The 259365-nt window shown below is 41.4% G+C and overlaps 2 protein-coding genes and 1 long non-coding RNA gene across 4 annotated transcripts; 1 reads left to right on the top strand and 2 right to left on the bottom strand.

Moving 5' to 3' along the window:
• Positions 1–7213: 7213 nt before the first annotated feature.
• Positions 7214–13890, bottom strand: psen2 (presenilin 2). Its single transcript, XM_067259127.1, has 11 exons — positions 13733–13890; positions 13177–13331; positions 12603–12817; positions 12092–12233; positions 11779–11846; positions 10875–11095; positions 10633–10731; positions 10360–10428; positions 9982–10101; positions 8425–8540; positions 7214–8276 (listed from the first exon to the last, which is right to left on the bottom strand). Exons 2-11 carry the CDS (start codon positions 13306–13308, stop codon positions 8121–8123), a joined length of 1338 nt encoding a protein of 445 aa, XP_067115228.1. The 5' UTR covers positions 13309–13331; positions 13733–13890; the 3' UTR covers positions 7214–8120.
• A 43848-nt stretch (positions 13891–57738) lies between these two features.
• On the top strand, positions 57739–59563 carry LOC136965493 (uncharacterized). Its single transcript, XR_010879297.1, has 3 exons — positions 57739–57841; positions 58246–58363; positions 58880–59563. It is a non-coding gene; the product is annotated as an uncharacterized lncRNA (long non-coding RNA).
• Positions 59564–65101: 5538 nt separating this feature from the next.
• On the bottom strand, positions 65102–258319 carry npepps (aminopeptidase puromycin sensitive). Of its 2 annotated transcripts, none has more exons than XM_067259120.1 (23): positions 258006–258319; positions 256636–256726; positions 256405–256482; positions 218234–218355; positions 217756–217863; positions 212401–212601; positions 207472–207568; positions 207345–207378; positions 200774–200888; positions 195442–195606; positions 180261–180365; positions 160407–160467; positions 160193–160302; positions 149296–149359; positions 149036–149175; positions 123592–123726; positions 101711–101930; positions 86330–86472; positions 86076–86132; positions 82610–82717; positions 67306–67461; positions 67152–67199; positions 65102–67010 (listed from the first exon to the last, which is right to left on the bottom strand). In XM_067259120.1, exons 1-23 carry the CDS (start codon positions 258126–258128, stop codon positions 66864–66866), a joined length of 2628 nt encoding a protein of 875 aa, XP_067115221.1. In that variant the 5' UTR covers positions 258129–258319; the 3' UTR covers positions 65102–66863. The 2 variants fall into 2 exon arrangements, with proteins under 2 accessions (XP_067115221.1, XP_067115222.1); XM_067259121.1 differs by having other exon boundaries at positions 256642–256726.
• Positions 258320–259365: the final 1046 nt, after the last annotated feature.

Here is a 259365-nt window from a genome sequence, read left to right as displayed (position 1 = left end):
GGGAACAGCAAGTAGCACTCCTGTGTAGCTGCAAGGGTCTGACACTGCAAGCATATAAAACAAACACTGGTAAGATGGTTTCTGGTACTTTACCATAGTGCATAATAGCAATTACAAGACTAATCAGCTGTGCTAATTCCACACCCTTAAAAGCAGCACACATGGGAAAGGTGATGGCAGAATACTAATTAAAAACATCAATACATGGCAAAGTGTTAGCCAGCCTAGTGTCATCGATTGTCAGCGTAAAATGAATGGCCGCTATGGCCTGCTGGTACGCAAACCAGTACACGTATCAGGTTTAACACATACCTTTTCAAGATGGCTACGAACACTGTGTCTTACGCCTGGGACACACAGGCTGCGAAGCACCTGGACGGGCCGCGCAGCGCCACGATCGGCTACGATCAGCTACGACTTATGGGGGGTGATTGGTGCCATGCAATGTCAAAAAAAAAGCTAGCAACCGTCGTTACTGTATGGAACGCCGATTGTGCCAAAACGTCTGAATTCTCGTTCGTGTACAGACGTTAACGTCTGTACACGTTTTGACGTCTGCACACAGCCGTTTTTAACGTCTGTACACGTTTAAAATTGGGTGCTACCACTTCATTTGTTTCTGAGGGGAAACCAGATAACGATCATTGCAAGAGAGAAAACCTGTCCACACTCAACCGATCTTGATTGAATAAAGGTTAAGAAATAGGCAAATATAAATTGGCAGTGACATTATCATCAACTGTAGGCTATTTTGTAAGCTACTGAAAAAATAATTACGTTTGTATACTATATCATATTCACATTTCGAAAAAGGTATACATTTAAGTTTGTTAAAATGCCCACTAGATGGCAGTGTGAGTGCACAAATAGTAAGGGCAGAGCCTCTGGTCAATGTGATGGGTATACCGAAGGATAAATTGTTGCGCAACAGCAAGCAAAATAACATTACAATAAACCAGGTTGGGAATACACAGGGTTGAAGACAGCTGGACAGTACACAGAGTAGCCGTATTAAAAAAAATAAAACACGTAATACCCATGGCAATATACAAGTAATATCCAACACAGGGAATGTACTAAATACTTTTAATGTAATTGAGCGTAAATGAAAATGTACAGGGTCTGGTTTTTTTCCCCCAGGATAGGGATGGGAACCTATCAGTAGTAGTGGTTCCCAACCCTGGTCCTCAGGGCATCCCTGTCCTGCATGTTTGAGATGTTTCCCTGCTCCGACACACACAGGCTTCTGTAGAGATGGATAACGACCCATTCATTTGAATCAGGTGTGTTGGAGCAGGGAAACATCTCAAACATGCAGGCAGGTCTATAGAGGATAGAGACCTGTGGTATGCTGGATACACACAAAAATATTTTTTTAATCTTTTAAGATTTTTAAAATGTGAGAGACCACAAATATGAGGACAAGAAAATCCTAAATGCTAAATGCTAAATCCTAATTGTCCTCGGGGTTCCCCTTACACATCATGATTTCGGAGCGGCTCTGACGTTCTTCCGAGCAAATTCGGCCACTCTTAACACACCTCACATCAAGGGAAAATCTGATAACATAATCTGTAGATAATAAACTAGGATTGTCGGGACATTACCTAGGATTGTCGGAAGGGGGAAATCGGCCCAAAATCAGCCCGATTATCTTGTGGTGTGTACCCAGCATTAGTCAGAGCATGTTTGAACGGAGTTGTAAATTATTGGAGCAAGGAACAGAGTGCCATTAATTAAACCTGAGCAAGGAGCGCACATTATTAATGGCCCAGTTTCCCAGACATGGATTAAACCTGTAGTCCAAGTCCAAAAGTAAGAGAAAAATGCCTAGGCTTAATCCATGTCTGGGAAACTGGGCCATATTGGCTGTAAGAACAAATACAGTATGTACAAATGTGATCATATTTAATCTCCATGCCGCTATGTTGCATTGCCTGAGCAGCTCATCTCCTTGCATGCTCTGCGCTTGGAGTCATTATAGGCTATGGTTGCATTCATCCCTGTTCCCCAGTCGAGGTGCATCATTTTCGTAAAATGAATGACACTATAGTTTGCCATGAAATGCTTGTCTTGTTGACTAGAAAAACAAATTGTAGGCTTATGTGTAGGCTACAGAGTCACATATATTTATGCAAGTTCAACACGTTGTTTATGAAATGTCTAAAGTTGGCCAATTTAGATTATGTAGGCCTACCTTAATATTCTAACCCAAGGGGGTTAGTCTATTATGCAGTGTACATAATGCACTGTATATTTAAACATCAGTTCTCTGCTTTTTTTTTTTTTACTGTCGGAGGCCGAACACACCACAAAACAAGGCTACAGTAAAATATATTGACTTGACTAGGAATTAATTAGCCGACGCACTATAGAGGCTTAATTATTATTATTATGATTATAACATGTATATATTACATATTTCCGGTACAGCCAGAGCTCGCCTTTCTCTACCCAGAAGATGGACTGGCCAGGTTCCCAAAGGCAAACACATGCGCGCTGGTGCTATACTTACCTGTGGGCCAGACTTATGACAACTTTAAAAGGAGTAGCTTGGAATAGGTTAGAATAGGTTCTGCGGATCTGTTTGGGGAGGGCTAAATGTAGTCATAAATTAATTTTATTTGACATGAACACGTGTTTTGTTCTGTTTAAATGTATGGATTTCAAAGGCGTGATACTCATCTTAGAATTTGTTATGTATGTGAACTTCTGATCCGTTGGGAGGGCTGAATATTGTTTGTCCTACATGTATCCTATTTTCAGTTACATAATGCAATAACATTAAACACACAAAATTGTATTTGGTCTGCTCATCTTTATTACATTGACGTGATTGAGACTGCTTACTCAAGGCCTATTGACAATGTGATTACAACAGTTAAATGATGTGTGTGCACTGTATTTAAGACAGGACATTGAAGACCTGATCAGTTCCCAAACTGTCTCTATCTCCACCCAAAGGATTTGTGTGTTGCCTGAGGTGTTCCAACTGTTCGTCACTTGGTTAAAATTGGTTTAGGGGAACCACAACTCTTTGTAGCCAGTCAAAGGCAAGTGCAGCCGCCCCCTGGTCAGCCACCCCCTGGAACTGGCTGCTCCAAATATACCTTGGATACCAGTGTGATGTTGCAACCGTTGTGTCAGACAGCCTTGCACAAAAATGATATGGTGACATGTATCTGGCAGTCCTCAGATCACATTTTATACGAGGCAGGTAAACGAAGTGAAGAGCCCAAAGATGCCTTTCGTTGTTGGCAATAATGATTCCTTCATTTTCTATATAGATATGTAAACAAGGAGTGGTAGACATCCGTTTCAAGTCTTATTGTCAGGTACACAGAACACGTCAGACTGGGCACTGACATTTTTAAGACAAGACAAAGCAACCTGGCATAACATAATAAGTACTTAGATTACATCCATGATAAGCTAAAAGAAAAATTATAATAAATTATAAACCTCCTAAATATACAAAATAGTATACAATATATTAGACCTCTAATACAGATAATGACCTATACTAACCTAAGACAAGTGGGGTACAGTTAGTGTAATATTGCTGATAGTGCAACCAGTAGCTGAAAGTGACAGTGTGTAAAGTGACTAGTGAGAAATGCATCAATGTAAGGTGGCTAGTGAGAAATGTCCATGTAAATGTTCATTCAGAAGCCTGCTGGCCCTTGGATAGAAACTGTTGTTCAGAAGGCAGCGGGGTAGAGACTGAAAGATGGGTGGTAGCAGTCTTTTAGAATCCTGCCAGCTTTCCTGAGGCATCGTGTGTGGTAGGTGTCCTGTAGGGCTGGGAACTTCCTGTCGATGATAAACTCAACAGACCTGACCACACTACGTAGGACCTTGCGTTTTTTTTGTCACGCCTCTCCAGACATCGCCCCACAGTCTTTCAATGCGTTGATTATGAGTGCTCCCTCGGGTTGATACTCGGAAGACATCCATGAAGAGACAAATGGCGTTGTTTTCCCCTCCATAGTCACATCTGACTCTGGGTGGGACACCAAACTGAGCGACTGCTTCCGAAAACAGGTCCATTACAATGTCACTCCTGTTGTTGTTAGAAGCCTTCAGGAAAACCACCAGTCGGCTGAACCCATCGATTCCTCCATGGATTACAATACTCCACCCAAGAGATGAAGGAAGGGAAAATAAAAGATTTCACTTGCACATCTTATTTTATAAATAACAAAAAATATATGAATGGCTTCAATGCAGCTAAAATGATTTGTATACATTTCTGTGCAACATGTTGGGCGTTTAACAGAAAGAAAAGTCCTAACCTCTATTGCATTCATGTGAAGCTGAAAATCTTATTTTAAATTCAAAACTCATAAAATCAGCTTGTCATTTGCTAGGGACACAGTTAGGGCAAATTAACGAATCACAAGCCACTTACTTTATGAGCTTGTGGTTGCCATCAAGATGCCACAGCGAATTTGACCCTGCCACTCGATATGTTCTCCTCCAAAGCCTGTGGGACATACAGCACCTAGAATAGCAGCACCTTCAGATCAAGTGCATCATCTGGTATGTGTAGCGACCTCTAAAAGAGAAATTGTATGTACTGTCTATGGAAGACAATGTATACATATTAGAACTTAGATACATTTTTTACATTCATCCCTAATAGTAACTCTGAACAAAACAATGTGTTTAAGGAACAGTGACAAGGCAGCTATGTGGTACATGCGCATGACAGTTTTTTCCTCCAAAGATATGGGATATGAAAGAGTTCTAGCTATCACAGTATATCAATCAGAACGAAAGACACAGAAGCAGAACACAGAGAGAGGAGACCCAAACAATGCACAGAGCCAACAATCTAACATGGTTTATACCATCATCAGCACAGGCATAACCTCCCGATCACTACAAGTCATTCAGGTAATGTCCTATTGACTCATACAGCAGTGAACAGTATCCTTTCTGAAGTATAGCAATGGCTAGTGTTTGCTGACCATGGGAGGGTTTAATAGCATTCAACTCAAGTTAAAAGCAGTAGGCCTACATCTTACACAGCATAAAGAAAAATATGTATTTCAGGTCATCTGCAAGTCCCAGTGTGCCATTACAATCAACCCTGGGCCCAGCAGCAGCTTGGGTAGGCCAGGTTGCACAATGAAATCCAGCTGCATGGTTGCTGCCAGAAGGTGACCTGAGAAGGAGTTGGGCCTTTGGGACATCATGATCTGTTAAGTATAAAGACAACAGTGTGTGAATGTGAAGGACAGCCGATGAACCTTTATTTCTGTCACCTTGGCTGTGTATTTAATTTTTCTAGGTCTATACAAGGAAGATGACCGCTCAACAAATTGGCATCACAATATATTGGCACGAGAACCTATCACTTCATAACTGCTACCTCCAATCACTGTACATATTTTCCTGTCACTGAACATACTGTCCTGTAACTGTAGGCTACATACGTTTGCACTGGCACCAATTACCGTTATATGTTGTTTTATATGGCATCATGGTCCTGGGGGAATAGGTTTAGTGTTTATTTTGTATTTATTTAGGAGGTTTATTATATGTTAGCTTGTCATAGGTGTACACTTGTTCTGAGTACTTATATGTCATGTTATGCCAGGTTGCTTTGCGTTGTCTTGTCCTAAGAATTTCAGTGCACAGTCTGACCCTGTGTTGGTCTGTGCATCTGACATTAAAAGACTTGAACTTGAAATTCTGTTTCGTTTTTATTATGTACAACCATATGCAATTGAAAATGACAATAAAATACACTTGACTTTAAGATTAGCCTAACAACAGTTGTATATTGCCACCAACTAAGTTTGCGCATTTGCGCACAATACTGAGGCAACGCAATCGCAGTGCAAGGGAAGTTCACAAAGCTCCAAGCCAGACAGACAGACAGACAGCCTGATATTACTGCATTTATTTGTCTCTGCACCAATTGTTATATCAGAGTATTGCAATTGTGACCACCAACTTCATACTAATAGCTAACTAGCTAACCAACATTGTATTTGATAGTAGCCTAGCTCGCACGAGCATCCTAAGACCTACTTTACTTACGTATTAGATGTTACAATTGTTGTTGTAATTTCCCATCGGAGATTCAAGCAAGCAGACTTTAATTTTGGAAAACCAGACGCTGATTGAGCCAAACCAGGCGTTAATTTCGTGTGGTTTGATAGACACGTCTCAACAAAGCGTGTCACGTGACACGGTTCAATTTGAGGAGAAAAAGACGCCGACTTTGTATGGAAGTCGGCCGAATGGACGCCGTCTTTGTATGGAAGTCGGCGTAATGGACGCCGTCTTTGCATGCAAAGTCGGCGTCAATTACGCTGGTTGACACACGGGGGCGTCTTAATACTTGCCCACTAGGCCTTCCATAGGCGTCCATGATTGTCAGACGCTTGGCGTAGCGGCGTCCATCATTGCAGACGCTTGGCGTAGCGGCCTCCATGATTGCAGACGCTTGGCGTAGCGGTCATGATAAAAAGGCTGAGACGACACGCACATTGAGGGCAAAGCTAGTACGCAGTGTATGTTGTCCGAGTGTGTGAGGGCACTAATCACGCCCCATACATAAGCTTCATGTCACACGCTCAAATGCAATGCTTACAAAGCTAGCGTCATCCGCTATCAAAGTTCCCTCACTTACTACGTCGCCACGTCGCAGCCATCACCCCCATTGGGAACCAATGGGCAAAGCTAGTATACAGTGTATGCTGTTCGGGCGTGCGAGGGCACTTGTCACCCCCCATAATAACACCTGTTGATTTCACGCAGCACCCGTGACTCTGCTACACAGCCCCAGAACCAGTGGTGTTGACAATGAGCTACCGGCTTTAGGACCCCGGGTGTCTATAAGCCTGTGGGTAATACGTCAGCCTAATCAATCGCATCCCATTCCCCAATTAGTGACGTAGTGCTGTGTGACAGAAAGAGACAGAGAGACTAACTGTGCAACTGGAGAGGGGCAGGGAGTAGGCACCAAACTATTACTACTTGCCCACTTGCTACATAAAGATTTGGAAGAGTTGGATAATTGGATTTTAATTATATTCAAGCGAGTTGATATAGGGTGATGGTTATTTACGTCACTACCTTTGTGGAATGGGAGTGTAAAACCTTCCAGTCTATATGACCAAGATGGCAAATGTATGTCAAGATATCTACAATTGGGGCAGCAGAAAGTTGCAGCGAAAATGGATCCAACATTACAACCCCAATTTTAGTTTATTTATTTTAAACCCAACAAATCATGACTAAGCGTGTAAAAGCAGAATTACTAAAAGATGACACCAGGCATTTGAACCTGAACATTATTCCAGTACAGATGCACAAGGGCTGGCCTTGCATGACAAATATATAGCAAGTTTTACTCCTTCAGAATTTATTGCACATGACAATAAAAACAGTACATGAGATTAGCAACAAACAAAAAACAATACAGGACCAAAGTAAATTTTTTACCAATTAGCTTAGATATCAAATGCTACACCTTTCATTACATTCTATAAAATATATATTCTTCGATATAAAGTCTAGACATACTCTCAAAGACTGAAAGAGCTCCGTTCAGGCAACCATCATACTGGAGTTTATAGCTACAGCTGGCCACAGAATTTGTTTTCAATGAATGCTGTATTTGTGTTGTCCAAGACCCACCTTTGGCACTCCACTTTGTTAAGGTTAATGTTCGCGTTTCAGTCAGTTTCATGTAGTGAAAAAGACTGAATTAACTGCAAGCAAAACGTGATTTAAATGCATGGTTGATTTAGGTGTCGTAAAAACAGTTGTTAGAGAGAGGATATAATTGAATTTTTAAATGTACATCTCAATAAAGCTGATCTTGAACCACATATAGAATTTGAAGGCCCCGCAAAACAATCCCTGATACTCTTCATACTTTCTATGATTCTCACAAGTCGTCATGGTTTGTTAACACAATGTATGCAAAGCAATAAATTAAATATGATTCTCTCCCCTCCCCACCCCACCCCAAATCTCTATCCAATCCATGTAATTGCTAAATAAACACTACTGGTAGAAAATGAGTAGAGCCATAGAAAATGTGGAGAAAAAATAATAATCCATTGACCGTCAAATTTAAAAATAGATTGTACTAGGGGTCAAATGTAGTACTGGTTCGCTGCAAGGTTGTCCATGAACGGCCGGACCAGATAATCGGTGGAAAAGTAGAAGACGAGGCCGAAGGTGATGGAGATAGGCAGTGCCGGTAGGGCCTTCTTGAAGATGGCCAGCAGGAGGAGAGTGAGGCACAATCCCTGGAGACAAAGAAGACGTAGGTACATTGGAGGGCACATAATAAAAACCCTTGAATCGATCTACAAGCAAACTAAGTCTGAAATGACAGGTGGAACTCCACACCGTGTACTGCCCACACACATGCAGTAACTGTGCTGAAGAACTTACTATGAGTATGGCTACGAAACAGGCCAGGGTGGTGTTCCAGTCTCCTCCAGTGGCGGCAGCCTTTCCCACCAGAACACTGTAGAAGATGAAGTCTCCCAGTCCGAGCTTTACTCCACCTGCAGAGACCCAGTAACACAGCATGGTAACACTACACGACAAAAGGGTTTACCTTACCGAGGAAATTATTTGTTTGATTAAATTATTGTAGAAAAAATAGGCAGCCCTAATCATGAATCTTTTTATGGACCCTTCCTGAAAAATTGCTTCCCCTGAATTGATTTAAAGGCTCAGGAATGGTGTAAGAGCACAGGCTGACAGACCACATGCTGTGACTTGCAGTCTCCTATTCAAGAATTAATTGTCATGCTTGATCGAAGACTGAATAGCATGGGTTGGTGTCAGCCAGGCGCGTTGCTAGACATAAAGCTCTTCTGGGGCACAGGCCCCTAAAGGCCGCAATATGCTTCTGCGTCTCCGTTTACGGATGGGCGGGCGCACGGATACGCACGGATACGGAGGGATAGACTGCGTTTATGGTTCTCCGTAGGCTGTGGGTGCTGAAAACAATTCACTGCCAGAAGAGTAGGTGGCGCAACGGTTTTTTGTAAATCGTCGTGGAGTGTTTATTTACCTGGGTTATCGAGAAGTCGGAGCAAATTTACAAATTAGCCGTTTCATCGATAAAATACGCACATTTTCAGCAACTACACTGCCCATTTCTCGTCACATTTGAATTCAGATGCTGATTTACATGTACTGTTTAGCTGAAATATGAATTGTGAAAACTTACAGCAATGGCGGTCAAAGGATTCTGTTCGTCCTGTTTATCCCGGCAACCCCGCCCCCGCCCCTGACGCAAGCGATTCTTAATACTGACCAATCACAGCCAAGGGGGTCTCCGTAGCTCTCCGTTGCTCACGACGGATAGTTAGAAAATTCAGGAGGTGCACGTCGAGCTCTCCAGGGCTCTCCGAGGGCTGACGGAGAGCTCGTAGAGAGCGTTCCTCGGAGAAGAGGGCGTTCCCATGTGTCCGTTTTTTGAAAAAACGCAGAAGCATATATAAGCCTTTATACAAACATTTCAGGGACGTAAGTTTGATATCCGCTTTGGTAGGGACATCAATAGTTAAAACTGTTTGTTTTCAACTGCGTTGATTTTAAAAGCGTTGATTTGGATACTGCGTTACTTTTTTCAGGATTATCAATCTAAATGAATGCACTGACCAATAAAGTAAAGTGTTAAAACTTTTTAAATTTCTTTTCTTACTGGGGCACGGCCGATTGATACTGGGGAATGTGCCTCATTTAAAAGGGTCTAGCAACGCCCCTGGTGTCAGCCTGTGCTCTTAGACCAATCCGGGGCCTTTAATTTTTGCAGAATGCTTAGCTGCCCAAAATGAACTATTAATTCATTATTAAATAAAATAATCTATTCATTAGCAGACACTTTCACCCACAGCTATGTGCAGGGGGCATGTAAACGTCTGCAATTAAATGCTCTACCAATGAGCTATAATCATTCCATCAAGTTACGATTAAAGATGCCTAATCACTCACGGTCTTCCTCTAGGTCATCATCTGTTGAGTAGGATCTGGCCATCCCTGAGGACACTTGGATATCTGGCTCGGCTCCATCACTATGCGAGTCAACGCCGTCACTCTGGTGTGCCTCTTCATCTGTCAAACAAAATGAACGCTAACATAACTTGAGTGTGCAAGGGAGCATAACTATCTAAAAACTTTTTTAAAGATATATTTTTGGGCATTTCTGGTTTCTTGAGATAGTGACAACGTAGAAGGACAGGAAGTAGGGGAGGACATGCAGGAAGTGGCCCGGGTTGGAATTGAACCCAGGACCCTGCGGTAAGGCCTTAGCCTACGTGGTACATGCTTTACCCACTGACCCATAATGTTACTGATAAATTTAGCTCTGACCTGTATCTTGATTTGCAGACTCTCTATGTGTTGAAGGGTTCGCCATTCCGACCATCCATATCATGGCAGCTGAAAAAGGAAAACATTAAAACTGTTTCTGTATCAGCACTCTTGTAAATAGTAACTCAGTTCTTCACAAAAGTGGAAACTTTTAATTTGCACAAGCTTTTTGGGCTTTCAAAGAAATCAGTCACAATGAAGAATTAAGCCATGCCCTAAGGCATACTTGCTTGCTTACAATCGCATTTTGTACTGTGGCAGTTTAGTACTCACATGAGTATATAAGGGCAGGGAAGATAGGCTCATTTCGCTCTTGCGCAGTCTCCACAAGCATCCTCAAAGGGCCCTTGGGGGATAGCACTGCAACCAAGTCTGCAAACAAGAAAAACATTTTCGCTCCCGTCACATTCCAATATGTCCGTTGTTTTAACAACATAGATAAACCGACAGTTTTCAGCACATTTGGTCACGTTTTGGTTGTAATTACAAATATATATTTGACCCTCTTGGCCTACCGTAGATAGAAATGGCTCCCAGGATGACCCAAGCGGACCATTCCGGAAGGTACTTGATGAAGACGAGCGCCATGAGGGCGCTGATGACTATGAGGTAGGCCTGCTGGAGCTGCAGAGGCCCCTTCCAGTGGATGCAGATCATTCCCACCGCCCCAAAGTTCCAGATGATAATGGCCACTGTGGGGTAATCCATGGCTATGTTGTACGTCTTGAACACCTCCCTGAGGACATCGGATCAAAGTGAAATAACTGAGTTGGAGGTTTGTATGAGACGAAATGATAGTTTGGCACCATCGTCATGAGACAAACTGTAAAATTGATTGTCTTTTCACAGCAGATATGGTTTTCTTCAAAATATCTAGCCATTAACATACCACAAGAGAAAGACTAGGTTAGAAATGGGAATCTAGGAAGACTTTCATTTGACTTCAATTGCTCTTCGGTCTAGTCGTTTTCATCATGAACCTTTAGCTCCCAATGTGTGTAACTGGGTGCAGAGTACATACTGTTGAGACTAATGCCAGGGCTTGGAAAATACTGTTTTTTATTGGTCATGAGACCCACTCAAACTTCCATTTTGTGAAGTCAGTTTCAAATGATATATCCAATGTTCCAAAGTGTATCAAAGTGGTAACCGACACTGTCGGCATTGTTGAGCAAAGCAGGCCATGTAGGTCAAGTTTGTCTGAGCCTATCGGGTAAGAGCCGATCTGACACACGCACGCAAGTGCACACAGCCACTACACTACTCTTCCCTCTCATTCACTTTCTTTTCACTTCTACTATCCCATCTTTCCCTACTACCTCGAGAGTATGAGTTCTCACAATTTCTCTCCATCTCAGCACTCATATAACTGCACTTTTGACTAAACTAAAAGAGCCAAGGCCAATACAGGATACTTACCCCAGATACATGAAACTGAACCAAAAGAGCAACATTAGAGAAGACAGGATGAGCCATCCATGTATGAACTAGGACACAACAGGAGAGGAAACACACCATCAGAAACTGTCTAAACAAAAACAATGTGATGTACTCCTATCCTTTACACAGCTCTTGACACAGCTCTCCAATCCTAATCCAAGCAGACACAATTTGAATGATTGTAGTCTGCTTTTGACAAATGTATTTTTTCAGACATACATTTTTAGGTGAATAAACCGTTTTGTACGTGATTTTGTGTTGAACACATTATACCTTTGTTATCGTGTCTCACCTTGTAACAACGATACTTGTAGAGGACCACCAGAAAGATGGTCATTACCACAATGACACTGATCATGATGATAGTGTTGAGCACCGAGTTTAGGAGCCGCTGGCCTACAGAAGTAGTGTCCTCTGTGAAGGGTGTGTAGATTCTGTGGGTTACAATTAAATAAATTAAAATCAAATCAAATACATAGAAAACATTGTAAGAGTCGGTCAGTCAAGTCAATCTTGGGTTTTGTATCTCTTTCCATATACTTTATAGAGCAAAGTATGTTATAGTGTGGTAGTAGACAAGCAACCCCTTTCATGTTGCCCTCCTTGTCCTACATAAAACAAGCTTTCATTGCGCCATGCATATAAATAATGTTTCGCATGTTCCAGCTGATTCTTTTGGGAGGTACAGTAAACTACTTTAACATAAAGGCTAAACTGTAGGAGCAACCTGTATAATCTTTGCAGAAAGACACTTTCCCATAGATTAGGACAAGACAGAGAGTCAAATTAACAACACCACCTACAGCTGCTGGCCGTTCTTCTCCGTGTAGAAGCTGACCGACTTGATGGTGGCCACCACCACCACCATGCAGAGAGTGACGGGGACGAAGAGCATGATGACATGCTTGGCGCCATACTTGAGGGTGAGCTCTTCCTCATCCATGTCGGGCTCCCTCTCCACCGTGCTGCGGTCGGCCCCAGGACGCTCCCTGCTGGGGACCGGGGCTACACCATGATGCTGAGAAAGAATACGTTCATGATAGCTGGTTAGTGTTACGGTGTACAGTAGAGATCATGTTCACAATGCAATTTAAGGTACTAAGACAAATACTGTGAATTGACTGATATGGCTTCACAGTATGTCAAATGTAAAGAGGTGCGTGTCTTGGTGAGATGAGATTACCAAATGGCGTTAAGTGAGGACTGATGGAAAGCCGTCATTACGGTTACGACTTCAAGAAACATACAGCCATAGTGAAAATCTAAACGACCTCTATGTTAGCTGTATATTTGTCTTAAAACAAGTTTTAAATGTTTTAACAGAGTCAACAATGCACAACTGAGGCCACAGTTAGATGCAGTGCAGTTGACACCTACTCTTTTGGGTTCCATGTCCGATGGCAAGGGTTGGTCAGGCTCCTCCAGGTAGGATGGCACGGGGGGAATCTCGGAAGCAACCAATGCTGTCCTCTCATTATAGGACTCCTCTTCACTGTCCGAGGTATTCATGAATGGGAATGTCCGTCACAACTCTGCAAGAATTTGCACCAACATGATATCGTCACTGATAGAAAACTGTGACGCAAAATAAACGTCTAACAAATCCCCACAATCGAGCTAGTCTGTAGCATAGGTATCACACAGATTCAGGCGATTTCAATTCCGATGTACGTAGTCCGGAAGAGGGTTATGTAAATCAGGTAATCCTCAATGGAAGTACAATCTATAGAACGCAATTAGATTATTTGAATCTGATAGTATATTTAATTTGATTTGGCCGGAAGACGACTGAGAAGCGCACAATCGTAATTCAGTTCGATAGTGAGTGTGGCTAACACGAACCGCAAGCTAACTTAAATTCTGTCTACAAATGCTAGCAACTACCTAGCCTGATCAATGTATTTGAACGCATAAACAAACGTAATGGAGTCACCTTCGTAATCCTTAATTTGACATCAACTAAACCAAAGTAAATGCGTAAACGCCTGGATGTAGGGTCTGGAAGTGATCTCCGACAAAAAGCGGAATCGCGAGGAAGACTTTCGCATCAGCTGTTTGTGTCTTTCACGTGACGGTAAATGTTCCGGTAGTGACGTTTCCCATCACGTGACAGACACAAACCACTGACAAAACATGTGTTCGACCAGAGCCTGTTTAAAGGTGACATGACATGAAAACTTCACTTTAGGAGGTTATTTAACATTAATGAGTTCCCCTAGCCTGCCTTTGGTCCCCCAGTGGCTAGAATTTTCGATCGGTGTAAACCAAGCCCTGGTTGTTGTTCTCCGCCTTTCAGAAAATAAAAGCTCAATTGATCTGTTTGAAAATCTCCTCTTTGTTACGTCACAAGAAGGAAGGTTACCTACCCTCTCTCTGCTTTGCCCGCCCAGAGAATCTGGCCCGCCAATAAGAAACTGAGCTACGACCGTGCAAGTGTTTTTATCCTAGAGAGACAATGGCTTGCAAACGAATGAAGCATTACATTTGCTCAGTTTGGATGTACAAAGGAAAACAAAAATCTTTTTACAGTTCCTTCATCCGAGCCTGTGAAGACCCAGTATCTTCATTTTATTTTCTCTGAAAATGCGCCTACACAACTTCTGTTGTAGGCGCATTTGTTTTGTATGTCTGCGCCAAACACTTCAGCCACGACTGTTTCCTCAACTTGAGTTAATACAAAACTGGCCTTGCTGAAATTAAATTCTGGATCAGTACTAACTCTCCTTCGTCCAGCTACTAACCTCGGACAAGTAAGTTAACTAACGCTATATCATTTTGTAGCTTTACTGTATATGGTTACCTAGCTTGCTACCCTTAGAATGTGGCTGTAACATTAGCTCTGCAGCTAACAGCTGAGTTACTGTCGCTAATGGAAAGGTATATAGCATCAAGTATGTGTGTGAATACACATGCTGTAACGTGAGTGTTGTACACTTCTTTGTTATTTGGATAACCGTTCTGCTGTTGGTGTCGCGCGCGATATCCGCCTTTCCCCTCATTGAAATGACTGACTGTGTACCTCTGCAAACCAGGGTTATCAGATGAGAATGGGCAAATTCGAGGCATCTTACAGCAACGGGGCTACAGCCATTGCGATACATCCATTGTAAACATTAGCGCATGGTGCCGCCCCTCCGCTCCTCATTAGCATTTAAAGCTACAGACACCAAAACAGCGCGTTCTGAGGAAAGATCCTTGTGGGACTGCTAGTAGTGGCTGTAATTCTGCACCAAGGCTGAATTTGGGGAGAGACTGCTGATACAGTATTAGGGGACCACTAAGGCCTATATAAAAGCATCCAAAAACAGCATGTCATGTCTCCTTTAAGGAAAGAGTATATGGCTGCAGCCTACAGCCTCCCGCCTCATGCCCTCCCGTCTCAAGGCCGATTTATACTACTCCGTTTTCACGGACACGGACACAGGGAACGCCCTCTCCGACATGGAACTCCCTCTCCGAACCCTCTCCGAGCCCCTCAGAGTAGTGATGTGTCGTTCGTGAACGATTCGTTCATTTTGAACGAATCCTTACAAGGACTCGGGAGTAACGAGTCCTCTCAAAGAGTGATTCGTTCATTTTCTAGTGGCCGCGCATCGGGACTGTTGCATAGGCTCGTCCAAGTAAACAGAAATGATTCGTTCATTTCCCGACTCGGTCTTCGGGTACGAGTCTCTGGATTATTTTTCACGTGACCTGCATAGGCTCTGTACTGGTAGCGAGAGGAAACTCTAGAGGGAACGATTCGTTCATTTCCCAACTCGGTCTTTTCTACGAGTCTTTGGATCATTTTTCACGTGACCTGCATAGGCTCTGTAGCGGTAGCTAGAGGAAACGCTAGAGGGAACGATTCGTTCATTTCCCGACTCGGTCTTTCTACGAGTCTTTGGATCGTTTTTCACGTGACCTGCATAGGCTCTGTAGTGGCAGCTAGAGGAAACAAACGATTCGTTCATTTCCCGACTCTGTCTTTCTACGAGTCTTTGGATCATTTTTCACGTGACCTGCATAGGCTCTGTACTGGCAGCTAGAGGAAACGAACGATTCGTTCATTTCCCGACTCGGTCTTTCTACGAGTCTTTGGATCATTTTTCACGTGACCTGCATAGGCTCTGTACTGGTAGCTGGAGGAAACGAACGATTCGTTCATTTCCCGACTCGGTCTTTCTACGAGTCTTTGGATCATTTTTCACGTGACCTGCATAGGCTCTGTAGTGGCAGCTAGAGGAAACGAACGATTCGTTCATTTCCCGACTCGGTCTTTCTACGAGTCTTTGGATCATTTTTCACATGACCTGCATAGGCTCTGTACTGGAGGAAACAAACGATTCGTTCATTTCCCGACTCGGTCTTTCTAGGGGTCTTTGGATCATTTTTCACGTGACCTGCATAGGCTCTGTACTGGAGGAAACAAACGATTCGTTCATTTCCCGACTCGGTCTTTCTACGAGTCTTTGGATCCTTTTTTCACGTGACCCGCATTGTATTTTTTAGTAGAGGAAACAATTTCCTCATTCCCTTTCGCGTGGCCGCTGTTTTAGTAAGACGTGAATGATATTCGCTCAAGTCATCATACTGACTGGTTTTGTTTTTTTCACTTTACATTTACACTTACAGTTTAGTGCAGGTTAATTGTTTTCCCGTGATAATTAAATGCTAGTGTGATAATAAATGACCAAATCATACAAACTGTCATGATAAATTATTTTAATGTAATGCAGGAATTTCTTTTAAAATAGTATCTGCTGGTGCACTGGGGCTATCCGTCCACGTGTTTGCAGCCGCAGGGTGTCCGGGCTCTCCCTTAGAGATAGGGTGAGAAGCTCGGTCATCCGGGAGGGGCTCAGAGTAGAACCGCTGCTCCTCCGTGTCGAGAGGGAGCCAGTTGAGGTGGCTCGGGCATCTAATCAGGATGCCTCCTGGACGCCTCCCTGGTGAGGTGTTCTGGGCACGTCCCACTGGGAAGAGGCCCCGGGGAAGACCCAGGACACGCTGGAGGGACTATGTCTCTCGGCTGGCCTGGGAACGCCTCGGGGTCCCCCAGGAAGAGCTGGTGGAAGTGGCCGGGGAGAGGGAAGTGTGGGCCTCCCTGCTTAGGTTGCTGACCCCGCGACCCGACCCCCGGACAAGCGGCAGATGACGACGACGGACAGTGCAATAATGCAGATATGAAAAATGGGTAGCACCTGCAAACCTGCACCACATTAAGTAGTGTTAACATGAATACAAAATATATGTTTGTGGGATAGAACAATTATGTTATTATTATTATTATTATTATTATATATAACATTTCGGAATGAGTTCACAGGCAAATTGTATAAATGTTTTCTGATACAAGCAATAGGAAAATAGGATCTTTGTAGATTTAATGTATCTGTATGTGCACAAAAAAATAAATAAAAAATAAAGTGATCTTTGAAACTCTTGTTTTGCGTCAATAGGATATAACAACACGGGCCGAATAGGGAAGAGAGATATAATGTAATAAATGTGGGCTGTCTTAATGTCACTGGCAGATCCAAGTCGTGGAATCTACCACCCTAGCAAAAAAGACTTGCAAAATTAATATAATTATTATTGGCATTATGTAAACTAAAATGTTATAATAATCCATGGTGGCATCTGGTCACACCATCCCTCCTCCCACCATCCGCCATCCTATAACTATCAGCACGAACTAACAGTATGTTGGCATCATCCACTGTAATACTATTAGAACTGTGCACTTCAAGATGTGGTTATTTACTACACCATCTAGGCTTTGCTATGGACAAAAGCATCAGCTATAAATGAAAAATAAGAATTATAAATATGTGCAGTAAGGAGCAATAATCCCTCCTCTCTCACTATTCCACTGATACTGATGTTGCTTAGCATGGTAGGCATTGGCTTTTCTGTGGAAGAGAGACCAACATTTGAAGTCGCACCATTTTCAGCCCACAGAACATTTACTACTGCCATCATTTCCTTACATTGAAACTGATTGGCCTTGTTTGTGACCCCACTAACAGTGCGTTCACACTGCAGCGACGCGAGCGACACGACAACATGCTTTCCATTCATTTTCAATGGAGCCAGGCGAATCGCTTGCGTTGTGCATTGTGAGCGAGCGACGCGATTGAGTTGAGACTTTCTCAACTTTATGCAAATGAGGTGCGCTTTTCGCTAGCGATGGCCAATCGGAGTGTTCTTGTTTTTCGTAACGTAGCAACCATGGTAAACATTTTTAGCTTTCAGTTTTTAAGATGGAGGAGAAACTAATCGCCTGTGTGGCTGCATATCGAGTGCTGTACCATGCGTCTCTGTATTTGTACAAAGACATTAATAAAAAGAATGAGGCCTGGCACATGGTTGCCGACGTTGTCGGTGCTCCTGGTGTTTTTTTTGTACTTTCAAATTCAGTCTCTCGTCACATTACGTAACTTTGTTCTACATTAAACATATAGGAATCTTAAAAATTTAAATATGAGGTCTAAACTATACTAACGGTACGTAAACTAGCATTTACTGTCTAAATATGGGGGTGGCTCCAATGGTCATACTGGTGGGGCTCTGTCCCTGTACTTCCTTTATTCCTGTCTCTGTAGGATTGGTTATTTTCTCTGTCTTAATCTCTTATTGCTCTGGTTTTTAAATTTATGGGGCTTTATGTTGACCTCCACCTCCTCAAAGCACGCTAAATCAAAGGATCCTCCTTTCGGCCAAACTGAATTGCAGTTCTTCATGAATTGTTGAATTAACTTTTTGTCGTCTGGGTGGCGTTTTTATTTTTTATTTGTATTACCTCCACTGGAGCTGTCACCTGGCTGTCCAAAGCCTTCCCACTGTTTTTCCTGTGAATGATCCCCGTATAAATGTGTTGTGTTCTGCTGACCAAGGACCTGGAAAAATCTGGTTTGTCGTCGGTTTCCCTGATTTTCTTAATTTCTACCAAATAGCTTATTAGTCGCCCTAGTTAGTTTTCTAAAGCTCGGTTGGGGTCCTACACCAGCTTCTCTGATATATCGTTCCTTGGAGGTTAGGTTTTATAATCCTCGCTTAACCTTCTGGGAACAACGGTAATACTGAGGGATGGATGTGTGGCTGGTTTTTCCCGTACTGCTATGGTCTGCCCTACTGGCACTTTTGAATGGATAGTGGCTACTGCAGTCCGCTCCAAACTCTGGGCTAGACTGTGTTGTAGGAAATCAAGATGTCCGTAGAAGGTAGTAGAAAAAGGAGTCGAAGACAAAATATCTTTCAATAGCTCAAGGCAGCTTGATGGTTTATTTCGGCAAGGCAATAGCGCATTCACAAGACAAAAAAGACAAAGACCAATGCCCCAAAACTCATGTTTTATAGACTAAATGAGAATAATCCCCCGCCCTGGATGATATGACGGCACTATCTCGGAAAGTTCTTAGACTTCCTAGAATTCTTAACTTCCTCCCCCCATCTTTACCTTTTAGGCGCTGTTTTGGCTAGTAAAGATGGTTATGAACTTCTCCACAGCTGAATCCCCCATCTTTCAAGTACTCCCCCTCCAATGTCCCATCCTGTCCTTGGATCCCATCATAACAGACTCTGCTTCTCTTCTCTATCACTCCTAATTCGGGCCTGGTTCAGCAACAACTGATCACTATTGGCAATGAAAGTGGTCTCATGAGATAGAGCTCTCAGTAACTTCGCGCCTACTCTTTATCCCCAGTCTCATCCTCTCACCCTTTCTTGACAGGCCCTCTGGAGCCTGATGACCTCACCATAGGCTGTTATGCAATAACGGCCTATGTTTCTGCCATTTCCTTTCTCATACTTAGTTTTGCCAAATCTCTTCTCCCTCATATTTTCCTCTACTTCTGGTTAAATCCAGTTTCAAGTGGAGTTTATCAACTGCGCAGGGTTTCTTAACTACGCAGTTAGAAGTCAGCCATTCTAGGCCCCAGAACCTAGCCTGGGGTAACCTTCTCTAGTTTGCCATGCCACCCCATAATCAATCTCCCACGACATACCCTCCTCTGGGGGTTACCCAACCCCCACACAAACACAAGGAATGATTATGGGCAGAGATAAACATAATACAACTAAAAAAATTGATTATAAGAAAAATATAATGAACTAGAGAGGGTACAATTTCTGGGGAAATTGTAGGGTGTGCTTGCTTGCGTCGGTTGCACAGGGGTCCGTTTTTGAATGACATTTTTACAACTGATATTTCTGTATATTTTATATAAAAATGCATACTTATTATTTATAAAGATTACATAGATTTAAAAGCATTTTTTTTGCTGCTCATTTACAACTGAAAATACGAGTGAAGTGTAGAATGAAATAGATGTCTTCTCATTTCCCCTGCAAGAGGCAGCCTCATCGTTGAATCAAAACGAATAAATTTGGCAGACCGGTGTACAAATTGACCTAATCTCTATGACTTAAACGTCATTTTAAGTTTTTCCTGTCTCATGATATTTTCAGGCATTTAGCCTACTCATTGCATTCATTCATTAATAAAGAACCCCCTTTGAAGATTATTCTACGACGTTACCCGGCAATAGAAGATGGAATCGCGATTCAAACAGTCCCATCTGCTAACTGAAAATATGCCCCCAAAAACGTAAATAAGCTTGACATTTATTTAGTGGAAAATCGTTCATTCATAAAAAGCTCACTGGTAGCGATCATTGTCAGTAACAACGCAAAATGCGATATAGCCCTGTGTGGAGAAGCTGCCCCGGTAAATTGTACTACTACGGTACAGTACTAGACTACTGCTGTGTTCGTCTTGGTAGCAATTGCGTTGGTTGAATTGGATTTAACGTTCCGTTGTACGGTTTAAGATTAAATTAATTATTTTCATGAACAGATTGACAACGTTTAGGCTGTGGCAATGAAGTTCAGGTTAGTAGTTAGATAGACTTTTGATTTAAGTAAGGGGAGTGCCGAACATGTTCTGTCGCCGTTTGACTTCCTAAACAGCTGTGTAGTGTAGATGTTTTTGTAGTGTCTCGCGTAAGCTACAGCGTTGCAGTGAGCTACACTGGTTTGAAACCACAGGTAATGGTAATTTCACCAACAAATCGTTTACTAATGTCAGAATAAATCCTACAACGAAAATGTATATGTGAGGAATGTTTATTTTAACGATTGAAAACAGATAACGCTACATCATAGACCACTGTAGTATGTGTTGCCCGGGCAACACAGGCTAATGTCATGATGCTAATACTTCAGTGAAATAGTAGACTACGGTTTCCGAAAGTAGATGTACTTCCTTAATAATATCAGCTTATACTGTACATTACACATCATAATTGTGTGTCATATCACAAAGTAAAATGAGTAAATAGTTATCACCCTGGCCTCTTTTCTTGTGGCGTTTCTGCAGCTGCCTTGCAGTAAAGCTATAGTTAGCCTAGCTATCCCCCAAGTTAACAGATGCGAAACGAATGTTCTGCCAAAGGTAGTCACGCGTGTTTTCGTGACGTTAGTGACGCAGTGACGTTAGTAACGTCAGTGACTGTGGCTAGCAAATTAGCCACCGTTAGCTTCACTTTTCGCCACAAAAACTTAACTTAAGCCTAAACCATGCAACGGAACGTAAATTCCAATAGAAGCAACTCAATCGCTACCAAGACGAAACGTTTGACACCTACGTTGTCTATGTAGGCCAAATATTGACTGAGTTTTAGGGGGGCAAAAAAACAAAAAAAACAATATAATAATAATATATACGTGAGAGAACAAAGGTTGTGCCCTTGCCGAAGGCAAAGCACACCCAATAATATATATGTGAGAGAACAAAGGTTGTGCCCTTGCCGAAGGCAAAGCACACCCAAATATAGAAAATAACAACCGTAATCTAAAGTGTAAATAAAGTACAAAAGAAAATTGTGATAGAAAAATAGTACTGAAATGTAGCCAGCACTAGACACTTAGTATACGGTATCGTGTCCTTTAACAAATAAAATGTTGCGTGTGTGAATAACCCTAACTTGGTTGGTCCAAATATGTGTAGTGTAACAGAACATCATCATTTTGGAACAATGCTCAGTTGCTATCTAAGAGACCTTGTGAGGGATATGTGGTTTCAAGCAAATAAAAGCAGACTATCATTCAGATCATTTCTCCAGATGTAGACCAACTAACTAACAGGTGGTTCAGTCGTGTGTTACTTAACAGAACCTTGGTCAAAACCAAAAATGTATTTTGCACAAGATTTCTGGACGAAAACCCTGTGGATTCAAACCACCTTCGTAGGGTAAAACCGTGAAATCCTGTCCTAGGCAATGAGAGGGCCAATCCCTCTCACATGTGCCAAATACAATACAACTGTGCATAATATCACAAAAGCAATCAACTGTATTGTAGTGTGGTGCATATAGAAATCAAATAAATATTAAAACAATCAAAACGGGTCGTCATGCATAACCTGAGTCTCGCAGTTCGGTGGACCGTGGATGAGGCCTCTTTGTCTTTCAAACTTCACCCCCCTCAGGGGCCCGATATCCGTCTTCAGCCTGTAATTCGCTTTGCACTGTCATTTTTCCATTAAATGTGGGATACGGATAGAGTCAGTGTTGAGGGTGTAGTGCAGGGCGTGAACCACAGCCATGCTGGAGGCGAGTTTGGAGGCCACAACGGAACGGAAGATAGGAATGCAGCAGCACATCACTACTAATAAAACAGCACTAACACTACCCCAATAATCATCCCTACTTTTGCGAGCTGGAGACACCACGAGCCCCACTCTAATCCCAACCAGCCAAACCAATCTGTCACATAGCCAGAAATGATCAGCTACTACTTGTGTTTAGAAATGATAGGGACACATGGGAGGAAATGGTCGCTGAGGACCGGGGGGGCCCTTGGTCTTATTAGCTACTCCATCCCTTAGCTTGGTGCAGTTGGCGTCTACCTGCCACACGTATTCGCAGTTCTGTAGTGGAACCTTCCCCACATATACCTCCCCCGTCTTTTCATAACACTCTAGGGCGCCATCAATCATCAGCTTGATGCCATGGGGGGTCCCTACATATTCTTGCAGAGAAGGTAACCTGATCTTTTCCGCCATACATTGTTCTCGCGAACTCTGGGGGATCCCTTCGGCTCGATACTCGACTAACCCTACAAACTCTTTGGACCTTAAGGACCCCAGACACTCTGCTGCACATAGGGGTCGGTATGGTATTCCTGAATTCCCTGGGGTCTCATGCCATACCTTCAGATACCGATGACACTCTCTCCATCCGTATTTTATGGACACCACCAGCAGTCGATCAGGCCCTGCCTTGGTGCACACGTAACATCCACTCATGTCATTCATCCGCCCTGTGTAAAAGGCCCACTGATACCACTGGTTCGTTAAAGCTTGGGAATACAGGTGTCAGTGGTCCGGCGCCACCACTGGGGAGGGGACTGTTGGGTCTACTCCTATAGGATGTATCTCTATCCCATACTTTTGCCCATGCTGTTCTGTCCACTGTGCCCCGAACCTTACTTGTATCTCCCATAACTTGACCCTCATCTTCTCTGTCATCCTTTCTATGGTGAGCATACACTGTGACTCCCCCCACCCCTCACCAATAGCTGTTAACCCACAAATCCTATCCCTACCGGCTGTGACAGTTACCGCACAACGCAGTGAGGTCTGCTGGGTCCGCCACTGGGACACGTCAGAACATGCGTAGCCCCCTTTCGGGAGCCTGCCTTCTTACCCCAACTCCAGCAGGTATGGGTTCAGCGGGTCTGTGGGGTAATGGTAGCTCACAGTAGTCATCTCTCCCTACCTCTCCCTGAGCCTGAGGCAAGTCATGGGGCCAATAATACAACGCCTCCTTCCTGCTCAACCATGGCTTCAACTCTCGGTTTATCATACACTCTTCTTCATAACATCCTATTTCTCCCTTTACCACTATAGCCCTTCCGGCCTCCATCAGTGGCACACACATAGGAGATTATACAGAGGCCGACCATCGCCAGGTATCAGAAAAGTCCTGAGGTTGAGGAATGTAATTCCTTCCAGCGACCGAGTGTACGTTGCCAGAAGCTCACACACTCGATTCTGGGGCCGGCTATCTATCAGTAGGAGGACAACAGATGTGATACAGTTTTCCAGATGGTAATGCTCTACCGGGCGTTCACTGGCCCGTACTCCTGCTACTGGCCCTTCCCCAAACAACTGATCCACCTCATAACGGTTGGCCGGTCTCTCCATTCCGTCCCTAGTTTTGTACACTGTCGCCTCAATCACTTCCCAATCCTTTCTTTCCTCCTCTTGGTCCACCCAATTTCCTCCTTTCACTACTTGCGAACACCTTCTCTCCTCACAGGCCACAGTGATATCCATACTGAAACTGACGTAAGCCTTCAGATGACATCTCCATTGGTAGGTTTTAAAGTTACATTCAATTACTTTTACTGGTTGGCATTAGAAATTACTTTAGTTATACAGTTCTACGTGTTGTTTCCTACCCCCCTCCCCTGATACCTGGGTGAACATAGCAGTGGCATAGTGATGGCGATTTAATACATACCAATTGTAGGGTTGGGTGTAGTCGGGTACGGTCACTGCAGGTGCCTGGTGTACGAATGCCTCCTTGCCCTTGCCAGTCCAGGTCTGCTTGGCCGACAGCAGGATAATGCCGGCTTCCATGATCATGTCCCATAGTGGGGCTACCATCCTCTGGTGCCAGTTCTAAGTCTTCTTGCCAGGTGCTCCTTTTTTCAGTATTGCACTTTCTTTAGGGAGGTTTCGTGTTTATTTATAAACTCAGATTACAGATCTTCGGGGCCCTGTCCTATCATGACTGAGCCCACAATAAGCATGTCGATATACATAAGAATGGTGATGGAAAAAGTACTTTGGTCATCACGGTACATTAGAAAACTAGGTGCGTGGGTTGGACACTACGTTCTCAAGTGCATCTGAGTGAGCTTTCTCACTTCACTTCTGTCCTTTTCTGCATCATGCTCTCTGAACTTTTCTATTGCATGGACCACAGGATCAGAGAATTCAGCAAAGTCATTGATGTCAGACCCACTACCTCATCCAGTCGGCCTTTCACCTGGGCTGGGAGCTTGTTGATCACACTCCGCCTGAACATGGCTCTCTGGAGTGCATCCTTCTCAGGGCTGTCTCCCAGCTCAGTCCTCCATATCTTCAGGGTTTTAGCAATGTGAGCTAAGGGAGTTTCAGAGTCTCCCTGGAGCTCTCTTGTGAGGAGCTCAAGTTTCACCTGAGTGGGGAACTTGTTCCTAAGGTGCTGCCACAGTCCTGGACGGTAGGCGTTAAACAGATACCCATCCTGTGACTGTGTGAGGGTCAGCTGGTGGAGTGGGCTCCCCTCGAGCATCTCCCTCATCTCCCCCACTCCTAAGCTCTTGCTCAGGATGGCCTTGATCTCACTAACGGCCAGCAGGTGGCCCACAGTCTCTTCCTCGAACGCATGGATCCACCTCCCTGCTCCCTCCCGGAGGTCAGGAATCCGGTCCATCAATCCAATCATGTCCATGGCTGCCCAGGGAATGTAGCGCACGGTCGTGCCTCTGACCAGGATTGGCACTTGATACTGGGCTGGTGGTCTGACATTTCTCCATGGCCTCTGACGCTTGGTTTCCTCTTCATCAGTACTGGAGTCTTCTGTATGGTCACTTCCTAACTCATTCCCTGTCTTTCCCTTGAGCCCCCCCTTCTGCATGACAGTCTTTTTTAGTGCGGGGGCGTTCAGCTTCTTTCAGCTCAGCTCTGACATGAGCATAAGCTCCGTTACTAACCCTCACTGGTCTGTCATCATTATCAGAGTCACTGGGCGTGGCATCTTCTAGGTCAGAGACAGCAATTTCTCTGACCTTACCACTGAACTTGACAACTTTTCTCTAGCCCCCGTACGACCATCTGCGGCCCGCACGGTGGCAGCTTCTTTGGGGGTATGGGAGTAGGTAATGTCTTAGGGTCCTGGAGACTCTCTCGACAGGCCTTGGCGGCGGCTCTGTAGTTCGTTCCTTCGTTGAGGTAAAGAGCAAGAATACCTAGCTCCTCCTCCTCCTTCCTCCGTCGTCTCACCGCTCCTCCTTTCCCAGGGCGGTTCTCAATGAGGACCTTCAGGTCCTCGCAGAGACTCACGTCGAAAGTGCCACTGTCAGGCCAGGAAAGGGCCATGTCACGGGTCCTCTTTCTCCATTTCTGGCTCTGGACGGACATTCGCTCCTTCAGCAGTGGATTTTTGGCCTTGAGCACCTGGTCAGCAGTAGCTTTGACATTGGCTGTGGCTGGCACTGTGGGCAGACCCTTCTTGGCTCGGGCGTGGAATGGCATGGTTCGGGTGGGCACCTGCAGACCTCCCCTGGGCATGGTGATCTAGGTTTAGACAGAGATAACATGATTATCTAGAACTCTCACCTAGTATCTCCTTACATGGTGATTGTTCAGTCTCCCTACTTTATCACGTGATGTGGTGGGGGTATGTTCATATGCTAAAAGGTTTATCATCATACCTGTTTCTCAGGGGATCTATCTAGTCACCTCATGTAGGTAACTTCTTTATCTATCTTGGTGTCCTATCTGATCACCTCAGTTGAGTGATCTCATCTTTATCTACAAGCATGGACTGATTGCTCAATTTATCAGTATGCGTGCAGTGTATATCAGTCCCCCTCAGTTGGTACAGTCCGATCAAGAATAACAGGGAAACAAAACCATTTGAACATATTTCAATCTTTATTACTTTCTTTCTTAAGCTAAACCATCTTTAGTGACAATATTGATTTCATTAAAACCACCTGTACTCTCCGTTTCTCCCACTCTCCACCTACAACTCGGAAAGAACGAGAGAGAGAGAAAGAGAAACAGAGAGAGAAGCCAGGATGCACTCTACTTCCTGCGGAACGCCCAGTCATGCCTCATTTCCTTAATTCGTGATCGGTGGGCCATCCCTGACAAACAGAAATTGCATTATTATTAAATGCTCAAACATTTATTTTATCTAACAGTTTTATCCTCTGCTAGCTCACATGTAAGTGCAATCAACTCCCAATTGAGCTGAGCACAGTTGGCTACAGGGGCCCGCCTTCAACTGGGTGGCTTCCATACCTTCCTGCATCTGTACCAGTGCATACCCAGCTCTTAGCCTGTCCACCTCTCTATTACAAGAACCATACATAAACAAGGTTACTTCCAGACAGGTGAGCGGCTCCGCACTTATCTCAGCACAGATCTTAACTTTACATACTCCGCCACCTGCATCTCACCATCATGAGGCTCTTCCTCATGCGGAAGAGGTGTGCTATCCGCCAAGTTCACAGTGGTACATGCAGCTATTGTTACATCGGGGTACTGCAACAGTACCGAATATGCCCTGATTCTCTGTTCGGTGAGTCACCAATTATTTCAGAGGAGCCTATGCCGGATGCAACAATCAGGCTGGGTGTTCATCTTAAACACTCGTGAATTGCCTCTATTTTCTTTCTTTTTTTTCCCTGGGGACCTTTCAACAAACAGAAAGGATATTATTCTTTACTTTTAGGCAAACATGCAGTTTATTTATCTTCAAACCCATATTCATTCATACCGATATATCTAATGACGTTCATTCACTGAGGCACCTTCATTAGGTCTTAAAGCAAAGACAATGTTACTTTTATTTATTAGTCCCGCCTGACAATTTCCTTAAAATTACCCCTTATCTAATCTATATCAATACTTTACAGCCTTAATGCTATACCTGTTGCTAAGGTTTTCTCCAATCATTCCTCATGCACAGTCAGTAGTATACATGGGCTTCTTTTCAACTTGATTTTTTCAGTTCTTACTTCCTCATGCAAATTAAACAATCACAACATTTTACAGTTCACTTGGTTATTACTACAATAACTAAAACCTCACACAATTTTCACATACATCAATAGCATCGTGCATCCATGCAGTAGCAGACAACTTCCTATTGTTCAAACAGTCTATTAGTCATTCATCATGCGATTACTCATTCATTCATATAGCCGATGTTAGCTATGACACTTAATGTCAATCTTGGCAGTGCCACTCAATTTCTCCCAACCATTGACAGTACAACTGTCTTCAGTATCTGCCACAACACCCAAGAACTTCTTGGCATCTTGTTCTGTTAAACTAAAAAGGGAAGGGAACCCTCCCCCCTCTCCTAAGGCACACACACTAGCTCTGAGTGTGTGCCGCCAGGAAACTTCTCAACAGGCCTTGGCCTCCAGATTCCCTTGGGATCGCAACTTAAAGCTACCTCTTTCTCAAACCAAAAACCTGCCCATCGGACGTGATGAAATAGGGCAGAATTTAGCCCATAGCTCAAAGCTGTCGCTACTGTCAACAATCAACACATCACTGGTTCTCAGACTCCAGGAAAGGACCACGTGACTGGTTGATTTGAGCTACTGTTGAGTTAGACTGCCTGACTGAAGATATCAGTACTTAGGCAGTGCTCATTATTGAGCTTACTCTGTGGGTTGTCTCACAGTCTCATGGACCCAAAACAAAACCACACCTTCAAATAGAAAATACTTCCAGTGCTACCAAATGGAAGTTCCCGAGATTCTTTTTTATGAAAAGACTCTCTTCTCTCATCCCTCTGAGGTTATAACTTCCGAAAGAAGGCCCGACTCCTCCCCCAGGAATGTCCAACTGACAATTCATGCGATAGCCAGTCCCCTCCTCAGAGTTCCTTGCGACCTGCAGGGATGAGCGCATAAGAGAAATATGCTTGAACAAAACATCAGCTTGTGTGTGGGATCTGACCAGAACCTCTCTGGCACGTCCCCAACCACACAATTCCTAGTCACTCATCCTAAAATGCTCTTTTAGCACATGCAATATACCCCTTCTTTTATAACCCCTAATTTTATTACTTACTAGCTGGGTGTAAGGATATACCAGACGGGGTTGGATCCAAGCGCAGAGCGCAGATTTATTAGAATGGTCGGACAGGCAAAGACCGGTACACGGTAGACAGGGCAATACAGGAGATCCAAAAACAGAGTTAGAAAACTAAGGTCAGTAACAGTAGAAGTATATTCGACAAGGCTCGGACTGAACTGCAAAACAAGATCAAGACTTCGCACCGGACAATCCACAAACAGACACTTAAATACTAAAACTAAACAAGACACAGGTGTAGCCGATTGTCCTAATACTCCGGGGATGCAGAGAGTGGCAATTACGTGGTAATTTACACCTCTACCTTATCCTCCCTGTTAAAACAGTAGGACTTTTCCTCATGCACTGTTCAGTATTGTGCATGGGTCTCCATTCACATCTCATTCCTCCTCATGCCAGTTAGGCACTCAGGTCTCTTTTTAGTATTACCTAGGCATTGGTTTAAACAAACTCTTAACCACTTCATACTTAAGAACACACCCCCATCCAATTTGTCACTTGTCCCGTTAGTATCATGCATTCATGCATTAGTTCATGCACACTTCATGGCACACTGGGGAGGTATCCATCTCCGTTACTCCCCCCTCATGGGTCCTCCCTCCCCAGGGACAAGATTACAACAAGACACACGTACTGGCAAATCGAGGGTGCTTTCCGGCCTTTCCTTGCTACTGGAAAAAATACTATTTTTTCAGCTTCTCCCAGCCTCTATATCTGTACATAATTTTCTATCTTTCCTGACCTATGGTCGCGAACCATGGTCATTCTGATGACCTATTTATCATGAGGTTTTAGTCGGTTACTCCTGAAGTCTCGGCTTCTACTCTCCTAACTTTTTAGCAGCTCTCTTCTCTCGAATTCCCATGGATCGGAATGTTCCAAAACAAAATGACAGCCAGCCTTTTGTAATGTATGCTCCCTCAGAGCCAGAATGTGAGTTGAACTTAAGAGTGTAAAACAAAAGAAAAAACTCAGCATGTTCTTCTCCTGTTTGGCCCATGCTTCTAAACCAGCAGCAGAAGATCTCTGTTATCAGAGCTCTTCAGGGAGAATTGCCCATGTGGTTTAGAGTTGGCTCTCCGGTGCTACGCACCGAGTCAACGCCTTCTCATACTGGGCCACCTCAGGTGGGTTTGGTCGGGGAATCTAGACCAGTCCGATAGTAGCTGCACCATAGGGGTACATGATGACCCGATGGGTTTAGCTCCGGTATTGTCCCGTTGCCTCCCCTCGAACCACCCTACCACCATCAGCACCCGTCCAGACCCTCGACCCATAAGTGGTAGCCCAGCCCTCGTGGTGCAAAACTCTTTCATTAAAGGTACCAGTCCGCCAGCATCCTAGGTCCATACAGAGACTGACCAAGCCGGAAAGTGTCTGCCATCGGTTGGGTTACCGAATGTTCAAACCCCCCTTTGACAAAGTCACGTCTCATCTGAACCAGAATGTGTTTTGGACCAGACCCTAATGAAACCTCGCTCAGCTCCGTAAAAAGGAAAAAAGGAAAAAAGTGAGAGAAAGGGATGTGTGTGTGTGTGTGTGTGAAAAAATAGAATGCCTCAGCTGTCGTTGTTTCGGAACATTATTTCCACTGGTTTTTCTTAAAGAGCACATTATCTTCAAGTTAAAGGCTGCTAAGCTCCGCTTAGCCTTAATACCAGGAAGTGGAGACGGAAACAACTCAAGGGGGCGCCTACGTCTAGGCGCAAATGGGGCGGGACACACAAAACAATAGTACATCACCCTCACTGTACCTTCTTTCCTAACTTCCTGTCTGTCCAAACTTTCCTGCAAGAGACACACGCTCTCTCCAGCTCCCTTAAGAGACTGAGAGACGGCGCCTCCTCTCAGGACAGAGAACTTTTACGACACCTACGGCAACGGCTTCTCTCTAAGACACATTTCTCTCCGCCCTTTGCATACATCAATACAACTTTTTACACATAACTCACGCGTTTCTAGCCAAATTTACAGCTCGGTTTTCCGCATCCAGAAAACCTTTGGACATCCGCGCCTGCAAAAGCTCGTCTTTCACCCATCTGTCACCATTGTTCTTTAAATAACAACCATTTTTATGGAGAAGCTCTTTTTACTTCGTTCATCATCAAATTCAGACATAACTATGATTTTTAGCTAATCTCACCCGTTCTAGAAACGTAATTTTTACTTAGGCTTCTCCTCCGTAGTTCGTCTACTTGGGCCAAAACCAGACAGATCAAATCCCTCTCGCCTCTGACGCCTGACTATACATAGATCATATCTCAGCGCACCAGCTCCTAGCTCGCTCAGCATCTCGGCAGATCATTCTGCCCAGACTGGTCGCTACTCTTCCTACCCCCCAGAGCTTCATCTGGGGTCAAAGCCTCTCTAAGCTGGTCTTTGAAAAAACTTAGAGGTCCATATTTCATTTGGTTATAGACAAACATAATCAGACACATTGCGCATGCATTCCACTCATACAAGCCTCCACATTCTCCACTAATTTTCTTCATTAATCGTGTCACCGTTTTTACTTCAATAACAGCAATAGATAAGATAACTTACCAGTTTCTTGTTGAAGTAGTTGCAATCACGTCGGGGTCACCACTTGTAGGAAATCAAGACGTCCGTAGAAGGTAGTAGAAAAAGGAGTCGAAGACAAAATATCTTGCAACAGCTCAAGGCAGCTTGATTGTTTATTTCGGTAAGGCAATAGCGCATTCACAAGACAAAAAAGACAAAGACCAATGCCCCAAAACTCATGTTTTATAGGCTAAATGAGAATAATCCCCCGCCCTGGATGATATGACGGCACTATCTCAGAAAGTTCTTAGACTTCCTAGAATTCTTAACTTCCTCCCCCCATCTTTACCTTTTAGGCGCTGTTTTGGCTAGTAAAGATGTTGATGAACTTCTCCACAGCTGAATCTCCCATCTTTCAAGTACTCTCCCTCCAATGACCCATCCTGTCCTTGGATCCCATCATAACAGACTCTGCTTCTCTTCTCTATCACTCCTAATTCGGGCCTGGTTCAGCAACAACTGATCACTATTGGCAATGAAAGTGGTCTCATGAGATAGAGCTCTCAGTAACTTCGCGCCCACTCTTTATCCCCAGTCTCATCCTCTCACGCTTTCTTGACAGGCCCTCTTGAGCCTGATGACCTCACCATAGGCTGTTATGCAATAACGGCCTATGTTTCTAAGGATACCATTTCCTTTCTCATACTTAGTTTTGCCAAATCTCTTCTCCCCTCATATTTGGGTGTGCTTTGCCTTCGGCAAGGGCACAACCTTTGTTCTCTCACATATATATTATTGGGTGTGCTTCGCCTTCGGCAAGGGCACAACCTTTGTTCTCTCACATATATATTATTTATTGGTGGCCAAGCCGCGAAGCCACTTAAGTGTTTCTACCTTTTCTTATTAGTGTGTTTGCTGCAAGCAAAAACACTATTGTTATTCTGCATACTTATTATTATTTTAATTTTTTTTTCTCCCACTTTTTTCCGTCGCCTACTCCTTTCACACCGTTTAAGCTAGAAACACCGTTCAAACTTAATTTGATAAAGTCTGAACTGCTCTAGTGTGCTATTACTTTTCTCATTGATAACTTTTAAAGTTTTTAAGGTATTAAAGTTTACAGTGCTAAAAAAAATGAATGGGTTTTGATGGGAGTCAGGTGGCTGAGCGGTTAGGGAATCGGGCTAGTAATCTGAAGGTTGCCAGTTCGATTCCAGGCCATGTCAAATGACGTTGTGTCCTTGGGCAAGGCACTTCACCCTACTTGCCTCAGGGGGAATGTCCCTGTACTTACTGTAAGTCGCTCTGGATAAGAGCGTCTGCTAAATGACTAAATGTAATGGTTCAGAATGTTCAAGTCAATTCAATTGTGACGTCATGCACTGACAGAACTGTTTCTCACCGCGTCAATTTTTGACACTTTAACACTTTCCTGCCTGAATATGCAGACTTTTTCAAATAATATACCTGAACTGTTTATACAATTTTAAAGACAAGATTTAGGGCTTTCTAATGATGTAAATATTTATATGATCATGTTAGGCAAATCATCCTTTATCAAGACGATTTCACGGAGCCATTCTGACAAAAGTCTTCTCCGTCTGCATTCCTTTTTTTTAGAAAACCTACTTTTTAACCACTTTCACTACAAGATAGAGGATAAGTTAGAGCGTATGAAATGTGCGTACTTTTGTCGTGAATTCAGAACAGCAGACAGATTTAACCCTTGTGTTATCTTCGGGTCATTCTGACCTAGGGTTGCCACCTCCAATGTGGTCAAATAAGGGACACCTTGGCAGTGGCCAATGTCGGGGGGAAATATTTAAGCGGAGGTTGTCCCCCAGGAGATTTTGGGTGTTAAATGCTTAATTTCCTGCATTCTGGTGATTGTTTTCTTAACCAAATTGGGGTGGGTCACAATGACTGATGGATTCTGACCCATCAGTCATTGTGACCCACCTTCGTATTGCGACAAATTTACCTCATACAAAAACAAAGTGAAGCATTTTCTTTTAACTGTCGGGCTGTCTCAGACCCCCCACATTGGAATGGTTAAAATAAAATTATTTTTATTTGTTTTTGTATTGGGTAAAATTGGGTAAACACAACGATGGTTCGTTATGAACCTTTGGGTCATGTGACCCGAAGGCAGCACGAGGGTTAAGATAGACTATTTTGTTTAAAAGTTATGACCACTGAAGTGATGAGTGGGATAACGCAATTCCAAGCTAGCGCAATGGCTCTCCATAACTAAAAACGGTTCTACTTTTTTCCACAATCGACCTAATTGGCCAAACAAGGTATGTACATTGAATTTAAAGTGTACATAATCTAGCTAGATTATTTTTCTTTAAGAAAGTTTCACAGAAATCTGCACAAATCGAGGCTCAACACTGTCATATTCGACTCAGCCAGTCACGAACAGCCAACCCGGGGTCACGAAAGGTTTACTGCAGCTGGCTTTACTACGAACAAAAGCTTCGTAACTGAAAAGTTTGTACTTTTAGTTGACGATATTGAACACAGACATTAAGAAACTTGTCTTTACTCTAAATATCTTCTCCGTTTTCTATTTGAAGCAGTAAATCGAACAGTAGGAATTCTCTCACGACACCTGCTTGCTCTGCTTTAACAAATGTTTTCTCAGTCCACCATACATTAGACAAGCTAATTTTCGAGCACTTTCAATACAAGATACATACAGGCCATGTAAGAGTTGATATATATACATAATTGTGTGGGCAATGTAGAACAGCAGACAGATTTGAAATATGATCTTTTGTTTTAAAGTTATGGCCATTCTAGTGACGAGTGCTTACAACGCTAGCTACGACTGTCATCATACAGTACTTGTAGCCATAGACATAATAAAGAATAGACGCCCCATTGGCTGCTGGGCGCGAGAAATGCGGCCGCCATCTTGGAAAGGGCAAATTCCTAGTTGCTTAGCAGCAGAATAAACAAGATGCCACACCACTGTGCCGCATATTCATGCTCTAATCGGCGAATTATATTAAATAGGGCTCAGGGGATTACTATTCACAAGTAATACTTAACATTACAGTACTATTTGTTGCATTTTGTGAATATAATCTTACCAGAGTTGAGAAATTAGGAGCAAGAATATTTGATATTATTGTACTGAAATTGTAGCTAGCAAGCTAGCCTAGCCCTATGTTTACTGCACCGGCCGGTGTACACCGGGCTATGAACTGAGACTTGAAAAGTCATATTCCATAACACTGATTTAGATGACACAACTGACACAAGAATGCTATTGTAGAAATAAAACAAATATTACTGGTATAACATTGGCCAGCGAATTTTACACAAGTGGCACCGACTGTAGGTATCAGGGCAGTCGCTACTTGTACACTCCAAAATCTTCCGTTTTCATTTTGAAGGTTTCCCAAGGACACAGATTTGAGGAATTGGGAAGTAGCTTTGCGGAGACAAGGATTCACTGCAAGTGGTTCTTCAGTGCTATGCAGTCAGCATTTTCAACAGGGCGATTTAGATAGGACCGGGCAGGTTGTCAGACTCCGAGATGGCGTTATTCCATCAGTATTCAGCTTCCCGGGTCACTTCCAAAGAGTAGGTGTATCATCATAAGGCTATTAGCATTCATACATGTTAATATTCTATTATCAATCACAGGGCAGGGTAAGATACGTATCCCTTTATATTGTATTCATTCTTCATTATTCGCTTTTTAGTTGGAAAAGGGAAGGGCTACGACAAACCCACTATGAATATTAAAATACGGCTAAACAGGTGGCCTGTATCATAGCTACATGTATGACCTTTGCAGCAAAAAAAAACGTGTGAAAATCAGTTCGGTATTCAGTGCGGTATGATTAATTAAATGCGCTAACAGTTCATTGCCCCAACCAAACTGATTACACTGAGTGGAGCGAGTGCCCTTTCCAAGATGGCGGCCCCACGGCTCGTCAGCGCCAGTAGGCAGTAGCGTTCGATGCGGCGTCTATTCTTTATTATGTCTATGCTTGTAGCTGCCATAGAACGGCGAAACTGGCTACGTCTATCGTTCGTTACCTACAAACAAATGCTTCGTAACAGTACTTACTTTTTATCGGCGATATTGACAACAGAGGTTAAGGAACTTGTCTTTAATCAAAAGATCGTCTCCGTTTTCAATTTGAAGCAGTATCTAGCTTACTGTAGGAAATCTCCCATTGCATCCTCTCTAGCTTCTTCGGCTAAAGATGGACGACAATGACGATGCATGCATTATTCACGCCTACGGTGTTAATACAGTCTGTAACAATACCACTTTGACACACTTGCAAGAAATGATCCGCTGGCTAGATGTAGCATGATCTTATTTACCACCCACAATAGTTCTGCTTTTTTGCAGCAAAATTCTGAGTTAGAGTAGCTAGCTTTTCCAGTTGCACAACAAAGTCACATAATGTGACGAGATTGAATTTAAAAAACTCACCAGGGACAACTACAACATCGGCAACCCTGCACTATGGATTATTATTTTGATGTCATCTTTAAATTTAGTGTCTGAACAGGACTGGTTGTGCAGGCACACATGATTAGTTTCTCCTTCATCTTGAACCTAAAACCTAGATTCTAGGTTAGAAATGTTGACAATGACCAACAGTTGCTACGTTACAAGAAACAAGGAACCAATCCGATTGGCCAACGCTCTTCACTGTTCAAACTTTTTTCTCTTTCAATTATTAATACTTTCCAGAATGGGTTTTATTTGCCAAGAAACATCACACAGACAAGGAATTGACTGTGGCAGGAAGGTGCACACATTAAACATATAAGAATCTTAAATAAGAAGTGTACAAGTCTAACTAATACTAAGGTTTAAAAATGTAAAAGGTTTAGAATTAAATAAAATGGCTCTAACATAAGGCTTTAACATTTATGAAATTAAATAAGATACCCTTTTCATCACTCTTTTTTCTCCTTTTTCAACCGTGAGAAAATATTGCAATGCATAACAATGACAGATATACTTTTAACACTGTCTCACCATTTTGGTTTCAAAGCAACACTTTTTTTCACCTTCATACTGCTGACATACTTTTGTCTGCTATGATATTGATAACTGTTATGCAATATACTCTTCATCACTATATTTGCTCATTTTTCTAAATTCAAACTTTTTTCTGTTTCTCAATCTTTCATTCTTTAATACTTTTAACTAGTGGTGGGCCGTTATCGGCGTTAACGCGCTGCGTTAACCTGAGACTCTTATCGGGCGATAAAAAAAATATCGCCGTTAATCTATTCTCAAAGTTGGGTTGGGAGCTGGGTCTGTACTACTCAAGCTATAATGACTTTCACCTTGATATTTTAGCGCAGATGTATACCTTGCCGAATTGCACTGTAGAGGGCGAGAACGAGTCTTTGAACCTGTGTGTATGCCTTGTGTATGAAATTATCACATCAAACGTAACATGCTAACATGGATGCAGCTATGAAGCCGCCTGGTTTGCTTCAGGGAAAATGTATTTTTAAGAAGCTTCCCAATGGAAACCTCGACAAGACTAAGGTTGTTTGCACCTTGTGCTATGCGGAATTAGTTTACTGTAGGAGTTCTTCCAGTCTCAAATACCACCTAAACGCAAAGCTTCCCTTAGCTAATGCGGAAGATGCCGGGCCAATCACTGATGTAGCGCAGGGGAAGAGTCGTCGTCAAACTACTGTTTGAGTGCAACCGAGGCAAGCCCGTCAGCACAGCCCTATCAGCCAAACTAACTAATCTAATAAACAGTTAATAAACACAAGTACATCTTATTGAACATAATTTATTTTCATCACCAATTATATAGAACAGCTTTCTCAAGCAGTTTGTGATGCATTTTGGAAACAGGAGATGAGCCCCTGGTCTAATGCTACACCTGGCTTGAGAAACCCGTTCTCAAAGACTTACTTTTAGTCATTATTTGGGTAGCACACATATTCTGAATGCCTTCGGTGGAATTCAAATGAGCCATTTTAATCTAGATTAACGCCAAGATTACAGTGAGATTAATCTAGATTAAAAAAATTAATCTATGCCCACCACTACTTTTAACGATTACAAATGTATGAAAGTCAATAAGATACTCTTTTCATCACTGTTTTTTCTCCATTTTCAATAGTAAGAAAATATCGCAATGCATAACAATGACAGATATACTTTTAACACTTTTTCTCACCATTTTGTTTTTAAAGCACATACCTCTTTTAAAATGTTTGTAAAACCTTCTTCACTATTCAAGCCATCAAAACAATCGTTTCAACTGCTTTCAGCAAACACACATTTTCTTCAGGAAATGTACCTTTCTAGTTATTATTGGGTGTGCTTTGCCTTCGGCAAGGGCACAACCTTTGTTCTCTCACATATATATTATTATTATTATTTTTGCCCCCCTAAAACTCAGTAAATATTTGGCCTACATAGACAACGTAGGTGTCAAAAGTTTCGTCTTGGTAGCGATTGAGTTGCTTCTATTGGAATTTACGTTCTGTTGCATGGTTTAGGCTTAAGTTAAGTTTTTGCGGCGAAAAGTGAAGCTAACGGTGGCTAATTTGCTAGCCACAGTCACTGACGTTACTAACGTCACTGCGTCACTAACGTCACGAAAACACGCGTGACTACCTTTGGCAGAACATTCGTTTCGCATCTGTTAACTTGGGGGATAGCTAGGCTAACTATAGCTTTACTGCAAGGCAGCTGCAGAAACGCCACAAGAAAAGAGGCCAGGGTGATAACTATTTACTCATTTTACTTTGTGATATGACACACAATTGTGATGTGTAATGTACAATATAAGCTGATATTATTAAGGAAGTATATCTACTTTCGGAAACAGTAGTCTTCTATTTCACTGAAGTATTAGCATCATGACATTAGCCTGTGTTGCCCGGGCAACACATACTACAGTGGTCTATGATGTATCTGTTTTCAATCGTTAAAATAAACATTCCTCACATATACATTTTCGTTGTATGATTTATTCTGACATTAGTAAACGATTTGTTGGTGAAATTACCATTACCTGTGGTTTCAAACCAGTGTAGCTCACTGCAACGCTGTAGCCTACCCGAGACACTAGTGTGAGTAGCTAACAAAAACTCCTCAGCTGTTCAAGTCAAACGGCGACAGAACATGTTCGGCACTCCCCTTACTCAAAAGTCTTTCAATAGTTGAAACAATCTGACTAATAACCTGAACTTCATTGCCACAGCCTAAACTTTGTCAATCTGTTCATGAAAATAATTAATTTCAGCCTAAACCGTACAACGGAACGTTAAATCGAATTCAACCAACGCATTCGCTACCAAGACGAACACAGCAGTAGTCTAGTACTGTACTGTAGTAGTAGAATTTACCGGGGAAGCTTCTCCACACAGGGCTATATCGCATTTTGCGTTGGTACTGACAATGATCGCTACCAGTGAGCTTTTTATGAATGAGCGATTTTCCACTAAATAAATGTCAAGCTTATTTACGTTTTTGGGGGCATATTTTCAGTTAGCAGATGGTACTGTTTGAATCGCGATTCTATCTTCTGCCGGTAAAGTCGTAGAATAATCTTCAAAGGGGGTTCTTTATTAATGAATGAATGCAATATGAGTAGGCTAAATGCCTGAAAATATCACGAGAAGGGACAACTTAAAAGGACGTTTAAGTCATAGAGATTAGGTCCATTTTTACACCGGTCTGCCAAATGTATTCGTTTTGATTCAGCCTGTCAGCTGCCTCTTGCAGGGGAAATGAGAAGACATCATATTTCATTCTACACTTCACTCGTATTTTGAGTTGTAAATGAGCAGCAAAAAAAAGATGCTTTTAAATCTATGTAATCTTTATAAATAATAAGTAGGCCCGATGCATTTTTATATAAAATATACAGACCCCTGTGCAACCGACGCAAGCAAGCACACCCTACAATTTCCCCAGAAATTGTATCCTCTCTAGTTACACTTCTTCTGCCATTGGAGTCTAAGGCAGCCCCTAGAACCATATGGTAAAAAGTTGTGAATTTTGGCACACTCATTAAGCACAGTCCCCTCTTTATATTCACCAAGTTTCATGTCTCTCATTGGAGCACTCTAGCGCCACCAACTGGTCAAAGTTGGACTTGTGTTTACACACGTAACTTTTGAACTGTATGACCGATTTTCAAAAATGAGGTACCCTTGGATTCCCTGGATCGAGACAAGTTCAACACACCCTATGACGTCAATTTCCGGTAATATATATTTTCCGCCATTTCCGGTTTTAGCAAAAACCTTTGAAAGCCTACTCCTCCTACAATCTTTCTTCAATCTTCCCCAGTATTGGAACACATCATCGTCAGAGCAACCCTCACAGAAGATATCCAAAGATTTTTGATTTTCAAAACCGTTTGTCCAGTACAGCCAATCAAAATCGGCAACAAAGCAACCAAACAGGAAGTTGGGTCATATCTCAGCAAATCTTTGAGAAATCAACACCAAACTTGGTATGTTAACTCGGAACCGTCGTACGAGGATGTCCAATTAATTTGGTGTCATGTGATCACTGGGCGTGGCCGCAGGAAGCAAAAATGTGTTTTGGCCAATAACTGTTGCTTTGTTTGCTTTTATTAAGTGATTCCTTTGTCTCATGATATGATGGGACATCCCGTGTGTGATACATCATAACTTGTGATAATAGCCGAATTGATGCGGCCGCCATTTTGAATACATTGAAAAACGTTTTTTCTTTACTCCTCCTACACATGTTGTCCAATCTTCACCAAATTTGGCAGAGAGTATCTTCAGACCAAGCCTCACGAAGGCCTTCACACGATTTTTTGATTTTCAGAACCGTTTGCCCGGTACAGGCAATCAAAATGTGCCGTCAAGCCAGCAAACAGGAAGTTGGGTCGTATCTCAGCAAATCTTTGATGGATTCGCACCAAACTTGCTGCGTGTACTCGTTACCCTCTTCTGAGGATGTCTAAAATGTTTTATGGGTCATTTGACTGCTTGGCCACCTCATTGCTGCATGCAGCTATATTTATTGTTTATTTTCGCCCCCCTAAGGATCAGTCAATATTTGGACTACATACACAACGGCGGTGTCAAAAGGTTCGTCTTGGTAGCGATTGCGTTGGTTGTATTTCTATTTACGTTCCGTTGCATGGTTTAAGTAGAAATTGCGTTTTTGTGGTGAAAAGTGAAGCTAACGGTGGCTAATTTACTAGCCACAGTCACTGACGTGACTAACGTCACTACGTCACTAACGTCACGAAAACACGCGGGACTACCTGTAGCAGAACATTCGTTTCACGTCTGTTAACTTGGGGGATAGCTAGGCTAGCTTTACTGCAAGGCAGCTGCAGAAACGCCACAAGCAAGAGGCCAGGGTGATAACTATTTACTCATTTTACTTTGTGATGTGAAACACAATTATGAAATGTAATGTACAATATTAGCTGATATTATTAAGGAACATCTACTTTTGGAAACGGTAGTCTACTATTTCACTGAAGCATTAGCATCATGACATTATCCTCTGTTCCCGGGCAACACATACTACAGTGGTCTATGATGCATCTGTTTTCAATCTTTAAAATAAACATTCCTCACAAATACATTTTCGTTGTAGGATGTATTATGACATTACATTACAAGTAAACGATTTGTGGGTGAAATTATCATTACCTGTGGTTTCAAACCAGTGTTGCTCACTGCAACGCTGTAGCCTACGCGAGACACTACAAAAACATCTACACAGCTGTAGGAAGTCAAACGGCGACAGAACATGTTCGGCACTCTCCTTACTTAAATCAAAAGTCTATTTAACTGCTAACCTTAACTTCATTGCCACAGCCTAAACTTTGTCAATCTGTTCGTGAAAATAATTAATTTCAGCCTAAACCGTACAACGGAAAGTTAAATCCAATTCAACCAACGCAATCGCTACCAAGACGAACACAGCAGTAGTCTACTGTACTGTAGTAGTACAATTTACCGGGGCAGCTTCTCCACACAATTTTGCGTTGTTACTGACAATGATCGCTACCAGTGAGCTTTTTATGAATGAGCGATTTTCCACTAAATAAATGTCAAGCTTATTTACGTTTTGGGGGGCATATTTTCAGTTAGCAGATGGTACTGTTTGAATTGCGAATCCATCTTCTACTGCCGGGTAACATCGTAGAATAATCTTCAAAGGGGGTTCTTTATTAATGAATTAATGCAATGAGTAGGCTAAATGCCTGAAAATATCATGAGAAGGGAAAAACTTAAAATGACGTTTAAGTCATAGAGATTAGGTCAATTTTTACATCGGTCTGCCAAATTTATTCGTTTAGATTCAACGATGAGGCTGCCTCTTGCAGGGGAAATGAGAAGACATCTATTTCATTCTACACTTCACTCGTATTTTCAGTTGTAAATGAGCAGCAAAAAATGCTTTTAAATCTATGTAATCTTTATAAATAATAAGTATGCATTTTTATATAAAATATACAGAAATATCAGTTGTAAAAATGTCATTCAAAAACGGACCCCTGTGCAACTGACGCAAGCAAGCACACCCTACAATTTCCCCAGAAATTTCCCCAGAAACAATTTCCCCAGAAATTGTACCCTCTCTAGTTTCCTCTACTTCTGGTTAAATCCAGTTTCAAGTGGAGTTTATCAACTGTGCAGGGTTTCTTAACTACGCAGTTAGAAGTCAGCCATTCTAGGCCCCAGAACCTAGCCTGGGGTAACCTTCTCTAGTTTGCCTTGCCACCCCATAATCAATCTCCCACGACAACTGTAGAGTCAAACCAATGATATAATGCTTGTTGCCAAGACACGCCAAGGAAAAAACTTCTCTCCTGGAGCTGAATTAGTTATTTGGTGATCTGCCCAGTTTTGCGTTTTTCAGCTGAGCGTTTTGTCAGTACTCAATTTTATAAATATGCGTGCGCATTTGTTTTAATCAAGGTAGAATAGGTGTGGGTGGAATTGAATCAATATTATCTAGTATGTCAATTCGTTAGAGTGACACACCGACTTCAACTGGATCTTCTCGGGTCCTTGATGTGTTTAAGAATAATCTTTTTGCTTTAGTTTATAAACAATACTTTGCACAAATCCTTGTCCTGTTCCTCTGATTTCGGATTGCCGTTAATGTAACACACAGGCCTCTGATCCCTCTCCTCCCAGCTCGTTATAACATGCCCTTGTTCCCTTCTCTATTGTAGCCCAATAAATCAGACACAACTAAGTGAAAACAACGAGAGGTAGAGAGCCACAGAGAGGGAATGTGCGTGTGTGTGGTGAGTGTGTGTATGTGCGTGTTTGTGTGTAATGAGTGTGTGTATTGTTTGAGTGTGTGGGGAAGGGGTGGTGTGAGGCAAGTGTGTGTGTATTGTGTGAGGGAGGGAGAGGTAGAAAATATGTGTGGTGTGTGTCCGGTGTGAGGAGGTAAGGTGTGGGTGAGACAGAGAGAGAAAGAGAGAGTAGGTGAGAGTAGAACGTGTGTGTGTGTGTACGTATGTGAGAGGAACGTGTGTGAGAAGAACGTGTGTGGGGTGTGGGTGTGAGAGAGATAGAGAGAGAGAGAGTAGAACGCGTGTGTGTGTGTGAGAAGAACGTGTGTGTGTGAGCGTGTGTGGGGTGTGGGTGAGAGAGAGAGAGAGAGGAGTGAGTTGAGGGTTGAGAGAAAGTTGAGATGAGGGTTCAGAGAAAGTTGAGAGGGTGGGGGCGAGAAGAGAGTGAAGCTCCTCCAGTTTGAGACAGCAAGCTAGGCATAGCTTTGCGTTGGATGGTGTGGGAGAGTTTTAGAGAGAGAGAGAGTTCTGGGGTTTGAGAACACAGTCAGTAACAACGTTACAGGCAACCAAACTGCCAATGCTTCTGGTTGTATCTGACTACAGGCTCTTCTAGTAACTCGTTCTTGCTGCTAGCCATACACTAATATCAATAGTTCAGATGTTATGTTCAGTCACAAACCCATGAACCTCATGAAACATTGAAAATGTTTCACGCAAAATTAGTTATTTTCCAAAACTCTTGCTCTCCAATAACCCCACTCTGTCTGCTGGTCGTAGTGCTTCTTAGAGTTCCTACGGACTCGGTTATGCGTATTTCACAGAGATTTACAGGCGTTTCGTTCTAAAATATAATTTCTCGGGTTAAGGGAAAACTATTTCCATTTACGGGGCGGCTTGTGATTAAAACTATTATTTTGCAGGTCGGGTTTTTTTTTTCTTTTTTCCGTTATAGGTTGGAGAAATATGTAAATCTATTTTCCTTAAAAATTCTCATGTTTAGCAACCTGAAAATATTTTGCCTAGCCTATGTCCGAAAATAAGATGCTCAGCTTATGGTTTTTACACTTTTCTTCCGCTCTATCAGTGAAAAAGTTAAATTACACAAGCTTTTTGGTTTGCAGTTATTCAACGGTTTGAATAATGCCACACTAATACTAAATCCTTAAGGCACAATCGGGGGAATGTTAGCCAATTGTTTAAACCAATTAGATGAGTCTGTTCCTTTCAATATTTAAACAGTAACGAGGAACAAACAGTGTCCGTCTGTCTCCAGCGAGAGTTCCAGACGGTCTGGGTTGGATCACCTCGACTAAATTAAAATTTGTGTAAACTGGATCTGAGTTCGTTTCTTTATTTACAGTGATATACAGTCTTTATATGACTTTAGTCTAATATCTACACATTCGGTTACATAAGCGAATTTACATGCATGAATTCTGGCTACTGGTGTTCTCTAATCTATGCGCGTTTATTGGGTGTGCTCACGCCTTCGGCGAGCACAACCATTGTTCTCTCACATACATATTTATTATTTATTTTTGTTGTTTATTTTCACCCCCCTAAGGATCAGTCAATATTTGGACTACATAGACAACGCCTGTGTCAAAATGTTCGCCTTGGTCTCGATTGCGTTGCTTGTATTTTTATTTACGTTCCGTTGCACGGTTTAGGAGGTTACAACGTTTTTGTGGCAAAAAGTGCCTTTAGTCAACGAAGGGTACTCAGTGCTAGCTACGTCACCACGTCAGCACACGTTAGCAACGACGCATAGATTGATGTGCAGTTGCACAGCGAGTATCGTGCTGTGGTGTACTAGAAGCACATGTACATTCAAGCAAATCAAGACTTGCATGTACAGTAAGTAATGTCACATTAAATAATGTATTTAAACTCAAGCTTGTGTGGTGCGTCGCTGTCTTCAATGCCACAGCCTAAACTTTATGTCAAAAGAAACATTCTCATTTCTGGCGCTTTCAAACAATCCCCTCAGTGACGTTTGGCTAGCAACAGCATCTAGCTTGCTCGTAGCAAACTTCTTTTGAATTAGCCATTTCCCCCTAAATTAATGTCAAACTTGTTTATGTTTTTGGGGGCATATTTTCAGTTAGCAGACAGTACTGTTTGAATCGCGATTCCATCTGAAATACTGCCGGTGACAACGTTGTTACAGTAGCTTGTTTCAAAGGGGGTTCTCGAGTAGGCTAAATGCTTGAAAATATCACTAGATGGGAAAAACTTAAGGGGACGGACCCACCTGCAACCGACGCAAGCGAGCACACCCTACAATTTCCCCAGAAATTGTACCCTCTCTAGTTCTCTATTCTATCGCTGTGCGTGTTTATTCTCTATCACTCGAGAATATGCCGGCTAACAGTGCGTTCACACTGCAGCGATGCGATGCAAGCGGCAACATGTTTTCCATTCATTTTCTATGGAGCCAGGCGAATCGCTTGCGTGGTGCATTGTGGGTAGCGACGCGACCGAGTTGAGATTTTCTCAACTTTATGCAAATGAGGAGCGATTTTCGCTAGCGATGGCCAATCAGAGTGTTTACTTGTTTCTCGTAACGTAGCAACCATGGTGAACATTTCTAGCTTTCTAGGTTTCAAGGTGGAGGAGAATCTAATCGTTTGTGTGGCTGCTTAACCAGTCCTGTACGATACAAAGCTGTATTCGTACAGAGATGTTAATTTAAAAAAATGATGCATGGCGCAAGGTTGCCGAAGTTGTTGGTGCTTGTACTTTCAAATTAAGTCTAGTCACATTACGTAACTTTGTTCTGTGGTAACTAGTTAGCTAGCCCGGCTGGAACTCCCTATCGTATCGACAGATTAGCAGAGACTTTGAGTAATATAATAAAAAGTTTTTTACACATGTCAACGTGTATGTCTATTAAACAGTTTTGTATTTTGTATACAAGTTCTATTTTGATCGATGTTGCGAGTACGTAAACCCAAGTCTGCACACTTGGCCATGACAACTACAACATTTACATTTAGTCATTTAGCAGACGCTCTTATCCAGAGCGTGACTTTAGAGTAGTGATGTGTCGTTCGTGAACGATTCGTTCATCTTGAACGAATCCTTACAAGGACTCGGGAGTAACGAGTCCTCTCAAAGAGTGATTTGTTCATTTTCTCATGGCCGCGCATCAGGACTGCTGCATAGGCTCGTGCAAGTAAACAGAAATAATTCGTTCATTTCCCGACTCGGTCTTCGGGTACGAATCTTTGGATCATTTTCACGTGACCTGCATAGGCTCTGTAGTGGTAACTAGAGGAAACGCTAGAGGGAACGATTCGTTCATTTCCCGACTCGGTCTTTCTACAAGTCTTTGGATCATTTTTCACGTGACCTGCATAGGCTCTGTAGTGGTAGCTAGAGGAAACGAACGATTCGTTCATTTCCCGACTCGGTCTTTCTACGAGTCTTTGTATAATTTTTCACGTGACCTGCATAGGCTCTGTAGTGGTAGCTAGAGGAAACGAACGATTCGTTCATTTCCCGACTCGGGTCTTTCTACAAGTCTTTGGATCCTTTTTTCATGTGACCCGCATTGTATTTTTTAGTAGAGGAAACAGTTTCCTCATTCCCTTTCGCGTGGCCGCTGTTTTAGTAAGACGTGAATGATATTCGCTCAAGTCATCGTACTGACTGGTTTTGTTATTTTCACTTTACATTTACACTTGCAGTTTAGTGCAGTGTAATTGTTTGCCGTGATAATTAAATGCTAGTGTGATAATAAATGACCAAATCATACAAACTGTCATGATACATTATTTTAATGCAGGAATTTCTTTTAAAATAGTATCTGCCGGTGCACATGTCATACACTAACCTACATGAGAATATGATACGTGTTTGCAGTGGACTGATAGCCCCCCCCCCGTTGAAATGAACGAATGACTCGGAAAAAGATTCGTTCATTTTACTGAACGAGATTCAAAGAACCGAATCAGTAAAATGATCCGAACTTCCCATCACTACTTTAGAGAACTACATTCTACATTAATCTGTTTGAAACGCCCCCGAGCGTGGTGAACTGTGGGAAGGCAAGCGATGGCAAGCGATCTGCGTTGTACGCACTGTAAGAGCTTCACTCGCTCTAAGGACTTCTTGTCCTTCCTCCCTGCCCTTCAGGGGAATCAGCTGAACCTTTTCACAACTTTTATTTCACACATTAGAATCAAAATGAGAATATACTAAAAATTACCAAACTATTTTTTCTACACACGGACGACCATGGGTGTCCCGTCTGAGCCACCTGCTCTTCACGAAATATGCACTTCAGCAGTTGCTAGGCAGACTCTCCAGATCAAGCGCACAGCAAAGGTTAATTAGCCTACTCCGTATGTTTTTAACCTAAATTCTGCGTTTTGCTGCTATGGCGAGTGTCCTGAGGGCAGAAACGTTTGTGATTGGTTTAATCAGACAACCTGCCCTAAGACCAGAGGAGACAGTTGACTCCCTGCCCTGAGAACAGAAAAATATGACTTCTGCCCTGAGACCAGGAGAGATTCACCTGCCCTCAGACAAAATTGCGGGAAACGATGGTCTCTGCCCTGGGACCAGATGAGACTAAACAGCCAGGAAGAAAAGCCAAATATATAAATTAGATTGCCTTAAATAGCCATTGTTTTTTGGAATACGAGTACTGTTAAGCTTAATGCAATGTACATTAACAAGCTCTCTAGCTCACCTTATTAGCTTGACTAGCTAGCTTAGCTAAGATTTCTAGCTAACCTGTTAGCTTGACTAGCTAGCTTAGCTAACTACCTAGCTTAGCTAGTGCTTATGGTTAATGGGCACATATAATGTTGATAGCACTAGCAGGTTAAAAAAAATTGTTAAAAAATATGTAATGTAAAAATTACATTTACATTACTTTGAATACTTTGAAATGATAACCAGTTCCGATCTTGGCTGCACGCAACTGGCAGCACGTTGTTGAGAATGAAAAATATTGAAAATGGTGGCCCCGCCTCTGCAATTCTCTCCTCTCTTGCGATTGGTTGTCATATTAAACCAATCACAAACGTTTCTGCCCTCAGGACAACATTGAGTAAAGAAAATTCCGAGACACATGCGAGAAGCCAGCAAACTATAGCTGAACGTGACATATTAATCATTCAGTCTTTCCGCACCATGGCTTTTAACAGGCAGGACACACAGAGTACATATAAACATACAGATATGTTTACATCAAACTTTGGTTTCAGTGCTCTAGTTTATTAATTTAATTAAAAGAAATAGGTTCTTTTGAAGGAGAGACTTACCGGAACCTGGCCCGTGGATGAACATGCGCTCGGAAAACGCATAGAATTGGCAGATGGAAAGGTTCTGCCGTACCTTATAAGTTTTGTGGCCAAAGCGGAATCCGACTGCTTGTCCCCCACTGATCCTAGGCTGGTCTCATCAATCTCCTGGTCGCTGAGCTCGCCAAATTGTCGTTAAAAATATTCAACGTTTTCATCCAATTCTCAAAGTTTTAAAACAGCACTGAAACTCACCTGAAAGTGTGATGCAAAGTGTTTATTAGAATTCAGAATGACAGAGATTCCAACAAACGTGAGTAGTCCCCGGGGTCTGACTGGAATTTTTCTCCGGACATTTCACTTATATATTTACTCTCTATTATTTTGTGATATTTTGCCATTGGTACGTTATAGTTGGTCACAGATGCATAATGCATTTCTCACACCATTGGTCTCTTACTCTAGGGGCTTCAGAATACAGTTGCATAGAAATCAGGCCTGCTCTGTCCTTGAAGACCAGCTGCACTAGATTCCTGGGTGTAGGGTCATAAATCTGTCCCATGATATCTGGGCCTTGTAGTCCTTGATATCTGGGCCTTGTAGTTTTCTATGGAAGAAGCCTATACACACAGTCTTCTCTTGCCCTGGATATTTAGAGCCTCTAAATATCCAGATTTGCACTTTGGGCTTAATATCGTCTACATATTAGTGGCAACAACTGTGCATCTGGTTTTCAGTAATATAGCGTTTAAAAGTAAAAAAGTTGATTAAGAGGTTCATTTTCAATCCTATAATCCATAATCATTTCTCCATCGTCATAATTACAGCAGTGTGATGTTTTTTCTACAACAATACAAAGTTTGTCTGGTTCACAAATTGTCATGTAAGACCATTTAACCCTTGTGTTATCTTCGGGTTATTCTGACCCATTAGTCATTGTGACCCCCCGTCGTATTGCGACAAATTTACCGCATACAAAAACAAAGTTTATTTTAACCGTTGGGGTGTCTCAGACCCCCCACATTGCAAAGGTTAAAAGAAAATTATTTGTATTTGTTTTTGTATTGGGTAAAATTGGGTAAACACAACCATGGTTCGTTATGAAACTTTGGGTCATGTGACCCGAAGGCAGCACAAGGGTTAAACATATTGGTAAGAAGTCCCCTCCCCTCAATATCAGTTGTCAATGTGATCGATCCCAGAGACAGAGTGCGCGTGCACGTGGGAACTTACAGAGTTTCGGACCCTAGGCTTGACCATATGATTCACTCAACACAGATAAGGTTAACACATTTATTGCACCTTTAGTATGATAATGGTCAACCTAGGTCAGTTTGTTTACGTAAGCCATGTCATCTATAGGTCATGTGGGGAGAGGGTTCTCTGCTGGCAAGGAATGCTAGCACCAGTATTTTCAGAATATAATGTTACATCCTAAATTTCTCCGACAGCTCCCCCCTGAATATACTGAAACATACAGGTGATAACATGAAACCATGATTAATAAAAAGTAAAACATAAGTAAACGGAATAAAGTAATCCAGTGGTCATTCGACGTCTATGCACCTCATAGCATACATATTCCAGATGTCTTTAGCAACACGACTATGCCTGAAGTCAAGCCTTAATCAAAGAAATTACTACAGTAAAGTAACAGAATGTAAGAATGTAAAATAAGAGTATGAAAATATAAACACACATCATCATATGCAAGGGTATAAAAACAATCACAATCACACTTCTTCAAGCCTGTCGGCAATATCATCGTTTAATACTTCGTCAGATTTTCATTAAACGAATCATGGTAAATTCACTCAACATCTTTGAATTTCATACATAAGCATCATCGTAGGTGTCATGAGCATGATCATTAATCTTGTCATAGTCATCATCAGCACGGTCCTGCAATTGCTGATACATGGTCATCATTAAAACAATCAACCATTCAGTAAACTGTCAGCCAGGTTATTCTAAGACAGTACAGTGATAGTTGAACCCAAGCCCTGATGTCAAAGCTCCTCTCCAAGTCAGATGATAAGCATTTCTCTTCCAGGTCAGGGAGTCATAAACCGAGGTTGAGAAGAAAACACTTCTCAGTAGAACCACTAGATGTCGGAGGCATCAAGCTTAAAACGTACACATGAGAGATAATGTGTCAGGCCAATTTCAAACTACTGTTAATTATGAAAACCAGAGCTTGGTATGTGGTACAGAGTGGACCAAAACGCAGCACAGATACACTGAAGCAAGAGTAATTGTTTGATTTGCAAACAATAACCTAGGCTACTTATTAAACTACAAAAACTGCCATTGTTGTTTCCACTGGAATCGCCTGATGGCCGTGTCGGAGGCAGCCACGGCCATCAGGCGATTCCAGTGGAAACAACAATGGCAGTACACTACTATTGAATTATGGTGTAGTACACTACTAGTGTACTAGTACTACTAGTGTACTAGTAGTGTACACAAGTACACTACTATTGAATTATGGTGAATATTTGAGCACTTTTCGACCGTTAGATCGTGAGTTTGAAATGACGGAAATCCAAAGTCGAAAAGTAGCTACGTTTTTTCCTCTGTGTTTCGGTCAACTTTAGAATTTTCTATCTCGTTGAATTCTTCACCAAAAGGGTTGAGGAGGGCAGCCTTTGTCGAATCAGAATTTGAGTCCTGTCAGTCTTGTCATTTGTCCGATTTGTTGTGTGATTTGTTTACGACTTGCAGACATCCCAATCTGCAAAAACTCATTTCAGGGAGGTGGCTTCACCTGCCACTAACACCCTCCCCCCATGTCATCCATCAGAAGTCACCACATTTTGATTCAAGTTTGAACTAACGCAACTGTACTTTAGCTGCAAAACTGTAGTTTGTATCAAGTGTAGATGGAAAAAGCTTCTGAAACAGCAACTGACATTGACCCTTCTTTCTTCACTTTTACAGGTCTGGAGGGTCATACAGGGCCTGCAAAGTTGAATGGAACAGAAGATGCTGAGTGCAACAACAGAGGATGCTGAGTGCAACACAGAGCCCTTGCTGGACAACCCCTCTCTAGCTGGACAGCTTCTCTTAAGCCCTGACCCCAGGACAGCTTCACCCAGCTGGCCTGCCCTACCTGCCTGCATGCTCTCCTGCCTGCCCACCCCACAGAGACACTAGCTCTGCAGACTGCTTTTTTAATGACATTGATGAAAAAGGACAAACGCACATTTTTTAAGTTTGATGAAATTAGAAATGTTTACTCCTTTCTATGTCCCAGCATGCCAAGCTGTCAGCCGTAAGTGTATTTTGTGATAAACTCTGAATTCATTGAGTCCTTAGACAGCCTTTGAACCATGTGTCTGCAGTCAAGTCTGTTACAGTCACCACCTGAGATGCCTGTCTTGGCTTGATGAGGCCAAGAAAATATCATCTTTTACAGACTCGACCGTGGGCAGCGGACTCGAGCTTCCCAAAAATAAACTGCAGTTCTGAACAACATTTTTGCACTGTAAGTTCTATTGTGCTACCCTATGCTGTCATGTCATGACTGTTTCAAGCTGGCTGTACTCATTCTGATGGTGATTCTCCATGTCTTTGTCTGATTTCAAAGGTTTTTCAAAGGTTTTCTGTGAAAAACCAGCCCAAGTGATAGACTTTTGACCTGTCTGACATGACATCTATCATCTGAATAAAGACAAGTAAAGATGAATACTGCTTTTTGGATGATTTGTGCTAAACATCAGTATATCCCACACATTTACCTTTGTTTACATGGGATTCATGAGCATTTGGGTTTCCGGTAGACTTTCACTTGGCCAGACAGGAGTCACTAATCCTCTTTTCACAGGGGCCTGGTGTTTACATCTTCATTGTTTCTTCATCCTGCTTCTCCTCTTCCCCATCCTCATCAAAAAGGAGATGTTTCCTGTACAAGTAACTGCTTTGAATGTTCTGAATATAATAAACAATGTTTACTCTATACCCTGCTATATCAGAATCAGAATGGGATTTATTCGCCATGAAAGTTTGCACAGACAAGGAATTTGCTTTGGCAGGAAGGTGCATACAATAAACATATACCTAAAATTTAAATATGTGGACTATCTATACTAAGGGTACATAAACTAGCAGTACTAAGTGGGATTAGAATAGAATTAAATATACAATAAAATATAAGTTGCCGTAAATTACAATATAAAAATACAAATATTACAAAAAATACAAATGTACAAGATACCATTATTGTAATGCAGTGCAAAAAGCAGTGTGTTTTAAGCAAGAAGTCATGTGAGTCAGTGTGGTCCCTTGGCCTTGTTGAAGAGGCCAACAGCGGAAGGGAAGAAACTGTTTTTGTGGCGTGAGGTATTGGTCCTGATGGACCGCAGCCTTCTGCCAGAGGGGATTGACTGAAACAGGGAGTGTCCAGGGTGGGAGGAGTCGGCCACAATCTTCCTCGCTCGCCTCAGAGTCCTTGAGGTGTGCAGGTCCTCGAGGGTAGGCAGATTGCAGCCAATCACCTTCTCAGCAGTGCGGATGATACGCTGCAGTCTGCTCTTGTCCTTGGCAGTGGCAGCCGGTGATGGAGGAGGTGAGGATGGACTCAATGATGGCTGAGTAGAAGTGCACCATCTTTGTCTTTGGCAGGTTGAACTTCTTCAGCTGCCGAAGGAAGTACATCCTCTGTTGTGCTTTCTTGATGAGGGAGCTGATGTTCAGTTCCCACTTGAGGTCCTGGGAGAGGATAGTGCCCAGGAAGCGGAAGGACTCCACAGTGTTGACTGGGGAGTCACACAGGGTGATGGGGGTGTGGGGCTGTGTTCCTCCTGAAGTCCACAACCATCTCCACTGTCTTAAGAGCATTGAGCTCTAAGTAGTTCTGGCTGCACCAGGTCGGCCGCTTCACACCTATAATCAGACTCGTCTCCACCAGAGATGAGCCCAATGAGGGTGGTGTCGTCCGCAGACTTCAGGAGTTTGACGGACGGATGACTGGAGGTGCAACTGTTGGTGTACAGGGAGAAGAGCAGAGGAGAAAGGACGCAGCCCTGAGGTGATCCGGTGCTGATGGACCGGGAGTCAGAGACTTGTGTTCCCAGCTTAACGCACTGCTTCGTGTCAGACAGGAAGTCTGTGATCCACCTGCAGGTGGAATCAGGCACGTTCAGCTGGGAGAGCTTGTCCTGAAGCAGGGCGGGGATGATGGTATTGAAGGCAGAGCTGAAGTCCACAAACAGGATCCTGGCATAGGATGCTGGGGAGTCCAGGTGCTGTAGGGTGAAGTGGAGGCCCATGTTAACTGCATCGTCCACAGACCTGTTGGCTCTGTAGGCAAACTGCAGGGGGTCCAGTAGAGGGTCAGTGATGGATTTAAGGTGTGCCAGCACCAGGCGCTCGAAAGACTTCATTACCACAGAGGTCAGGGCGACGGGTCTGTAGTCATTATGTCCTGTTGGCCTTGGCTTTTTGGGCACAGGGATGATGGTGGAGGACTTGAGACAGGCTGGCACATGGCATGTCTCAAGGGAGGTGTTAAAGATGTAGGTAAACACCGGAGACAGCTGGTCAGCGCAGTGCTTGAGGGTGGCTGGAAAGACAGAGTCCGGCCCAGCTGCTTTGCGGGGATTCTGCCTCTTGAAAAGTCTGTTAACTTCACCTTCCTGAATGGAGAGAGTCGTCACTGTAGAGGGGGGGAGGTGGGAGGCCTCCTGGGTGGGAAGGGGTAGTTCAGGACTGTCCAATTGTCTTTCAAATCTGCAGTAGAACTCATTCAGGTCGTTGGCCAGGCGGGAGTCGTTAGTGGAGTCTTTGTCCCCACTCCTAAACGCGGCCTCTTTCTCTGACCTCAACCTTCTGAGTTTAGCTGTAAACCAGGGTTTGTCGTTGTTGTAGCTTACCCTGGTGCGTGTTGGTATACAGCAGTCCTCACAGAAGCTGATGTATGATGTCACAGCCTCTGTGAGCTCATCCAGACTATTGGTAGCAGTCGTGAACATGTCCCAGTCAGTGCAGTCCAAGCACGCCCGCAGATCCTCCATAGCTTCACTGGTCCACTGTTTTGATGTCCTCACAGCAGGCTTACAGCGCTTTAGCTTCTTCCTGTATGCAGGAATCAGGTGGACCATGGCGTGGTCAGTGACCCAGTGCTGCTCGGGGGACCGCATGGTATGCTTTGCTGATTGTAGAGTAGCAGTGATCCAAGGTGTTTCCTTCTCTGGTAGGGCATTTGATGAATTGTCTATATTATATATTATATATATTAGCTCATGAGAACATGGAATTTGGTCATGTCCAGGAGAGAAATATGTCTATCTATGAATGATGAATGATGTTGCTTGTATCATTGATTGACTGACACTATATTGAAGGTCAGAGGTCACAATGTTACCAAGGTGCATGGTGCAAGGCAACTTTGAATGAGGAAAATAGGAGGAACATCAAGGCCATTTCTAGAAGCCCTATCTAAAGACTAAACAAAAGCTATAAAGCACCATGAATGCAACGTTTTCTTTCTGTGCTTGCAAAGCTTTGTTGATTGTCACTGTGGTGGGAAATTGATTATTGGGCAGGGTGGCAACCGGTGAGGGAGACGGGTCAGATTTTGGGGCCTAAGATGGCGGACTGAGGCCTACGCAGTTAAGAATTACACTCAGTAACAGGATCAAACCAGAACAGGGAAGATGTCTAGTGAGGAGTTGGTTTGGAAATCTTAGGATGGGGAAAGAGTGTGTGTTTGGAGGACGTGTGGCCTGTTATGAGAATAACTTACATAACAATGGGTTGCTGGACGAATCAATAGGATGGTCCTGTCTGAGAAAGGAGGGGGTCCAGATAGCTTACAGCTGTGAACGGTCAGAAAGTAACCCCAAAGGCAAGTCTCAAAAGTGACAGGTCCTGCTGACCTAAGCCAGAATCAGGAGAGATGAAGGATGTAGGAACGGGTTAAGCATGACGTGGATGGAGACTGAGAGTTGGGGTGAACTGGAGTTGAGATGAAACAATGACATTGAGGGGGGGGGGCTTTCTGGGGGTTTTGGAGGAGAGAAAAGTTTACACTTTAAGAGCCAGGGGATACGCACACAGTTTTGGGGTGGATAGGAACGGGTTAAATAACCTTCTAGAAGGTTGCGTCATTGTATCAGACAGGGTGGGGGATTGTGCCTCATATCTGTCTATATAATAAGATGTCCAAGGAAATGTGAGTGCCTTTTGAACCTTCCGTGTATGCTGCATCTGCCATGCTGAATAAACCATCAAGCCACCTCGACTTTAAAAGATATTTTGTCTCCGACTCTGATTTTTGAGAATCCTTCTGATGACCAATGATAGCTCTGAACATCTGACCGTTTGAGGGCCGCCTTCTCCGTCATATCAGGACCGCCTCCTGACTGGTTGGATATAACCAGGGATGTAGTGGTAGTGTAGTTATCAGCCTTTTTAAGAGGGTGTTGTGGCAGGCGAGGAAGGAGTGGGTGCAGCGGGGGGTGGATTGGGGGGTGGAGGGGTGTGTCAAGAGGGTGGAGGACAGTCTAAGGGTGAGGGTAGATGTTAGGAGGTGGGGGATGCACGCAGCGAGAGAGAAAATAAGCTGTGTCTACTAAATATAAGCAGAGAATGTCTAATATGGGGGAACTGCCACCAGAGCCTGTTTAAGGAGAGCCTTGCCACTCCCTATTAAGCCACATTGTACCGAATTTGGTTGCAGTTCCACAAGAGTTCCAATGGGGGTGATCGCGAGCGAGTGCATGTTGAATGGGAGTCTATGGAGCTAAACGGCTAAATGTGTCTCTTTCGCCTGATTGTCGTTGAGAAATCTCAGATTTGATTGTAGTTTTTGCATGTTCAACATGGATTATAGGTCGAAAGTTGAATGAACGAGTACTTAGGTCCTTTTGATTTTTTACAGGGTGAATCGTTGTTGCCCATAACACGCTAGCATTCTGCTAATGAATGCTAATTGGTTAGTGAAGGACTGACTACGACCAGAGATCCTGCTTGATGGCATCCGAAGCAGAACTAGAATGTCAGAGCATTAGCAACATTAGCAACAACATTAGCAAACCAAAACTCTTTCTAGCATGTGTATTGACAGGGAGAGCCTCCCCTGTCAGCTGTGTTGTCGATGCCTCGAGAGAAAAATGGAAGTGACCAGATCTTGCCGTGAAGCAGTATCTCTGGCCGTACAATGTGTATGACGTCAATGACATTATAAAAGGCTTTTTAGAACCGAAAGGCGACTTTAAAAAAATCTAACACCCAACAGTGTGTTTTTTTTTGTCTCCCCTTTCGAATTCTGAATTCAAATTACTAGACAAAAAATTATATCCTGATAGACCTCCAGTCATTCTGCACTCGCTCGTTAGCGCCCTCTAAAAAGCCTTTTATAATGTTGTTGCTAATGTTGTTAATGCTCGGACATTCTGGTTCTGTTTCAGATGCCATCAAGCGAAAGATGGCAAAGATCGAAAATCAGGTGAAAGAGACCAATTTAGTCGTTTAGCTCCATAGACTCCCATTCATTTGCACTCGACCGCGATCACTCCCAGTGGAACTCTGGTGGAACTGCAACACAATTCGGTACAATGGGGCTTAAGAGGGAGTGGCCAGGCTCTCCTTAAACGAGATGGGTATGGTTGCAGCCTGCAGCCTCCCGTCTCATGCCCTCCCATCTCATGCCCTCCCATCTCATGCCCAGGCTGTCCAACGGTAACTTCAAAGGGTCAAATATACAAAATAGCTAATTATTTTACGGATGGAGTTAAAGGTAAGTTTGTGAGCACGTTAATAAATTTAAAAACTTGAAATTGAAAAATGTTATCTATATAGTTTGCTGATTTCTGGATGTTATTGTTCTGTCCCTGATCTTAACGTATATTTGATTAAACCTGCGATGACCTTCATTTAAAACTGCATCAGCGTTTTATGTTGACATTTGTTAGCGAATATTAGCTAACGTTACCTAGAGAAATTTATGGTTGCAGACTTTGATGGTTTCTTTTTGTGATTTTCCTTAAGGTACACATCAGTGTCTTTAAAAAAAAGAACACACCGCAGGTGACAAAATGCACGGTGTGCTGTACCGACCATCATTGTCCCCCAACAGTTGTGGTTGTGCCTAACCTTAACCTCGACCTCTGTGCTCTTACTTGACTCTGCTTGCTGACCTTAACCTCTCTCCTCTGTTACGACTCCTGGCCTTAAACTAATCCTAACCTCAACCGTCGTTGTGACGCCTAAACTCAACCGGGCCTCCCAGGCTGCAGCCGTAGAATGGATTTTTAGTTTGTAGTCTAGCTATAAAAAAAAAACATGTACAACAAAGTAGGAAGGAGAAATAGCGGACCAGACAAGCTTTTATTTTGAAAAGTAGAAGCATGAGACGGGAGGGCATGAAGGCCGAATTATACTACTCCGACTCCGTTACGGACAGACGGACGGAGTCGGACGGATTGGTTGAATTTATAGTACTCCGAGGGCTGTGGGTGCTGAAAACAATTCACCGCCAGAAGAGTAGGTGGCGCAACGGTTTTTTGTAAGTCGTCGTCGAGTGTTTATTTAACTAGGTTATCGAGAAGTCGGAGCAAATTTACAAATTAGCCGTTTCATCAATAAAATAAGCACATTTTCAGCAACTACACTGCCCATTTCTCGTCCCATTTTAATTCAGATGCTGATTTACATGTACTGTTTAGCTGAAATATGAATTGTGAAAACTTACAGCAATGGCGGTCAAAGAATTTGGTTCGTCTTGTTGGTCACGGCAACCCCGCCCCCCCCCCTGACGCAAGCGGTTCTTAACCCTTTCAGGAGTACGTTCTAAATTTCTCGACTGTCCCCCCAGAGTGAGTTCTTTTTGCGCGTGAGTCTCAACGTTCCAGAAATTGATTATGACGCATTAAAATCGAATTTCTATACAATTTCACCATTTCTCGATTCGCATTTGAAAGTGACCTAGTTTGCACCCCGTATTAGTGACGACTACATTGGTTATTTTGTTTATCCGACCTTCTCGTGACGTATTTCTTCCGCTTCAGGGGATTGGCGAGACCTTCAAAGTTTTGGCTATGATTCTGATGCCAGAAGTACTTGTATAATTCTAATTATACCACCCATATATTTTGCACGATACTGAGATGAAAGCAACTGTTGTATTTCACAAGGTGATGTGTTTGCCAAACTAGCTAGCTCGTAGTGTAGTAAAGTGTCAATCAACAAGTTAGCTGTTGCTAATTTCCTAGGCTATGTTACGTTGTTTGTGTGGTCGGATTATAACGAATACAACATAATTCAGATACACCCAGTCAGTCTAACTTGATTGCTATACATCGTTGTGTTCTCTCTTCCATCTCGTAAACCTACGGAGTTGGCAACCAGACCGTGTTCTCAAAATAAGTTACTGGAAACCAGCAAAACAAAAATTAAAGATGCATTACAATCATAGCACATTAGTTTGACTGGATGCACCTGCATTATTTTGTACTCATTATAATCCGACCACACAAACAACGTAACATAGCCTAGTAAATTAGCAACAACTGCTGATTGTCAACCATGTGAGCCATAGGCGAGACTGGAGAATGACTCCCAGACCCCTTGACGAAAGGCGATCAAGCAAGCTCATGCAGCTTGGATACCTTCAAACCTTTTTGGTTGGCTTCTACTTTTCTGGGAAAACCTTTCTGGTGAGTAGATTATTTATAACCACAAATTACATACACATACCTGTGGCATGATATTGAGATGAAAGCATGACTTGTTGTTTTCCACGATCTGATGTTTTTGCTAGCTAGCTCGTAACTTGCTATGTTTAGTCTAATTAGAGCAAACACAATAATGCAGACATCCATTCTAAATTGATGGCTAGGTTTTGTGATCTATTGCTACCATCTACTGCCATTCATTTCCGTGTTGTTGGAACATTTATTATTCCTCATTTATTGTCAGGCCACAGTTCAAGTATTGCAAAAATGAGGCAAGTGTAATTTGTTTGGAAAATCTAGGCTAGAGCTACTTGATGGAAGACATAGAATAAACCAGACTTTATGCTTATTCAAAATAACAACTTATTGAAATGACAAGACAGTAATGTATGACTGTAATGTTTCATAGGGTTATGAACACACCTCTTGTCATACCACTTGACTGCCTGCTGTTGACCGTTTTCTATATATTGAACATCTCCCTTTCTAATTTTACAGGTGAATGTGAATGTTGGCCCACACAGGCCCCGTTCCAAGAGACAGAAAATGTTGAAAGAGGGTTGCACTGCTGTACAAATTGTCCATGTATAGTACTACATTGCCATCTCTCAGGTGTGCAGAACAAGTAAGGTACAAGGCAAAAAGCAACCCATCCCTGCTGAACATCAACTAAACCGTTGAGCACCTAATTCCTTGGTGTACCAGCAGTGGCTAAAAGCCCATCTCCCATCCCACATCTTCACCACATTGCATAGAGGGACTATAGAGAGCATCCCGAGGAGCTGCATCACGGCCTGGTTTGGGAACTGCACCACTTTGAACCGCAACTCTGCAGAGGATAGTGAGGACAGCCGAGAAGATAGTCGGGGTCTCTCTTCCCTCCCTCACAAACATACCTAACGGTGCATCCGCAAAGCCACACGCATTGTGGACAAACCCATGCACCCCACACGCACCTGTACATCATCAATATTTTTGCATATGGATGCTACCTCAATAACTAATGTTCACATATGGTATTAGTATATTATGTTTACATTCACATATTGTATATTATCTGTATATTTAGGAGGTTCCCTATATTTTAGCTTATCATAGATGTAATCTATGTTCTGTGTACTTATATGTTATGCCAGGTTGTCTTGCGTTGTCTTGTCTTCAGTGCCCAATTTCAGTGCCCAGTCTGACCTTGTGATGTTCTGTGCACCTGACAATAAAACACTTGAACTTGAAGTATCCCATCCTCTTTGTGTCTTGGGGAATTTGTCACAAATTTAATCTTGTCTTGTTGGACCAATTTTATTTATCTAATTCTACTTAGTTGTTGTAGTTGTTTAGGTTATGTCAATGTCCTGGAAGAATGTTGTTTTGTTTCATTGTGTAATGTAAGTGTATGAATAAATGCCAGTTGACATGTCAAGACAACAGACCCAGATATGCCAAGCCCATCATGATCCTGGATGTCCATAGTGGATCCTGTGTAAAGGTCCTAAATATAGCCAGTAAATCACACAACTCAAACATGCTTGAGTTGTGATATGTTTTATGGCTCAATGTTTGTGCTAATGATATTCATTGATATGTAACGTGAGTGACGTGATTGTACCCTTTCCTGGACATGTACCTGAAACGAATTCAAGGATGCTGTGGTAAAAATTAAGAAACGTGTTTGTGTGGGTTTTTTATAGGTTGTTGCGAATTAGGGGTATAACTTTACTGTCATTACTGTTCCGAATTTGAAATATTCATATAAGTGAATCCACAGTGATCGGATATGGTATAGGATCGTTTGTAGCTGTCGACAAGCTAACTTGGCTATTACCGATAATATAGGCTGCCATGTTTTTTGTTTTGATCAGTACTCAATGCATTGTGGGTGTCAAAGGGTCAACGAGATAACCTACTCTTCTCACGAGAAAATAATGAGGTGTACAGGGTAAAGTGGTACATCATCGAAGTTCATCTTTGTTGCCGGAACACAAAAGAATCTAAGATGGCCGCAAGTAAATACGAGACGAAAGACAGATGAATGTCAGATGTTTTAGATGCATATTTGTGAATGTATATCTATTATTTCGATCTCTGGTTGGTTATACAATAGGTAAAATGTGTTGAAAGTGATAGCCAAGTCAAGGAAAACGTATAATATTATGGTTTACTAGGTGACGTGAGTAAAGCGTGAGTTATTTTTGGTTAGCTGTTAGCTAACATTAGCTAACTAAATTGTCTGAACGTTTACATATGGATAATAAAGGTATACTTTTGCAGAATATACAGTACATTGAGACTTATGTTTGTAATATACACGTAGGCTACTGCTGAAGGCTCTATTGTGACGTAATAAGCCAAACTGGACATTCTAAGGACGCGTTCGAAATCACACCTGTGTGATCGTACTCCCCAGGGCCCACCCAGAAGAAATCACACAGGTGTGATCGTACTCCTCAAAGGGTTAATACGGACCAATCACAGCCAAGGGGTATCCGTAAAATGACGGACGGACAGACCAAGCCCCCACCCCTCGCCCCTTGGCTTGGAGCAACGGCCCCGGTGGATGAAGGTGGTATTGCATTTCTTGTTAGACTTCCGGCTCTTCCGGTCGTTTTTATTCTATTAACTCCAGTCAACATTTACAAAACTATCTCCCCCAATAATTATTGTTCGATTCTCGAACCAGGCTCATACTACTAGCTTTTTCATAGAATAATTTTTCCAGATTTTTGCTAAGTTTGAAACCAATCCAAAATGGGTAAACTAGCACCCCATTTATTTGCTTACGTCAATAAAAGTTGCCTGCAAATGTGCTCGCGGATACTAACAGGGCACGAGCACAAAAGTTCACATTGGCCGATAGCCGATTTACCTGGAGCTGAATGAGCCATATTGAATGAGCACAGGGAGAAACGGCTTGAGTTGCCTGCCCTGTTGTAGCAAGTTTAGCAAATGGTTGTCACACATACATGAAATGTTGTTAATATAGTTTATTCTCGTTATTTTAAAACAGATTTGATTTTTCTGTCAAGAACGTTTTTATGTTCATGACATGATGGCAAATAGGATTATATTATGTTAAGCGTGAGCATAGATTGTTGACATGTCTATCTGGAGCAAAGACGAAGATTAATACTTTAACTGATAACCACAATAAGAAATTAGATAAATATGATTAGTCTTGCCTTCAGAAGCTTTTGTTAAACACACCCATTATTCTTTTTTTTAATTGTGTCATAAAGCCAGACTGCTTTTGTGGGACAATGAAGGTCCTCAGTGACTATGTTTCACCCCCACTTATATCTGATGGAAATGTCTTGTATATAGGCCTAGTTCTGTTAATATGCCCCTTTTAAAGGCAAACGTTAAATAAAGTATATTTTAGACACACTTCTCAAGCTTTTATTTATTACATTATTTCCAAGTCTTATTAGATCACGTTATATCCATTAATAGGCGTTTGGTTTTGTAGGTTGAACATATAAAACACAGGCCACATTTCTACACTGATATGTAAATTGAAGGCAGTGTGAATTTCGTGGCATTTCGTTTGAATATACAGTTGACAGTAAGCTATGGTAAGTCTGCATTATGGAAGATTTCTGTTACCAAAATAACTATTAAGCTTTCTTTGCCTGGCGAGAACAACGACGGAGCTAGGTGTTCATGTTAACAGTTTATTTAATCCGATACAATGGGTTGGAAATCATACTCAAATCACAAGAATAAAAGCAACATATGTGATGAGTTCCATCTAGAATAGCCTTATATTTAGCCCTAATGACTATTTCTAAAAACCAAGTGAAAGGAATACTATACAGTGACAACATACATTTCCGTAAAGTTTGCATCATGTCTCTGATTCTTATCGGATTTGTACCCCATTCTGCCACTGCAATGCCTTAACTCACGCTCGCAACCATATAAATCTATGCTCGCGACTGGTTGTCGCAAAGTATGATGTGTACAGCTAGTTGCAAGCGTGCACGAGGTCTTGGAGCTAGGGAAAAAAAGAGCTACTTTTTAAAGCTAGACCGGAATAGTCGGAAGTGGAAAGATGACGCGGTCCAGTTTCGCACTCTCGCTTACCTCACTGCGCCACTGAGCACTTTTCATAGAAATGAATGGGGACGCCACCTTGGAAGACAAAAGTTGCTTCCTCTAGTAATATTAACTCTATGGGACAGACAGATAGGAAAATCAGGAGGTGCACGTAGAGCTCTCTGAGGTAGTGATGGGTAGTTCGGATCATTTTACTGATTCGGTTCTTTGAATCTCGTTAAGTAAAATGAACAAATCTTTTTTCGAGTCATTCGTTCATTTCAACGGGGGGCGTCCACTGCAAACACGTATCATATTCTCATGTAGGTTAGTGCATGACATGTGCACCAGCAGATATTTTTTTTAAAGAAATTCCTGCATTACATTAAAATAATGTATCATGACAGTTTGTATGATTTGGTCATTTATTATCACACTAGCATTTAATTATCACGGCAAACAATTACACTGCACTAAACTGTAAGTGTAAATGTAAAGTGAAAATAACAAGACCAGTCAGTATGATGACTTGAGCGAATATCATTCACGTCTTACTAAAACAGCGGCCACGCGAAAGGGAATGAGGAAATTGTCCTCTACTAAAAAATACAATGCGGGTCACGTGAAAAAATGATCCAAAGACTCGTAGAAAGACCGAGTCGGGAAATGAACGAATCGTTAGTTTCCTCTAGCTACCACTACAGAGCCTATGCAGGTCACGTGAAAAATGATCCAAAGACTCGTAGAAAAGGCCGAGTTGGGAAATGAACGAATCGTTCCCTCTAGACTTTCCTCTCGCTACCAGTACAGAGCCTATGCAGTTCACGTGAAAAATTATCCAAAGACTCGTACCCGAAGACCGAGTCGGGAAATGAACGAATCATTTCTGTTTACTTGGACGAGCTTATGCAACAGTCCCGATGCCACGAGAAAATGCCACGAGAAAATGAACGAATCACTCTTTCAGAGGACTCGTTACTCCCGAGTCCTTGTAAGGATTCGTTCAAAATGAACGAATCGTTCACGGACGACACATCACTAGTGTCAACCAAGACAGCCCTACAACATCCAGAGCCTTAAGGAACTCCAGGCGGACCTCATCCACCCTAGGGGCCCTGCCACCACGGAGCTTCAGCCCCAGAGATAGAAGGGCCCCCCCCAATGTCCCCAGACTCTGCCTCCACGTCGGAACGAGTATTGGTGGGATTAAGGAGGTCTTCAAAGTATTCCTTCCACCAATCCAGGACGTCCCCCATTGAGGTCAGCAGCGCACTATCCCCACCATATACAGCATTGACAGTGCACTGCTTCCCCCTCCAGAGTCGCCGGATGGTGGCCCAGAACATTTTCGAAACCGTTCGGAAATCATTCTCCATGGCCTCGCCGAACTCCTCCCATGCCCGGGACCCTCAGCATTACGTTTGGGCCTGCCAGGCCTGACCGGCATCCTCCCCCACCATCGTAGCCAACTCACCACTAGGTGGTGATCAGTTGACAGCTCCGCCCCTCTCCTCACCCGAGTGTCGAAAACATTCGGCCACAGGTCCGACGACACAACTACAAAGTCGATCATCGAACTGAGACCTCGGGTGTCCTGGTGCCAAGTGCACATATGGACACCCTTATGCTTGAACATGGTGTTCGTTATGGACAAGCCGTGTCTAGCACAGAAGTCCAACAACAAAAAACTGCTCGGGTTCAGCTCGGGGGGGGCCGTTCCTCCCAATCACGCCCCTCCAGGTCTCACTGTCATTGCCCAAATGAGCATTGAAGTCCCCCAGGAGGACGAGGGCATCTCCGGGAGGAGCGCTTTCCAGCACCCCCCCCCCCCCCAGAGACTCCAAAAAGGGTGGGTACTCTGCGCTGCCGTTTGGTGCGTAAGCACAAACAACAGTGAGGACCCGTCCCCCCCACCCGAAGGCGGAGGGAGGCTACCCTCTCGTCCACCGGGGTGCACCCCAACTTACAGGCGCTGAACCGAGGGGAAACAAGTATTCCCACACCAGCTCGACGCCTCTCACCAAGGGCAACTCCAGAGTGGAAGAGAGTCCAGTTTTATTTTAACTATGTAGTTGAGGTTATGTTAAACTGTCAGTTAAAAAAATCTAATATATTCCTGGCACCAACAACTGAAATACTGTTAGGACTGTGCACTTATGATCCCAGATTATTTGCTGTACTTGAACACTATTTGCATGTCACTTTCGCTAAAAATATCAACTAAATTATTTAAATGTAAAGTAAATTGTTTAACATTAACTAGTTAGATATTAGTTATGGTTGGCAATATTTGTTTATACAAAGCATCTCATTACCTGTTCCAGTTATAAAACAGTTGACACCAAGCAAATTTGTCACTCCATTGTTACACAATTTATATATAATTATATACACAATTTAGAACTTAACAAGAAAATGTATACTGACATTGGAGCAAGGAACCTTTGGACAGAATCTACTTTTTTTCTTTTTAAGTATTTATCTTGTGAAATCAATATTTTCTTGAGAGTTGGATCTGTCTAATTATTCAGCAATTCCATTATTTGGATAAACACACCTCGCCTTTGTTCCAAATGAGACCATTGTATGTTCATAGAGTAAATGATAAATGAGTGCCCAACATCTACACACTATTAGGTTTTCATTAAAATACTACACAACACAATAATTAGGAAATCTTTCCCGTAGTTAATTGATATTGTTACTTTATTGTACTGCATCTTATCTTTGGCAACACTGTCACAGCTGTCCTGCCAGCAATGCTCTCCTATTTTGCAAATCAGTCAATTACACATTGTTTGAAGAATTGATATTAACAATATGAAAAGAGTAACACTTCCCCAAACCCCCTTTTTTTTAAGCGCACAAAAAGCCCACACCGCAAGTTTCTAACCTGAAATATAATGTAAAGACTTCTTCCCATCATCTACATAATATTTTATTCTCAATATGTATACTTTAATTGTTATGTACAGTGTCCATATTAAAGTTTTCTAGAACCATTTGTAATCCATTAATTACCATTTTCCTACCAATAATGTGTGTAAGATCATATAAAAGATATTACACTGGATTAAGAATTGTTCAATAACAAACATGTTTCCAGGCATGCACACTCACACCTCACTCAAAATCAACTGTACTAATTTCACATTGTTTGTTCTATCATCATTTTTTCATTTTAATTAACACAAACTATATCTTTAAACAAAAAGCACAAAAGATGTTCCAGGGAAAGAGTCTGACAATTAATTGGACAATCTTTTCCGGTTAGTTTTCAATGCCACATCAGTTGTAAATTCTATATATAGATATACTCGTTCAACAAGTCTACGTGAAGATCTGTCATATTAGAAACAATACATACATTGCAGTGGGCTCACTAAAACCACTTAAGTGTAATAATTATTGCAAACCACTTTACCAATTTAAGGCTTCAGAAATCAATAGCAGAGTGAGAAATAGCCTGTCACTTCAAACAAAGTCCAAACTAGGCAAAAGATGGACTGTTTAGCCAAAATCCTAAATGGGTATCAAGCAATATAATCTCACACTATTGGCCAACAAGCAGTGTTTGTACTCTTGTACTCTTTTCTTGTACAGAATGCTAGGGGGGAGGGGGGGGGGGGGGGGGCTTTGTGGTAATATAAATTAAATGCTAGGACAGGGTGATTAATGAAGAGGAGTGGGATGCTGGTTAGTTTAACCATTAATATCATTAGAGTCCCAAGCAAAAATGCTTGTATTAAACAGCATACAATACAGTACCATGCTACCAATGTTTTTCCTAACCGTTTAGTCGAGATGAATAATCAGTGCCATTGCCAAAAGTTTATAACTTCCAGAAAAAGTATTATAGTAATACCACATACTATTATCAACCCCATTCTGCCCTGGTACCATTGAATCTTATACAATCAAAAATGTTTGAAAGGAGGAAAAAAAAAATAGTTTGAACATCGACAAAAAAACCATAACGTATATAATAATAATAAATGAACACAACAAAAAAGCAACACAGGATATACCATACTATATGCTTTAGAAAGAGTGATAGCAAAGATATGATAAAAACTGAAATTTACTAACTACAACTAAGCTGTGTGTGCACAAGTGTCTGTAATTGTATAGGAGTGTAGTAAAGGGAGTATGTATACCCCTCTTACATATACAGTAGGTCTTCCAGTAACTATTCTTGCACATGTATTGTTTCCTAAGGGCAGAATGGGGGTAAATACATTCCTTGATAGACTGACACAAATCAGCTTTGTTGTTTAGCCTTAAGTTTCCAATGCCTAGTGAAGTTATTTGCTTGATGTTTTTTCTTCTGAAAAATATAACCTGCTTTTAATTAGCTGGCATTCCCTCTCTGGGTTACCGGGTCTGGCGCTATGGGAGAACTTGGTGCTGAGTAGGGGAAGAGAAGGAGGGAAATGGTGGGAACAGGAGTTCAGACTGGGGCCCCTTTCCGCTGCAGTAGATACTGGTGGATGTCGTCAGCATCACGCTTTAACCAGGCAGCATTGAGGAGAATGTTCTCGCAGCACTGCTGTACTGTGCGCTCTGCTGCTGGAGCATGGTGACTCTCAAAGAAACTCTGGAATATAGAAATCAGCATCAGTATACTACAGTGTCTTTAATGTAGATTTTGTATGACAAAATTGTCAGAAGCATAAAAAGCCCTTAATGAGTAAATATAAAACAAAATCAAACGGTATAGTTGCTGCAAGAAGCTCACCTTCACTTCAGCAGCTATCTTGTCAATGGCAAATCCATCCACAGAGAGCTGTAGGTCAATAAAACACAAATGAGTTCTAACGGCACTATATTAAGCAGTAAATCATCTCACAATGAACAGTTGTAACAATTCAATGACAAATGTAGTAGTTTACCTTGATAAGCCGTGATATGAGAAAGCCACCCTGGTAACGGTTGTGAAGCTCCTGCCAGTTATCCTTGACAAACTTCCAAGCAGCTTTCCGTCCGTGTTTACTACTCCCAGCGACACCCCCAATTACAGAAACTGTGTCCTGGGGACGCACTTCCTCCTAAGTGACGGATGGAAAAATAGAATTTTCAACACTGCCAACATGCATGTCAAATTACAGTTTGGAACTCTAATAGCTCTGCTGCCATCCTCCCAAGTTAAATCTTCAAAGCTAAAGTTGGTTGAACTTTTCTCTACTGGGTTGATTTCCAGAGTGTACCATGAAGATGTCAAAAGTGGCAAAATGGAATATGAACATTTGTGAACATTTTGGCCTGGTCTGAAGCAGGTGTCATTGATTACAACATATCCTGGTCATGTTTGTAAGCGTAAGGGTAAGCCATCCCAAACTGCTTTGTTTTCCAATTAAATTATGACAAACACGTCTCCAGAATTATTGTGGACGGTGTGGCAAACTTGTGGCTGTGAGCAAAGAACCCAGTGTCTCCCAACCCACTGGTGAGCCACAATTTCCAGTCCAATACTACAACAATGCTACAAAACTACAAAGATACACAAGTTCCCTTCCACATGACCTTGTCTCAAGATTTGCTGTCTGAGTGAGCTTGTGTAATGGTAACGGTCATGATTACAATTGTAATTGATCACATTCCACTGCCACACAGACAAATATGTCTCTCCTTCGCACCCTTTTATACAACTAGTGCAGTGCCTGCCTGTTATGCAGCCAATGGTTAAGAAGTTGGTTAGTTCATTTGGTGGCACACAGAGATTCCTGGAATTGTAGTATGCTAGTGCAGAAGGCGTGTGTTGCAGAAGCAACACGCGCCTGCCGCCTTAACTACGTAGTCCTAGTAGTTAAACATTTTTTTAAATTAAAATTAATTAATTAATTAAAAAATATAAACAAATCACAAACACAGAATCGATTTGCCAAGATCATAAAAATATAAAGTAATGAAATACATGCAAATACAAGTTTGACAAGCAAGTAAATGCAATATTGAATGCCAGTTTTTCCTCAGCGTCGTACTAATGCCATCAAGCCATTTCTCTCTTTTAAAGCTCTTGAGAAAATTACATACATTTTTATATCATCCCACTTGTACTATTGCAACTCCCTGTATACTGGGATTAGTCAGTTGTACCTGTCCCACCTGCAACTAGTCCAGAGTGCTACAGCCAGGCTCCTGACAAGTACCTGGGAAAAGGAGCCATATTAGCCCTATCCCTGGCCCCTCTCCACTGGCTGCCTGTACAGTTAAGAATTACCACTGTCAAACAAGGAGGTGGAAACATTATAATTTGGGGGTGTTTTTCTGCTTCACCTCATCAAAGGGACGATGGACGGGGCCACGTACCGTCAAAACTTGGGTGAGAACCTACTTCCCTCAGTCAGGGCATTGAAAATGGGTTGTGGATGGGTATAACACATATAACAGCCAAAACACATAGCCAAGGCAAAAAAGGAGTGGCCCAAGAAGAATTTCAATGTTGTTTGGTGACGTTTTCTGGTCAACTCCCCCTCATTGCGGGCTTATCAAAATGTTTTGATATTTACAAAAACATATTGTGGAGACTCCTATCCAGTTGGTAACATAAGCATTATGTGTAACCCTTCACACTACAGGATCACTTGGACAGATAATCTGTCCCCACAATTGTCGGGAGGGTAAATCAGACCCAAAATCGGCCTAGGTACTGTCCTTACAATATGTTTCCTTAATTATAAAACTGTCAACATGAAACCTATATTTGATCATGTATTTTGAGCCAGGAAAACCCCTGCTAAAATTCCTGTCCAATTAAAATCCTTATGTAACAAAGAAAACAGATTTAGGAATCTTGGATCAATCCAAACAACAAAAGCCTCATCTTCATTATATTCCAAGTTTAAGTGCCCTGCACAGTAAGCTAGGGTTGCAAAGGGGTGGAAAGTTTCCAGTAAATTACAGGAAGGTTTCCATGGTAATTTTGAAATGGTAACTTTAGGAATTTATTATGCAGCACCATCTGGTGATAATTTTTGAGAATACATTTTGTCTTTATGTTTTTGTTCTTAATGTTAAATTAAACAATGGATATAAATAAAAAGTGGATATATTATGTTCTAGACATTTTTTTCTTTCCTCCACAGCATTTCAGAATTGGCGAGTTTGTGAGAACGACAAACAATTGTAAACTACTTTGCCTGTCCAACGTTGACTTCCTTTTGAGTACAAGTTGGTGGAACTGCTAAACTGGCTGAATATTTTTTGTTTTATCCTACTTTGTTGTGCTGTAGCTATACTGACACAGTTGATAGGCTACAGTCATGTAGCTTTAGTTTTGTAGCTATAGTCGATGAAAATACATTCAGCCAACGTAATTTCTCAGTTTTTTACAGATTGTGAAAGTGCAGATTGTAAGCTTTCATGTTATTAAAAGCAATAGTTGAAGAAGATACGTGTATCTGAATGTTGATAAACCTCGATAGCTCTAGCCCAGATATTCGGCTTAAAAGATTTCTGACCTTTGCACACCTTAACGCCTGGGACACACTGGCTGCTAAGCGCCTGGACGCGCCGCGCAGCGCCACGATCGGCTACAACTGAGCAAAAGCTGTTCACACCAGACGCGCATTTCTCCGTGCCTGTCACCAAGCCTTTCAGCTACTCTGAGCTTTCCTTTACGCTGACATGGTACGTAAACATGGCAATGGCTATATCCCAGCATTGATCCTTATCTACGTTGCCCTTGTAAAATTGTTGCTGACATACAACTACTCCCTGTGCTTTTCAACTTTGAGAATTCATTTGATGCTGATTTTAGAAACCGACTTGAGGGTTCTCTCTCGGTAGGCTAGGTCTGCGTGTGTGTTGTGTGCAACGCGTGACAACTCGTTTCTCTCAAACAAACAAAACAACTACGGGCATGCTAGCTCAACGGATCAATCCGTTTATTTTCATTCATTTTCATCAGGGTAACCACATGTAAAGGACGTTCGTTACCAACATTGTGTAATTATAAAGTCTACAACTTTACAAATGTTCACCGTAGTCTAGAATTAATGGAGTAAAATCTTAATAACATGTTTTTTTATTCAAATATATCAACTAATATGGTGTATTTCATCATCCTGCAGCCGATATCGCAAGCGTCTCGCGAAAAAATTCGACCAGCTGCCGAAACGATCGCTGCAGATCGCAGGCGATCGCAGGCAATAGCAGGCAATCGCAGGCAATAGCCAGTGAGGCAATTTTTTATTTTATACATTTTTGATTCCTATATGTTTATTGTTTGCACCTTCCTGCCAAAGCAAATTCAGAATAAAACCCATTCTGATTCTGTTACTCATCAAAAACGCAGTCTGTGAATAGTTTTAAGAAACTATTGAAAACCCACTTCAGTAATCACTGTTCTGTAATGCGTTTTTTGCCTTCTGTGTAGTTTTACTGTTGTATTGTGTTTTAGGTAGTGCTGTCAAACAAATAAAATATTTAATTGCGATTAATCGCATTAATGGAATAGTTAACTCGTGATTAATCACAATTGCACAATTTTAACTATTCTAAATGTCCCTTGATTTCTTTTTGTCCAATAAGTTTTTCTCATTTTAATGCTCTCATCAACATGGAAAAGTGGATCGGATTGCTTGGTGCAAATATTTTTTTTAAATTGAAAACAACATTGCAATCGCCTGGCTTTGACGAGGGGGCGGAGAATTCGCATCAGCTGTGTGCTTGGCCATCAAGTGGTATTTCAGACTGGACGTGCTGCGATGATGGCTCAGTTCACAACGACAAAACACACAGATCACTTTGGTCTTGTCAATGGAACCATTTGGCAACTTTTTAAAAGTAAACTTTCCATTCAGAATCCTATTGGCATCCATTTCGGCGTCTCGCGCTCGCCCTCCACTTAAAACGTAAAGTTAGCCTACTACTCTTTAGCCAGCTCGCAAGCCCAAACAAGTGTGCGGCGTGCCTGTTGTTTTGTTTCCGGTCTAGCTAGATCCGGTGTGGTGTTGTAGTTTTTCTAACGTCAGTAGTTGTTGCAACAGCATGTGAAAAAAACGATAGTTTGCTAGGCCAAAAAGAACGTTAATCGCGCGTAAAAAAAATTGACGCCGTTAAAATGGGTTTGCGTTAACGCCGTTAATAACGCGTTAAACTGACAGCACTAATTTTAGGATTTTATGATTCAATGACGTATATTGTATTTTAGGTTTTTCTGTTTTAATTCTATCTTTATTTTCAATGTTCTTATTGCACAGCACCTTGTAACCCTGGTTTTGAAAAGGGCTTTAATAAAATATACCAGATTACTTACTAGTCTTTCAGGAGGCAGGGCTCTTGACTGCATTTTGTGAAGATGTTTTGAGGTAGTGCGATATTTTGTACAACTACTCCTGCAAATTTGAATTTGATTTTTGAATGTTGAAAACCAAAGATGGAGCGAATCTGCCCGATTTGTGATGGGGGAGGTTCCATGAGTGATTATTCAACTGCGTGGTTAACGGAATCTACACTTGTGTGTCTCATTCAGGTGTCTCGCAAAAGGGGTGATTGACGGCTAATATCAACCAATCTGAAATCTGCATTAAAGTTAAGAATCTAAAGAAATAGTTTAACTGGTTATGTAACGTTGAATAGAACGGTGGACCGGTCACTGTATCAGCTCACAGCAGGCACATCCTACTGTGCAATTAGCGAGCATTCTGTAGAGAAATTAAAACATGTCGCGGCCACAACAGTTATTTGCACTTGCACAAATGCTCCTGTAAGGAGTTGGAAAGATGGGAGGTCGGCAAACTTGTCCCTTTTGGCAAACAGCTTTGTGCGTTGTTTATTCTAGTAGGCCTACAAGGACAATACTTTAACAGAAAACGTAGCATGCTACCCAGAACGTAGCCCAGACCTCACTGCGCCCTTAAAGATGCAGTGTTCACTTGAACCTATCCAGTGAATTATGTACAAGTAGTCTGCTACACTCTCAAATACATTTTGGGGTTGCACAGATAAAATTTCAGGTGCATATCCACCGAAAATGGCCGCATGATGCAAGTACTTTTTATTTGTTGAGTATACATTACCGTTCAAAAGTTTGGGGTCACTGAAAACTGTCCTTATTTTTCAAAGAAAAGCAATGTTTTTTTCAATGAAGATAACGTTAAATTAATCAAAAATACACTATACATTGTTAATGTGGTAAATGACTATTCTAGGTGGAAACGTCTGGTTTTTAATGAAATATCTACATAGGTGTATAGAGGCCCATTTCCAGCAACTATTAATGTATGTGTTCGAATGGTACATTGTGTTTGCTAATTGCCTTAGAAGACTAATGGATGATTAGAAGGATTATAATTAGAATACCAAAGGTCTGCAATGTTGTAATTGCTGCAAATGGAGCATTATTTGATGAAAGCAAAGTGTGAAGAACAAAATTTATATTTAAAATAAAAATAATTATTTCTAATAATGATAATTAACCTTGTAAATGTCTTGACTATATTTTCTATTCATTTTGAAAGTTATTTAATAAATAAAAGTGTGAGTTTTCATGGAAAACACGAAATTGTCTGGGTGACCCCAAACTTTTGAACGGTAGTGTATATTTAAAAAAAAATTGAAGAAATTTACCTCTTCATGTGGTCATTTTATATAAAACATTTATTCGTTGAATGTAAAGAAAATCTGCCGCATTGTGATATGTATCGTGATTGGGATGTGAAAAGATCTATATCAGGATATGAGATTTTGGTAATATCGCGCAGCCTTACTGTGAACTGTAGCAGGGTTTGCTTTTTTGGAATAAATACACTTGATCTATAATCAGTTATTTAGTTAGATATTGAATTAGGACATCAAGGAAACCTAGGTTTAATATGTAATAAATCTTCTGAAGGAATCAATTTGTTCTAAGCGTAGAGCGGATCAAATAACGAGAGGGATTAAAATATACAAATTCAAATGATACACAATGATTTATTGAAATCAATGGAATCTAATGAAACGTACTGGATATAAGCTATTTGTAATTGGTTTGATGGGCTAACATTAAATACAACATACAATGGGTCATATGGAAATAGTGGGAAGGAGGGAGGAGAAAGAATCAAGGCCTTTGTCTAATAACGGGAATGTTTAGTGGTAGACTAACGGGAGTTAGTTTTACGTGTAGTCACACTATCAATTACTTAATGCCAATGTTATAATTAAGAAATATAGCTAGTCGCATTTACATTCGCCGGTGTGTTGAAGTTGTGGGTTGAAAGCGGAGTCCGTTTAAGTCGTGGCTGTAGTAAACAAATCTTTGTCATCCGATAAAAAGGTTATTTCGTGAAAGTATTCCTTTTAATCCACGGCGAGACTGAGTTTGGTTAGAATTGCGTTTGGCTACTTCTGCATTATCGTCCAGAAAGTGTTGAAATCACTAATGTGAAGCTTGGCAGGATACTTTTTTAATGCCTATCCATTTTCCAGACTTAGGGTATCAATGGACTCAGCAAGTGATTATTGGGTGTGCTTTGCCTTTGGCAAGGGCACAACCTTTGTTCTCTATCATATATATTTATTATTGGGTGTGCTCATGCCTTCGGCGAGCACAACCATTGTTCTCTCACATATTTATTTTTATTGTTTATTTTCGCCCCCCTAAGGATCAGTCAATATTTGGACTACATAGACAACGCCTGTGTCAAAATGTTTGTCTTGCTCTCGATTGCATTGCTTGTATTTTTATTTACGTTCCGTTTCACGGTTTAGGAGGTTACAACGTTTTTGTGGCAAACAGTGCCTTTAGTCAACGAAGGGTACTCAGTGCTAGCTACGTCAGCACACGTTGGCAACGACGCATAGATTTTTGTGCAGTTGCACAGCGAGTATCGTGCTGTGGTGTACTAGCAGCACATGTACATTTAAGCAAATCAAGACCTGCATGTACAGTAAGTAATGTCACATTAAATAATGTATTTAAACTCAAGCTTGTGTGGTGTGTCGCTGTCTTCAATGCCACAGCCTAAACTTTATGTCAAAAGAAACATTCTAATTTCTGGCGCTTTCAAACAATCCCCTCAGTAACGTTTGGCTAGCAACAGCAGCTAGCTTGCTCGTAGCAAACTTCTTTTGAATTAGCCATTTCCCCCTAAATTAATGTCAAACTTGTTTACGTTTTTGGGGGTATATTTTCAGTTAGCAGACGGTACTGTTTGAATTGCGATTCCATCTGAACTATGCCGGTGACAACGTTGTTACAGTAGCTTGTTTCAAAGGGGGTTCTTGAGTAGGCTAAATGCTTGAAAATATCACTAGATGGGAAAAACTTAAGGGGACGAACCCACCTGCAACCAACGCAAGCGAGCACACCCTACAATTTCCCCAGAAATTGTACCCTCTCTAGTTATTGTTTCTTTTCCCACCCCTAAATCTTCGTCAACATTATGTCTACATAGACAACCTAGGTGTCAAAAGATTCGTCTTGGTAGCGATTGAGTTGCTTGTATTTTTATTTACGTTCCGTTGCACGGTTTAGGCTCAAGTTACGTTTTTGTGGTGAAAAGTGAATCTAACGGTGGCTAATTTGCTAGCCACAGTCACTGACGTTACTAACGTCACTAATGTCACGAAAACACGCGTGACTACCTGTAGCAGAACATTCGTTTCGCATCTGTTAACTTGGTGGATAGCTAGGCTAACTACAGCTTTACTGCAAGGCAGCTGCAGAAACGCCACAAGCAAAGAGGCCAGGGTGATAACTATTTACTCATTTTACTTTGTGATGTGAAACACAATTGTGAAATGTAATGTACAATATTAGCTGATATTAAGGAAGTAGGCCCACATCTACTTTCGGAAACGGTAGTCTACTATTTCACTGAAGCATTAGCATGACTTTAGCCTCTGTTGCCCGGGCAACACATACTACAGTGGTCTTTGATGCATCTGTTTTCAATCGTTAAAATAAACATTCCTCACAAATACATTTTCGTTGTAGGATTTATTATGACATTACATTACAAGTAAACGATTTGTTGGTGAAATTATAATTTCCTGTACCGAGGTGAAATCAGTTTCATATTCGAGATTCAACAGAGATTCATATTCGTACCTCCGTTCAGGCTCCGCGTCATATTTAGGGACCGGGGTAAAAGAGTTGACAGTCCGAATGTTTCTTCAATATCTTTGTCAAAATCCAACATACAAACTTCAAACTTGTTGCACATTCTTCTACTACTGACTGACCAATTTGTACAACCTTTGGATTGGTGATAATGTTGATTATTGATGAACCCATAGCCAATAAATCAATAAAAACACCAATATTTCAGTATTTCCTCAATATCTTTGTCAAAAATTAACATAGAAACTTCAGACCAGTTTCACATTAGTCTACTCCTAGCAGACCAAGTTGTCCAAGCTTTGGTTTGGTGACCAAGTTGATTATTGATTAATCCATAGCCAATAAGTCAATAAAAACACCAATATTTCTGTATTTCCTCAATATCTTTGTACAAAATGACTTTTTGTCATGGTCGTCTTGGTAGCGATTGTGTTGGTTGAATTGGATTTAACGTTCCGTTGTACGGTTTAGGCTGAAATTAATTATTTTCATGAACAGATTGACAAAGTTTAGGCTGTGGCAATGAAGTTCAGTTTAGTTGTCAGATAGACTTTTGATTTAAGTAAGGGGAGTGCCAAACATGTTCTGTCGCCGTTTGACTTCTTAAACAGCTGTGGAGATGTTTTTGTAGTGTCTCGCATAGGCTACAGCGTTGCAGTGAGCAACACTGGTTTGAAACCACAGGTAATGATAATTTCACCAACAAATCGTTTACTTGTAATGTAATGTCATACTAAATCCTACAACGAAAATGTATTTGTTAGGAACGATTGAAAACAGATGCATCATAGACCATTGTAGTATGTGTTGCCCGGGCAACAGAGGCTAATGTCATGATGCTAATACTTCAGTGAAATAGTAGACTACTGTTTCCGAAAGTAGATGTACTTCCTTAATAATATCAAGCTTATATTGTACATTACACATCACAATTGTGTGTCATATCACAAAGTAAAATTAGTAAATAGTTATCACCCTGACCTCTGCTTGTGGCGTTTATGCAGCTGCCTTGCAGTAAAGCAGTTAGCCTAGCTATCTCCCAGAAGTTAACTGCTAAACTAATGTTCTGCTAGAGGTAGTCACGCAGTCACTAACGTCACAAGTTTTCGTGACGTTAGTGACGTAAGTAGCGTCATTGACTGTGGCTAGCAAGTTAGCCACCGTTAGCTTCACTTTTCGCCACAAAAACGTAATTTCTACTTAAAATGTGCAACGGAACGTAAATAAAAATTCAATCACTACCAAGACGAAACTTTTGACATCGACGTTGTCTATGTAGTCCAAATATTGACGAAGGCTTAGGTGGGAAAATAAATAAATAATAATAAATATATATGTGAGAGAACAAAGGTCGTGCCCTTGCCGAAAGCACACCCAATAAATATAGCTGCAGGCAGCAAAGGCGGGGTCCTCCTCAACATTGCAAACCATTGCAAATTTGACATGACACAGACATGTATTTTATACATGTACACAACATTTCAAGACTATTGGATCAATGGCTGATTTTAAGTCATTTTTTGAAATTCTTCACAAATTGTCACTGTAGAGAAATATCCATGATGCCGACATCATGGGTTCTAGAGACTTTTTTGTTCCCCATTGGCAATAAGGCACCAACTTTCAGACATCTTGGCCTGATGGGGTCAAAATGCCACCCTTTTGAAAGTGACAAGTTTGAAGCAACTTTGTTCTGTCAGGCCACCTGTGCTCTGGTCAGGCCCATCATGCAGAGATCCATTCTTTAAAAGCTTTGATTACAACAATAACTTTATGAAAGTGAGGATACACTTTACTAAAGGAAGTGTGTGTAGGTTATGTACTACTACTTCTTGCTCTGCCCACACACTTTCCCCATCCATGCTGTTTCCCTCTTTCCCAGCGCAGGTCACCCCAAGGCATAAATACGGCGGCCACATGAGGATTAGAAGTAGCCCAAAAAACATACCACACACAGTGACACTGTTTTAAAAATTCCCCGAAACTGGTTAGAAAACCATGGCTATAGGAACTCTCCCTGAATTGACCTCTCTCTAAAGTCTCAGTCAAACACAACTGACAAGAGTCATGCAGGGAACTGGACCAAGGTAGAGCTAATGTCCAGCTGTTTGCAAATGTACCTTGTGATGGTACAGCAGCTTGACAATACTTTATCATTGTCAGACTCTCTGATCCCATTAAACTACACAACATGCACAATCAGGGTGACCAACAGTATTATAAACATGAAAGGTTGTCTCTGGGGTAATGCATGTGATCTCACTACAAGCTTTTGATTAAACGTGACGACCCTGTTAGCAAGGTATTTCTATTCATGTTTTGTTAGTGATTGAATGGTAATGTCAGCTAGCTAAAACCAATGTAAGTTAGCTTGGCTAAAATGGTTTTCATAGCAACAGATATCAACAAATCAGATCAATCGAACTTTATTCAGAAAGGGGGAGTGGTGGGAACATATACAGTAAAGGTCAAATGGTACGCATTGTTTGCCTTGAAGCTGCGTGCGCATCCTCATTGTTTGTAATCACAAGAACCCATCTATATGTAAAGATAACATCCAAGCTAGCAATTTCGCCAAATTTGACTGCAGCTTTTTTACACCATATGTACTCTGTTATGGTTGTTGAGTCAAACAACTTGCTAAATGATTAAATGTCTGTTAAATGTCAAATCCAACTATAAATATATAAAAGAGAGAATTAAACCTAGAGGTTTAAAAGGCTACGTTTTCCTAAACTGACATGCACCAAATCAGAGCACTGAGTTTTAACATCCATTTACACATTTAGTCTCTATTTTTTACTCTACTCTTAACGCATGACTATGTTTAACTTAATGTCAGCACCTCTCTCTGTCATCAATTGTCTCTGAAGTGGGGGGTGGGGGCTTCTTTTCCAACAAATTACACCCCTGAACTTTTAAAAGATATCAATGGCCTACTACAATTGTAAATGTCCTTTGGCCTCTTCTCCAATTGGTCCTTGATACAATTTAATCTAAATTATATTTTTTTTTCTTCCATTCTGCACAGTTTTTGGGGAGTTTCCACATCAGCACCCATTTCCCAGTTCCTCTATTCTGCACTACCAGGGGCGGACTGGGGGAAAAAAGTGGCCCGGGAGTTACTGTCAGACCGGCCCCATCAGTAAACGGCGTGCGGCCCACTCAGTACACGGCACGTGGCCCACTCAATACACAGCGTGTTGCCCACTCAATGCATTGCACGTATCGACCAGTCAGTGGCCTACTTGGAAAAATACCCATACACTTAACATTATTTGGGATGATTACAAAAAAATTACATCATATACATCTTTTTTTAAATAACATTTGGATCCACCATATTGCCTGGATGGACACATGGAATTCAATTATACTGGCTCTTGGCCAAGTCAACGCCACAACTTACCATCGTATCACTGTCACCAGTCGGTGGTTTCCCAAATAAATCTGAGATTTTTTAATATTTTGATGCACCTTCCTCCAGACATATTTTCTTTTTCTCCCTGAGCTTTTCAGCTCCACCTTTACGTTTTGGTGCCGATGACATGCTCTCACTCTCAAAAACAACTTTGTCTGCTAGCGAGTTACGCAAATGTTGAGTAGGCAAGGCCAGGCAACTTTATATATTATACATTATACGTGTTTAAGCTGTTTCATATGGAAAATAGTTGGAGGTGACGGTGATGTCAGAGGGAGGGTTGGTGATGGAAGTGGGACGGTATTTTGGACCATCCCAACCCCGTCGGCTCACCGGGGATTCCCCCTGTATCCCCAATAGCCAGTCCGCCCCTGTGCACTACTACACTTTTGAAACTTTCATGTAGGCCAGGGGTCACTAATTGGCGGACCGCGGTCCGGGTCCGGACCCAGGCGGTTCCCTATCTGGACCCGCCCGGACCTATAACTGATATATTATTATGGAATTAATTCATTTTGACGGAACGTTTCCATTTTAACCGGCACATCTTTTTGTTCCAACTAAATGTGGTTTCTATCTTACTTGTCCAATACAAAGGTCCAATCAGGAGCTTTAATAACTGTAATCACCATGACAACTCACTCACTGAAAGTTGGTTGCAACCTCTGTGGGTCAGGCAACAACACAGGCTAATCGATTTGCTAACAGTACCGGTTTCTTCCTTAGCGAAAAACATGGCGTGCTCTAAATCCGGCAAAAAGTTGATTCCAAAAATACCTAATTTCAGACAAGTATGCATTTGTGCTGACGGTGGGGCGCACAAAACCGATGTGTTTAATGAGACGGTTGCCCTTGTCAATAGTGGTATCTAATGTGAAACGTCACTATCATGGCCGTGGGAACTAGGAGTGCTGTAGCACCCCCTGACAGCACGAGAATTTCCAATGATATGACTTGAAAATTCACCACCGCGGCACAGCCCAGCCCCGCAGTAGCGGACTGGCCATTGGGAGCACCGGGAGAAGAATAACAATGGAAAACCAGGCTAAGAAACGAAAGGGTGGGGCTGAAAAATTGAGACAAAAAGACATCACCTTCACTAGACAAGGTTTTTTCACTCTCAGCAGTGTTGTATATCTGTCACTGCTATAGTATGGGCCTACATCAGGGGTACTCAATTAGAAACCCAAAAGGTCCACTAACCAAATTTCTATTCAGTCCAGGGTCCGGAACAACTATGGTTTATTTTTCTGGCCCTTACCTCAGATTTCTGGGGGTAATTTTGTTCAAAGTGTCCATGCTTTGCGTCATAGTGACCATAGCCGCGGGAACATAGGATATTTTATCAGGGGGATGCTGCTGGGGGGGGGGGGGGGGGGGGGGGGTTCTTAATGTTGCGGTAGGGATGGACTGGGAGTAAAAATAGGTCATGCACATTCTGTTTGATGTGATGCTGGTTCGTGAGAACGCTAGGATACTTAATGCGAGCGCGCGTAGCACGCAAGATACATTTCTTTGCCTTTATTTGAGCACAAAATAGTTTTTTGAGCTTTATGTAAAATGAACATAGCCGTTTTTCAATTGGTAAAACCTTGTCTAGTGAAGGTGATGTCTTTTTGTCTCAATTTTTCAGCCCCACCCTTACGTTTCTTAGCCTGGTTTTCCATTGTTATTCTTCTCCCGGTGCTCCCGATGGCCAGTCCGCTACTGCGGGGCTAGGCTGTGCCGGGTGGTGAATTTTCAAGTCATATCATTGGAAATTCTCGTGCTGTCAGGGGGTGCTACAGCACTCCTAGTTCCCACGGCCATGATAGTGACGTTTCACATTAGATACCACTATTGACAAGGGCAACCGTCTCATTAAACACATCGGTTTTGTGCGCCCCACCGTCAGCACAAATGCATACTTGTCTGAAATTAGGTATTTTTGGAATCAACTTTTCGCCGGGTTTAGAGCACGCCATGTTTTTCGCTAAGGAAGAAACAGGTACTGTTAGCAAATCGATTAGCCTGTGTTGTTGCGAATGACACACACAACCTGACCCACAGAGATTGCAACCAACTTTCAGTGAGTGAGTTGTCATGGTGATTACAGTTATTAAAGCTCCTGATTGGACCTTTGTATTGGACAAGTAAGATAGAAACCACATTTAGTTGGAACAAAAAGATGTGCCGGTTAAAATGGAAACGTTCTGTCAAAATGAATTAATTCCATAATAATATATCAGTTATAGGTCCGGGCGGGTCCGGATAGGGAACCGCCTGGGTCCGGACCCGGACCTCGGTCCGCCAATTAGTGACCCCTGGTCTAGAACCTCCCATAGTTGCATTGCAAATCAAGACAAGAGCCTTTTCATTAGGCCCAGTGGCAGACTCATGCTGTTTGAGGTTGTCAAATATCACCACTCATGGACTTCTGCCTAAATTGACATGCACCAACTCAGAGCAATGAGTTTCAACAACCATTATCACAGTTATTCTATTTTTTGACTCTACTCTTAATGCAAGACTATGTTTAAGTTATTGTCTGAAATTCTCTGTCAGCAACTGTCTATGGAGGAAACGTCCCTCACCAAATTGCTTTTGTCATGCTTTCTTAAAAGTCTAGTCCTTAGTTTAATTGTGCCAAAGAAGACAATAAAATGACCAAGCTGTGTTTGGTTGATTCAACTTTATAGTTCTGAAGAAGAAGACCTTCTGTTTCTTTTAACAGTAGAATTAGCTGTGGCCAAACTAGCCACAGAATGGCTACTAGTCTAGAATGGCTACTAGACCAAGGAGTGAAGGTGAGGGCTTGGTCAGCCCACAATGTCCTGACATGTTGTGTGTGCGTCTCCCCAAGCTCGCGCGTGTGTCAAGGGCTCTGGCCCCTTGTGTGTGTGAGAATTTGGAGCACGCGTGCTGAGGAGCAGAGGGAGAGAGAATTTGGGGAAAAAGTTCTAGCAATTAGCCAAGCATGCATATTTGAAATATTCACAATAAATTACTTTTCATCTTACGTTCAACTTTTTTTCAGATTTGTGTACAAAACATTCTCAAGAGCCTTCATATGAACTTGTGATTGAATCAGACTATCACTTTTTGACCATCGAATGTGTAAAGCATTATTTTAGTGTTAGCGATAAATTCAATTTGCTTTATATCAATCATTTTTGGAGGTATGAAGTTGCCTTTGCACATGATAAAATGTTTTAGTGTCTTCCACCGATATACTAACTTTGGTGTTGATATCTCAAAGATTTGCTGAGATTCGACCAAACTTCCTGTTTGGTTGCTTTGTTGCAGATTTTGATTGGCTGAACCAGAATTTATCAGAATTGAAGGAGGAGTATCGATAAAACGTGTTTCCTTAATCTTTATTGTACCGGGAAATCCAATATTGCGGCCGTTATAGGTTCTTGAGGCGTTTTTGTTACGCATGAGCAATAAGGCATATATACAAAATTTCTGAATTTTGGGACGAATGGGAAGCAAATGGCATCACTTTGAAAATGGTCAAATTGGGGTGTGGCCTGTAGCGCCACCTTCTGTCTAAAGTGACCCATGTTTGGTATGGTAGTTACTAATGTGCTGCAGTTTCAACATGCCACATTTCACAACTTTTTACAGTTCTGGTCTAGGGGCTGCCATTGACTCCCATAGGACTACTATAATAATACCACCAATGAGATGTGCTCGTCGACGGAAAGCACACCCAATAAATGGCAAATGAAGTTGTGCTTACCGAGAGAGCAAAGGTGAGGACCTTCTGGATGAGGTCAGGAGCTGAAATGGCCCCCAGCACTCTCTCTATGCGGTTTTTCTCCTCCTGCATGTCTGCCTGCTTGTGAAGCTAAGGATATAAGGAAAGGGGTGGAGGGGGGGCATAAGAGAAAAGACAGAAAAGTATTTCAGAATAAGGTTGACAATACTGATGTAAACAATTCTGATTTGAAATCAAATGCTAATATTGAATAATAGTGATCAGACTTAAGTCAAGGCTTTCTTATAATCACTTAAGCATATAAAATGCAATTCAGCTCATTCATTTACAGTGCCCTTGGAAAGTAACACATCCTATTTGTAAAAAACCCCGTAATAACTACATTTTCTAACATTACTGACAACTGTCCCAGCTACAGAAAATCACCCACAGCATATACCTGCCACCACCCTGCTTCTGTTTAGGCATGTATTGCCTGTTTTCCAGGAAAAGGTTTGATAAGACAAGAACATTTTAGTTGGATGGCCTTAAAGAGCCCCTCTGAGCCCCTCATCTGGGAGGGGCTCAGAGTAGAACTGCTCCTCCGCGTCGAGAGGGGCCAGTTGAGGTGGCTCGGGCATCTGATAAGGATGCCTCCGGGACGCCTCCCTGGTGAGGTGTTCTGGGCACGTCCCACTGGGAAGAGGCCCCAGGGAAGACCCAGGACACGCTGGAGGGACTATGTCTCTCGGCTGGCCTGGGAACGCCTGGGGGTCCCCCAGGAAGAGCTGGTGGAAGTGGCCGGGGAGAGGGAAGTCTGGGCCTTCCTGCTTAGGTTGCTGCCCCTGCGACCCGACCCCCGGAAAAGTGGCAGATGATGGATGAATGGCCTTAAAGACTGATTGGTGTTGATGACTGATGGCTGTTCTTCTGGAAAGTAACCCAATCTCCACAGAGGCCCTTTTCCAAAGTGACCATCAGGTTCTTGGTTACTTCTCAGATCAAAACCCTTCCCCAAATTTGTTTGGCCAGACATCCAGACAAGTCTAGTGGTGTGAAGAGATCCGTCATTAACCACTGATCAATCAACAATAATTAAAGATTACAACTAATTAGGGTTCCTCCAGTAGGAGGAAACCTATTGTTTGTGTTAGTATTCTTATTAGGGTTCCTCCGGTAGGACCCAATTTTTTCAAATTGGGCCCAATGATACAACAGGTCACTCACTACTCCCAGACCGCTAATGGCCCATGTACGCCCATAGGTGGCGCTATAAGCCACGCCCAAAGTCTACGTGATTTCCCCAGCACTTTATTATTCCAAAATGCCTGAAAATTGGTATACATGCCTTATTTCTCATGGGGAACAAAAAAGCCTCAAGAACCCATAAGGTCCCCCATGATAGATTTATATGTACTGTCCAAATTACAAAAAAGTACAGAAAGTACAATCAACGTCTTTGTCCGATACAACCTTTTTAAAAAACGTATGTACTTACCTCATATGGCTCACAGCTGTCAGTTTAACGCGTTAATAACACGTTAAACTGACAGCACTAATTTAAACTGATGAAATGTACAATTTTAAGGAAAAAATGACATTTTGAATTTGATGGCATCAACACGTCTCTAAAAAGTTGGGACAAGGCCATGTTTACCACTGTGTACCATCCCCTCTTCTTTTAACAACAGTCTGTATATGTCTGAGAACTGAGGAGACTAGTTGCTGGAGTTGTGGGATAGGAATGTTGTCCCTTTTGTGTCTTCCTGAAATATGCAAGGCCTTCCCTAAAAAAGATGTTGTCTGGATGGAAGCAATGTTGCTCTAAAACCTATATATACACCTTTCAGCATTGATGGTGCCTTTCCTTTTCTATAGGCACTAATGCACCCCCATGCCATCAGAAATGCAAGCTTTTGAACTTAGCGCTGATAAGCCGGATGGTCCCTCCTCTTTAGTCCGGAGGACGCAGCGTCCATGGTTTCCCAAAATAATTTTTTATTAAAAAAATAAACACAAAAAACTTTGCCTCAGTCCATTAGTTAGTCCACACATTAGCTTCAGCACAAAGAAGATGGCAGTGTTTCTGGATCATGTTCACATATGGCTTCTTCTTTGCATGATAGAGCTTTAACCTGCATTTGTGGATGGCACGACAAACTGTGTTCACAGACAATTAGTTATTGAGTTGTTTCTGAGCCCATGCAATGATTTCCATTACAGAATCATGCCTGTGTTTTATGCAGTGCCTGAAGATCACAAGCATGCATTATTTATTTTCTCTCTTGTTCCTTTCACATAGAGATCTCTCCAGATTCTCAGAATTATTGTATTATATTATGTACTGTAGATGATGAGATATTCAAAGACAATTTTGCAATGAGGAAAACATTTCTGAAATGGTTCCACAATATGTGGATGCAGATAGGTGAACCTCTGCCCATCTTTACTTCTGAGACTCTGCTTCTCCAAGGTACTCTTTTTATACCCAATCATGTCAGTGATCTGTTTGCAATTATCCTAGTTAGTTGAAAAATGTTCCTCCAACTGTTTATTTTTAGTAACACTTACTTATTCCAGCTTTTTATTGCCCCAGTCCCAACCTTTTTGAGACGTTTTGTGGCCATAAAATGTTGATAGTTGATCTATTGAGAATGACATACGAGTTTATGAGATGAGCAAATTTGACAATTTTACACAGTGTCTCAACTTTTTGGGAATTGAGGTTGTACTTTGATTTTGTCTTGAACTTGTATTTGGCAATTGACCTCACTGACTTGGTACTTTCACAGCAATAGGTTAGACTTAAACATCTCCACTTGGCGATCCAGCCAGGAGTGCAACATCCGCAGTTTGTGATTTCCCATCAAATTCCTTGAAGCCTGCCTAGTTGTATTTACGCACCATAAAAAAAAGGCAAGGCTTTTTTGAGCTTGTGGGCAGAACCTGTTGATTTCGAAGCACTTCAAACTCATTTTTCTGGTCCTGATTGTGCCAAGTCACTGTTAAATTGAAATGTTAAAACACTTAACTGCCTGTTGAGCAGAAGTGTGATATTAAGAATCTGTGCTGAGGACAAAAAGTGATTGGTTACCGCAAAGAGAGCGGCTTGTGTGTTTTGGATTGCCCCCATACCCAGGTCTGCATCTGTTTTTGTTGGTAACATGTATTTTGATAGGGTAGAGAGGGTTGCAAAATTCCAGGAATATTCAAAGTTGGAAACTTTCCATGGGAATTAACGGGAATATACGGGAATTAACGGGAATTAAGAGGAATAAACTGGACATTTAGGGGTAATTTAACTGTATTTACCTTGTCATAAGCAGACATGCATGCAAACATTTATAATACAACTTTTGTATTATTCAACCAGACCCTTCTTGTTGAGTGTTGACGGAAAGGGTATTAATTATGTAAATCTGGTGTTCCTGTAAAATGTATATATATATATATATATAAATATATATAAAAATGAGCAGATGTTTCCGAAAGCACGGATGTACTTTACCTTTAACATTGTGTCCAATGTGGCACTGTCTCCATGCTTTAGCACTGTTAAATACACCTGGAGATAAAAGAACATTGGTATGGGTTTTCCATTATGTTTCCAGTATATGTTTTACCAATAGAATACTAAAACCTTATTATGTGCTTTGGTCTACTGTGTGTATACAGGTGTGTGCATTTCCAGTATACAGTTTTTTTTTTTTTTTTTTTTTACTTAAGCACATATTACTACTTGCATACAGAAGCAGAGCTTACTGGGCTCCTGAGGTCCGCTGAGAGGATCTGCTTGCCTTCCACATGATCCTTGAACCTACGCCGGGCCTCGTCCAAGGTAGGTTTGTGGCCTGCTTTGCCCAGCTTCCCCAGCACCAGACCCCTTAACAAGGCGTCGAGATGGCCTGAGGGAGAAGCACAGGCAGAGACCACCACCATGAGCACCACTGTGACGTTCATTCTCTTGACGAGTTGATTATTTTATTAGAAACAAAATGTAGGTTGACATTTCAGGTTTTAAGACAATTAATATATTAAGTATTAAGTACATTTTCATCTGAAGAGAATTTGAGATATGAATTTGAGAAGACTAATTACCGGATTTCTTCGATTAAATGCCGCCCTCAAATAAACGCCACCCTCGAATAAACGCCGCACCAAAAATGAACATTGTGTAATAAACGCCGCCCCCGATTAAACGCTGCACCAAAAAAAATCATAAAGCGGTTATTTAATTGGTTAAATTAAAACACAGTATTTATTACACAAGTAAATAACAAGTGTACTATAATTCCCTTGAAGCACTGGCAGACACAAGTGGCTTTCTTGCTACAGGTTTATTTGAAGCTTCTTCTCCAAATCCACCGTTAAAACTAAACCCACAGTATTACGAGAAAATAAAGACCACTTTAGCTTAATATGAACATACAATGACATGCACAGCATGTAAATAACGTTCACCAAAGTACAATACAGACACAAAACAACACACCTTGTTGGCTGCATGCTGTACACAAGGGAATAGAGGTTTCCTTAGATCGCTAACATCCGCTATAACAACCTTAAACTTTTATCGGAGCATGCTGTTAGCTTGTCGACTCACTCACGAGTGTCCCAAAACGCCTTGCGCGGAGACTTCAAAATAAAGGCACTTTACTCTTACCAAATAAAGTCACTAAATAATACTGATATAATACTCATAATTCTAAATTATGTAGCAGAGTCAAACCACCAACACAGCCATTTCTGATTACCTCATTAAGACACAGCACTGACAACATCAGGACGACTGATTGCATTGTATGAGCCTCAAAGGGGCTGATACCAGACCTGGTGTCTCCTTCTCCCGGGGGGGGGAGAAGAGCCAGCCAAATGGCCCACCTTTCTCAACGTCTCCCTACTCCAGAGAACTTTGGATTAAACCAAGGATTTATCCAAAACAGACATTTAATGGATTTACAAACATCTCTCAAAGACAATACTGTTTGTGGACACTGGAAGGATTATTGGAATTTGTGTGTGTCAATGTATGCTTTCCCTTTAATGCTGTGTTGATATAATTCGATGTTTTAATGTAACTTCCTTTCCTGTTATGATAAATCAGTCAATCTTGATATCAAAATGATTTTAATCTATGAACCAAACCATTTATTAATGTTGTATTGTTATATTTTGAAGTATAAGCAATACATGGACATTTTAAATAACTGAAATCAGAGTTACCAACCACTTCACACCTATACGCAAATATCAGGATGACGTCCAGATAGGGAGTAACTGACCAAAGTTAGTGACTGATCAAAGAGTTCACCCTCCAAAAGGATACCCCCCTTTCGCAAGGATTATAAAACCCCAACGCACAAGCAAACCTTGCTTTTTCGCAAGGATTCACCGGAAGTGTTTGCGACACATCTGACCTATCCTTCTCAATCAGCAACTCACTGTACAACCAGGAACTTTGACGAGAGATTCCTTTGTTCTGTTGACGACAAACTGAACTTTGACTCTTCTTCTTCAAACTGACAACAGTAACTGCTATATTGCGACATTTCTTACTTGTGACATCGGCATGTTGTGATTTAATTTGTTTGTTTGATTTAGTTACAAATGATTTAACCTAACTTTCGTTAGGATTAGTTACCATATAGCCTACCATTGTTCTAAAGACCCTGAGGCGAGCAAGGAAGATTGTGGCCGACCCCTCCCACTCCTCCCACTCCCTGTTCCAGCTACTTCCCTCCGGCAGAAGGCTGCGGCCCATCATGACCAAAACCTCACGCCATAAGAACAGTTTCTTTCCATCCGCTGTTGGCCTCTTCAACAAGGCCAAGGGCTCACACTGACTTTAATGACTTTAATCACAACCTGCACAATGACACCTTGCCACATTGCAATTTGCACTATTTGTATCTTTTGTACTATTTGTATCTGTATTTTTATATTGTAAATTATGGCTACTTTATATGTATTTTTTTATTCTAAACCCCTTAGTATTAGCTAGACTCCCCTTAGTATCAGCGAGACTTTGTTCCTTTTGTATAGTTAGATCACATATTTAAGTTTTAAGATTCCTATATGTTTAATGTATGCACCTTCCTGCAAACGTAAGTTCCTTGTATGTGCAAACTTTCATGGCGATTAAAACCCTTTCTGATTCTGATTCTGAATACAGCCCACACCTTGATGGGGTATGTGTTAGTACTTCAAACAGCCCATCCATGTGTTGGCTAGTTGACTTGTACAATATGAAAAATACAAAAACATATTCCTGTGGTAGTTTGGTTTGAATCACTGATGGATTTCAAGATTTCCTACCCATAAAAAAACATTTTGGACAGCCTAAATGTGTAATCTGTATTGAATACCAAAATGAAAGTTGAAAAGATGATGTAAGAGCTAAAGTGCATTTATATGTTTATTAAAGGAATGTTTCTCCTGCACCACCTGTAGCCTGGATGAGGAAAAAGGATTAACACTAGAATCCCAGTGAAGAGAAATGAAAATATCTTCGCTGTTAATAAAATTCCAGGACCCTGCTGTCTTGAATTTTCCTAAATGTGTGTTTTATCACCCAGTATTTTTGCATTTTCAAAATCACATCGTAAATAGCTAATTTAAGGCTATTTTACTCCTGTTTACTGTTAAATTGCTGCCAGGTGGGCGTTCAGCCATTTTCTTTCCTGCATTCCAGGGCTGCGATTCTCTTTTCTATCAGCAGATGTCACAAGGTTTCCCTTGCATAAGTCTCATTTCAATAAAAGTTATGCTATATAGCCTAAATAACACGTGACACGGTCCAGTCAAAAGGGGCTTGTCGGCATTCCGCTGTGTCCGCTAGTTTTTTTTTCTTGCATATTTTTGTACTTTTATTATAGTTAGACTTGTTTACTATAATAAACAACACTTTTAGGATCACTAAATACTTTTTAGTGATCCTTTTAATTAATAATTTGTTTTAGTTTACCTAAGCTTCCAGTTGAGTTGTGGGCATGAGTGATTTGATTTGCATCCTCCAGGGTCCTGGAATTTGATCGAATGAGAATATGGTTTTCTTTTTCTTTTCTTTACTGCGGTGAAATAACTGGCGCTCAACGTTCTAATTATTAACGCAAAACAAACACCTCTTTTAACCCTCGTGCTGCCTTCGGGTCACATGACCCAAAGGTTCATAACGAACCATCATTGTGTTTACCCAATTTTACCCAATACAAAAACAAATAAAAATATTTTTCTTTTAACCTTCGCAATGTGGGGGGTCTGAGACAGCCCAACGGTTAAAAGAAAATGCTTCACTTTGTTTTTGTATGCGTTAAAGTTGCCGCAACACGTACGAAAGTACGTGGTACTTTGGTACCACGTACACTTATGAGAATCCTTTTGTTCGATCATGGTGTTTGTCATAGATAATCCGTGACTACAACAGAAATCCAACAACAAACATCCACTCGGGTTCAGATCAATCACGCCTCTCCAGGTGTCCCTGTCATTTCCCACGTGTGCGTTAGGGTTAGATCCAGATGTAACCGGTAGCGCTCCACCTCCCGCACCAGTTCCATTTCCTTCCCCTCCCAATGAGGTGACGTTCCACATCCCCAGAGCCGGCCTTTGCCTCCTGGGTCTGGTCAGTCGAGGCCTCTGGCCTTCACTGCCACCCCGGTAGCAGCGCACCCGACTCCCACGGTTTCTCTTCCATGGTTGGTGGGACCAAAGGATGTGTCACGTGTCACATGTCTAGCAAAATATGTAAAAATGTAAGTGAATTCTATACAGTGCCTTTAACACTGGAAGTGCTGTGCCATTTTACCCTACTTATAGTGCCGTTAAGGGTCAAATTGGCCAGTGAGTTTACGGACAGGGACGTTGTTACTGACAAGTAATGGTCGCTAGATGGTGCTCAAGGCAAGGTCGGAAATTGAACTTGCCTTCAATTTGTCATTAATTTCTGTGTTCTTAGTCGATGATTATTTAATTAGAACGTTTGTTGTCTAGCCCTTCAATCATTCAGCAAAATACAATTTATTATAAAGGATGTTACACAAGTTGCGGGTTAGACTGCAGTTGCTCTATAAATTAGTTGCCCAATATTATCAACATTCTATATTGTCTGCTGACAATGATCACTTTGTCATCTCCAGTCAAAAGTAGTGTAGCAACCCCGCAAAGATAGTTCTGGTTTAGCGGGTCAGCCTTTCAGTAGAATATTTACACACAGGGACATCATAAACCTTCAAGGATCATAATTGTGATAATTAAATGTTTTGGTCTGGACCAAGATATCCAAGAGAACCGAACTGCAAGTGTGAAAACGACAGTCATAATCTCCACCAACATTGAGCCGAAGCCTAATTAGAAACTAACAGAGTTTTTGCACCATTTCGTGTTGATGTAAATACAGGAACAGTCCAATTTATTGTTCAGGGAGCAAACATTTTAGAGCAGGATAAATGGGAAAGCAAGCAAGCAGAGATCGTAGCTTCTAGCTTAGAAGTTACAAGAAAATACACGTCTCTCATTTTTGCAATACTTGGACCGTGCCCTGTCAATAAATAAAAAAGAATAACTGGCCATAAAGTGCGGCCGGCCGAATCGAGTAGTCACGGAGCCCTGAAGTCTTTGTGTCTCAAATTTTTATAATTTATAAGCCTTCAAAAACGATCAGTTACACTATTGTGAATCCAATCATCATAACAGTCCCCACCCATGCCGTCATCTCCTTTTACTAGGCCTACCTTATTATATTCATAAATGGTTCAAAAGTCATATAATATGATTCATTTTGCTCTGGTGTTAATATGCTAAATGCATTTATTGGTTGTTTATCCACATTTTACTATTACAATTATTGTTCCCGCTGTTGCATGTCATGACATAAGAATTGCGCTTACCAGTCAACACACAAACACCCATGTGAAGCTAATGCACGTAACAAACTTGCCGATTCACTCCTTGGTAATTAAGGGGGGACTCCTCACACTTTGTACAGACAAACACAGCCTACATTCAAAACATTACAGCTATTGGTGGCTGATTGACTTGGAAACTGTGCTACAAATACAGCCTACTGAATTGAGTTGGGAAATAGGTGTAGAGTTTTCTTCTGTTATGACAATGTTCACTGTCGATTATCTGTCCTTCTAGTTGTTGTAGATAATCCCAATGTTACAGTAGTAAATAAAAGGACACATTTCTGAAGAGATTTGAGAATTTCTAAACAAGTTGCACTTGCCTCTCATATTTGCAACAGGCCCACTTGGACCGTGCCCCAACAATAAATGATGAACAATGAATGCTTTCCCAGTATAACTGAATCTATCAGACCATTGAATGTTTATGATGTCCCTGTGTTTATACTTTTGAATTTGGACAATGTTATCATTGTCAGCCGACAATAGAATGAGGATTATGTCGGGCTACGCATTTATAGACCAACTGCAGTCTAACCCTCAACGGGTGTGACAACCCTTATAATAAATGTAATTTACCTTAATGATAAGGGCTAGACAACAATTGTTCTTATTAAATAGTCACAGACTATCAACACGCATATGAATAACAGATGGACCAAGGCCACTTCAGTTTCCGACCTTGCCTTCGCTGCGTACAAGAAGTGCCATCTAACGATCATTAGGGGACCATTAACCATGACGCAAATCACCACACGCATGACGCGCCCACAACTCAACTGGAAGCTTAGGTAAACAAGACGAAATTATGAGTATTTAGTGATCCAAAATATTGTTTATTATATTGAGTGACTTCAACACTAACTTTTGTAATATGCAAGAAAATGTCTCCTGGCGGAAAATAGGGAATGCCAACAATGGACCCTTTTTACCAGAGCGTGCCACATATACAGAGTTCCTCACTGACATGCTACTGAGACGGAGGTGAGGAGAGTGTCTGGTTAGGGAACCTCAGAATGGCATTCATTTGCAGATGACATGGTTCTGTTGGCTTCATCAGACTGTGACATTCAGCACACTGGGGCGGTTTGCAGTCGAATGGAAAGCGGCTGGGATGAAGCTCCAAGTCTGAGGCAATGGTTCTCTACCGTAAAACGGTGGACTGTTCCGTCCGAGTTGGGAGTGAGTTGCTTCCCCTAGCGGAGTTTAAGTATCTTGGGATCTTGCTCACGAATGACAGGAAAAAGGAATGTGAGATTGATAGGAAGATTGGTGTGGCATCAATAGTGACACGGGCATTGTAATGGACGAGGTGAAGAGGGAGATGAGCTGTGATGTATTTGATTTCAAATTCAAAAAAGCTTTATTGTCTAATATGTTGCCATGTTAGAACATTTTCTTTTGATTGAAGGCAGTGTGTGATGTATCAGTAGCATGAGTTTTGTATATGTATTGCATTTGGATTTGTTGTTTAATGACTTTTTAGCCAGAGGCACCCTGAACCTTCTTCCTGATGGTAATAGGCATCCTGGATTATGAAGTTGGATTTTCTTTCCACTGCTTGTGTATAAAGATCAAATGGCTGTTTTTGTGGAATACCTATGATCTTAACGGCTTGCCTGGCTATCCTATCCAGCTTTCTCTTGCATTGGTTTGGTAGGAAGTTAATAGATGTTCGGGGTCAGGACAAAGTACTGGCTAAACGTTCCTTGTCATGACTACCAGGAGAGCTCCAACTATGAACTCTCTAGTCTGAGAGTTGTCATGTGTTGGGAGCAGTGAATCTCTTTCTCTGAGACTGTTGTAACGTCATTACTGCCTGACTGTCACAATCTATGTTTACATTGTTGTGCCCTATAAAAGATGGTCCTCCAGCTTTCAGAGCTGAGTGAGACATGATTGAGACCTACGCCTGGTGTTGTGTTGTCATTTATTGTCAGAGGTCTGGTTCTCTCCCAATCTGCAGATTGATCATACTTCCAGAACTCAACTGAACTTAGTCACTCCGTTTATGAAGAGACGGACAAAACACTTTCTTCATCAGAAGCTATACCAAGATGTGATGTTGAAAGCGATGACAGACTATCAGTGACTGGTATACTCTGGATAGAATGACCTGTCTCACTTCAAATCCTTTAAGCCTTCTGAGGAGACAGGCGCTGTTGGGCCTTTTTGTAAATTGTGTCAACATGCAGGGTTAAGGTGTGACGGCAGTCAATCAAAGTACCAAGGTACTTTAAACTTTCAACCTGTTCCACGTCTTTCCCTTCCAGTCTCAGTGGTGTGGATAGTGGATGAGGAGTATCAAGCAGTCGGCCCCTGTGGCAACACAGTTCCTTGGTCTTGGTGATGTTGAGCTCCAGTGAGCTTCTCTTGAACCAAAGTGCTATTGTGTTGACATACTGCTTGTAAGTGGATAGGGAGTCGTCATCAGTGAGGTTGGCCACCAAGGCGATGTCATCCGCATACTTAAATAGCTTGAGTCCATTGCTGCTGCAGGTGATCTCATTTGTATAGATGGAGAATAGGACAGATGACAACACACAGCCCTGAGGCACTCCGGAGTTTAAAATAGTGTTGGTAAACCCATTTACCCTCACATGCTGTGGTCTGTCCTTTAAAAACTCCTTAATCCAGAGTGTCAGAGTTGGGTTAACTTGCATCTTTTGGAGGCGGTGCAGAAGTGTTGATGTTCACTGTATTTATACAGATGAGAAATCCATAAATAAGATCCTGACAAAGGAGTTGGGAGAGTCAAGGTGTCTTGTTACAGTGTCCGAAAGACTCAGGCTGGCATCCACTACACCTTGCTTTGATTTATAAGCAAACTGTAGTCGGTCCAAGCTCTCTCTGACCATGTTGATGAGTTCATCTGCAACAACTCTCTCCATGCATTTGCAGAGGATCGAAGTAAGCGCCACAGGTCTGAAGTCGTTCATCGCTTTGACATTGGGTCGTTTGGGAACAGCTATGATGGTAGTTTCCTTCCACGCCCTGGGTACAAAGCTGGCATCATGGAACAGCTGGAAAGTTGTGTCATCACACCAGCTAGCTGAAGTGCACACTTGCTTTAAGATGCGTCACTTCAGTCCATCCGGGTCTGGAGCTTTGGTAGAATGGAGACGGGTAAAGATGGAGGCAGCCCTCTTCTCCTCCACACAGATGGATTCAGAGCAAAGGCTCATGTTGTATGGGATCCAACCCTCAGCAGGATCTGCATTGTTAAACCTGGCATAGAAAGTATTCAGTTCCTCTGCAAAGGCAGCAGGATCTGGGCATTATATCGTACCAGCATTCTGAGTCCTGCCCATCATGGTGTTAAGACACTTCCAGGTATCCCTCACATCTCCCCTGGTGAACCTCTCATCCATTTTGTTCAAGCTTGATCTTATGCTTTAGCTCTTTGCTGAGATCTTTGACACGTTGTTTGTCTCCTTGAATACATGCTAATTTCTTCAAATTTAGACAGTGTTTGAGTTATTTTGTAATCCAAGGCTTGTTCTTACCAAAGAGCTTGACTTGTTTAGATGGAATGACACTGTCTGCACATAATGATACATAAGAGCAGATGGACTCATTAAGTGTGTTCAAGTCATCATTGCAGGCCTCAAAGGACATTTCCCAGTCTGTGAGCTCAAAGCATCCCCTAGCCTTTCCCCTCAGTATTCCAGACTTGGATGGTTTTGTCTGAATCTTCTGTGTTTTGAATTTCTGTTTGTGTTTAGGCAGTAGAAATATCACTTTATGATCTGACAGACCAAGTTCAGGACGGTGCTTGGATACATATGCACCTGGAATGTTTCCAAAACATAAATCCAGCATCCTATACAATTGTCATCACATCATGTCGAATTGTAGAATTTGGTTAAATCAGCCCTGACTTCTGTAATCAGATTCAGAGCTAATAGTGTCTTACTGAGTGTACTTCGTGACTGCCATCTGACTGTAAGTAACCAGAGTTTGTTTCATTCATTTGTGTTTTGCTAATTATTTGCCTCTTTGACAGAGGGTAAGGGTATAGCAGCTAAATTGGTCAATAGGTAGCTAGCTAGAGATCGAGTTTCAGGGTACTTGCCGCCGAGTGAGACCCTGGCTTTGTTTACATAATTAGGGCCATTGTCAGCTGCGCCTTTAGCATATTTAGGCGAGTAGCACTGCAGAGGCAGCCTCGTCTGGCAGCCTCGGTGCACAAAGACTCGGTCGAACAAAGACAGGGAGTTTACCTGCGGGAGTCCGCCGAGGATGGCCGACGTGGTGGATCACCTCTTCTGATAAGTATCACCCTATTTGTATTCTAATCCACCTAGAACATTCATAGCTAGCATGTGTTTCTTCAGCATTCCCGTTCATTACACTACCCGTAGACGTAGATATATCACAAAGTATATACGGTCAACTTCTAACCTTCGCTACCTATCCAGATCTTCTCCACCTGCCCTCTCTCTTTCTATAGGGCTCTGGAACTGCCAGTCCGCTGTGAACAAGGCAGACTTCATCCCAGCGTTTGCATCTCATGCTTCTCTTCATGCCCTTGCGCTGACAGAGACATGGATCCGCCCTGAGAACACTGCAACTCCAGCTGCTCTCTCCGTCAACCACTCCTTCACTCACTCACCCCGCTCAACCGGGCGGGGTGGTGGGACAGGGTTGCTTCTTTCCCCACATATTAAATACACATCCACACCACTCCCTGTTACTGCCAAATCATTTGAACACCATTATGCGATGCTAACTGATCCCATCAAAGCATGCTTAATTGTTCTTTATCGCCCACCAGGCCCGCTAGCCGACTTTGTGGAGGAGCTGGACATGCTCCTCAGCGTCCTCCCGGATGATGGAACCCCCCTGATAGTCCTTGGGGACTTCAACATCCACCTCCAAGGAACTCAGGCCGTCGACTTCTTGTCTCTCCTGACCTCCTTCGACCTGACGCTGCTGAGCACACCGGCGACCCACAAGGCAGGCAAACAGCTAGACCTCATCCTGACACGTAACTGTATCACTGACTTAACCTCTGTAACCCCACTGCATATTTCTGATCACTACTTTATCCAATTCTCTATCTCTCTCCCTCCAACTCCTTCTACCTCCCCTCCCCTTGTAACTTTCCGGCGCAACCTCCGCTCCCTATCCCCCTCCCATTTCTCCTCTATTGTAACATCCTCCCTCCCCCCCATTGACGAGTTCTCGTCCCACCCCACTAACACTGCCACCGACACCTTGTTAACCACTTTAACTGCATCACTTGACTCTCTCTGTCCCCTGTCAACCAGGCCTGCACGATCTTCTCCCTCCTGCCCGTGGCTTACGGATGTTATTCGTGAAGAACGGTCCACCCTTCGGGCAGCCGAGAGGAGATGGCGCAAGTCCAAAGGCGGTCTGGACCTTGATAAGTATCACTCCCTCCTCAAATCCTTCTCTTCTCACATAACTGGTGCTAAAACCCTCTACTTTCTGAACAAAATTAACTCTGCTTCAAACCCCCACAAACTTTTCTCTACCTTCTCCACCCTTCTTAACCCACCTCCCCCACCCCCTCCCTCCACCCTGACAGCAGACGACTTCTCCTCCTTCTTTGAGAAAAATGTCGCCGACATTAGCAGTCGGTTCCCTAAACCCACCTTTCCTACCCTCTCACCCTCCATGATTGACCCAACTAAATGTCTAAACTCTTTTTCTCCCCTGTCTGAGGCAGAGATCTCTGACCTCATTCTCTCTCATCGCCCCACCTCCTGTCCCCTTGATCCTATACCCTCCCCTCTCTTTCAAACCATCTCCCCCTCCATCATAACTTTTCTTCTCCATGTCCTAAACTCCTCTCTCACCTCTGGCACCTTCCCCTCTGCCTTCAAACAGGCTAGAGTTACCCCTCTACTCAAAAAACCCTCCCTTAACCCTGCCGTTCTCCAGAACTACAGACCGGTATCACTGTTACCCTTCCTTTCAAAAACAATTGAACGTGCTGTATCTAACCAACTGTCTAACTTTCTCTCTCAGAACAACCTGCTTGACCCCAACCAATCGGGCTTCAAGACTGGCCACTCCACAGAGACTGCCCTCCTTTCAGTCACCACTGCCCTCCAGTCTGCCAGAGCGGCTTCCAGGTCATCCGTTATCATTCTGCTGGACCTTTCTGCAGCGTTTGATACGGTTAACCACCAGATCCTGCTCACCAGACTTTCTGAGATGGGCATCACTGGCACTGCACTCCAGTGGATCTCATCCTACCTGTGTAATGGTTGTATTTATCGGTCTTCTGAATTAAACCATGACCAGAGATTCCTTGGTGTTGCACCTGGCGCCAGCCACTTTATGACACTTTAATGACAGGAAGTGCATGTGCTTTTACTGGATTTAAAGTAGTACTTCAACCACAATGCATGTTCACCTGATCCTCTGTTTTTCACGTCCAAACTTTATTTTTTGAGGTGAGAGGCAATGAAGAGGATATAGTAAGTTTTTTTACTAGTGCTCTGCACAGCATTGAGTCTGCAAAGTGAGGAGTCCAACAATTTCGGTCAGGAGAGGCTTTATAGAGATCTTGGTGATCATACACAACTCTATCTGCATTTATTGCTGTGTCCAAATATGATCATGATGATAGTGATGTGAGTAATAAACTACTAGGATCATTGTATAGATGCTTTCGCAACTTGCTTTATGAACATGAGGCCAGACAGGGATCCAGTGATGTGACCAATTTTATACCCCCAACAATCTTGACTGGCCATCCAGGTTGGCCCCGATACAGCGTAGCCGCCATACATTAATTGTAAAATAAGGTCAACATTTGTAAAGTTGTAGACTTTATATATATTTTTTTTATATTACTTTGGAAGATCTACGTACCCTAGCTACTTTACCAATATTCACCCTATATTAAACTTAACTACACAATGTTGGTAACAAACAGCCTTTACACGTGGTTACCCTGATGAAAACGAATGAAAATAAACGGATTGATCTGTTGAGCTGGCATGCCCGTAGTTGTTTTGTTTGTTTGAGAGAAATGAGTTGTCACGCGTTCAGACACAGCCTACCGAGAGAGAACCCCCAAGTCGATTTCTAAAATCAGCGAGAAATTCAAGGAGATGGACGACATCAAATCAGTTCTCGAAGTTGAAAAGCATAGGTAGTCGTATGACCCCCAACAACAATTTTACAAGGACAACGTAGGCTAGATAAGGATCAATGCTGGGATATAGCCAATGCCATGTTTAAGTACCATGTCAGCGTAAAGGAAAGCTCAGAGTAGCTGAAAAGCTTGGTGACCGGCGCGGAGAAATGCGCACTGGAGTGAACAGCTTTTGCTCAGTCGTAGCCGATCATAGCCGATCGTGGCGCTGCGTGGCGCTTCCAGGCGCTTCGCAGCCGGTGTGTCCCAAGCGTTAGACAGCGTTCTGATTGTCTCTGCTGAGGCCAATATGTTGAGTAAAGCCGTTGCTTGAAGGCTGCTGAGCATATGGTTGAGCTGACATCCTTGTGCACCTTACGTTTCATCTGAGGCACCTTACGTTTCATCTGAGACACCTTCCGTTTCAACTGAAACACCTTCCGTTTTAACTGAAATTTTCATGTGTGTATGAGAGCTTTTCATGTGTGTGTGTGAGAGCTTTTCATAAGTGTGTATGAGAGCTTTTCATATGTGTGTGAGAGCTTTTCAGTAGTGTGTGTGAGAGCATTTCAGTAGTGTTTGTGAGAGCTTTTCAGTAGTGTGTGTGAGCGTATAGCTTTTCAGTAGTGTGTGAGACAGATTTTCAGTAGTGTGTGTGAGAGCATTTCAGTAGTGTGTGTGAGCGTATAGCTTTTCAGTAGTGTGTGTGAGAGCTTTTCAGTAGTGTGTGTGAGAGCATTTCAGTAGTGTGTATGAGAGCTTTTCAGTAGTGTGTGTGAGCGTATAGCTTTTCAGTAGTGTGTGTGAGAGCATTTCAGTTGTGTGTGTGAGAGGGTATTCTGAATAATGTCCCTCACGGCCCCTCATAGACAACCACGTTTCAGTGAAACAAAATAAATGTGTGTTTCAATAGTCTGAATCAAGCTTAACCAGTGTGGAAAGTTCATCCATCTTATTGCGCAGGGATCGCACATTTGACCGAGTGAAAGCAGGTAATGGTAGTTTACTTCCTCGTCTTCTTAATCTGTTCCTAATTCCTCCTTTCGACCCTCGTTTCCTCTGTATCCTTTTCCACAACAGGATTTTCGGTCTAAGATCCAGTTGGCCTGTTGTTATTGACTGGTCTCGTGATTTTCCGATTGAGATGGTCCCATCAAAACTCTCATAACTTGATGCAGATTGGGTTTTAGCGTCTGCAAACGCAGATTTGTAATTGTCCATATCTCCTACGCCCATTGCCCTTGTTGATAGTGTCGGTAAATGATGTATAATATAATTAAATGTATTATCTATAGCCTTCAATCACGAGTCGCTCAAACAGAGGAGCACCCCATGTCTCGTTACCATGGAGAGTTTTTACCAGTCTACATTCCCACCCTCACCTATGGTCATGAGCTTTGGGTAGTGAAGAGGTCTGTCATTAACCATTGATCAATTAACAATAATAAAGATTACAAATAATGATTACTATATTACTTTTACACATTTTGAATGTTCTGAATATAATAAACAATGTTTAATCTATACGCTGCTAAATTAGCTCATGAGAACATGGAACGTCAACGGCATTCGTAGGAGCACTATCTAAAAGACTAAACAAAAGCTCCAAAAAAGGTATTAATTAAAAGTAATTTTTTAGGGCACACTATCACTGCTATTACATTGCAGATACAGCCAGATTACCAGTATTGACTGTTCATGCTGGCAGTTTGAATTATGGATGAAATGCTGGCTAGCTAAATCAGAGCAAGACATTTACATTTAGTCATTTAGCAGACGCTCTTATCCAGAGCGACTTACAGTAAGTACAGGGACATTCCCCCCGAGGCAAGTAGGGTGAAGTGCCTTGCCCAAGGACACAACGTCCTTGGGCAATGACCGGGAATCGAACTGGCAACCTTCGGATTACTAGTCCGACTCCCTCACCACTCAGCCACCTGACTCCCCCAGAGACAAAGACAAAACTAGAGGGTACAATTTCTGGGGAAATTCCTGTATTTTTGTTTGCCCTTCGACTGATTAGCTCCTGCGATTCCCACACAGCAGAAGTCTAGTAGATTGGTTAGCTCCTGCGATTACCACACAGCAGAAGTGTAGTAGTTAGCTAGCTCTACAATTTACTGGGGCTAGGTCTGAATCAAAAGCACAAAGGAGCACAGCTGCCAGTTGTAGGTATATGCAGGTAGCAAAGCTAGTGCTAAATAAGTATTTAGCTGGTCGGCTCCATGACGCAGGGAAAGTAGGGCTAGTTCGACTGCTCACCAAAAGAACGAAGGGGAACCAAGTAGCCTCAACTTTCCTAGACTTTTAGCTATGGTACTAATGCTGAGGGCTCACTGATATCGCTGTCTGTCTTACTAGAATGTTGAATCTATGCATCGTTGCTAACATGTGATGACGTTGTGACATTAGGCTAGCACTGAGTTCCCTTGTGCCACACAAGGCACTTTTTGCCACAAAAACGTTGTAAACTCCTACACCGTGCAACGGAACGTAAATAAAAATACAAGCAACGCAATTGCTACCAAGACAAACCTTTTGACACAGACGTTGTCTATGTAGTCCAAATATTGAGGGATCCTTAGGGGTGGGAAAATAAATAATAATAAATATATATGAGAGAGAACAATGGTTTTTCTCACTGAAGGCTTGAGCACACCCTATAAATAAAACATTTGTTAAGTTAGTGAATTAAAGCATTTATTGATAATCCATGTGCATGTGCAGAAATATCTCTAACCGAACCATGGAAAGGTTTTACCCGTTCACACAAACTCCAATTAGGTCAAATCAACTAATTGATATCTTATTCACTGGCTACATCACTGCTGTGCGCATCACGGGCAATGTACTAGTATATACTAACAAATTGCTTAAACCAATTAACTTACCCACCCGTAACTCACACCTACACATGACAGCAGCAGATGGCCAAACTTCAGCCCATGAGTGCGTACATGGTCAACAAAACATAAATCGTTGGACTTTATATCCTCTACTTTCAAACAATAAAAATCTCTTTTATAGGGGACTTTAGCCCAACCTTTATTTATTGCAATTTTACAAAACATATATTGTTACTGTGTAGTTACAAACAATAAAATAAGAACAGCAGCTGAAACTCACCTTCACCTTGGTTGCTGTCCCAGCCTAGTTTAAGACCGATGGGAGTAAAGAGATCACGGATGAACTCTTGGATCTCCTCATGGAAGTCTGTGTGAGAGAGGAGGGAGGAGAGCACCCCCAGGTTGCAGCTCAGGTCACTCCACACGGTGTAGTTGGGCTCATTCACAAAGGCCTCCATTAGCTTTAGGACCTCTACTGTGCTTATCATGCCAGCACGTGACTAGGAGAGGAGGAGAACATAGGTTATTAGTTTTGAATATGTAGACCAAGGGAAAAGCAAGTATAGACTGTGTTAGTTAACACAGTGTACTGTTTGTCTCCATACCCATTTGCTTGAGGTGAAATCATCCCAGTATTCAATTATTAATGTGGAGTCAGAATAGAAAGTGGAAAAGCCTGTTTGTATTTGGCTATACACATTCACATGCCACACTGTATGAAGTCGAAATGAATAGGTGGATTGCTCAAATGAGTGGTTCAAGTTGGCGACATCAAATACTTTAAAAAAAAGGCATATAAAATGCACACCTTATGACAAACTCTTTAAAGACAAGAGGACTCTGCGAACGATTGCCTCAAGCGAAAAGTACAACAGGCCACCGGAATTCATAGCTAAAGTGAGTAGGCTTAATTCGGCAATGTTACAATCCAATCAAGTAAAATATTACATCCAAAACAATGTATCACATCCATAAATAGCCATGGAATTTAGAAGTCCAACTACTAGACTTCTAAATTTGCCGACTGAAGTAACCGGTGGTTCACGTAAACTTGGTCGTAACTTCGGATAAAGTATTCCTAACATCTCAGACTCAAAATGGCCACTACACACTGACCTTTCGACTGATCTCATTTGAGCCAATAGGAGTTTCCATGTCCTGTCCATAGCCTTCTAAAGCTAACCAGGTGCCTTATCAAGATTCATGCTTTTTGTTCCCCCCTCCTCTTTCTTTGTTTACACTTTAATTGGTTCACAAATAAACTTGCAGACCGTATAGCCAATGAAAGATTTAAGGGTAACTTTGGAACTTTTCAAGTTCTTGCACAAAACGGCTCAGAGAAGCAGGGCTTTTTCTGCGTCCGTGCGCAAAATGTAAATACCGTATTTCTTTGATTAAGCACCCCCTCAAATAAACGCCACCCTCGAATAAACGACCCACCAAAAATGAACATTTTGTAATAAGCGCCGCCCCAGAAATACGGTAGTAGCAGCATGTCATTTGAATGAACATTCTTGTGTTGCACTAGGGGCCCACTACTAGCTATATACATTTCAAATATCACATCAACATCCCTTAGCAGATGGCTAGCTAGAGACTAGCTGTTAGTCGGCATTAGAAGGGAAGCTTACGAAAAAATAGCCAGAAAACTAATGCAATCTAGCCTATTGCTAACGCCCGTCTAAACTAGTTTACATGGCTACAGTAGGTAGATGTTTTTGCTATATAGCTGTTCTTGCATTCCTTGCAAATCAGCGTTAATAAAAAGCAGATGACATAGAGCTAGCTAGTTTAGTTAATATTGACATTTGCTCGTTGCTTAATCGGTGATTTACATTTCTTCATTTAGCAGACGCTTTTATCCAAATCGAGACAATTCCAAAGAGAGCTTTACAAAAGAGCATAGGTCACTGATCATAACGAGATAGCCCCAAAACATTGCGAGTAGCCAAACATGAAGCATACATTGTGAAAAGCAAATAAGTGCCAATGGGGAGAACCATAAGAGCATGTAGTTAAACAAGTTACTAATTAAACAACGTGAACCTCAAAAGTGCAAGTGTACCTGTAGTAAAAAGCAAGCAACAATATAATAATAATAATTCACAGCAAGTACAAGAAGTTAAATCAGTTACAACTAACCAACAAGAGCACCAAGTTCCTATTTTTTTTCTAATTTTTGTATTTTTATTTTTTTCAAGCATTTAGCCTACTACTATTGCTACTTTGGCTCTCAAAGAAGGCAGTCGCATTTTCTTTCCCTCTCCTCCCCCTGACCTTCCCTGCTTGCTTCCCTGCTTGGCTTCTATCGTATTGTCTAGTTATTCACGGAAAAATGCTCTGAAGTTTCAATCATTTGGATAGTTTTTGATGATATTACTCAAAATCAAATACTTCGGATAGGGGCAAAGTGGATCGACTACGACCACAAAAAGGAACAACCTGAGAGGACTGAAGCCCAAGGAGAACAGAAGTATTTTGGGCTGCTCTCCCAGACTGACCACAGGCAAGCAAGCTAAAGCTTGTTCCCTGTAGAACTATGGCTTGCAACGACTGCAAACATCTTACTCAGAGGATAGTCGACCTGGAGCTAAGAGTCAGAACCCTGTTAGACCGAAGACTTTATAGATTCCATGGTACCTAGCCCAGAGGCTAAGCTACCGGCCAATGAGCCACCCTTGGAACCAGCTTTCTCTCCACCGGCCGGTGGACCGGATGAGTCATGGCCTGCTCTCGGCGCTAAACCAAAGAGGCCTAGCGCCGCTTCTACCTTCATCGGAGATGGGACTGGCACCAAGGATAAACAGCAAAAAAAGCGAGGCAGAAACTCTTCCCGCATCACCTCTCCTCCTGTCACACTCAGATTCGAACCACTGGGAACTCTCTCTCCCTTGTGTGTGGAATCCAAGGCGAAGAGGCAAAGAAGTGCTAGCCACGCAGCTAACAAACATGAAGGGCCCAGATCGCCGACACACCATGATGGTAGCTACTACACACATGAAAATCCAACACATCATCGTCTGCTGCGACCTGGAGTCCCCCATTTCACTCCAAGCCCCTCTCGGACCACTAGGGGCGCTGTTCGACCCCCTATCAAGCCTAATCAGACAACAATACCACAGGATTATCAAGATCCAAGGTATGCTAAGACTACCCACAGCCCATCAACACTTAGAGGAGCTAACGCTGCTAGCACTATAGAATCTACTGCTAGCACTGACACAGTGGCTAACCTTGGTCTAGCACAGGGTCCTATCATTGCTAACCCAAATAACATAAGTGGCTCCACAGCTACTGATAAGGCAAACGTTAGAAATGCAAACACAACACTACATATGGCCACTATCTTGATTGGAGATGCCATGACAGCACATGTTAAACTGGCAAAGACAGAAAATATTTGTCTTAGCAACACATCTGTCGAGGAACTGTCGTCAGAGGTACAAACAATCCTTAACAATAAATCAAACAACCCTAAGATTATCATCCACACTGGCTTGTTTGATATCCTATACAAGAAAACTGGCACTGAGATACTTAAAAAACATTTCACCCAGCTACTGAACACACTCAACAGATATCAAGATGTATTCATCAGTGGACTGATTGCATGCTTTCGCAGAGGAAAAGAAGCCTTCAGTCGACTACTATCTTTCAACACATGGTTGGCATCTGTCTGTCTGACACACAAACTGAGATTTATCGATAATTTCAATGTGTTCTGGAACTGTGCAGACCGTTTTCAAGCTGACGGACTCCACCCAAACTGTAGAGGATCTCGACTACTAACAGCAAACATCAGTCACATGCTCCTGACCACAAATCAAGTTTCTCTCCCTATCCCTGTTGTGTCTAAGCTGACTGACGCATCCCAAACAACCTCCCATGGAACAGAAAACAGCCTCCTGCAAGGACATGGGCCCTGCACAGATCTGCACCCCCCGGATGAATTCCCTTGTGATGGAACAGCTCAGTGAAATAGACTTTCCCAAAGAAAAGCTACGCTAGGACAGCCACCATGCTATTTCATTGGACATACCGGTCATAATCACAAACAGAAAATGGCATGGTAAAATGCATGGTTACAAACCTGAAACTAGTCACAGAACTATCCATATTATTCCAACAGATTTATCTACCCCTGTTTTATCTGTTAATACCCCACAGATAAAACTGGCCCTTCTAAATGTTAGATCACTAAATAACAAAACATTTCTAGTTAATGATCTGATCAAAGAAAACAACTTAGACTGCATCTGTCTAACAGAAACCTGGCTAAACAATGACACGGCAACAGCAACTTTGATAGAAGCGTGTCCGCCCGATTACAGCTTTCACCAAGTTTCGGAGGAGTCGCAGCTATTTTCTCCGCTAAACTGTTGTTCAAAATCACTGAGCTAGGTGAATTCATATCATATGAATATCTTGCTATAGAGCTCAAAACCGAATCAATACTTTTTGTTATTATATATCAGCCACCCAAGCACTCGCCAATATTCATACAAGAATGTTCTGAACTATTATCACTATGTGTCACTAGATATGACAAAGTAGTTTTAAACGGAGATTTAAATATCCAAGTAAATAAAAAAGCAGACCCAAGAACTATTGAGCTCTTAAATCTCCTCGACAGTTTCAATCTAACTCAACACATAACAGACCCAACACACCGGCACGGAAACACACTAGATCTAGTGATAACAACTGGACTAAATATTAATAATATTTCAATAACTGATCTACCCCTCTCAGACCATCGTTATATACTTTTTAATGTGGAAATTATCCTAACAAAAAAACAAAAACAAATATTAGTCCATAGAAGATATTTAGACGATACAGCTATGATGACATTTTCTGAACAATTTGCTCTATATGAGCCGACTAATCATGATTGCTCTCTGAATGGAATGGTAGAGAACCTTTCCATGGCTGAGAAATAAAAATGTTAGTGAAACAAAAAGAAAATGCCGTGCAGCAGAGAGAAATAGAGGAAAACAAAGATCACTATCCCCTACAATATCTACAAAGACACACTAACCACCTATAACAAAACCATCCGTCTAGCAAGGAGATAATATTTCTCCAACATTATTACAGAAAATGCCAGAAATTCCAGAGTTCTTTTCTCCATTGACCAGCTGCTAAACACTGTCCCTGCCCCACCTCCATCCTCAGCAGTTAAATGTGAAGAGCTTGCTTTGTTCTTCCAGAACAAAATAACTTTGATCAGAGCTAGTATTATTAGTAGTGGGGTCGAAACTGACATCAGTAGATTCTGCAACATAACCATGAGCACATTTACCTGTATCACAATTGGTGAACTTTCCAAAATTGTCAGCAAATCTAACTCCACAACCTCAGATATTGATCCTATACCCACAACATCCTTTAAGCGAGTGTTTGATAGTGTCTCAGGTCCGGTGCTAGAGATTAGAAACACATCCCTTAGAACTGCCGTCTTCCGAGATACCTTCAAAACAGCTGTTGTAAAGCCCCTATTAAAGAAACCCAAATTGGATAACAGTCTACTTGCAAATTACAGACCAATATCAAACCTTCCATTTATTAGTAAAGTACTGGAAAAGATAGTTTTAGCCAATTAAATTATTTTCTTGAAGAAAATAACATCCTGGCAGTCTCGCAGTCAGGTTTCAGGAAATATCACAGTACTGAAACTGCTCTCACCAAAATAATTAGCGACCTCAGACTAAACTCTGATGCAAATCAAGTCTCTATCCTTATCCTGTTAGATCTCAGTGCAGCATTTGATACCATTGATCACGAAATCCTAATCAATAGACTGGAAAAGCTTATTGGGTTCACGTATAGTGTATTGAACTGGATGAAATCATATATCACAGGAAGGAAGTTTTATGTTAGTTTAGGAGACCATAGGTCCAAGAAACATGAGAACTGCTACGGGGTTGCTCAAGGAAGCTGCTTAGGTCCATTACTTTTTTCTCTTTATGTTACCACTCGGCGACATAATCAGAGAACATAACATAGATTTCCATAGCTATGCGGATGACACACAACTATATATATCCACTGAACCCAACGATACAACAGCCATCAATTCCATTACCAACTGCCTGTTGGCAATAAACAAATGGATGAATGATAACTTTCTTAAATTAAATGAAGACAAAACCAAAGTCCTACTATGTGGCCCCAAATCCAAAAGAGAGATGCTTACTAAGAATCTAGGAGGCTTAACCCCCTATCTTAAACCAGAGGTGACGAGTCTCGGTGTAATCCTGGACTCAGATTAGAATTTCAACTCTCACATTAATAAAGTGACCAAAACAGCTTTCTTTCACCTGAGGAATATAGCAAAGATACAGGTACGACCATTCATAAACCAAAATGATGCAGAGCAGTTAATTCATGCTTTTATATCCAGCCGGCTGGACTACTGTAACGCACTTTTCACTGGTCTTCCCAAGAAAACCACTGAATGACTACAGCTCATTCAAAATTCTGCAGCTAGATTATTAACCAAATCTAAAAGGAGAGAACACATTAGTCCTGTCCTAGCTACTTTACACTGGCTCCCTGTTACCTTCAGAATTGACTTTAAGGTCCTTTTCCTCACATACAAAGCTCTACACGGACAAAGACCTAGCTACATTGCTAACTCCCTTATAAACTACACACCAGCTAGAACACTGCGATCATCAAATGCAAGCCTATTAGAGGTCACCAGAAGCAGTCATAAGAAGATTGGTGATTCGGCCTTTGTCAATTACGCCCCAAAACTATGGAACAAATTACCCATAAATATTAGGGAAGCAAACACCCTAGACATTTTTTAAAGACAGCTTAAAACCTACCTTTTTACCGAAGCATTTAAGTAATTTTATCTCAGAAGGGTTTTACTACTTTTATTAGTTATATTATTGTTTTTATAGATTTCCTATTTTTATTATTACTTTTATAACTTGTATTATTATTTGTATTGATTTTATGTAAAGCACCTTGAGCTACAATCTTGTATGAAATGTGCTATATAAATAAAGTCTTACTTACTTACTCAGTAAGAGTCATTGTGTTCCTGAAGGAAGCTAACATCAGGTCCAGCAAATCATACCGTTGTACTCCCGGAACAAGTGAGTCTTAAGCCTTTTCTTGAAGGTGGGGAGACAGTCATTGTCTCTGATGGAGGTGGGGAGGTGATTCCACCATTGGGGGGCCAGACAGGAGGCGAGCTTGGGTTGGGAGCGGGAGCTCTTGAGAGGTGGGACCACCAGACGGTTGTCAGAAGACGACCGTAGGTGGGAGGTGGGGGTGTAAGGCTGGAGGACAGACTTGATGTAGTCGGGAGCAGTCCCGTTCAGCGCTCGGAAGGTCAGTAACAGGGTCTTGAAACTGATACAGGCCATGATGGGAAGCCAGTGGAGGGAGATGAGGAGCGGGGTAGATTGAAGACCAGGCGGGCCGCTGCGTTCTGAATCCTCTGGAGAGGGCGGGATGCGCATGCTGGGAGACCGGCGAGCAGCAGTAGTCCAACTTGGAGAGGACAAGTGCTTGGACTAGCAGCTGGGTGGAATGCTCAGACAGGTATCTCCTGATCTTCCGGATGTTGTAAAAGGTGAATCTACACGACTGGGAGAATGCAGCAATGTGGGCAGTGAGGGAGAGCTTGTCATCCATGGTAACCCAGAGGTTCCTGGCAGAGGATGAAGGGGTCACCGTCGCAGATTCCAGGGTGATTGAAAGATCGTGTGAGATGGAGGGTTTGGCAGGGATGATGAGAAGTTCTGTTTTGGCGAGGTTCAGCTGGAGGTGGTGCTCGGTCATCCAGACGGAGATGTCTGTGAGGCAAGCTTCGATCCTAGCTGAGATCCCCGGATCAGTCGGGGGGAACGACAGGTACAGCTGCGTGTCATCAGCGTAGCAGTGGTAGGAGAACCCATGGTAGGTGATGATTGGTCCAAGTGAGGTGGTGTACAGGGAGAAGAGGAGGGTCCAAGGACAGAGCCCTGTGGGACACCAGTGGAGAGTTGGCGAGGGCCTGACACTTTGCCTCCCCAAGGGAACCTGTTAGGATCTTTCCGACAGGTAGGATGAGATCCGAGCAGGATGATGACGGATGACCTCGAAGCCGCTCTGGCAGACCGTACTGTTCAAACTAGCTAAGAACATGTAATGCAGCGAACTAGCAAGCTTGTCTAAAGAAACATTAGCATGCTAGCACAGATAGCCTAAATCCCGTATTTCTTAGATTAAACGCCGCCCTCGAATAAACGCTGCACCAAAAATGAACATTGTGTAATAAATATTACACAACATGGCAAAACAGACTACTTTTAATAAAAAATCATTATAAATATAGCTGCAAGCAGCGATTGGTTTCCTCCTCAAAATGGCAACATATTATAAAAATGTACATTGTAGAAGGTCAAGAGTTGGACAACAAGAGAGCAAAATTAATTCATGCTTGGCAAACAATAACAGGCTGAAGGAGATTCGAACTCAAGATCATGAGGTTGCAAGTCAACCTCTCTATCCTCTCTGCTACACATCAGCTGTTGAACTTCTATGAATAGAAAGGACACAGTATTAGCTTTGGTCAGCTTTGGACAAAGTTTAAGCAGCTGTAATTCAGTCATCTTTTGACATATCAAGGTGAAATTGCACATGGTATCTCATAATTATGACATCTGGAAGCCCTGGAAGTCAGGTGGCCGAGCGGTTAGGGAATCGGGCTAGTAATCAGAAGGTTGCTGATTCGATTCCCAGCCGTGCAAAATGACGTGTCCTTGGGCAAGGCACTTCACCCTACTTGCCTCGGGGGAATGTCCCTGTACTTACTGTAAGTCGCTCTGGATAAGAGCGTCTGCTAAATGACTAAAATGTAAATGTAAAATGTCTATATGGTTTGAAAAATCATCAGTCAAAAGGACATTTGGCTTATTGAGACAGACAATGTGGATTCTTTTTTTTGTCAAGCTGCCGTATGTTTGAGATCTGTTTCCCGCTTGTGTCACCATTGCTGAATTAAAGAAATGCTATACAGAAATGGTAAATTATTTCATTTACGACAAATAAAGCAACTCTAAATATATATATATATATATATTTAAAAAAAGGTGTTACTGTTTTCCCTTTCGTTAATCTGCGTTTTGTTTTGTGCACAGGGCATATGAGCACAATTGTAGCTGTTAGCCTCAACTAGAGTAGCCGAAACTCTACCATACTTTGTCTACAGTTGGTGTTATTAATCCTTTAGGCAAAATGGCAAAGAAATCTGTGGTATGGAAGCATTTTATCAAAGTACAAAACATGTTGAATGCACTCTGCCAACAACGGGTTTACATTCCATAGTTCGACGTTAAATATTATGTACCACTTGAAAACCGCAAGTTGGCCATCGGATCATTATTTTACAGTGTGTAGCATATAGGCCTAGGATGTTTCGGAAAGTTTAGGCCATGTCTGCTTGTGCTGGGCTACTGTACAGGGGCGTGTCCAGGGAGTGGCCAGGGGTGGCACTGGCTACCACTGAAAAGTGATTAGCCACCACTGGTGCCACCCCTACCATGTGATCGGCTATTTGCTGACAGTCTTTCCCATATGCATGAATACTGGCCAATGAAAACAAATCTAAAATATGAGGGGCGGGAGTTCAGGCTGAGCGGCATGTTCAACAACTACACTGGAGAAGCATGAGAAGACGCTGATGATACTAACGTCGATTTTTCCATATGTGTTAGTGATGGGTAGTTTGGATCATTTTACTGATTCGGTTCTTTGAATCTCGTTCAGTAACATGAACGAATCTTTTTTCGAGTCATTCGTTCATTTCAACGGGGGGGGGGGGGGGGGGGGGCTATCCGTCCACTGCAAACACGTATCATATTCTCATGTAGGTTAGTGCATGACATGTGCACCAGCAGATACTATTTTAAAAGAAATTCCTGCATTACATTCAAATAATGTATCATGACAGTTTGTATGATTTGGTCTTTTATTATCACACTAGCATTTAATTATCACGGCAAACAATTACACTGCACTAAACTGTAAGTGTAAATGTAAAGTGAAAATAACAAAACCAGTCAGTATGATGACTTGAGCGAATATCATTCACGTCTTACTAAAACAGCGGCCACGCGAAAGGGAATGAGGAAACTGTTTCCTCTACAAAAAAATACAATGCGGGTCACGTGAAAAAAGGATCCAAAGACTCGTAGAAAGACCGAGTCGGGAAATGAACGAATCGTTCGTTTCCTCTAGCTGCCACTACAGAGCCTATGCAGGTCACGTGAAAAATGATCCAAAGACTCGTAGAAAGACCGAGTCGGGAAATGAATGAATCGTTCCCTCTAGCGTTTCCTCTAGCTACCACTCAGACCCGGCGCTATGGGCGGGCCTTGGGGTGCCGGGCCCGCCCTGGGACTCGGTTGGGCCCGCCCTTGACGAACGAGCCAGTCAGTCACTTATCACACGTAAAAAAAATATTTCCAAAGTCCAAAACACAGGAGGAAAGGTGCCGGCTGTGGATTAAACAGTGTGGGAGACCCCACTCCCAACTAAATATATCGAAAAACACATGTCTGCACCGAAGTAACTAACCGGTCACAATTCTTTCCTGATATAACTCACGTTACTGCTACAAAAAGGTGATTTCAGGCAGCCATTTTTTACAAAAACTTTAACTACTAAAACTTTAACCACTTTAATTACAAGATGTAGAAATACTTTGAGTACGTGGAATATCCACAAATCTGTGGGCAATGTAGAACAGAAGACAGATTAGAAATATCATATTTTGATTAAAAGTTATGACCATTCTAGCGACTAGTGGAAACATTGGGTAAACCGGAATTCTCCTCCCCTTAAAGTAGCTAGCGCTATGGCTTGATACTCCTCTCGATAACTAAAAAACGTTGGAGTTTCTTCCACAATCGACCGAATTGGCCAAACAAGGCATGTACATTTAGCTTACAGTGTACATAATGTAGCTAGTTAATGTGGTTTTTCCAAGTTTTTTTTAAAAATCTGCTCAAATCGAGGCTAAACAGTGCTACTACCGTCATAGCTGCCTGTCATGAAATTCTTTCCTAAAAAAACAGGCAACCTAGCTGGCCTATTTATTGGGTGTGCTCAAGCCTTCGGCGAGAGCACAACCTTTGTTCTCTCACATATATTTATTTATTATTTATTTTCGCCCCCCTAAGGATCAGTCAATATTTGGACTACATACACAACGGCGGTGTCAAAAGGTTCGTCTTGGTAGCGATTGCGTTGGTTGTATTTTTATTTACGTTCCGTTGCATGGTTTAAGTAGAAATTGCGTTTTTGTGGTGAAAAGTGAAGCTAACGGTGGCTAATTTGCTAGCCACAGTCACTGACGTTACTAAAGTCACTATGTCACTAACGTCACGAAAACACGCGTGACTACCTGTAGCAGAACATTAGTTTCACATCTGTTAACTTGGGGGATAGCTAGGCTAACTATAGCTTTACTGCAAGGCAGCTGCAGGAACGCCACAAGCAAAGAGGCCAGGGTGATAACTATTTACTCATTTTACTTTGTGATGTGAAACACAATTATGAAATGTAATGTACAATATTAGCTGATATTATTAAGGAAGTAGGCCCACATCTACTTTTGGAAACGGTAGTCTACTATTTCACTGAAGCATTAGCATCATGACATTAGCCTCTGTTGCCCGGGCAACACATACTACAGTGGTCTTTGATGCATCTGTTTTCAATCTTTAAAATAAACATTCCTCACAAATACATTTTCGTTGTAGGATTTATTATGACATTACATTACAAGTAAACGATTTGTGGGTGAAATTATCATTACCTGTGGTTTCAAACCAGTGTTGCTCACTGCAACGCTGTAGCCTACGCGAGACACTACAAAAACATCTACACAGCTGTAGGAAGTCAAACGGCGACAGAACATGTTCGGCACTCCCCTTACTTAAATCAAAAGTCTATCTAACTACTAACCTGAACTTCATTGCCACAGCCTAAACGTTGTCAATCTGTTCACGAAAATAATTAATTTCAGCCTAAACCGTACAACGGAACGTTAAATCCAATTCAACCAACGCAATCGCTACCAAGACGAACACAGCAGTAGTCTACTACTGTACCGTAGTAGTACAATTTACCGGGGCAGCTTCTCCACACAGGGTTATATCGCATTTTGCGTTGTTACTGACAATGATCGCTACCAGTGAGCTTTTTATGAATGAGCGATTTTCCACTAAATAAATGTCAAGCTTATTTACGTTTTTGGGGGCATATTTTCAGTTAGCAGATGGTAGGCTACTGTTTGAATCGCGATTCCATCTTCTACTGCAGGTAACGTCGTAGAATAATCTTCAAAGGGGGTTCTTTATTAATGAATGAATGCGGTAGGCTAAATGCCTGGAAATATCACGAGAAGGGACAACTTAAAAGGACGTTTAAGTCATAGAGATTAGGTCAATTTTTACACCGGTCTGACAAATTTGTTCGTTTTGATTCAGCTATGAGGCTGCCTCTTGCAGGGGAAATGAGAAGACATCATATTTCATTCTACACTTCACTTGTATTTTCAGTTGTAAATGAGCAGCAAAAAAAAAGATGCCTTTAAATCTATGTAATCTTTATAAATAATAAGTATGCATTTTTATATAAAATATACAGAAATATCAGTTGTAAAAATGTCATTACAAAACAGACCCCTGTGCAAGCGATGCACAGGGGTCCGTTTTTTTGGACATTAATCAAACATCTGGAATGTCCTCCCTGATGATTTGGAAGTCACTGAAGGCGTATTTACGAGGTCAGGTCATCTCATACTGTGCTAACCAGAGGAGAGTGAGCACTGCTCGACTAATAGAATTGGCGGAAAAGATTCTTGAGCTGGATAGGGCACATAGTCAACTACCTTCTGCAGATTCTATGAAGAGGCGTTTGTCACTGCAGACAAGAGATCGACCTTTTATCGACGAAACAGGCTGAGTGTCTTATCTCCAAATCACGATACGGGTTCTATGAGCATGGGGAAAAGGCTGGACGGATTCTCGCTCACCAGCTAAGACAGAGAACTGCTAATCTGACCAACTCTGATATATATGACGGGCGGGGCTCGAAATGTACAGATAGAAAATTAACTCCAGTTTTCAAGCTTTTTTTCACTATACAGCTCCGGCCCATCTGTAGACCCTTCTGTATTGTAATACTTTTTTAAGACCCTGCATGTTCCGTCCTTAGATCCAGGGGAGGCTGCAGGGTTGGAGGAGGACCTTTCGGTCGGGGAGATAGCATCAACGATTGGCTCTATGCAAAGCGGCAAGTCCCCAGGACCGGATGGTTATCCAACCGATTGCTATAAGTTTTCAAGGCAACGCTCCCCTTTGTAATTGTCTGTTTTCAAGGAGTCGTTCTCCTTGAGAGCCTTGCCATCTACTATGCGTTTAGCTGTTATCTCCTTACACCTTAAGAAAGGCAAAGGCCTCTTGAGTGCAGCTCTTACCATCCAATTTCTTTACTAAATACTAGTGCTGTCAGTTAAACGCGTAGTATAACGGTGTTGAAACAAAACAACAGGCACGCTGTGTTGTGTAATGGAAGCTTTGAATAATGGTCAAACGTTTTTCTTTTAAAGGACAGAATATTTTACTCTCCAATATGAATCAATATTACAAAGAAGAAGAATTTCGAGTTAAACAATTAGACAAGTTAGACAATGGCAGGTTCTAGCAAAAGCACTTGACTTCATAGAATCACTACTAACACTGAAGAGAGTACATTCCCACGTCACTTCCTGCACTTCAAATAAAAGCATCCCCTTTACATTATACACCTTCAAATTAACATCAAATTTCCATTAATAATTAACTGTTCTTAAACTAAACAACATAAATCAGTTAGTTTATCCTTAACTTCAAATAATTAATTAATGTACTATTAAACTCATCTTCCATTAATAATAATTCACAACACTCCCGCCCAATGAACAATTGTTCATTACTATTCAGTCCATCACTTAATTAATCTCCAAAGGATATATCAGCTGAACAGGTCTCCTTAAGAGACTGCCCATAGAGGTACGGACAGTACAGGAACAAATTAGTCCATCTCTCCCTGGATACAGTTATGTTATCCTGCCCATTTTCCAGGTCTGCCGGGGCGCGTTGTCTTCTCCGATCAGGATGACATCTCCCATCTTCAGCACAGTGGGTGGAGGTGTCTCACACTTGTGAGCTGATTTCAAGTCCATCAAGTAGTCCTTTCACCAGCCGTTCCAAAGGCTAGTCAAGAGTCTCTGCCGGTATCTCCATCTCCTGCCCATGTCCTCTCTGCTCACATGTGTTGCCTGAGATGGTGGGAGCATAGTCATTGGTGGTAGAGAAGTCAGTCTTTTCCCAACCAGGAAATGAGAGGGTGTGAGTGGCTGGGGCTCTGAAGCATCTTCATGTACATAGGAGAGGGGCCTGGAGTTCAACACAGCCTCTACCTCTGTAAGCATGGTTGTGAGTTCCTCAAAACTTAGTGAAGCTTTCCCGAGGATCTTCTTTAGGCATGTTTTTACAGATCTCACAAGTCTCTCCCAAAAGCCACCCCACCACGCAGCTCTCTCTGCGATGAACTTCCAGGTGATCCCTTTATCAGTGAAAAACTCTGTGAGGTCTGATCCTCTGAATGACTTCCACAGTTCCTTAAGATCTTGGTCTGCTCTTTTGAATGTTTTTGCATTATCTGAGTAAATTACTTTACACAGCCCTCGCCTTGCAATAAATCTCCTTAAAGCTAAGAGAAAATGTTCAGTAGTCTGGTCTGAAACTAACTCCAAATGCACTGCCCTAGTGACAGCACACGTGAAAAGTGCAATGTATGCCTTCTTAGGCTGTCCACTAGACTTCAAAGGGCGGGGATTCTGTGACTGTATGTCTTTAACCTGCTGTACTTGTGTAGGTCTAACAGTGGTTCAACTTGTTCAGTGCTAGTGAGCTGTACTGCCGTCTGAAACTTAGACCCGAGTTCAGTGTTCTCATCTGCAACGCAGTCCTCATCAATGCTCTCTGCATCATCAGTTGATGACGTTGAAGGAGGGCCGCTCCACCACAGCTGGCTTTTGATGAGGTTCTCGACGCTCTGGCCTCTGGTGGGTAAATCCGCAGGATTGGTTTTCCCCTAGCAGTGCGACCACCTTTCTGGATTTGTGAGGCTTTGTATCTCAGTCACTCGGTTTGACACAAATGGCTTCCATTTCTGTGCTGCACTGCGTATCCAATGGAAAACAATCATCGTGTTAACCCTTGTGCTGCCTTCGGGTCACATGACCCAAAGGTTCATAACGAACCATCGTTGTGTTTACCCAATTTTACCCAATACAAATAATTTTATTTTAACCTTTGCAATGTGGGGGGTCTGAGACAGCCCAACGGTTAAAAGAAAATGCTTCACTTTGTTTTTGTATGAGGTAAAGTTGTCGCAATACGACAGTGGGTCACAATGACTGATGGGTCAGAATGACCCGAAGATAACACAAGGGTTAAGCTGATTTTTCTCCATGTTCAGAGGCTTGAGAAGGTTGTTTCCTAACCTTGCTCCAATCAGTGCACCCATGAGCTTTAAGCGTTCCTTCCTTGTTCGGTCCTTGTAGATAGGCAAGGTATGCCTTCTCACTGGCGTCGCAGAAGACGTGTAGTTTCAGTGTCGGTGAGTTGGGCTGGATGTCAATGTGATACCATCGCGGAATGGCCAAAAGGTGGAGCTTTGGCAGCTCCGCACACCACTGATTCAATTTTTCAGCCAAGTCTGTGGGTAGCTGTTCATCCCAACTGACTCCCCTCCCCCACAGTTCTTGAAACAGGCATTTTACCCGTATGGTGAATGGAGTAAGGAAACCAATAGGGTCAAAGATACGAGCTGATGTCTGTAGCACATTTCTCTTTGTGCTTTACCCTTTAAAATGTTCAGTAGTCCCTTTAAATCAAACACAAACTCATCCTTCTCTGAGCTCCATACTAACCCCAACACTTTCAGCACATTTCCAGAGGTGTCTGTTTCTGTCGCGTGTTCCACTCCACTTTCTGTCCACTTGGCTTTCAGATGTGGAGTTTGTCACCCATTTGCACAGGTTCATGCCGGCGTGGGACAGGATCTCCTTTGCTGTTGTGGAAACTGAAAAGGCTTCATTAACATTGCTTGAGCTGTAGATCAAATCATCCACGTAGAGAGACTCACTCAGCACCTCCACTGCCCTGGGCTGCTCACTTTCATATTGCTTGATGTGGTTTCTTATGGTGGCAGCTAACAGGAATGGGCTGGGTGACACTCCAAATACTACTCTACTCATCCTCATAATGCCTAGCTCATCTTTACAGTCTTGTGTTGGATGTCCATGTAGCCACAGGAACCTAACAGCATCTTTATCCTTCTCTGCTACAGCTATCTGCAAGAAAGCCTTAGTGATGTCTGCAGTAAAGGCTATCTCATGGAGTCTGAATTTGATTAGCACATCTAACAGGTTTGGATTAAGGTTCGGCCCGGTCAGTAAACAGTCATTTAGGGAGGGGCAACCTTCCTCGTGTGATGATGCATCGAATACTACTCTCAGTTTAGTTGTTGCCTTATCTTCTCGAATAACAGTGTGATGTGGCATGTAGTATTTCACAGCCTCTGGTTGCTCTGCCGCTGACACGTCCTCACAGATGCCTTGCTGCAGATAATCCTGTATGACATCATTGTACCTTGAGTACAGGGTTGCATCCATCTTTTGTCTCCTCTTGAGGCCTTCGAACTGTCCTTTAGCCACTCTAAAGTTGTCTGAGTGTCTGTTTGTTAGGTCGCCATGGTAACTCAACTTGGTAACGACCATCCTTGTGTGTCACAGTCTGTTCAAAGTTCTGAAGAGCTTCAGTTTCAGCTGCACTCTGTGTCTTCCCATTGACAATGCCCAGTGACTCCACTTCCCAAAAGGCATGCAGCTGTTTTGAGATCTGGGTGTCCTCTTCTAGGCTGATGTGCATACAAGTGGCGTCAGTTACACTGGATGTTGAAACTGGCCCCTGCAGGGCCCACCCGATTCGCCTGTTTCGGCGAATAAAAGTACAGTATTTTCTTAATGCCAGTATTGTACCGTTCCTAAACACTACTGTACAGTAGCATATCTTAGCTACTACCAGTAACAACAGTTAAACACTTAAAAAGTAAGTTAGTTAGCTAGTACCTACTGTAGGTCTGCTCCTAAATTCGCAGTAGCAAAAGTTCTGAGCTAACATAAGCTAAATTAGGTAACGTTATCATAAACTGTAGCTAACTTATTTTTTGATAAATTTAACTTAAGCGATCTTAGGTACAGTATTCGCAATACTAACTAGCTGGCACGCTGCCAGCAGCTATTGCGAATACAGTACCTCAGTAAATAGTTAAGTTAACTAGCTTTAATGTTTTTGCCTGCATATGCCTGCAAAGGACTGCCCAGTCTCAGATGGTGGATTGCGCTAAGGAGGACAAACGTTCTGCTCTCAATGTAATCACAACGGAGAGTTCCAAGCGTCGACAACTGCAAAACTGAACTTTTTGTTCATTTAACATTGTGATAAAAAACACAATTGTGAGATTTAATGTACAATACGATGTACGCTGATATTATTTGTACATTTACCTTCGAAAACAGTAGTCAATTTTCGCTAGTTGACTGAGGCGTTAGCATAATTAGCTTCTGTTTGACGACATATACGACAGCGGTCTGATAAATAAAGTTTTCAATCGTTAAAATAATAAACATGCCTCACATACAAATGAACGTTTTATGATTTATTATGACATTATATTACTAGTAAATGATTCATGGATAAAATTATCATTATATACCTGTAGTTTTAAGCCAGTGTAGCTCACTGTAATGCTGTACACAACACGGTTTAGAAAAACTTGGAATTCTACTGCTGTTTAGGAAGCCAAACTGCGACAGTAAAATCTCAGCACCCTTACTTAAATCAAAATTCCCAGATGAGTTTTTCAATTGGTGAACCAACCTGTCACTCAAATTAGAGCCAATCCCTGTGTGAATACCATCCCGTATGTGGCACAAAGGTTTTCCCATTTTAAGAGGTCTGTAATGGTCTGAGAGTACTTTGTGCCATTGGCTACTAACCTGAACTTTAATGCCACAGCCTCAATTTGATGTCACTCTGTTCATGAAGGTCTCCTCTACAGGACTGTGAAAACCGATAACCTTTCCCAGCTGGGTTTTTTAATTTATTTTCATAATCGAGCTTATGTTCGAGGAGTGCCCCTGTTTTAGAGCTATATTTTGAGCGCTGACAAACTCCCCATCGCTCTATCTAGCTAACAAAATATGGACAGATGTGCCTTGTTTTCGCTCATTTAATCGGATCGACCTCATAATCTGTTAACATATAGTGGAAACGTACATCTACAATGTGTGGTCTCAAATATACATAAATATTTTTTTAAAACAGCGTTCAAACAGTCCCCTCAGTTTGGCTAGCAAGTTACAGCAGAAGCAGCCTGGCCCAGTGACAGGCAGGGGGAGGGGCACCAAGGCACCAAGTGTGGGATCTTGCTTCCAACAAATTGTTTAGACAACACATTCATTTGGAGCAGATAAACATCTAAAAACATGCAAGCTAGAAAGTCCCAGATCAGTTTTTTCAATTGATGAAACAAACTATCATGTAAATTAAAGCCAATGCCTGTGTGAATACCGTCCTGTATGTGGCACTGGGGTTTTAACAGTTTAAGACGTCTGTAATTAGCCGAATGGTCTTTACACCCTTGGCTACTAACCTGAACTTCAATGCCACAACCTTAAACCCCACTTACGCATTTTTCACGAAGATTCTGGCATTCACCAATGTTTTCTTATTTGGGATTTGTTCTTAGGTAAGAACAGAATGTAAGCACACCCAAGAGCACTCTTACGCACAATTGAGAGCTGACATGTTTGCGCAAAATAAGTAATTATACCGTTTTCGTCCGTTCTAATTTAAAATTGAATATTTTGTCTCCTTTATAATCTTGCAACTAATATTTTTTATTATTTTACACATAATGAAATGTTTGTTTTAATAAATACACACTACACTTACACTTCTGCTCATTTGTAAAGCACTTTGAATTGCCATAGTGTATGAATTATGCTAGGCCTATTTAAATTAACTAGCCTTGCTTTACCTTCAATTCACATGAATTATGTTAACGGGGAATCTTGCCATCCAATAATAAGAGACTTCTCACAGTATTTATAGGCCCAAAGTAGTTTTATTCCGCACACTAAGACAACATCACACAATGGCGTGTTTATTGCTGCTGCAAAATTTTGCAGATCGTCCCCTGAGGAGGGAACGCATCTTCCGTGACCATACCGATTTATTTGCAGAGAGTGACGAGTACCTGTTGGGACGCTTTAGGCTACCAAGAGCAGTCCTCATGGATATTTTGTAACAGTCAACTGTCTTCTAGGCTATGTTTTGAAATATGTTTTTCTGCTTCAGAATTCAGATTAAAGTTAAACCATTTCATTTCACTTCATCAGTTCTGCGCACTTCTCCAGATACAGCATTCACTGCATGAGTAATTGCATTCCATGCATCGGTTTTATTTACTGCTTTGTATCGACAGCTGACGCTATTAAATATGATGTGTTGTTTGTCGCTAACGTCTAGCAGCTGTACCTCCACTTCAGAATTATAAAAGTTTTTCTGTCTTTTGTCGAGGCCTCCACCGTCTTTACCACGTCGTTTTGACATTTCTCTGAGTGTGCACACGGCCCTGCCATATCATGCCCTTTTATGGGAATTAACGGGGCGTTTACCTATGCTAAATAGGAGCAACGGGGCACAAGCTTTCAACTTACGAAATATTGGGATTCATCATTTTAAGAACACACCTGCGAACAATTCTGCTGTTTAAGAACACGTCATGAATCACACGTAGATTTCTCTTAGGGACAAATTTAAGAAATAACTTAGGAAGATATTGGTGAATGAGCTGTTCAGAATAACTGGATCTATCAGACCCTTGAATGTTTATTATGTCCCTGTGTGTAAATATACTGACAGGCTGACCCGTTAACCGAGAACTCCCTTTACCAGGTCGCTACACTACTTTTGACTAGGGACAACAAAGTGATCATTCTCAGCTGACAATAGAATGTTGATAATGTTAGGCTACGCATTTATCGTCCAACTGCAGTCTAACCCGCAACTTCTGTAACATCCTTTATAATAAATTACATTTTGCTGAATGATTGAAGGGCTAGAAAACAGCCGACAATATAGAATGTTTATAATGTCAGGTTATGCATTTATAGACCAAATGCAGTCTAACCTGCAACGTGTTTAACATCGTTTAAAATAAATTACATTTTGCTGAATGATTGATCGGCTAGAAAAGAAACGTAATGAAATAGTCACTGACTATCAACAAGGAAATGAATGACAGATAGACAAAGGCCAGTTTAGTTTCCAACTAAACTGGCCTTGGCTGTGTGAAAGAAGCGCCATCTAGCGATCATTGTCAGTAACAACGTCCCGGTCTGAAGACTCAGATGTCATTTGACCATGGGCGGCGCTAGGGAGGGGCTAGCAGGTGCTTCAGCACCCCCAAGAAAGACCAAAGCACCCCAATAGCACCCCCAAAAATATTGCTAATGTATTAATAGTATTCAGAGTGGCCATCGGGAGAATTCACGGTGGGCCGCTCTGCCCGCTCATAAATTGGCCCAGCAGATCGCCTGCTTTCTCTTAGTTTTTTTCACACACCGAATAAAACCATATGTGTTAAGTTACTGTGACTGATAAGTAAGCTAATAGGCTACAATAGGTTTTAATCTAAATAAGCGCATGATCAGACCGTGGATTAAAAAGTGCCGTTTTCAGTTGTCGCGCATGCTCTCTTTCTCAAACACAAGTGCGTGTACCAAGTTTGTTGCCACGGAGACAAGCCTAAACAATCATTTATTGTTGTGGAGTTAGCAAGATTAAGCTGATGCAAAAAGAATAAAATGGATGGGGGAAAGATGCCAGGAGGAACTGAAAAAGACAGGTAAAAAAAGAAAGATCTGTCACTTCATAAATCTAGGTTCCTGCAAGGGTGGGAAAAATATGTTTTCTCAAAAGCCCTGAATCTTTCAGGTACAAATTTGGTTTGTAATTTCCAGAAAATATTACAATTTGAGTCCAACGAAATATTTATATTAGAACTATTTTGCACAGAAATTAATGCAAAAAATTGCGCTCGCGCGCTATGCACGCTCGCATTCATGTGAAGTTCCGATTTCACCTTGCATCAAAACCTTGACTAGGTTCTAGGTTCGGGTTAAGCCCCGATTGTTCAACGTATGGCTCGGCCCCTGATGGGGGATGGGCTGGCTTTGGCCATTACACTGCCGGGCTGAAAATCGGTCCCACTCTGGCCCAGGCAGCCCTGATAGTATTTATATATAATATATAGAATTGCGCAGCTCCCCCTGTCAATGATCTAGCACCCCCTTAGCACCTGCATTAAAAATTATCTGGCGCCGCTCCTGCATTTGACCCATTATCCAAGCTATAAGTAGGTCAAATCGGCTAAGCGCTTCTAGTGTTTTGTTATAGAGGTTATGAAAATGTTAAGAGACTAATCTTAACTTGTCATTTAATAGTTCGTTTTTAGATTCTAATTTCCTTGGTTTAACTATAAAATGCTTTGTATTGAATTACTTTAAAACACAACTTAATTGTCCCAAGGGCAACCCCCCCCCCCTTTTCTGGCTCTCCCCAGTTTCACATCCAAAGGCTAGATGGGTCACATCTTTCTTTGGTTTTAAATGTTTATTTGTCTACAAGCATGAAACGCTGGGAGGCAACACTCAGAACATGCAAACAGGGATAGTCCGCCATAGAAACTTGTTCTCTGCATCTCTCTGTTGTCCTTCCACTGAGAGCTGCCCCAAGCCTTCTTGCTGTAAAAAAAATGGTGACTAGCTAGCTAATTTAGCTAACTGATGGAAAGTAAATTATCAGGTAAAAGTAACCAACTTTGCTGGTTGATGTTGGATTTGACTTAAGCCATGTAATTCTTCAGTAGTCATTTAACTACCCAAGTAGCTAAGTGGTCTTAAGTGTCCACTTTTCTATACTGATTTTAGTAGGCTCTGCACATTTTAATTGGAGAATAAAGTAGTCTCACCAGGGAGAAGAGATCATTCTGCAAACCCAGCCGGTCTACAGGGAGCAAGGTGAGGTCTCTGATACCAGGTAGCAGGCTTTCAAGCATGGATGAGCTGTACTGGATACGATAGAATCCCACTGTACCTGGATTAATCTGTAGTGAGAGTGGAGAGATTGATTAATGTAACAGAAATTTGATTAGATTCGATTTTTTAAAACAGCAATAAACAAAACAAAGTGTTCTAAAGCAACAATCATGTTAGAGGTATTACATTGGATTCGAGAGACACCTGCACTCTAACACTGTCTATAATGACAAACATTTGGAGGGCAAGAGGAATAGAAAATCTTTCTAGTAATGTGCATGCATGTAGTTTGTGCACAAGTCACTTAAATATATACATTTTTATTAACATGGGGCAGCTGGCAAAATGAGCATTACAAGTCATGGTTAATAACTGCCATGTGACCATTAACCTCAAGAAATACAAAATGTGATATGATGCAACACAATACCAACTTGAATTCTCCCTGCATATTATAAATGCTTGACAGGAAACAAAGCAATGATTCACAATTCACATTCACTTTTTACATCTTCTCTAATGTTTGTTCGTTTTAGCCTACATCCATGGCCAAAATAGAATGAATAGGCTAATATTGGGCATTGCATTGTGAGCACGATGATTTCTCTTCCTCATCTTTCAGGTTGTTTTCGGAAGATGCGATTGGCACCAACAACTAACAACCGCCCGTTTTCACCAGAGCGTGTCACATATAGTGTATAAATATACCTAATATGTACAATTTAATTATGTGCAAAATTAAAATAATTTAATTATATACAGTGCGTTTCTTTCACGTACGTGTAGACAATGACACAAGTGCAATTCTGGTGTCCCTTTATTTTACAGTGGCAACAATAGATTGCAAATAAGCCATGTTTTGTAAGGCAGATAAACATAACTTATAAATCAATTTTTGCATGTATTCAAACATGGGCCAAACGAATCATTTGCCAATAAAATCACCAATGAAAATGGACAATCTATGTGTGTAAGGCTAATTAGTGGATACTCTGAGACTAGTTTGAGATCAGGTCACATGACTAAGGAGCTATTGAAATTAAAATGTTTGAAACATTCATGTAAAATCCCCTGATATGAAAAAGGGCAATCTAATGTGTGTGTGTGTAAGACTAATTAGTAGATACTCTGAAACTAGTTTGAGATCATAGGTCACATGACCAAGGAGATATTTAAATTAAGGTATGGGCGGGGCTGTAATGATCGTTTGTTTCACAAGAGATTTGAGACATTGAGAGCTATAAATGAGTCAACAGGTCTAGAGCTCACTGTGTAGTTGGGCTGCTACACAGTTTGGGTGGTTGCACAAGTTGCGCGATATATGTTCTTACAAACTCACAAATGACTTTTGCCTGAAACTCCTTCCCCGTCATGCAAAAAGGAGAAGGTGTCATGTGCGTGGCAGATGTTCAGGGAACAAAACTTGTGAACTCTGCCAGACATGTAAGCAACAGTCTGTGGAAAATACAGTACGAATACACCAAAGACATGCTTGGAGGGACATAACTTGAGTTGACTATGTTGAAGGGAACTTGACTTGATTGATTTGCGATGCGGTCTTAAGGATGGGGTTCCCCCTTACCAGACACAGCCTGAAAGGTGCTGTAGAAGCCTAAATGAATGTGTTGATCAGTTGGGATGGTTGGCTTTTTGTTGGGTGTGTATAGCTTTGAATACACTCGCGTGAGAGCGGGAATTGGTGTTGTCAGACAAGCACAGAGTGGAGCCACACAGTTTGACCTCTCCTTTATTATATTTTATTACATTTATTATTTATGATTTTAATTTCATTTGAGACGGTAAACATATTCAAGTGCACATGTATTTTTGCTTGGGGTATTCGGTTCAGGAGAAAGGGAGTAAGTATCAAGCTAGGGCTTAATTTGGAAACCTACATTAGTCAAAAAACCTGCTCTGCACGGATTAACCTCTTCAGAATCCTGTTAAATTTGCCTGAAAACGCCTAAACAGCATACCCAAAGTAAATTGGAAGCTGTTCTTGAACCATTTGGAGTACATGCATGTAAATGATCTCTTTTGAAAGCTGACACTCTGAAGTTATGTCCCCTGTTGTCAGGACCCCTGTCAGTCCTACTAGTGTTGAGTAATAGAAGCTTGAACACAAGGAAAGTGAAAATTTATATTTCCGTCTAGATTTTGTTTTGAAAACAGAGGCCTGAAGAGGCCTAGAGGTGGTAGGTATTAGCTGGAAGACTAAATTGGACCACAGGTTGAAGCCTTACCCAATTCAAATCAAAAGTCAAACATAATACCACAATATATTCATATTTGACACATGTTTTTATAAGAGTACATCCATTCATTTTCTAAAAGGGCCTTTTGGAGACTCCAAAATGACCCTTTGTAACCAAGGTCAAATACTCAGGATAAAAGGTATTATTTTTCATAATTGTTATCTCTAATGAAAGGTGGTACTTAGAACTATCATATATAATAGCTAAATCCCTAATTAGTATTACTGAAACACAAAAATTGAAGCATGAACACATTGGAGTGCTTTATCTGATTCCCAGGATTGGCGCACAAAGAAAACTGATTGCGCAATACCATATTGCGCAATCGACTTTTATTTTGACGGCTCCACAGACACATACAAATGAGGTATTGGCATTTTCAGCTAGCTTTCAGCTACAAGGCTAACGAGCTCATTTCAGAGCCAGTCGAAGCCAGTTCGAGAAATTTGTTTAGAAAGAGTGTGGGGGGGGGGGCGGGGGGGGGGGGGGGGGGGGCAGGACGCACAGACCTAATTGGCTTTAGAGGGCTGTCAACGGGGCATGGAAGCTCCTATTGGGTCAAACAAGGTGTCAATCAAAAGGGGAGGGTTCAACGGACATTTTGATCCCTCCATATCGTAAATTCTCCGTTTCTAACCTGAGAAAGAACACTTTTATGTGAACAAGTTGTTTCTTCCGTCGGCTAACTTGCATAATGAAACAAAGGATAATGGCTATTCATGAACGTAAAACATTGTAGTTGGACAAATTACTTTACATGGTTAGATACTTTGAACCCTTGGGAATGTACGCAGATCAAGTTTTGATGTGTTGTTTGCATACCTGGACGACACAGAACCTTTGAGGGTAAGTAGAGATGTTTGGCTTTGTAAACAACACCAAAGTGGTGACTGGACAAAGACGTTGACTAAACTTGTTGTTGTGACTCGATCTTGAAATGGTTTACATATCTACAAGCACAAGAATCGTAGCTTTCCAATGATGTATAACATGTGTAGCGTCTAAAAAATATATTTGTTAGAATTTAGTGCGTCGTAACTGAGGAAGGGGGGGGCAGCATTTTTGTAACGCGGGCGATACAGGAACGTAAACAGGTTAAAGGAATTTGTAACAACCTAACTAGAGAACAGAACACGGAATAAGCGTGAATCTTGACCATTCACGCTGCTCATTATTCTTATTTTTATATATATTTTATTTTATATTTAAATTGTTGTATTCTTAGATTGTTTAGCTCTTAGAAATAGTTAAACTTTTGTACTTTTACTTAATATAAGATCTGTATATGTTTAGTGTTTTGCACCTCCCTGCCACAGTAAATTCTGTGTTTGTATAACATACATGGCGAATAAACCAAATTCTGATTCTGATTCTGAAATGTCACATTAAATTATGTATTTAAACTCAAGCTTGTGTGGTGAGTCGCTGTATATCAGTTGTAAACATTTCTGTAAAAAAACTGACCCATCTGCAACCAACGCAAGCATACCCCACAATTTCCCCAGAATTGTACCTTCTCTAGTTACATTAATAATTGCATTGCAGGTCGATATAAGGTGTTCCCATAAATGTTCTGCTTACGCTCCTAACATTTTCAGTCAGGGGCTACTGTGCTCCTAGTAAAAAAAGTTAGTCTGGAGCCCTGCTTTGGTGCAACATCATCGCCAAGTGTTGCTACATTTGCGCTTCAGAAATGACAAACAATTACAATAACAAGGGAGTCAGATGGCTGAGCGGTGAGGGAGTCGGGCTAGTAATCTGAAGGTTGGCAGTTCGATTCCTGGCCGTGCCAAATGACGTTGTGTCCTTGGGCAAGGCACTTCACCCTACTTGCCTCGGGGGGAATGTCCCTGTACTTACTGTAAGTCGCTCTGGATAAGAGCGTCTGCTAAATGACTAAATGTAAATGTAAGAAAATGTGCAAGTAACAGCCGGAAGTTGCTCAACTCAATTCCTGAAGAAGACAGAGAGTAAGGGTTTCAAGATCTGGACTTGGATGAAGACAACTTGCCGATGGAGAGAACATTGTGAATTCAGCGGTGCACCGAATCAGATCAGTTAAATTTCCAGATCAACGTCAAAGATCGACCACTCACGAGAAGAGGCCTGCTTTCCCTCGTGAGTTCCATCTTTGACCTGTTGGGTTTTCTTGCTCCAGTTGTACTGCCTGCCAAAAGAATCCTGCAAATTTTATGCCGAAGTATAGCTGGGACGAAGACCTGACAGATAATATTGTTAGAAGCTGGGACAGATGGATCTCGGGTCTGCAACAGCTCGAGAATTTTGGAGTCGACAGATGCATCAAGACAAAGCAGTTTGGTGCAGTTAAATCACTTTTGTGATGCGAGTGAAGATGCTTATGGAACAAGAAGCTATCTGCAGTTGGGGAAGCTAAATCCACTCTGATGATGGCAAAAGCAAGAGTGGTGCCTTTGAAGTCTCCAACTTTACCCAGAATGGAACTGGCTGGAGCCACAGCTGCAGTAAAGATAGACAAGCTTCTGAGAAAAGAGCTTGAACTGGAACTTCACAACTCAATCTTCTGGACAGATAGCACGGCTGTGCTACAGTACTTGAACAGTGTAAGCACAAGGTTCAAGACGTTTGTTGCTAATAGAATTTCAACAATCCTAGAGCACTCTCAGACTTTACAGTGGAGATACAGTTAGGTCCATAAGTATTTGGACATTGACACAATTTTCATCATTTTGGCTCTGTATACCACCACAATGGATTTGAAATGAAACAATCAAGATGTGCTTTAAGTGCAGACTTTCAGCTTTAATTTCAGGGTGTTTACATCCAAATCAGGTGAACGGTGTAGGAATTACAACACATTTTGTGTGGCCCCCCCCTTTTTAAGGGACCAAAAATAATTGGACAAACTAACATAATCATAAATCTAATTGTCACTTTTAATACTTGGTTGCAAATCCTTTGCAGTCAATGACAGCCTGAAGTCTGGAACCCATAGACATCACCAGACGCTGGGTTTCGTCCCTGGTGATGCTCTGCCAGGCCTCTACTGCAACTGTCTTCAGTTCCTGCTTGTTCTTGGGGCATTTTCCCTTCAGTTTTGTCTTTAGCAAGTGAAATGCATGCTCAATTGGATTTAGGTCAGGTGATTGACTTGGCCATTGCAGAACATTCCACTTCTTTGCCTTAAAAAACTCTTTGGTTGCTTTCGCAGTATGCTTCGGATCATTGTCCATCTGCACTGTGAAGCGCCGTCCTATGAGTTCTGAAGCATTTGGCTGAATCTGAGCAGATAATATTGCCCGAAACACTTCAGAATTCATCCTACTGCTTTTGTCAGCAGTCACATCATCGATAAATACAAGGGAACCAGTTCCATTGGCAGCCATACATGCCCACGCCATAACACTACCTCCACCATGCTTCACTGATGAGGTGGTATGCTTTGGATCATGAGCAGTTCCTTCCCTTCTCCATACTCTTCTCTTCCCATCATTCTGGTATAAGTTGATCTTGGTCTCATCTGTCCATAGGATGTTGTTCCAGAACTGTACAGGCTCTTTTAGATGTTTTTTGGCAAACTCTAATCTGGTCTTCCTGTTTTTGAGACTCACCAATGGTTTCCATCTTGTGGTGAACCCTCTGTATTTACTCTGGTGAAGTCTTCTCTTAATTGTTGACTTTGACACAGATACGCCTACCTCCTGGAGAGTGTTCTTGATCTGGCCAACTGTTGTGAAGGGGTTTTTCTTCACCAGGGAAAGAATTCTTCTGTCATCCACCACAGTTGTTTTCCGTGGTCTTCCGGGTCTTTTGGTGTTGCTGAGCTCACCAGTGCGTTCTTTCTTTTTAAGAATGTACCAAACAGTTGATATGGCCACACCTAATGTTTTTGCTATCTCTCTGATAGGCTGAAAAATCAAAACAAACCTAACGATGGCTTGCTTCACTGATGGTGACAGCTCTTTGGACTTCATATTGAGAGTTGACAGCAACAGATTCCAAACACAAATACCATACTTGAAATGAACTCTAGACCTTTTATCTGCTCCTTGTCAATGAAATAACGAACTCCCTTTATGAGGGAATAACATACACCTGGCCATGGAACAGCTGAGCAGCCAATTGTCCAATTACTTTTGGTCCCTTAAAAAGGGGGGGGGGGCACATATAAAATGTATTGTAATTCCTACACCGTTCACCTGATTTGGATGTAAATACCCTGAAATTAAAGCTGAAAGTCTGCACTTAAAGCACATCTTGATTGTTTCATTTCAAATCCATTGTGGTGGTATACAGAGCCAAAATGATGAAAATGGTGTCAATGTCCAAATACTTCTGGACCTAACTGTATGTCAATACCACTCGGAATCCTGCTGATAATGTCTCAAGAGTTATTGAAAAATGAAAGTTGGATTTCAGAACCAGATTTTTTGCTCTGTGCACCAGACCAGTGGCCCAAGAATCCAGATCCTGGAATGCTGGATGCTGACGACCCAGAGGTCAAAAGAGTAACTCAAGTATATGTCATTCAGGCGCAAGAGCCCAAAGATGCAATAGATCAGTTGATGACCCACTGCTCATCCTGGATAAAGCTTAAACGTGCAGTGACCTAGTATCTGAAATTGAAAGATATGCTTGGTGAACTGAAAGCCAAGAAAGGATCAGTTCAAGAAAGCTTACAAAGGAGCTCATCTAACATGTGAAGGTTTGACCAAAGCAGAGACAGAAATTGTGAAGTACTGTCAACAACAAAGATTTGAAGACTTGGCCATGCTGAAGGAACATCAAAGGGTGAAGAAAAGTAGCTCACTTTATAAGTTGAATCCAGTGCTTCAAGATGGAGTCATAAGAGTTGGCGGAAGGTTGAGCCAAGGGGCAATGCCAGATGACTCTAAGGCAGCAAGTCTTGCCAAAGGAATCACACATTACAATACTTGTCTTGAGACACATTCATGATGTTACAGCTCATGCTGGAAGGAACCACATGTTGGCTCAATTGTGTAAAAAATGCTGGATCCCTGGAGCAAATGGTGCTATCAGAAAGTTATTGTCAGAATCAGAAAGGGTTTTAATCGCCAGGAAAGTTTGCACAGAAGGGTGCATACATTCAACATATAGGAGTAAATCTTAAAGTGTTGTAAGTTTAAACAAGTCTAACTATACTATACAAAAGGTGAAAAGTCTAATTAACTAATACTAACTCATACTAAAGGGACAGGTATGTAGAATAAAATAAATATTAAGTATAAAAATGGCTATAATGTACAATATAAAAAAATAGAAATAGGGTGCTTGTAATTATGACATGGGTGCAAAAACGTGGTCTGTGGTTTAAAGTCTGTGTGAACCCTTGGCCTTGTAGAAAATGCCAGTGGCAGACGCGGGATCATCAAAAGAACCGGTGAGATATATTTTTTTATTTTTTTGGGGGGTTGCTGTGTGATTTGAATTGTCTAAATTTGTGTCGTTTAGGCTATTGCCATTAATTCGGTTAATTGGGTAATCGGGCAAACCGGAGGAGCGCTGTCCTGTACGTGCAAGTCGTACAAATAGCATGCAGGGAAATGTGTTGACGAATACATATTAGGGTGGTAGTTCACACGTGATACAGTGTTGTGTCTCTTGAGACCCCGAGAGATTGGATAGGGGTTATGTTGGGTTATGCAATATTCTGAGGTTTGTATTGGCTTTCTGTAGATCATGGTCATATATTCTTATTTATTAACGTGGCCTAATATAATTCCCGAGAGAATTGGTAAAGAGTATACTTGAGTAAATTGGTAAACCAGCTGAGTGTTTAAAAAATTAATAAATCAGGAAGTAGCCTAGGCCTATGGAATTTCAAAATAAAGGTTTGAGTTATTAGCTTGCGCGTTAAAAGATGTTTTTTTGGGTAAAAGAAGTACGAGTAAATATTAAGGGTGTCAGATTGATATTTCGGTTTGATCATTTGTAATTTACGATTGTATTCAGTGGGGTATATTTCCATTGTGAAGTTGTGATATTGGTAAATATAAGTGTTGGGGGGGAAAAAAAGAGAAAGAAATAATTACTTGATTTTACTTTTGTGTTTGTTTCTTTTTCACGAGGTAAAAACATGGGTTGTAGTTCAAGCAAGAATAATGATAGTCTGGGGACTGTCCGAATATCAATTACATGAAACAAAATTATGGCAACAGTAGTATATCGCAAATTCATGTTTGGGTATTTGACTGGTTTTCCAGAAGAGGGGTCTTTTTCTCTGAAGCAATTTAATAGATTGAAAATAAATCTTATTCAGAAAGAGGAAGAAACCAAAGATTGTCTGTTAAAACGAAATAGATTTCAGCCAGACTGGAAAGCTTTTGGCGATTGGAAAGAGGAAAGTTCATTGAGGGAACAGGGTAGGATAGGGACATTTTCACCCATTTCTCAATGTCCAGGGTCAGGGTCCGCTTCTTCAGCCAGATCTGCAACAGCAGATACGTCAGCTCCAGGCCCTGCAGCTCCAACAACAACAGCTGCAGCAACACCAACCGCAGCCGCTAGCAACGCTGGCGCTGATTCCAGAGACCGGACCAGTGGTCACGGGTAGCCCACCTACGAGTAGCCCACCAGGATATCAAAGACTTTATCTTTCCGTTCCGAGACGTTACGAAGAGGAACCGGAAGAAGATGGTGGACAGTCTCCTTACCATACGAGGTCTGGCCGAAGGTGTTGAATCTCCGACCTTTCAAATGGCCATGGTTGAGGCGCCTGGAGCGAACGGAGATACTGTGCTAGTTCCAAGACCATGGACTTTGTCTGAGATCAAAGAAGCAATGGTTCATTTGCCGTTGCCCAGAGAAGTGGGCGGTAATAGAATGGTTGCTGACTTGGTAACTTTCTGTAGAGACTTTAGGCCAACTACTCACGAGTTGAGACGTCTATTGATGACAAAGATTGGGCCACAGTTCTCTCAGATTAGTGCTTGATGGCTGGATAGAGACTTGAGACTTTCGAATCCAGATTGGGACCATAACGACAATAATGCTTACCGGCTAGCAATAACTGGCGTGTGCGATCAAGTTTGTGATGCTTTTCCGTTGAGATTAGACATGACGAAAATCAATGGATGCAGACAGAAAGATGGAGAACTTTGTCATGAGTATCTGGTACGGTTAACAGAGATGCACAATGCTCATTGAGGAATAGAGGTACCAGCTAATATTAATGTTCCTGAGGAAGAGAGGCTGTTCGTGGACGTGGAGGCCGTGGAGGAGCGAAACAGAGGGGACGGCCAATGGCGGGTTGGGATGCCTGCTTCATCTGTGGTCAGATGGGACACTGGAGTCCAAATTGTCTGGAGGTTGACAATGGTCGAAGGGTATCTGGGAATTGACTAAGAGGTGCGGGCCACCAAGCTGAGAGTGAATCGCGAACAGATGCAGACGGAGAGAAGCTTCAAACTGGTGACGTAACTGATCCCAATTTACACATACAGATTCAAAACACTATTAGACAAATTGAAGAGAGTGAGGTTCCTTTAGAAGGAACTAATGTTAAATTCTCTTCAGAACCTTTTAGATGTTTGCCAGTTATTATACATTGTTGGTACAAGGAAAAATTGTAGACTTTTTAGTTGATTCAAGAGCCACTGTGTCTGTGTTAACAGAAGATAGTTTTTCTGTTCCTCCTAAATTGAGTGGGAGGAGTACTGAGTCGATTGCGGCTTCAGGTAGTTTTACTAAAAAATGGTATACAGTACCGTTGACTTGTAAAGATTCTGTAGAACGGATTGTGAAACATTCTTTTTTGTTTTCAACTTGCTGTCAGATAAATTTTTTAGGTCGAGATTTAATGTGCAAACTCTGTATCTGTTTGATTTCTACACCGGAAGGGATTACTTTGTTAAGGAAAATTGAGGTTGAATTGAATACGTTAAACCATTCATTTGTAAAATATGGCATGGGTATACCGGTATATGTTTATCACTGGAAACTGAATTCGTTGGCTGTGTGTTCAATGAATTCCCAACTTGTTGACGAATCGCGCATGCGTGTCAGTTTGTCCGATGTGGATTGCTATGATGTGAAAGATCTGCATGTGGTTGCTCATACCAGTGATGGCAGAGATGGCGTTTATGAAGAAAAATGGTTTAGACAAGATCATTTGAAAGAAAAATTGACGTTGAAAAATATGTTTTGGTCTGAAAACAGATGTGCTGTTTCTGAACCTGAATGTGATGTTACTTCGATGCCTGCATTACGGGGAATACAGAAAAAGGTCTGGGCTCAGGGTTAATATGATGTGGGTTTAATGAAAGTATGGAACCTATTGTGATTATGGCTCTCCAGTTCAAACATCAATATTTCCTGTAAAGAAAATTTGAGACGAGGGGCGGCCTACTGAATGGAGATTTGTTCAAGATTTCCAAGAGCATCAAATGTTGCAAACCCTTATACAATTTTAAATCAAGTTCCAGATAATTGTGGTTGGTTTACTGTTGTAGATTTGAGCAATGCATTTTTTTGTGTGCCTATTCATACTGATAGCCAATTTTGGTTTGCTTTTTCATTTAACGGTAAAACGTTTACTTGGACTCGAATGCCACAAGGCTTTGTGGACAGTCATACGTATTTTCACGAGGTGTTGAAAAATGAAACTTACAGAAGGTACAGTAATATTACAATATGTTGATTATATATTGTTGACGAGTCCGACTAAAGAGCAATGTGAAAAGGACACTGTACAACTGAATTGTGTCATTTAGAAAAATGTGGCCACAAAACTAGCGCTTCCAAATTACAGTTTGTATGAAAAAAAGTGATCTTCTTGACAACAGAGGGAAAAAGTCTCTCTCAAAAGAGAATTGCTGCTGTACAATCAATTCTTAAACCTAATACTGTTAAGCAGATGAAAAGTTTTCTGGGAATGACGTCTTATTGTAGAACATTTATAGTAAACTATTCTGTGCTTGAGGCTCCACTGTGCGTTGGCTCATGGTATTGGATTGGGCGCGGATGACAAAATCACGTGGACTCCTGAGGCTGACAGGAAGGAGGCTTTTAGGGAGTTGAAATTAGCATTACAAAAAAGCCCTACTTTGGGTCTACCAGATCAAGAGAAACCTTTCACACAGACGGTTGATGTGAAGAATGGATTTATGGTTTCAGTTTTGTTGCAAAACCATGGTGTTAAATTGAGACCAGTAGCATATTTTTCGGCAAAGTTAGATCCTGTGGCGGCCGGGCTGCCTATCTGACTGAGGGCCGTGGCTGCAGCTGAAAAAGCTGTGCACTCTTCACGCGAGTATGTTGGACATGCTGATTTGACTTTGATGGTTCCTCATGCCATGGCTATGTTGTTGTTGGAACAAAAGACCTGCCACTTGTCAGCTGCAAGGTGGTTGAGGTATAATACGTGTTTGTTGGATATGCCAAACATTACGATTAAAAGTTGTAATGTGCTTAATCCAGCAACTCTTTTGCCGATTGAGGGGGATGGTGAACAACATGACTGTGTGGCTACAGTTAATTAAGTATGTTCACCTAGAGTGGATTTACGGGACTCACCTATTCTAAACGCTGAATGTGAATATTTTGTTGACGGTTCGGCGTCTAGGAATTCAGATACAGGGAAGAATCAAGTTGGGTATGCAGTTGTCACTTCATATGCCACTGTGAAATCAATCTCATTACCAGCGAACTTGTCTGCACAAGCAGCTGAATTGATTGCATTGACTGAAGCTTGTAGGTTAGCTAAGGGAAGGGTAGTTAACATATTTACTGACAGTCGATATGCATTTGTTGTTACACATGACTTTGGAATGATATGGAAGCATAGGAAGTGAGAAACTTCCTATGCTTCCATAATGTCCCACTGGAAAGCCAGTGGGACATTACCAATATGTGTCGGATTTGCTGGATGCATTGCAATTACCAAAACACATTGCTGTATGCAAATGTGAAGCTCACACTAACAATACGGATTATATTTCACAGGGGAATGCCAGAGTGGACGCTGCAGCAAGAGCAGCTTCTAGATTGCCTGTATGCGATGACCTGTATTTGTTTTGATGTTGGTCTATGTTTACAGGACGTGAGAGATGAGGAGATGGCGTTGCCATGTCCAGATAACCCTAACTTGACAACTATAAGTTTGCAGGACATTCAAACTTGGGCCAAAGCACAGGAAAAGGCTCTTTGGAAAAAGGAAGGATGTGTGAATAGAAATGGAGTTTGGTATGGTCCGGATGAAGGTCCCGTGCTCAAACCATGTTTAAAATATTGCTTAGTGATTGTTGATATGTTTTCTAAATTGGTTGAAGTGTTTCCAAGTTCAAAGGCTGATTCAGGTGCTGTTGTGAAGGCTTTGATACGCAAATCCTGGAAAAACCCGAGGTGGATGGGTGAAGATCGAAGAGAGAGCAACGTGGATACACGCTAGCCACTAGGACACGAGTTCTGCGTAGAACCGAGGAAGACTCAGAGTCTGTGCGTATAGTACAGTTCTTTGAAAGTTTCTGTGAGCAATATGATCGTTGTTTGCAATTTGTTCAACTAGGCTACTCTGCCTAAAAGAATACCTACAGTCAACTGAAGATAACCATGGATTCACAACCATGGCATCGGTTTCGACGACCTGGACTTTGTGGGATAAGGGGAACAATGGGTTTTGTCTTGGGAATGGCAATTCTTAGTGTTTCCACTTTTGTATTTTGAAAAAAGTATGAATAATTGTAATGATACTGTGGAAGAAATTGGGATTTCCTGTGTGCTTACATTAATCACTAATCAATAGAACTAGTCATTGGATACTAGTTACTACGTTTATCATGTAAGCTTGCTATTAATAACAGTATATTGTGTCTATGTGTCAGGTTAATAGATGTTCGGGGTCAGGAGAAAGTACTGGCTAAACGGTCCTTGTCATGACTACAAGGAGAGCTCCAACTATGAACTCTCTAGTGTGAGAGTTGTCATGTGTTGGGAGACTGTTGTAACGTCATTCCTGCCTGACTGTCACAATCTATGTTTACATTCTTGTGCCCTATTAAAGAGGGTCCTTCGGCTTTCGGAGCTGAGAGAGACCTGGTTGAGACCTAAGCTTGGTGTTGTGTTGTCATTTATGGTCAGAAGACTGGTTTTCTCTCCCAATCTGCAGATTGATAGATACGTATTAAAATCCAGAACTCAACTGAACTTAGTCAGTCCGTTTATGAAGAGACGGACAAACACTTTCTTCATCAATACTATGACGACAGATGTAATGACTTCAACTGTTTCACCAGTAACGATACAGATGTTTAAAAGAGTTGAGGGACATTACGGGGTGAAATAGAGCCAGAGATGAAGTTTAATTCTTGGTACAAGTTAGCAACATATAGCATATAACAACTCCCACCATGTATGTTTTGCCAGCCACCTAAGACCGTTCCATTGATTATGCCAGTACCGTTTAATTCAACTATGATTTTAACCGCAATCGATATTCTACATACGTCAAAGAAGGCATTGCGCGTATAACAGAAAGTTGTGTTACTAAAAGTCATTTGTCTCCTTTGTCAACTTGCCCAGTCTGTCCCACTAACTTATCATTATCAGAGTTCTGGTCCATGGATTTCAATTGCTTCCAGATTAAGGTGCTCACTGGAACAATGGAGAGCGAGGGGAAAGAAGATATAATTGGGTGTGCTTTGCCTTCGGCAAGGGCACAACCTTTGTTCTCTCACATTTATATAATTATTATTATTCTTTTTGCCCCCCTAAAACTCAGTCAATATTTGGCCTACATAGACAACCTAGGTGTCAAAAGTTTCGTCTTGGTAGCGATTGAGTTGCTTCTATTGGGATTTACGTTCCGTTGCATGGTTTAGGCTCAAGTTACGTTTTTGTGGCGAAAAGTGAAGCTAACGGTGGCTAATTTGCTAGCCACAGTCACTGACGTTACTAACGTCACTACGTCACGAAAACATGCGTGACTACCTTTGGCAGAACATTCGTTTCGCATATGTTAACTTGGGGCATAGCTAGGCTAACTATAGCTTTACTGCAAGGCAGCTGCAGAAACGCCACAAGCAAAGAGGCCAGGGTGATAAATATTTACTCATTTTACTTTGTGATATGACACACAATTGTGATGTATAATGTACAATATAAGCTGATATTATTAAGGAAGTACATCTACTTTCGGAAACAGTAGTCTACTATTTCACTGAAGTATTAGCATCATGACATTAGCCTGTGTTGCCCGGGCAACACATACTACAGTGGTCTATGATGTAGCGTTATCTGTTTTCAATCGTTAAAATAAACATTCCTCACATATACATTTTCGTTGTAGGATTTATTCTGACATTAGTAAACGATTTGTTGGTAAAATTACCATTACCTGTGGTTTCAAACCAGTGTACTGTAGCTCACTGCAACGCTGTAGCCTACGCGAGACACTACAAAAACATCTACACAGCTGTTTAGGAAGTCAAACGGCGACAGAACATGTTCGGCACTCCCCTTACTTAAATCAAAAGTCTAACTACTAACCTGAACTTCATTGCCACAGCCTAAACGTTGTCAATCTGTTCATGAAAATAATTAATTTCAGCCTAAACCGTACAACGGAACGTTAAATCCAATTCAACCAACGCAATCGCTACCAAGACGAACACAGCAGTAGTCTAGTACTGTACCGTAGTAGTACAATTTACCGGGGCAGCTTCTCCACACAGGGCTATATCGCATTTTGCGTTGTTACTGACAATGATCGCTACCAGTGAGCTTTTTATGAATGAACGATTTTCCACTAAATAAATGTCAAGCTTATTTACGTTTTGGGGGGCATATTTTCAGTTAGCAGATGGTACTGTTTGAATCGCGATTCCATCTTCTACTGCCGGGTAACGTCGTAGAATAATCTTCAAAGGGGGTTCTTTATTAATGAATGAATGCAATGAGTAGGCTAAATGCCTGAAAATATCATGAGAAGGGAAAAACTTAAAATGACGTGTAAGTCATAGAGATTAGGTCAATTTGTACACCGGTCTGCCAAATTTATTCGTTTTGATTCAACGATGAGGCAGCCTCTTGCAGGGGAAATGAGAAGACATCTATTTCATTCTACACTTCACTCGTATTTTCAGTTGTAAATGAGCAGCAAAGAAAAAATGCTTTTAAATCTATGTAATCTTTATAAATAATAAGTATTCATTTTTATATAAAATATACAGAAATATCATTTGTAAAAATGTCATTTAAAAACGGACCCCTGTGTAACCGACGCAAGCAAGCACACCTTACAATTTCCCCAGAAATAGTACCCTCTCTAGTTATTATTATTTTTATTATTATTTATTTTTGCCCCCCTAAGCCTCAGTCAATATTTGGACAACATAGACAACCTAGATGTCAAAAGTTTAGTCTTGGTAGCGATTGAGTTGCTTGTATTTTTATTTACACTCCGTTGCACAGTTTAGGAGGTTACAACGTTTTGTGGCAAAAAGTGTCTTCTGTCAACGAAGGGTACCAGTGCTAGCCTACGTCACTACGTCAGCACACGTTAGCAACGACGCATGGATACAACGTGATATAGACGTTCTAGCATGCAAATTGGAGCTTGGATTATGAGTGAAAAATGCCAACCCCCAAAATTACCAACCACTGGGTTTTGTTGAGAAAGCAATTTCAAGTGGAACTGCCATCTCAGATTTTTTATTTAGGTTGTGAAAGTCTTTGTAATTTTAGCGAGTGCGGGTCGCCCGTGAGACTGCCTAGGCGGCAGCCATGCAAGAGTCATTGCAGTTTAGTATTTTCGTAATTTTATAGTTCGGTCAATTCTACACCAAAAAACAGAAGGAGGGCAATGTTATGAAGATATGACTATTGTGAAGACAGCCAGATGGTGAGATTTTTATGTAGGTTGCTGTAAAAACTTTGATTGGTTTGCTACGAGAGAGCCCCGTCAGCCTCCGTTGACAATTGCGTCAGCTGTTGTCGATCTCTGATGAGTATTTTCTTAATTTCATACCAGGGTCAATTCTACATCAAAAATCAGAAGGCGAGCAGTGTTTTAAAGATATGGCGATTGCGAAGATAGCCAGCGGGTCAGCATATTTTTGTGATTTGTGTAAAACTTGGAATTTGAGTGACACCGCGGCTGGTTTTGACGTTAGCCTCAGTCAGACTCGGATCGCCCACTGGCAGTGTGTAGTACTGTCTTCAATGCCACAGCTAAACTTTACGTCAAAAGAAACTCATTTCCGGCGCTTTCAAACAATCAGTGAAATGTGAAGCAACAGCAGCTAGCTTGCCTCTAGCAACCTTATTTTGAATTAGCCATTTCCCCCTACATTAATGACAAACTTATTTACGTTTCGGGGGGCATATTTTCAGTTAGCAGACGGTACTGTTTGAATCGCGATTCCATACTGCCAGTGACAACGTTGTTACAGTAGCTTGTTTCAAAGGGGGTTCGCAGCTGTTTCAAAGGGTGTTCTTAATGAAATATGCAATATGAGTAGGCTAAATGCTTGAAAATATCACTAGAAGGGAAAAACTTAGAGGACGGACCCACCTGCAACCGACGCAAGCAAGCACACCCTACAATTTCCCCAGAAATTGTACCCTCTATAGTTGATATTTATTTTTGCCCCTCAAAGCCTCAGTCAATATGTGGACTACATAGGTGTCAAATGTTGCGTCTTGGTAGTGATTGAGTTGCTTGTATTTGTATTTACATTCCCTTCCACGGTTTAAGTAGAAATTACGTTTTTGTGGCGAAAAGCGAAGCTAACGGTGGCTAACTTGCTAGCCACAGTCACTGACGCTACTAACGTCACTAACGTCACGAAAACTTGCGTGACTATCTCTAGCAGAACATTAGTTTAGCAGCTCGTTAACTTCTGGGAGATAGCTAGGCTAACTATAGCTTTATTACAAGGCAGCTGCAGAAACGCCACAAGCAAAGAGGCCTGGGTGATAACTTTTTTTTAACTATTTTACTTTGTGATATGACACACAATTCTGATGTGTAATGTACAATATAAGCTGATATTATTAAGTAAGTACATCTACTTTCGGAAACAGTAGTCTACTATTTCACTGAAGCATTAGCATCATGACATTAGCCTCTGTTGCCCGGGAAACACATACTACAGCGGTCTATGATACATCTGTTTTCAATCGTTAAAATAAACATTCCTCACAAATACATTTTCGTTGTAGGATTTATTATGACATTAGATTACAAGTAAACAATTTGTGGGTGAAATTATCATTACCTGTGGTGTCAAACCAGTGTGGCTCAATGCAACGCTGTAGCCTAGTTTACCTAACAAAAACATCTCCACAGCTGTTTACAGTAGGAAGTCAAATGGCGGCACATGTTCGGCATTACCCTTACTTAAATCAAAAGTATTTCAATAGGTGAAACTATGACTAGTGACTACTAACCTGAACTCCATTGCCACAGCCTAAACTTTGTCAATCTGTTCATGAAAATGATTCATTTCAGCCTAAACCATACAACGGAACGTTACATTGAATTCAACCAACGAATCGCTAACAAGAAGAACACAGTCTACTGTACTGTAGTAGTACAATTTACCGGGTCAGCTTCTCCACACAGGGCTATTTCGCATTTTGCCATGTTACTGACAATGATCGCTACCACTGAGATTTTTATGAATATGATTTTCCCCTAAATAAATGTCAAGCTTATTTACGTTTTTGGGGGCATATTTTCAGTTAGCAGATGGTACTATTTGAATTGCGATTCCATCTGAGATAGCTACTGCCGGGTAACGTTGTTGTTAGAATAAGCTTCAAAGGGGGTTCTTTATTAATGAATGAATGCAATATGAGAAGGCTAAATGCCTGAAAATATCACGAGAAGGGAAAAACTTAAAATGACGTTTAAGTCATAGAGATTAGGTCCATTTTTACACCGGGCTTGAAAATGTATTCGTTTTGATTCAACTATGAGGCTGCTGATCACCATTCCCTCTTGCAGGGAGAATGAGAAGACAACTATTCATTCTACTCTTCACTCTTTATTTTGAGTTGTAAATTAGCAGAAAATATATTATATGTAATCTTTATAAATAATAAGTAGGTTATGCATTTTTGATATAAAATATACAGAAATATCAGTTGTAAAAATTTCATTAAAAAATTGACCCCTCTGCAACCGAAGCAAGCAAGCACACCCTACAATTTCCCCAGAAATTGTACCCTCTCTAGTTGATTTTGTAACTGCTCCAGGACAGAAGTTTGAATGTTTTGAGAAAAGTTCTGATATTATAAAAAAGGTGTTTGTGGGGAATTTTTGTGAAGGAAAAGTGAAGGCTGGAATTTGTGGACAAACTTGGACAGTTAATGTAGACTGTAAAGCAGCACAGTTTAGAGATGTACATGTACGGTGCATCCATGTCACTATAGGGAAACCTTTGTTATTGTAGATAGTGAGGAAAGACAAATCTCCACCACCTTCTAGTCCATTGTTATATCCAGGACGTGATATAGCAGACATATTTTGGTATTGTGGGGACAGGATTAGATCACAGTTACCAAGAGGATGGGTAAGAGTATGTGCTAAGGTTATGTTAGTTAGTAAAACATTGATTAAACCATTGAGTGATACGACGGTTGGTTCAGGTAGACAGAGACGAGCTGCGCCTGTAGGGTCTTTTGATAGTGGAATTTACATAGATGACATTGGAGTGCCAACTGAGTTTAAAGATAGAAATCAGGTAGCTGCGGGATTTGAGTGAATCTTTTGTGTGCATTGTACGGTTAATAATCAGCAACGTTTTATTAATTATACGGTTGATGCGATTTCCGGGTTAGCAGAACAATTGGCTAAGACTTCAGAGATGGCATGGCAAAACAGAATTGTCTTAGACATGTTGTTAGCTGAAAGAGGGGGTGTTTGTGTACTTTTTAAGGATGTATTTTGTACATATATTCCCAATAATACAGAAAGTGATGGGTCTGTCACTAGAGCATTATCAAACATGCGTACTTTGGCTAAGGAATTGTCTGAAAATTCTGGTTTTGATGATTCAGAAGGAGTCTGGTCATGGATTGACGGATCTTGGGAATTGTTTGTTAAATGGAAGGCAGTCCTTTTGTCCGGAACTTTTTTTGTGCAGTTTTCTGCACAGGGTGACCAGTGGCTAAGAATGGCAAGTCATTGTGAATGACAAGTCATGTTCCGCAATAAATGTGCACAAACGTATTTTTAAGTCACTTTTTTACTGCTGCTAGCCAGTGTTGGGGGTAAGGTGTTGTGTAATATAACATGTTCCATAATATTATTACTTAAGTGACTAACAAAGTAATATAACGTGTTAATTTCTGGATAAGAGCTCTGGATAAGAGCGTCTGCTAAATGACTAAATGTAATTTTTGACATTGAGTAATATTATTACAGTTACTTATTTAATAGGGCTGTCGAAGTTAACGCGATAATAACGAGCAGTGTTTCCCCCCCCCCCCCCCCCCCGGAAGGTCAAGTTAATAAAATAAATTGCGCCCAATCACAAAATAAATCATTTACGGTTACCTTTCCTATAAAACAGGTCTATAGCTTGCTCTTTTAAACAAAGTAAATGGCTTTATGTTATTTACACGACGGCGTGTCATTTGTCGCTACATGGTCGCCGCCCCCCTCCCCAAAGCTGTAAACCTAGGGGAAACACTGACGAGTTAACGCGATCTCACTTTTAAGATTTAAAAACAATCGCGTGCCTTTAACGCAGATTTCTTTTTGACCCTGGGAATCACCTGTTCAACTGCCGACGGTAGCTTAATGATGGAGAGAGGGCTTTTAGATGGGAAGTTCCATTTCAAAAAGTTGCCAGACGGCTCGGTTGACAAAACCAAGACTGTGTGTACTGATTGTCAGGCTGAGTTTAGTTATCACCGGAGTACTTCCAGCCTAAAATATCACATGCATGCAAAGCACACAGCTAGCAACAGAGGTAGCAGCAGCAGCATTCGCACAAGTAACATACGGCAGACAACACTTGCAAAGGAAGCAAGCTGCCCTGTTGTCTGGAAATGTGAACAGACTTGAGTCTGAGCAGCTGGCTTGGGTCAACAAAATATAAACTGTGTTGTTCAAAATTAAGGCCAATCTGTGGTTGCTTAAGTATCTGAAGTAGGTTCTATTGAGAGGTTTATTGATAGATTTTTGTAAGGGCTTGTTTTGTTGAGTGAGATTAGAACATTATGGAGCAGGATACCGTAGAATGATACTGTACATGTCTTAAACGTATTTTATATTCTAGAACAAGTCTAATTTTGTGGATGTTTATTATAAATCAGTATAGTTTGTGAGTGAATAAAACTCCCCCACAATTTAAGTTGTGTTCCATCTGAACTTGTTATACGGACACTGTAGTATGTGACTACATGTGTTAAATTTGAGATTACATTTCCTAAATATATAACAATATGTTGTATGTTCAATATTGTACAGCCTATGTGTGAGTGAATAAAAATGTCTCAATTTCCTTTTGTTATCCTCCAGTTATTTGAGGTTTTTAAGTACACCCTTTTAATGGTATTTCACCCCCCCAAACATTATTGGGGTAATAATGTAATAAATTGAATACATTTGCAATTAATCGCGATTAAATATTGTAATCGCTTGACAGCCCTATTATTTAATTGTCCAAGTTACTGCATGAATTCAACAAAGGACTAAAATAGACTTATAAATACAGTGGCGTATGGATCTCATTTACACAGTGTTGCCAGGACCCGCCCTGCTCTGTTTCTGATAGGCTTGTAACACAATCTGAATCAGAATTCGGTTTATTAACGTTAGTTATAGCTGCGTTCCTCTCATATGATTGGTAGGTAGGTGAAATCAATTGACTCAAAAATATTAAACCGCATGTAAGTTCCCAAAAAACTGCCGGACATCCGACATGGTGCCGGAATACTTTAAGCCCTGTGGTAGTCAGATAGTTTCACCAATTGAAAAACTAATCTAGGACTAGGCCGAAAATTCTGTCGCCGTTTGGCTTCCTAAAGTTTAGGTTAAACCGCAGTGGAATCGTTTTTCTTACCAGAGTTTCGCGTACAGCGTTGCAGTGAGCTAGACTGGTTTAAAACCACAGGTAATGATAATTTCACAAAATAATCATTTACTTGTAATCTAATGTCATCATAAATCCTCAAACGAATATTTATTTGTGATGAATGTTTATTTTAATGATTGAAAACAGATGTGTCACAGACCGCTGTCGTATGTGTTGGGCAACAGAGGATAATGTCATGATGCTAACCCCTCAGTGAAATAGCAGACTACTGATTCCGAAAGTAGATGTACTAGCTTAATAATGTCAGCGTATATCATATTGTACATTACATTTCAAAATTGTGTATTTTATCACAATGTTAAATGAGTAAATAGTTATCACCCTGGCCTCTTTTCCTGTGGTGTTTCTTTAAATGTCTTGCCGTTTTAGGTAGTTAGCCTAGCTATCTCCCAGAAGTTAACAAGCTGCTAAACTAATGTTCTACTGCAGGTAATCACGCATGTGTTCGTGACGTTAATGACAATTCCGACTGTGGCCACCGTTAGCTTCACCTTTCTCCACAAAAACTTAAACTATACCTTAACCATCAAACGGAACATTCGCGCGAATACAAGCAATGCATTTGGGACCAAGACGAACATTTTGACACCGACATTGTTTATGTAGTGCAAATATTCAAGTTTTCTTAGGGGTGGGAAAATAATAAAGATAAATATGATGAACTAAATGTCAAGATGTTTGTATAAGTTTGTTTGGGTAATAAAACTTAAAGGCCATATTGCAGGTTTATTTTTCCAACAAATTTGCGCTATTTGCTTGTTGGTAATAAACATTTAAAATGTTATCCATTGTATTTGATGTTGATGGGTGTCACAAAACCTCGCCAAAACAGAACTTCTCATCATCCCGGCTAAACCCTCCATCTCCCACGATCTCTCAATCACCCTGGGATCTGCGACGGTGACCCCTTCATCCTCTGCCAGGAACCTTGGGGTTACCATGGACGACGAGCTCTCCCTCACGGCCCACATTGCTGCGGTCTCCCGGTCGTGTAGATTCACCCTCTACAACATCCGGAAGATCAGGAGATACCTGTCTGAGCACTCCACCCAGCTGCTAGTCCAAGCACTCGTCCTCTCCAAGTTGGACTATTGCAACTCGCTGCTCGCTGGTCTCCCAGCATGTGCAACCCGCCCTCTTCAGAGGATTCAGAACGCGGCGGCCCGCCTGGTCTACAATCTACCCAGACGCTCCCATGTTACCCCGCTCCTCATCTCTCTCCACTGGCTACCTATCATGGCCCGTATCAGATTCAAGACCCTGGTACTGACCTTCCGAGCAGTGAACGGGACTGCACCCGTCTACATCAAGTCTCTCCTGCAGCCTTACACCCCCACCCGTCACCTAAGGTCTTCTTCAGACAACCGCCTGGTGGTCCCACCGCTCAAGACCGCCCGGTCCCAACACAAGCTCTTCTCCTGTCTGGCCCCCCAGTGGTGGAATCAACTCCCCACCTCCATCAGAGACACTGACTGTCTCTCCACCTTCAAGAAAAGGCTCAAGACGCACTTGTTCCGGGAGTACAACGGTACTTAGGAACGGTTCGCTTGACCCGATGTTAGTTTCCTCAAGGATCACAATGACTCTTGCTTAGAGACTTGTTGCTCTTGTGGTTAGTGGTAACTGATTTAAATTTTTGTTCTCGCTGTGATATATTGTTTTATTACTGTTGCTTGCTTTTTTCCACAGGTACACTTGCACTTATAGCTGTTCATGTTGTTTAATTGTAACTTGTTTAACTACATGCTCTTATGGTTCTTCCCTTTGGCACTTACTTTGGTTGTTCACAATGTGTGCTTCATATTTTGGCTACTCGCGATGTTTTTTGGCTATCTTGTTGTTATGATCAGTGACCTATGCACTTTGTAAAGCTCTCTCTTGGAAGTCGCTTTGGATAAAAGCGTCTGCTAAATGAATAAATGTAAATGTAAAACGGAATATAATATGAAAAAGTAACTACTTTTTTGCAATGATTCTTCTTTCCCCCACAATGCATTGCATGACGTCACGTTGGGGAGACGACAGACCAAAGCTGCTTTGAGACATGAAATCAATTAGAAATAAAGACTTGGCTAGTACCAGAGAATGTCTAATATGGGCTCTGCTAGTACCATCAAAACGTGGGACATCTAATCGGAAATGTCGGGGAAAAGATTTAATTAGGGATGATCTTGGGGGGATTTTACAGGTGGGACTGGCAAGTTAGCCAATAGCTAGCCCATAGCTAGCATGATGTCTTCTATTTCTAGATCTAGATAAGTTTACCGGTAGTACTAGTCTACTTATCTGAAATAGAGCTGACAAAGTGGATTTTTTTGTAGGGCAAGTGGAAGATAAATTGACTTGCCCAACTGGACAAGTTAAAACTCAAACAAAATAAAAAGCCATGTTACTTGCACTGGCCTTGCAAATACTGAGGATAGCCTACCGAAGTTGAGTTAGCCAATGTCGTTAGCGATGCTAGCTAATGTTAGTTTTGCTAGCTGTATATAACATTTCACTGGGTCTTGCAGCTGTTTTATTTACTGAAATTATTATGAAATGTTATGTTCTACTAGCCATTTGTCTACTTTAGCAAGTCACATTATTTCCAAGCCCTGATAGTGTAACTGAGAGGACGCAGTAATTAATTCCTCTTTCAAGTAATAAGCCCCGTGTTCAAGTGTTGAGCATTAAATTAGCTGCACGGTCTGTAGAGATCTTGGGACGAAGCTGCAATACAGTACATAACAGAAAGTGTTTCATTCTGCAGAAATTGTGTAAATGTTTTATGTAACAAATATTTTTTTTTATAACACCTCAATTGTTATCATTTGTATTACAGCTGATCTTCGTTGGTCAAAGGCACAATCTTTACCCGGACGTAACTTTAGTGCATGGAAAAGTGAAACGTAAATGTAGGCTACTTCAAAAAGTTAATGTCAGGCCCTGAATGATCACTGTCACTAGATATAAAGAAAACGTTGACTTTCACTCGGTGCTATTCACTGACAGTAAAAAAATATGTGTCTATGTGCACTGCTGTTCATAGACTAGCTCCAGTGCTCGTTGCTGCATTGTTAAATGATAGCAACTCACCAGGACACTTCACCAACTCTCCACTCATTCTCCTCGGACCATCCATTTAATTGGCTTTGACGGCCATCAGGTCTCAGCAATTCCTCATTTGCCCTCTCACATCTACTTGGTTTGAAATTATACGGCTGCTGGCCATCATACATATTATTAGTTCTTGCCACCTCTTCCTCATCCCAGTCAGTCGCCAGAGTTCTAGTACTAGGCTGAGGCTACTCTCCTCCACGACTCCAACGTGACGTCATCACCGAATTGCGCTAATATGCTAATGCTAACACCAAAAACGACAAAAAATGGTCTTTAACACCATTTAGAGACACCATTTGGAAATATTTTAAATGATATACATATCTTGAGTGCTTCATGTACCCATTAATCAACAGTGGTGTTTAACCTGCAATATGGCCTTTAACAGAAAACCAATAACACATTTTGGTGAACATAATATAGGCAATTGATAACGTTGGATATAGCAGACAATTGTAGGCTACATCATCATTTGCATGGATGTACCAGTGCATTATTCCAGGAATGTGTGTGTGTTCCACTAACATCTTAATCAAATGCATCAAGGGGCCCTGTGCACTAGCACAGAATGAAATGCATTTAGCAGATGCTCTGGAGAAGAGCGTCTGCTAAATGACAATGTAAATGTAAAGCCATGTTTTTCCAAATTACTAAAAACAATTGTGCAGGGTTAGTATTAGGAATACAGATAGGGTTAGATAACAGAAAAGTGCAATATTAGGGTTAGCTAACTATCCCTAAATGTGGTGTTTGCTTTTTCGTCTGATAGTTGTGCTACAAATATGCATGATATTTTATTTTTATATTTCTGGGTAGCACAAAGAAAGTCAGACAATCGTGCTCCAGGACACGATTTACGAAAAAGCATGATACCGGGTTGCATCACTACATATCCATAAGACATATGACAAACATACCCTATTCACAATTTTTACACTTACAAAATTATTGTATTAATTATGGTGAAATCTCACCTTGACCCACTGGTCGGGTTGGATGTTATGGATGGTGATAGTGGTCTCTGGAATTTCCAGCAGAACCTCGAGTTTGGTGCAACTGGGATCTTCACTCGTACAGATACTGATGGGGACCATCCAACTGGGACAGTCTTCACCTGGGAAATTGACAAGCCCATAGAAATTGACTTTATTGAAATTATTAAATGCATCATCTGAAGTCTAATTAGTAGCTCAGAAGACAATAGGTGAAGGAGTGCATTTGCATGACTACTCACCATTATAAGGTCCACTAGCGCAGAATTTCTTTTGCGATATCTTAAGGATGCGGTCATTTCCTTGCTGAAATAAAATATATAATTACTATCAACTAAACAAGTCTTTTAAAATCAGACAAGTGGGGGTCTAGATGTCTAAATGGGTCAACCTGTGTACAATCAATCAATCTTGTAGGCAACTTAGGTAATCCTTTTGAACACAATTGGTATAAGACTAGCTCATTGGCTAGAGCATTTGACTGAAGCTTAAATGAAAATATTATTATTTGTTTGAAATGACTAGCACTTTATATCCTGCCAACTATAGGCTTCAGCATAATCCTGACAATTCCTTGTGTGCAATTTAAATTACTTATGTATGAAAATTATGAAAGTTATGAAAATGAAGAACATGCTATCTTGAAAATGCACTTTATGCAACTTAATCTGTTTTAAACACTAGGTTTACATTACTATAGTATGGCAAATTAAAACACCTCCTACAATGGAAAATCTACTTCAACCTAATACTTTTGTAAGCTGTGTACATTCATCAGCTTATGCACCTGTTGCAGCAGTGTGTGACTTTTGAAATGTGATACATTTCCCCTGAAACCTTTGTTACCAGCTACAAAATCAAATGTCTTAAAAAAAAAAAAAAAAAAAAAAAAAAAAGATTCATAAGACCAACGTCGGGGACTGTGGTGGGCGAATCAGAGGGCCTAGCTTGTGTATGGCTGTTTGGCAGCCCCTTTGTCACTGGTCACCCAGACACTCGTCTGGGACAATTGTTGATTTGCATGAATGCTAAAATGACAATCACACCTTAATGACACACCTCTGGAAAGGTGGTCTCAACAGTTGAAGAAGAAGGTGGACCGAGGAAGACTCTGAAATTATCATTGTGTTTTTGTAAATATAGTTCTAAACAGCTTTTAATGTCATGTTTGATATGATTTTGTTTCTTATTTTATTTTTTACATTCTAGTAATAATTCTAATACTGTAACATGTAAATTTACAGGGTTTACAGAGTTTGTGCTTGCAGCAGACCAACGTGTTAACATATTCCCTTGTCTTGCAAGGGCACCACTTGGTCTACTGCAGGGTTGATTAATGATCCAATTTGAATTAGTATGCGTCAGACAACCTTTCTGTCATATGGCCGGTGTCCCCATTTTAGTCAGTTTTGGGTGTATATAGGAAGAAGTTTTTACAAATCACTGAGTTCTGTTTACGATACAGCTCCGGTGCGTTAGGTGCCTAGTCTTCATTGTGAATACCTTTGTTAACCATTGCTCTGAAGGTATGTTTTGTATTTGATGATATTTCATTATCATTGTATTGATTATCTTACTATTTAGATAATAAACTATTATTGTGCATTTTAAGTTACTTGTTCTCCTTGAAACGTATCTATCACGCTACGGAGGTGAAAACTTTGATCTAGTCTGGTTGATGCAGCTAATACTGATTATAAACATAACCTAAGGCCTCTGAGTTACTTACAGTGGATCTCCACGCTCCGAAGGAATTTACCGGAGCCTCTGAGTGATCGGTTTACATACTAGGTCGGTGGTTAAATCCATATTATTGTAGAGATAAATGACTGATTAGTGAACACGCATACTTTAGGGTTGATGCTCTGATCAAGCAGACGATTTTCACCTACGCCAGATTTTCATGTCATCAACTGTTTAGCGCTCAAGGTTACAGGTAACGCACTTGTGCACATTTCTAAAATTGGTGTCAGATATTAACGAGTCAATTATCTCCCTGAACATCTAACCAGAATTGAATTGGGTTTCCCAAGCCGGGAACAAACACCAAGCATCTCCAGCCTTACGATCTTCTTACTTACACTTGCAAGTTGAATCATTGGTTAATCACGTTAATGCGCAATTGCAAACAAGTGCTCTCAAAGCTGTGGTTTGTTGATTCCCAGTGATGCCCAGGATGCTAGCTAGCGAACGACTACATGAGTAGAATTCCACTCATGATGGAAGCAGAAATGGAAGCATTTGCTTCTCCCGCAACAAACGACGGTGGTGACGAAGACCAACACCCGTGGCCATATTTGCAAGAAATGTTTTCTTATGTTGGAGTGAAAGATTCTTCGTACCGGATGAAGTGCCTCTTATGCTTACCCAAAGCTACTGAAATATTGGCATTCAAAACTCCACATCCAACCTCAGGAAACACATTGAGGTAAACTAAGATAAATCCCATGAGCCGCAACGTTAATGTTTAGTTAGGTTAACAATTAGCATAAACATGAGTCACCACCTTACCGCGGTGGAGGGGTTTGCGTGTCCTAATGATCCTGGAAGCTATGTTGTCGGGGGCTTTATGCCCCTGGTAAGGTCACCCAGGGCAAACATGTTCCAGGTGAAAGACCAGACAAATCGTGGCTCAAAAAACCTACCATGAAGAAACAACAATGGTTCCCAGTTGCCCTTGCCCGGACGCGGGTCACCGGGGTCCCCCCCGCAACAAGGCTCATGATGGAAGCAGGTGGCTGAGCGTTGAGGGGGTCGGGCTAGTAATCTGAAGGTTGCCGGTTCGATTCCCTGGCCGTGCAAAAGTGAGGGAGTCGGGCTAGTAATCTGAAGGTTGCCGGTTCGATTCCCCGGCCGTGCAAAAATGACGTTGTGTCCTTGGGCAAGGCTCTTCACCCTACTTGCTTCGGGGGGAATGTCCCTGTACTTACTGTAAGTCGCTCTGGATAAGAGCGTCTGCTAAATGACTAAATGTAAAATGTAAATGTAAGGCCCGGGGATGGGGCCCGATGGCGAGCGCCTGGTGACCGGGCATTTTCCCATGGGGCCCGGCCGGGCTCAGCCCAAAGAAGCAACATGGGACCCCCTTTCAGTGGGCTCACCACCTACAGGAGGGGTCATGGGGGTCGGGTGCAGTGTGAGACGGGCGGCGGCCGAAGGCGGGGGCCTTGGCGGTCCGATCCTCGGCTGCAGAAGCTAGCTCTAGGGACGTGGAACGTCACCTCGCTGGCGGGAAAGGAGCCTGAGCTGGTGCGCGAGGTAGAGAGGTTCCGGCTAGATATAGTCGGCCTCGCCTCGACGCATAGCATCGGCTCCGGAACCAGTCTCCTTGAGAGGGGCTGGACTCTCTTCCACTCTGGAGTTGCACTTGGTGAGAGGCGTCGAGCTGGGGTGGGAATACTTGTTTCTCCTCGGTTAGGCTCCTGTACGTTGGGGTTCACCCCGGTGGATGAGAGGGTAGCCTCCCTCCGCCTTCGGGTGGGGGGACGGGTCCTCACTGTTGTTTGTGCATACACACCAAACGGCAGCTCAGAGTACCCACCCTTATTGGAGCCTCTGGGGCGGGTGCTGGAAAGTGCTCCTCCCGGAGATGCCCTCGTCTTCCTGGGGGACTTCAATTCTCATGTGGGCAACGACAGTGAGACCTGGAGGGGCGTGATTGGGAGGAACGGCCCCCCGATCTGAACCTGAGCGGTGTTTTGTTGTTGGACTTCTGTGCTAGACACGGCTTGCCCATAACGAACACCATGTTCAAGCATAAGGGCATATGTGCACTTGGCACCAGGAAACCCGAGGTCTCAGTTCGATGATCGACTTTGTAGTAGTGTCGTCAGACCTGAGGCCTAATGTCTTGGACACTCGGGTGAGGAGAGGGGCGGAGCTGTCAACTGATCACCACCTGTTGGTGAGTTGGCTACGATGGTGGGGGAGGATGCCGGTCAGGTCTGGCAGGCCCAAACATAATGTGAGGGTCTGCTGGGAAAGGCTGGAAGAATCCCCTGTCAAAAGGAGCTTCAACTCCCACCTCTCGGAGAGCTTCGACCATGTCTCGGGGGAGGCCGGGGACATTGAGTCCGAATGGGCCATGTTCCGGGCCTCCATTGTTGAGGCGGCTGACCGGAGCTGCGGCCGCAAGGCGGTCGGTGCATGTCGCGGCGGTATCACTCGAACACGGTGGTGGACGCCGGAGGTGAGGGATGCCGTCAAGCTGAAGAAGGAGGCCTATTGGACTTTATTGGCTGGTAGGACTCCAGAGGCAGCTGATGTGTACCGGCAGGCCAAGCGGAACGCGACCTTAACGGTCGCGGAGACAAAAACCCGGGCATGGGAGGAGTTCGGCGAGGCCATGGAGAATGACTTCCGAACGGCTTTGAAAAGGTTCTGGACCACCATCCTGCGACTCAGGAGGGGGAAGCAGTGCACTGTCAACGCTGTATATGGTGGGGATGGTGCGCTGCTGACCTCGACGGGGGACGTCCTGGATCGGTGGAAGGAATACTTTGAAGACCTCCTTAATTCCACCAACACGCTTTCCGACGTGGAGGCAGAGTTTGGGGACATCGGGGCCCTTTTATCTCTGGGGCTGAGGTCTCCGAGGTGGTTAAAAAAAGCTCCGCGGTGGCAGGGCCCCTGGGGTGGATGAGGTCCGCCCGGAGTTCCTTAAGGCTCTGGATGTTGTAGGGCTGTCTTGGTTGACACGACTCTGCAACATCGCGTGGACATCGGGGACAGTGCCTCTGGACTGGTAGACAGGGGTGGTGGTTCCCCTCTTTAAAAAATGGGGACCGGAGGGTGTGCTCCAACTTAAGGGGAAACACACTCCTCAGCCTCCCTGGGAAAGTCTATTCAGGGGTTTTGGAGAGGAGGGTCCATCGGCTTGTCGAACCTCGGATTCAGGAGGAGCAATGTGGTTTTCGTCTGGGCCGTGGAACTGTAGACCAGCTCTACACCCTCGGCAGGGTCCTGGAGGGTGCATGGGAGTTCGCCCAACCACACATGTTTTGTGGATTTGGAAAAGGGAGTTCGACCGTGTCCCTCGGGGGCTCATGTGGGGGGTGCTCCGGGAGTACGGTGTACCGGATTCCCTGATCGGGGCTGTTCGGTCCCTGTACGACCGGTGCCAGAGTTTGGTCCGCATTGCCGGCAGTAAGTCGAACTTGTTCCCAGTGAGGGTTGGACTCCGCCAGGGCTGCCCTTTGTCACCGATTCTGTTCATAACTTATATGGACAGAATTTCTAGGCGCAGCCAGGGCGTTCGGTTTGGTGACTTCAGGATCGGGTCGCTGCTTTTTGCGGATGATGTGGTTCTGATGGCTTCATCGGGCCGTGACCTTTAGCTCTCACTGGAGCGGTTCGCGACGGAATGCGAAGCGGCTGGGATGGGAATCAGCACCTCCAAATCTGAAGCCATGGTTATCGACCGGAAAAGGGTGGAGTGCAATCTCCGGGTCGGGGAGGAGATCTTGACCCAAGCGGAGGAGTTCAAGTATCTCGGGGTCTTGTTCACGAGTGAGGGAAGAATGGAGCGCGAGATCGACAGGCGGATTGGTGCGGCGTCCGCAGTGATGCAGGCTCTGCATCGGTCCGTCGTGGTGAAGAAGGAGCGGAGTCAAAAGGCGAAGCTCTCTATTTACCAGTCGATCTACGTTCCTACCCTCACCTATGGTCACGAACTGTGGGTAGTGACCGAAAGAACGAGATTGCGAATACAAGCGGCCCGGCCTCTCCGCAGGGTGTCCGGGCTCTCCCTTAGAGATAGGGTGAGAAGCTCGGTCATCCGGGAGGGGCTCAGAGTAGAACCGCTGCTCCTCCGCGTTGACAGGAGCCAGTTGAGGTGGCTCTGATCAGGATGCCTCCTGGACGCCTCCCTGGTGAGGTGATCTGGGCATGTCCCACTGGGAAAAGGCCCCGGGGAAGACCGAGGACAGGCTGGAGGGACTATGTCTCTCGGCTGGCCTGGGAACGCCTCTGGGTCCCCCAGGAAGAGCTGGTGGAAGTGGCTGGGGAGAGGGAAGTCTGGGCCTCCCTGCTTAGGTTGCTGCCCCCTCGACCCGACCCCCGGATAAGCGGCAGATGACGACGACGATAAATATTTTCAACACAACTCCTTGTCCACCAAAATTCTGACCCTTTGCTTTTTTATAAACAGCATTTACTTGTACTTTTACTTTCAATACTTAAGTACATTTAATATCAGAAAATTACTTTTGATACTTAAGTACAGTAAATATCAGATACTTTAAGACTTTTACTCAAGTAGTATTCTAATAGTTGACTTTTTACTTTTACTGGTGTGACGCCCACCTGTGCCCCTTCAGGCTTCGCCCTGCCAGTGCACAGGCAGGGGCAGAACCTGAGCCTAAGTGCTTTATTGTCTGCACCTGTATTTAGGGTGGGGCTATAAAAGGGTTTTTTCTCTCTCAGGGGGAACTTCTTTTTGGTTATTTGTAGGAACTATGTTGAGGTTCTCCCGTACACATGCGCTTTGACTTCTTTTTCAATCTGTTCCCCATTCTATTTCTTTAGCTCTCACTTTCTCATTCATTCATCTACTGATGCATCCATTCACCCACTCATGTACGACTTTGAACATTCCTCTTTCATACCCCTATTTGTTTATTGATATAGGTACAAATAAACTATTACTGAATTTGAATAATCTTGTGTCTTGTCCCTCATTATGTGACGGTACCCTAAACGAGTCTACCGTTACACTGGAGTCATTTTCAAGTAAGGTATCTTTACTTTTACTCAAGTATGGCTTTTGGTTTTGTACTTTATACACCACTGAGTGTATAGCACTTAATAGCAGCCAGCTTGTGGCACCAGCGACTGGGACACACCAATAAGGTGAAGGAATTTAAAGAAATGGTGAATGAAGTGGACTTTCCTGCAGAGAAAGAAGTTCCCTTCTGTGAAGCATGTGTGGAAGGCAAGCTGTCTAGGAAGCCACATAAGCCAGTGGGAGAAATCCGTTCCAAACGTAAACTGCAGTTAGTCTCTGGTCCTATGCAGACTGAATCTATAGGCAGATCAAAGTACTTTGTGACTTGTATTGATGATTATTCTAGATGTTGCAAGGTATACCCATGAGACAGAAGAGTGAAGTTCTCTGCAAATTCAAGGATTTCGAGAGAATATTATCCAACGAGTGCGGACAGAAAATAGCAAGACTAAGATCGGATAATGGTGGAGAATACACATCCAAAGAATTCCAAGAATACTTGAAGGCTCAAGGCATCCACCATGCGACGACTGTACCTCACACACCTCAGCATAATGGTGTTGCAGAAAGAAAAAATAGGACGTTGATCAAAGCAGCGAGCACCATGCTCCGTCACGCCAAGTTAACAAAGTTATACTGGGCAGAGGCTGTAGCGACCGCAGCTTACATACAGAACAGACTCCCCACATCTATTCTGAAACAAGTGACGCCCTAACAGAGATGGTGCGACAAACAGCCAAATGTGAGTCACATGAAAGTGTTTGGTTGTGTAGCTTATGCACATGTCTCAGAAACAGAAAGAAGGAAACTGGACAAGAAGGCTGTGAAGCTTTGTTTCGTGGGATTTACCAACAATGCCAAGGGCCATCACGTGTAAAAAAGGAGGATTCTAATTTGTTGGGATGTGATCTTCAACGAGTCAGACTTTGTCTTGAAACAAGAAGTGGACATTTCTTGTTCGGACGACAAAGCTATCATGAAGACTGATGAGGGAACACCAGCCAATGCTACTGTCTATGGAACTGCTAGAGAAGGTGACTTGAAACAAAAAGTGGACAGTTTTCATGAAGACTGAGGAGAGAACACCAGAAACTGCTCGAGTGGGTGGCAGGACCAGAAGGCCACCTAATAGATACGGCTATGATGAGTTTGCCAACATGGTGACTGTTGACCATCATGCTAGTGTTTGTTGTGTTGCAGAACCAAGCACACTTAGAGGCCATGATGAGTCCTGATGCAAAAGAATGGCAGGAGGCGGCTGACTTGGAATATGGATCATTGCTGGAAAATAAGACGTGGGATTTAGTGAAATTTCCCAAGGATTGGAAGGTCATAAGATCGAGATGGGTGTTTAAAATCAAGCATCATAGTGACGGACGAGTGGAGAGGTACAAGTGCACACTTGTCGCTAAGGGTTACTCACAGATGTATGGTGCTGACTACGATGAATCTTATTCACCCGTGGTACATTTTAGCTCAGTTTGTACATTGCTGTCCTTCGCCTTCCAGAATAACATGCATGTGCATCAGATGGATGTGGTGACCGCATTTCTAAATGGACACCTGGATGAGTGAATCTACATGGAGAAACCAGAGGTGTAAGGATGAGATCTCAGGCAGGCAGGCTGGAAAGAGTCACGACAATTATAAAAAGGGTTGACTCGGTTTTATTAGCTCGACGTCGGACCATGCCACCAATCCACAACAGAGTTGCTAGCATGAGTGAAGACTCTCTCTTACAAGAGTGCTTAAATACAGTATCTGGATATGTTCAAACATAGAATGCACAGAATCGCTTCCTTAAAGGGTCTTTCAGTGGTCAGTACACTGATACACTAGAACGTTCAGCAGGTGAAGTGGTCGTTAATCACATAAGTCCCAGTTTGTACATGTTTTGCCTTACTGTCTCCTAACTGTCTGGGCTGTGTGCTATATTCTGCTCAGAGGGGGCCTCGCTGCATGACTTCTTGACCTCACAGAGACTTAAGCTTCTATGTACACAGAAAATCTGCATATCAAGAGGGATACATCAGACCAGGGGAGGAAGGTTTGGTGTGCAAGCTGAAGAGGTCAATATATGTGCTGGAGCAAAACCTTCACAGGGTTCATGAAGGACATTGGCTTTGTACAGAGTACATCAGACCCGTGTGTTCATGAGATCTCGACAGGAGCTGGAGATATTAGCTGTGTATGTTGATGACTTAATTCTGATCACAGAAAACAGAAAGAAAATAACTTCATCAGAAGCATTAAATCAAAGCCATTCTTCAAAAGTATGGTATGCATGATGCAAATCCCGTTACAACTCCAGCTGATGCAAATGTAAAGCTAAAAAGGAACAATTGTGTCAGCAAGCCTGTGAACCCAAGTACTTACCAGTATATGGTAGGTAGCCTTCTGTATGCTGCGATGAAAACACGACCTGACATAGCAAAAGCAGTGAGCGTTGTGTCAAAGTTCAATGATAATCCAAGTGTTTCACATCTGACTGTGGTGAAGAGGATTCTACGGTACTTGAAGGGAACACTGAAGCTCACTCAAGTATGAGCGGTCAGACTCTGTAACTTTGGTCGGTTTCTCAGATGCTGACTGGGCTGGAGACCAGGACGATCGTCGCTCTACAACCGGTAATGTGTTCTTACTGGGTGGAGGAGCCGTGAGTTGGCTCAGCAAGAAACAGTCAACTGTTGCCCTTTCAACAGTGGAGGCTGAGTATGTTGCACTTAGCCAAGCAGCTCAGGAGAGTACCTGGCTTAAACGACTACTGAGTGATCTTGGAATGGATGCTTCTCCTGTGGTGATCCTGGAATTCTGTATTCTGTTAAGTCTGATCTTAGATGGGCTAGACTGTGTTTAGTGTTACGGTGTAAAACAAAAAAACATGAAATAACATGAAAAAAAAGACTAAAAGATTTATTTTTATATAGTTTACTGAGAAATGGCTTAGTCCTATTGTAAAATTAAGTGGGAGTGTTGTAATACAGTAATTGGCCAATAGGTGTATTTTCATGTGTGTCACCTACAATTCTGTTATTTCTTCATTGGTGCTTCCCTTTAAATTGTCGTGTGTGTAAACAATAAAAGGCACTTACAAAACTCAACAAAGTTCATTCTTTTTTACACATCTTAGCTATGGCCTTTTTACTGCCACTCAAACCTGCAAAAATGTCTATACGCAGGGCTTAATTTGAGCCGGAACATGTTCCGGCACCTCCGACGTTGGATCCGGAACCTTTTTTATAGGATCCGGCACCTCCTGTGTCACTATGAAAAATCATTCGCCTAAATGAAAACAATTAATTACTATTTGTGTAGTGTTCAATGTTGTTATCTGTCGTGTTAGTATTTATTCCCAATTGAAGTTACACAAAATTCTTGTGTTTGCATTTTCGATGCGTTTTGAGGTGAATTTTCAGGGTAAGACATAGGGGGAGGCACTTCACGTGACACTTGCTCTTGTGCTGGTTGAGTAGGCTAGCTGTTAGCCCCGTCTCGTTTGGATAATTGCTGATGTACACACAGCGTTGTTTAGGTTTTTTTAGTCAGAGAATCTATGTAGGCATTTTTTTTTTTTTTCATTGCCTCCAACCCCCGTTTTGAGTCGCCGGATCCACTCCCCCTCTGCGCTCTGGGACCTCCCACTTTACAAATTTAGCACTGTTTATATGCACTGTCGAACAGGGCTGACGTGCTTGAAGCTGTTGTCCCGTCAGCTGCATATTATGAAGGATGTTGATTCTCAAGAAAATTGTCTTCCAAATCTGCTGTGGCTTGGGTTAGCGAGAACTCTTCCAGTTTCCTCCAGTTAGGAAGTGCTTGTTGATGGTGTAGCAAACTGTACACACTGACACCTTGGTTTCCTTTGCAATATATATAAAGGAAAGAAACCTACAACTTTTAAAGTTTATAATGGTCTTTCTTTCTTTGATGATTGATTTCCCCCCCCCCCACCATAATGATAGTGATATACTACTTCCTGCAGCACAATACTATCTAAATATTACTTAAGATGGTGACTAACACTGCTTTTATACGGACAGAGTATAACTGATTTTTGACCAGTAGTGTAGTTGACAGGTGGGTGTCATACCCAGAGATGTTGCAGAATAATTCTATATTATATTATTATATATTACACAAACATATCAGCCATAACTGTATCTTGTTATTGTGTCACCTGTCAGTGGGTGGGATGTATTAGACATGAAAGTGAAAATGTTGTCATCAAAGTTGATATGTTAGAAGCAGGAAAAATGGGCAAGCCTAAGGATTTGAGTGACAGACAAGGGCCATAATTTGGATAGACATCTCCAAACCAAGTGTTCCTGGTCTGCAGTGGTCAGTACATATCAAAATTGGTCCACGGAAGGAAAAACGGTGAACCAACAAACCAAAAAACCAACCCACATGCTCACCTGTTCCTGATCCACTTCTATAATAGGAAATCCCATCTGTTTTGTCCAGGAGCCCATTACAGCAGCAATAGGCTTCCCGCTGGCCTGTTCCAGACAGTACCATAAGTCCTCTGTGAGGACGGCAGGGACACAAATGTTAACTTCAATATGATCAACTTCAAAACAACAATCAAAACATGCAATATTAAGTAAGGTTAAGAATTGGCTGGGTTACCTGTGGCTGCATTTTTATGTTGAAATTTCAAAAGATAGGCATTCATTCCTTTCCTAAAATCCTAGAGAGAATAAAATGATTAGTCTTACAGACAAACCCTCAGAGACTATGGCAAAAACAGCCATCCATACTCTGTGTAAATATTTTGGTCACCAAATACTTGTTTAGTATTACTTAGTATTTAACTTATAAATTAACATATTTACTGTATATTGTATGTGTGTGTTTATTTGACTGTTGTTTCCTCTGTAAGTGCCAGGCGAGGCAATGAGTAGAGGAGTGTAATAGAATATGTGGTTTTCAAGAGTGATTTGAATTACAATGGTTTTATGTCTATTGTTAGACACATGCTGTGACAACATGAAATGTGTTAGGCCAAAAGGTGGAGGATGAAAGGGAATGTTTGTTTGTCCTGAGGCTTCAGACCACCCTGTGGGACAGTAGACCCTTGGGGGTGGGTGGGCATTTTCTACATCCTCCCAATTTAGATTTAGGACCTAAGGGGGAGGTTCTTGAAAGAGTCAGTAGTAGACTTAGAATATGTGCTAATGAAGCAGCTGTCTGATCTTTTCCTGTTGAGACCTTTGTTGTTTACAATCCATTGTGGAGAACAATGTATTGATTAACTGTTGTTTCGAATGACCAGATGTTGTGAGTCTATATAAGACATGTTTTAGGTTCGGCTGAACGACACTTGTTACGTGTCCTCCAGCAGATCGGTCACAGAGTTCTCTTAAGTATTTTACGTTATTGAATAAAGAATTTGTATTAATCCAGCATTTTGACTGACTAGTATGTTGGGATTCAGCCAAAGCAGGCAACGGATTCGCGCGCAAGATTAACTTACTGATCCGATCAATCAAGAGGGAGAGGAACTCCCCTGAGTTAGTGGATTGATCAGTGTTGCTTTTTATTCTGGTTCTTGTTTTGTGTCCTGTTTGAGTTTGCCGTTATGACAAGTGAAATGCTCATAAAATGCTAATATGTTTTGTAAAGTGGATAAACATAAATAAATGCATTTTGCATATTTAAATGAGTCAAACAAATCATATTGTGACGTTAATAGTTTTCAACTATTTTTCGAATGGTTCTAAACCATATATGAATATAATAAGGTAGGCCTAATAAAAGGATGACGGCATGGGCGTTGGCTGTAGTCACAATAGTGTAACCGATCATTCTTGAATAATAATGATTATAATTTGAGACACGGACAGACGGAGTCACGGGCTCCATGACTCCTCGATTTGCCGGCCACACTTTGTCTCCACTCTTTTCGCACCTGACTTCCTCCTTCACAATTAAAGTCCCCCTTTTCTAATTCCTGCCTAACATTATAACAGCCCACTAATAGATAGCTTACAATAGCATTTCTGAAATATTGAAAGGTAATGAGTAAATGAGCATTTCAGAACCTCTTACATCTGGCTGCAATGAATAGCCATTTTTTGTACAAAGTGTGTGAACGTAACAATAAGCTAAATAAGCATTCTTTAGCTGTAAGAAGGCCTATCAGAATGGAATGCTTGGAATGTTGGGTAGTTGGATTTGAGTAAGCTAGACAATGTTGAAAGGAACTGTTGAGACCATTCCATTGATTCACTACGCCAGGGTTGCCCAACCTTTTTTTAACCAAGATCTACTTTTAAATTTGGTAGTGTATCGAGATCTACCAAGCCATATCAAAAGCCGTAGCGCAGCCACAATTCATTGTGCACCTATATAGGAGACTGTTTTCTGACACATAGATAAAGTTTAACAATAATAATACATGTATGGAAGTAAATGTGAATGTGGGTGGTGCAAAGACACAAGTAGGCATAGGACTGGCCCGTAACAACACAACAGACAAACAACCCAAATAATACAATGCCTAATTTAAGTTGGAAAAGTGGTATTTCTCTACCTTAGTGGGATTTCTAGCACTGAGAGGAGGAAGCTAGTCTCTCATAGTCCAGACAGTAGGAGCTGAGTGCCAGCCGTTAGCAAACCGCAAGGTGGTCATCAGTCATGGTGGATCTGTATTTTGACTTGATGATTTTCATTATGTGAAAAGGCAGACACACAATTATGTTGATCCAAAAAGTGCAGTCCAATCCTCTGCAGTTTGTCTGAGGTTGGGGTACTTCTCTTTCTGCATTTGATTCCAGAATTGGACATTCATGTCAGGTGTTGCTCTGGATTTGAGCTCAATGTCATTTTTCAGTGTGAGGATCTCATTCTCAATAGCACAGCTATCCAGGTTGAAGAGTGATGCCACTTTGGACGTTACACAATCCACATCTATATTTTCCCCAAATGGAAAACAGAAATAACTGACAACGACAATGGATGCAAAGTCAGTAAAGCACCTGTCAAATTCTGACAAGATGCTCTGCACTTGATCATCATAATGTGCACTCAAGCTCCCGCACAGTCTTTGCCCTGACGCTTAAGTTCTGTGTCCATGTGTGAAAAGTTCTGCAGATCACACGTTGCAACCGGCTTGATAGCAGGTGTAATTAGCTTTTAAATGTGTTCACAGAGCTGATCATTTTCATGATGTGTTTCTCCTTACCCTGTAGCTCTAGATTCAAGTTATTAATAGAGCCACTGACTGTCTTCTACATGTGCATATTCAGCATGGTTTGAACGTTTCAGAAAAAAACTATTCAGAAAACCGCTCCAGAAATGTACCTCTGCTGAGCCACCTAACGTCTGTGTGCTGCAGCAGATCTGTGTGTTCTGCACCTGTCTCCTTCAGCTGCGCACAGAATAATCGCCTCTGCAGACTGCTGGCCCGAACAGAACACGCAATCTTGTTAGCCACATCCATCACGTCTTTCATATTTAACATCTTCCCACACAACCCTTGCCCTCTTGATTGATTGGATCAGAAATCGGGGAAAGGTTAACACTATTTGCACAATCCAATGAACCCAGCAGGTTCATTATCATTCCTCAATTGCTGTTCAACATCCAACACCATTCCCTCGCATCGCTGTGTAACAGAATTTCTTGATAACTGCAAGTCCTGAAAAGCAGACACAATCTCCTTTTGATTATTTTTTTTTTAATCGGCAAAGAGCACATCTGCGGCGTCCATGAACGCTTTCACAATTTCACCATCCTTGAAAGATTTATTTTCTTTTGCAAGAACACGACAAGATACTATGTTTGCAGCCTTACTTTTGGTGTTGGGCCTGGTAAAAATGGGCTGTTGTGCTGCTAGATGACTTTTCAATTCCTGGACTTTTCGGGCACGCAGAGGTGATTTAGCTGGGAAGTTTGTATCGTAGCTCTTGTGGACCGTCTTGAAATAGCGCTCCAAGTTCCCTTTCTTTGGTAAAGCCACGTTTGCATTGCATTTAAGACAGATGGACTTTGCATTCGAATACACAATAAAATAATCCTCCTCCTACTCTGAATGAAAATGATAAGTTTTAGATGTTTTAGCTTCTGCTATGGTAGTAGCCTATCCACTTGCTCTAGTCTAGCTTCTCGCACCCTTTCGAGTCTTTAGTTACAACCTAGCAACCATAACCTGCATGTGCGTGAGATTTTTTTTAAATGATGCCTGATATAGCCAACTATTGTAGGCTACAAATCTACACACTGCTTCACGCGATCAGCAATTCATTGTGCCTATTTAAGATGTTTTAAGTTGGAAGTTTTAATGTATTTTACACAACAGTAGGAGTAGGCTACACACAGCATGAGTGACAACATTTCTCGCGATCGCCTGCAACTCAGCCCGCGATCGACTGGTAGACCGCGATCGACTGGTTGGGCACCCCTGCACTACGCGATCAATCATTAGTAGGGTATGTAAGTTTATTAGACTTTATTCAAATGGCAATGCATTTGTCAAATGGCAATTCAATGCGCAAAGTGGCAAAGCAATCCGCAATTCAAATGGTAAGCAGTTGTCAAATGGCAATTCAATATGCAAATGACAATGCAATCAGCAATTCAGTTTGTACATTTTGAATACAATTTTGAATGAACGCTTATTGTATTGCATTTCATATTGACAAGGTTTTTTCGATTCTTTATTCAAATGAAAATGCATTATTCAAATGATAATTCAATGTGGTAGCTAAACAGCGCCCCCTGTTGGACCGAATTCTCACTCCCTCGCAGAATTCCACTCCCCTACGCGTCAACGCGCACTGCCTTCCTAGCGTATTGCTATGTGTAGATTGGCGAACCGAGGCGATTTAAGTGTTGAGTCTATGGTTCCCTCGTCTTAGGCTTTAGGGAAACTGTCAGTAGGCTATTTAATTCATGTTTCATTAAAATATAAGTTATGTTGCGCTGCACTTGAGAGCCTATACGACGTGTATGTCGTGCTACATGTAAAATCTGAATGATTGTCTCACGAAAATAGACGTAATGTTGAGCAGCAGTTCAGTATTTCTTTTTAACTGACTGGGGGAGTAGGATTTTGGCAACACTGTTTTTCATCAGAATCATAAAGGGTTTTAATCGCCATGAAAGTTTTCACAGACAGGGAATTTACTTTGGCAGGAAGGTGCATACATTAACCCTTGTGTTATCTTCGGGTCATTCTGACCCATCAGTCATTGTGACCCACCGTCGTATTGCGACAACTTTACCGCATACAAAAACAAAGTGAAGCATTTTCTTTTAACCGTTGCGAAGGTTAAAAGAAAATTAGTTGGTAACACTTTATAATAAGTCAACGCTTTTTGGCATTTACAAAGTGTTAACTAATAGTTAGTTAATCCTTTATAAAACATTTTGAAACATTAACAATACATTATTAAATAGTTAATAAGATTATTATTAAACACTATGTTGATCATTAATAAACACTGTTAAGAATTATGTATTTTATTCATAATACAATTCATAAGGTGTTTGATAACTGCATTATCATACTTTATAGACAGCTTGTTAATATAGTTGCAAACCAGGAGTTTAAAAGGTGTTAATGGTACATGAGCTGGTATAGAAAGCATTAGCAAATGGTGAACAAACCATTTACATTACCTTTATAAAGCATGAGTAAATAACTAACAACATATTTACTTATGTCTTTAATTAATGTATGCCAAGTCGAATACAGGATGTACACTCTGCTATGCAGATATCTTAACAACTATTTTATAAAGACTTACTAATGATGCAACTTCTGATTAGTAATGCAAGTTATAAAGCATTTACTAACTGTTAAGGCTTTTGCGTGACCTAAGTGTGAACTATTTATGCCTTATTAAGCATTTATAGAATGATGGCCTATAGATGTTGTGTTTTTGTTTTTTAGAAGAAATTGCTGTTAATTTATTTACCTGGGTAATAAAATAGTATTTTATTTCCATTAAGAAGCGATACAGTAGAATTGGTATAAAAGTTGGTTACCCAAAGCTGTATTTTATTTTCAAAAAATGGCTGTAATAAACTGCAAATGTTTAGCTACTCCTGACAGGTCTGCAAACGCCTTTGAAAGCAGAGATTTGTTAAAACGTTTGTTAACCGAGATCGTAGGTCGAGGGTTACAAACAAACAAATCGTTTTAACATATTGAGGCGACAAAGCGTTTGCTGACCTGTCGAAGAGTAAACATTTGGTTTCTTATATACTACAACAATACGTGGGAAGATCCCAAATCAAACACGGCGAATCTGGAGCAGACGCCATCTTGTCAGAGCAATCAGCTGCACTACATCTCCAAGGCAACATATCAACAACTCTTTTGAGAACGTCTTCTGAACCAATAAGAACAGCATATTGGTTCAATTGCAACAACAGTACGAGCGTTCTGATTGGCTAATGGGTAGTCATGCCAGCCGCGTATTAAGTCTTTATATTCTATGCGCGTATTGACCTGCGGTCTGATACTTATTCTTATTGCCCTTCGCTGATGTAATCTTCAAAATGAGCGAGATCGAGGAGTTTTACTATCCAGATGACAATGAAGACATCAACAGCGACGAGGAAATTCTTAACTTTCTAAAAGAGCAGAAAAGTGTGAACACAGAGAGATAAACGACAAGCGCTAGGCAGATTTCTAGGTTTGGTTGCTCAGATTTCAGATTGGTTGCTAGGTAGGTGCTAACACCTGAAACACACCGTGTGAAGACTTGAGTAGAGCTGAACAAAACGACATGTTTTAAATGAAAAGAGCTAAAAATGCCATATAATAAACAACTTACTAACCTCGACCGTTCGGTCATGCCGGGAAATATCAAACTGAGGTTATAACGTATCGACCGCTGTCACTCTCGGCTAGTAGAGCTAAGTACTGTAGTTAGTAAGACACATGCCTGTCATTACTTCAATAAAATAGTAATTTTGTGTATCACATTGTGTTGTGTCTGTTTCCTTTTGAGAAACGTATGTTCAGCCTTTGTGAATGTGAGGTTCGAGAATGGACAAGAACACCTTAATAAATAACTTATAAATGTTTAATAAGGCATAGATAGTTCACACTTTAGATTAGGTCACGCAAAAGCCTTAACTAACAGTTAGTAAATGCTTTATAACTTGCATTACTAATCACAAGTTGCATCATTAGTAAGTGTTTATAAAATAGTTGTTCTGATACCTTTGTGAATGTGAGGTTTGAGAATGGACAAGAACACCTTAATAAATAACACAAAAGCCTTAACATTTAGTAAATGCTTTATAACTTGCATTACTAATCACAAGTTGCATCATTAGTAAGTGTTTATAAAATAGTTGTTAAGACATCTGCTAAGTAACTTAGCAGATGTCTTAACAACTATTTTATAGTATTAGTGTACATCATGTATTCGACTTGGCGTACATTAAAGACATAAGTAAATATGTTGTTAGTTATTTACTCATGCTTTGTAAAGGTAATGTAAATGGTTTGTTCACCATTTGCTAATGTTTTCTATACCAGCTCATGTACCATTAACAGATTATAAACTACTGGTTTGCAACTATATTAACAAGCTGTCTATAAAGTATGGTAATGCAGTTATCAAACACCTTATGAATTGTATTATGAATCAAATCCATAATGTCTAACAGTGTTTATTAATGATTAACATAGCATTTAATAATAAGCTTATTAACTATTTAATAATGTATTTTTAATGTTTCAAAATGTTTTATAAAGGATTAACTAACTATTAGTTAACACTTTGTAAATGCCAAAAAGCGTTGACTTATTATAAAGTGTTACCAATTAGTTTTATTTGTTTTTGTATTGGTTAAAATTGGGTAAACACAAAGATGGTTTGTTATGAACCTTTGAAAGGGACATATGTGGTCTTACTATAGCTACAAAAGGTACAAAGTCTAGCTAATACTTTAGCTAATAATTTATTCAAAATCCCCTTTATAACTTATATTTTAATGAAACATGAATTAAATAGCCTACTGGAAGTTTCCTCAAAGCCTAAGACGAGGGAACCATAGGCTCAACACTTAAATCGCCTTGGTTCGCCAATCTACACATAGCAATACGCTAGGAAGGCAGTGCGCATTCTCGCGTAGGGGAGTGGAATTCTGCGAGGGAGTGAGAATTCGGTCCAACAGGGGGCGCTGTTTACCTACCACATTGAATTTCCATTTGAATAAAGAGTTGAAAAAACCGTGTCAATATGAAATGCAATGCAATAAGCGTTCATTCACAATTGTATTCAAAATAATACAAACTGAATTGCGGATTGCATTGTCATTTGCACATTGAATTGCCATTTGACAACTGCTTTCCATTTGAATTGCGGATTGCATTGCCACTTTGCGCATTGAATTGCCATTTGACAAATGCATTGCCATTTGAATAAAGAGTCTAATAAACTTCCATAGTAGGAGGGATGGGAGATTGCACCTTTCAAACAGCCTGAAAGCTGCTTTCACAGGTTACCAACTCAAAAAAATACATTCTGTGCACAATGCAATACAATTTGCTATCCAAGTGATTTTAGTTTAGATATTCTCAACGCAATTTTCGCGAGGGACAGCCAAACGGATTGTTTGTGTTTATTGCAATGTAGCAACTGTTGGTGATTGTAAACATTCCTAGCTTTCACAGTTTCAAGATGGAGGACAAATTCATTGTCTGTGTGGCTGCACACCCAGCCATGTTCAATACATCTATGTATTCGTACAGAGCTCCTGGTGGGGTTTTTGTAATAAATTCTGTCTCGTAACATAACGTAACTTTGCACTGCTAGCTAGCTAGCCCCACCGGCAGTACACGACCGGTTACCCTGAGTGCCCGGTGGCATACTGTCACATTTAATCTTTCACTCTGAAGAAAATACTCCAAAAAAGGTATTGTGAGTAGCCTACGGATAAGATCATGCTACATCTAGCCAGAGTATTAGATTTCTTGCATCATGTGTGTAAATGTTGTTTTTTGATAGATACTGTGAGACTGCATTGGACATCATTAGTGGCTTTCGCCCCCGGTCGCATAATGTAACATTTAATCTTTCAAACAAGCAAAAAAGAGCGACTATATATACTAGAGTAACTATTGTGTATAGTAGATAACATCATGCTACATCTAGCCAACGTTTTTGCTACATGTTTGTAATAGCTGTATTTTTTTTACCATTTTCTTTTTATTCAACAATAAGAACACCAACACAACAAGTCATTAACAACATCGACAACCATAAATAAATCTGTGAACCTGTCAGCCGTAGCCTGTGTGTCAGTCTTTCCATAATATGTATTTCCTCTACTGTGTCCACCCAATGGATCTGAGTGGGTAGATCTTCCGTCCCCATTTCCTTGTAATGGCCTTTTTACCTGCAACCATGAGTATCTTGAATAGATACGAGTCCCCATCATGTACAGCATTCTGTGTAAATACACAGATACATCAGCTCATGATTCATAGGAAATTCGTATCCCAGAATCTCGTGTTATCCTATGGACCATTCCCCAAAACCCTATTATTTTGTGACAATTCCAGAATATATGTGCATGGTTAGCCTCAGATGACCCACAATTCCTCCAACATCACTTTCTTGTTGGGTGTGCTCACGCCTTCGGCGAGCACAACCATTGTTCTCTCACATATATATTATTATTTATTTTCGCCCCCCTAAGGATCAGTCAATATTTGGACTACATAGATAACGCCTGTGTAAAAATGTTCGTCTTGGTCTCGATTGCGTTGCTTGTATTTTTATTTACGTTCCGTTGCACGGTTTAGGAGGTTACAACGTTTTTGTGGCAAAAAGTGCCTTTAGTCAACGAAGGGTAATCAGTGCTAGCTACGTCACCACGTCAGCACACGTTAGCAACGACGCATGGATTGATGTGCTGTTGCCAAGACCCCACCCCTCGCCCCTCGGCTTGAAGCAACGGCCCCGGTGGATGTAGGTGGTATTGCATTTCTTGTTAGACTTCCGGCTCTTCCGGTCGTTTTTATTCTATTAACTCCAGTCAACATTTACAAAACTATCTCCCCCAATAATTTTTGTTCGATTCTCGAACCTGGCTCATACTACTAGCTTTTTCATAGAATAGTTTTTCCTGATTTTTGTTAAGTTTGAAACCAATCCGAAATGGGTAAACTAGCACCCCATTTATTTGCTTACGTCAATAAAAGTTGCCTGCAAATGTGCTCTCGGATACTAACAGGGCACAAGCACAAAAGTTCACATTGGCCGATAGCCTATTTACCTGGAGCTGAAAGAAATGGCTTTAGTTGGCTGCCCTGTTGTAGCAAGTTAAGCAAATGGTTGTCACACATACATGAAACGTTGTTAATATAGTTTATTCCCGTTATTTTAAAACAGATTGGATTTTTCGTAAAAACTTTCATGACATGATGACAAATATTATATTATGTTAAGCGTGAGCATAGCTTTTTGACATGACTATCTGGAGCAAAGACGAAGATTAATACTTTAACTGATAACCACAATAAGAAATTAGATATATATTTAAATAATATTAGTCTTGCCTTCAGAAGCTTTTGTTAAACACACTCATTATTCTTTTTTGATTGTGTCATCAAGCCAGACTACTTTTGTGGGACAATGAAGGTCCTCAGTGACTACGTTTCACCCCCACTTATATCCGTTGGAAACGTCTTGTATATATAGTTCTGTTAATATGCCCCTTTCAAAGGCACGTTCAATAAAGTAGACTATATTTTAGACACACTTCTCAATTTATAACATTATTACCAAGTCTTGTTAGATCATGTTATATCCATTAATAGGCGTTTGGTTTTGTAGGTTGAACATATATAAAATTTCTACACTGATGTTAAATTGAAGGCAGTGTGAATTTCTCTGCATTTCGTTTGAATATAAAGTTGACAGTAAGCTATGGTAAGTCTGCATTATGGAAGATTTCTGTTACTAAAATAACTATTAAGCTTTCTTTTCCTGGCGAGAACAACGACGGAGCTAAGTGTTCATGTTAACAGTTTATTTAATCCGATACAATGCGTTGGAAATCATACTCATATCACAAAGAAAGAAAGCAACATATGTGATGAGTTCCATCTAGAATAGCCCTATATTTAGCCCTATAGCCTATTTCTAAAAGCCAAGTGAAAGGAATACTATATAATGACAGCATTCATTTCCGTAAAGTTTGCATCATGTCTCTGATTCTTATCGGACTTGTACCCCATTCTGCCACTGCAATGCCTTAACTCACACGCTTGCAACCATATAAATCTATACTCGCAACTGGTTGTCGCAAAGTATGACGTGTACAGCTAGTTGCAAGCGTGCACGAGGTCTCGGTGCTAGGGGAAAAAAGAGCCACTGTTTAAAGCTAGACCGGAAGAGTCGGAAGTGGAAAGATGGCGCGGTCCAGTTTTGTGCTCTTGCTTGCCTCACTGCGCCACTGAGCATTTTTCATAGAAATTAATGGGGACGCCATCTTGGAAGACAAAAGTTGCTTCCTCTAGTAATATTAACTCTATGGCTGTTGCACAGAGAGTATCGTATCGTGCCGTGGTGTACTACTACTAGCAGCATCATACATGTACATTTAAGCAAATCAAGACTTGCATGTACAGTAAGTTATGTCACATTAAAGAATGTATTTAAACTCAAGCTTGTGTGGTGCGTCGCTGGCTTCAGTGCCACAGCCTAAACTTTGTCAAAAGAAACATTCTCATTTCCGGCGCTTAAAAACAATCCCCTCACTCAGTCAAGTTTGGCTAGCCTTCTTTTGAATTAGCCATTTCTCCCTAAATAGATGTAAAGCTTATTTACGTTTTTGGGGGCATATTTTCAGTTAGCAGATGGTACTGTTTGAATTCCGGTGACACCGTTGTTACAGTAGCTTGTTTCAAAGGGGGTTCTTGAGTAGGCTAAATGCTTGAAAATATCACTAGATGGGAAAAGCGTAAGGGGACGGACCCACCTGCAACCGACGCAAGCGAGCACACCCTACAATTTCCCCAGAAATTGTACCCTCTCTAGTTTCAGAATAGTTATTTGATATTTTAGGTGTGATAAAGAACCGTACCATATTTTTCCAGGAAAACTCTCTCCAGGCTCGCGAACAGGTTGTTGTCTTGTGTTTTCCCCACATCTTATCCCATTCATCTTCAGATATTTCCATGTCAAATTCTCTTTCCCATTTTTCTTTTATATACCCTGTTGTGCTTTTGCCATCCATCAATGCCTTATGTAGTTATAGTCCCGACCCGGTTCCCTTTATATTTATCAATCATTACTTGTACCACTTTGTTCACTTCTAGAGAGAGGTCCTGTCCAATTTGTTTCACTTAATAATCCCGTATCTGTAAATATTTGTAAAAGTCCCGCCAATCCAGGCCATATGTCGTTTTCAAGTTTTGAAAACTAATTATCTTCCCCTTTTCCACCAGCGTGCACCATGCCATAATGCCCTTATCCGCCCACTGTCCGAATCCCCCACCATGCCCAGCTGATTTAAAACTGCTATCAAAAGCCACCCATTTCAATAAATTTGCGTCCTTCTCCGCCTTATTATGTCTAAGTAATTTTAAACAATATTCCAAGGTAAATTTTGTGATCGAATCCATTTGATTTCTAACCTTCTTAAATGTTTCCCCATCTCCTATAATACTCTGTATCGGACACATTCAAAATTATTTTTCCATTTCTTTCCATTTTGCTTCATAAGTATTATTTCAGGTTCGGCAGACTCAGGCCCCCCTTCTCCCTCTTTAGCTGGAGAGTTCTGAATCTCACTCTTGGCCTCTTCCCCCCCCATATGAATCTGGATATCATCCTGTCCCATGATATGAATTGTGTTTGAGGTATCTCTATTGGTAATGCTTGGAACAAGTATAAAAGTCTGGGTAATACATTAATTCTTATTAATTCAATCCTTGAGCTAAAATCCAATGTTAGGGTGGTCCATCTATGTATATCTTTTGATAATTCTCGGTTAATCCTATCATAATTTCCCCATATAGTCCTTATAAATTTCTAGTCACTTCTACCCCTAATTTAGATTCCAATTCAAATTGAATTTTTCCCTGATATCCTTGGTGCTGTATAATTGATGGTGAGTACTTTGGTTTTAGTAATATATTATCTTGTATCCTGATAGCTGTCCATATGTGTTCAAGAGATCTAGCAATTCAGGCAACGATTCACTAGGCCGCTCAAGGAATGCAATGTTGTCATCTGCGAAGAGGCCGACCTTATGTTCTACACCGCGCACTGTCACCCCTTGGATTCGTCTATTTTCGCGTATGGCTTGGGCCAATGGTTCAATAAAGTATGCGAACAGGGTTGGTGACAAACAGCATCCCTGTCTGGTTGATCTCTGTAGATCGAACTTGTTAGATAGGCTTCCATTTATTTTGATTCTAGCTGTAGGTTGTTGATATAGGGTCCGAATAATCTGTATTGATTTATCGTTGAATCCAAACTTCTCCAACACTGTAACACTGAAGTGTTAGAGGAAGGAAAGACAAATTTACACTGTCAAACGCCTTTTCGGCATTTACGCTAACCAGAATTGTGTCTCTTTTCTGTTTGTTTGCCTGATCTATAATGTTCAGAGTCCTCCTAATGTTATTGTGCGTCTGTCGCCCGCTCACAAATCCTGTTTGGTCCTCATCGATCAAATCCCGTGTAAAGGCGTGTAGTCATCTAGCAATAATAGATGTATATAACTTGTAATCCAAATTTAGTAACGATATTGGACGATTATTTCTGCATAATTCCCTATCTTTCCCCGGTTTAGGTATGACCGTTATTATTGCTTCTGTCCATGTTGGTGGTAATTTGCCTTTTTGTAATGTCCAATTAAAATATTTAACTAACAGCGGATACAGTTCGTCTTTGAATGTCTTATACCATTCCGCCGGGTATCCATGACTACCTGGTGATTTCCTTTTTTTTTTATCTGTTTATTGCCTCGACTACCTCCATTGAAATATCCCTTGTTAGGTTATCGTTCTGTGTCTGTCCCATCTTTGGTAGGTCTAGTGTGTTAAAAAAATACTTACTCTCCTCTCTTTGAGCAGACTCTGGTTGTGTATATAACTCCTCATAATATCTCTGGAATGTTCTTTCTATATCCTCTGGCTCCGTTATCAATTGGTTCGTAAGGGGGTCCCTAATTTTATGGATTTGACTAGTCGCGAGTTGCTTACGGGTCCGTCGCGCCAATAATTTAGTGGCTCTCGGGCCTATCTCATAATAACTTTGCTTATAGAACAGAATCTTCCGTTCTATGTCCTCTGTTAGATGTTTATCTATCTCAAATTTTACGAGTGTAATTTTCTTTTATAATAATAATAATAATACATTTTAGTTCTAACGCACCTTTCATCTGAAAACAGATCTCAAGGTGCTACAGTTAAGAGTTATAAAACAAGGTAAAACATCAATATAAAATACAATTAGACAATTAAAACTCATAAGATCTGCTAAAAACAAAATGTTTTAGTCCTTTTTTTAAAGTCTCAGTGGTTTGAGGTGCCCTCAGATGGTCGGGGAGGGCATTCCAGATCCGGGGAGCCGTGGAACAGAAAGCCCGGTCACCCATGGTGCCGAGTTTAGTCCTGGGGAGATGGAGGCGGTTTGAATTATTTGAGCGGAGGGATCGTGCTATAGTTGTAGGGGTTAGTAGTTCTTTCAGGTAGGGGGGAGCATTGCCATGGATGCACTGATTGGGTGAGAAGGGAGACCTTGAATTCTATCCTGGCGGAAACAGGAAGCCAGTGGAGTGAATAGAGTATGGGTGTGATGTGGTCGTATTTCCGCACTCTCATCAGGATCCTTGCTGCACTGTTTTGGACATACTGCAATCTCTGCAGGCTCTTGTTAGGGATCCCGATGAGAAGTGCGTTGCAGTAATCCAGTCTGGAGGAGATAAAGGCGTGGACCAGTTTGTCGGCATCATCTTTTGTGTGTCCAAGTCAGCCGAATTATGGTAGTCTCTTTCCAATTCTCTGTTTTTTATATTTTTCATATACGTCTCTAATTTCATTTTTTGTTGTTGCGCAAGTCGATTCCGAAATAACTCATAACTGCCTTCAATGTGCCCCAAACCATTGTTGGCTCCACCATCTTCATTGTCGTTTCCGTAACATAGTTTTGTATTTCCAATTTGATTTTGTCCTTCCTTTGTCCATGATTCAGTAGACCCACATTCAGTCTCCAATTGGTTATTCTTTTCCGGTTACTGATGCCTATGTCTAGGTACAATTAGTTATGTTCAGACATCTGCACCTCCTATATGGCATTCATTAACCTTGTGGACATTTCCTGAATCTACAAACAAATAGTCTATTCTAGAATGTACTTCATGCACTGCCGAATAGTGTGTAAAGTCCTTCTCTAGCGGATGTAGATTCATCCAAATATCGACCAATCCCATCTCCTCCAATAATGTATTTACGTATTTAGACATTTGTATTTTCGATTTAAAACTACATTCAAATCCCCCCCACAAATTAGAATACCCTCTGTTTCCGCTGCGATAACATCAAATAGCAATCTATTTTTTTTTTGATCACAGTCTGGAGGCGCATACACATTCACCAGAGTAACCTTCACATTTTCGAGCTCCCCTTTCACAATAATATATCTTCCCTCCCCATCTCTCACCTATTTTCCGTATTCAAATTGTACCTGATTTGATATAATCGTCACACCTCTTCTGGGACCTCCCTTAAAGGGGTGATTGATGTTTTTTTTTGGTATTTCACACTGTTCCTTAAGGTCTCCGAATAGGGTATGTAACATTGGTTGGGCTGAAAATGGCCCGGGTGCTGTTATATGCCCCCTGATACATCCTCTGAAAATTTCCTGGGAAAAAAACGCTAGGTTTTCTCCTTTTACGGTATGCTCATGAATTTATAGATGAACTGCACGCTGATTGGTTGGTTTACAACGAGTGAAGCTGTGGAGCAAAGACACAACACGGCCAACACTCACTGAAACAACGAAGGTGGAGACTTGAAATAAAAACGTACAAATAAATCTATTGTGTCTACACAACACTGTTTTCAACAGATTGACTAGATATCATTTGAAATGATTACGTTAGTTGTTTCCACTTCTGTTGTCGAAGCAAACTGGATCGACTTAGGTGGGTAGAACGTTACAGCTTAGCAACCAAACTATATCGTGATTCAACTCAGCTTCAGTTAGCTAGATAAAAAATAACCTGCCAAAGATCTGGACAAACATGCGTCGTGAATTGTAGATTTACATGTATGGGTTATTTATTCGAATGAAACACAGTCAGGAACATGAAATAACGCGTTAGCCCCATTGCCAATAAACTAAATCATCACACATTAGCTTGCTAACGCAAGAGCATAGGTAAACTAGTTTACATGCCTACTCTAGGCGTTTTCGCTATCTAGCTGTTCTTGCATTCCTTGCAAATCAGCGTTAATAAAAAGCAGATGAGCTAGACTCCATGGGCGTATCTAGCCCTGGAGCCCCCCCAAAAGTTTCATTAGCCCACCCCGAACATTTTTTATTAAAAAAATCTACTAAAATGATTTTGATTTTAAATCTAAATTTGTTAATTTCTCTTCCTAAAACCCACTAGAGGACACAATTTCAAAGGATATTAAAAAAATTGTCTTCTGGGGGAACATGGCTTAGCCCCCCCAAAAGTTAGAACCTAGATTCGCCCCTGCTAGAGTCTAGCTAAAATTGACTCGACGGGCATGGTAGATGTTTGTCTATAACGTAGCTCTAGCGTAGAAGATCCCTGTGCAAGCAAACAGGATCGACTTAAGTGGGTAACGTTAACATTAGCTACAGCTTACCAAACAAACTATCGTGATTCAACTCAGTTTCAGTTAGCTCTAGCTATCTTGCTGAAAAATAGATCTGGACAAACATGCATCTTGAATTGTAGACTTACATGACAACACGGGTTATTTATTTGAATGAAACACAGTCAGGAACAAGAAATAACGTTAGCCCCATTGCCAATAAACTAAATCATCACACATTCTACCGATGCTAGATACAGGCAGGATATGTTAGCATTGCTAGTAACTGTTAGCGACAACATCATACAGCTTGCGGTTGTGATCAACCTAAGGTCGGAACAGCACCTCTTTTCAGCAACAGCTTCATAGCAAATCCTGCTTTACATTGTCCCAAGTTTTTGAAAGTGTCCTCGGTGACATGGTCCGAGTGAATCAATACTTTAGCGTCGTACTTAATAGGGATATTCCCATAGATAAACATCAGCCATGCCTGTCTAGTGTCTTGTTTTTTGGGAAGATAGTGAAAAGTGTCAGGATTCCCGGACAGCCTGGAACACTGCATTTACGGCGGTCCATTTTCAATATCTTGAAAACTTATGAACTTTCTTATTTGTAATTCCTGTGGAAGTACCGAGCAGCGCGCAGTTAGCTAAAAAAGTGGTGGAGATCTACGCAACCTCCGTTTATCTTCCTGGACCAGAAAACCAGAGGGCGGGTAAATGTACATTTTGGGGCGTGACAAAGTTGATGCTGCTAGCTGTGACGTCACAACTTGCACCGTTCGAAAGCTAGCGTTTGCAAGTTGCAGTTTCCAAAAGTGAAATTTTGACATGAAAGCAGTTTCAATGGACTTTGAGGTTCACTGTACAGTTAGGTCCATAAGTATTTGGACATTGAAACAATTTTCATCATTTTGGCTCTGTATACCACCACAATGGATTTGAAATGAAACAATCAAGATGTGCTTTAAGTGCAGACTTTCAGACTTTCAGGGTATTTACATCCAAATCAGGTGAACGGTGTAGGAATTACAATACATTTTATATGTGGCCCCCCCCTTTTTAAGGGACCAAAGGTAATTGGACAATTGGCTGCTCAGCTGTTCCATGGCCAGGTGTATGTTATTCCCTCATAAAGGGAGTTCGTTATTTCATTGACAAGGAGCAGATAAAAGGTCCAGAGTTCATTTCAAGTATGGTATTTGTGTTTGGAATCTGTTGCTGTCAACTCTCAATATGAAGTCCAAAGAGCTGTCACCATCAGTGAAGCAAGCCATCGTTAGTCTGAAAAATCAAAACAAACCTATCAGAGAGATAGCAAAAACATTAGGTGTGGCCAAATCAACTGTTTGGTACATTCTTAAAAAGAAAGAACGCACTGGTGAGCTCAGCAACACCAAAAGACCCGGAAGACCACGGAAAACAACTGTGGTGGATGACAGAAGAATTCTTTCCCTGGTGAAGAAAAACCCCTTCACAACAGTTGGCCAGATCAAGAACACTCTCCAGGAGGTAGGCGTATCTGTGTCAAAGTCAACAATTAAGAGAAGACTTCACCAGAGTAAATACAGAGGGTTCACCACAAGATGGAAACCATTGGTGAGTCTCAAAAACAGGAAGACCAGATTAGAGTTTGCCAAAAAACATCTAAAAGAGCCTGTACAGTTCTGGAACAACATCCTATGGACAGATGAGACCAAGATCAACTTGTACCAGAATGATGGGAAGAGAAGAGTATGGAGAAGGGAAGGAACTGCTCATGATCCAAAGCATACCACCTCATCAGTGAAGCATGGTGGAGGTAGTGTTATGGCGTGGGCATGTATGGCTGCCAATGGAACTGGTTCCCTTGTATTTATCGATGATGTGACTGCTGACAAAAGCAGTAGGATGAATTCTGAAGTGTTTCGGGCAATATTATCTGCTCAGATTCAGCCAAATGCTTCAGAACTCATAGGACGGCGCTTCACAGTGCAGATGGACAATGACCCAAAGCATACTGCGAAAGCAACCAAAGAGTTTTTTACGGCAAAGAAGTGGAATGTTCTGCAATGGCCAAGTCAATCACCTGACCTAAATCCAATTGAGCATGCATTTCACTTGCTAAAGACAAAACTGAAGGGAAAATGCCCCAAGAACAAGCAGGAACTGAAGACAGTTGCAGTAGAGGCCTGGCAGAGCATCACCAGGGACGAAACCCAGCGTCTGGTGATGTCTATGGGTTCCAGATTTCAGGCTGTCATTGACTGCAAAGGATTTGCAACCAAGTATTAAAAGTGACAATTAGATTTATGATTATGTTAGTTTGTCCAATTATTTTTGGTCCCTTAAAAAGGGGGGGGCACATATAAAATGTGTTGTAATTCCTACACCGTTCACCTGATTTGGATGTAAATACCCTGAAATTAAAGCTGAAAGTCTGCACTTAAAGCACATCTTGATTGTTTCATTTCAAATCCATTGTGGTGGTATACAGAGCCAAAATGATGAAAATTGTGTCAATGTCCAAATACTTATGGACCTAACTGTATGTCTATTTTACACACCAAACTGTCATTTTTCAACTATGACAAGGTAAAATCGGTTTTGCAATCAATCGCCCCTTTAAACAAACTACTGTACTGATTTCTATAACCGTATCTCTTTAGCTTGTCATGTTCTACTTTGTTACGGTGAGTCTCCTGCAGATATATAATTTGGGCACTGTCCTTCAATTTCGTCATAACCCTGTCTCTCTTCTTGGGGGTATTCAATCCATTGACATTAAGTGACACCAGTCTAACAGTCATACCCATCTAGTCCTAGATCAATAACCCTATTAAGCGACTTGAACAGCAGTAGGTTGAGTAGACAAGGAACATTTAACATTGAGTTGAGAGAGCTCAAAACTACGTGATTGCTCACGCCGACATCATACCGGAAGCCGCAATAGTTGTATTTTTGATCAATATTGTGAGTACATAAACCCATCTCTCCACACTTGGCAATGACGTTATACAAACTACAACAGTGACCTTACAGAACTACAACTCTGCATTCACTGGTCTGACACGCCCCAGAGCGTGGTGCACTGTGGGAAGGCAAGCGACACAAAGCGATTTGCGTCACTGTAGTGGACACGCACCGTTATAGGGTGTCTCGTCATTCCGAAAGTTTTTAAATTAGGCTATGCATCAACATGTAGTTTAACATCAAGTAAGCCTATAGCCTAGTATTTCCAAACAAATTACACCTGGCTCTCATTTTTGCAACACTTGGACCGTGTCCTGACAATAAAGAAAAAAACATTACATGTTTTGCACAGTTAACTGGATCTAATTAGACCATTGAATGTTTATGATGTCCCAATACTTTTGTCTGGGGACAACAACCCGATCTTGTCAGCCAACTATAAAATTATGATAATGTTGGGCTACAATAGACCAACTGTAGTCTAACCCGCAACATGCAGAATGATTGATGGACTAGACAACAAACGCTCTAAGGAAATAATCACAGACAAACAACACAGAGATAAATGACAGATTGACGAATGCACATTCATTTTCGACTGTGCCTTTGCCCCGTGCAAGAAGCACCATCTAGCGACCATTACGTGTCAGAAACAACGTCCCTGTCTGAAGACTCATGGGTCATTTTCAAAGCCGGCTCATCGCTTCTAGTGTTAAACTTAATAGTGGTGTGTGATTGTGTGAGTAAGCCTCTTCTCACCTCATCTCCAATGTAGTTGTGCAGCATACGGATCACGGATGCTCCTTTACTGTAGGATATGGCATCAAAGATTTCATCCACCTCCGATGGATGGCCAACATTTACCTGTGGAAAAAAGATTCCAAGTTCAGATAAGAATGTTTACACTTGCATTAAGTATTTACATCTGCAGGCAGCAATAAAATGATTGCTGCCTGCAGATTGCTGCTTATTTTAATTTGTTTATGTCACGAAGACGTGAGTCGAGGGCTGGGCAGTATGGCCTAAAATGTTTATCACGGTATAATTCTGAAGCACGGACGGTAACTGTATATATAGATTTTTTTATTTTTTATCACAGCCTCTCACTACTGCAGCCTCCAAATTGTGAAGGTCATGTAGACTCGAGCGAGCAGTAATCAGCTCAGCGACCAGAAATTCACTGCACGAGCAAAGTTAACATATGAGAGCCAGGCACTCGCTCGCAGCTACAACTCTTGGTTGTTGAATTTGTGCGTGACTATTTATATTTCACGACTTTAGACAAATCTGACGGCATATACAATCAACATTTCACAATTCTAACCAACCTGACATCATTGCTTGCATGGCTAGACTCTTGCATGCTGAATTTTTATGTTTAATTCTCCATAAACGTTAGAAGTTGTGTCATATAAAACCAAACGATAAAGCCAGAAAACGATGCTCTGCTCCATCAGTGCAATACTGATGGAGGAATGCAGAAGATTTCATGATGTTTGCGATATATGCATTAAATTCCATACAGTAATTTTATGCTGTGCCTGGTATGAATGGGGTTGTTACAAATCTTATTTCTGGCAGGCTCTACCGCGGTTAGCACGGTATAGTAAAAATGCATATCATAGGCCAAATTCATACAGGTATATCTATACCGTTGATACCGTCCATCCCTACGCGAGTCTACAACTGTGGAGCATGGAACTGGGGAAAAAAACAGTCATCCACTCTCTCTCCACTTGGAGGATGTGCAACTGGAACAGTGAGAGGATGTCAATCCCTCGTAAAGTCATGACAACAATAGCGTGAGTACAGTAAAGCACTTTCTCCTTGGCTCAGTCAGGCAGTGACAAACAGGGCAGAGGATTACTTTACCGGTGAACTAGAAAAAAGATAGATTTAACTATCTAACACCCGGTACTTTGTAAATGTACTTTAATGAAATGCTGCCATACCACAGATTTCTTTGCCATTTTGACTAATAACACCGACAAAGTAGGCTATGGCAGAGTTTGTAGTTCGGCAGCCAATTGCGCTTGTTCCGTGTGCAAAATACCAAACCAAAACAAAGCGCAGATTAACGAAAGGGAAAACAGTAACACCTTTTCTTTTAAATTATATATTTTTAGAGTTGCTTTATTTGTCTTAAATAATATAATCTACAATTTCCGTAAAACATTTAGTTAATTCAGCAATGATGACAAGCGGGAATCAGATCTCACACTGCCATACGGCAGCTCGACTAAAAAATCTTAGTCGACCAAGAGCATATCGACCAGAAAATCGACTAGTCGACTGAGTGGGGACAGCCCTATTAATTACCTAAAATTAGTACTTCGTAATGAATTAAATAACTGTCAGCTATATTTACCAAGTAATGTTTTAAAATATTCTTGATTGCATTTTCAGATTTCCATCCATCCATCATCTTCCGCTAATCCGGGGGTCGGGTCGCGGGGGGCAGCAACCTAAGCAGGGAGGCCCAGACTTCCCTCTCCCCGGCCACTTCCACCAGCTCTTCCTGGGGGACACCGAGGCGTTCCCAGGCCAGCCGAGAGACATAGTCCCTCCAGCGTGTCCTGTGTCTTCCCCGGGGCCTCTTCCCAGTGGGACGTGCCCAGAACACCTCACCAGGGAGGCGTCCAGGAGGCATCCTTATCAGATGCCGGCGTCCACCACCGAGTCCGAGGGTTACCGCCGCGACATGCACCGACCGCCCCTCTCCTCACCCGAGTGTCCAAGACATTCGGCCTCAGATCCGATGACACGACTACAAAGTCTATCATAGAACTGAGACCTCGGGTGTCCTGGTGCCAAGTGCACATATGGACACCCTTATGCTTGAACATGGTGTTCGTTATGGACAAGCCGTGTCTAGCACAGAAGTCCAACAACAAAACACCGCTCGGGTTCAGATCGGGGGGGGGCGTTCCTCCCAATCACGCCCCTCCAGGTCTCACTGTCATTGCCCACATGAGCATTGAAGTTCCCCAGGAGGACGAGGGCATCTCCGGGAGGAGCGCTTTCCAGCACCCCCCCGCCAGAGACTCCAAAAGGGGTGGGTACTCCGCGCTTCCGTTTGGTGCGTAAGCACAAACAACAGTGAGGACCCATCCCCCCACCAGAAGGCAGAGGGAGGCTACCCTCTCGTCCACCGGGGTGAACCCCAACCTACAGGCGCCTAACCGAGGGGAAACAAGTATTCCCACCCCAGGTGAGGTGAGACCGACTATATCTAGCCGGAACCTCTCTACCTCGCGCACCAGCTCCGGCTCCTTTCCCGCCAGCGAGGTGATGTTCCACGTCCCTAGAGCTAGCTTCTGCAGCCGAGGATCGGACCGCCAAGGCCCCCGCCTTCGGCCGTCGCCTGTCTCACACTGCACCCGACCCCCATGACCCCGCCTGCGGATGGTGAGCCCACTGGTAGGGGGTCCCACGTTGTCTCTTCGGGCTGTGCCCGGCCGGGCCTCATTGGAAAAGGCCCAGCCACCAGGCGCTCGCCATCAAGCCCCACCCCCGGGCCTGGCTCCAGGGGGGGGGCCCCGGTGACCCGCTTCCGGGCAGGGGTAACTGGGAACCATTGTTCGTTTTCTTCATGGTAGGTTATTGAGCCACGCTTTGTCTGAGTATTCATTAAAACAGTATTATTATATGTGTATTTTAAGTATACGTTTTAAAACGTGCTCTGAGCATTCAACACATCAAGTTGGCTTCTGCCCCGCGACCACCCCCCCCGCCCCCTTCCCGGAATGGTGTAGCCTAACGTTAATAAAAATAAATAAATCAACCTCTTGTCAGACGCACGCAGCAATAGCATATATAGGATACTCAAATCTGACGTGTTGAAAATGAAGCGGACAATTCGCCATGTCAAACGGAGCATGTGAGTGAGAATGATACGGACATATGAATTTCGACACCAGTGGCTCGAATAATACCAGTGGTCATAGGTGCCATCCCCACCGTATAAGTAGTATTGCCAAACCTTTTCGCCAGCGCAAGGCGCAACATGTAGCCTATTGAAAAGTCTTATGTTTTCGTATCGCTTCAGATTCCTCACTACATAAAATGTGGTTGTCATTACAGTTTACTTTAGTCTTATAAATTAAATAAACCTCATAAGGTCTGCGAAAAAGTAGTACTGCCAGGCAACTGAGGCAATACTTGTTTCAAAAGTAGTATTGCCAATACTGAAGGCGGCGGCAATGGTTAAGGTACCAAGACGTAGCAATGCACGGTGTGTACTGTAAATTCTGTGGGCCTTCAATTGCCGGACTGGTCACATTTGTAACAGCATCAAAACAATTCAAACACGAAACATTGAGGCTTCACAATGACAGTATGAAGCACGCGAAGTTTAGAGAAGGTAGGGCCTATCCCGTAGTGCAGCATCACCTCGACTGCATTTCGGCGTTATTTTTCCTTAAGAGTTCAGGAATCTGCTCATCTGTGCCCCCAACCATAGTATGTTGAAATCTACAATAAATTCTCATACTTCATAATGTAGGCCTACTGTATTTTCTATTGCAGTAAATCTATCCCAATCAATGTTAAAGAAAACAAGAAGGCATGTGGTTTAAAAGATGGCAAGTAATTAAAGGTCCCATGGCATGCTGTTTTTGGGTGCTTTTATATAGGCCTTTCAGCCTTGGTGCAGAATTACAGCCACTACGAGCAGTCCCACAATGAGCTTTCCTTAGGACGTGCCATTTCTGTGTCTGTAGCTTTAAATGCTATGAGGAGGAAAGAGGCGGGGCTAACTGCCATTGCAAGCCATGATGTCTCTCGAGGAAAAAACAATATTGCGCTTGCACGGTCGTAGCTAATTTTCTCGTTGGTGGGCCAAATTCTCCGTGCGGGCAAAGCAGAGAAAGGGGAGGTAACCTTTCCCCTTATAACGACATAAGGGGAAGATTTTCAGATCAGAGCATTTGAGCTTTAATTCTCAAAAGGCGGAGAAAACTACCCAGGGCTTGGTTTACACCTATTGAAATTTCTAGCCACTGGAGCCAAGGCAGGCTAGGGGCAACTCAAAGTACATTTTCATTCCATGGGATCTTTAAAATAGGGCTGCAACAAACGATTATTTTGATAATCGACTAATCTAACGATTATTAGAACGATTAGTCGACTAATCATCTATTTTTTTCACTGATTAAGCAGTTGGCTTTGAATGATTATTCAGCTTTTGCAATTTGTTAAAACATTATGTTGTACTTATTCTAACTAATAAATAAAACCAGGAAATCACTTCAGCTTTTAGAAAAAAATATTTTTGTTGCACTTTGATCCAACTGAACAGGCCAATCTGTTTTTGTCCAATTACTCAGTTTTTCATTGAACATAACCCTGTTGTCTTTCAAATGAAGCTCTTAATGCTGCTGCCTAATTTAAGAGATTTGTTTACATTCCTAGCTTTATGTCTGTAATGCATGTCTAACTGCTGTCTGTGGACATGTTGCTATGGTGTTAGTATGTGTGAAATACTGCGTAATGCTTTTTTATTAGTGCTGTCAAACGATTAAAATATTTAATCGCGATTAATCGCATTAATGGCATAGTTAACTCGCGATTAATTGCACATTTTTATCTATTCTAAATGTCTAAATGAAAAGTGGATCGGATTGCTTGGTGCAAATATTTGTTTTAATTGAAAACAACATCAATCGCCTGGCTTTGACGAGGGGGCGGAGAATTCGCATCAGCTGTGTGCTTGGCCATCAAGTGGTATTTCAGACTGGACGTGCTGCGATGATAGCTCAGTTCACAATGACAAAACACACAGATCACTTTGGTCTTGTCAATGGCACCATTTGGCAACTTTTTAAAAGTAAACTTTCCATTCAGAAACTTATTGGCATCCATTTTGGTGTCTTGCGCTCGCCATCCACTCAAAACATAACGTTAGCCTACTACTCTTTAGCCGGCTCGCAAGCCCAAACAAGTGAGTGCAGCGTGCCTGTTGTTTTGTTTCTGGTCTAGCTAGATCCGATGTGGTATTGTTGTTTTTCTAGCGTCAGTAATTCTTGCAACAGCATGTGAAAAAAACTACAACGTTTGCTAGGCCAAAAAGAACGTTATTCGCGCGATAAAAAAAATGTACGCCGTTAAAATGGGTTTGCGTTAACGCCGTTAATAACGCATTAAACTGACAGCACTAGTTTTTATCAACTGGTGTCGCTAACTGGCCATCTTGCTTAGTTCCATCTGGAGCACATTCACTTCTCACCATTTCCATCTCCTCTTGTGCCGGGATGTTTCCTTTTTAAATGTTCCAGCATGCACGTAGTGCTCCCATGGAAAGCAAGTTCTGCCTTGCATGCATTACAGATGACAGTATTTTAGTGACCCGACTTGTGCTGCTCAGTTTGCACGCTGACATTTTAGAGCTGTTTTCTTCTCTTGGATAGCATACGGGAGGGCTGCATTAGTCTAGCGCTACAGCACCGCACTGGTCAAATCACGTTATTGCAGGCACTTAAAATAGGTCCTATGAGATCAAACGATTTGTCAACAACAGAAATATTTGTTGTAAATTTGTTATTGTCGACATTGTCGATAATTTCAACTAATCGTTGCAGCCCTACTTTAAAGTGCACATCTGTATGCAATACAGGTTCATTATTGTTCATTATTATAAGATAAGAAGATGAGATAAGATTTACCTTTATTCGTCCCACAATGGGGAAATTCAGGATTATCCAGAGCGGCTTACTATAAATTATTTGTGCGACCAAATCATGTTTTGCGCCAGTAACTGAAAAGTAGTAGTAGTAGCGCAAGTGTCACCAGTGGAAAAGATTAGTGTAGAGCCCTGTGCATGTTGAGGCTCTCACCCACTTCAACCCTATCTCTATGGAAGCGTTTTTAAAACTGATAGATTGATCGAAACCCACCAGTTGCCTTATCGACCCCCTTCCTGCCAAACTTGGTAAGGAACTCCTCCCTAATATAGGACCACCCATGCTTCGTATTATTAATGAATCTATCATAGCTGGTGAAGTCCCTGACTATTTTAAACAATCAATTATGAAGCTCCTACTTTAAAAAAACAAACCTGGATCCCGGATCTCTTAGCAACTACAGGCCAATTTCAAATCTGCCATTTCTCTCAAACATTCTGCAAAAAGTTGTGGTACAACAGCTCACTGAACACCTTTACTCAAATCAGTTGTATGAACCCCTCCAGTCCGGATTTCGTCCTCACCACAGCACTGAAACTGCATTAGCCAAGGTAGTCAATGAGCTACTATTAGCCTCTGATGCAGGCTCTATCTCTGTCCTGGTTCTTCTCGACTTAAGTGCAGCATTTTACACAGTGGATCATCAAAATCTCCTGGAACGTATAGAGAACTATGTTGGGATCTCTGGTACGGCGCTACAGTGGTTTACATCGTATCTATCTGACAGATCACAATTTGTCCACTATGGCCGCTCATCCAGGAGCTTCACTGTAAAATATGGAGTACCACAGGGTTCTGTCCTAGGCCCTGTGCGATTTTTATAATTTTTTTATATTTTATAATTAGAGGCTCCGGAGTAAATTTTCACTGCTATGCAGATGACACCCAGCTATACATCACCCTAAAGCCTGGAGAACTACCACATGCTCTGGAAACATGCATTTCTGGGATAATAACTTGGATGACAGCAAATTTCCCGCTTCTCAATTTGGATAAAACAGAGGTGCACATTTTTTTACCTAAAAATATAGAAAGAATTGATCCATTCTCACCCTAGACCTAAACGGCATGAAAGTCTCCCAAAGCCAGCTAGTCAAAAACCTAGGAGTCACAATGGACCCAGACCTCTCATTTGAGTACCATATTAAGCACATTGCCAAAACTGCCTTTTTCCATCGAAGTAGCATAGCTAAAATAAAAAAAATCCTCTCAAAGGATGATGCTGAAAAACTAATAAATGCATTTGTTACATCCTGATTGGACTACTGCAATGTATTATTCTCTGGCCTCCCTAGCACCTACATAAAACATTTACAACTGGTGCAAAATGCTGCTGCTAGACTACTGACTGGAACAAGAAAGTATGACCATATAACATTTACTCTTGCCTCTCTACAATGGCTCCCAATCCAAGCAGATTTCAAAGTCTTACTACTAACCTACAAATCTCTCCATGGATTAGCACGGCCATACCTCTCTGGTATCCTTGCAACCTATCACCCAATAAGGACACCAAGATACCAAGATGCCGGCTATCTGGTGGTTCCAAAAATTAACAAAAGAATTGCTGGAGGCAGGGCGTTCTCATATAGAGCACCTCTTCTCTGGAACAAATTACCCGTCTCAATTAAGGAGGCACCCGAATGTTCACGTCCTTTTCTTAGCTCAATAACTAGCGACTACTAGCAATATATTAAAAACAAATATGCCAGTTAGCATGTAGACACATCCCTAAATACTATCAACTGTTGGTTGCAATACACGTTGTGAAAGTTTATGAAAATACTGTTTATAGTTTTTGCTGCTTTGGCTACCTTTCATAGAAGGTCGAGACCACCGGGATACATATCTTAAACGAAAGAGTAGGTTGGTTTCTTCAAAATAAGGTATATTTTATCAATTTTAAAACATAAATTTTGAGAAAAATCTAGTTGAAGTCATGTTGATAAAAATACTGTAGGAATGCATTGAAATCTGAACGTTTTATTGAGATAAAAAGTGGTTTTTCAGCATGTCGGCACCACACTGACACTTCCTGAAAAGCTAGGTAAGGTGAGCAGACGTCAACAGGGAAATTATTATTTTTTTAAATCGAAATACATACATTTTGTGTTTGCATTGAGCTCAGCTCTTAAGTGGGCGAGACAGCATCTTGGGGTTCTAAACAACGTATCTGAACTAGGGATGCACCGATCCGACTTTTTCAGTCCCGATACCGATGCCTGGGCTTTGTGTATCTGTCGATACCCGATACCGATCCGATACCGTTGTTGAATTAATAATAAACTGTATACCTCCCACCTTATACCGTCCTTCCACCATGTGGAAGAGACTAAAGGCACCAGACTTTCCTAACTAAACATTACTTTCCTAACTAAGACAAAATAACAGATGTAATGTACTGAATTCTTATTTTTTTGTCATTTAAAAACACTTGTGCATTCAAAATTCGAAAATAGAATGTAATGAAACGTATTAAAATAAATAAAATGTAGCAGTAGAAACAAAAGTGTATTGGTCAAACATACAATAGTAATCAAACAGTTGACTGCGACCAGTCTCATTTTGCGACCAGTTTTTGAGACAGTGCGAGCATTTTTTACAAGGACTCGCGCAAGTGCAACCTACAAATTTGGAATTTATTGGGTGTGCACAACGTCAGCACACGTTAGCAACGACACATAGATACGACTTTCTAGTAAGACAGCGATATCAGCGAGCCCTCAGCATTAGTACCGTAGCTAAAACTCTAGGAAAGTTGAGGCTATTTTTCGCTAAGTTCCTACGAACATGTCTTAATCTGCCAGACAAGTGGGTTTCCCTTCGTTCTTTTGGTGAGCAGTTTCACGAGCCCTTCTTACCCTGCGTCATGGAGCCGTGCAACTAAATACTTATTGTGAGAATGCTGTATTGTTTTCCTGTTTCTCTTTATTATTCCAACTTCTTAGTTCTTCGGCCTTTAACCAGTCCTGCATACTTTCACCGATTCCTACAATCTTGGTATCAAAGCGTTCAGCTCCTTGAGGAGATGTTGGCTATGACTTTTGGTATTTCTCACTTTTATACTTAAATAATAAGGTTTTTGTGCAAATTATTCTCCCATTAAAAGTAATGGTAAATCCTTTTAAATCATTAAAAAGCTTCCTCCTCTTTCAAACGTAACTACTTCAGCATACTTTCAGCTAGAGACACCATTCAACCTTTAAAATGTTCACAAGACATTCAGCTATTCCCAAATGATTCAGCCTTTTCAAATATTCAGCCAATTTTGAATTATCACAGTTTGAAATACATTAAAATGTTTGCTCCTTCTTGATTTTTATGAATGAGCAGCAAGCAGAGTGGCATACTCTGCTGCCTGCTCTTTTTCTTATACTCAACTAAATTGTCAAACAAATGCCTCTAACTTTCATATATTTTAACTTACAGAAAGAAGTTATACCTTAAAATGTATGAAACAGTGTCCTCTTTCAGCCAATGTAACTACTAAAGAGCTCACATTTACAGATTTTCAGCTATGAGCCTTGAAGCGAGAGCAGCCTTTCAAATTCTCACTAACTTCAATGGAGAGGTGGGTAAAATTTGTCAGAGAAAGCCAAAGGAACAAGATTTTGAAACTTCCGATAGAGTCATATTTCTGACCACACATACATATAAAGGACATCTCTGGTTTCGGCAGTCTTGAGTCTCGGAAAATATCCTTATTTTTTGGATTGGACGTATAGTTTTACGTCTAGGTTAACTTGTTTGAGGTATGGATGCGAGGTAAATTTATTACTACATTTCTGCAAATGTTTCCCTTTCCTCTACTTATTTAGCATCTTTAGGTGACTTCATTTTATAAGGATTGAAAAAGAATTAAAAATATGAACAGAATTCATCTCCCATCTCCTTCTTTAAACCTTCAACTTTTTCTGCTAGGACTTTTCAGCCATTTAATCAATTATGCCTTTTTTTCCAGCAAATTTTCACTATTTTCAGCTATTTTAGCATGGTCAGCTATCCCCATTCAGCTTTCTCACTGCTGTTTCGCAGGAACAGCCGTTTCTAGTTTAGCACTAGCGTTGCTACTGTATCCCTGCCTGTGTTTGCGCTGTTATACTCGACATGTATCGTGTCGTGCTGTCGGAGAACTGATCGAAAAGTGCATCATACATTTAAGTCATTTAGCTAAGACTTGCATGTACAGTACGTAATGTCACATTAAATACTGTATTTAAACTCAAGCTTATGTGGTGCGTCGCTGTATATCAGTTGTAAAAATGTCAGTAAAAAACAGACCCATCTGCAACCGATGCAAGCACACCCCATAATTTCCCCATAAATTGTACCAGGGCCGATTCTAGGATCAGACCTTTAGACATAGAAGACTAGATGTCTTACGGCGGAGTCTAGAACGTCCGCACATGGCAGCCATCTTGCTACAGTCAACTCGCTCACCCATAACATTGTGTTGGTGCTACATGTACTTATTAAATGACCATAACTTGCTCAATTTTCAACCGATTTTTAAACGGTTTGGTTTGTTATCAACGTCAGAGATGTCATTATGCCACTGCATACTTCTATTCTATTTGTAAAATATGATTATTCATAAGTACTGTATCTACTCGCCAAGTGGACATCGGTCTCCCTGCAGACAACAGCGAGTTCCTGGTCCCTTCCTGTCCATCCATCCACCTGGGATGCTGTGCCGATCACACGCCCCCAGACCTGTGGCTACCACTGGACAATTGGACATTTGCCAACTCTGACCCAAGTTGAACACTAGATTTTGGTGTTTCAACACCCATTGACACTTTCCTGATGTATGACTTTGTTTAGCCTGTGTTCTGCACCTCTCTTTCGCCAACTGTCTCCTCCCAAGGTTTCTTCCATTTTTTCTACTCTAGTGAGTTTTTCTTTGTCTTCCTTGAGGGTTGAGGTTGGCTGAGGTGCAGTTCTATGGGCGTATGTGAAGCCCTCTGTGACATTGCTTGTAAAAGGGGCTATACAAATTAATTTGATTTGATTTCAGTTATGAGTTCTTGACTTTTAAGAGGGTAGACATCTGGACAAGTCTCTCTTTACACCTTTTTGTCCTCTGAAAGACGACCGAGCAGAGGCATTAGTCAAAGTAGGCAGGCCCCAGAATGCCTGGGGCCCTGGTGAAAATTCAAAAAATATTAAATATAGTACAGTATGTTATTTTTCATATTTATGTTTCTCCCAAATATGTAAATAAATTATATCCTGCCTTCCATTGCGTTATTCATGTGCGGGAGAAACCCAAACCCCCCTATCTTGCACAAATGGTATGTCCCATATTGTTTCTCAGCCCAGCAGTGCGAAATACGTTCGGTAGCTTAATCAGTTAGCCTACAGTAAGAGAGACAGATAGAAGACTTTGAAACGATATTATGAAACGATTATAAGTTATGTGCAGCAAAAAGACGGAAGGAGGAAAACAAAACTTTTATTGCCACCCTCCCAAAGGTGACCACTTTTTTTTATTCTGCCAACAATGTCAGCAATAGTAGTTTAGCGGCTGCGGCTAATACTACTAATGTGTATAGCTTAGCGCAGTGGTTTTTAACGCTGTCCCCTCAGGGAACCCCTGTCCTGCATGTTTTAGATGTTTCCCTGCTCCAACACACCTGTTTCAAATAAATAGGTCGTTATCTAGCTCTGTAGAAGCCTGGTAACGAACATGCATTTGAATCAGGTGTGTTGGAGCCAAGAAACATCTAAAACATGCAGGACAGGGGTTGCCTGAGGACAGGGTTAAGAACCACTGGCTTAGCGGCTACTAAAGAGCATTAGACATTAGAGCAAGGACATTAAAGAGGGAGAAAAATATACAAGAGAGCAAGGTATATGAATGCATTGATCATAATTTAAAAACATTACACTTGAACAACATGATAGGTGCTTCACTGTAGTTGAACAACATGACTTAATGTAGTAGTTAAATAATTTTTCAACTTGTTGATTTACTCTCTTCAGAAAGGGGCAGCAATGCAAATGTCTTAGGAACCGGCATTTCCAGTCAACCATTAAGGAAGAACGTATGTTCAAATTGTTGTCGGTATGGCTCAGGAGCCAGGTAAAGAAATACATTATTTAAGGGCCTCAACCAGTCTCTGCCTAGGCCCCCAAATCACTAGAACCGCCTCTGCAACCGAGTATGTATTGTATAGCAACAAAAAGAAACAATGATAAACTGATATAAAAGATTTCTTAACTGAAATGATAGGCAAGTTCTTAATTTATGAACTTTGTTACCTACAATGCAGACAGAATGTTTTAACCACATAATATAAAAGAGTTGAGATGGCTCAGTTACAAGAGCATTTGACCACAGACCAAATGGTCTCAGGTTCAAATCCCCTCTTTGAATCACTCTGAATAAAATCTTTTTAGGATTATAGTTGTAATTGTTCTTGAAATACGGACTAAAATAGTGTTGCATCGACAACAAGCACTAAATATCGCTGCAGGCAGCAATGGCGGAATGCTCCTCAACATTTCAAAATTGACATGATACATTTATGAGTACACAACATTTCAAGACAATTGGAGCAATGGATGATTTTTAGGTTACTTTTTTAAATGATCCACAAATTGTCATTGAAGTGAAAAATCAATGCTGCAGACATTATTGTTTTTTTGATACCTTTTTGTTCCCCATGAGAAATAAGGCATTTATACCAACTTTCAGACATTTTGGCCTGATGGGGTCAAAATGCAATCAAGCTAAAACGCGAACAGAGAAACGCTAAATATTTGATGGATATTCTATACTCACAATCGACTTGAGAAAACAAGGGAAAAAAGAAACAACCTGAACCAGGGATTGCACCCACAATTCTGTGGTTGCCTGCAACACTCCCTATCCCGTCAGCTACACATCAACTGATGTGTCAGTCATTGATGTTGCTCATTAAAAAGGGTTGTACCACATGCTAATACACCACTGTGTATTACATTTTTCACATATATCAAGGTGAAACTTCGTACAGCAGAGTCATGTCATCCTGAGGCCTGTTAGGTTTGAAAAACCATCTATCAAAATGGGCATTCGATTTTTTGACACAGATATTGAGAAAATGTTCACATGTATATAAATATGCACCTTTCAGCCATTTTGCTAAAAACATTTTCCTTTTTGCTTAATATATGTATCCGACACATACATAACGAGTTTTAAGTCAATTGGAGTCAGTCAATTTGGAGCGCGCGTGGACGGTGGAGCAGGGGAGACCTGCTGTGTTAGGAGGAGACCGTAGCAATCATCCAAGAATGCACGTTTAAAATATTATGGTTGTTTTGAGTTAAAGAACTTGCTAAATGAATTTAATGTCTGTTAAATTTCAAATCCAACTATAAATGTATAAGAGGGTTCCAATCAGATCAGATTTTTTTTTATTGTTTTTAACCCTAAAGGTTTAAAAGGCTACCTCTGCCTAAACTGACATACATCAACTCAGAGCACTGAGTTTCACACTCCATTTACACATTTATTCTCAACTTTGTACTCTACTCTTAATGCATGACTATGTTTAACTTACGGTCTGCACCTCTCTGTCACCAACTGTCTCTAGAGTGGGGGCTTTATAGCCAACAAATTACACCCCTGAACTTTTAAAACAGATCTATTGGTCTACTACAATTGTAAATATCCTATGGCTTCTTCTCCAATTGGGCCTTGATACAATGCCATCTAATATTTTCTGCCCATTCTGCACAGTTTTTGGGGACTTTCCACACATGCACCTTTTGCCCAGGTCCTCTATTCTGCCCTAGTACATGTGTTTTCCAACACAATCAACCTTGGGGTTGTACCCCTTCACCATTGCATGGTGCCATTGTGCCATATTTGATAATCACACCAGGAAAAGTGATTTTAAGGCTATGATGCGGTTTCTGTTAAATTGCTACCAGCTGCGCATTCGGCCATTTCTTTCTGTCTTTCAAGACCGCAATTTGCTTTTCTATCAGAGATTGCAAGGACTCCCTTGCACAAGTATGTAATTCAGAGAAGGGTTAGCCTAAATAAGATTTATATGTATAGCAAAATATGTATTATATTTAGCCAATATTTATACGGTTATCTGACAAAGGGAAGCACACCAAAATGTGTTTGGTAAAGCGAATACAGAGCTAATAGATGCATTTCTGAAATATCAAGAGGTATAAATGAGTCAAGTGAGTTACAATAAATGAGTAACTTAGTAGTTGTGTGAAACACACAAATACAGATTCCTTGAACTATAGATAGTGCACAGTTCCAGCGATGTCGTCGGTGACACACAGACTTCTGGAATTATAGATAGATAGTACATAGCCTTCAATAGCCAATGAGTGCTTCATAAACATGAATGTGCCATTCCCCCCACTCACAACAAACCAAGCAGAAATAATAATAAAAATTAGTTTAAGTAAACAAAAGTACATCCAGCTCAAGTACTCAAATTAAAATAGCCTGGGTTAATAGTCTGGGGAAGCGTCTAATTATATAATGATGAATCAGATAAAACACGTGTTTATGTTTCAGTACTAATAGTGGATCTGGGTATGGGATATGATAGCTCCAAGTACCACCTTTCATTAGAGCCCACAATTATGAAAAGTAATAACCTTTTATTCTAGGTATGGATAACGTATTTGGCCATGGTTACCAAAGGTCCTTTTGGAGTCTTGAAAAGGGACTTTAAGAAAATGCCTGGATTTAGACAAATGTCTAATTGAAATGTTTTGTGGAACTGTTATCAACATTGGACTTGGACGAGGTAAGGCTTCAGGCTTCATGTAGGGAGTCAGGTGGCTGAGCGGTTAGGGAAGCGGGCTTGTAATCAGAAGGTTGCCAGTTCGATTCCTGGCCGTGCCAGATGACGTTGTGTCCTTGGGCAAGGCACTTCACCCTACTTGCCTCAGGGAGAATGTCCCTGTACTTACTGTAAGTCGCTCTGGATAAGAGCGTCTGCTAAATGACAATGTAAATTTAGTAAATGCTGTGGGTCCCATTGTGTTTTCCAGCTTATACCTCCAGAGCTGGCCCTAGGGGTTTGGGGGCCCTAAACAAAATAGTGTAAGGCCCTGATTTTTACTTTGGGTATGCCTTGTTTAGGTGTTTTTTTATTTTTTTATTACAAATTTTACAGGAGGTTAAATGCTTTTGCAAAAGAACATATATTTACACTTAAATGTTGATCCTGTATCGTCAAGACTACCTACATATAATAAAATATGACAAAACTTTAAAACTAACAAACACTAACCTCTATAGGATGGCTGTTGTCCAGCGCATCTAGGTCCAGGGCCCTGGTGTAGTCCGCTGAAACAAACTGCGTCCAAATGTCGTATTCAGGAAAGCAGTGGTCAACACAGAGGTACTCAATCCAGGACGCAAATCCCTCATTAAGCCACAAATGAGTCCACCATTCCTAGGATAAAGGAGGAAACGTATCGCACACATACAAAACAACATTAAACACCATTGATAAGTATTGAATACAAATGATAAGCTTCTGAACATGACTCTTGGACCAAGATGCATATCATTATACATATCATTCTGTAAAGCATTTCTTTGCTTTTCACTTCTGCTTATTCAGTTTAGATCACGGGTTACAACATTATCATACAGTGTCTCACCTACATTTAAGGGCTGCCAAATCAAGTTGCTACTGTACCAGCAGGTACCGCCGGTGCTTTGGAGAAAAGGATATCTTAGCTACAGAAAAGCCACCATTTAATAACTTCTGTTAAGCTTGAGGGTGTCAAACGAACGACAAAATCACTCAGGAAATGCATGTCACCCTCTGTATATGGTTAATATTGCACGCTCACAGATTTCCACAGATGAAATATATACTCGCTGTGCTGTGCAACTACAAGATTGGCATGGAAAAATGCAATTGTCTCTGTAAGCCTGATTTTGGCTAATTTCGAGTTTTACATCGGACCATTTTATTCTTAATTTCTGCCATGGCCCGGTTCTCTGAAACCACAGCATTTACGGCCCTAGTGATATTTATCCACTCCGCCGATTTTCTTTTGTTGCCAATACCTGATGACAGGCCGCCAAACAGGACACATTTCATCGCCTCCACCTCTGTTAGAACCTCGATCTCAGTCTGTGAAATCTTTCTTTTTTGATAATAACGTTCTAAAAATGTAAACATTTAAAAATAAAAAATGCTGATTGTTGATTGTCAAACCAACATTTTTGTCCTGTGTGTAAGAGCGAGATAGACGATCTGTCATAGCCCCCAATCAAGCAGAAGAGAAATTTGTGAAGATTGACGACACAAAGTTAATCATCAAAGATGAAATGTAGCTTAGTCCTACATGGAGTTGTATGCCCCACAGCACGTATTTTACAAAAACTACGGCAACAAAAGCCAAACGTTGCCACGTTATGTTGGGAATGGGATGCTGTTGCGACGGTTGTTGGAGCAACAAGTTGCCTAATTAGCCTGTAGCCTATGCCATGTTTATGTACCATGTCAGCTTGACATGTATAAAAGGAAAGCTCAGAGAAGGTGAAAGGCTTGGTGACCGGCGTGGAGAACACGTGCACGTCTAGTGTGAACAGCATCGCGCCATTCGGAGCAGATTGTGGCGCTTCAAGGCGCTTCGCAGCCAGTGTGTCCCAGGCGTTAGCTAGATTGAATCCATGGCTCTGGATTGATTGCAATGTCTGAACGAACGTCAGTTTCCTCGCCTACTGGCCTCTTCTCATTATCATATTGGGAACAATGAATAAATGAATGAATAAATAAATGAATAAATATATAAATGAATGAATAAATCAATCAATAAATCAATCAATCAATGAATAAATAAATGAATAAAAAAATAAATATATACATAAATGTAAAATATATGTAACTATTGACTGACAATCATGCATTAATTAATACATATATTCGTTTATTTCTGTCTAAATGCATGGATGTGGACATTTATTTATTTATTCATTCATTTGTAAATATGGCAGGTTTGGTCCTCCATACAGCGTGAATGGTCAACATAGTGCAATCGGATACTGAGATAAAGTGGCTTATGCATACTGAATTGCCATTAGATGGACTTATAATAGTTAAATAAGTGAATGAATGTCAATGGGAGTCCTGGCCATGTTGAAGAGGCCAGTAGCAGATGGAAAGAAACTGTTCTTATGGCGTGAGGTTTTGGTCCTGATGGACCGCAGCCTTCTGCCAGAGGGGAGTAGCTGGAACAGGGAGTGACCAGGGTGGGAGGGGTCGGCCACAATCTTCCTCGGACGCCTCAGGGTCCTCGAGGTGTGCAGGTCTTCGAGGTGTGCAGGTCCTCGAGGGTAGGCAAATTGCAGCCGATCACCTTCTCAGCAGTGCGGATGATACGGTGTAGTCTGCTCTTGTCCTTGGCAGTGGCAGCAGCGTACCAGATGGTGATGGAAGAGGTGAGGATGGACTCAATGATGGCTGTGTAGAAGTGCACCATCATTGTCTTTGGCAGGTTGAATTTCTTCAGCTGCCGTAGGAAGTACATCCTCTGTTGTGCTTTTTTGGTGAGGGAGCTGATGTTCAGTTCCCACTTGAGGTCCTGGGAGAGGATGGTGCCCAGGAAGTGGAAGGACTCCACAGTGTTGACTGGGGAGTAGCACAGGGTGATGGGGGTGAGTGGGGCTGTATTCTTCCTGAAGTCCACAACCATCTCCACTGTCTTAAGAGCATTAAGCTCTAAGTTGTTCTGGCTACACCAGGTCACCAGGTTGTCAGCTTCCCACCTATAGTCAGACTCATCCCCGTCAGAGATGAGCCCAATGAGGGTGGTGTCGTCCGCAAACTTCAGAAGTTTGACGGATGACTGGAGGTGCAGCTGTTGGTGTACAGGGAGAAGAGCAGAGGGGAAAGGACGCAGCCCTGAGGAGATCCGGTGCTGATGGACCGGGAGTCAGAGATTTGTGTTCCCAGCTTAACGCACTGCTTCCTGTCAGACAGGAAGTCTGTGATTTATCTGCAGGTGGAGTCCGGCACGTTCAGCTGGGAGAGCTTGTCCTGAAGCAGGGCAGGGATGATGGTGTTGAAGGCAGAGCTGAAGTCCACAAACAGGATCCTGGCATAGGATGCTGGGGAGTCCAGGTGCTGTAGGGTGAAGTGGAGGGCCATGTTAACGGCGTCATCCACAGATCTGTTGGCTCTGTAGGCAAATCAGGTGGCTAAGCGGTTAGAGAATCGGGCTAGTAATCAGAAGGTCGCCGTTTCGATTCCCGGCTGTGCCTAATGACGTTGTGTCCTTGGGCAAGGCACTTCACCCTACTTGCCTCGGGGGAATGTCCCTGTACTTACTGTAAGTCGCTCTGGATAAGAGCGTCTTCTAAATGACTAAATGTAACCTGCAGTGGGTCCAGGAAAGGGTCTGTGATGGCTTTGAGATGTGCCAGCACAAGGCGCTCAAAAGACTTCATTATCACAGAGGTCAGGGCGACGGGTCTGTAGTCATTGAGCCCTGTTGGCCTTGGCTTTTTGGGCACAGGGATGATGGTGGAGGACTTGAGACAGGCTGGCACATTGCATGTCTCCAGGGAGGTGTTAAAGATGTAGGTGAACACCGGAGACAGCTGGTCAGCTCAGTGCTTGAGGGTAGCAGGAGAGAGGAGAGTCCGGCCCAGCTGCTTTGCGGGGGTTCTGCCTCCCTGTATGCAATACAGGTTATTTATTGTTCATTATTATCCAGAGCGGCTTACTATAAATAATTTGAGCCAGTAACTGGAAAAGTTAGTAGCGCAAGTGCCACCAGTGGAAAAGGTCAGTGTACAGCCCTGGGTCAGTGGCTCTTTCACGTGCGGTCAATCTCACGTCGATTGTGATTTATAAAGGAAAGGTGCGCAGGACCTGGCGTACGATTTAACCCTTTGATGCGTGATTTTTTTTTTCAAGCGTGCGGCCAGAACGTTCTCAATTGTGTCTGTTCCATTAAAATATCTTATTTAGCATTATTAGCATTTCTCTGTTCGCATTTGATCTATGTTGCACTCCGTATCAGTGAAACGGCACAACCCATTGGTTATTTGTGATATATCCCACCCCATCGTGATGTATTGCTTCCGGGACTGACAAAACTTTCTATACCTTCAAACCAGTTTGGTTGTCTTAAACCTTTCTGGGAAACTTTTCTGGGGAGGAAAGTATTCATACTCACAAGTTATATACATACCGGTGGCATGATATTGAGATGAAAGCATGAACTGTTGTTGTATTCCACTAGCTGATGTTTTTGCTAGCTAGCTCGTAGTAAAGGGTATTATTCAAGTAGTTAGCGATTGCTATCTTATGTTGCATAGATAGTCGGATTATAACAAACACAATAAGGCAGACATCCACTCTAAATTGATAGCTATGCATAGTTTTGTGATATTTTGCTGGTTTCCATCTACTGTAGTAGTTGATTTTTGTGAACACCATTTGGTCTGCGTTACCAAATAGGTTATTTACTTTACCCATACATGGTACTCTAAATCAGAGGACGAATGTAATGTGTAATACGGATACGTTACTTCAGTATTTGAGCAAATTGCTTTTCCAAAAAAAAAAAAAAAAAAAAAAAAAAAAAAAAAACATTTGGGCCATGGGAGACATGGCTCCAGAAGAATGTCTTAACAACATATCTTGAAAGCTTTTAAATAAAAAGAGAACAGAATATTATCCCCGTAAATGTTTAAATTAATTGTGTACAATTATGAATATTGCCACAGGTGTTTTTTTCTTTCTCCACAATAGACGAACTCTAAACTCATTGATCTAGCGAAGCCGGTTTGCCTTACTTATAGGCGGTCAAATGACCGCATGTCTTCAGACAGGGAAGCTTTTACTGACAATGATCACAGGCAGTAATAATGATATACTGGTTGACAATGTATAGTGAATGTACAGTAACATTAGGACTCCAGCTACTCCTGCAGTAGTCATGCTGCGCACGTTTCGGAAAAACAATTTGGAATTGATAAATGAAGTAGGCCTATCTTATACACATACCTGCAAACTCAGAAGGGTTGAAAAAGGTGACACATTTTATACAGACTTATACAACTAGCCTGACAACCCTTCAACGTATAGTCTACTCAAGTCAAGTTACTGTGAACATTGCAAGCATTACAATGCTTACACAGCTTTCATCACCCTCAAGAATATGCCTACATTTCCTGTAGCTTTCTTGAATGTTGTAGAATACTAAATTACTGTAACTCATTTATACCTTAACTCATTTATACCTCTCGATAGTTCAGAAATGCACTTATTTATCATGTGTATCAGCTTTACAAAACATAGGCTACTTCATTTTACCATTGCAATTATTGTTACCACAACCATAGTCTACATAACTATAAATAGTGGGTGTAAAATACAGTTTCATAAGATTTTATGATTTATACTTACATTACAGCGATATTCCATAGTGTAGACCAGACAGGACACACAAAACTGAAAGGCTTCACACTAAAAATGTAATTGCACACCTATTCAGAAGCTTGGTGGTTAATGTATTTCTGTTTTCCGCAAGCCTAATACAGCGGTGGTGCATGGTTAGGAGTTAAATCTGTATCAAGTAGAGTGCTGTTATTACCATAGTGACCAGGTTTCCAAACCACTGGTGGGCCAGCTCATGTCCCACCACTAGGGCAACCCACTGCCGAGATGAGGAGCACGAGTTCTTTGGGTCAATAAGCAGTGCAGTCTCTCTGAAAAAACAGGATCAGAAGTTCAGAGGCGTAAACATCCTTATGCAATCAAGTGTGTTTGGACAATAAACTCAGGCTCATTCCCCATAGTAGTACAAAACACACAGATGACCATTTACAGACACGACCAAGTATGACATAACACAGATAATATATATGTGTGTGACAAAAAGGTCCTTAAAAGTGGTTTGGGGCACTAATATCACACTATTATCATACTATAACATTTACGAAACAAAATAGTGCATCAGATAACACAATGTTTTACCACTCTCGTTTAATGTCAACAGTGAAATTGACTCAATAGGACTTGATGTGGCATGAATATGGGGGTTATGCAGCCTCTATGTGCAGCATCTGTGTGTACAAATTAGAATGGGTTTAGTTCCCCATGCTCATCTCAAGAACCGGCCACTCTGCAAAGTTCATATTCTGCATACGTATTCTTTAAAACGGACTGCAATGACGTTTGGATAAGCATTTCGACATCAAATAATAATACAAATTATTCGCCGCAGCTTGGCTTTCTCTCTTCAATCACAGCCCCTTCATCTGATTGGTCCTTTGGTCTGCTGCAAGTTTCCTACGAATAGGCCATCTCGTTAATATTGGTGGCCAAGCAGCAAAGCTGCGAAGTCACTTATTGTGTTTCTACCTTATTGGTGAGCAAGCAGCAAAGTAGCGAAGCCACCTATTGTGTTTCTACCTGGTCTTCTTCTTATTATTGGGTGTGCTTGCCTCTTGCAAGGAACAATCTTATATTCTCTCTCAAATACATTTATTATTTTTATCTATTTTACCACCCTAATTCGTCCCTCAGTTTTTGCATTACATAGACAATGTTGGGGTAAACATTTTCATCTTGGTCACAATTGCATTGCTTGTATTGAAATACAATACAATTCCTGCATTAAAATAATGTATCATGACAGTTTGTATGATTTGGTCATTTATTATCACACTACATTACGTTACAAACAGCCATTCTCTCCATCTAGCTAGTTAGCTTGCCACGGGCATTTCCCTCCCGTCTGCACTAAAAGAAATATGGGCAGATGAGGGGAAAATGTGCCTCGTTTTCAGGCATTTCATCCGATCAACCTCATAATCCGTTTCCATATAGTTGATACATAGGCCGACATCTACGAATGTGTGGTCTTAAATATACATAAAGAAATATTTTTCAATTATGGTGTAAGTCTGGGTGACCCTGCCCCCTCCCCTCTCATATGCTAAAATCCAGAGTTGCTGGACGGAGTTTCACACGTCATTGTGTAACTTACTGTCGCATTGCTAGTCATATGTTAATAAGTAAGGGTCAAGGTGTTGTCTGATTGGTTCTTGTGTATAAAGGAAATTGTGAAGCATTGTTCTTTGGGATTTTTCATCTCCTGAGGGCTTCTCCTCAGGAGATTAAAAAATTGGAGCCTTATGGAACAATAGGGTCATTGTAATCAATAGGAAATCATTGTTTAAATATGATTGGTATGAAAAGGGAATTTTGTTTGTGAATTATGTTATAGATGTCTGGGAACCTTTTGGAATATAAAGCTTTCTTCGACAAATATAATTTAAACTGTACTTATAGAGAATATAACAAGATCTGTAAAGCAATACCGATACCACTATTACAGTTAGTTCAAAGCACATTGTTATATGTAAGAATAAGACCCTTACCAACTTTACCAAATGTTTTTATTAGGGTTCCTCCGGTAGGAGGGAACCTATTGTTTTTGTTAGTATTCTTATTATATTTCTCCGCTAAATGGCCCAATAGATCAAAAAGTCCTTGACCCGATTTTTTCAAATTTGTCCCAATGATACACCAGGTCACTCACTACTCCCAGACCGCTAATGGCCCATGTACGCCCATAGGTGGCACTATAAGTCACGCCCAAAGTCTACGTGATTTCCCCAGCGCCCCATTGTTGCCTGAAAATTGGTATACATGCCTTATTTCTCATGGGGAACAAAAAGCCTCAGAACCCAGAAGGTCCGCCATGATAGATTTTGCTGTACTGTCCAAATTTGGTACAACCTTCAAAACCCTTCTCCTCATGAACCATAGATTCAATCGACTTGAAATTGTTATAGATTTGTAGAACACATGTCTTTCTATAGGGTGAAATTGAATAAGGAATGCAATACAAAATGGCTGAAAGAAGTGTATTTATGTAAATGTCCACATTGCCACAATATCTTTGTGTTAATAAATAAAATATAATTTTGACCGATGGTTTTTCAAACCTTTGTGCCTTCAAGATGACATCATTCTGAAATACTATACGCATTGATTTCTGTTGCTATGAAAACCAGTTTAGCCAAGCTAACTAACATTGTTTTAGCTAGCTTGCATTACCATTCAATAGCTAACAAAACATTAGTAAAAATAGCTTGCTAATCGAGCAGAACTTGTTAATGCAGGAGACTCAGAGACCTTAGCATGTCACAAGCATCTCGTCATATCACGCAGTCGGCGCACAGCTAGATAATCAGTTGTCAGCGCTCTTGAGTACCCAGCATGCAGTGCGGCATTTCAAAAAACGCAAAGACTTGTGGAAAATAGTTCGGTTACAACGGCCATGCGAGGGATTTCAGTTGTTGTGTTCGTTCAGTTAGATGTTTGTAATGTTATTGTTTGTTAGTTAATATCATCTTGTTGGTCACCCCGAGTGTGCATGTCGTGTAGTTTAATGGGAAGAGAGTCAGCTATTTTACTATCAGAGGCTACACTTGCAAGGAGCTGGACGTGGACTGTACCCGGGCTGTACCCTAGCCAGTTGCCTATGAGGCTATTCTTGAGATCTACTCAAGAAGAAAGTGAATATCCGTGGTTCTCAAGCGATCTTCGAGAAAGTTTGAAAACAATGTTGCGGTTGATATGTATTGATTGTGGGAGGTAATTTTTGGACAACATCTAAACCTCATGCGGCTGCTGCAGCATTTCTGATTTGGCATGACCTGTGCTGGGAGAGAGGGAAACTGCATGGATGGAGATAGTGTGCGGGCAGATGTGTCTTTAAATAGGGTGAAATGGAATGAGAAATGCAATACAAAATCTCTGAAAGGGGTGTATTTATGTAAGTGTCCACATAGCCTCAATATCTTTGTGTCAATAAATCAAATATCATTTTGACTGATGGTTTTTCAAACCTTATTGGCTTCAAGGTGACATCATTCTGATGTACCATGTGCAATTTTATGCAATTTTACCTTGAAATGTCAACCGTTTCTTAACCTTTGTCCCAAAGCTGACCAAGGCTCATACTCTGACCTTTCTACTCATACAATCGCAACAGTTGGTGTGTAGCAGAGAGGATAGAGACTGACTTGTGACCTTATGCTCATGAGTTCAAATCCCCATTCAGCCTATTGTTGTTGGCCAAACATGAAGTAGTTTTGCTCTCTTGTTGTCCAACTCTCCATCTTCAACAGTGTACATGTTTATAATATTTTGCCATTTTGCGGAGGAACCCGCATCGCTGCTTGCAGCTATATTTAATGATTGTACTTGCTTTGACAGTAAATGTAATAATACATATATTAGTGATGCTTTGAAATCTAAATATTTTTTTGATAACATAGGATTGTGTGTACAGGTTCCGAATATGGTTGCATTGTCCATAAAAATATTTAAAAAAAAAACATTTTAAATTCATTAAATGGCCCATTTCCCTAAAAGTCAAAGAGACTCACTTTAAAATAATTTATAAAATATATCCTGCCGCTGACTTTCTTAGAAAAATATTCAAATTTGGTGTGGAACCTTTATTTTGTCAGGTGGCTGATAAGACTCTGGAACCATGCCTCAGTCCGATGTAATCCAATTTTGCATTGAGGCTCGATTGTTCTGCGAGCAATTTTATCGTTCATCTGCTTTGTTATGCGCCCTCTGCTGACATCCTGAATATGTGACTGTCAAGCTCGTGGGAGCAACTTCCGGGTCACAACACAAAAATCTACGCAAAATTGAGAAAAGATTTCCACACACTATTTTAATTCCCGATTTCCATGTTTAAGCACATCAAAGAAAATCATTTTCCGTTTTCTATTATCAAAACGAAAAATGGGTCGTGTTCCGTTTTTTGTTTTCCTATTTCTAAATGGTAGTCGGGAAACAGCTCGTTTCCCGATTTTGGTTTTCTTATTTCAAAACGAAAATCCACTGGCTGCAAAGTCCACGGACCGGCTTGGTGACCGGCGCGAGGAAATTTGCGTCTAGTGTGAACAGCCTTGCGCCATTAACTAACTACGTTTTTAGGATACCTTTACAGGGCTCCAGACTGCGACCAAATAGTCGCATTTTGCGACTAGTTTTTGAGACAGTGTGAGCATTTTATACAAGCACTCGCGCACGTGCGACCTACAAATTTTGAATTTATTGGGTGTGCACAACGTCAGCACACGTTAGCAACGACGCATAGATACGACGTTCTAGTAAGACAGCGATATCAGCGAGCCCTCAGCATTAGTACTGTAGCTAAATGTCTAGGAAAGTTGAGGCAATTTTCCGCGAGGTACCTATAAACCTAGCTAAAAGTCTTGGAAAGTTTAGGCTATTTTTCGCTAGGTTCCTACGAACATGTCTTAAGACAAGTGGGTTTCCCTTCGTTCTTTTGGTGAGCAGTTTCACGAGCCCTTCTTACCCTGCGTCATGGAGCCGAGCAACTAAATACTAATTTAGCACTAGCGTTGATACTGTATCCCTGCCTGTGTTTGCGCTGTTATATTCGGCACGTATTGTGTCGTGGTGTTGGAAGACTGATCGTAAAGCGCATCATACATTTAAGTCATTTAGCTAAGACTTGCATGTACAGTAAGCCTACGTAATGTCACATTAAATATTGTATTTAAACTCAAGCTTATGTGGTGCGTGGCTATATATCAGTTGTAAAAATGTCAGTAAAAAAACGGACCCATCTGCAACCGACGCAAGCACACCCCACAATTTTCCCAGAAATTGTACCAGGGGTGATTCTAGGATCAGACCCCAATGAGAATGTGACATGAATACAGTGCCTTGCAAAAGTGCTAAACCCCCTTGCTAATATAAATCCCTAATTTCCCTGGATAACAATTAATACATTTATGTATTATGCAAAATATTGAATGAATGAAAAAACTAAGGATGTCCCTTTCTTCATGAACAACCAGCATCAAATGATAATAAACAATATATTTTTTATTATTTTTAGGGGTGCTGAGATGAAATTTAGGGGTGCTTGAGCACCCATAAAAAGGGTCTAAAATCGCCAATGTACCCTCTTTAGTTACATTAATAATTGCATTGCAGTTTAATATAAGTGTGCCCCTAAATTTTCGTCTTGCGCTCCTAAAATTTTCAGTCAGGGGTTACTGTGCTCCTAGTAAAACAAGTTAGTCTGGAGCCCTGCTTTATGTTTAATGTATGTACCTTCCTGCCAACGTAAATTCCTTGTCTGTGCAAACTTTCATGGCGAATAAAACCCTTTCTGATTCTGATTTTTAACCGTTTGAATTGTGTCAAACAGAAGCTAAAATAGCTAGCTTCGCCAAAGTTGCCTACCTTGCCTTTAAATTCTCTTGGAGATAAAGGAATCAAGTGCACATCAAGAAAAAAAATACTTTACTTCGATATCTTTACCTAGCTATATGGATAATGTCAATGCCATTTTTATAGAGGAGTAGAGAAAAAAAACGTAATTATTAAGCATCATTGGCAGGTTTTCCTTTATATATATAGGAATATAGCTTGTTCCTCTCCATCTCATCTACAATATTCCCTGCCGTGCTAAAAAGTTGCTCGCTATCTACACTTGTGCACGGTGGATAACTTGCTCGGATTGGTTTTTGGTGCTGTCCACCTTGTGGGATCTCCTTGGCACACACGTTGCATATAGCCACTTTTTTGTCTTTTTCCAACACCTGATAGGACTCCCAGGCCACTGATGGGGAAGCCATTTTAGCTGATTGTAGAAAAATTGTCTCGCGAGTTTTGCATTATCTGTTCGGCTCTTCAGATTGATTCATGGACACTATAAGGCCAATCTATTTTCAATCAATCGGAGTACCCTTAGATAGCGATATATTTTTTGTGACTGTCAGCAATCAATAAATCAAATGCGCTATCAAGATGTTAAGTTAATTCAGCAAGTATGACAGAGTGCATCTCAAAAACAAAAATTACAGCTCACCATTTTATTTTTTACATTCTGTTGCTATGTATTCTGTCTGTCATTTTATGTGTTTGATTGCTTGATGCTTTTTTACATTTAGGGTTTGTCCATGTTGTTTTTTCATTGTACTGTATTACTATTGTAAAGCGTCCTTGAGCTCAGGAGGCGCTATAAAAATTAAACATAATAATAATAAATTATCTAGATTGACTTAAGAGGTGCGTAATCCTCATACAAAATAAGGCATTTCATTAATAACTGAATTAACAATTAATAACTGTTTGGCTATCATTTTTTTTACCTGTAGGTAACAAGGCCCCAGTTTTCCATGGCACCTAGATAGGAGCAGCATCAAGCATGTTAGATATTCATTTTAAGCACTCCATTACAAAGCTGGGAATTATTGACAACACTTTGAATATACTCACCAGCAGCAAAATCAGCAATGGCTATGAGGTCAATTTTAGGTAATGGATAAGGTACACTGAAGTAGTCTTTGTAGAAGGGTAAAGTCTTTGTTGCAACCTATAAAACAAATATGCAGGAGAGTGTAGGTAGAGGGTTAGATTGTGTTTCCACTTTTTTTTTTTTTGCTTCATGCAAACACTAACAGGCAATTGCACCCATGTTTCTGCTATATTCATTTTGCAGCAGCAGTCCTCTGCTACAAAATCATTGCCACCGCTGCGTCTGAATTTTATGTAACGTCATGAAGTCGCAACTACGACAGCAAAGCTGTCCACTCCACAGAACTCATACGGAATAGTCGTCCGCTCTCTCTCCACTTGGACAATGAGCAACTGGAACAGTGACAGGATGTCAAACACTCGCAAAGTCATGACAACTGAAACGACAGTGTGAGTACAGAAAATCACTTCTCTCTGGCTCAGCCAGAAAGTGACAAACAGGGCAGAGGATAGCATTATGTAATATATTATTTATTGATGTTCACGGACAATTAATTGGCCGTGAACATCTCGTGAAATAATGTTCCAGCTAGCACTACGGTACCAGTTACTTCAGCTAGCACTGCTGTACTAGTAGCTACTGTAGCAAACTCCTACTGAATATAGCCCAGTGTTTCCTCTATGTTGATTTTTTTAAAATTTCTGCCGCCACTGTATCAGAAATAGGGCTCTACAAAATTTTAGGTCTATCAGCAGTGATTGTTAGAGTGCATGTCGAAGAATAGCACAGCATGTGCTTCAGACCGCAGTTGAGATTGCGTGTGTGCGTCCTTGAGAACTGTAAAGGCCGATATATGCTTCTGCATTTTTCGAAAAACGGACACATGGGAACGCCCTCGTCTCCGAGGAACGCCCTCTACGAGCTCTCCGTCAGCCCTCGGAGAGCTCGACGTGCACCTCCTGAATTTTCTAACTATCCGTCGTAATTTCGGAGAGCGACGGAGAGCTACGACGACCCCCTTGGCTGTGATTGGTCAGTATTAAGAACCGCTTGCGTCGGGGGCGGGGTTGCCGTGATAAACAGGACGAACAGTACATGTAGATCAGCATCTGAATACAAATGGGCAGTGTAGTTGCTGAAAATGTGCGTATTTTATTGATGAAACGGCTAATTTGTAAATTTGCGCCGACTTCTCTATAACCTAGGTAAATAAATACTCCACGACGACTTTTTCAAAAACGTTGCGCCACCTACTCTTCTGGCGGTGAATTGTTTTCAGCACCCACAGCCTACGGAGAACCATAAACGAAGTCTATCCGTCCGTATCCGTGCGTATCCGTGTGCCTGCCCATCCGTAAACGGAGACGCAGAAGCATATTTCGGCCTTAAGTCGTATAACTTATGTTGTCAAGTTCATTTAAGCCTGTTATTGTATTAGTCTATAGTTCTTGCTAATTTAAATTAAGTTAACTGGTGATTTTCGTTGTTTGTATTCTTCCCCGGGATAGCTAAGTTGCACAAGTCTGTTGATTCGATAGCGATTCCTGCATTTGCTCACGTTTGTATTTTAAGTGCATTATTATGCTGAAGTAGTTTTAATTAATAAATAGTGGGTTTATTGTTATCATTTGCTACAGAATGCTTAGCCTATCAAGATCAAATGAAGCAGACAGTGTACATGCTTTCGAGTAGGCTACCTTAATCGATAGGCTACTGACCATTTACAATACGTTGTTACGTCAATTATTAATTAACAGCATTTATGTCATTTAGAACATACTTTATGAGTGGAAGGTCTCTAAGTAGCCTAACCTTCTTGCCGTTTTGGTTAAATAGGACGAAAATATGTGCAATATCACATTAGCTATTAGACTATTACATTATTACATTAACCTGCTCCGAAATATAGGGTTAGGGTTCGAACTTCGTTCGTAGGGTTCGAAATAGGTATGTGCGAACTTTAAAAAGAATTTACGAGCACAGTGCGCGAGTGACGGGTTTTTGTCAATACACGGATCAACAGCGCGATGAAGTGAAGCATACCATTGATTTCACATGGAAAGCAAGTCACAGAGTCGCGATTGCACAATGTGAACATAGCATAATGACGCACGAGCGACGATTCGCAACCAATGGGCCAGAGCCATATAAAAAGAGTTACAACACTCTTTGATCTCGCCGACACGTTATCACTTGGTTCAAGTAGCTCATAAAAAAAAACACTGCTGGCAAACTGTTTGAATGGTTTTCAACGGGACAGACATTAGCAGCATCTCGATTTACTGACATTTTCGGTATATTAACACATAATATCAATTGGTTACTGGTGTGTTGTATTATGTATATGTCTGATAATTAACATTTATGTATTACATTAACTTATAACACTAGGCAGCAATTGTGAAGCAGAGCTATGGCAGAGCTATGGCAGAGCTAGAAATGGCTATGGCTACCATACTGTAGCTCACACCAGCTCAATTTAAGACAAGGAGTTTGGTAAATAGAACAGAATATACAAGGCAACCAATTGCATTCAATAAAACCTTTTATTATGCAATATGTCCAGTGAGAGGGTCAAGTTTGTTTTTAGTGAGTGTACCTGAAATTTCTGTCGAGCGTCGACAGCTAGCTGGACGATTGGGGACCCTTCAATCTGCAATTCATTGTTGCTAGCTCTAATCAGATGTGCATTTAGAATCTAACAAGTTATATCTTACAATAAACTTTAAGTAAAGCTGGCTATATAGGCTACAATTTGGGTGACCAGACGTCCTCTTTTCGAGACCTAAAAAATGCGTCCGGCAGGGATTCCAAAATTGTCCGGGATTTTGCCTCGTCGGATATTTGTGTTTCTCTGGGTCTTTCACAAACTATTACGCCATTCATGTTCAGTGTGATGAAGCAAGTTAGCCGGTAAATTGATCAAATTACTGCATTATTTTCAAAATAGCTAACTTGATTCGTAACACTGAACATGAATGGGGTTGAACGTTGCAAAATACAATGTTTGGGACTATGTCGCAAATGACACGCTTTACTTCTGCCTTCTACGATTACAATGGAAGTCTATGGAAGTGTCCCAACTCTCTTTTTATATGGTTCTGGGTCTACCTAGTTTGACTACCAAGCCTTTTAATCCAAGTCTATAATGTCCCAGTATTTTAAGAAAATATTAACTATAACTATATACATGTTTCTTAAACTATTTGTTCTAGTTCTATCAGAGTGAAAGTTGCTAGTTGTCTAGCATTAACTGTTAAGTCAGTGGCGTTGTTAGACATAAAACTGTACTGGGGCACAGGCCCCTATTCATATCCCTTCTTCCAAACGTGTTGCGCACAATGCACTATTAGGCTATAGAAACTCCCCTCGCTTAACCCACTATATAACAGTTCAGGGACGCAAGTTTGATATCAGCTTTGGCAGGGACATCTATAGTTAATGCAAGCTTTGTGTTTTCGGTTAAACTGCTTTGATTTTGCATGCGTTGATTGGGATATTGCGTTTATTTTTATTAGGTTATTAATGCACTGACTAATAAAGTAAATTGTTAAAACTCAAACTTTAGATTTTACTGGGACACAGAAGATTTATACTGGGCACGTGCCCCTGTAAAAAGGGTCTAACGACGCCCGTGTTAAGTTATGTTTAATAAACGAATACAAAAAAAACAAAACACTGTGCTCCTGAATTTCTTTGTTTGCTCCAAAAAACTTTCATTTAGGAGCACATGAGACACTGTCTCTCCACCTTCAAGAAAAGGCTCAAGACGCACTTGTTCCGGGAGTACAACGGTACTTAGGAATGGTTCGCTTGACCCGATGTTAGTTTCCTCAAGGATCACAATGACTCTTGCTTAGAGACTTGTTGCTCTTGTGGTTAGTGGTAACTGATTTAAAAATGTTGTACTCGCTGTGATATATTGTTTTTATTATTGTTGATTGTTTTTTCCACAGGTACACTTGCACTTATAGCGGTTCATGTTGTTTAATTGTAACTTGTTTAACTACTCTTATGGTTCTTCCCTTTGGCACTTACTTTGGTTGTTCACAATGTGTGCTTCATGTTTTGGCTACTCGCAATGTTTTTGTGGCTATCTTGTTGTTATGATCAGTGACCTATGCACTTTGTCTTGGAAGTCGCTTTGGATAAAAGTGTCTGCTAAATGATTAAATGTAAATGTAATGTAACATGTACTCCTTGGTGAAAACATTAGCATAGAGCCCTGTTGCGTAACATGGGTAATTACATAATTGATCAAATCATTGGCAACTATATTTACGTAAGCTGTGTATAAAAATATTCTTAATTGCATTTTCAGGTGAGTTTGTTAAAATGTTTCTCCAAGAAGAGAATTATACCTTCTTGTCAATGAGGAAGATTGTAAGATTCAGATAAGGAAGGTATCAGTCTAGCTATTCCACCAAGTTTTGAAGGGAGAGAAATGCCTTTTAGTTCTAAAATATGAAACGCTAGTGGTGGCTACTACAATATTTTAATGCTCTTACTGGTTGCTTGATCAACTATTTGATGTGAGGTAGTTAACCTTACTCATTCGCAAATGTAACCTTATTAGACAAGTAGACAGGCCAAAGTAGGAGGCAAGCGGGGCAGGAGAGCAGAGTGGAGCAGAAGTGGCAAGAAAGAGATGAGGAGTGGATGAAGAGAGGAACAAAGCATTAAGCACAGGCTATCAGTTGACCCTAAACATTTTCAAGTTTGCTGCATGCGCACAACACCCAGATACCACCACCCCCCCCCCCCCACCACCACCACCACCACAAAAACAAATCTGAGGAAACATTTCAAATGCTTATATTAATATCTGTCTATATATTGTGTGCTACTGTTATGCTTTTGCTTGTCAAAGATGACAAAATATCACTTGTCAATCACTAAAAGGATTCAGGTTGATACTTCTTTACAAGTATACACTGGCTAAAACTCACCTCAAGTGCAAATTTTCCTTGTTCTGCTTTGCCCATTGGTGTGTAGACACGTACAGTTACGCCATCCGCCGATTGGCTTTCTACAAAGTCATATTCACCAATAACAAATGCTACAAGGTACGTGGACATGATGGGAGTGGTGGCAAACTTCACTTCAACAAGGCTGTCATCATCTGGATATGGCTTTCGATCAATGACATTCTGGAACGGGAAACATTTTTCAGATGACCACAATGATATGAGATTACATTCAAACTGTATAAACAGTACACATCAAAGTTGTCCACAAAAGTGAGTTCAAGGAAGCATAAAAGAAGCAACCCTAGTAACCAAACCAAGCTGATACACTTTCGGTTGAAATGTGGACGAGGTGGTCAAGAAATTGATGGTAAAATTCAAGAACATTCTCAGATCTCTCAATAATCAGCAGGAAACTGTCATGTTTATGCCAAGTGTTGACTATGGACATCTACAGACTGATGACAAATTAAAGGAAAAATCAACAATGTTTGAACAAATCACCAGGGGTCAACTGCATATAAGGTATGTATGTGTACAGCTTTTTCTACAATTCCCAATGTATGGAAAATCATTTCCCACAGTAATCTCCTCTACACACTTTAGACACAATGGTTACACAATGTTTTGAATCAGTGTGATATGCCAATGCTATGGGCAAACAAAGAGATTAAGTGCATGCATTATTAGTCACAATTTACTTGGTCTGCCACTTATTTGTTAAAGATCCTGTAAAGAAAATTCCATGATTTGCTTCTCAGTAAATTATATACAGTTAGGTCCAAAAGTATTTGGACATTGACACCATTTTCATCATTTTGGCTCTGTATACCACCACAATGGATTTGAAATGAAACAATCAAGATGCGCTTTAAGTGCAGACTTTCAGCTTTAATTTCAGGGTATTTACATCCAAATCAGGTGAACGGTGTAGGAATTACAATACATTTTATATGTGGCCCCCCCCTTTTTAAAGGACCAAAAGTAATTGGACAATTGGCTGCTCAGCTGTTCCATGGCCAGGTGTATGTTATTCCCTCATAAAGGGAGTTCGTTATTTCATTGACAAGGAGCAGATAAAAGGTCTAGAGTTCATTTCAAGTATGGTATTTGTGTTTGGAATCTGTTGCTGTCAACTCTCAATATGAAGTCCAAAGAGCTGTCACCATCAGTGAAGCAAGCCATCGTTAGGCTGAAAAATCTAAACAAACCTATCAGAGAGATAGCAAAAACATTAGGTGTGGCCAAATCAACTGTTTGGTACATTCTTAAAAAGAAAGAACGCACTGGTGAGCTCAGCAACACCAAAAGACCCGGAAGACCACGGAAAACAACTGTGGTGGATGACAGAAGAATTCTTTCCCTGGTGAAGAAAAACCCCTTCACAACAGTTGGCCAGATCAAGAACACTCTCCAGGAGGTAGGCGTATCTGTGTCAAAGTCAACAATTAAGAGAAGACTTCACCAGAGTAAATACAGAGGGTTCACCACAAGATGGAAACCATTGGTGAGTCTCAAAAACAGGAAGACCAGATTAGAGTTTGCCAAAAAACATCTAAAAGAGCCTGTACAGTTCTGGAACAACATCCTATGGACAGATGAGACCAAGATCAACTTATACCAGAATGATGGGAAGAGAAGAGTATGGAGAAGGGAAGGAACTGCTCATGATCCAAAGCATACCACCTCATCAGTGAAGCATGGTGGAGGTAGTGTTATGGCGTGGGCATGTATGGCTGCCAATGGAACTGGTTCCCTTGTATTTATCGATGATGTGACTGCTGACAAAAGCAGTAGGATGAATTCTGAAGTGTTTCGGGCAATATTATCTGCTCAGATTCAGCCAAATGCTTCAGAACTCATAGGACGGCGCTTCACAGTGCAGATGGACAATGATCCGAAGCATACTGCGAAAGCAACCAAAGAGTTTTTTAAGGCAAAGAAGTGGAATGTTCTGCAATGGCCAAGTCAATCACCTGACCTAAATCCAATTGAGCATGCATTTCACTTGCTAAAGACAAAACTGAAGGGAAAATGCCCCAAGAACAAGCAGGAACTGAAGACAGTTGCAGTAGAGGCCTGGCAGAGCATCACCAGGGACGAAACCCAGCGTCTGGTGATGTCTATGGGTTCCAGACTTCAGGCTGTCATTGACTGCAAAGGATTTGCAACCAAGTATTAAAAGTGACAATTAGATTTATGATTATGTTAGTTTGTCCAATTATTTTTGGTCCCTTAAAAAGGGGGGGGCACATATAAAATGTGTTGTAATTCCTACACCGTTCACCTGATTTGGATGTAAATACCCTGAAATTAAAGCTGAAAGTCTGCACTTAAAGCACATCTTGATTGTTTCATTTCAAATCCATTGTGGTGGTATACAGAGCCAAAATGATGAAAATTGTGTCAATGTCCAAATACTTATGGACCTAACTGTATGTGTGAAATGAGTTCCTGAAAGCATGTGCAAAGCGCGAAAACGTTGTCGCATTGAAATGACGAGTTAGACCGTTGAACAGTTTCTCCTCCGTTTTCAGCTCAGGTTTTGGAGGAGCCAAAACCCGACTGATCTACATCACAGCGACCTATCTACGTCAGATCACAGATAGTTGCATTCTGTTACTCAGCTGGTACGATGCAAAGACAAAGTAATTAATACATAAAACACTCGGAGACTGCAGGTAGGTCTGTTCTGATACCTGTATACCTGAATAAATTCGAGGGGGCGGAGACCCAGCTCCTTCAGGCAACACGCCCCCCCAGTCTCAAGCAGAGAAGACTGCTGATTTTCTCACGATTTCAAAGCCTAATTTAACATACTTGTCGGTGGGGTTTTTTCATTCGAATTTGGACATTCTTCTGTGATGTGATGAACTTAAAACTCATTTTCAATTCCACTTTACAGGATCTTTAATGTATCATTGAAATAAGAGATAACAAATTGGAATGGCAAGGCAATATTTTGAAATATGTGAAAAAACCTCATTAGGGCCACTAATAAAGCAAGTGTAGTATCTATTCTATAATGCAAAGAATGTTTGTATTTGTATATATTATATATAGTTTTGACAATATAAACAACAGAGCATTATATGAAATGATATACATTTTTCATCAAACAATATCTATCATCATATCACCCAGCCTTAGTTCACAGTCATATTTGAATCGCCATGGTTGGGGGGGGGGGGGGGGGGGGGGGGGGGGGGGGGGGGGGGGGGGGGCTAGGTTGTGCGATAGACTAATGCGTTTTGCAGAGAAGGGAGACTGGCGTTGGTCACGGTTTGGAATGGAAGGGAGAAAACAGGACGGCGGATATCGCTATATTTGGTTTTTTTGATGACGTAGTTAAGGCGGCAGGCGTGTATTAGCGGCTGCCTTAACTGAAAAGTGCTGCGAGAAACCCTGTGACGTTACCCACGCAGTTGACTGATCACTTATGGACCCTCCGCCCTCACACACATTGGCCAACTCTGGTAGACACGTGGTCCAACATTAAATAAATTAAAATATTCAAAGTAATTTGCCAGTCACAGTGTGTAGCCCTGCCCCACCTTAGTAACTGTTGCTAGCTAGTCAAGCTGCACTTCTTTAGCTATTGGCTACTACTGTAAACTGCTATAGGTAGCATATTACCGGTAGGTCCAAGTGATTCTTTTTGAAGAGTTATATCTCAATAAAAAAAGCTATATCTTCTAGGTCGAGGCAAAGGGGACAGCAATATGCAGTCGAGGGTTATATTCAGTAGATTCCCATCAACAAGGAAGGGGAAATAATTAAAGCAAAAACACACAAATCAGCAGCAACTAATACAGTACTACTATAGTATAGGGTCAGGGTAAAAGTAAATTTGTAATTGCTTCATGTTCAAGTGTATAATCTACAAAACATAGGCTTGTGAAGTTTCAAGAATACTGAGACCACTTTTAATGCAATCCAACCTATATCTGGCATTAGCTCTATCTAAAGTGCTAGCTAAAATGTGCTGCTGGAAACGTGTTTGCTGTTAATAGTAATAGCTAGCTACTAGTATGATCATATTAGTAGTCATCATTCTAGTAAATTGTATAAAAAAAAAATTAAAAAAAAAGATTCTGTCCAGTTTTGTGAATGTTCACATCTAACATTGCGTAAGCTACACAATGACAAAAGATTAGCCGGCTACGTACAGTATAGTAGCCACGATGGAGCAGACGGAAGTATTTGTTGATCTTTAAGGTACTTCGCTGAGAATGGGGCCTCCCACACTTTTATCCACTGCAAGCATCTATCCGCTTAGGGTTTGGGCTTCAAAATGTTCGGGGTACTTCCTGCCGAATTTGAAGGTTCCGTAGGCCATTTTGCCTGAACGATCAAAAGCTTGAAGGACCTTCATGTATTGACTAGTTCCTAAGGTAGGATTGGTCAAGACTTTTAGGGACAGGGATTTTGAGAAGGGTCAATTACTCAATTACAGTCTTACAAAAATGTCTCAACATTGTTTGAGTTGCAGTGTGCACCCCCTTCCACACGCAGTAAAAGTAAAAAAAAAATATATATATATATATTAGGGCAGTCAAGCGATTAAAATATTTAATTCAATTGATTCAATTATTTAATCGTTCAAATTTTACCCCAATTAAAGATTTCTTTGTGAAATAACATGAAAATGGTGTACTTAACTTAAATAACTGGAGGATAACAAAAGGAAATTGTGAGGGAGTTTTAATCACTCACACATAGGCTGTAAAATATTGAACATACACATCATTATATATTTAGGAAATGTAATCTCAAATTTAAGATTTTCGAGTGTTGACAATGTTGACATTGTCTGCCGTATATAACCGGAGCGAACGCTGCTGCTGCTACCGCTGTTGCTGCTAGCGCTGCTGCTGCTAGCTGTGTGCTTTGCTTGCATGTGATATTTTAGGCTGGAAGTACTCCGGTGATAACTAAACTCAGCCTGACAATCACACAAAGCCTTGGTTTTGTCAACAGAGCTGTCTGGCAACTTGTTGAAATGGAACTTCCCATCTAAAAAAGCCCTTTCTCCATCATTCAGCTACCGTCGGCAGTCGAAGTCATGTTACAACAGGTGATGCCCAGGGTCAAAAAGAAACCTGCGTTAACAGCATTTTCAAAAAATTTATCGAGTTTAAGTGAGATGATGTTAACGCCTTATTATCGCGTTAACGTCGACAGCCCTAATATATATATATATATAAAAAGTGTAAAAAACTAGCATCACCCTACTGTAGACAGTACTGCAGCTGTAACAGCTGCCCGAGAGGCAGATTGTTGCATCTAGGGAGGGAAGAAAACATGTGACACTCACCATACATGTGTGAAACTCACCATATTTGACAAGGCTACTCGGTCCTTAGGAACTATCAAGATGATGTCAAAGGTTGCTTTAATAGCTGGCTCGTCCCAACAGGGGAAGGCCCTGCGAGCATCTGTGGCCTAAACAAGGGAGAACCGAAGGTGAGGGAACGCAATGGGAAGCAGGAAAGACACACTGGAAACCTATGAAGATGACTTGCACACGTTCAAGCATCTACTACTAGCTAACATAGGTGAAGGACTCTAAAATGGACTTCCATCCAACACATTTCTCCAGGGAAATCATTAAACAAATTTACAATATAGGGATCTAACACTTGGATGTCAGACATCCCTCTGGATAAATTAATGAATGACTAGTAGTTTATCAACATCCAAAATGTTCACAATAACAGAGGAAATATGCTGTCAAAGGTTTAAGAAACCTGGAAGGCTTTTAATTGAAAATCATACATTGGGCTAAACGAGTATGACAAAGAGATCTAGTTACCTCAAACTGAGTGACAGCAGCATAGCGTATTTCTCCTGCAGGACTTGCATATTTACTTCGGTAGAATCCTTTCATTTTGTCATTCAACTCTCCGACAAAGTCAATCTTCAACGTACCAGATCCTAGAAATATAAATAAGCATATCATTCAACTACTAGACCTGGAGACTTGTATAAAATATACAAAGAATACGCTCAAACTGAGGGTGAACTGCAAACACGTATCATATTCTCATGTGGGTTAGTGCATGACATGTGCAACAGCAGATACTATTTTAAAAGAAATTCCTGCATTAAAATAATGTATCATGACAGTTTGTATGATTTGGTCATTTATTATCACGCTAGCATTTAATTATCACAGCAAACAATTACACTGCACTAAATTGTAAGTGTGAATGTAAAGTGAAAATAACATAACCAGTCAGTATGATGACTTGAGCGAATATCATTCACGTCTTACTAAAACAGCGGCCACGCGAAAAGGGAATGAGGAAACTGTTTCCTCTACTAAAAAATACAATGCGGGTCACGTGAAAAATTATCCAAAGACTCGTACCCGAAGACCGAGTCGGGAAATGAACGAATCATTTCTGTTTACTTGGACGAGCCTATGCAACAGTCCCAATGCGCGGCCATGAGAAAATTAACAAATCACTCTTTGAGAGGACTCGTTACTCCCGAGTCCTTGTAAGGATTCGCTCAAAATGAACGAATCGTTCACGAACGACACATCACTAATGTTGGGTCAAAGTGCTCCAGGGACCCGTCCTCCGTATGTCGCTAACTCAGTTAGCTGGATTTGATTGTTGACGATTTGTCAGTATCTTGGATTGTTCAGTTCTTCAACTCATTCTGGACTTGCTGTCATAGCATCAAGTCCTATATCTTAAACCTGCTCGGGAGCAGGCTTATTTTATGTAAACAAGATTTGATTGCTACTTTATAAGCAGAGGTGATACAGGAAGTCTGTCGCAGCCATGTCTTTTCCGTTTGTACGACAACAACCTGTTGCGGAAGGTGCAAGAATAACTAGAGAGGGTACAATTTCTCGGGAAATTGTAGGGTGTGCTCGCTTGCGTCGGTTGCAGGTGGGTCCATCCCCTTAGTTTTTCCCTTTGTGATATTTTCAAGCATTTAGCCTACTCATATTGCATGATTCATTAAGAACCCCCTTTGAAACAAGCGAACGCCCTTTGAAACAAGCTACTGTAACAACATTGTCACCGGCAGTATTTCAGATGGAATCGCGATTCAAACAGTACCGTCTGCTAACTGAAAATATGCCCCCAAAAAGGTAAATAAGTTTGACATTAATTTAAGGGGAAATGGCTCATTAAAAGGAAGTTTGCTACGAGCAAGCTAGATGCTGTTGCTAACCAAACGTCACTGAGGGGATTGTTTGAAAGCGGCAGAAATGAGAATGTTTTTTTGACAAAGTTTAGGCTGTGGCATTGAAGACAGCGACGCACCACACAAGCTTGAGTTTAAATACATTATTTAATGTGACATTACTTACTGTACATGCAAGTCTTGATTTGCTTAAATGTACATGTGTTGCTAGTACATCACGGCACGATACTCGCTGTGCAACAGCACATCCATGCAGGGCTGCCACGTCTGTGTGACAAAACTAGCCCAATGGCCAATCAAAACCAGCCCAATGACCAATAAAACCAGCCCAAAAACCAGCCCAATATCAGAACTCAAAATATGCTCCTGCCAAACCATATACACTGCTTTTAAAGTCCAACAGCATTGCTATCATTGCCAAATGTATTGTAATATCTACAAAGTAACACCAAATGTTTAGTATGCCAGCATTAAAAGCCGTTTTCAGGAGGTTTTCTCAGGAGACAGAGCATTAGGCACACAGTGCGTGTGTGTATGAGGGCTTGTCCCATGTCAATGTGTGTACGTGCTGATCTGGAGTCAGTTTGGTAGGATTTGGGTATAAATAATTTCATTTAAAATATGGATTTTTATTTAAAGATTTTCATGTAATTTGCATGCAAAATAGGTCTACCCGAACCAGCGGACCAAAAATTCAACCCGCGGCAACACTTCAAAAGTAGCCCAATTCCGTGGGAAAACCACAAACCTGGCAAGATTGCATCTATGCACGTTGTATCCATGCGTCGTTGCTAACGTGTGCTGACGTTGTGACATAGGCTAGCACTGAGTTCCCTTCGTTGACTAAAGGCATTTTTTGCCACAAAAACGTTGTAAACTCCTAAACCGTGCAACGCAACGTAAATAAAAATACAAGCAACGCAATCGAGACCAAGACGAATCTTTTGGGACAGGCCTCGTCTATGTAGTCCAAATATTGACTGAACCTTAGGGGGGCAAAAATAATAAGAACAAGAAGAACATGTATGTGAGAGAACAAAAGGTTGTGCTCTTGCCAAAGGCAAGCACACCCAATTAGCAGATTATTACATGAAACCAAATTAATTGCTCATAGCGTGATAGATAGGTCCTTAAGCACAGCGCGATATGCTACGAGCCTATACTTTTTGAGAGATAGCCTATCGTTTTTTTCGTGAGGGTATCATTTACATCATAATTTTGTTGAAACCACATCATATGACAATAAAGATGATAAACAAAGTATGAAAATACAAAAACATAGGCCTAGCCCACTGTAATAAGCGATAAAACATCTAACGTTGTCACTACTATACATTTAATTTGGTCTGCTACTTTTTGCCAGCCCTCTTTATTGGATTTTGCAGACTTTGAGGTATTCCCTGGCATTCTGATTAAATCTTCAAATTCGGAGTAACCTTCGGGAAAGCTGTTTCTCTGTTGGCTCTTGTGGAAAAAACGGGGCGCTCTTTTTGGCCACGGTGAGCAGCCATAGACTTATGTGAGCAGCCAATAGCAGCGTTGCTGATCAAGGTTTCTACTATCGATACATACCCCCTTTTAGGCATAACTCAATCCAGCTATACTAATTATAAACAACATGGGTGTTCGAAGAACCGAATTAGCCAGATCATGATTAGCAAGATGATGTCATCTTGGATGTGTCATTTGATCTCGGATGTCATAGACCAATTATCACCCTACGTCACACAACGTCAAGCAGGCTCAACTGCGCATGTCGGTGGCAGAAAACCTCTCCCAGGTATAATACACTTACATTTACATTTAGTCATTTAGCAGACGCTCTTATCCAGAGCGACTTACAGTAAGTACAGGGACATTCCCCCGAGGCAAGTAGGGTGAAGTGCCTTGCCCAAGGACACAACGTCAGTTGCCACGACCAGGAATCGAACTGGCAACCTTCGGATTACCAGCCCGATTCCCTAACCGCTCAGCCACCTGACACTTGGAGTGTCGATCAGGTAATTATATATCTCTGGACATGGGATTGCAGGGCTTGACATTAACTTTTTGAGGCACTTGTCATTTGGACAAGTACATTTACATTTCACTTGTCCATGCACAAGTCACTTGTCCCCCCAGACCTTTAAATAGCCTGACGAGTGAAACGGGCAAAACTAGCCTGGCTAACGGATGTCGCTTTCTCAGGCAAATGATGAATGAAACAGGCTTGGTTAAAGAAATCAGAGATGCTGGCTATCATCAGCAGGCTCGTATCTGCAAAAGGCAGTCCTCCCTGACTTTTTTGGTCTAGAATGGAGTGAAATACAACATTGTGCACACTGCCAGTGAGCGACCCGAGTCTGACTGAGGCTAACATCAAAACAGTGTAACGGGGACGCAGTCTCACTCAGATTGGCAGTTTACACAAATCACAAAAATAATCGGACCAGTTGGCTAAAAGCAGAATTCCCGTATCTCTTGAAAGCTGCCCTGCTCGACTTTTTAGATGTAGAATTGACTGTAAAATTATGAACTTTGTGACATGACATGAAGAGATGGCTGCCGCCCGACTACGCGGTCTACCGGGTGACATTCTCACTAAATTTTCAAGACTTAAGTGACCCAAATCAAAATTCTGATGTGACAGATCAATGGGTAATCGCTTTCTCTCTTTAAGGCTTTCCTCCTCGACCTTTTTAAATCAAACTATTTGTATAATCCGTGTAATTCTCTAGCCGTTATAAAGGCCATCTTTTCCCGGTTTTCTGCCACCATGCTGCGCGCACATCCCAAATGTTTACCAACAAATAATTGGTCTATAAGCGACATAAGGAGAACGGGCCCCAGGTCTCTAAGATCTGAACAATGTCTCCACCCAGATTAGATGAGTTTTAGAGTTACTCTCATTACTGTCCATTTCAGAACAGTCCATTTGTTGACAGCCTTGAACGTGTTTTTGAACTGTGTTTAGTGTTCATTTTCCTGGGGGAAGAACCATGACCCTCAATGCATTTCTTTGAAGGCGTCATTTTGTTTATCATAACAAAAAAAGAAAAAGAAGCTCCGAAGAAGCTCCAAATTGATTTTCTGTCTTCTTGGTCCTGCTACTACGTAACCTGCAGCCATTGAGCTAACATTGCTTGTGTCTTAAGATCAGCTTGAATTTGTCAAGGTGCTTTATGAATCATTCTCATAAGTTGTCTTGTTGCCACATGTAGTAAGGTTGATTACAGTGCAATGTACCTTACATTTCCTGATAACATTGTTAGATGGGATTATGGAAAGAGGTCTCTAGAGCAGTGATTCTCAACCTGTGGGCCTGAGGGTAATGCAGGTGGGCAACGCCAAACTGAGGGTAATGCAGGTGGGCCGCCAAAACAATGAAACAAAACATGAAAAAATATTTATATATACTGTTGGTAAATGATTATTACATTGACAGTAGCCCAACTGACACTTCACAGGGTTTTTCCCTGCATAAAGAATAAAGAGGTCAAAGTTCGAGCTGCCAACAGCTCTCAACAAAACTCTGAACACAATTTTCTAATTAGCGTTGCTATTGTTGGATTTCTGTAGTTTAGAACTGCAATTGCGGCGTTATGCTGATGTGGTGGCGCTGTATCGTAATAATCACAGTGCACCAGGAAAAGTGCAGACAAATCTGCCAGAGGAAGAAAAGAGCGTCTGAAAAGAGCCCTGATATTTCATGGTTGTTCATACAGGTGAATCTTGTGTCTTTTGGATTCAAGCCAGTCCGATTTCATACAAAGGTTTCCTAAATTAACTTTACATCCCATCAGTGTAATGTATTCAGCTTGGCTTTGTTTAGCAAAGTTAGGTAGGTTAAGGCATAAAATGAAAAGCATTAGTCTGTTGATTTTAAGACGCTAACTAGTTTCTTTGACATCTTCTGATCATAAATATTTCTGCACTCAAGATTGTAATAAATGTTTGAGAACACTATCACAATTCATTTACAGTGTTGTTACGCCCTCCTCTTCCTGTCTGCCGTGTCTGTGTGTTTGTTCCATCAACAGGTTGGCAGGCAGGAAGAGAAGCCCCGATCGCTGATGGGGCACACCTGTGCCTGGGTCCACATAAGCTGGGCCTTTCTGGGGAATCAGCCTCTTGGAGCACCACCGTCCTTTTTTCATTTGCCGGGCTGTGATAAATGTTTTAATACCCGTTCCCATGACTTGTCTAACTGATTTTGTCACCTCCCACGAGCCGGGTTGTGACAGTATGTATCAGAATAATACAGAGTTGAATAAAGTATGAATGTCATATATATATATTTATATTAGGGCTGTCAAGCGATTAAAATATTTAATTGCGATTAATCGCATTATTTCATATGATTAATCGCAAATGTATTCAATTTATTACATATAAATTTTTTGATATCAAATTGTACCCCAATAATATTTTTTGGGAGGGGTGAAATAACATTTGAAAGGGTGTACTTAAAAACCTCCTGGAGGAAATTGTGAGTGAGTTTTATTCACTCACACATAGGCTGTACAATATTGAATATACAACATATTTCTATTATATATTTAGGAAATGTAATCTCAAAATTAACACATGTAGTCACATATAACAGTGTCCGTATAACAAGTTCAGATGGAACACAACTTAAATTGCGAGGGAGTTTTATTCACTCACAAACTATACTGATTTATAATAAACATCTGCAAAGTCAGACTTGTTCTAGAATATAAAATACATTTAAGATATGTATAGTCTCATTCTACGGTATCCTGCTCCATAATATTCTAATCTCACTCAACAAAACATATATATAATAAAACATACAATACAAAAAACAATCAATAAACCTCTCAATAGAACATACTTCAGATACTTAAGCAACCACAGACTGGCCAGCTGCTCAGACACAAATCTGTTCACATTTCCAGACAACAGGGCAGCTTGCTTCTTTTGCGAGTATTGTCTGCCGTATATTACCAGAGCGAACGCTGCTGCTACCGCTGTTGCTAGCTGCGCTTTGCTTGCATAATGTGATATTTTAGGCTGGAAGTACTCCGGTGATAATTTAACTCAGCCTGACAATCACACACAGCCTTGGTTTTGTCAACCGAGCCGTCTGGCAACTTTTTGAAATGGAACTTCCCATCTAAAAGCCCTCTCTCCATCATTCAGCTACCGTCGGCAGTCAAAGTCATGTGACGACAGGTGATTCCCAGGGTCAAAAAGAAACATGCGTTCACGGCAATATTTTTTGAAAATTGCGTTAAAGTGAAATCGCGTTAACTTCGACAGCCCTAATAGATATATTAACCTTTTCAAAATCCTGTTAAATTTGACTGAAAACGCCTAAACAGCATACCCAAAGTAAATTGAAAGCTGTTCTTGAACCATTTGGAATACATGCATGTAAATGGTCTCTTTTGAAAGCTGACACACTGAAGTTATCGACTTTAATTTTGAAGGCTCCACAGAGACATACAAATGAGGTATTAGCATTTTCAGCTAGCTCTCAGCTACAAGGCTAACAAGCTAATTTCAGAGCCCGTCAAAGCCAGTTCGAGAAATTTGTTTAGAACGAGTGTGGGGGGGGGGGGGGCAGGGAGGGGGCAGGACGCACAGACGTAGTTGGCATTAGAGGGCTGTCAGCGGGGCATGGAAGCTCCTATTGGGTCAAACAAGGTCAATCGAAAGGGGAGGGTTCAACGGACATGTGGATGCCTTCATATCGTAAATACTCCGTTGCTAACCAGAGAAAATAACACTTTTATGTGAACAAGTTGTTTCTTCCGTCGGCTAACTTGCATAATGAAACAAAGGATAATGGATATTCATGACTGTAAAACATTGTATTTGGACGAATTACTTAACATGGTTAGATACTTTGAACCCTTGGGAATGTACACAGATCAAGTTTTGATGTGTTGTTTGCATACCTGGACGACACTGAACCTTTGAGGGTAAGTAGAGACGTTTGGCTTTGGTGTTGTTTACAAAGTGGTGATTGGACAAAGACATTGACTAAACTTGTTGTTCTGACTCAATCTTGAAATGGTTTACATATCTACAAGCACAAGAATCGTAGCTTTCCAATGATGTATAACATGTGTAGTAGTCAAATTGTATTTATTAACATTTAGTGCGTAGTAACTGGGGGAGGAGGGGGCAGTGTTTCGGGCCCGCGGGCGGGCCTGCACAAAAAACAGGTTAAGACACTCGTGCGCAATAGGTTCTTGTTATAGAAATTGTTGCACGGTGGCCATCGACAGACCAGATCCGGAGGCCTTGGACTACAAGGAGTTCATGAGGTTTTATAAAACGAAAAAAATAGGCTTAAATGTTATGCCACTGGTTGTGACCTGTGTAGGGAAAACCAATGGCTTTACCTTTCATTAATTATTGGAACGAATAATTGCTACTTGTAAAAAGTGTTCGCTTGAGCCAGTTGAAGACATGGACCACATGCACGTGTCCACATGATCAGGATGTTACCACCTCCGCCTCATTTTGAGCCAGGATAAAAATATATCAGTTTGCTATTTAACGTTATGTTATACGAAACTATAGGCATAGTTCTAGTTACGCAGGTTACCTTTCTTTACAATGCGTGCTTACTGCGGTGCTGATAGACACTGTCTTATCGCTGAAACAAATTTAGCTGTGAAAGCGAACCTTTTGGCTCCCGTGGTGTAAAAATGCATGATAGGTAGGGCTGCAACTAACGATTATTTTAATGGTCGATTAATCTGTCGATAATTTTTCCGATGAATCGGATACAAAAAACAGCATTTGAAAAAAAAAGCATTAATTCCAACCCTTTATTCAAAAACAGAACTGACAGTGCAAATTCAGTGCAAAATTTTTTCTGAATGTGCACAACCAGGCACACAATTTTGAAAAGTTATTAATATTAGCATGGATTTAATGCTATTTTCCAAGATGAGCAATTTATTTGAGTTTTGTTTAAAACTTTAATGAAAATTGAAAGGTTGTGGAAGTAGGCCAGACTTTATTAGAATAATCTGGGTTTTTGACACAATTTTGAAAAAAAGTTAAGATTTGCGAGGATTAAGCTATTTTCAAAGATTTGTGATTTACTATCATTTTATTTGAAACTTCATTGAAAAAGTAAAGGCTGTGGAAGTATACCAGACATTGTTAAGATACTCTGGTGTCTGTTTGAGGTTTTATATTCCCCAAAATATTATAAAAGCCTACATTTTTCAAAATGGTATGGGTTGTTTTAACCCGGTCCCTAACGCGATGCTGCAAAGTAGCGTCTTCCGAATATGAGACGAATGTCGAATATGAAACTAACTTCACCTCGGTCAATTAACACACTGTTTCGATGTATTAAGTGTGAAATGCTCCCACACCTTGGATGACTTGGGTCATACTGATTTCTCTGCCTCCGCCATGTGTTTCAGAACGTTACTCAACAACATCTCTCCGATGGCCTTTCCTCTACCTCCGCTCCGCGCTCAACTAAACTTAAAAAAAAAATATATACTCAAACATCTCCGCGACATATTGAGTGGCTTAATAATCGGGCGACACAACGAATCGATAAAGAAATTTGTTGCCAACGCTTTTAATAATCGATTTTAATCGATTTAATCTATTCGTTGTTGTAGCCCTAGTGATAAGCGCAAATTAAGTGAACGGGTTGGGGGGGTCACAACAATATTAAGCTATGCAAGTGGGCCGCAAAGTGGAAAAGGTTGGGAATGGCTGCTCTAAAACTATTTGGGCCAGGATCTTGTCCATGCTTGGCTACAATCTCAGGGAACGAAGTGACACAAATAAAACTGGTTGTAGGGCTCAATCATGTGGAAACATCATTCACTGACTCATGGGATTTTTACAATTGGCTGCACCATATGCTGACTGTTGTCCTTTGTTGGAAACAATTTACTTGATGGCCCTCATTACATTGTGAGGCCACAATGGTTGGAAAGGAAGATGACCTGGGCCCTGTTTCAGAGGTTGAACAAACTGAGTTTAAACTTGAACTGTGGGTTGACTAAGGCCTCAGTATATTCCAGTTTTGTACATGTACGTATGCATGTACGTAAAAGCTAGGCATGCACCACTAGGAGGCAGGTCAGCAACAAAAGATTTTGCGCCTGACCTGAAATACATTGACAACTACAGTACCAGTCAAAAGTTTGGGGTTAGGGTTCCCATTTGGGAAAATGTGTCCAAACTTTTGACTGATACTGTACTTCAAATTTAACCATAGCAATAACCATGACCAAAGAAGAGATACTGTTAGTGTCCACTACAGCGTTTTTTAAAGCTCTGCGCCGCTTGCCTTCCCACAGTACACCACGCTCTGGGGCGCGTTAGACAAGTTAAAACAGAGTTGTAGTTCTCTAAGGTTACTGTTGTAGTAATGGCCAAGCATGCAGACTTGGGTTAATGTACGTTTACAATAAGTAATTTAGCAGATGCTTTTATCCAGAGCGACTTACAGTAAGTACAGGGACATTCCCCCCGAGGCAAGTAAGGGTGAAGTGCCTTGCTCATTTGACACGGCTGGGAATCGAACTGACAACCTTCAGATTACTAGCCCGATTCCCTAACCTCTCAGCCACCTGACTCCCTACAATAATGATCAAAATACCACTTTTGCACACATGATGCAAGAAATCAACAGCTGGCTAGATGTCTTGTCTACTACCCACAATAGCTTAGCTTTTTTTGCAGCAGCAGCAGAATTTTAATCAGAGTTAAATGTTAAATGTTTACACGGCGTGAACGCCACTACAGTGTGTTATGCAGTCTCACAATATATATCAAAATACAACTTTTAAACACATGATGCAAGACATCCCATACGCTGGCTAGATATACATTACTTTACTAAATAATGGTTCTGGCTCTTTTTTCAATATTTTACTAGTGAAAGGTTACAGTACATGTCACACCACCGGTCACTCAAGGTAACCAGTCATGTGTTGGCTGGGCTAGCAAGCTAATGTGACAATACTGAATTTAACCCTATCTAGCCGGCCCATTCAAATATGGGTCGAAAAAGACCCATAAGACCCGCCTTAATATCTTTGCCGTCCAATCACCGATTTTATTTCTGAAAACTGCCAGATACTCATGACAAGTTAAGCTCAAAGTACATATCATTGGTTAAGGGGTTACTGGGAGGGGAAAATAAATGTATCGTCTGCAACGGCAGCCATTGTTTTTCGAGGCGGAGCCAGAGCGGAGACCATGGGAGATTGCCTACAGTGTTAGATTTACAGCTTCGAATTGAAATCTGAGACGATATTCTGAGTAAAGACAAGTTTATTAATATGTGTTGTCAATATTGTCAATTAAAAGTCTAAACTTTTTACATACGAAGAATTTGTTTGTGGGAGTGATGCGAGTTTTTTCCAGAAAAAAACTCGCGTTCTGCCGTGTCCGGCAGGACAGGCAGTAATGACGTTAGTAGCACTGTTTAGCCTCGATTTGAGCAGATTTCTAAAAAACTTAGAAAAACAACATTAACTAGCTAGATTATATACACTGTAAGCTAAATGTACATGCCTTGTTTGGCCAATTCGGTCGATTGTGGAAGAAACTCCAACGTTTTTTAGTTATCGAGAGGAGTATCCAGCCATAGCGCTAGCTACTTTTGGGGCAGAGAAATGTAGGTTTCCCCCATGTTTCCACGTGTTTCCATGTAGTCACTAGAATGGTCATAACTTTTAATCAAAATATGATATTTCTAATCTGTCTTCTGTTCCACATTGCCCACAGATGTGTGGATATTCCACCTGCTCAAAGTTTTCCTCCATCTTGTAATTAAAGTGGTTAAAAATGAAGTTGTCTGATGAGGTATGGTGGATGGAGAAGTTTTTGTAAAAAATGGCTGCCTGAAATCACCTTGATAAAATATGATTTGCCTTAAGTAATCATATATTTATTCACATCATAAAAATCCCCTAGTTCTGTTCTTCAATATGGTGTCAACAGTTAAGGTGTATGATTTAATATGAAAATTCATAAAATTTGCATATTAATATGAATATCATATTTCAACAGCATATGGAATGTTTGGAATGTTGGCTTAGGCAGTAAAAGGTTAAAAGTATGAAAAACACACCAGGGACATCGACAGCATCGGCAACCCTGCATTATTATTAAAATGTAATCTTTAAATTCAGTTACATTACATAACTTTGTTCTGAAAAGGACTGGGTGTGCAGGCACACACAATTAGTTTCTCCTCCATCTTGAAACTGTGAAACCTAGCAATGTTCACTATGACGAACGGTTGCTACATTACAAAAAACAAGAAAACAATCCGATTGGCCAATGCTAGCATTTAAAGCTCCCTCATTTACATAAAGTTGAGAATATTTCAGCTTGCAAAAGTACGCTCGCCTTCCCACAATGCACTACGCAAGCGTTAACACCCGGCTTCATTGAAAATGAATTGGAAGTCGACGCTCCACGCCGCCCGATCCGCTGTAGTGGACACGCACTGTAAGACTAATTGCAAACCAGCTACATATTTGTTCTTAAAAATGTACTGCCATTGTGTACTACTTATTGCCACTGTGTGCTGTTTCCGTTTTTTATCTTGCAGAACATCTGAGTATCTTTGGTATACTGCCCCACGATTTCTGTTGGTATTGAACCTTGCATACGAGTACATTTAAGGCCTAGGGAGACGTGCAAAGTACCCTCCAAAAGAACGCAGGATATGGACGGCAGCGGTTATGCATATGCATACTTAACGTGAAGTACATTTCTATGGAGAGAGATATGTCTCAAAAGTATTCCTAAATGCAAGTACCATGACCCACAAATGTTTCACGATTTACAAATGTGTTTTGCGATCCACAAAAACAGAATTCTTACTCGTGATTTATAAGTTTGCATTTACATAAATGTGCTATGATTTGTACACAGATGTCCATTTGTAAATGTGTTGTTTGTAATTTCTTAAAATACTTAAAATACATTTCGTGTGTGCATTTCTCATGGTCTGTCATTTGTAAATCTACAATTCGCGTGTGAAGTGTTGAATCTGCATTTGTGAATCGCCAAATACACGCGTGCAATACTTCTTCCAATGACGTATTTTGGACACATTCTTTTCGGTCTTTTGCGATCCACACACAAATAGCTTTTTGATCCACAAACACAACCCCCCCCTCCCCTTTCGACAGTGCCATCCGGTAGGTGGCAGTGTTGTCCTCTGCCCACTGGCTTTCCTTTGACTGAGCTATTAGCCCGAAAGCTAACGTTATGCTAGCAAGATTCAAAAGGCAATAACATTGTGTACGGTTGACAAACAGTAAATACAATTGTACAGTATGTGTGACAAGATTTTCTAGCTAACCAGCTATGTCACTGTCCCAGAATCAAAATCAATTTTTTGGAAAATCAAATCGTTAGATAAATTCTGTGAGGGTTGCTCTGACGATGATGTGTGCCAAATCTGGGGAAGATTGGATAGAAATTGGAGTAGAGAAAAAACGTGTTCTCTTAAAATGCAAAATGGCAGAAAATCTATATAACCGGAAATTGACGTCATAGGGTGTGTTGAACTCGTCTTGATCCAGGGAATCCAACGGTACCTCATTTTTGAAAATCTGTCATACTGTTCAAAAGTTACGTGTGTAAACACAAGTCCAACTTTGACCCATTGGTGGCACTAGAGTGCTCGAATGGGAGACATGAAACTTGGTGAATATAAAGAGGGGACTGTGCATAATGAGTGTGCCAAATTTCACAACTTTTCACTATACGGTTCCAGGGGCTGCCATAGACTACAATGGTAGAGGAAAATTAACTAGAGGGGGTACAATTTCTGGGGAAATTGTAGGGTGTGCTTGCTTGCGTCGGTTGCACAACGGTCCGTTTTTGAATGACATTTTTACAACTGATATTTCTGTATATTTTATATAAAACTGCGTACTTATTATTTATAAAGATTACATAGATTTAAAAGCTTTTTTTTTTGCTGCTCATTTTCAACTGAAAATACGAGTGGAGTGTAGAATGAAATAGATGGCTTCTAATTTCCCCTGCAAGAGGCAGCCTCATCGTTGAATCAAAACAAATAAATTTGGCAGACCGGTGTACAAATTCACCTAATCTCTATGACTTAAACGTCCTTTTAAGTGAGGGGAGTGCTGAACATGTTTTTCACCGTTTGACTTCCTAAACAGCTGTGTACAGTAGTTAGATGTTTTTGTAGTGTTTTGCGTAGGCTACAGCGTTGCAGTGAGCTACACTGGTTTGAAACCACAGGTAATGATAATTTCACCCACAAATCGTTTACTTGTAATCTAATGTCATAATAAATCCTACAACGAACATGTATTTGTGAGGAATGTTTATTTTATTGATTGAAAACAGATGCATCATATACCGCTGTAGTATGTGTTGCCCGGGTAACAGAGGCTAACGTCATGATGCTAATACTTCAGTGAAATAGCAGACTATTGTTTCCAAAAGTAGATGTACATCCTTAATAATATCAGCTTATATTGTACATTACACGTCACAATTGTGTGTCATATCACAGAGTAAAATTAGTAAATAGTTATCACCCTGGCCTCTTTGCTTGTGGCGTTTCTGCAGCTGCCTTGCAGTAAAGCAGTTAGCTTAGCTATCTCCCAGAAGATAATGAGCTGCTAAACTAATGTTCTGCTAGAGGTAGTCACGCGAGTTTGTGACGTTAGTGACGTAAGTGCATCATTGACTGTGGCTAGCAATTTAGCCACAGTCACAAAAAAAGTGTTGCTTTGAAACTAAAATGGTGAGACAGTGGTAAAAGTATATCTGTCATTGTTATGCATTGCAATATTTTCTCACGGTTGAAAAAGGAGAAAAAAGAGTGATGAAAAGGGTATCTTATTTAATTTCATGTTAAAGCTTTATGTTAGAGCTCAATGCTCTTAAGACAGTCACCCCCATCACCCTGTGTGACTCCCCAGTCAACACTGGAGTCCTTCCGCTTCCTGGGCACCATCCTCTCCCAGGACCTCAAGTGGGAACTGAACATCAGCTCCCTCACCAAGAAAGCACAACAAAGGATGTACTTCCTACGGCAGCTGAAGAAATTCAACCTGCCAAAGACAATGATGGTGCACTTCTACACAGCCATCATTGAGTCCATCCTCACCCCTATCACCATACGGTACAATTTTGCCTCTGCCAAGGACAAGAGCAGACTGCAGCGTATCATCCGCGCTGCTGAGAAGGTGATTGGCTGCAATCTGCCTACCCTCGAGGACCCTGAGGCGAGCGAGGAAGATTGTGGCCGACTCCTCCCAGCCTGGACACTGTTTCAGCCACTCCCCTCCAGCAGAAGGCTGCGGTCCATCAGGACCAAAACCTCATGCCATACAAACAAGTTTCTTCCCATCCGCTGCTAACCTCTTTAACAAGGCCAAGGACTCACACTGACTTGACCACTAATCACTTTATCTGCACAAGACACCTTGCACTGTGTTGCCCTATTTGTACTATAGCCATTTTATTTCATTCTAAATATTTTACATTTTTATCCCCTTAGTACGAGTTAGACTTGTACACTTCTTATTTAAGATTCTTATGTTTAATGTGTGCACCTTCCTGCCACAGTAAATACCTTGTCTGTGTGAAGTTTCTTGGCGAATAAAACCCATTCTGAAAAGTATTAATAATTGAAAGACGTAGAAACAGAAAAAAGTTGGAACAGTTAAGAGCGTTGGCCAATCGGATTGATTCCTTGTTTCTTGTAACATAGCAACCGTTGGTCATTGTCAACATTTCTAACCTAGAATCTAGGTTTTAGGTTCAAGATGAAGGAGAAACTAATCATGTGTGCCTGCACACCCAGTCCTGTTCAGACACTGAATTTAAAGATGACATAAATATAATAATCCATGGTGCAGGTTTGCCGATGTTGTCGTTGTCCCTGGTGAGTTTTTTTAATGCTTTTAAATTCAATCTCGTCACATTACGTGACTTTGTTGTGCAACTGCAAAAGCTACTCTAACTCTGATTAAAATGCTGCTGCAAAAAGGCTGAACTATTGTGGGTAGTAGATAAGATCATCTAGCCAGCGGATCATGTATGTCAAAGCGGTATTTGTACAGAACACCGTACTGTAGGCGTGAATAATGCATGCATGTTCATCATCGTCATCCATCTTTAGCCAAAGCGAACCGAGAGAGGATTCAATGGGAGATTTCCTACAGTAAGCTAGATCTACTGCTTCAAATTGAAAACGGAGACGATGTTTTGATTACAGACAAGTTCCTCAACCTCTGTTGTCAATATCGCCGATAAAAAGTAAATACTGTTACGAAGCATTTGTTTGTAGGTAACGAACGATAGACGTAGCTAGCTATGTGACCTGGTTTCGCCATTCTATGGCAGCTATGATGACAGTCGTAGCTAGCGTTGTAAGCACTAGTCACTAGAATGGCCATAACTTTAAAACAAAATATCAGCAGACATATTTCAAATATGTCTGCTGTTCTACATTGCCCACAATTATGTATATATATATCAACTCTAACATGGCCTGTATCTTGTATCGAAAGTGCTCTAAAATTAGCTTGTCTAATGTATGGTGGACTGAGAAAACATTTGTCAAAGCGGAGCGAGCGGATGTCGTGGGAGAATTCCTACTGTTATATTTACTGCTTCAAATTGAAAACGGACAAGATATTTATAGTAAAGACAAGTTTCTTTACATTTGTGTTCAATATCGTCAACTAAAAGTAAAAACGTTTCAGTTACGAAGCCTTTGTTCGTAGTAACGCCAGCTGCAGTAAACCTTTCGTGACCCCGGTTTGGCTGTTCGTGAGAGTCGGCTGTGACAGTGTTGAGCCTCGATTTGTGCACATTTTTGTGAAACTTGCTTAAAGAAAAATTATCTAGCTAGATTATGTACACTTTAAGCTCAATGTACATACCTTGTTTGGCCAATTTGGTCGATTGTGGAAAAAAGTAGAACCGTTTTTAGTTATGGAGAGCGCTAGCTTGGAATTGCGTTATCCCACTCATCACTTCAGTGGTCATAACTTTTAAACAAAATAGTCTATCTTAAATCTGTCTGCTGTTCTGAATTCACGACACAATTACGCACATTTCATACACTCTAAATACAAGCTAGAGGACAGGCTAAAGTGGTTAAAAATTAGGTTTTCTAAAAAAGTATTGACAGAGAAGAATTTTGTCAGAATGGCTCTGTGAAATCGTCTTGATAAAGGATGATTTGCCTAACAATCATATAAATATTTATATCATTAGAAAGCCCTACTTCTTGTCTTCAAAATGGTATAAACAGTTCAGGTCTATTATTTGAAAAACTATACATATTCAGGCTGGAAAGTGTTGAACACTGCCAAAAATTGACGCGGTGAGAAACTGTTCCGTCAGTGCATGACGTCACAATGGAATTTGACTTGAACATTCTGAACCATTGAAACCCATTATTTTTTTTTTGCACTTTAAACTTTAATACCTTAACTTTAAAAGTTATCAATGAGAAAAGTTATAGCACACTAGAGCTGTTCAGACTGTCAAATAAAGTTTGAACGGTGTTTCTAGCTTAAACGGTGTGAAACTAGTAGGCAAGCAAAAAAAGTGGGCGGAAGAGGAATAAAAACTAGAAAGTGCATTTCCTGCAGAAAATGCGTTGGAATGCTGAAAGCTGAAATTATTATTTTTTTAATTGCTGAAAATACAGAAATGAGAAAATACCCGCAAGCTGAAATGAATTTCAAAATGTGTGAGTCACACAAAAGAGGCAGTGTGGAATCTGAACTGCATCATCTAACAATGCTAAGAGCTGAAATACAATGCGGGAGAAGCTGAAATCTGAACTGTTAAACTGTAGAAGTAGTAGAAAAAGTTGAATATTCGTTTTAGTAGCTGAAATTATAGTTGGGATAGTAATAGCTGTAGCAGATACAGTAGTATCAGTGGCGTAGTAGAACAAAACAGTTCCATTAGCAATAGTAGTAAAAGAGAATTAGTAGTTGTAGTAGTGGCATAAGATATAGCAGCAGGTGCAGTAGTAGTAGCAGCTAGTAGTATCAGTAGTGATAGTAGTTGAGTAGTAGTGCTCTTAGGCCCGGAGGCAAAACGCATATATTTTCGTGTGGTTTGGCCTTTCATTTACACGAAAACAGAGGTTTTAACACGGAAAATGATCATTTCTAAAAACTCCGGCCAAAGTGGAGATTTCTGAAAACTCAGTTTTGTGTTGGCGTGTGCAATAGGTTAAACTGAGTTTTAGGTTCTCAAAAGTCACAGTATGCGACTAAAAATGACTCACGTCATGTGACCGTCCTATTTTTGTAGTAATGTAATGGGGTCATTTATTTGTGAATCGCGTTACATTTCTGAATCATCCAAACAAATTAACCTCGCGCCATATTTACTATTGAAAGGAAAAGGAAGTCAATCGTGTTATTCGTAGTTGTTGTTGATTTTGAGAATTCTGATTGGTTTGCATAGCTTTAACCTTCTCGTTACACTGCCGCCTAGAGATTTGGCATAGTTATGATAGCGCTCGAGGGCGTATTCATGCAGGTTAATGTAAACAGAAACATTTTTGAAAACGATCGTGTGTACAATGTTATTTTTGAAAACGGAGGGACAGAAATATTAGTTTCTGTAAATCCCCTACTTTGAGAAAAAAGTCGCCGACATTAGCAGTCGGTTCCCTAAACCCACCCTTCCTACCCTCTCACCCTCCATGACTGACCCAACTAAATGTCTAAACTCTTTTTCTCCCCTGTCTGAGGCAGAGATCTCTGACCTCATTCTCTCTCATCGCCCCACCTCCTGTCCCCTTGACCCTATACCCTCCCCTCTCTTTCAAACCATCTCCCCCTCCATCATAACTTTTCTTCTCCATGTCCTAAACTCCTCTCTCACCTCTGGCACCTTCCCCTCTGACTTCAAACAGGCTAGAGTTACCCCTCTACTCAAAAAACCCTCCCTTAACCCTGCCGTTCTCCAGAACTACAGACCGGTATCACTGTTACCCTTCCTTTCAAAAACAATTGAACGTGCTGTATCTAACCAACTGTCTAACTTTCTCTCTCAGAACAACCTGCTTGACCCCAACCAATCGGGCTTCAAGACTGGCCACTCCACAGAGACTGCCCTCCTTTCAGTCACCACTGCCCTCCAGTCTGCCAGAGCGGCTTCCAGGTCATCCGTTATCATTCTGCTGGACCTTTCTGCAGCGTTTGATACGGTTAACCACCAGATCCTGCTCGCCAGACTTTCTGAGATGGGCATCACTGGCACTGCACTCCAGTGGATCTCATCCTACCTGTCGGGAAGATCCTACCAGGTTTCCTGGGGAGGCAAACTGTCGGGCCCTCGCCAGCTCTCCACTGGTGTCCCACAGGGCTCCGTCCTTGGACCCCTCCTCTTCTCTCTGTACACCACCTCACTTGGACCAATCATCACCTCCCATGGCTTCTCCTACCACTGCTACGCTGACGACACGCAGCTGTACCTGTCGTTCCCCCCGACCGATCCGGGGATCTCAGCTAGGATTGAGGCCTGCCTCACAGACATCTCCGCCTGGATGACCGAGCACCACCTCCAGCTGAACCTCGCCAAAACAGAACTTCTCATCATCCCGGCTAAACCCTCCATCTCCCACAATCTCTCAATCACCCTGGGATCTGCGACGGTGACCCCTTCATCCTCTGCCAGGAACCTTGGGGTTACCATGGACGACGAGCTCTCCCTCACGGCCCACATTGCTGCGGTCTCCCGGTCGTGTAGATTCACCCTCTACAACATCCGTAAGATCAGGAGATACCTGTCTGAGCACTCCACCCAGCTGCTAGTCCAAGCACTCGTCCTCTCCAAGTTGGACTATTGCAACTCGCTGCTCGCTGGTCTCCCAGCATGTGCAACCCGCCCTCTTCAGAGGATTCAGAACGCAGCGGCCCGCCTGGTCTACAATCTACCCAGACGCTCCCATGTTACCCCGCTCCTCATCTCTCTCCACTGGCTACCTATCATGGCCCGTATCAGATTCAAGACCCTGGTATTGACCTTCCGAGCAGTGAACGGGACTGCACCCGTCTACATCAAGTCTCTCCTGCAGCCTTACACCCCCACCCGCCACCTACGGTCTTCTTCAGACAACCGCCTGGTGGTCCCACCGCTCAAGACCGCCTGGTCCCAACACAAGCTTTTCTCCTGTCTGGCCCCCCAGTGGTGGAATCAACTCCCCACCTCCAGAGACACTGACTGTCTCTCCACCTTCAAGAAAAGGCTCAAGACGCACTTGTTCCGGGAGTACAACAGTACTTAGGAACGGTTCGCTTGACCCGATGTTAGTTTCCTCAAGGATCACAATGACTCTTGCTTAGAGACTTGTTGCTCTTGTGGTTAGTGGTAACTGATTTAAATTTTTGTTCTCGCTGTGATATATTGTTTTATTACTGTTGCTTGCTTTTTTCCACAGGTACACTTGCACTTATAGCTGTTCATGTTGTTTAATTGTAACTTGTTTAACTACATGCTCTTATGGTTCTTCCCTTTGGCACTTACTTTGGTTGTTCGCAATGTGTGCTTCATGTTTTGGCTACTCACAATGTTTTTTGGCTATCTTGTTGTTATGATCAGTGACCTATGCACTTTGTAAAGCTCTCTCTTGGAAGTCGCTTTGGATAAAAGCGTCTGCTAAATGAATAAATGTAAATAAATGTATGTGTAAACGTGGCCTAAGTCTTTTAATGAGACGAGTTGACTGAATATCTCCGCCTTGTGACTCCACTAATCAGCTAATACCAATCACCTGTGTGAGAGACTGAGTGGTGCGTGTCTGTTTGGTTGCCATGGTGATGGCGCTGCTGTGACCGTTAACGAGCTGGGCAGGGAGAACAGAAATGTACCTAGAATCCACACCTCAAACAAGTTAACCTAGACGCAAAACTATACGTCCAATCCAAAAAATAAGTATATTTTCCGAGACCCAAGACTCTGCCGAAACCAGAGATGTCCTTTAGATGTCTGTGCGGTCAGAAATACGACTCTACCGGCAGTTTCAAAAACGTGTACCTTCTGCTTTCTCTGACGAATTTGTCACCAGATTTGCATTGGTCTCTATGGGGCGAGAGTTGGACTTTGTCTCGCTTCCGTGGGGCTCTGAACAAATGTGTACGTCTGTTGGATTCAACAGACAACTGTCTACAACCAGCACAAAATTAGCTATGTATTGATCCAAAAATGAAGCATGAAGAGTGAAAATTGTGGCAATACTGGCAAACTACAAATACTTTTTGAAACTGATTTCGAAGCTCCCCTCCACAAGCGTTTCACATAGACACCCATGTAAATCTCAGAAACGGTTTGAAAAAGTCATGAAACAATCAGTGATATTAAAAAATGTTGAATAGATATCAAAAAGCTGAATAAAAAAAATAGTATAGGGTTTTTTCAACATTTTAAAGTTTAAATGGTGGCTGTAGCTGAAGGATTGAGGAAGAAGGAGGATTTGAAAGTTGAAGTTTAAATGGGTGATTGATTGCAAAACCGATTTTATCTTGTCATAGTTGAATAACGACAGTTCGGTGGGTAAAATTAACATACAGTGAACCTCAAAGTCCATCGACACCTCTTTCCTATGTAAATCTCAAAATGAAAAAATTTGGCTTTAAAACGCTAGCTTTTCAACAAAGCCACCGGACTGATGTCAGTCCGGGGACTGCCTTTTTTGGCTCTGGTCTGTATCTTTGTCACGCCCCAAAATGTACATCCAGACCATCCCACTCACTGGTGTTCTTGCCCAGTCCGAGGTAGTGTAGATCTCCGATGCTAGTTTAGCTGCGCGCTGCTCTGTGTAGGCTACTTATAAGCAGTTACCTTGTTACAAGGATATTGAAAATGGACCACTGTCGTAAATGCTGTGTTCCAGGCTGTACAGGGAAGGCTAACCTAACACGTCGTCTTCCCAAGGAGCCAAACATTCGACAGGCATGGCTGCTGTTTGTCTATGAGAAGATCCCGGCGAAGTTCGACACAATTATTCATTTGCCCTGAACATCAAGATAGTTTTGACAATCTTGGACAATTTCAAGCAGGATTTGTTAAGAAGCTGAACCTGAAAAGATGTGCTGTTCCGACCGTACGCTCATCGCAACTGCAAGCTGTAAGTAGGCTACAGTATGATTTTGTCTGTAACAGTTATTAACGGAACGCACCTTTTTTCAGCAACAGCTTCATAGCAAATCCTGCTTTAGCTACATTGTCCCAGGTTTTCAAAACCGTCCTTGGTGAAATGGTTTGCGCAAATGTGTCGAGGGTCGAACTGCACGGGGATCTTCTACGGTACGGTATAGACAAACATCAGCCATGCCCGTCTAGTCAATGTTAGCTGGACTGCAGCTAACATTGACTGTTTCATTCAAATAAATAACCAGTGTTGCTATCTAAATCTACAATTCACGATGCATGTTGTCCAGATCTGTCAGGTTATTTTTCAGCAAGATGTCTAGAGCTAGCTAACTGAAGCTGAGTTGAATCACAATATAGTTTGGTTGCTATAAGCTGTAACGTTCTACCCACCTAAGTCAATCCAGTTTGCTTCGACAACAGAAGTGGAAACAACTAACGTTATCATTGGGTGTGCTCAAGCCTTCGGCGAGAGCACAACCTTTGTTCTCTCACATATATATTATTATTATTATTATTATTATTTTTTTTTTTTTGCCCCCCTAAAACTCAGTAAATACTTGGCCTACATAGACAACGTAGGTGTCAAAAGTTTCGTCTTGGTAGCGATTGAGTTGCTTCTATTGGAATTTACGTTCCGTTGCATGGTTTAAGCTTCAGTTAAGTTTTTGTGGCGAAAAGTGAAGCTAACGGTGGCTAATTTGCTAGCCACAGTCACTGACGTTACTAACGTCACTGCGTCACGAAAACACGCGTGACTACCTTTGCCAGAACATTCGTTTCACATCTGTTAACTTTGGGGATAGCTAGGCTAACTATAGCTTTACTGCAAGGCAGCTGCAGAAACGCCACAAGAAAAGAGGCCAGGGTGATAACTATTTACTCATTTTACTTTGTGATATGACACACAATTGTGATGTGTAATGTACAATATAAGCTGATATTATTAAGGAAGTACATCTACTTTCGGAAACAGTAGTCTACTATTTCACTGAAGTATTAGCATCATGACATTAGCCTGTGTTTCCCGGGCAACACATACTACAGTGGTCTATGATGTAGCGTTATCTGTTTTCAATCGTTAAAATAAACATTCCTCACATATACATTTTCGTTGTAGGATTTATTCTGACATTAGAAAACGATTTGTTGGTGAAATTACCATTACCTGTGGTTTCAAACCAGTGTAGCTCACTGCAACGCTGTAGCTTACGCGAGACACACTACAAAAACATCTAGCTACAGTACACAGCTGTTTAGGAAGTCAAACGGCGACAGAAAATGTTCGGGACTCCCCTTACTTAAATCAAAAGTCTATCTAACTACTAACCTGAACTTCATTGCCACAGCCTAAACTTTGTCAATCTGTTCATGAAAATAATTAATTTCAGCCTAAACCGTACAACGGAACGTTTAATCGAATTCAACCAACGCAATCGCTATCAAGACGAACACAGCAGTAGTCTAGTACTGTACTGTAGTAGTAGAATTTACCGGGGCAGCTTCTCCACACAGGGCTATATCGCATTTTGAGTTGTTACTGACAATGATCGCTACCAGTGAGCTTTTTATGAATGAGCTATTTTCCACTAAATAAATGTCAAGCTTATTTACGTTTTTGGGGGCATATTTTCAGTTAGCAGATGGTACTGTTTGAATCGCGATTCTATCTTCTGCCGGTAAAGTCGTAGAATAATCTTCAAAGGGGGTTCTTTATTAATGAATGAATGCAATATGAGTAGGCTAAATGCCTGAAAATATCACGAGAAGGGACAACTTAAAAGGACGTTTAAGTCATAGAGATTAGGTCCATTTTTACACCGGTCTGCCAAATGTATTCGTTTTGATTCAGCCTGTCAGCTGCCTCTTGCAGGGGAAATGAGAAGACATCATATTTCATTCTACACTTCACTCGTATTTTGAGTTGTAAATGAGCAGCAAAAAAAAGATGCTTTTAAATCTATGTAATCTTTATAAATAATAAGTAGGCCCGATGCATTTTTATATAAAATATACAGACCCCTGTGCAACCGACGCAAGCAAGCACACCCTACAATTTCCCCAGAAATTGTATCCTCTCTAGTTTCAAATGATATCTAGTCAATCTGTTGAAAACAGTGTTGTGTAGACAATAGATTAATTTGCGCGTTTTTATTTCAAGTCTCCACCTTCGGTGTTTCAGTGAGTGCTGTTGGCCGTGTTGCGTTTTTGCTCCCCAGCTTCACTCGTTGAAAACCAACCAATCAGCGCGCAGCTCATCTAAATATTAATGAGAATACCATAAAAGGAGAAAAGCTAGTGTTTTTTTCCCGGGAAAATTTCAGAGGATCTATCAGGGGGCATAGAACAGCACCCGGGCCATTTTCAACCCAACCAATGTTACATACCCTATTCGGAGACCTTAAGGAACTGTGTAAAATACCCCAAAAACCCAGTCAATCACCCCTTTAAGAAGATTGAGAAGATTTGGAAAAAAAACTCAATTGGAAAACCATGTTAAAAATATTATAAATATTGATTTATATTAATTCAAGCAGGGCTCGACATTAACTTTTTGAGGCACTTGTCCTTTGGACAAGTACATTAACGTTTCACTTGTCCATGCACAAAAGTCACTTGGCTGGGTAAATATTTATCATTTTATTTTTAAAAAACATTGTGTTGACGTATCTAGCTAGCTAGCTAGCGTTGGCAGCTGTGTACCTAGCAAGCATTAGCAGCATTTGTATCGGTTAAATCTACATAGTTAAATATCAGCACATATTAAACTAAAGTAGGCTATACACCTTTTGAAACTGGGCTGCCAACGCTCACGCATTGGCCGTGAGACACAGAATTCAACCAGTTCACACGCTCTCACGCCAAACCTTGTACTTCTCACGCTAAGAAGGCAACACCAACCAAGTAGTCCTGCTAACGTTGTAATCAGTAATGGACGAGGCACAGGCACAAGGAGTGAAGCAACATAGACGCGCGAACACCCGTGAAAGCTCGTCTCGGGGGTATTTATCTTATTTTAGATACAGTATAAATTTTGCTAGCTTGCAAATACTGAAGATAGCCTACCGAAGTAGTTAGCCAATGTCATAGCGATGCTAGCTAATGTTAGTTTGTTGTCTGTATAACATTTCACTGGGTCTTACAGCGCTGCTTGATTTACTGGAATTATGAAATGTTTATGCTCTACTAGCCATTTGCTTACTTGAGCAAGTCACAGTATTTCAAAGCCCTGATAGTGTAACTGAGACGACACAGTAAATAATTCCTCTTTCAAGTAATAAGCCCCCGTTCAAGTGTTGAGCATGATATTAGATGCATCGTCCGTAGAGATATTGGGACGAAGCGACTTCTTTTGTGTTTTGCTAATGCATAATTCGGTCAAATAAAATCGGTAAAATAAACATAATGAGTGGAACATAACGTGAAGTAACATGGCATTTTATTTTGTTTGAGTTTTAACTTGTCCAGTGGGGCAAGTAAATTTCTCTTCCACTTGCCCTACAGAAAAATCCACTTGTCCCAGACAAGCGGACAAGCCTTAATGTCGAGCCCTGATTCAAGCATAAGAGGTACAAACCTGAAAAGATACAGAAGTCATAGCCTGAAACTGCTGAACTTTTTTGATAGCTGAACGATTTTAATAGCTGAAGATTTGAAGGCGCTGAAAGGTGTCACGGAAGAAATAGAATAAAAATATGAAGTTGAATAAAGATTCAAAGAACAGTACTTGGAATGCTGAAGCAGCATTCCAACAATAATAAGTATGCAGAATAACAAGTGTTTTTGCTTCCAGCAAACATACTAATAATAAGAAAAGGTAGAAACACTTAAGTGGCTCCACAGCTTCGCTGCTTGGCCACCAATAAACCTGTTTGTGCTCTTTCCCCCCCCCCTTGCCCAAGAAGAATCGATAAGAGAATCGAAAAGAGAATCGATAAGGAATCAAATCAATAAGGAATCAAATCGATAAGCAGGAATTGATAATCAGAATCAGAATTTGGTTTATTCGCCATGTATGTTATACAAACACGGAATTTACTGTGGCAGGGAGGTGCAAACACTAAACATATACGAATCTTAAATTAAGTAAAGGTACAGAAGTTTGACTATTCCTAAGAATTAAACAATCTAAGAATAAAACAATTTAAATATAAAATAAAATCTATATAAAAATAAGAATAAGAATGAGCAGCATGAGTGGTCAACATAGTGCAATAGTGCAATCAGATAATGGGTTAAATAATGAATGAATGTCAGTGGGTGTCCTTGGCCTTGTTGAAGAGGCCAGTAGCAGATGGAAAGAAACTGTTCTTATGGCGTGAGTTTTCGGTCCTGATGGACCGCAGCCTTCTGCCGGAGGGGAGTAGCTGGAACAGAGTGGCCAGGGTGGGAGGGGTCAGCCACAATCTTCCTCACTCGCCTCAGGGTCCTCGAGGGTAGGCAGATTTCAGCCGATCACCTTCTCAGCAGTGCAGATGATACGCTGCAGTCTGCTCTTGTCCTTGGCAGTGGCAGCAGCGTACCAGATGGTGATGGAAGAGGTGAGGATGGACTCAATAATGGCTGTGTAGAAGTGCACCATCATTGTCTTTGGCAGGTTGAATTTCTTCAGCTGCCGTAGGAAGTACATCTTCTGTTGTGCTTTCTTGGTGAGGGAGCTGATGTTCAGTTCCCACTTGAGGTCCTGGGAGAGGATGGTGCCCAGGAATCGGAAGGACTCCACAGTGTTGACTGGGGAGTCGCACAGGGTGATGGGGGTGAGTGGGGCTGTATTCTTCCTGAAGTCCACAACCATCTCCACTGTCTTAAGAGCATTGAGTTCTAAGTTGTTCTGGCTGCACCAAGTCACCAGGTTGTCAGCTTCCCACCTATAATCAGACTCCCCGTCAGAGATGAGCCCAATGAGGGTGGTGTCGTCCGCAAACTTCAGAAGTTTGACAGACGGATGACTGGAGGTGCAACTGTTGGTGTACAGGGAGAAGAGCAGAGGGGAAAGGACGCAGCCCTGAGGAGATCCGGTGCTGATGGACCGGGAGTCAGAGACTTGTGTTCTCAGCTCAGGACAGTCCAATTGTCTTTCAAATCTACAGTAGAACTCGTTCAGGTCGTTGGCCAGGCGGGAGTCGTTAGTGGAGTGGGGGGCTCTGGGCTTGTAGTTGGTAATCTGCTTGAGCCCTCTCCAGACAGAAGCAGAGTCGTCAGCAGAGAACTGGCGCTTCAGTCTCTCTGAGTACAGTCGTTTAGCCTCTCTCACCGCCTTGCTAAACCTTTTCTTCAACTCCTTGAATCTGTCTTTATCCCCACTCCTAAATGCTTCCTCCTTCTCTGACCTCAACCTTCTGAATTCTGTTGAGAACCAGGGCTCGTCATTGTTGAAGTTCACCCTGGTGCTTGTTGGAATACAGCAGTCCTCACAGAAGCTGATGTATGATGTCACAGCCTCTGTGAGCTCATCCAGACTATTGGTAGCAGTCGTGAACATATCCCAGTCAGTACAGTCCAAGCACGCCTGCAGATCCTCCATAGCCTCACTGGTCCACTGTTTTGATGTCCTCACAACAGGTTTACAGAGCTTTAATTTCTGCCTGTATGCAGGAATCAGATGGACCATGGCATGGTCAGAGTGACCCAGTGCTGCACGAGGGACGGCGTGGTAGGCTCTACTGACTGTAGTGTAGCAGTGATCCAGAGTGTTCTCTTCTCTGGTTCGGCATTTCATGAATTGTCTGTATTTAGGGAGTTCGTGGCTGAGATTACCTTTGTTAAAGTCGCCGAGTACGATAACAAGGGAATCCGGGTTTGCTCGCTCCACACTCAGAATCTGGTCAACGAGCATGCGTTGGGCCTCTTTAACCTGTGGACCCGGCGCCATGTAGACTCCGACCAAAATGAGTGACGCAAATTCTCTTGGCGAGTAAAAAGGAATCGGAATTGTTAAAATCTTATCAATACTCATCCGTAAGTCTGCCACTGTGAGGACGATCATCCTTCCTGTCTCCCTGTAGCGCTGCCTTAGTACAGACATAGCAATTTATTGCCATGGCAATATCTGCAGGCCTCATCCCTCCTTGCAGCATGCCTAAGGCATGTTGATGGATGTGAGCAGGAACACTAACAAACTTCAAGAGGACAATACTCTGAAGTACCGTGCACAATTTCACTTTTATATGTCAAAAGATGACTGAATTAGAGCTGCTTAAACTTTATCCCAAAACTGACCAAAGCTAATACTCTGCCCTTTCTATTGAGAAACTCAACAGTTGATGTGTATCAGAGGATAGTGAGGCTGACTTGCAACCACATGCTCTTGAGTTCGAATCGCCATTCAACCTGTTGTTTGCCAAGCATGAATTAATTTTGCTCTCGTTGTCCAACTCTTGTCCTTCTACAATGTACATTTTTATAATATTTGGCCATTTTGAGGAGGAACCCGCATCGCTGCTTGCAGCTACATTTAGGGTTTCTCCGGTAGCAGAAAACCTATTGTTATTGGTGGTATTATTATTATGATGCTGCAATGGGAGTCAATGGTAGCCCCTAGACCAGTAATGTAAAATGTACTGCTGTCAGTTAAACGCGTTATTAACGGCGTTAACGCAAACCCATTTTAACGGCGTAAATTTTATTATCGCGCGATTAACGTTCTTTTTGGCCTAGCAAACCTTTTCGTTTTTTTCACATGCTGTTGCAACAACTACTGACGTTAGAAAAACTACAACACCACACCAGATCTCGCTAGACCGGAAACAAAACAGGCATGCCGCACACACTTGTTAGGGCTTGCGAGCCGGCTAAAGAGTAGTAGCAGAGAATGTCTAATGTCTTAAACAGGCTCTGGTAGTAGGCTAGCGTTTCGAGTGGATGGCGAGCGCGAGACGCCAAAATGTATGCCAATAAGATTCTGAATGGAAATTTTACTTTTAAAAAGTTGCCAAATGTTTCCATTGACAAGACCAAAGTGATCTGTGTGTTTTTTCATTGTGAACTGAGCTATCATCGCTGCACGTCCAGTCTGAAATACCATTTGATGGCCAAGCACACAGCTGATGCAAATTCTCCGCCCCCTCGTCAAAGCCAGGGGATTGCAATGTTGTTTTCAATTTAAAAAAACATTTGCCCTATGCAATCCAATCCACTTATCCATGTTGATAAGAGCATTGAAATGAGAAAAAAAATGATGGGACAAAAAGAAATCAATGGACATTTAGAATAGATAAAAATGTGCGATTAATTGCAATTAATCGCGAGTCAACTATGACATTAATGCGATTAATCGCGATTAAATATTTTAATCGTTTGACAGCACTAGTAAAACGTTGATACATTTTGCATGTTGAAACTGCAGAGCATTAGTACCAATGTTGCCTCTAAGCTGCGCACCTGCGCAACCGCGCAGACCAGTTGAAGGACCCGCACAGTAGATTCTTCAGACCGCGCACAAAATAAAATCTGTATTTTTTATTATTATTTTATAAAACCAATAAATGTTCAGTTGATCGGCCAAATGCGGCTAAGCCCACTTCATACACTACACGCAAGCTTTTAACAAAACGACGACCCTGGCGCTCTGCTCAAGCTTTGACTGGCAACGAAAATAAGGAATGTTACCTTTACAGGCGACCAAAAAAAGGGGCAGTTTTACATTTAAACACGAATGGCTTGAGGAAATCTTTCAAACGGACACAAGCGATGGTCCAGGTAGGCTGGTGAAGCTTTCTGATATATTTAGCTACAAAGAAGCTAGCGGAGTTTTTGCAAACTTTGCTCAGAATACTGAGGTTTGCGCTCAGACAGGTTTCTATTTGCTCAGTGCGGAAACAAATTAGAAGGAACAAACATGGCCCACGTGAGACAAAAGGTGGAGATACAGGCCACGCCCCAATATGTCAATTTTCTAAGTGATGCCATTTGCAGGACATAAGTCCCAAAATTCTGAAACTAAGTAGATATGCCTTACTGATCATGAGGTGAAAAAAGCCACAAAAACCTACATCGGCCGCCATATTGGATTTTTCTGTACAATAAAGATTTGTCCAAAACTACTCAATTATTCTCCTCATGAACCGTAGCTCCGATTTACTTGAAATACAAAACTGATTTGTAGGACATCCGTCATTCTACAGGGTGCGAAGCAATAAGGAATATATTACAAAATGGCCAAATTATTAACATAATGGTGAATTTGCACTTGAATTGGCACATATTTCATGTGTCCATAAATAAGTGCTACATTGACCTTGGGACTTGATCTGTTCCACACACGAGGTTGACACGACAAAATGTTACCATATGCAAAGGCAACGTCATATCTACAAAATGATTGAATTCAAGGGAAATATACATTTTTGCTAACGCTAAAATATTGCTTTACACATCCACTATTCATTAATTGATACTCTGATTCAATCACAAGTTCAGTGGAAGACTCTTGACAATGTTTAGTACACAATATTTGAAATATGCATGGTTGGCTAATTGCTAGGGCTTCTTCCAATGACCTGTCTCCCTTGCTCCAGAGCATACGTGCTCCAAATTCTCACAAACATCCTGGCCAGCACACATCCAAGGTGTTCTGAAAAGGGTGGGCTGACCTAGCCCCCACTCTCACTCCTTGGCTTTTAGTAAAAGGCCTTGTGGATCTTGGTGTTATTGCATTTCCGATTTTGTATGCAATGGTAAAAAGTAGTGCTGTCAAACGATTAAAATATTTAATCGCGATTAATCGCATGCGTGATCTGCCTACCCTCGAGGACCTGCACACCTCGAGGACCCTGAGGCGAGCGAGGAAGATTGTGGCCGACTCCTCCCACCCTGGACACTCCCTGTTTCAGTCACTCCCCTCCGGCAGAAGGCTGCGGTCTATCAGGACCAATACCTCACGCCACAAAAACAGTTTCTTCCCTTCCGCTGTTGGCCTCTTCAACAAGGCCAAGGGACCACACTGACTCAAATGACTTATTGCCTAAAACACTCTGCTTTTGCACTGCACCATAACATGGTATCTTGTACATTTGTATTTTTTGTAATATTTGTATTTTTGTATTTTTATATTGTAATTTACGGCAACTTATATTTATCCCACTTAGTACTGCTAGTTTATGTACCCTTAGTATAGTTAGTCCACATATTTAAATTTTAGGTATATGTTTATTGTATGCACCTTCCTGCCAAAGCAAATTCCTTGTCTGTGCAAACTTTCATGGCGAATAAATCCCTTTCTGATTCTGATTCTTCTGATGACTGTATTCCTCCACAAATACAATGGGCTTGGACATGGAGTTGGACCAGTTACTATTCACTTTGACTTGATGGGTGTGATCTGTGAAGAATGAATGGCACCATGCAATGGTGAAGGGCTAAAATCCAAGGTTGATTGTAACTGGTGTTGGAAAACACATGTAGAATGGGCAGAAAATATTAGATGGCATTTTATCAAGGCCCAATTGGAGAACAAGCCATAGGATATTTACAATTGTAGTAGGCCAATCCATTTGTTTTAAAAGTTCAGGGGTGTTATTTGTTGGATATAAAGCCCCCACTCCAGAGACCGTTGGTGACAGAGAGGTGCAGACCATAAGTTAAACATAGTCATGCATTAAGAGTAGAGTAAAAATATGAGAATAAATGTGTAAATAGCGAATAGCGAAGTGTCTTACTGAGAGTACATCGTGACTGCCATCTTGACTGTAAGTAACCAGAGTTTGTTTAATTTTATTGTGTTTAGCTAAAACTTAGTCTCACGGGTAGAGCTTGAGAGACAGCAGTTATACAGGTCAATAAGTAGCTAGCTAGCAATCGAGTTTCAGGGTACTTGCCGCCGCCGTGCAGACCCTGCTTTGTTTACATAATTAGGGTTGTTGTCAGCTGCGCCTCAGCATATTTAAGGCGGCTAGCACTGCAGTGGCAGCCTCGTCTGGCAGCCTCGTTGCACGAAGACTGTCAAACAAAGACAGGGAGTCTACCTGCGGGAGTCCACCGAGGATGGCCGACGAGGCCGGATCACCTCTTCACCCTATTTGTATTCTATTCTACCTAGAACATATTCATAGCTAGCATGTGTTTCTTCAGCATTCCCGTTCACTACACCACTCTCAGACGTAGATATGTCACAAAGTATATACGGTCCACTTCTAACCTTAGCTACCTATCTAGATCTTCTCCACCTGCCCTCCCCCTTTCTATAATGCTCAGGAACTGCCAGTCTGCTGTGAACAAGGCAGACTTCATCCCGGCGTTTGCATCCCATGCTTCTCTTCATGCCCTTGTGCTGACAGAGACATGGATCCGCCCAGAGAACAACTCCAGCTGCTTTCTCCGTCAACCACTCGTTCTCTCACTCACCCCGCTCAACCGGGCGAGGTGGTGGGACAGGTTTGCGTCTTTCCCCACATATTAAAACCCTTGTGCTGCCTTCGGGTCACATGACCCAAAGGTTCATAACGTACCATCGTTGTGTTTACCCAATTTTACCCAATACAAAAACAAATAAAAATAATTTTCTTTTAACCTTTGCAATGTGGGGGGGTCTGAGACAGCCCAACGGTTAAAAGAAAATGCTTCACTTTGTTTTTGTATGCAGTAAAGTTGTCGCAATACGACGGTGGGTCACAATGACTGATAGGTCAGAATGACCCGAAGATAACACAAGGGTTAAACACACATCAGTGTTTCCCCTACCATTATATTAGGGGCGCACCCCCCGCCCCCCCCCCTTTTTTATATAGCGCCCGATCACAAAAGTAATTTAAGGTTACCTTTCCTATAAAACAGGTCTATAGCTTGCTCTTTTATTAAACAAACTAAATGGCCTTTATTTATAATTTATCTGATTTACACGACTGCATGTCATTTCTGTCTCTACATCTCTCTACGTCGCCCCCGCTTGCCTGCATGATCTTCTCCATCCTGCCCGTGGCTCACGGATGTTATTTGTGAAGAACGGTCCACCCTTTGGGCAGCTGAGAGGAGATGGCGCAAGTCCAAAGACGGTCTGGACCTTGATAAGCATCACTCCCTCCTTAAATCCTTCTCTGCTCACATAACTGGTGCTAAAACCCACTACTTCCTGAACAAAATTAACTCTGCCTCAAACCCTCACAAACCTTTCTCTACCTTCTCCACCCTTCTTCAAACCCTCCATCTCCCACAATCTCTCAATCACTCTGGGATCTGCGACGGTGACCCCTTCATCTTCTGCCAGGAACCTCAGGGTTGCCATGGATGACGAGCTCTCCCTCACAGCCCACATTGCTGCAGTCTCCCGGTCATGTAGATTCACCCTCTACAACATCCGGAAGATCAGGAGATACCTGTCTAAGCATTCCACCCAGCTGCTAGTCTAAGCACTTGTCCTTTTCCAAGTTGGACAACTGCAACTCGCTGCTCGCCGGTCTCCCAGCATGCGCAACCCGCCCCCTCCAGAGGATTCAGAACGCAGCAGCCCACCTGGTCTTTAATCTACCCAGACGAAGCTCCCATGTTACCCCGCTCCTCATCTCCCTCCACTGGCTTCCCATCACGGCCCGTATCAGATTCAACACCCTGGTACTGACCTTCCGAGCGGTGAACAGGACTGCACCCGACTACAAGTCAAGACAAGTCTTTCCTCCAGCCTTACACCCCCACCCACCACCTACGGTCTTCTTCGGCAAGGGCACAACCTTTGTTCTCTCATATATATTTATTATTGCTTTTTTTCCCACCCCTAAGGATCCGTCAATATTTGGAATACATTGTCTCGTCTTGGTAGCGATCAAGTTGCTTGTATTTCTATTTACGTTCCGTTGCATGGTTTAAGTTGAAATTAAGTTTTTGTGGCGAAAAGTGAAGATAACGGTGGCTAACTTGCTAGCCACAGTCACTGACACTACTAACGTCACTAACATCACGAAAACCCGCGTGACTACCTCTAGCAGAACATTAGTTTAGCAGCTCGTTAACTTCTGGGTGATAGCTAGGCTAACTATAGCTTTACTGCAAGGCAGCTGCAGAAACGCCACAAGCAAAGAAGCCAGGGTTTTAACTATTTGCTCATTTTACTTTGTGATATGAAACAATTGTGAAGTGTAATGTACAATATAAGATTATATTATTAAGGAAGTACATCAACTTTCGGAAACAGTAGTGTACTATTTCACTGAAGCATTAGCATCATGACATTAGCCTCTTGCCTGGGAAACACATACTACAGCGGTCTATGATGCATCTGTTTTCAATCGTTAAAATAAACATTCCTCACAAATACATTTTCGTTGTAGGATTTATTATGACATTAGATTACAAGTAAACGATTTGTTGCTGAAATTATCATTACCTGTGGTTTCAAACCAGTGTAGCTCACTGCAACGCTGTAGCCTACGCAAGACACACTAGTAGCTAACAAAAACATCTCCACAGCTGTTTAGGAAGTCAAACGGCGACAGAACATGTTCGGCACTCCTTAAATCAAAAGTCTTTCAATAGGTGAAACTATCTGACTAACTTGAACTTCATTACCACAGCCTAAACTTTGTCAATCTGTTAATGAAAATAATTAACTTCAGCCTAAACCGTACAACGGAACGTTACATCTTATTCAACCAACGCAATCGCTACCAAGACAAACACAGCAGTAGTCTAGTACTGTACTGTAGTAGTACAATTTACCGGGGCAGCTTCTCCATACAGGGCTATATCGCATTTTGCGTTGTTACTGACAATGATCGCTACCAGTGAGCTTTTTATGAATGAGCGATTTTCCACTAAATAAATGTCAAGCTTATTTGCGTTTTTGGGGGCATATTTTCAGTTAGCCGATGGTACTGTTTGAATCGGGATTCCATCTTCTACTGCCGGTAACATCGTAGAATAATCTTCAAAGGGGGTTCTTTATTAATGAATGAATGCAATATGAGTAGGCTAAATGCCTGAAAATATCACGAGAAGGGAAAAACTTAAAAGGACGTTTAAGTCATAGAGATTAGGTCAATTTTGACACCAGTCTGCCAAATGTATTTGTTTTGATTCAGCTATGAGGCTGCCTCTTGCAGGGGAAATGAGAAAGCCATTTCATTCTACACTTCACTCGTATTTTGAGTTGTAAAAATTAGCAGCAAAAAAAGATGCTTTTAAATCTATGTAATCTTTATAAATAATAAGTAGGCCCTATGCATTTTTAGATAAAATATACAGAAATATCAGTTGTAAAAATGTCATTAAAAAACGGACCCCTGTGCAACAGACACAAACAAGCACTATTTTCCCAGAAATTGTCCCCTCTCTAGTTCCTAAGTGTTTTATAAAAACATTGTGTTATGTAATGTTAAGTCAAATAAATCAATTACCATTTGAATGAAAACATTTTAAAATCATTACAAACTTGTCAATTTCTCTTATTTAGTTTCAAGTTTGAGTGTTGGTAAGAAAAATGATACAAAAGATGGTTTTTATGGTAATCCTGAAAATGTCCTTCCGTCTAACAGTATGTAATTCCGGCTAACAATGACACAGCCAAGTAATTTTACCCTGTGTAATTTTGTGTTAAATTACACAAATCTGTTATTTGTTGAGTTAAGGATACATCAATAGTATTGTTTACTTTACTAGAAAACTTTTTTTAAATTCCCCAAAAAATTACGATTTGATTTTGAATTAAGAGTCAGAAATGAGCCCATGTCTGTATGAAATTCCAAATTGATTATATTAGTTGGGAGTAAAATGTATCCGTCATTCACCCATATACTGTTACTGTTCGTGCTTCAAAATTATACCGTGATATACATTTTAGGCCATACCGCCCAGCCCTATTACAAGCCTGAACTTAATGTCTTCAAAATAAGCAATTTTTTACTTGTGGGCAAAGACTTACATTCATAAATATGTCAACAAGTGTAGTTGGAAAGGTTTACTCAAACTCTAGACAAGCCATTGCTTGGTTTGCCGCAATGTTTTATTTTCAATGCTAATATTTTAGGATGGGAGGCACACTTCCCAGATTTCAAAATGTTTCCTGAGCCGAGTTAACAGTCTTGATTACCCTAAATCATCTTTGGTGACAGCCATAATGCATTTAGTTATGATCATAACAAAATATGTCAGTCCAGATAATCTAATTAGCATTAGTTTCCATCAATACAATACAAGAGAAGATAAAGGATTACTACAATGTGGGAATTTGGCGAGGATAAGAAAAAAACAAAGCCTCTTTATTCGTATTGATTTTACCCATTGACAAGTGAAACAGTATGTTGGTTACATACAAAGTGATAGTCTAATGGCTAATCACTTCCGTCAATGAAGTCTCATCTTGACACTTTCTGCTGGATTTAAAAGGCAAAGACACACTGACAACAGACATCCCAACATTCTAATGTTGGCTGTTGCATTTTTACAGAAAAAGGTGAGTGCACAGACAAGTTGTGACACAATAGCTGAATAAACACTCCTAACTGGCACAGTTAACTAACCAGCTACAGCAAATGGCATGTGGTCAGATAAGGCAACATTTTAGAGTTGTAACAAGCAAACTAGCTAAAAGGAGAGAACACATTAGTCCTGTCTTGGCTACTTTACACTGGCTCCCCCTGTTACCTTCAGAATTAACTAACATACAAAGCTCTAAACGGACAAGGACCTAGCTACATTGCTAACTCCCTTATAAACTACACACCAGCTAAAACACTGCGATCCTCAAATGCAGGCCTATTAGAGGTCACCAGAAGCAGTCATAAGAAGATTGGTGATGCGGCCTTTGTCAATTACGCCCCAAAACTATGGAACACATTACCCATAAATGTTAGGGAAGCAAAAACTATACATTTTCAAAAGACAGCTTAAAAATCTTTTTACCAAAGCATTTAACTAATTTTATCTCAGTAGGGTTTTATTACTTTTATTAGTTGTATTATTGTTTTTATAGATTTTTTGGATTCCCGCAAAGACTGCGGCGTATTCATGACTTGTATTATTGTTTTTATTGATCGTGTTTTGGATTCCCGCAAAGATTGAAGCCTGTGTTTTGTTAAATTTTCTTTATATTGGGAAACCACAAAGACTGTGGCTCGAGATACAGCAAAGACTGCGGCTTGTAATCAAAACGCTTGAGCAACATAGGTTCTGGACTGCTGCAAAAGGTCAGATTGTTCTGGATTACCGCAAAGTAGGGCTGCAACGATTAGTCGACATTATCGACAATGTTGACAATAAAAAAATTTCGACAAATATTTCTGTTGTCGACAAATAGTTTGATCTCATAGGACCTATTTTAAGTGCCTGCAATAACGTGATTTGATCAGTGCTGCGCTGTAGCGCTAGACTAATGCAGCCCTCCCGTATGCTATCCAATAGAAGAAAACAGCGCTAAAATGTCAGCGTGCAAACGGAGCAGAACAAGTCGCGGCACTAAAAATATTAGCATCTGTAATGTGTGCAAGGCAGAACTTGCTTTCCATGGGAGCACAACGTGCATGCTGGAACATTTAAAAAGGAAACATCCCGGCACGAGAGGAGATGGAAACGGTGAGTGTGCTCCAGCTGGAACTAAGCAAGATGGCCAGTTAGCGACACCAGTTGATAAAAACGCATTACGCAGTATTTCACGCATACTAACACCGTAGCAACATGTCCACAGACAGCAGTTTGACATGCATTACAGACATAAAGCAAGGAATGTAAACAAATCTCTTAAATTAGGCAGCAGCATTAAGAGCTTCATTTGTAAGACAACAGGGTTATGTTCAATGAAAAACAGTGAGTAATTGGACAAAAAGAGATTGGCCTGTTCAGTTGGCTCAAAATGTCATAAAAAAAATAATCAAAAGCTGAAGTAATTTCCTGGTTTTATTTATTAGTTAGAATAAGTATAAGTCAATGTTTTAACAAATCGCAAAAGCTGAATAATCATTCAAAGCCGACTGATTCATCGGTGAAAAAAACCGATGATTAGTCGAATAATCGTTCTAATAATCGTTAGATTAGTCGATTATCAAAATAATCGTTTGTTGCAGCCCTACAGCAAAGACTGCGGCCTGTGTTCAGAAGGGTTATATTACTTTTAATATTATGTTTATTGATTTTTTGTAAAGCACTTTGAGCTGCAATTCTTGTATGAAATGTGCTAGATAAATAAAGTCTTATTATTATTATTAACTAATCGCAAACGTTACAGGACTGGGACTTAATTCCAGAAGCTGAGGCATTAAAAAGTGTTTTTATTATTTTCAATACTTATCAATTCCAGTGAAATTTAAGTTTGAGCAACTTATGCTACAATATGATGCTGTAACGGCTTTTAAGACTTAAGGGGAGTCAGGTGGTCTGGTAATCTGAAGGTTGTTGGTTCGATTACCGGCTGTGCCAAATGACGTTGTGTCCTTGGGCAAGGCACTTCACCCTACTTGCCTCGGGGAAAATGTCCCTGTACTTACTGTAAGTCGCTCTGGATAAGAGCGTCTGCTAAATGACTAAATGTAAATGTAAGACTTTGCCGAGCACAGGCTAATGTCAGCTACATTTTTAATAATTTGCTTGAAATTCATGTTAAATATTTAGAGCTCTTTGGTTTTATGATACAGCAAACAAAAGAAATACAATATATATTTTGGTATTTCTGTATGTACAAATACATACAATACACATTTTTGGGGAGAAAAATGTTCCCTGGAAAAAGAAAGGACACCCATTTTTTTCGATAGAAAGATTCACATTTACCTTTCTGAAGAGCACTAGGGAATGAAAGTGTGACCTTCTCATCCTCATTTTGATAGTTGAATCCTGTAGCATTAATTTCTAAAAAAGAAAGCAAAATCACGTCTGGCACCCTTTTATTAGAGATTATTTGTTGATATATTAAACTGAGCAGTCATGACGATTCAAGAGATTGTCTAAGTTTTATATGCACATAAAATACATGCCAATTGAGAAATTTTTAAATATTCTCACCCTCACCTTCCCCTCCCTCTGGTGCAAAGGATGCAGTGATAATGTCAATGTCAGCACAGTTCATCACAATTTGATTTGTGGCCTGTATAACCTGCAATGAACAAAACAAGGAGTAGGCAAAAAAATTAAACACATTGACATATGTTACAACTGCCAACAATAACTTACGGTAATATGTTTTTAGGAACTCACGAATTGATAGGACATTTGTGACAGCGAAACCAATGTGATCCGACAGATAAAATAGGCCAAACCATTTTGAACTGAATATTACTAGAGTGAGCTAGTGGAGCATTTTCATGCTCTGAAGAAATACATTTATTGAGTAAAAAGGTTGGGATCTTGCGGGGAGGGGGAGTAAATAGTTTGACGCCTTGGCAGATATGTCCATTACATGCGCAGCCAAACACCACTTTAAAAAGTAGGTAAACAGAGGCGGACGCTGAAAGGTCTTGAGGAGGACATATGCGACTAATGATTTAGCAAACATTAACTCGTATTCTAATACAATCTGCTGCACTTAGCTCACAGCGGACCTGGCAATATTTAGCTGTTGCCACTCAGCTACTGGTTAATAGCTAGCTAGTTAACGTATTTGACAAGTTGATGTGTTGTCATCTACGTATGTAGCACATATAAATACAAAGGGAGTTTTGGATACAATGAATTATGTACAGTATAGCTAGACTAGCGAGCTAGCTAGTTAAGGCGAAGTGAAGTTGCGTGCTAAAGACAGAGCTACACTAATAGTGTAACAGTACAGTCAGTAGTCAATAGATAGTGAATTGCTACAATTGGCAGTTAATTAAAAATAATAATTCAATCACGTTATACCTCTAGCTATCTGGCAACGTAGATGGCTAGAGGACCAGTCAACCAACTAAATACTGAAGTCTAGTTTACAGGTTAAGTAATCTAGCAAGCTAAACTGATAACGAGTTAGCTAGGCTAGCTCCACCCGTTTCTCCCTAGCCAAACTGCAGACAGTACAGTAGCCACTGTGTGTACTGTCCTAGTAGTAGCTAGATTGCTACATTAATTAGCAACCTATTTTCTAACCGTCTACTGTAATGGATAGGAAGCTAAGTACGAGAGTGACACAATATGGTAGACTAACTACGAGTTAGCTAGACTAGTGCTAGAACATTAACTAAGCGTTTGGTTTTGTTCATCCTGGGGTTTGTTTCAGAAAAAGGATAGCTCTAGCTAGCGTGTTATTCATTTGCTACTGGAGCTGATGAGCTAGCAGCTATTAAACAAGCAAGGTTCCGTTGCTTAGGCCACTCAAACTTTGTCATTTAGCTGCACAGTTGGCCAGACGTTAGCCACAAATATAGACTACTACCACTACTTTCATTGTATCAACTTACCTCCACCACCGCCTCCAGCTTGCCCTCAAACGTGAAGTCGATGAGGTCGGGCTTCAAGCACAACCCGTAGTTGACTGGGTAGACGTCTGTGGGCAAACGTATGAAGGGCCTCCTTTCAGGCATGGTGTCTATATTTTGTTTTTGCGCTAGCGAAGACTATACGGTGCAATTTGATTACTTTAATTGTTTTGGAGTTAAGCAAATGTACTTTCTAAGATAGTTTACACGATTGATTGCGAAACCTTTCTGCCCAGAACTATTAACATGAAATTCCCAGAAACGCTGCCAGCTACCGTCCTTCCCTCTTACTTCAAATCAACCGTATCAGTCAGAGACAGCGCCGACAGAATGGAAAACGTAATCACGTTGCAGGGAACGGAACAGGGGGCGTGTCTTAATGTTTATGGCATCTTTTCCTCAATTCAATCCAAGTTGTTTAACTCTCCGCGAAGGACTGTGCGATTGGAACACAAACAAAATTGCAGTATTTTTTTACATTACATTCGCGACTGTATTTGTGATCATTTAAATAACAAACTAGATGTTACAATTTCTGGGGAAATTGTGAGATGTTGATGTATTTTACTATATCACCTCCAAACCTATTATTTAACTAACTAGTGCACAGTGCCCGTGATGCAGTTGGTTATTAAGATGTCAGTGAAACACAAAAATACATATTACTTGAATTATAGATGTGACCGTGACAAAATTGGTGAGGCACACAGAGAGATTCCTGGAATTATTAGGTGCGTTCGTTCGACATGAACTGACATAAGTCACTTCATGCAGCGCTGCAGCCGGCTGCAGGCGGCTGACTTGAAACAATGAATTCTGGTTAGACTTTTTGTCCGATTTGAGAAGGCGCCGAGGCTAGGTCACTGTGAGGTAGCCATCAAAGTACCGTGAAATCGATTAGAGAACTGCCGGCTGTGTAGACGAGCGCATTCGACATGACCTGACATGCAGCCGGCTGCAGCGCTGCATGAAGTCAGGTCATGTGCTGCATGTCAGATCATGTCGAATGCACCTATTGACATGTATATATGTCTATGGTGTAGCCGAGCGCATTTTCTCAAGAAGCAACTGCAAGGGTTCTAATGACGACACAGCTGTTTCATGATTGGCCAGACTCACACGACAACTTTGACGCGGGTTTTGTAATTAATATAGGTGTGTTCGACTTCATGCAGCACCGGCGGCGCCGACAGCCGGCTTCAATGTGTTGAAGAAAGAGGTTTATAGTCCGCCTCTTCACTAACGGAAAGATTAAGTTTAATTATAAATAAAGTAAAATAAGCAAACAGTGCTTGATCGGCCATGACTGACGTCAACGCAGCAAACCACGAGAAGCTGGAAT

The sequence above is a fragment of the Osmerus mordax genome, chromosome 21, assembly GCF_038355195.1.
Source record: "Osmerus mordax isolate fOsmMor3 chromosome 21, fOsmMor3.pri, whole genome shotgun sequence".
NCBI lineage: Eukaryota > Metazoa > Chordata > Actinopteri > Osmeriformes > Osmeridae > Osmerus > Osmerus mordax.
This window is presented reverse-complemented; position numbering and strand designations above follow the sequence as displayed.

Excerpts from the sequence above, each read along its gene's own strand:
- npepps (XM_067259120.1), bottom strand. The coding sequence starts at position 258,128 with ATGCCTGAAAGGAGGCCCTTCATACGTTTGCCCACAGACGTCTACCCA. Across the intron at positions 200,889-207,344 it reads TGGGGCCTTGTTACCTACAG|AGAGACTGCACTGCTTATTG; the intron begins GTAAAAAAAATG and ends CTGTTTTTTCAG. Across the intron at positions 180,366-195,441 it reads ACAACAGCCATCCTATAGAG|GTAAATGTTGGCCATCCATC; the intron begins GTTAGTGTTTGT and ends TTTTTTCCACAG.
- psen2 (XM_067259127.1), bottom strand. The coding sequence starts at position 13,308 with ATGAATACCTCGGACAGTGAAGAGGAGTCCTATAATGAGAGGACAGCA. Across the intron at positions 10,732-10,874 it reads GGGAGCCATTTCTATCTACG|ACTTGGTTGCAGTGCTATCC; the intron begins GTAGGCCAAGAG and ends TCTTGTTTGCAG. Across the intron at positions 8,541-9,981 it reads TGATGACCTAGAGGAAGACC|GTGGAGTAAAGCTCGGACTG; the intron begins GTGAGTGATTAG and ends GGGTCTCTGCAG.